A 286,920-nucleotide genomic window follows, 5' to 3' on the forward strand; every position below is an offset into this window, starting at 1 on the left:
CACGAAGTAACTCAACAGCTCATTTTATTAGTAGTGGTAGTGATCCAGCTTACTCTGTGGTCGGAGGGTTCCCCTTTTATAGGGATGAGGCACGCCCATTGACCAATCAGAGGAATACCTGTTTCCCGCTGTAGGAGCGGACCAGAGGGAAGACTTATCTCGATATATGTTAATATCTAACACCCCTCCCCTCCTAGATGGGACGTTGCGGTAGGTGACATAGTCCTTTAGGTAGGTAGGTGTTTGTCTTGCTCGGGAGGAACGTCGGAGTTCAGGTTGTGTTGAAGTACTTGCAGGACTGGTTTCCTGTTGGTTTGAAGTAGTTGCAGGATCGGGTGCTTTTTCTGTTTCTGGAGGTCTTGCGTTTTCGATGCTCTTTTCCCTGGTATCTTGTTCGGCTGCGATGACGGGGGGTTGCTCAGCGGCTGTGATGACGGGGGGTTGCTCAGCTGCGTGCGTGATGTCCTGTCCCCCGCTTAGCTCGCCGGTGTCGTCGTTTCCTGGGATGAAGCTTCCCTGCGGTTGTCTTTCTGTGGACAGGAAACTTTCGCCCTCATCCCTTAAGTTGGAGTGTGCTAGGCGACCTCGAAGCTGATCGATGTGCCTTCTCCAATTCCGCCCATCTTCAAGCTCTAACAAATACGATCGAGGGCCCATGATGCCAATGACCCTCGCCGGTATCCACAATGTCCCCCCTGTGTAATTTTGAGCATAAACAGTGTCTCCTTCTCTAAAAGATCTGACCTTACTTGTAGAGTCTGGGGGAGCCGAGGTAGAATAATTCGGGTGGAGCCTGTCCAGGTGAGACCGTAGGCGGCGACCCATTAGTAGTTCAGCGGGGCTTCTCCCCGTCGTTGCGCTCGGGGTAATGTGTTGAATGAGGAGGTAATGGTCAATGCGTGTTTGCCAATCCCCCGGGCCCATCCTGGCGAGGGCCTCTTTCGCGAACCGCACCATTCTTTCTGCCTGACCATTGGACGCTGGATGGAATGGCGCGATAAGGGCGTGTCTGATTCCCAACCCTGCTAAAAATGTTTCAAACTGCATGGCCGTGAATTGGGGCCCGTTGTCCGATACTAACAGATCTGGTAGACCATGGGTGGCGAAAAGCCGCCTAAGAACCTTTATAACTGCCTCTGCCGTGGTTGATGTCATTAGGACTACATCTAACCATTTAGAATAAGCATCTACAACTATGAGGAAGGTTTGACCCTGGAATGGCCCTGCAAAATCAATATGAATGCGTGACCAGGGTGCCTTGGGTTTCTCCCATTCTGTGGCGGGCGCTTCCGGGGGTGCTGGTCTCGACTCCTGGCATGGGTCGCAAGTGGCCACCCACTCCTCTATTTCTTTGTCCATATTGGGCCACCACACATAACTTCTCGCTAACGCTTTCATTCTCACGATCCCCGGATGACCCATATGTAAAGCATTCAATACCTTTTTTCGTAGAGCAAAAGGAATAACAACTCGATCCCCCCACAACAAACATCCCTGTAACACGGAGAGTTCGTCCCATTTAGACCAAAACATTTTGAATTCCGGGCCCACATTTCCCTTTGGCCACCCCCTCCATACCCAAGTTTGCACTTGTTTTATTAAATTGTCCTTCGAGGAGAACCTTGCAACATCGTAAGAAGAAACCGGTCCCGAATCCAAACAGTCAATGAGCAATACCGGTACTTCTGGAGTGGGGTCTGGCAAAATGTCTGGTAATGGGCAACGGCTGAGCGCATCTGCGTGCCCTAGAGTGGAGCCCGGTCGATGAATTAACTTGTAAGAGTACGCAGCCAGGAAAACAGTCCACCTGGTCATACGTGGAGAAAGGGAGACCGGAGTGGGGCGATTTCCCGCCAAAAGTCCTAACAGCGGTTTGTGATCAGTAATGAGTTCAAAATCGCGGCCGTAGAGGTATTCATGGAAACGTTTCACACCTGCAACGGCAGCCAATGCTTCTCTGTCCATTTGGCTGTAGTTCCTTTCGGCCGATGAAAGAGTTCTGGAGTAGAAAGCAATGGGTGCTTCTTTCCCGTCGGGCATCCTGTGGCTGAGGACTGCTCCAACCCCGAAAGGCGATGCGTCGCAGGTCAATACCAGCGGGAGGGTTTGACTGTATTGCACAAGTAGTGAGTCAGTGGTGAGCAGGCGCTTTACCCCGGCGAATGCTGCAGCTTCGGCTCGTCCCCATCTCCATGGTGCGTTCCTCTGGAGTAGACGGTGTAGTGGCTCAGCAACGGTCGCCTTCTGTCTCAGAAAAACGCTGTAGAAATTAAGTAGTCCGAGGAAGGCCTGCAACTCGGTTTGATTTCGTGGTGTGGGGGCATCCTGGATTGCCTTAATTTTCTTTTCAGTGGGGTGAATTCCCTGACCATCAATTCTATAACCCAGGAATTCTACGCTAGGCACGTTAATTTGGCATTTTTCTTTTTTAAGGCGGAGGCCCTTCTCTCTGATTCTGGCCAAAACAGATCTGACTCTTTTGTTTAGTTGCTCCTCGTTTGCAGCGGACACCAAGATATCGTCAAAATATGGGACGACTCCCGGTATCCCTTGCAACAGCCGTTCCATGACGCTCTGGAACAATCCTGGAGCAATACTTACGCCGAATTGTAGCCGGTTGCATTTAAACGCTCCTCTGTGCGTCACTATAGTCTGGGCCTCCGCTGTGGCGCTATCTACTGGCAGTTGCTGGTAAGTTTGTGCCATATCTAACTTAGCGAAAACCTTTCCTGGCCCCAATGAGTGCAATAGGTGCTGTACTACGGGCACCGGATATGCGCTCTGTTGTAGCGCGACATTAATTGTGCATTTATAGTCTGCGCATAAGCGGACTGATCCGTCTGACTTAACTGGGGTCACGATAGGTGTCTCCCAACGCGCGTGATCTACCGGCTCAAGGATTCCTTGTTCCACTAACTTATCTATCTCTTTATCTATTTTTGGGCGGAGTGCAAAAGGCACTCGTCTCGGTTTAAGTCGGATTGGCGCCACATTTGGATCTAAATTGAACGATATTGGTTTGCCCACATACTTACCAAGACCGGAGCTGAACACATCCTCGAACTCCTTAAAGATCTTTTCAGCGCTGCTGTTTCTCACGGCGTTTATTCCGGTGACTTCTAATCCCAGGGCTTCAAACCAATCAAGCCCCAGGAGGTTCTGCAATGGCGCGCTGGAGATGGTCACGGGCAGCTGGGCTTCGATGTCCTTAAACTGGATGTGGAATGTGCCTTGGCCCACGATGGGGACTTGGTTCCCCTGGTAGTCTCGTAGCAGGACGTCAGGAGCGCGCAGTTGGCTCTTTCTGAGGCTGGGAATGGCCTGTTTCATGGATGCCCATGAAATGATCGTCAGGGTTGATCCTGTGTCAACCTCCAGCTCGCAGGGTGAGCCCTCCAAGAGGACTGTGACTTTCAGCCTTTTGGGCCGCTTAGGGCGGACCTGATGTATCGTGGTGAGATACGTTCGCAACTCCTCTCTCTGGGTCAACTCTATCTCATCGTCTATATCCTGAAAATACTCTCGTTGAGCGTCTTGGTAGAACGCTCTTTCGGCTCTCTGTGTGAATTCTCTCTGGGGATACGCTCGCTCACTTTCCTGTGAGTAATCTCTCTGGGAATACGCTCGTTCAGCTCTTTGGGGAGTTTCTCTCTGGGTAAACACTTGTGGATTTCTCTCTGGGCGCCCTTTTTGATTTCGCCAAGCCCCTGGGTTGGGCTTCTGTTGGCGGTACATGGGTGGCTGCCGTGAGGCAGGGACTCCGCTCCGGCACACTCGTGCGATGTGCCCAAGTTTGTTGCAGTGCGAACAAACAACGTTCCTGAACCTGCAAGTAGACCTGGGGTGATTCCCTCCGCAGCTTGCGCAGGGCGGCAAACGGGATCCGGGTTTCCCCCCAGGCCTCCAGTGACTGCTCTGCATTAGGTGACTGTCCTCGAACTCGGGATCCACGTAGTCGGGGCTTGCGTCTTCGTAGTGGACTCTGGTTTGTCTCGGTGCTGGCTGGGTTTCGTTGACCCTTCTTTGTATGGTCACTGCTGATTTCTCCGCTGATTCCGACGCTCTTGCTTTGTTCAATGCTGACTGTAGGGTTAGATTCGGGTTGGCTAACAGTTTCTTTTGCAACGAAATGTCTCTTACCCCACAGATGAATTGCTCTAAGATATGCTCTTCCAAATCCCTGTATTCACAGTGGGCTGCTATTCTTCGTAGAGCTGCAACAAATTGGTTAATGGATTCTCCCGCCTTTTGAGTCCTCATGTTGAATTCTTTGCGGCTGACATGGCAGGACGGTTTTGGCGCGTAATGTGTTTCCAAGGCTTGTTTCAGCGTCGCCCATGGTACTGCTTGTATTGGAGTAGGCGCGGTGAGGTCTCTGGCCGTATTGAAGACTTCCTTTCCACAGTAGCCGAGGAAGATATTTTTCTTTCTTGCATCGGTGATCCCCGTGTACTCATTTGCTTCGAGGAAACACTCGAAACGAATCATGAAGGCTTCCCATTCGTCGGTTGCTGGGTCGAAAGGAGCGGGGGGAGCATGCATCGCCATTTTCTCAGTTTGAATTTGCCGCGCTGCGGTGATCTGAGATGGCTGCCGGAATTTCTGCCGAATTCCTGGGCTGGATCAAATCCGGAGATTCTTGAAGTAGCGTTCTTCGTCCTATCTGTCTCTCGATCCCATCCTCGTCGCCAATGTTAGATCTGGGCAACGAGAGACAGACTGCGGACACGAAGTAACTCAACAGCTCATTTTATTAGTAGTGGTAGTGATCCAGCTTACTCTGTGGTCGGAGGGTTCCCCTTTTATAGGGATGAGGCACGCCCATTGACCAATCAGAGGAATACCTGTTTCCCGCTGTAGGAGCGGACCAGAGGGAAGACTTATCTCGATATATGTTAATATCTAACACTCTCTCTCTCTCACACACACACACACACTCTCTCTCTCTCTCCCATTCACTCTCTCTCTCTCTTCACTCTCCTCTCCCATTAGCCCCAAAAGCCGCTTCTTGACAAAGAAGCCTAAGCAAAGGAGGGCTGGGCGGAGGAAGAGGGATCTTTCCCATCGAATGACTCACTGCCCTAGACTCGAGGCGACCCTCTCTGCAGTCCCTCTAGTCTGGCCCCCCCATTGCCCGAATGTATGTGACGGGCTCCCAACAGCGGCTGCTCGATTTGCCATTTGTGTGTGTGTGTGAGAGAGAGAGAGAGAGTGAGTGTATCCCTCCTTCCTTCGCTGGCGAGAGTGAGGGACTGCAGAGAGGGTCACCAAACCAATTTCGAAATCATTCTTTATTCCAAATGCGCACAAAAAGCGTCCGCGATCGGTGGAAAAGAGCACTAGGTAGCTGGAACGCAAACACGCATCTACCCAGCTGTCTTTTCCAGCTTTCCGTGCACATTTGGAATAAAGAATGATTTCGAAATTGGTTTGGCGAGGCGGGCAGAGTTGCGGTTCTCAGTGGAAGCTGCGGGCAGCCGAGGATCCGACAAGAGCAAGGTGCGCACGGCAGGGGCGGAAGGTAGCCCGCAGCTACCCCCTCCTCTCCTTCCTGTCGCTCTCGGCTGGAGCCAACCTCGCCGGCCCTTCCAGAGCCGGAGCGGGATGGAGCGAAGAAAAAGGGGCGGAAGCGCAAACAAGAGCTCGGGGCGACAAAGCGGACTTTTCCTTGTTGCACGCAAAACGCCGCTTTGGTGGGAAACCGCTCGCCGTTCTTGCGCGCCTCTCCATCCACCGCCTTGGAAGTGAGTCGCGCGGATGGAGTTTTGGGGCTGAGGAGAGAGGCAGGGATGGAGGGAGTGGGGGGAGAGGAGCCGGCCCCCTCACCCCCCCAGGCAATGGGGAAAGCTTTCCCGAAATGGGGGGGGTATCGCGGGAAATAAAAAGGGCGCGCGCTGGGGGGACGAAGGAGGCTTTGGCACGCCTTAGAGGTGGGCGGGAAAGCAACGAAAGGGGCAGCGAGGGCGGGTGGTGGCTGCAGGCGGCAAGGCTTGAGCGGGGTGAAAACGCAGCCCCTTACGTTGCTTTCCCATTCACCCCGCTCAAGCCTTGCCCGAGGGAGCTGGGGATCGGGCTTTGGGTTGGTGGGAGACCTTGAAGGAGTGGGGGGGGGAAGGGACTGGCGCCGGTGGAGGAAGCAATGCTACACGGATCAGTGCACTCTGCGGTCCTGTTCATGTTCTCCATGTTCACTCAGGAAGGCGGAGAATGGGACCACATGTGCTGCACACGTGGTCCCATTCCCCGCCTTCCTGATGACGTCACCAGCCTCCCCAGCCATAACCCTCACCGCACGTCACTGGTCTGATCTGGTCAGCCACAATGCCTGGCAACCACAAGGGATGGCCTACGTAAATTCTGACATATACTGCTTCCCCCAGGGCAAAAGACCCGGTGGCCCCAATTGAGCCCAAGGGTTTTTCTGTGGCATAATTAGGGTGAAGCCTATCCAGTCAGGTCCTAAGTCTCCTGCCCATTAATAATTCAGTGGGACTAATGTTAGTAGTTGGGCAAGGCGTGGTGTGATGGGCCAACAAGAAGGCATCTATGCGTTCTTGCCAGTTGGCCGGGCCCAGCTTGGTGAGTTCTTCCTTGGAGGAGAGCACCAAGCATTCTGCCAGGCCATTGCTGGATGGGTGGAATAGAGAAGTCAACGCATGGCGAACCCCCAGGGTCGCCAGGAATCCCTTGAATTTGGCCGACATAAGCTGGGGTCCATTGTCAGACACCAGGACGTCCGGGAGCCCGTGGGTTGCGAATAACTTCCTGAGGGCCCCAATCAGTGCCTCCAAAGTGGTGGATGGCATTCTCATGATTTCTAACGACTTAAGAGAACGCATCCACCACGACGAGAAACACCTGTCCTTGGAGGGGCCCCGCAAAATCAACGTGGATGCAGGACCATGGTGAGCTGGGACGTTCCCATTTGCGTGGTGTGGCTTTGGGCGGGGACGCCTGGGAGTTTTGGCATTGGGGGCTCTCTGAGACATATGCTGTGATGTCTTGATCTAACTTAGGCCACCAAAGGTAACTGCACCCTAAAGCCTTCATGCGGACGATTCCGGGGTGTCCACAGTGAAATTTATCCAAAAGTGCGGCTCTCAGAGGGGGTGGGACAATTACCCTGTGACCCCATAGAAGGCAGCCACTCTGAACAGATAGCTCCTGCAGGAGCATTTTGTATGGGAGGAAATCTGGCCCTATGGCATCCCGTGGCTACTCCTGTTTCACCTAATCTAAGAACCGGGAGATTACCTTGTCCTTTGCAGACTGCTGGGCGATGTCAGCAGCGGTGACCGGTAGGTTAAGGTCCTCAATCAAGAGGACGTAGCTGGTGCCGAGTATTAAATAGCAGCAGCCCCCTCCGGGCATCTGCTTAGCGCGTCTACATGGGCGATTTGCTTCCCCGGGCGGTGCAGTAGAGTGTAGTCGTAGGCGGCCAGGAACACTGTCCAGTGGGTCATGTGAGGGGAGAGCACTTGAGGCGCTTACTTGTCCCCAGTGAGCAGGCCAAGAAGCGGTTTGTTATCGGTGACAATCTGAAACTGGCGACCATAGATATAGTGATGGACATGCTTAATCCCTGCCACAATGGCTAGGGCTTCTTTGTCCACTTGTACATAATTTCTTTCAGCTGGAGACAGAGTCCTTGAAAAGAATGCGATGGGCACCTCAGTACCATTTGGCAGTTTGTGGCCTTGGACGGCACCGACCCCATATTGGGAAGTGTCACAAGCCAGAAGCAACGGCAAGTGTTCGTTGTATTGCGATAGAACGGCATTAGATACTAGCAATTGCTTTACTGCTTTGAATGCAGAGGCTTCTCTGTGGCCCCAAATCCACGGGGCTTTCTGGTCTAGAAGGCGATGAAGTGGTTCAGCCACAGAAGCCTTGTGGGACAGGAACAATGCATAGAAGTTCAGCAACCCAAGGAAGACTTGGAGTTCAGCTCTCGTGGTTGGAGTTGGTGCCTCCACAATTGCCTTGGTCTTGGCTGAAGTCGGATGGAGCCCAGTGGCATCGACGAGATACCCCAGGAACTCGACCTGCGGCACAGCAACCTGGCACTTTTCGCACTTGACTTTCAAGCCCACTTGCTGGAAACAATGAAGGACTGTGTGAAGTATGGCCATAAATTCGGGACAGCTGGATGCAGAAATGAGGACATTGTCAAAGTAGGGGACAACGCCCTTGAGTCCTTGGAGCAGCCTCTCCATTAGGCTTTAGAACAAGCCTGGGGCAATGCTGACCCCAAACTGCAGACAATGGCATTTGAAGGCGCCCCGGTGTGTTATGATGGTTTGGGCTTCTGCTGCTTCATCGTCTACCAGCAATTGCTGGTACGCCTGTGCCAAGTCCAGCTTAGCGAAGATGGATCCTTCGCCCAGGGTGTGTAGCAGATGATGAACAACTGGCACAGGGTAGGCATTAGACAGTAATGTGTGGTTAATTGAGCAGCGCAAATTCTAATGCTGCCATCTGGCTTGATAGGTGTTACGATGGGGGTCTCCCATCTGGCATGGTCCACTGGCTCGAGGACCCCTTGCTCGATGAGCTTCTCCAGCTCTGCCTCCACCTTTGGCTTAAGGGCAAACGGCACGTGATGAGGCTTCATATGGATGGGCGGCACTTTAGGATTGATGTTGAATGAGACAGGGGTACCTTTGTAAGTGCCCAGCTGACCGTCAAACACAGCGGGGAATTCTTTGACTAAAATGTCCAAATCGGTTTGCTGTATGCTGTTTATCCCACTGACTTGAAGGCCAAGGGATTTGAACCAATCAAGTCCCAGGAGGCTGGGCAACTCCCCTTCTATGACAATTAGAGGCAACCTCCCTGTGAATCCCTTGAATTGGACGTTGAATTTGCTGTTGCCAATTATATGAATCAAGTTTCCCTGATAGTCCTTTGGAGTTAAATTGCACTTTTGAAGGCAGCGTTTTGCCATTTTCAGTATTAGTCTTTTTATGGTGCCCCAGGACACAATAGACGTGGCCGAACCTGTGTCCAGTTCCATCTGACACAGCGCCCCTTCAATGTACACTGTCAGCTGGATCTTCTTCTTGATGTTATGGCAAGATTGCCAATTGATTGATTCAGAGCTGGAGGCGTTGCGAAGAATGGCATGGCAGTCATCTATAGGTTTGGGTGGCTTGGCAGGTGCCCATCATGGACCCCAGGTTTTGGTGGCCAGAAATGCCGGGGCTGTCATTGGCTGAGAGGTGTGGCATACCCTGGCAATGTGCCCTTTTCGGCCACAACGCTGGCAAAGAGCTTGTCTAAATCTGCAATCAGCTCTTATGTGGTTGCTTCTGCAACCCATACAGGCAGATTTAGGCGCGCCCTTGCCGCTAGGCCAGCGCTTTCTGTTTGCCTTGCCGCTAGGCCAGCTCTTTCTGTTCACCTTGCCGCTAGGCCAGCTCTTTCTGTTCACCTTGTTAAGGCGATTAATGTGACTCTCCTCCTCAGGCTCTGATTCTTCACTCACGTCCCCCTGGTGGACTGAGGCCATGCTGGAGGTTGCAAACTTGTCAGCAGTGGACGAAGGATGGTTTTGCTGGATAGGGATTTCATCGCTAATTCCGCCGCGTGGGCTTCATCTAACACGGTTTGAAATGACAGGTCAGGCTTCACTAAGAGACGCCGCTGCAACCTCAGATCTCTCACGCCGCATACCGGTCGAGTGGCTGCCAGAATGACTGAGGCGGAGACAAGAATAAAGGCGAATAAGTTTATTCCTTAAACAGCAACAAGCTATCAGAATAACCTCCGAGCTCCGAGACAGACACAGCTGAGCTTCCCATCTGACAGCTCCCTTTTATACTTGAAGCTGTCAGATGGCCAGCCAATCAGCTATCGGCTTTCTCCCGCCAATACACAACATGGTGAGCATGCTCAGAACATGACAGTTAACACCAAGATTAACACTAGACCAATAACCAAGAAGTAAGTGATACCCCAATCAAGGAACCTCCAACACAGAAAAGCAAACTAATAGTAAATGACAGCCTAATGAAGGAAACACTAAGGCCACTCCCACCAACACTGACAGGACAAGCCACTAATATGTGAAATGAGGGCAGACCCCACTCCTACTAGAACTGATTATATTACCTAGTTTGGTAATGAAGCGCCTGCAGCTATCAAGCTCAGAAAGCACCAAAGACTTCACATTCCCAAAAACATTCTCTTCTATTGATATACTACAAAGCCAAAACAAACAATATACAGTACATCAAATGCAAACATCACCAGAGCTTGAGGAAAAAGGCAAGTTTGTAAAGATCTTTAAAAAATGACATTGGTTAATGCACAAAACAGGCCCACCCTGTTGAACTTTACAAGGTAGACAGAAATAACTGGGAAAAAGTGATCATTCAAAAAGCTATCAATTTAAATAGGATCTTGAGTGGTTATTGCATCCATACTATGAGAAAACAATTTAATGAAGAGAAGAGACATAGGCATGCTGTTTCCAGCATGCAACAGCAGATGGCAAAAGAGTACAACAAACAAAAATGAAGAGTGCTGCCATTATAAGGGAAAGCAAAACAATTCCAAGTAGCATACTATTTCATATTTCTTTTACTCATTTTCTCTACATTAATCATAAATGAATACAGCCTTATAATAGTTCTTTACTTATGATTTTATTTTAAAATCCGATCAATTCTAAAATTTCTCCATTTTAAAAATGACTCTTCTATTCTTCACCATTTTCATTTGCCTTCTCTTTAAATGGTTGCTTTTTCAAATGGTTGATTCCATTTTTAATAAGTCCTAAAAGCGAATCAGCTTTCCCCCTTTATTTCAGAACTAAAATGCCTTGATTTTTACTCCATAATTTTTGTCTTTGAAAGAACGGCAGTCAATTTTGATATCTGCTTAGATCTTGTCCAAATGTTCTCCTTTACAGTGAATTCTTTTCACTATTCAGCTGTTTCAGAGATTCAGTTAAGAGAACATCAAGATAACAATACTGCAGCTGTGGTATTATAAGCTGTATGCAGTAGTCTGTATTTCACTGTCCTGCAACAATTAACTCTAAAAGAAACACCTCATTATTAAACATTTGTATAATTATATCATTATTATTCTGTACCCAAAAAGGAGATGATGACTATTATTATTATATTATGGTCAGGAAATCTAAATCTGTTAAAACATGCACACTCACACCTTGCAAATTATCACATAGGCAAGTACACATATGGCGTTAAAATTGACTACATATGCTATTGTGAATTGTCTGATTTGCATGAAAGAGCACCGAAAGTTGAATGATTAAGGACGTTTTTAATAATACTAGGTCAAGTTACTGCCCATAATAGTGCAGAGTAGAGATATTTCAGGTATCTTTATAATTTTGAATACAAGACCTCTATTTTTTTTTTAATTGAAGCGTGTAGATTTGTACGTGCTTAGGGTAAGCCTGCAAGCTTATTACAGAAGAGGAATTTAAAATGGTTCGGGTGCTCTACTTTTTTATTATTATTATGGAGCTTTTGAGGGTTTCGATCCAGCCTTGCAGATAAGTATTTCATGCTTTGAGCTTTTGATTTACCAGTTTTACATGGAAGACTAAACATACATCTTATTTGAACTAAATCCAAATGAGACACATATTTTAGATGCTAAGTCTGCCAGAATTTCATTCCAAGATACAGTTTCAGTATCTTGGAATTGGCAGCATTTGTGAGAGATTCCAAATTTAGATAGATGATAGATAGATTAGAGATAGACAGACAGACAGACAGACAGACAGACAGATAGTACGCCATACGGTTCATTAGCCATAAGCATGCTATTGACCTATTGGTACCGTGTGCTACTTGCATTTTATTTTCTAATATGGCATTTTCCCTTCTAGAAATATAAACGAATATATGAATACTGATGAAAGAAAAGGTCACATGGGAAAAAAGATATTTGAAAGAAACTACTTTAAAAATTAGTCCTGAAAATCATAGGTTTGACTCAGTCAATTAAGCAAATGTCAGCAATGCAACTAATACTACAAACCACTGATTAAACTGTAACAGCTTTGGCTGTTTCTCTCTCCTTGTTTGGCTTCAACTCAAGTAGCTTTGCATATATAAACAGGGTTGATATTAGAGTTTGCGGACAGATATTACATAATAGGCTTTTTAAAAGATAAAGCAAATCTGAGCAATTTGTTTCTAACATATGCGCAAAACCTATTGAACCTGAACTATTACATTCTGAAACACCCAGTCTTGAATGTAAAGCAGGATGTTCTGAACATCCTTCAACTCTTCAAAATGCAAAATATTCTGTTTCTAGCCTAAAACATTTCTGAAAATGATTGAAAAAACTCTTTTTGCATTTAAAACAGCTATTTCACAATCAAAACAGGGTTTCAGATTCCAAGTGGCTGAAACACAGAACGTTTTGCATAACAGGTGCATTAGAATAAAAGAAAAAAAAAGGGGGGGAGCCTTGTATAAGTGGTTCCAACATAATGTGTGAGGGGAGTCACTGTGATGTGAATCTTCCTTGCCTGTATTTAGATGCTACACCCTTCAGAGCATTCTGAAAAATGAATGAACAACCTCCATTCATTTTTAGAAGGAAACTCTGGTAGAAAAAGTATGTAGTAATGCTATTTCTGATGCTCATGACAGTTTTGGAAGACCGAAATCCTGTGTCTCATTCTCTTCTTCTGTTCTGAGTACTTATTTTTTCCATTGTCTATTTAGCACTGACTGATCCCATCATTGGCAACCAATGTTGGTGGTATCTTTGCCAGAGATGTAGATAGGCAGATTTTTCAATAGAGATTTACAAAAATTCCACTGAGGAAGTTGAGCATCCTTTATATTGATATATTCTCTCTCTGTGTGTGTGTGTGTGTGTGTGTGTGTGTGTGTGTGTGTATAAATATATGTATATGTATATTCTACATAGCTACATATCTACATCTATCTATCTGTCTGTCTGCCTGCCTACATAGTTTGGAACCAAAGTTTATAATCATGTTGATAGAGAGATAGATAGAGATAGATAGAGATAGAGATACAATAGATATAGATATATAGATATATAAAACATGATTATAGACTTTGGTCCCAAACAATTCCACATATATCACATATAACGTAAAAGCATTTTTAAAAGGTGCATATGGGGTACAAACAAAGCATCTTCTTTTAAATAATTAAGCAATCATGTTATTGCCAACATTGCACAGATAGTGTCAACCCTGAAGCTGACCTGACTGAAGCCATATTGGAGCTTCAGGGTTGCCACACTGGAGCTTAGAGATAGCTAGGGTTTTGTAGCCAATATAAAATACTTTCTCTTGAGAACCAAGGACATTCTCACACCTGGCCTGAGGAAGGAGGAGTGAGGTCATCTGGCAACCAGACAGCATATTGATTGGACCATGTGACTGATTGTTTGGGGATGGTAGGATGATCAGTGGAAATCCCGCATTCAGGTTCATTATAAATCTTCTATATTCATTTGTGCTGCATCTTTTCTAACTTGTCAGAAGAATAATTTGGGGTTCCAACTCAAGCCGGGGGCTGCACAAGAATAAAGAAAAATGACATCCAGGCTGCTGTGAGGGAAAAAGAAATATTTATTCCTAAAAACAAGAGAGTTTCTGTGTAGGGTCAGCTGCCAGAGAAATGGGGTACAGTAGCAAACTTTTATAGGGTGAGCTTGTCCGGGCTGTAGAAGTGTCTAAGGCAGAGGTGGTATTCAGCAGGTTCTGACCAGTTCTGGAGAACTGGTAATGGAAAGTTTGAGTAGTTCAGAGAACCGGTAAATACCACCACTAACTGGCCCTGCCCCCCATCTATTCTCTGCCTCCCGTGTCCCAGCTGATTGGGATGAAATGGGGATTTTACAGTAACCTTCCCCTGGAGTGGGGAGGGAATGGGGATTTTACAGTAACCTTCCCCTGCCATGCCCACCAAGCCACGCCCACAGAACCTATAGTGAAAAAAAATGAATCCCACCACTGGTCTAGGGTGACACTTGAAGTGTGTGTGGGTATGCAGTTCCTCTGAGAGACCTAATTTAATTAACTCTGTTTTTGGAAACAGTATAAAGAATAAAATATATTTGAATATAAAACTTTACATTGTATTGACATTATTCAATACATCTCTTTCCATTGCTTAGGGTTTGCCTTACATGCTTGTCCTGTATCTGTCTGTCTGTCTGTCTGCCTGTCTAGCTACCGCTATTATGTATCCTGCCAACACCCTTACGTTTCCTTATCAAAATAGATGTAATAAATGTTTCTGAGTAAGGGCTTGGTTTCTTCCTATCTGTATGGCAGCAATTTCTGATTTATTTGTCATATGGTTGGGCTGATTTTGTGATGCTTGAAACAGCTGCCTCTGCTAAGACTGCAAAAGTCTAAATAAGCTGTGCAAGGCAGCACAAAAAGCCCAGAAAGCTGCAAGTATAAAATGTTCATGATATCTTTGGATTTTTATTAACTGATGTATTGTGCACATGTACAATTGATAATTTCATTTTCCATGTTAAATACTGGCTTACCCATGTTTCCATCACTTGACTCACTCCTACCTTGAGTCATGACAGCTAAGATGAATGTAAAAATCTTGTCTTCTTTCTCAGTGGTCTGATAGAAGAGCTAACATTGGAATAACACAACATAGACCACTTTTTCTTTTAAAGTGCCAAAAAATCGCAGTGCTGTAAACATATTAATTTAGTTTTGAGACAGCAATTCTAAATGGGGGAGAAGGAAGAATGAAACAAGGGGAAAGTGGAGCTGTCCTTTCTCCATCCAGTGAATTTAAAATGAGCAAAACCTTCCTTATCTCTCCTCCTCCACTGAAGCTAAGGGAAAAACTGATGCAGTACAGTGACTGATCTCAATCCCATTAGCAAGCCTGCTGGCTAAAGGTTCTGAAGTTATGACTGCTTTATTCATTTAATTTAAAAATAAATACATGTTTGCTAAATCTAACACCTGCTTACTTTATATTTAGCTATTAATAGCAATTGGTGACTGAACTATAACTCGAAGCAACACTTGGAGAAAATAACTAATGTTAGGATTCGTAATTCAGTGGCTTCCATTTCTCCCAGAATTAATCCAAAAGATCTAAACTAGGAGCAAAATTTCAGCTATATAAAGCTGAAGTTACAGGGATAAATGCATTATAAAATAAGTTTATATGATAAGTGAAAACATTTTTCCAGACATGTTAATGTGTGAGAAAGATTTATATTACTGAAATGAAATCAAACGACCTGTTTTATACTGTACATGGGATGTATCTAATTGTAATTTGTTAGAAATGCAATTAAACTCATCCCTAGCTTACACAAATAGAAAACACAATACTACTAAGACCAAGTCTTATATTTTTAGTAGTATCTGAATATACTTGAACTCAGTGGAACTTGCTTCTGAGTAAAGGTTTTTAGGAAACTAGAGGTTTCTATATAATTATTAAAACATTTCCAGGCATCTTAACAGCCAATGTAAACTACATCTAACTAAGCTGATTTAGTTCCACAGAGATGAGTAGAACTAAATGACAGAAATATTTTGACAATTGGATTATGGACTGATTGTGATTAGAATGTATGCTTCCTTGTGAAATGGAGGGGCTATTATAATAAAATTGGATTATAAACCTTTCCACTTTAATTCTTTTTAAAAAGCCTTATTTAAATTAATGTTTTCTTTCATCACCACACCAATTTTCTCAATGTCTTAATTTGAACTTATTTTGAGCTTGAAGTAATACAGTAAATACAACGTCTACATAGTAAACACAGAGTGGAAATAATTTAGGACTGATCTATCTTAGAAATCACCATATGAGGTCATATTTTTTCACAAATATATCACATACAAGCAATGCAAAAAACTAATTATTCTGCCTCACTAAGTTAAAAGATGGTTTCAGAAGTGTTGTTATATTGGTATATATTTTCTTCAGCAAACTGAAGCCTGAGCAATTTAATACGTACACATTTTAGTTTGGGCTAACTGTCTTTCCTAATCTTTTCCAAAAGAATCTATATGGAAGACCAAAATACATGGATTTGGACTCAGGGAAATCTATGGGGAAGGAATAAACAAGTCAAGGTAGTGCCCATAGCCACACAAAGTCACACTCCTTTTTAAATATGCACTATCCCAATAGCACAAATAAAAGTAGGACTGGCCTGATAGTGTGGCTGTAGCCATCATTTTGACTTTTTTGAAGCCCTGTATTTGGACTACAAATAAATTTGAATATGTTAAAATATCACCATCTTATCATGTGATGAAAACTTATGTAAGTATAATCCATTCAGATGCCATCAATAGACTGCAAACACAGCAAGAATTACTTGATGAAGGCCAGAATATACAATGATTAATATAGCGCAAATTATTGGGGATGGGGTAGAAGAGAAATTAGATATTATCCAGAGACAGAACAAATAAAAAATGTATGATAAAATGGATGTAAAATTTTAAAGAAATAACAACAATACAACAATTGGGAGGATTATGAAACAAATCTATACAATTCACCTGAGTTACAACCTTAAGAGAACATTGGTACAAAATATTTCATAAATGGTTTACCACTGTCAATAATTGCCAATACTGATAGATCATATAGTAAGTGCTGAAAATGCCATCATACAAAAAGAACATTTTATAATATGTAATGGACATGTTTTAAAATAACCTTCTAAAGTATTAGAAAGAAATACACAGTACTATTCAGAGAATTTTAGAAACCAAGTTTCAATTAAAACCACACTTTTAGTAACGTAATTCCAAGATACATCAATAAGATGATCATAATTTACTAAAATACAATTGAAAATACTAAAATATATATTCACAGCTATAAGGATAAACCTTCTACAGCATTGAAAAGAAGATACTGATAATATCAGATTGGGAACTTAAACTTGCAGAATATGCAGCAAAACTAATGGAATATATTCACAAAAGAAGTGTGACCTAAGTAGTTTAAACAACTGTATATTGTTTTTGTTATTTATAAACTGTATATTTTATGTATTATGCGGCAAGATAAATTTAAGCATTTAGATTATGGCTTTAAGGGGGGAAAAAATTAACCAAAGATACTGAAATCAGAACTATATAAATATTTTAAATGGTTTTAAATCCTGTATTTGAATTGGAGTACAACAAAATGAAGTTAGAAAATAAAAATTCCTCATAACATTTTTAGTATTTTTTTCTTCTCTTTTAGGGTGAAACTGATATAAACGGATGGGATTCTACCGCTTCAGACCGATTCGGGTGAACCTGTAGCTCCAACGATGAATTGGGAATGAACCGGTTCACTCCGATGATGAGCTGGGCCCGCCCACCTGCCCCTGCTCTATCCTGTCCTTTGTTTCCTGCTTTTTAGTTCATCTCAATCGCGTGGCACAGCTGATTTCCCCCAGCTGTTTTACTTACTGTTGCTGACTTGGAAGGTAAGCAGCTGAGCTTCTAAATCAGGGGTGTCCAAACTTGGGAACTTTAAGACTTGTGGACTTCAACTCCCAGAATTCCCCAGCCAGCATGGCTGGCTGAGGAATTCTGGGAGTTGAAGTCCACAAGTCTTAAAGTTCCCAAGTTTGGACACCCCTGTTCTAAATGCTCCATTTTCAGTGCTGCATGCGTCACAAAACACACATATGCACAAAGCGCAAGTTCACCAAAGCGGTTGTTAAAACTGGCAGCATCCCACCACTGGATATATACAAATAATTAAAGGAGGGGGGGATATTGATATTCAGTTGAGATTCAAAAAATCTTTGCAATCTTTTTTCTTGTTTAAACAGATTTAATATAATTTTTATGGTTCTGATTTCATCTAGATTTGAACCTAATCAGAAGTTCTGAATTCTTGGGTTTCAGGATCTTCAAAGAAACTTCTGAAATGCTAACCAAATATTTACATAGAAAACACAAAGCTAAACACATTTTATGAGTTGTGCATAATATATCTTTATCTGTGCATCACCAGCCTATTATTTGGATACGGATGTCTTCATTGAAAGGACTGTAATCTACTGCAAGGATCCCCTATCTATTGGGCACCAGGAACTGTTCCATGGAGAGATGTTTTTCTACGGACCGAAGAGAATGTGGTTCTGTGTGCTGCCTACATCCTGCAGATAGGGCTTCACTTGTTTGCATGAACCAGTTTCTGGCATGTTGCGGACCAACATGGTCCACAGACAGGGGTTTGGGACCCTGATCTACTGGACTGGTCAGTGCAAGTTGATAGACATGTTTTTTTTAACTCCCAGTCTGAGACATTGAGACATAGGGGAGGGGGGGGGAAACCAGGTATTTCTTTATACAGCTGTAATGTATTTGAAACAGTAATAAATTACTCTTTTCTTTTGCTGTAGCTGTGAATCCTCTGGACATTATTTCCCCACTTTGAAGAACTCATCTTTCACTTCACCTCCCAGTTCTTAACCGGAGCAGGACTTTCAAGGGGAAATTTAGTTTGAAGGTTTTTCATCCTCCCCTTGTAGAAATCATTCTGATCTTTCTAACATGACCAGACAATGCACACATCATGAAGGACCATACCTGGGCTTAGCAAACTTAAGATATGGTTAAAATGTGATGATGTCATGAGACAAATCCTGCACTTATGTATTTGCCTGAATGTCCCCACGATATTGTTGAATTCAAACCCAAACAGCCCCAAACAGAGAAACAATTAAGAATATGCTCTTTTGTTGATATTGGTGTTAAGGAAAAAGAGTGAAATCAGTGAAATAATTAACTATATACAAGCAGTTGAGACTGATAAGCTAATTGTGTGCCTACATTGTACATACCATACTTTGATTCTGGGTAAAGGAATAGCTCAAAATAAGCAGCAGAAAGCAATTCCAGTTCCTTCTCTGAAGCAATCCCAATGTTGCTTATTCCATCTCCATATTTTTCAGTTCTCTTACTCCCATATGCTGTGGGCCCCTTTGACCAAGGAATTTTGGCTGGAGGGATCCAGAAGAGCCTTTTCTGCTCCCACACTCTGGAACATCATGCTCCTCCAGGTGAAATCCCCCCCCCCTTTCCTTTGGACGACTAAAAGAGTCTTAAAATCTGACTCTGCCAACTGGCCTGGGGCTCCAATGGGTGGTGTTCCATATTGGGGGTGGTTAGTGGATTAAACGAACACTTCACCTGCACCCTAGTACATATTGATTCTTCCTTAGCTAATTTCTGTTAATTTTAATGTTGATATTTGTTGTTTTAATTTTTTATGTTGTTGTTTGTATCATGTTACAAGTGTCCCAGAATTGCTTGATAGCAAGATGGTCAGCAGATAAAACAAACAAACAGCTTATATGGGTTCCAAGTTGATTTTTCTTTAAAAAACAAGCTTTTGATTATGTCTTCCAAATGTGAAGGACTTCACATTCCAGATTCCTTAACCAATGTGGTTGTGCTGGTCAGGGCTTATCCACCCCATCCTTAGGGCAAAACTAGAGTGGGAAAAATTATTTAATAAATATATGTAGCTGCCTAAGGAACTCTAAATAATCACTATAACAAAAGTAAGTTTTGTAGCATCCTAAGTATGGCAAAATCATCTTTAGATGATAAGAAGAGTGAGTGAACTCATTCATGGCTCCATCTATTCAATACATCAGTTACCTAGTTATCAAATTAACTCGTTTTCAGGGTTCACCGAATAGATGCGGCAAAACAACACACAGCACACATTCTAAACCCAAGATTAATCAAGGTGAACACTTCTCTAGTTCTTCACGTTGTGGAAAATTCATCTGTTTATTATTATTTACTATCTTGGTTAAGTGTGGAGTGAAAACAACCTCTCTCTCTCTCTCTGCTGGCTCATAAATACACCGGGTGATTTATTCCCGATATCGAAAGAGGGGTTATTGCGGCCCATTCCTGCGCCTCTTTACTACACCAGCCGCATTAATGACTTTCCCCAATTAATCTTCCCCGTCTCTCGGGTATGCACTGCCTCAAGCCTCCCCCCCCCTTTTTTTTAAATAAGCACTCTCCCGCCGCCCCTTCTGCGAAGTCCATTATCGATCGCTTTTAATTCCTCCAGATGGGAGGAGGAGGAGGAGGAAAGTGAGCAAGAGGTACCCTCATGTGGCGGCGAGTTGAATGGGAAGCGGCGCTGGCGCACTCTGAGCACTCGGCCGCTCGCCCCCAGAATTTGCTCTTCGGGGCCGCGCACGCGGTCTCTCGGCCGCGCGCTCGATCGTCTCTGCCCTAATGCGGGAGTCTGGGAAGGAAGGCGCTGCAGAAGGATGGGAGCTGTTCGGTGAGGCGGCGGAGGCGGCGGGGGCAGCGAAGTCCCGTAGCTCGGCGGCTGGTTCGGGTCGGGACTAGGGTATTTGGGGCAACCTCGAACCAGCCTTCCAGACGAGAAAGGAGCAGAAGGCTCAGCGGGAACGGCGGCAGCGGTTGCCGGCCAGGTAAGGAAAGGATGCTGCCGTGGCTGCACGGAGGGGCAGCCTCAAGACAGGCATAAAGGGGAAAGCACCTTTCGGTCATCTGGCTGTGGCCCAGGCGGGGCAGCAGGAGAAAAAGAGCGGCTGTTGGTGGGCTCGCATCGATGGCAGACAGGGAGGTGTTTCCCCGTCCCGCCACCAACGTCCCACTTTTCGGACCCGAGTCGCTCGCTCTTTTCTTTGCCCTGACCGCCATCCCACCGCCATCCCCTTGGCCTCCGCCGCAGCCTGGTTCCTCCTGTCATGAATGAGCCCGCACTTAACCAAGCGGCTGCTCCCTGAGACGACGAATCTCCTTTGCTGCCAAGCAAGGCATGAAGAGTTTTGCTTTTGGAGGGGATGGAAAGCGGGGAGGGGGGGATGAGAGCAGGTTGAATCGGAGTTGCAGTTTTAGGGTGGTGACTGGATTCGGCATCAGTATACTGGGGATTAGCGAGCTTTTGCACTGTCCTCTGGCCTGCTTTTTTATCCCTTGGTTGATGGGGATTGATGGAAGCCACTGAATTGCTTTGGGAAGGAAGCTTGTCCAGATCTTGCCTTTAGCCTTGGGAAAGTTCTCTCTGTGTGGTTCAGTTTCCCAACATATTTGAAAAATTAGTGGCTGATATTTGGAAGGCCTGGAGGCCATAGTCTCTCTCCCCCCCTTTTTTTTTCTTTTTCTTTCTTTTTCTTTCTTAATTTCTTCATTTTTCCTTTTGCTGATGAGACCCTTTGGGTGCAGGAGTAGATAACCATCCACCCAGGATAAAGATTCAGCTGCTGTGAATGGGCATGTTCCATCTTTTAATTCTCTTTTATGTGTATATGTGTGTTTTCAAAGGAGATGTGATAAGGGACTGAGGTTTGCAGGATTACAGTAAATTGACAGATCTTGAATTTGAAACTTGGCCCTGACTCAAAATACAGAAAAGGAAGTAGCAAGGCCGGTACCAGAAAGCAACCTCTTCCTATTTTTATTTTGCCTCTGTATCCACTGGATCTGGTGTGGTAAAATGAGTATCTCCTTTTTTCTGTTGAGCAACCCTGAATGCCCAGGGGGCTCCACTTCTAAAATTCTACCCATAAAGGGTCTCAGAGGAGCTATGAAAAAATGTCCTGGGATAAGAGCCCAGGACCTATTTCTGAGTCATTTAGTACTAACTTCAATCTAAACAAGATGCTGTTGAAACATTTCTTTTTCAAGTTAATAGTGAGAGGAGGAATGCGCGTGACCCTGTTAATTAGGATTAGCTAGAATCAAAGCTATGTGATTTAAAAATATATGTGATCTTTGCATATGCTAAGTTAGTTTAGGTGGTATTGATTAAGGGGGTGAAAGTGCTGAATCATTTGTACTTTTCTGCTCCCAGCATGTCCTGTGCTTCAGTTCCATTAGAGTCATCAGGAAGTGAAAGATCTAATTGCAGCATGGTCAACGTTCATCTTTCTTTTATGTGCAGCAGTGTTGCCTAGCTGAGAGCGTAGCGTGGGTTTCCTTTGGATGTAAAAAGGCTACTATCATAACATAGACTAGTGTTTTTCAACCTCAGCCACTTTAAGATGGGTGGATTTCAACTGGCTATGGAATAATGGAGTTGAAGTCCACCCATCTTAAAGTGGCCGAGGTTGAGAAACACTGTGGCATAGGGGGGCATCTTTCTCAAAATATGTCAGTAAAGCACAGGAAATGGGCCTATTATTGTTAGCTGAAATGTGTTGGGGAAGTGGACAGCAATAAAAATAATTTTGGTGTTTTAACTCTGGAAAATGAAAAGACCCATCATAACATTACTGATTTGACTCTCACTGTATCCAAGCAATTAATGATCAATTAGTGATACTATTTATGAAAAATGTGTGGCAAATTTTAATTAAGTGGGGATTTTAAAATAGCACTGATTTTGATGAGAGAAAGTAAAAGTATAGTATGTGTGCCTCTTAGACAAAAGTCAATTTAGTTCAACCTTTAGATACCTCTGTAACTAGAAGAGTTAGATAAAATATTTACTGTAAAAATGAAAAATTACATCTCTTAGTGCTTTGTTATTTTGGAAATTATGTATTTATACCTAATTAACGTTTTGCCCAGCCTTATCCACAAGATGCGTGCAAGAAGGCACACATATGTACCAATACTTATATTCACAAATGCAGGCCCTAATATTACCTTGGCATCTTCATAGACCTTAGGGCTGAACTGAATATGGAAATGGAGGTAGGGAAGAGGAGAATCAACAGAATTGTCCTTAGTTTTCTTACAGAGATTAAACAATGCAAACTCAGTTATATTTGTGGTGTGCATCGGAAGTACATTTGCATACTTGAACATGCTCATAACCAATATTAGTGGCATGAAACTAGTTGCCAGAATTGCCAGATACTAAGACACCATCAAAAGATACATCACTTTATTGTCAAGAAAAAATAGATTTATGAATCTTGATTGAAAAATGGGTGACTTAATTAATTATCATGTATTTATTAGAGAGATTAATTGATTGCAAGAGATAATGATTCCCAGTAAATCATAAACACTGGGAATTAGGGTCTCATAAACACTGGGAACTAGGGTCTCATAATCTGGAAACGGTAAGTCTGGATGTAGTTTCAGTCCCCTTGAAGGAGAAGGTATGCAGCCTTTGTATACTTTGAGATTTATCTCTGTCATGGCACATTTAATAATCTCTGCTTGGTTCAGATACTATGAGTCTTCATGGAGCAAGACCTCCTGGCCATCCTGTGATAACCTCCCTCTTAAATTACTATAGTATACTCTATGGAAAGCCTGTTTGGTGGTTAAGATATGAAACTAGGAACCAGGAGACTGAATTTAATTCTGATTTAGACATAAAACCATTTGGGTAATCTTGAGCCAGTCACTCTTTCTCAGCTCTAGGAAGAAGACAAATGTCTTCCAAAAATTTTGTAAAGCAGTTACCAGGGGCCAATGTGTACTTGTGGGCACAGAATGTTAATATAGTCTATAAGAACCTTTGATGAAAATTCAAAAATAGTAGTTACTTTATATGGAACAGCTGTCCTAAAATGTTCTTTCAGTCCTAAACTGGATGCCTAAATGTTATTAATCACATCTCCGAGTTTTAGTGTTTAAAGCTTCATCCCTATGGCAACTGCTTGGACAAGTCCTCAATTTTCTTTGCAAAATTTTTGGAAATTGTTTTATCTTCTTCCTAGGACTCAGATTCTGAGAAGTAAGTGACTGGCTCAAGATTACCCAGCTGGCTTTGTGCCTAAAATGAGACTAGAATTCATAGTCTCCTGGTTTCTAGCCTGATGCTTTACATTATATCAACCACCCTTAGTGGTTAGGATCCTGATATTTAAGAGAGACCCTCTCTAAAAAAACTATCCTATTAAAATTAACAGGAAATTATCCAATGTCCTGTAGCTGGGAGACTCATCTTATATGAGGACACATGAGAAGGCTTCTCCATTGCTGCATCTGATTTTGAGGAGGCCAAACTTGCACATAAAGTGTTTTATCTTTTGGCATTAAGAAAGACATGGCTTCTTTCTCTTATATCTAGAATTTATCATCTACCCTTTGGCCTAGAAATGCTTCAGTTGCTACTATATTATGTTTTAAAAGTATTATTTATTTTACTTGGCATTATTGTTTTGTCTTCCTTCTTAGGGACTGTAACCCGCCTGTGTTCATCTGAATAATGGGTAGTCTCAAAATAATTTAAATAAACCAGTAAGTGATTCCTTCAATACTTGTTTAGCATGATGTTTAGGGTTGGGAACTTAGTTTAATCTGTGATGCATAATCATGTACAGAGGTAGTATTCTACCAGTTCGAACTGGTTCGCCCAAACCAGTAGCAGAAATCACGGGTGGCCCCACCCATCTGCCCCGGCTCTATGGCATCCTATTTAGGCCCTTTTTTCACCAAAAGTGCATGTGCAGAAGTGGAAGTGGAGGCATGCGCTCACATTTGCAAACCGGTAGGGAAGGTAAGTGAATACCACCCCTGGTCATGTAGCTAGCAATTTATGGGAATGTATCTTGTTGTTGTTGTTTAGAACATGCAATAGCAATATTACAAACAAAACAAGATTCAGACTATATGTATCTTCTTCAAACTGGTATTCACCAAAAGTTGTTTCCCAAAGATCTGGAGGTCATAGGGCAGGGGGATACTAGTCTGAGATATCTAACAGTAAATTCTGAGAATCTACATCAGAATTCAAGATAGCTGATTCGTTTATTTGGTGTCTTTGGTAAGGGTAGTACTAATAGTAATAAGTAAGCTTGTCCTGATAAGCTATGAAGCAAAAGATCCCCTTCTATTTATCTTGGCTCTTTTTTTGTTAGAACATAACAAAATATGTACGTTTATGTGTGTTTTGTATGTATGTACGTTTATGTACGTTTATGTGTATGTACGTGTATGTGTGTTTTGTATGTATGTACGTTTATGTGTTTTGATACATCTTCTATGTTTTATATGCTCCATTGTACGCCGCCCCGAGTCCTACTTGGAAAGGGAGCGGCTAATAAATTCAAATTATTATTATTATTATTATTATTATTAAAATTCTTTTGTCCTATATTAAGTAAAGTAGTTGCAATATGTAGTGCTCCATTATAACACAATACAGGGTAACCTCTTTTCTTCTTTTGATCTTCAAGACTTGGGGAACTGGAACATTTGCTTAAATAGACATTCACTTCTTAGAAATACTAATATAGATGATGATTTTAGGGAACACATACAATGCATTTTCATACGCATTTTGTTGTACTATTTCTGATGTTGTATACCTAAATGGTTTGTGACACCTTATGCATCTTTAGTATTCTGTTTAGCATTTCTAAACATTAAACTAGCCTTTCAATTTTGTAACAAAACTTTTCCTGAGTATTTCCTTAAATCTTGTAGGGTAACTCAATGGAATACATGTTTTGTACATACAAAAGTTCTGATTAGCATTGCCTGTTAAATAGTATTTTGTAGCATCTTATGGGAAAGATTCCTGACTAAAATCTTGTTAGCTTCTTAAATAACCTTAACTTTTTTAAAGCTTTAATTCAACATAATCATAAAGATGGACACTTTGTGAATTGCATGTGGTTTTTTCTATGCTTCTTAAATAATCTTAACTTTTTTCCTAGCTTTAATTTAATATAATCATAAATATAGACACTTTGTGAGCTGCATATAATTTGCTTAATATGGCCTCAGAGCAACTTCACTGCAGAAATTCAGACACAAGCCACTAAATTGTGCCACTGTTTCATATAGAAAATGTACCGTAATTAAATTGTTGTGCTAAGTTTCTAATAGACTTAATGAATCTAGAAATATAAACAAAAATAGAAAGGAGGGGAGAGAGTTCAAGTTGTCGCTTCTCTTGCCTAGGTACAATGTCCTAATGCCAGTGTACTACCCCTACAACCCTCTATTAGAAGAATTAACAATAACAGCAACATAACACACCAAAGGTTGCCCACCTCTGAACTATACCAAGACAGTTCTGGAAATCATGAAAAGGGGCAAAAGTCACAGACACAAGGATTCTTACAATTAGGTTAGCTCCTCCAACTTTTCCTGAAGTCACTTCCAGGAAAAGAATGCAGGGAAATTAGGTTAATAATTCACTTTATGCCTGGATGGATGATCAATTGGAAACAGCTATAACCTGCTTCTATCTATAAAGCTTCATGCAAGATTAAAAAAAACCCACCCATTTCCTTCCCTTCCTGTTTTTTTTTTAACTTCAATCATGTCTGATTTCAGAAACTATATGGACAAGTCCCTTCTTAGCAAGGTTTTTTTTTTTTGGAAGTAGCTTGCTATTGCCTCCTTCCTAGGGCTGAGAACAAGTGACTGGCCTAAGGTCACTCAACTGGCTTTGTGCTCAAGGAGGACTAGAAATCACAATACCCTACTAATGCCTGATACCTTATCCAGACACCAAACATGGTTTAGAGCCTATTTATTATATGGAAGAAATTTGGAAGAGAAGAAACCTTTGTACTGTACTTAGCACTAAGCGGGAGAATTTGCCCTCCATGAGTTGTTTTCAATGTCCAGAAAACTTTAGATTAGGAGGTTTGCAGGCAAAATGATATCTAATATGGAGAGGTCTTTGGACATTAACAACAGCCCATATAGAGAGGGTAATGATTTTTAGGGGTTTTATGGATTTTGTCTCTTCTTTTGTAAACTAAAAAAAAAACATTTTCCTTTGTGGAATAACCAAGAAAAATTTCAAGCCAACATCCTCTGTTGGCTTTTATTACTTTTAAAACAGTTTTATTAATACTTTAATAAAAACCAATACTTTTATTATTTGTTAAAACAGTGGCAGCATTTGTCTGCATAGGTATGGCCATGTTGCTGGATCACGCTGGTTCTCCTCTTCTTTGTCTGTGCCAAATAGTTACATTTTTCTGATCTATGAAAATACTCTTCACTGATGATCAGTGTCATCTTGATTTTCTCTGTTTATCAAAGCAGGAATCTACTCTAACACATTTTTGAACCCTGTCCTTTTAGAACAGGGTTTTTGATGAGTTTTTTTTTCCAAAAATCAGTGCTATAACTTATTATATTTTAATTTGTTGGTTTTACTGGAAATACTGTTCTGTGCTTCTGATGGCTAGAAATCCTTCCCTTACGCGGAACACCTGGTGTTGCCATTGCAATATACCCACTTTTTCCTAAAGGTGAAAATGGACAGACTGGGCAGATCAAATTGCAGGACTTGGGTTTTAATTAAAGAATTTCCCATCCATTTTTGCTTAACAGATCCCCTGCAGAGGATCTGTTCTTGACAGCAGCTAGGCAGCTGCAATGCTAAGATCATTGCCTGAGATCAATCTGACTGGCATTGTCTCTTACTCCGCCTGCCTGTCTGTTATTTCCACCTGTTCTCTTTTGTTATTGTTTCCAAGCTGGGTTAATCTCTATTTGTTCCGCTTTAGTGCATGAAGGGATTATGCATGTGAATATTGTTCTACAGTATTAGTGTACAATATGAAAAAAAAAAAAAGGACAGCATTTCCTGATGCATTTGGATTGAATTCCTAATATTTTATCTTCCTCTTTCCTTTAAAGCAGTGCTTCCTTATCCAGCTGCCTTCTCAAGATCCTATTGGTTATTAGCAAAAGGCATTCAGTATAAACTGTAAGGATGTAAAAATGACAAAACATGTGTTGAGGCACCACAACTGAATCCCTAACATTTTGTACTTTCATCCCAATGCTTGACATAAGTATATGACTTGCATGCTTTGTGTTTCTGCACACATAAGAATCATGGTGGTACAATGGTTAGAATGAATATTGCTGGCTGACTCTGCTCATTGCCAGCAGTTTTATCCTGACAGGTTCAAAGATGACTGAGCTTTCTATCCTTCCAAGGTCTGTAAAATGAGGACCCAGATAGTTGGGGAAAATATGTAAACCACCTAGACAGAGCTGTAAAGCACTGTAAAGCGGTATATAAGTCTAAGTGTTTTTGCTATTGTCATCATTCAGCCCCTTGCGCTCTCTGGGAAATATATATTAGTATTGGATTTGATTAAGGCCTGCTGCCTTGCAAAGTATGGAAGCCTTTCAGATCTTCCATGCATTTCTATTATTTAAATTTCATTGCTTTTCTTGATACATATTTCAACATTTTCCCAGGGTAGCTCATCAAAATGTCAAAGTAAAGGAAAACAATAAAAACAAATATATTTTTTAAAAACAGGGTTAAAACAGTTAAAGTACATTTTCAGAAAACATTTGAGTTTGCCTTTTTGTCTTTTAGGTAATTGTATAGGATGGGGCAGGTGCGTGGTGGCTCAGTAGCTAAGATGCTGAGCTTGTTGATCAGAAAGGTTGGCAGTTCAGCTGTTCGAATCCCTAGCACTGTTTAATGGAGTGAGCTCCCGTTACTTGTCCCAGATTCTGCCAACCTAGCAGTTTGAAAGCATATAAAAATGCAAGTAGAAAAATAGGAACCACCTTTGGTGGGAAAGTAACAGTGTTCCATGCGCTTTCAGCGTTTAATCATGCCAGCCACATGACCACGGAGATGTCTTTGGACAGCATTGGCTCTTCGGCTTTGAAACAGAGATGAGCACTGCCTCCTAGAGGCTAGCACATATGTGCGAGAGGAACCTTTACCTTGTAGGATGGGGCAGTTCTGGAATAAGGTAGATGGTAGTTCCTCAAAGTTCTTTTACCTTTCTTACTATCATTCCTACCATGGTTTCATCATCTTAAAGAGGCATTTGACTTCAGGTTGCATTGGATGGAAAAGTGTAAATAAAATGTGGGGGTATATTGCTAGACAGTGACTGACTAAAGAAATAGACAACAAAATGATAATTTGAATATCACAAGATAGATAGGCAGCATAAAAAATTTAAATAAATAAAGATTTATTTGTTAATTTAGGGTCTTTTGGGGTTAGGGTTTTTCTGCAAATATTAGGGGTGGATTAAATAAAATTGTCAATCTACAATCTTTATTAATTATGAATCTACTATATTTATGTTTCAAATGAAATAAATAGGATTGAAAAAATGACACTTTTTATAATGATGTACTGAGGTAATAATAGGGACCAGGCATCAGTTTTGTACTGAGGTTACCTACACACGTGAGAAAATAGACACATAGGTGTTTTATCCTCAGTACCATGTTTATGTACATCCATGTACATAAATGTATCTTCATTCAGTAGCCTTCATGCATCTTTGTCCTCAGTCTCCTTTGTCATAATTTCTGCCTCGATTTTCTGTGACTTGCTGTCAGTGTACATTTGCTCTTCTTTTAATGTCTTACATAGACCTTAAAGTTAAGAGATCAACTTACCTTATATGTTAAAATTATTTGGTTGCTTAGCTAAGCTACTGGTATTTCTATGTAATGAAGGAGAAAGTGAGATGTTTAGGACTAGGTCTATGGATGGCATGAGGTACTTAATAGTAGTAATTGCCATTTTTTCTTTCAGTGTAAGTGCCTATTATCAGGAGGCCGCATATTTCTTATTTAAAATACTGTTTATATTGTACCAAGTGCAGAAATTGGATGAAATTCTCAGTGTTCCTTTGTGAGATCAACCTGTGAAGAGTTCATAATTACAACGCTACAAAATAGATTTTGTATAATAAAAGACATTTTCAGCAATGTCACCAAGCATTACTTCTTTGTGAAAGACAAATTAGGAGAATGACAGTTGGTCTTACCTGAACTGTTATTTTAAGAGGTGTTTGTAGGATGGGCCAGTGATGGTATTGTCACAGCCAATTGGCCTCGAGACTGGGTTGAATCTGAAGCCACGCCTCTGGGCTCCTCTCCTCTGACTCCAGTTTCAATGCAGTGTGCGCTCCCGAGATCCTGAAAACAAGTCACAAAGGAGACACCTCCACCCTCAATATTGTCTATCTAACCTAGGGTGGGAACTGGCTCATCCTGCAAACACCTCTTAAAATAACAGTTCAGGTAAGACCAATTGTCATTTTCCAGAGTGGGTTTGCAGGATGGTCCAGTGATGGGACATACCCAAGTTCCGTCACATAGGGTGGGCCCTCACTGATCCGACAGGACATGCTGCAAGACTCTGTGGCTGAACGCCATGTCAGAAGATGCGAAAGCATCCAGCCTGTAGTGCCGGATGAAGGGCGATGGGGAGGCCCACATCGCTGCCCTGCAGATGTCTTCTATAGGGGCCTGAGAGACCCAGGCCGCCAAGGTGGCCGCGCTCCTAGTGGAATGGGCCATGATGCCGGCCTGAATTGGCAAGTTTTGCGCCTCATAGGCGAGGGCAATGGCCAGATGGATCCACTGGCTAATGGTGGATGGGGAAACCCTCTTTCCCAGCGACGAGGGTTGGAACAATACAAACAGAGCCTCAGACCTTTGGAACTTCGCCGTCCGCCTTAGGTAGATCTGTAAGGCCCTTCTTACATCTAGGCAGTGCCACCTGTGCTCATGCTCCCTGGCCAGGTCTGGGCAGAAGTCCGGGAGAACCACCTCCTGGGCCCGGTGGAAGACTGTGTTTACCTTGGGCAGGAATTCTGGGTCCAGGTGTAGCACTACCCTATTGTTGTGAAACATGCATAGATCCTCCCTGGAGGAGAGAGCCCCCAGCACCGAGACTCGCCTAGTCGAGGTGATTGCCACCAGGAACACAGCCTTACAAATGAGTGGCTTCTGGATGACCGCTCGGAGTGGTTCAAAAGGCTTGGCCATAAGAGCTCGTAGCACCGTAGGAAGGTGCCACGTAGGAAACCTGTGGACTGGCGGTGGATGAAGGTGGGTCACCCCCTTGAGGAACCTCTTAACTAGGGGCAAATGGGATAGCGGAGTGGGGCCCTCCCCAGGGAACACCATGGCCAGTGCCGCCAACTATCTCCTAGCCATGGCTAGGGACAGGCCCTTGTCCAGACCCTCCTGGAGGAATTCCAAGACATGAGGGATCTTGGCCCTGGAAGGGCTCACATGGGCGGCCTGACACCAGGCAACAAACGTCACCCAGGTGGAATCGTAAATCCTGTTGGTTGACTGTCTAAGGAAGGCCTCGATGGTACTGATCACTTTCTGGGACAGGAGGGCATCTCTCAGGCACTCCCGCTCAATCTCCACACGGCCAGTTGGACCTACTGTGGATCTGGATGGACCAGCTTCCCCTGTAGCAATCTCCCCTCCCCTCCATGGTCTCCCTGCCAACAGACTCAGCAGGTCCGCGAACTAGGCCCTCCTGGGCCAGTAGGGGGCCACTAGGATTACTTTGGCCTGCTCTCTGACTACCTTCTGGATGACCCCAGGAAGGAGAGGTAGGGGGGAAAGCGTACAGCAGCCCGACTGGCCACCTGGAGCAAAGGGTGTTGACCCCCTCCATTCCCCGAGCTGGGAACCAAAAGAAGAAACGCGGCAGCTGAGTGTTGGACGGAGTGGCAAACAGGTCCACCACCAGTCTCCCGAAACTCCAGCAGATCCCTTGGAAGAGCTCCTTGGACAGACTCCACTCTCCGTTGTCTACCGTCTCCCGGCTCAGCCAGTCCACCTGATGTTTCAACGCCGGTGATGTGCTCCACTCGGATGGAGTGCAGGTGTTTCTCTGCCCAGTATCCCAGTGACATCACCTCAGTGTGCAATGCTCTGGATCGTGTGCCCACCTGTCGATTGATGTGCGTCTTTTTTTTCAGAAAGTTCTGAAAACCCACAGGCAGGTCCTCCATATCTAAGGAATCCCAGCTGCATCCCACTGGCATCTGACTATGGGCTAGGGATAGGTGTCGGGGGGGGAGGGCTGGACAGATCTCTATCTCCCAGGTCTGTCTCTAGGGATAGAAACTCAAGCTAGTTAGCTACTTGGTCAAGATCCTCCATGGAGAGGGGAGGGGAATGATCAGCCCCCCCCCCCACAGCACCCTCTCAGGGAATCAGGGGACCTGGGGAGAGAATCCTGCCTAGAAGGGCCCCCCAGGGGTGACCTGAATCTGGAAGGGGAAGGGCTGATCCTACCCTGTAGGACCCGCTACCTCTCTGCCCTGGAAAAGATCCTTAAAAGAGCCCTGTGCCTCCTATCTTCATCCTTCTGGCAGGCACGGGAGGGGCAAGAGTCGGTTGAGGCCTTAAGCCTCCTGGAGAAGGCAGTGGGCCACTGCCTGGAAGAGGTACCCTCCCCCGGGGCATAGTGGGGAAGGGGTCCTATCCACCATCATGCTCTACTTACGGCCACTTCTCGTGCTTCCGCCCAAGCCATCCCTCACCTCCTCTTCAGTTTCAGCAGCCGATCTCTATCCCCTTTGAATTTGCCGTGTTTGCAGCCTCTGAGGCTGCCACGGCTTCTGGGGGGTTGTGCTGCCATTGTGCGCCTTCCCAGCTGCTTCCGCAGCTTTCCCTGCACCGAGGGCTTTGCGCTCTTCTCCATGTTCCCTCTGCTCACTCGTGCTTTGCTCAGGCTTTTAGAGGCTGTCGGGCTGGAAACCAGAGCCCATTAGTCTCTTCCAGTGCCGATCACGAGGCCTCCAGACTCCACGTGGTCACCGGCTAAAATGGCCACTGTAGCAGCGACCCAGCCATCAGAGCCTCCCAAATTTGAAAAAAACAAGCCCCAGGCAGCTGGAAAACTACAGCCACCAACGGGGAACTTACAAAAAAGGAGGACGTAGGGTCCCTGGAAGGCAGGAAGCCACGCTGGTTTGAGGAGGGTCCAGTAATGGATTTTCTTTCAGGAGTCAAGCTTTTTCAGTCTCTATGCTGGCCAGATTGAAACTGGAGTCAGGAGAGGAGCCCAGAGGCGTGGCTTCAGATTCAACTCAGTCTCGAGGCCAATTGGCTGTGACAATACCATCACTTGCCCATCCTGCAAACCCACTCTGGAAAATAATATATTAGACTTTTTTATTCTGTAATCAGAGAAAGTAGCAGAAACTCAAACCTTTCATAAGTGGAAATTTATTCTCATCAGGCATTTTTATCATATTGTTAAACATAAATTTGATATAGACTTCTGAATATCACTGAACAGTACAAATCCTAAACTGCCTCAGCAGCATAGCAAACAGCTTGAATTATCTGATGTATAGGGAAATGTGAGTCTACACCTACTGAAGAATTGGCTTTAGTTATTGTCACACTTTCTATATCCAGGTAACCAAAGCCAAACTAATATTTCTACATAAATGACAATCCACCTCAATATTAAGAGATGGAAACAGTGTGACTGCATTCATTCACCTTAACCTAACCAAGTTATTAAATGAATCTGCATTGACTTTCTTGTTTTCGTAATACAATATATTGATGTATAAATTAATTAATGGCACTGATGACACTATTTTGTGCATTGCCACAGAAAACAAATTCAGGTTAAACCTAATTGAGATTCCAATGTGGCATAAATGCAGCTGTCAGGTTTGCAACAGACCTGATTAAAAGTATTTTGTGAACAAAGATCATTTACTAGTTTTTATGCAGTACTAGTTGATAACCTGGCGTTGCCCGGGTATTTATAGATGTCGAAGCATTTGTCTGACTGGGAGCCATTGAGAAGGGCCTTTCTTCCCTCTATTCCCATGCCCATCATCCCTGCCCTCTCGGTTCCCCTCCCATGTGCTCCTCTTTTCAGCCCTGTCTACGATCCTGGGACTTTGCTCCAAATCCATCAGGTGCTTCCACATTGGTCCACTGGAGGGTGAATGTCACACTGACTTTCCAGAGGAAGCCGTTGAGGAACTGACATCACAAACAATTGCCACTCTAGGATGCTACACTCGCTCTCCTTAATGGCCCAGGCTTTTCCTTCCCTCTCCCATGACTTCACAAACAATTGCCCCCCCTCGCTATATATATATATATATATATATATATATATATATATATATATGTGTGTGTGTGTGTGTGTGTGTGTGTGTGTGTGTGTGTGTGTGTATGTGTATGTATATGTGTGTGTGTGTATATATATATATGTTGTATTTGTACTGATAAATAAATAAAGGGAGACTAGGATAGATCTATTTCGAGCTAATTAGCTCTCATCAGCTAGCCATACCCTTACTGGGATTAGAACCCGGGCTGTATATATCTTAGGCAGGAGTCTTAACCACTAAGCCACGGGTTCTCTTCCTTATCAGTTGAGCCAGGGAAATAAGTATATATTTGTGTTACAACCCCTGGTATGCCTAAATATGGGAGGAAGGGAGTGTGACCTTCCTCCCATATTTAGGCATACCAGGGGTTGTAACACAAATATATATATATATATATATATATATATATATATATATATATATATATATATATATATATATATATATATATATATATATATATATATATATATATATATATATATATATATATATATATATATATATATATATATATAATGTCACCGTGAAAGACCGAAATTGGTGAATGTCGACACATACCAATTTCGGTCTTTCACGGTGACATATATAACGAGTCAGCGTAACGCTTTAGTTTTGCTTTTCAATCCGCGGTCCTGGAAACTACTCGTTCTAACCGCGCAGGATCGCAGGTTTTTTAAAAAAAGAAGTCCGCGAATAGAAGACGCTTAAAAGGAAGCGAGGAGCCGAGGTATTAGGGTAAGGGTATTAGGGTAAGGGTGTCGAGAGGATAAGGACATACACCAAGCGACTATGTGAATGTCGACATTCACCGGTGAATGTCGACATTCACCAGATTTCGGACTTTCATTCACCGGTGAATGTCGACATTCACCAGATTTCGGACTTTCACAGTAACATATATATATGTGTGTGTGTGTGTGTGTGTGTGTGTGTGTGTGTGTGTGCGCGTGTGTGTGCACATGAGCGTGTGCTTGTGTATACATACATGCATACATACATACATACATACATACATACATACATACATACATACATATAAAGATCGACCTGAGCAATTGTTGTTGAATTAGGGAATGAAGATTTATACAATCTATAATGGAGTTAAGCAGGTGAGGAATTGTGGGGAGTTCTTTTTACTGTTAGTACTAATAAGATGATAACACAACTCAGCCCATAAGAGTTTAACTAAAATTCTTCTCACAAAGACATGGTTAAAGATGGCTGAATCTTAGAAAGCCTCTTCAGAATTACATTCATATAGAAAACAGGGTGTCAGAGACTTTCACACCTTGTTGCCAATTATCAAGTGATTTGGGGGAATGATGGCAATTATAGTAGCACATTCGCTCACACAGAGAGGGACTTCTCCGGGTGCCGTCCGCCAAACAGTGTCGGGGGGCGACATCCAGGAGCAGAGCCTTCTCTGTGATGGGCCCAGCCCTGTGGAATGACCTCCCCCGTGACATCAGGATTATTTCCGATCTCCGCTCCTTCCGTGTACAGTTGAAGACCCACCTCTTTCAATCATCCGGCCTGGCTCAACCGTAATCTTTTCATATTCCTCCTGACTGTCTTTTTTAAATTTTAAATTTTTATTGTATATTGGATTTTTTATTAGACGGGGCATGTTAATGGTTTTAATTTGTCTTAATGTTTTAATCTATTACCTCCTCCGTGCATGTATGTCTTTGTATATATGTATGTTTATATATGTCTTAGTGTACGCCGCCCCGAGTCCTGCCCGGAAAGGGAGCGGCTAATAAATCCAAATTTATTATTATTTATTATTATTATTATTATTAAAGGATTATAAGGATTGCACAATGACGGAATAGGCAGTCCCTGGGTCAACAGTAATGCCTGTGAGAGGGATTTAGGTGTCCTAGTGGACTACCACTTAAGTATGAGCTAGCAGGGTGCTGCAGCTACCAAAAAAGTCACTGCAGTCTTAGGTTGCATCAACAGAGAGATAGCATCAAGAACACAACAAGTGATAGCACCACTCTATATTGCACTAGAAAGGCCACACTTGGAATACTGCCCCCAATTCTGTTCACCTAGATACAAAAAAGATGCTGAAAACTTAGAAGAAGTACAGAGCAGGAAGCAAGATGATATGGGGTGTATCACTTCATGTTTCAGTTGGTTTATCTTCCTATCATTGTCATGGTTTCCCCAAGGAGCCCTGGGAATTGCCATTTTGTAAAGGCATTGACAATTCTATTTGAGGCCCTCAGAGTATTTTAATTGCTAGAACAACTTGAAATGAGCAATTTCAAGTTCATATGGTAAGCACATCTATGAGAAATTCAGAATGATTGTTGTATAACTTCCTGAAGTTAAAAAGAAAGCGCTAAATATTATCAAAAAGGGAAAACAATACTAGATTGTCGGTTAATTTCTTTAATTTATTTTGAAAGGGAGATAAAACTATTGGCATTTTACACTGTAGCTTGGATATTTTAAAATTGAGATTCTCAGTGAGACCTGCTATTTCTTAGCATTCATTCTTCAACTGTGAAAATAAATAATATTTTAAAGTATCTCCTTTTCTTTTGTGAAAATGGGAAGAAAAACAGAAAGGCACATAGCGTACAAGGAAAAAGTAAAGAAAACATTGGTACATAAATATTAACTCTTTCTTTCATATTTTTTGCAACAGGATCGGAAAACCAAAGACTCAAGTTGATAGCAATCTCCTGAAGAGCTATTTATTATGCTCTGAGCTGAGACACATCATGTGTCACTTTGTTGCTCCTTCTTGCCCAACCATTCATAATTATATCAAGTCATCTTGGGCATTTTTATGCAGGCAATCTAATTTGAGATGTAAATTTATGTCATTTAATATTCAGTGTATCATTTCTCTTTGATCTTATGTTGGCTCAACCAAACCAGCCCTTTCATCTATGACAAATTTACTGATACAAATGGAACTCAAGTATAACCCTGTAATTCAGTGTATTCGTATTTTTTTAAAATCTCTCCTCCCTCTACCAGAAATAGTTCAGGCAACAAATGCATGCACAGAAAATGACACCTTGTTAACAAAAGGCCTATACAATTTATTTAACCTTATTCAAAAAACAGGAATTTGAGAGAGATGATGAGCTTCCTCTGTAGGTTGCAAAAAACCTTACAAATTGACAGAAGAGGGAAGTCTGGGTTTTATTTGGACAAAAAACATAAAGGCATGATTATTTTTTTTGATAGAATGTGATTTCCAGGCTCCCTAGTGAATTTTAGTCTTAGAATTTTGCTTTTCAAAGAAAATAACCTCAGGATCTTTTGAAAAGCAATCTGTCGTTTTTAGAAGATTCTACCACTTGTGACATTAGTTGCACTCAGACCGAGTCTTTTACAAAGATCCAAATGCAGGTAGTCCTCAAGTTGAGCCCAAAATTTATGTTGTTAAGTGAAACATTTGTTAAGTGAGTTAGCCCCCTTTTATGGCTTTTCTTGCCAGAGTTGTTAAGTGAATCATTGCATTTGTGAAGTTATTAACACGGTGGTTAAGTGAATCTGGAATCCCCATTAATTTTGTTTGTCAGAAGGTCTCAAAAGGTGATCACATGATCCTGGGCCAATGCAACTATCATAAATATGAACCACTTGCCAAGCATTTGAATTTTGATCATGTGACCCTAGAGATGCTGCAACAGTTGTAAGTGTGAAAAACGGTAATAAGTCACATTTTTCAGTGCCTGCTGTAACTTTGAAAGGAAGTGTTGTAAGTTGAGGATTGCCTGTAACTATATGAACACACCTATATACCCATTTTCTCTGTTGCTGAGTTTTGTTATACTGAAATGTAATAAATGCAGTCAAATGATTACATTCTTTTGACATACACCCTTTATACCTATATGTGGAATAGGAGATAGAGAAAAAAGTGGGTTCCATAAGAAAAAACAAACATTCCTAAGCACCTTCAGTCTTAACATGACTTTTAGCAGTTACCCAGAATGCTGAAATCTTTCTATAATGTCTCTTCATAATACACTTCCAAAGTATCTGTGGCACCTGAGTAATACAACACTAACTCTTCCAGAAAACAGGCACCAGTAAATGACTTCTTGCAAAAGTGCATCCTCCAAATGTAACATGTTAATTGCTGATTATGTTGCTTGGAGGGGATGGGGAATTTTGATGGGAATATCTATGAGGCATTAGATTGGGGGAATGTGTAACCTGCTGTGAATTCTCCCTGTTCACCCCATAGCTAAATGTTCTGACCCCCCTCTTCCCCCGCCAACACAGACACACTCCAAGCCAAAGATACTTCACGAGGTTTATTGTACAGACAGACCGGTCCTTGGCAGCAATCCAACACAACTAGACCTTCAGAATCCTCCAGCACTGATACGCAATAGCAGCTATCCAGCCTGCCACGCTCACAAGACTGTACTCCCACAATAGTTCCTGCGTTGACTTCTGTAAAAGGGTGTGTGCACAAGCAGTCCTTTTATAGTCTGGAGAGGAGTCTAATTATCATCAGCTGAGCACAATTACCTCCAGTAACTGCGCAATTGCTCCTGACGCTGATTAGCGCGCTGGTAACGAGCATTCAATAACTCACTGCTGATGTCTGACTCGCTGTCCCGTGACTCCCCCCCACTGCTCCAAGGCATGACATCAGGAGCACCCTCCCTTTGGTTTTCACCACTGCTCCATGCCTCAGGCGCCTCCTGGTGGCCAACCAGCCTCTCTGATCCCTGCTCGGAGTCAGAACCCTGCCCAGGGTCCTCCACATCCTCCAGAGCCGACTCATAGGGACCCTCGCTGTCAGAGTCTGGTGGGAGCTCCAACGGCTCCTGCTGGGCCACAACAGCTAAATAAGTAGTATGCTATTCTGCTTTGAATAAAGAAATAAGATGAAATTAGTGATTAAAAAAAATGCCCAGAGTCGCCCCGTGTCAGATGGGTGGCCATGAAATTAAATTATTAAATAAAATAAAATAATTCAATTATAAGAGGGAAGGGGGCGAGAGAAAGAGAGAGATGATAATTTTGGAATAACTCAGATGTGAGAACAGGTGAATGCAGTCCTGCCAGTGTAAATGGATAATATGCTACATTTGGTGTTATTATGCCATTGGCATCACTGTAGTGTATTAACGGAGTTGACTTCATTCTATTGATGGTAACAAAGGTGACTGGCACTTAGTCAAGCCGAACTCTCTGTTATATATGGTACCACCATCTCCTAATGTTTTAGTTACACTGATTCTTTTGTAGAAAGTCAAGAGAACCGCCAATGTTCTCAGTGGTGCAGCATGGCTCTGCCGCAATAAAGATAAGTCTGTATATTCAACTGTATTCTCATGCCACTGTTTCAATTGCCTTGCTTTCAGATTTGCAGCAGGCTGGGTAACAAAAATGCTTCTTGTGAGCTCATTCGCTTGAGTCCTTGTGATGTGCATGTAAATATCTATAATGGAGTGAAAAATGAACCTTTGTAAGGGGCACCCATGAGGAAAATTGAAGCTTAGATGTAGTATACATGCTTTCCTTTTAGAGGTCTTGAATTCAGGCTCTAACTAGAATGGTACTGTAAATGCCATTAGTAGTGGAGACCCAGGTTTCAGATTCCCAAGTGAATATGCAGCCAGTTAAGTGACTTTAGCCTGTGGCTATCTCATACTCTGTTATTTCATGTATTTGTTCTGGAATTTGAAAAAAGAGGAAAGAGTGAAATATATATTCGTGAAAGAAAAGAAGAAAGGAAAAGAAAAGAAAAAAGGAAACAAAACAATAATATTGAGTCTGTTCCTTAAGCCTGCTGTATTATGCATACAAAAACCAAATTGATAGAACAGTTCCAATCTTATAATCCATATTTCCTTACCCAATGTCAAGTTCAGAGGTGGGTTTGGCCCGGTTCGGTTGAACCGGTAGTAGAATTCAGGTCTGGGTCGCAGAACCGGCAGCGCCCCAGGCCTGCCATTCCCCCCCCCGAACCGGTTCCCTCGCCATCACTGGGCTGCCGCCATTTTGGTTTTTAGTGACTACGCATGCGCAGTTCATTATAAATTGTTCTGTGCATGCACGAAGAACATTTTACATTGAATAGCACATGCAGCATGAGTTGCTCGTGGGTTGCAAACCGATAGTAAAACTGGCAGCACCCTAGCCCTGGTCAAGTTGTATTATATCTGCTCCCAGAATGGCAATACTATATGCTCCCCATTTCTTTTTAAAGCAATCTAGTTCTGAACAGTGGGACTTATTTGGGATCAGTCTTACTGCAGATTATATACACCAGAAAAACGTCATTCTTAAAATACACATATTGCAAGGGTGGAGTTCAATTTTTTTTATTCTTGCTTATGAGTTAAATATTGTTCTATATAAACAGCACCCCTATAAAGTGCCAAATATATGTCAGAATTTGTAGTCTTGGCAGGACAGAGGTTATAATCAAAGAACCTGTAGCTTTTTATGGAAATAGAAACGAGGGACTAGAAACAGCAAACAGATGGCTTGGAATTTAGGAGATGTTCTGGCTTAATTTGCTATATTTCTGGCACTAAGAATAAACAGTACTTTCATTTTCATCATTTTCATCCCCAAAAGGTAGCAATTTGAACATTTCGGCATTCTGACGAACTGATAATTATCACCAATTTTTTTAGAAGTAGGGGTCATCTACTTCATCCTTTCAATTCAATAAACGATCCTTAAATTATGAGATATTTAATATTTAACAATAATGATGGACATGAGATATATAATGCCAGCTGTTTTTGTTTCCCATATAGGATCTGAAGGAAACATATACAGTCATCTGTTAGTCTTAAAAGTTCATGTGACCTTTTGTGGTATTTTGTTTCTCAAATCCAAATACAATACAATACAATACAATAAGTCCTAGACTGAGATGGATAATTACATTAAACATCTGTGAACTGAGTTAGAGATCCCTACTGCATTTCACAGTTGGAGTCCATGTGAGTTGAGGACAAAGGGTGCCAATAACTGAGTTGCCCAAAGCCTTCTTTGCAGCCAGGTCAATTCACTTTATTAAAAAATCTTAGTCTATTTTGATTGTTCTGTGCCATCCTAGTCAGTGTGTTAATTGCCCTTTTGACTCTATTATCATCAGAGAAGTTGGTTTTTCTGTTTTCTATACAAGAAAAAAATAGCCATTCCTGGTTTTTTTCTAAAACATCTTTAAGTAATTAAAAATCAAATTATTTTCTTCATTAGTACATATACACATAGGTACATAAAATTCTACATATATTGTAAAGAAAAATGCCAATTAAAGAAGTTAAAAGAATTAGAGAGAAGAAAAGGAAAAAGGAAAAGAAAAGGGAGAAGAAAGGAGAGAAGTTTTTAAAGGCATCAAAGGAGTACAGTTTTAAATGATAATATTAGCCTCACTCTCATAGCAGCAAGGCAAAAACTGCATATGACTGTATTATCACTGTATACTAAGAAGAAATATTCTAGGCAGAGATCTAGGAGCTACTTAAAGGCGTTTTGAACCTTAGTAATTGTTGTCTTTCTCCAATTGGATTGTGCATTTTGTAGAAAAAGGCATATTGCTACTGTAAGCAGCAAGGCAAAGAAAAGGAGCACAATAACCAGTCCAAATATCAAAGCTCTTGTTCTTTGTTTCAACAATTTATTTAAAAAGCTGAGGTATAAGATTCAGATTATACTCTTTCACAAACATGCAATTAACAATGAAGTTTCTTAGTATTCTTTAAAGGCAGCATGACAGCCTTACAGACATCATTCTACCAGCTCACATCTGGCTGCTCAGACCTGGTATTAATCACATTGACTTAAATGGCATTATATTTCCCTATGGTTGTCTGAAAGATTTTATAATTACATGGGTCCTTGGAAAAGATTATTGTCATTTACAGCATATATAATGTAGCTTTAAAAAAAAAAAGAATTACAATAGTTGTAAAACATCAGCGTTTTCTGGAGAAAATCATTTCTTTTTCTAGGAAGGCCAATGCTGCGCCGTGCTCATTATCTGCAAATGCTTCTGACACATCATCTTGCAAATTCAAATTGCAAAGGATAATAACTTCTGTATCAGATGGGAGAATATTCTTCTGATTTGTCATTGGAACATACTTTATGATCTTTCTTTAATAAGTGGATATATTAGTGAAGCTTGAATTAGTCCATATGTCTTAACTTACCCCAGTTCTGGGTTGTACATATCCAGGTGACCGTTAGATGGGGGCATGGAGGCACATAAAGCTATGTGAGTTCTGCAGTCTAGATCTTTTAGTTGCATATCTAGAAAACTGACATGTTCATGAGGAAGATGACTATTTTAAACTATATGGTGTTGATGGTTCAAGTAAATTGCCTCAACATTTTTTCACCTTGACTCAACAGATACAATGTTAGTAGGGGTATAATATGCATATAGATAAGCCAACCATCTACCAATATTTTGATGTATGTATACATATAAATATACATACTCTGTCATCATCTCCCCAATATACAACAGATACCAACTTTGTTATTACGGAAAAAAATAAAATCTGTCTTTCCTCTGAGGCATTTGGGACCAGTTAGGAGGAGTCCCCTCTTGGTTGTTTCATCATTGTGTTTGGTCACTCGTTTATTATTTTATAATATTATTTGGTATGTTTTATTGTAATGCGGTTCCTTTGGTTGGTTGTTTTTGCTCTACAGCACTCAGAATCACACTTTGAATTAGGTGGCCATATAAATCTGAATGGATGAATGAATGAATAAAGTGCTTAAAATAACAAAGAATGATTTTAGATATACTAGTATATAACCACAATCTTATAAAGTAGCACAGAGTACAGTTGTGAGTGAAAAAGCCTTATTCATTGTGATCTGAAACAGGTGCTTGTCACTTCACAAATGTAACAATAACTTGCCATCATCTTTATAAAGTAGACTAAATACAGGAAGTCCAAACCACTTCCCTAACAAGTGTCTCCCCCCCCACCCCATTTTCTTAAGTGTCTTTCTGAATTCTTGGCTTTTGGGAGCACTAACTACAACTCCAATTATGACAACACATTTTGTGATGCAGTGGTGCTCACCATCACTAGGCTGTGATCACAGTAGTTGGCCACAAACAGTTGTCAAAGATAACATCTCTCCAAGTGCCTTCTAAGCTCTGCCAATTGGAATTGGAGTCGGAAGCCATGGAACATGGGTTCTGTGACTTTTTGCCAGTTCTTCTGGTCACCCAGCATGCAAGCAACCCTTTTTTATAAGGTAAGAGAAGGCAACTACTCAGATGTTGAGATGCTCCCCTTATGCTTACGGCAAACAGTGTACGAGGAAAAGTTATTCTGGGTGTGTGGGTCGTCCAATGAAATCCAAGCAGATGATGCAGGACTGTGCTTTTGCCACCCATGAAAGAGCTTCCTTTGCCTGTACTACACTATGATGTAAGTCACCCTATCACTAGATGTTGTTAATCCCCAAATTTCTAGTGAAAATGTGCTTCTGTCATTTGATATAATGTTAATGTTTATTCCTTTTTAAAAATATATATTTTTGTTTACATGTAAATATATTGAATACAGTGTAATTGTCCTGGTGTTGCACTTGCCATGAAACAAAGGTAAAAACAAAATAACATATATACTATTTTAAACAGTGCTAGTAGTGTTATATAATTATTTCTGACCATCATATTCTAGAATGTCAATTTATCTATCATTCTAATACCTACATTCTAATACCTACATAGTATCTCTTTCCATGTCCACCTAACCTGATTCTTTCGTATTCCGACTTCTACCTCGTGTTTCTAACCATTGATAGAATCTATTCCATGTAGCATAGTATTCTGTATCTCCTTTATCTTTTATTTTTAGCTTTAGTTCTGTCCATTTCCGCACAGACTACTTTCTTTCTTATTGTCTCCTTCTCTGAAGGGGTGTATATTCCTTCACCCATAGAGTATATGTGTCATCTTAAAAAGATATATACTACACAGTAGCCATAATACAAGAAAAAGAATCTACAATCTACTGGCAGCATGTAGTTCCAGCTCCTTGCAGTTTCCTAGAAGATCAAATCTCATATATTTTCCAGCAAACTATTGGATACAGCTACATGAAACAAATGAAAAAGTAATAGGATTGATGCATTATGTCTTTAACAGGGTCTTTTATTAACTCAGCACATCCCCAATATATCCCCTTCTTATTAAGAGATCTTTTGAAAAAGAATAACGGTTCCCCCTAGTAATAAAATTCTCCCTTGCAATAAAACTGAATACAGTTATTTTGATTATTTTTTAAAATTCATTTCATTTAGAACACCAATTAATGGGTAAGAAGTACGTTCCCTCTTTTTCAATTAATCACTGGGGTTTGGAAGATATTTTTGTCTTAATGGTTTCAAGCAAGCATCTGAAATCAATGGAAGGAAAGAGATGTTCAGAATCAAGAATTTATTTCTTGGTTCTTGGACTATGCTGCCTTTGTTTTTTGCTTTACCTTTTATTTTTCTCCTTTGATCCTTCCATTATACTCAGATTCATTGCTTCAAATCTGTTCCTTCTCTGCATAGCCTCTTGACTGATCATCATCTTTTAGACTAATCACTTTGTAAGATTAATATAGGGTGATATTTTTTTCATATTCATATATTGCTGTTAATAAGTGTATTCATATTATACAATTAAAAGTTGTATTTATTGATTTCTTTAGGCTGGGTTGTAATTTACTTATCATATATTATAGGAAGTCTTAAAATATGTTTTTATTTTGTTTTTATCCACCCTGTGAATGGATACGAAACTCCCTCTCATTAAAAGTACACCGTATCTCCAGATTTGTGTTTCTCCTTGGAACTGGATCTCTGAAGTAAGAGTTATCATTTGGAAAAAGATCTTTTCTAAGAGTCAGGCATGATATGCTTGTGACTCTTCATATTATTATTTGAGATACTACTAAGATGGCCAACAGCTCCTTCAGCAGCAAGTTTTTTTTTTACTGTACCTTTATGTCCTTCCAAAACAGCAAAGGCTCCAGGGAAAGAATTTCAAATTTAGTTTCCTCTTGCTCCTATATGAATTGTTGCTCTAATGTCTGTGAAGTCGCCAGGTAGAAGGGCAGGGTAGCTAGTGTCTGGGCTACTAATCCATTGGATGGCTGCTTGTTAAATAACAGCTTTGCTTTTGAAATGTTCTAGACATTACAGACATTTACAATCTTTGCAGGCCAGTAAAGCAAAAGAAAGCTGAAGGAAGATCATAAGCAGTCATGCTTTCAATGAGCAACTCCTTTGCTTAACAACTGAATCACTGGTCCCAATTGCAGTTGCTAAATGAGAATTATGTGCAATCAGTGCAGGTTATTTTTCTTTCCTTTTGAGAAGGAAAGAGGGAAGGTTCTTTTTTGGTGGAAAGAATAATAATTGATTTTGAAAGGATCTGCGAGGGTAGCAATAAATATGAAATTGGGGAAACAGAATTCATTGGAAAACAAATTATTGATTGACTTAATATGAAGACCCACCTGTCTGCTGTGAACTCAGCTCGTGCCCTTAGGAGGTCAGTTTTCTCTGTTGAAAACAGCTTATCTTTCAAAGACTTAAAAGAAATGAAAGTCATTGTGTTCTGATTCTTTTGATCCTAGCAGCGACATTTAAAGTTGTTTACTATGAAATTAGGTTCCACTTATTATACCTGCCTAATAAATGGGACTTTCTTAAACTAGCGATGGAAGATTGTAATGGAATAGGTTTGATTAAACAGATGGAAAAGAATCAACACCCTCACCTTAGGAGGCATTAGTGTCCTTTGCAACATGTGGAGTAGGAGTCAGATTTATAAAGCCTAGAATTATATGTGTTCTCCACATGCAGACTATGAAACAGAACCCATGCAAGTCCTCTGTAAGCGTGCCACCCATTTGTTTTTCTTTCTCCCTTCCTCTGTCTTTCAAGTGCTATATTGTAAAAGCTACATCACAGCAATAGCACTTAGACTTATATAGCGCCCCATAGTGCTTTATAGCACTGTCTGGGTTGTTAGCATTCTGGAATTTACCTTAAGCAGCAGTTATCCCTGTGATGTCATAATCTTTCCACTTCTTTTGCCATTGTGTTAGCATGTGCTAAAGAGCTGAATTGGTGAAGCAGAAATTTTATGTTGTCTCCAGTGTATTAAGATTAACAATGGGGGAGGCAAGGGAAGCATTTTAAAATGGAAGATGAATAAAAATTGATGGTTTGAAGGGCACCCATTAATCTTTTAAACATAATTATGTGACAAGGATTTCAGAGATAGTCATTAAGTTCTTCTAAATGGCTATCTAGAAATCTTTTCCAAGAACAGTCTTTACAGAACAGAATAATGATTACCTGGTCAATTTCTATAATTTTCTATGAAATTAGAATATTTACTTTTTCAGAAATTAGATATAAATAGAGAGGACTCCAGAACTTTAAAAGTAGTGAGACTGGGAGTTCTAATCCCATTTTAGGCATGGAAGCCAGCTGGGTGCTTTTGGGCCAGTCATTCTCTCTTAGCCCAACCCACTTCATTGTGTTGTTGTGTGGAAAATAAGAAGGTAAGAGTTATTTATAAAAATAATAAAGGCAAGACTTAAAAAAAATATCTAAAGGTAGTTGGAGGTTGCCTCTTGCAAATACATCTATTGTGTACTGTTGACTCCCTCCCACTGTTGCCATGTTGGAAGCCATTAAGAAACAGAAATACATCCTTTCCAGTATAATCAGAAGTTAACAATTAATTTTTAATGCTAATTGGACCTTTGGTAAAAGATCTGTGCATTTTTGAACAGTTACATTATTAGTCTTTGAGTCAATTAGGGCTACCAGAACTGAGTTGCAGGAAACTATTTGCAGCTATTCAGAGCTTTGCCACCCAGACCTTAGTTTCGAGAATGCAGAATTTTCATAAGATACAAAATATTCAAAATTCATGTAATTTATGCTGGGTCTTACCATTTTAAATATTTGAGGAATCCCACATTAGAACAGCTTGATTTTTCAGGCTAGGATTGTGTTAAAACTGGCTTTCAGTAACAATATCTGTCCCATATTGTTTTGGGAAGGCTATGCTCGTATGTAAGAATTAGTGAGCAGACTCTGGTCGTTCCTACGAGTCAATCTTCAGCAAAGCATTTCTTTCTTTTTTTTTTAACAAAATTTTTTATTGGTTTTTCAACATTTATAGGGAAAAGGGTAAATGGACAGGTATACAAATTTTGGCAGTTGCAAAATGTGACAGGCGCCCCTCTCTCCATACTCATAGTATACATTTATATATAATGCATTGGTATATAATTGATTACAATCAGCATATTAGTTCTATTACTAAATTCAATCAGATTAGACATTACAGTATAAAATCCAGATATAATTCCATTATCACTTTCGGTCAGTTTATAATAATATGATTTTCTTGTTTATTTTTGTGATCTGAGTCTTCTTGCTATTGCCCCATCTCCCTCCACTGGCAGAGCTCTGGCCCCTCCCGTGTCCTGCGTGTCCGCTGTAGTGTCTCGTGTTTTTTCTAGGAGTGTTTTGTTTTTTTCCATAAAGGCCTGCGCCTCTATGGGTGAATTGATTCTAATTCTTGTCTCCTCCCAGAATATCAGCATACCTTCAGGCATCAACCATCTAAACCACACCCCTTTCTGGTATAATTTATTCGCTAATTGCGAATAATTCTTCCTTTTTTCTCTAATCTTCTTAGGGATCTGCTTCAGAATGGTTATCTCCATATCATGGTATGTCAATGCTTGCCCCCTTTGTACACCCAGAATTTCATCTCTTGTGCTTTTTCTAAGAAATTTAATGTGAACCTCCCTGGGTACATTGTGTGTTCTAGCATAAGCTGAGTTCACTCTATAAACCAGGTCTATATCCCACCCCATCTGTTGTTTTTCTTTGTGTGTGTAGTCAGCCAGGATGTTTATCATGATGTCCCTTATGTTTTCTCCATCTTCTTCTATAACATTTTGAAATCTAAGGTAATAGGACATTCTCTCAAATTCTATTTTCATCTGTTGGATGTCAAGATCTTTGTTCCCTTTCTGCACAGCTTCTACCCCCCCCCCCCTCACCTCCTCCACCCCCCCTTCCACAAGATTCAGTCTTTGTGAGTTCTTATATATTTGGGCTTGATTTTCTTTAATTTCATCTTTCATTTCCCTTAGCTGTTTCTTGATTTCCTCCTGGCCCTGTAAAATTTGTTGAAGCATTTGTTGAAAGTCCATCTCTGTAGTCTTAGGTTGCATCAGTTCTGTTATCTTTGACTGTGTGGCTGGACTGGATGTTGCGGATGTTGGAGCAGAAGTGGCAAAGCCAGGTTTTCCAGGAGGGGGTCTTTTGGATGCCATCCTTTATAACGTTAGAAGTTCAGTCCAAATATAAGATAAACAGTTAGAAAAGAAGGGTAGCCAGGTGAATCCGGGAGCAGAAGAACCAGGCAGAAGAGAATCTCTCCAATAAGTCTGGCAATAGATAGAAAATTTCCCCTAGAAAGTTTAAAAAATACCAATCCACAAGAGATTCCTCTGGGAGACACGGAGACAAAGACCGGAAGCCTGAATTTTAAAGGTGGAGTCAGGTTTCACAGTTCATAAAGACAACGGAAGTGTGCCATCTTGCCCTGCCAGTTTTGGGCACAGAGGCATAACAAAGTTTTAAAAAGTTCCAAAAGTCCTCAAATCACAGTAATATGTAGAATTAAATTGAAAAGAAAATCATCTCAGCCTGGGTGAGGCTTCATTCGTTGGCTCTCCCCCCTCCTCCTTCCCCGGGGGCTGAGAGCAAAATTGTTCCTCGCCGCTTGTCCAAGGGGGAGGGGAAACCCCCTCCCTCCAGCCGCACCTCCAAAATGCTCTGAAAGTTATTTTAAAGTTTTAAAAAGCTGAGTAATTCTTCATGCAGAATAGGGAATGAAGAGAGAAGCAACCTCACCGCACTGCAGCTGCTTCCTTCTATTGTTGCATTCTCCAGTCGGCTTATAGCGAGGCGCGAGGCGCAGGAACGCGAAGCGCCCTCCGAGCTTGCTCCCCGGTGCCTTGGGCGCGCGCGAGACCTCCCGCCGGCCGCCGCCGCTGCAGGAGTCCTCCGCGATGCCGCCCCTCCGGCAGGACCCCTCTGCGGGGTGTCCTGTGCCCCCCAAGGAGTGGGGAAGCCCACCGGGGAGCCGGAGCGGGCAAAGAGCTGCCCGTCGCCGCCGGAACCGGAACTCAGCAAAGCATTTCTTACAGGGAAGCAAGTAAGGAGTCTCTCATTCTTCCTCCAGCTAAACAAAGGAGCTGCCTCATTCCTTTTTCTCACTTGCCTCCAGTGTGATAGAGAGTGAGACGTTGCAGGCTGAGGTGTGTGCAAGATGTTAGAAAAAGATGGAAAGATTGCTAAGAAATAAATATTTTCCTCAGAAAATCAAATGTCACTTTGTTTTGATTATCATTATTTTGTGCCCAATCTACATCCTCAATTTGTACATGACTGGTTCAATTTGTAATTCTCTCAGATCAGCACCAAGAAACTTGACGGGGGTGTTTCAGAATTTAAAATCTGTTTATCTCTGAGTCACTTGGGTGCCTAATAATTTGAGATTTAGAGTATTTTAATGTTAACATATATTTTCTAGTCATATACTTGAGATCTTTGACAAATGGCTTTCAGGTCTCACAAGTCAAAAGACAAAATTCTTGTACTGCACCAAGAACAAAATAAGATGTTTTAATACCACTTTATAATGCCTTGGTAAGGCCACACTTGGAATACTGCATTCAGTTCTGGTCGCCACGATGTAAAAAAGATGTGGAGACTCTAGAAAGAGTGCAGAGAAGAGCAACAAAGATGATTAGGGGACTGGAGACTAAAACATATGAAGAACGGTTGCAGGAACTGGGTATGTTTAGCTTAAGAGAAAGAAGGACTAGGGGAGACATGATAGCATTGTTCCAATATCTCAGAGGTTGCCACAAAGAAGAGGGAGTCAAACTATTCTCCAAAGCACCTGAGGGTAGAACAAGAAGCAATGGGTGGAAACTAATCAAGGAGAGAAGCAACTTAGAACTGAGGAGAAATTTCCTGACAGTGAGAACAATTAATCAGTGGAACAGCTTGCCTCCAGAAGTTGTGAATGCCCCAACACTGGAAGTCTTTAAGAAGATGTTGGATAGCTATTTGTCTGAAACGGTATAGGGTTTCCTGCCTAGGCAGGGGGTTGGACTAGAAGACCTCCAAGGTCCCTTCCAACTCTACTATTGTATTGTATTGTATTGTATTGTATTGTATTGTATGAGTGGAAAACCTCAGATCCCATCTAGGTATGGTTAAGTCAACGACCAGCTATTGGCTAATTTATATAATGCTCTTGTTAGGCTCATCTTGCTGATTTTTCATTCCTGTTATTTTTGGAGAGCTCTCCTTTCATTTTGAAGGGGGAAGGGAGAACACGGGCAAATACATTAGTTTCTTCACACACACACTCTCTCTCTCTCTCTTCATGATTAGATAGTGACTATGTATACTGAAGATTTTTTTTCTTCCCATGGAAAGCAATTTGAGAGAAATACAAGTGAAACCCATCCCTACTTCTTCTCACTTATACAATTTTACAATTATTTTTTTTAAAAGTTGAAATACAGTGTAATTGTGTTGAGGTCTACTGATAACCTCTTTCCAGTTTTCCACTTTAATTAAACTGAACACTTTATTGAAATAAATTACAGTGTGTGCTGATCACAGCAGGTGTATCCTTTATTATTGTTTACATTAAAAAGATTTCCCCTTATTAAAATGTTGATTGTATGAACTTGACCTCTCAATGCATCCGATAAATTGGAAGCATTTAAATAAAGGAACTTGCCTTGATTGTATTGGGCACTACTGCTCAAGGCTGAAATGTCACTTGTGATTGACTATATTTTTACACAATCAATAAATCTGCAGTTCTTTTTCCTGCCTCTTGTTGGTTTCCATAGATACAGATGAGAAGTGACAGGTTCTTGTGGTCTGCATTGACCCTATTCTGACCTTTTGCTCCTGGACTTCCTTATTGGAGGATATGTGTATGCTGCTGTTTGTACTTCCACCCCTTTCCTAACATTTTTTAGTGGTGAAACCTTTCGTTAGATTCTAAAAGGGATAGAATGGTGTTTCCTTGATTTTATTTCATGCAGTAACTTTACTAGTTTATCTGACTTCTTTGAGATGAGTATTATGGTATGTTCAGATAGTGAAAGGTAGGATTGTAATAATTTGATGCTGATATCTAAGTGGATATTTTGCAATGGAACACTAACATTAGGATAGTGCTTTTATTAATATTTTTTTAAGATTTGTGTCACAAGTCCACAATTCTACTTGCTATGTTCACCAAGATAGTTATTATATTGCCCTCTAAGAAGTTCAATGAGAAGAATTGCAACCTTTGGTTGAATGGTGCTGAAAGCATAATGAAATAAAAGAATCAAGCCATACTTTGCCATATTTCATGTCCAAGCCGGAAAAAAAAGTTGTATGAGAAAAGAGCAATGAAGATGTTACCTAGTTTGGGTAAGAAAACGTCTGCAAGAAAATCACCAAGCTCAGAGATCACCAAGGGTCCTTCATTTTAATCCTGAGCTGCAAATATTCGCCTTTAAAGTTGGGGTTATAATTTACCGTGGGCTGCTAAGTCATTTCAAAGTGTTGTTTTTGGAGCTCAGGATGGTAAACCTCTTCTAACTGGACTAAACAACTGGGATTGTCCCTGACCTTAGAGGGAGGTAGAATTTGAGGTAGAAAAACAAGAGAAGATGCAGAGGGTTCTTTGGTTTTTATGTTGTGGATTTCGAATATAGTAAGCCACCGAGAATCACCTGTGATTTAATAAACAAAAAAATCCTGGTTCTGTCAAAATAATCCTTCAGTCATTCCAAATCAAAACTTTAGAGAGACTCACTCTACTATCCTTGTAAAAATTACTAAAATGGCAAAAACATGTGAAATTCTAAGATGAAGTACAAGAACCTAGCGCCTCTGAAGAAATAAATTATCTGGTAGGATAATTCCCAAAGGTTCTACTGCTAGTCTCTTTGGCCTTTAAGATGGAAAATGAAAACTATTTTCTATTTCTGAACTGGAGAGTTCAAAAAACCTTTGTTTAAATAAAAAAGGTCACCATGGAATTTATTCCATTGATTTTCTTGATTTATTTTGTGAATCATTTGTATAATTGTTTTCTTTAGGTATATATAGGTATAGTAGTTTCCAGAATATGTAATATCCCTCTTTAGAGGAAAGCAAAAAGTTATTAGGAAAATCAAGCTGTATGACCATCATGCCTAAATTCTCCAAGAAAATACATGTTCAGGGAAGTGTTGTTTTCCTTCTTCTGCTCTTATGTTTTCTAGGATAAAATCTTTAAGTAATGTTTTCACTATCTTTGGGCTTCTCATCTGTTTAGGCCACAGCCCTTTGTTTCTACGTTTTCTTGCCTCACCATATCTATGTTGTGGCTGGATTTATTTGTGGTATTAAGCAGACTGCTTTGTTTGGTTTGGGATTATACTTGCCATTGTGGTTTATAAATGCAGTCTGTGGTTTAACATGTTTTGGGAACCCAAATGCTGGTTAAATGTATCACATGAAGCCAAAAAGTGCCTTATTTTGTTTGATTTAGGCATCTAGTTATGACTTATTCATCAAACTATGATGAAAAGATTTAGTATAATGTGTGAACCATCTTAGATTAATGGGAGAACAAAGTTTCTGGACTTTCACTAGTTGTGCGGAAGACAACTTTTCGGCATATCTAATATGATTACAGCTGCTGAAAATGTCCTCTTCTGTGTAATTATGCAGAAGCTGCCTCCTCTTCTAAATCTGGCCATCTCTATTAGCACACACTTCATTTTTGTCAATATATTTAGTTCTTCTAACATCATGGTATGAATGCTAATATAAGACTATCATACAATGGAATTCATGGAGTATCATACAATGGAATTCATAGTGGTGACTTAATTTCAAGATATCAAGTATAATCAAGTTCTTTAAAAATTATTTAAAAATTAAGAGAAACTACTTATGTGAGACTAAAGTCTGAGTGAGCTTCATGGCTAAAGTAGGATTAAAATTTACAATCTCTAACATGTACCTTTACCACTAAACTAAATTGTGTGTTTTATCCATCATATTTGTCCTATTCCCAACAGTATTTCATTTGCTGGGTAGATTTGTTGTGTGTGTGGGAGGGGGGAGGACAGACAAAAATGTAATAATTGTAGATAAAATGGCAACCTCTTAAATTTGGAAAATTAGAGTGATTGGAAAGTCTTCTGTGGTAATTCTTAAAAAGCCTTGCAAAGATCCAGACCATTGTAAATTTCATCACTAATATCAGGGGAATTCCATTTGGGCTATATGTTCCTGCTGGGAAGCAATTATTCTTTCATTACCTCTTAATGCTGTCACTGTTCTGTATGGGTATCTGGGTTAACCCCTTAGCCAACTTGTCTATAGAAATATTCTAACACTGGAGTATTGCAAATCTCTCAAAATATCCCCCAATCAGTATTGCCAGCAATGCAGTAAGTGAATCAGCAGAACAGCTACAGCACTGGAAAGCATTACAAAAGAAGCTGGTGAGTCGTTTTCTATATGTTCTTGTCCAAGATCTTTTGGAATTCAATCATCTGGCTGAATAAGCTATTTTAGTTCTATGTTGAAGATAAAGAACCAGCCTCAAAGTGTAGCTGCATTACACTGATTTCATAGCACGGAAATCAGTGGGTAAATAATAGATTCATTCTACAGGAGAAAGCTATGAGCAATTGCCTGGAAAGGAAGTTGTATCTTTGGTTGGACTGGAGTTACAAAATTAGTTTTTCTAAAAAGCAAAATTAATAAAAAATGTAAATAACTTCAATCTGCAAATCATCTCAAATTTAAAGAGTTTTATGCTAACTGAGAACTAATATTGCTTCCTTGTTATGCAATCTCTGTGCAAAAACAAAACCTAGAGATTTGTAAATAAGCAGCTTATTCTAAAAATGAATTCTCTTTGTGCATAGGCCACATAAGGCATGCTTTGGACATCCTTCAAGGGAAACCATGGAGAGGGAGACCATGAGGTAATATCTCCTCCACATCCTAGTTTTAATTCAAATTTCCATATATACAATTTGATACAATTTGTATTTCATGTTGGCATTATTTGGCACTGGAGATGAGAGATTTAATGCTCTTAGTTGCTGGCTACCTCAAACATTGCATTTATTTCACTTTTTAAAAGATTCATAGCAATAAAGTTGCAGCTACTTTGTTTTTTGATATTGTTTTGTGGCTATAACATAGTCATCTGAAAAATTAGTCTTAATGATTATGTTGGAAATCACGGTATCCTTGATAATGCTTGATAATACAAAACACATTTTATGCTTTTTTGTGTTTGTTTTTGAACTTCACTATCATCAAATGGGTAATCATTCAGAACTCAGAATAAAGCAGGATCAATCCTGGTTTGTGTTGGGATGATATACTACCAGGAATTCCCAGAGTGGTGGGTACACTGGAAAAATTTAATAAACAGAAGGAGGCAGTGGCAAATCTATGTAATAAAATTACATAGACATATTTACAAAGTGATCAATAGCTCACTTTTAATGAGTCCTTTTAAGCATCAGAAATAAGAATTGGTAGATTTCAGATTGAATTATCTCTGTTATCAGAAATTCATGCAATATTCTACAATATCAAATAATTATTTTTTTTTTAAAAAAAAGCATGGCTAGGTGCCATCTAAACTTAGGAGACTGCCACCAGTATAAGAATCCAGTTTCAGACTGTACTCTAATGCAGGGGTCTCTAACCTTGGCAACTTTAAGAATTGTAGACTTCAACTCCCAGAATTGCTCTGGGAGTTTTACTAGCTGAGGAATTCTGGGAGTTGAAGTCCACAAGCTTCACTGGCTGAGGAATTCTGGGAGTTGAAGTCCACAAGTCTTAAAGTTGCCAAGGTTGGAAACCGTTGCTCTAATGTTAAAGTGCATCTTAGGTTCCAGTTTTAATGTTGGATTCTGTATTGATCAGTGTTGACAGTATGAGTTAGGTGAAACAATATTTGATTAGGTTCAAACACTGAATCATGGATTATAAAATAAGCCAGAAGCAAACGTAACTCTTGCTGGGCTGAGAAACATGCTTAACATACTCAGACCAGGGTAAAATTAAATACTATCCTTTCCAATGACACTTACATTTAATTCAAGTTAAATATGGTTATATGATTAGTCTTCAATAACTGTATGTGTTTAATATCTTGCACTTTGACATATTAACATCTACAATTGTTGATAGTTTTTAGAGGTTCTGAATTTCACATTTAAGGCTTCGAAGGGCATATGTGGCTTTCCATCCTTAGTTTTTGCACCTCAGCACCATCTCTAAATCATTCTGTACATCACAACACAATATATGAAGCAAACTAGTATATGGCAACTTTCTTTATTCAAATTCAACTTTTGTTTGTCCCCTTGATGAATCGATAGTCCTCCTATCTGTCTTCTTAGAACTGACCCTCGACTTCGGTGTATTTCTAGAAGAACTAGCTCCTCTTTCAGTCTTCTTAGTCCTGTAAATAAAACTAAGTTCCAGGGCATTCAATAACATAAGAACAAATACATGGCAGGATGCCAGAAGTCAGGATGTTGTATTAGGGATGTGGAATTATGTTAATAATAAATTGCATCTGCCTACAGTAATTGAAGATAAACAAAGACCAATAGGAAAGCATCTTATTGTAGGCCAATCCAATAGATCTGTGTCCTAGAATGGGAGGGCATAGAAGAAGAAAAATACACAGAATATTAGCTGATTGAATCTGCACTTAAATTTCTGCTTTGAAAGTTTAAGGTAAACATGTACAATAGGAGGCATTCAGGACTCCATTCAACCTCCTTAAAGCCTTGGTTTACTCTTATGCTATTCAATTAAACTTAAATCCATCAGGTTTTATCCTGGGATTATACTTTGCGCCTTGTTCCTTCCCACTTTTAGGATTGCAAACCCTGATATACTCATTAAAGTTTCTGAGTCATGTAGGTCCTGAAAAAAGTTCTACTCAACTGTCTTCTAGGTTGTGCTAGCTCACAACACTTGAGCCATCCCTACCTGGCAAAGGCAAAAGAACTGTATTTTCATGCACGTTTTTGCTTCTGAAAAGCTACCCTGGGAGAAAGGAGAATGAGAACTTCCCCCTTTTCACTTGGACTCCCTATTCTCATTGTGTATTTTGTGTTGTTTCACAAGCAGAAATGGTACAAAAAGAGACAGCATCTTTGGAAACAACAGAACACAGGCCTGTCATACAAGGGCCTGGGGCTTGCACTATGCAGAACATGGAGCCTCTCCCTGGCTGGCACTCTGAACTGTTTTCAACAGCTTTGGGGGAGAAGCATAGAGTGGGCAGTGTCTGGAACTACAGCTTCTGCATTATTCACGAGGGGAATCCACAGAGAGGGGAGGGAGGAGGACTAAACAAGAAGAGAGTGGAGCAGCGTGGCAGCATGTGCCCTCCCATTTGCTGTGGCTTGGTGGACTTGAGATAATGAGCCTCTATGTAAGCCACAGAGGAGGAGGGCTGGCCCGGAAAGGGTAGGTTTTCTGCAGCAGTTAGATGGCATCTATCTTTTGACCCTGGAAAAAGGTCTGCTTAGTTTTCTCAGCTGTGGAAGGCCAGAGGTCTGCTTCCTTGGAAACTGTGACAGACAGTTTTGTGCACCCAACTGAGCAATTTGGATGTTTCCTGGATTTTTGCAGCCATGACCAAAACATCCCAGGCCTTGCATGAAAGACCTTCTCATTTCAGATAAAGGTGACTGAGAGATGATTGAACACCAGTCCTGGAAGGGGAGGGAGGGAGAAGGGGAAATTGTTTAAGTGTAAAGGGTGATAAAGGTAGGTCTGCTTGCTTATTTAATACTGACAGAGGGATGGAATGGGCAGGAATAGTTATTATAAGCTGCTAGAGTAAAGTCATCTACAAGTGTATAACTAACTGTGTAGTCAAAACTCTCTATGCCATAAATCCTTTGTAAAATGATGGTGCAATATAGAGTCAAGCCCTCTGTTTCTGCCTAAGAAAACAACAGCTCTTGGCTCTGCTTTTGTAACAACAGATTTAGCAATGCAAAGGACTGGCAGATCTTTTTTGTATCATATCCCCATTTTACTTCCTGACTTCATTTGCAGTACATTGCATTCTACTTTGGCACTTCAAGCAGCACCAATCTATCTCCCTCAAGCCCTTGTCCTTATCCCCCGCCCCTATTGATTGAACGTCTCAGTCCGTGGAAGTTTCATATCCATCTATTTTAATTCCACGCAATTTAAAGAGATGGGGATGAAAGACATTGGGCTTTTCTTGTCAGCTTATGGAAAACAACCAATTTCCAAATAAACATGTTTTTGGGATGTTTTGATTCTCAATTTATATCTTGAAAGGTACCCAGGCTATTGATTAATACATGATACTAACTGATGAGATTTGAACTTTGGAATAGAAATGTTGGAAGCTCTCTTCTCCATTTGTAGTAGAAAGGTTGAGAGGATTAGTAGTGTGCGTTTGTTTTTTAAAAATCTCCAGTAATCGCTTTTGCTCTTTTAAAAAAAAACCTTTGAGTTCCAAATACTGTATCCTTCTTAAAATTCAATATATAATCTATACTTTTGCTTGTGCAAACTTAAAGTAGCGTCTTTATACTCTGCTCATTTGTATTTGCTAATTTTTAGAAATTGTTTACTTTTGATTGTGTTTGTTTTCCCCTACTGTTATTAGCTGCTGTGAGATTTTTGAAAGAAAACTGGGTCAGCTCAAATGAACCAGTATTTCTAAATGTGGAGACATTTATTTCAAGAAAGAAGCTTCCAGGGTGGAACGTTTTTTCCATTTTTATAAAGGAATTGGTTTATAAAATGATTAGTAATGTAATGAATGGAAGAGTCAATTTTAAAGTATTTTATTCAGGGCATTGTCATTGAGGAACAAACTTACATGACTTACCATAGTCTTTAAATTTAAAGACAAAGTGGCTTACTTTGACTACTTTATTTAAAAATTTGTATTAGTGAAGTAGCATTTATTGCTTGAAAATGTTACATTTGATCCTTATTTGTTTTAACCATCAAGTCTTTTAAGTCAAGTTCTTTTACTGTTATATAAATAAAAAGGTGAGATTTATATAGAACACAAAAAAGAAATCAAAGAATTTTCTATAAATAGTTGCATCAAAATTGTCTGATTTTTTTTAAAATCAACCTCATTATGTGGGATCAAGTAAATTTTAAGATATAAAGTAGTTGGGATGTCACGCCTCTCTTTATGTTCACATAAGCCTAATTGCATGTGATCAAGAACTGAACTTTCTATAAAGTTAGGTATCGCTTGGATCTTCTGTAGCGTTAATGTAGGAATTTAAACAATAAATCACAATAGGGGTACCCTATAGCCATGTTTATATAAACTTACTTCAAACAGAATATAATGCAGTGAGGTAGCCCACAATTGTTTCCCCAAGCTTCTTTAAATTAATCTCCAGGTTAACCACTATATTGCTCTTTTAGTATTTGATGGCATTAATGATCATACCTATACTATAATATATTAAAAATGCTTGTATTAGAATGCTGCATAGATTTGTTTGGTTGTTGAATTGTAATATCTCCTATAAATATACACAGATAATTAAAAGCCAAATATTGTCATTTGATTTAAAGAGATGAGAACTTGAATATATGAAATTGTCAAATTACATCAATATAAGTTTCAGATTTTTTATTTTAAAATTAGAAGAAACTGAGTCCAAGCCTTCACCTGCGAACTAAAAAGCTCTGAAAATTCACTGTTTAGTAGTTATGGCTGACATTTTAATTTCACTAGAGAAGAATAAAAGATAAAGGAAGCGGGTAAGGTAAATGGCAACAGCTGATGTGATTTTATTTTAAGGGCTGTGCTATATCTAGAGTCAGAGAAAATGTACTTTAAATTTCCCAGTTACCCGAGTGAGAACAAATTAATTTTCATGGTGGGAGATCATAAATAATTCAGTCCCATCAGGATTATACCATTTCAGAAAAAGAAGGGAGGGAAACTATTTTCATGTCTTCTCCCACCAAAGCTCTGCGAGAAAAAAATCTAGGACATCAGATGATACATTAAATAATAATTCCTGCTTAGTTTTTCCACTAAGGAAAAGGAAAATAGGAATTTTAACATGAAAATTCAACAGCTTCATCTCTCAATTGCTTTATGGAATGGTAAAATCCCACTAAATTAACTTTCAGATATATTTGCTGCAGAAACCACAAATTTCATTAAATTGCATGTATTAAAACATATTTTTGGGTACCAGTAGTTTTGGTTAAAACATATTTTTGGACAGCAGTAATTTTGGAGTACTTATTTTATATGATTACAGTGGAAAAGAAGAAGCATGAACTCCTATACTTCAGTAAAAAAAAGAGGGTAAATAAGTGAAAACATGCTTGTTTCCTTGCCAGTTTCACAAATGAACCATTCATGCGTAAATGGAGCAAGAAAGGAAATGGGATTTTCGGAAGGTGTTAATAAGATGTGCTGATTGTACCACTTGGATCAGAGGTGGTGTGTGTGCATTTCATACATTAATAGAAAAAAAGGCTTAGTTGTTAATTACAATTCCAGCAATTTATTGCTAGAGTCTTACCCTATTAGACGCTGCAGAGTGCAGAAAAAAGATCAGGTGCTAGTCTTAGTGCTAAGGGATCTGTAACCATTGGAGGGGACTTCCAGTATCTCCTTAGAACATTTTTATAATTTGAGTTAGAAGGAATATTTCTTTCAACTTCTTTATCTATTAAATGTTCTTGCCTGGATTACTGCAACATGGTCTGCATAGGGCTGTCCTTGAAAAAACATTTGGAAGCTTCAACTAGTGCAAACTGTTCGTAAATGGTACCAGATGTTCAACACATGTAACAGCATTGTTGCATGAACTGCTTTGGTTGCCTATGTGTTTCTAAATGCAGTTCAAGGTGTTGGTTGCCATCTTTAAAGTGCTTCAGGGCCTGGGATTAGGTTACCTGTGAAACCATCTTCTCCCAGTGGTTTCTACCCATCCAATTTGGTCTGGGTAGTTGGGCATGCTGTAGATCGTGTCATCCAAGGAATGTCAGCTGGTGAAAACTAGAAGACATGCCTTGTCTGCCATAGTCCTCTGGAACATTCCCCCATCATAAGTGAGGAGGACTCAACTCTGTTGGCCTTTCATAAAGGCTTTGAAGATCTGGCTTTGTACCCCAGTTTAGGGCCCCAAGTCTGGGAAGAGCCCCATTTCCTGGCTATATTTACATCTATGATGACATTTTTCTCAACTGCCATATATATCTAATTTTGTACTATATTGCAACTGTTATGATTGTTTGCCACACAGAGTCACTTCTTTGAGATGGGCGGCTATAAAAATTGAATGAATAAATGTATTGTTATTGTAGAAACATAGGCTTAATTAATAACATGACAACTTCTCAGTAAAGAAAAACAATGTCTAATGAGGAATGTTAGTAGATGACAAATTGCATGTTCTGTATATTAGTTTCTTGCCTTCAGGCTTATAATATAATTTGCTACCCTTAATAAATATATGAATGAGATCAAGTTCCATCTCAGTTTATACAGCCAGTCAGGTACCATTGTACATTCATAAGCAAAGCAACAGTTGTTCTTAATTTGGTCCCACCACATTTGGTATCACATAATCTAGGAACCCATAATAATGCATGCTGCAGATAGGAATGCAGTGGAGGAAGAAGGCAAGCAATGCAAGTTGTAATGTTGAAAACAATGTTGAAAAATTGCGGCACAAGATCTGTCCCATTTGTGTGTCATGATGTGGAATACAGGTATGAACAGGTGGATTTGTACTGCAGCAATGCTGATGATATTTTTTGTCATTTTGTTAAAAGCAGCAAGATCCTTATTAATATCCTTATTAATGAATCTGAGCAGATAAGATTAGAGAATCTATCTCTAGAAAGGACATTCATTTTTCTTCTAGGCATGTGATTAGTTGATTGATCCTCTGTTGAAGTATACTCCATAGCAGTAACCACTTATTTTTCTTAAAGCTATTTTATTTGTACAGTGAATTTGTCATGTTGTCTTAATAATTCAGTACTAGATATTTAACTCATAATGGTGGGGTTTTTTTTGACATCTTCTCCCAACCTGAAATATACATTTATGAATTTGTGTGTGTACGATTATTTATTAAATTTAAACAAGAAACGTTTATTTGTGTCATTAAGTTACCACATGCCTTGGATCTATGAGTTGCCAAAGATCCCTCAAAATGCATTCTTGAATTCATTATGGAGCATATTTTTCCTCCCAGGAGCAGGGAAATGGCTGCCCTCCAAATATTTGGACTGTTACTGCTATCAACACCTGCCAGCTTGGCCATTGGCATGGGACTTATAGCGGCTTTGCTTTCTCCTAAAATATTTGAGCCTAGATACCTTTAAAATGGTGACTTTCATTAATTGTGAAAGTAACATGCTATCTTTTTAGAACTGTGAAGTGCAGATGTAGCTCCTGTCTTCATTTATTTTTCCTATTCTTCTCCCCCAGGGAATCCAATATTTACTTTCTTTTTGTAAATAAAAATCCCAAACTCTAATCTCCATGAAAATAGATGCATTAAGCTTGATTGAAGCTTATGATAAATAAGATCTAACGGAAAGTGTGCATTGGATTTAGAGACTTACTATTTCAACCATCATTGTCCAGTTTGGCTGTCTTTTGATCGGAATCTGAAATGCTAATGATATAGCATTTCTTTTCAACAAAGCAAAGAAGAAAATGCATGTGTGTGCATTTACTCGTACATATGCTTTAAGATAAGCAATTGCATTTGAGGTAGGAAGATACAGTATGCCCTCTGTTAGTTAGCAATGATTACAGCAGTTAATGGGTGAGACTAAATTTGTTATATTCCCTGGAAATGGGTTCTACCATGTTACTTTCTTTTTACTGACTCAGTAGATTTTAAAGCAAATATTGTCCAAGAATCTCAGATATGTCACATTTCGCTATTACTCAGATTTTCTTTCTGGTATTTAGTTAGTGTCTCCCAACCCTGGTAACTTACAGGTATATGGAGTTCAACTTTCTGAATTCTCAGTAATTGCCATGCTCGGCTATGGAATCCTGAGATCTGCAATCCACAAAGCTAGAAGGCTGCAAAAGGAGAAAGGAATGTTAGTATAGAGGTCTCAAATATGCAAACATGTTAGCTTTTTCTAGTTTGGTACTCTGCAAATACTGAAAGCAGTGGAGTTGTAGTCTTATTCAAGCAGATGGCATTGCAGTTCAGATAGTAGTGAGAAAGAAGGGCTAGAAATCCTGTCTGATAATTCCTATACACTGCCAGAAGCAAAATGGCACAATTTTTCATGAATAATTTTCATCGCTTTCTTCACTAGGGAATTCCTGTGCATCAATGCAGGTTGTTATGGATACAAGAAAACTGCCTTGCTCCCCATGGATTGTAACAAAAGGCGTGATTGTGTTGCCCTTAACAGAAGGTTGTGATTGGGTTTTCTGTGTTGTTGTTTTTTGGGGGGGGGGGTGAAATACACAATGTATGATTTGATTTACTGGCAATGAAAGTATTTGTCAAGACTAAATGGAAAACATGTGTTTTTACGTAACAGTCTAACAGAAAAATTATTAAATCTCATGTAAACATTTTAAATGTACTGGGATTTTAAGGCACTCCGTGGTTAGAGAAAAAAGGCTTCTTAGTAAATTGTGGTAATCGGGTAATAGTAGCAGATCCCCTGAATGATCAATTTGTAGGGTCTTGCAATAATCAGCATAATTGTACCAGTACTCAGAATTCACACATAAAAGCATTGCCTGAATTAGTTCAGATAATAGTTTGGTCTCTGACTAAAAGTTTTCAAAAGCAGATGGTTTCAGGGGAATTGTTTTTAAAAAGGTATTTCTGATGAACATTTCATTTTTCAAATTGATTTAGAGGGTTGAATGAAAACAAATAGAGTCCAAAGGGACCTATTACTGGTAGAACTATAGCTTGGGTTGTCTCTTATTCTCTTGTTCTTAGTTCTTAGATTCACCTTGCAGGTGTTTAGCCCCTAATATACCTGATCAGAAATGTGTAATAGTAACATGATGTATTCGGGTTTTATGTTATCTGTTTGCATTTGCCAGTTGACCAGATCTGAGGATCAGTGAAGTTTAATGTGCAGAAAGAAAAGTGATATCAGTAAACACTTCCCTCATTTGAAACAAGATCAATGGAAAGACCTCTGTTTCTTATTTAGCACAGTGTTACTTACAGCACTGACTTGCAACATCTATTCAAGATTTCAGATACTTTCCTGACAATTTGAAGCTGACAAGACCTATATATGATATACTCTATCTCAGCACAATTGATGGCTGGCATATGATTGTGATAGGTAGGTATTTCTCCAATGAGATAAGTAGATATATCCAGTTACAAGATTAATATCAGTGCTTTGTTTATCAGTCATTCTTTACATACCCAGAAGGAGCATTTATGTACTGTCTTTGAAAGATGCTCATTATTCCTATGGCAGATTCTGCTTTGGTACATTTATTAGATCTTTAGAGGATGACTTAAAGGGACGTAGATGGATTTAAGCATGCATGTCACAGTCAGTTTAAGGTGAAGGCAGGTAATAAAGGAATGCAGTATGCATTTGCTTTTAATTTTTTCTTAATGGACACTTGAAATCCTTCTTTGTTCCTTCTTTGTTCCTTCTTTGTTCCTTGCAGTCATTGCTTTTTTGTTGATAGTTTGCTCAAAAACCATTCTAGATTTACAGTATTCCCACTACCTTTTAGCTCTTGTGGGGCAGATTGAATAGCTTTAATTTTTTTCCCCTTCCACCTTCATTTTATGAATATGGTGACAAACACACATAATATTCATTCTTCCTCCTATTTTCATTGATACCAGCATTATATTCAGTTCACATGTCTGTGGAGATTTCCAAGCATCCAGGTCATGGCTGAACCAAAAGTGCTTTTCAAAAGGCACCTGGACTTTCTTAGTTTTTTCTTGAAAATGTTTCACTTCTCATCCAAGAAACCTCTTCAGTTCACCTATGGTTCATTCAGTTCACATGTTGTGAGTGTCTGTAGGTGGACTAGATAAAAGAACCATACATGTGAGCCAGGGGTGGGTTCCGGCAGGCACTATTGCCGGTTCTCTCATGTGCGTGCTGCACATGCATGCTTGATGCGCACAATGCATGCATGCGCAGTGCAATTAAAATTGTTCTGTGCATGCGCAGAACTGAAAAACAAGATGGTAGCGCCTATGGCGCCGCCGGGAGAACCAGTTTGGGGGAGTGATAGGCCTGGGTCACTGCCGGTTCCAGGAACTCAGGCCACCAAACCACTACTGGTTCGGCCAAACCGGTCCGAACTGGTAAGAACCCACCACTGATGTGAATGAAGAAAACGCTGAGCTCAGATATTGAATTAAGCTGTTATACGGTTTATATTGTATTGATTTAGCATGTTGTTTGAACTAAGCCACATGTGAGTTATTCAGCAAACCATGATTAAACACAACAGAGCCGAGTGGCCTGAAGGCAGTCGGTATAGTGTAGAATATGTATGGGAATTAAATCAGGGAGTCTTGGGTTAAAATTGTTGCTCAGGCAGGTACTGAAGGCTAGGGATCCTCTAGGATTTATCTTTATCTTATCTTTTAAGATAAAGCTGAGCTTTATCTTAAAAGGTTCTTTTAAAAGTACAAAGGAATAAGATGAGCAATAATAAATATAAAAATATAAATATAAAATAATAAAGCATTTCAGAAAAATTAGGAAAGATAGGTTGATAAGGAAGAGAGAGGTACCTCATTTCAGTGTTTCACAGGATATATCAGCTTTGAAGAATATGAAAAAAATTGGCTGCTTTCATCCACAGGGCTAAAGAGGCCCTTATAGAATAAGTGAGATGGCCGATGGCATTTAGCCTTACAAATGATTTTTAAAAAAAACGTTCTTATGAAACGAACAAATCTTTTCATTTATTCAGTACTGATTTTAACATTATTAACTTTATCAATTTCCATATTGCTTTTTTAAAAGGCATTTTTAATATCAGGGGACAGTTGAAATACAGGCACATGGAAGCTGCACACATCTTAAGGCCCTAAGGAGAACTGCACACTGTGGTGTTCTATAGAAGCACCACAGGAGGAGAGCAGAAACGCACCCCCACAGACAGATGCAACGTGTGGGAACAGAACTGCATATACTCTTTGATTAGTCCCTGGGGAAGGAAGTGCTTGCATATGTCTGTTCTGATACATATCTGACTGTTCTGAAGGGTATGTTTCCAAAACGTGAACAGAATAAAACCAACAATGGACCAGACTGGGCCAGGAACTGTGGAAAAAAGAATTCCAGAATCCTCTCAAGGTTTCTCTGTAGGGGAGAAATTGACAAAGGTTTGGAATATTGACACCTCCTCCATTCTAAGTCCCCTCCACTCCTTCTGGTCACATGATCCTAAGTGGAGTCTATGCAGCTCTGTCCTTCCCAGTACCCACATACTTAAAACACACAGAGACACAACATGAAGGGAGAGAAGAAATACACAAAGATGCAACATGTTATTTCTTTATGCTGAAGAGAACCTCTGTGCCAATGCTGCTAAAAGATGTAGGGGGAAAATATCCAAAACCCAAAGCATGTGTGCTGTAACTTTATTCTCCCTTGTTGCAAAAGCACCATCATTTCTTGCAATTAAAATTCACTTTTGAATTATTGCTCCAGCACAATTCTTTAGGCATGGATTGACTAATGGGTTTTCAAAAATGCAGTGTTCATTATTGACAAAGCAAATGTATGTCATCCTAATTCTCTAGCCTAGTTGTTGCTGTTGCTGGGATTTTTTTTAGTATTATGGTTGGTTGCAAAGTCAGGCAGATGTTTAGACTGGATTTGGCATGTTTGCCATCTGTCGAGTCCTTCCCAAGGACCTGGGATATTGTTGTTTGATGGTGTTAAAGGGATCTTTGCGAGATGTAAGCTATTCCAAGTAAAGCTGCCTTTTGCAATTGATTGATGCTGATTTTGTCAATGTCGATGGTGTTCAAGTGGTGCTCCAGATGTTTTGGAATTGCACCCAAGGCAACTATTACCACTGGTATTATCTTTGCTTTATTTTGGCAAGTTATGATTGGTTACATAGTCAGTCAGATGTTTAGACTGTATTTCACATTTTTAATCCACCTATTATTTTCATTGTATTTGACCAAAAGAAATATAAGCCTGAATTTAAGACAATCTCTTTCCTCAAAAGGAAGAAAGATTGGACAAGAGAAAAGTATAAACTAAAAAAAAAAACCTGTAAACTGCTCAGTTTTGTTACTCTGCCTGCTACAATTGTCAAAACAAAAACTTCAATCCTGGGAGCTTTATCTCATCAAAAATGAATAGTGACCCATATGGATATGCTAAAACAAGACTTGTCCTTTTCTAAGTTTGGAAGCTGAGATTGGGCTTTCTCTGATCTAAGAGAATACAAAGCTATTGGTTAGGAATGTCATATCTAGGCTACAAAGACCATCCAGACCATCACTAGATGGCCAGAAAAGCAATCCCCAGAACGTATATCCCTATTGTGGGCAAGAATAGGAAGTAGAAAAAAAGTCTTGCAAAAAGATAATGGCAAAAAAAATTTGCCAAGAAAACTAGAAGGATGTACCTACAAAATAACTGGTGGTTACATCTGATTCAAAGGTCTTCTTTATTTTTTTTAATATGTCTGTGGGGGAGCAGGGCTGCACTCCTAAACAATGAGAGCCAGGACAAAAAGTTAACATTAATGGAATGACTAAGTGAAACATGAATTGCTTGAAAAATAAAATAGAAAGTTACTTTTGTACACACAGGGAGGTAAAAGTATTGCAGGAAATAAATTTGCCCCATCTTAAAATAAAAAAAAGTTATACATACTTTACTTTGTAATAGTCCCAGTTCCAATTCATGATTATTTATGTGGGGAAAACTCTTTTTCTTTTTATGAAGACGAGTCTTTAAAAATCAGTAGAGAAATTGATGAAATCAATAAAGTTGGAAGCAGTCTAGAGCAAATTACAGACTTTTTCAATGTCATTCTTTACTTCTTTCTTCCTCTTTTAAAAGGTCATCTTTAGCAAATTAGCCTTGGTGGCAAGATCTTAGCTATCCCAGGTTTCCTAGGTAGATCATTTCCTCATATCTCAATTCTAACTCTTGCCTATAGCCATATATTTACAAAATATATGTTCAGAGCACACATGTAAATTTGAATAATTCACAGCCTAAGATTGCATTTGTTTGTAGAAAATAAATCACACCATAGGTTCCAAGGTCAATTGTCCTAAATGCATGTAAACAAAAATCAGAAAGGTAATCAAGCTAGGAGAGAAGTTTGAAGGTTTAAAATAACCTAGGCATCTGAAAACAGGCAAAGCAATGAGGAGTTTTTATGAATACACAGATTGTTCCTTGGCTTTTCAGTCTTGCCTTCCATTCTCTTGTTTGCAAATATTATTAGAATTTTATGCATATTTGAGAATGAGGGAGTCTTGCAACTATTTGGCTCAAACTTAAAACACTTGATACAAAACCTTAGAATTCACACACTCCTCTTTAGTAATTTATTTTAGCCAAAGTGAAACATGTTCAATCTTTATCAAAGTATGAAAATATGATGAAAAAAGAAAAATAATAATATCCCAGTTGAGTTTCCAATACTGTTTATGAACCTCTAAAGAATGTCTCTCCTTTATACACCAGGGTGATGAGTCATTGTGTCCAAGCAGCTGGACATGATCATTTAATACATATTAACAACTTCCAAAGGGGAAGCATTGTTGTTGCTTCCCCTTTGGAAGTTGTTGCTCTATATGGTAGAGTCACTAGATACTTTAGTAAACGCTGTAAAATATTTTGAAAAGGCATGTTTTAAAAATACCACTTTTATTTTGAAGAAAACACTGCTGTGGTCCTCATACGTAATATGTATTCTTGATCTGGATTTTTTTGATGAAAACACGGTCTTAGCTGTTAACTGCCCACAAAAGAGGCATTTTTTTAAAAAAGTCAGGGTCAAATAGACTCTCAGGTGATATGAATATGTGGGAATAGGAGACAGAAAGACTAAACACCCACACTTAAACCTTTCCTTTGGAATGTTTGGGGTGATATGCTAAAGAAAAGTCTGAAATATTTCAAGTGTAACAACAAACAAAGGAATTTGTAGCATATCATTGTTTCCTGCTTTTGCTGTACTAGAAACAAAACACTAAGTGGGCTGGTAGTTCATGCTTAATGCTTCCTACCAAGGGCCTTCAGAAAGCATAGCTGAAAGGAATGCAAATATTTAGCAAATAGTCAACAAGATGTATGTTTCATCACCCCCAATCTGGTATTAAGTACGCACCAATAGATAGGGTGATATATTAAAGGCAAAGCACAGATTTAGAATGGAACGTTATTATTTTAAAAAACTCTAAAAATATAAAAATACATACTGTATTATAATGCTACTATTATAAGACCAGCCAAAAAAATTTCAAAACTTTTGATTGGATTCAGCAATAAAGAAGAAAAAATTGGTCATTATAGAAAAGATAAGTAGGTAGTTTGTATACATTTTCTACTGAGCCATAATGTTTTATGCCTTTGGTTTAGTATGGTGACTGAATCCTTCTTTATGTTCTACAAATCATTGCTTATAACTTAGTACAACTACAAATCATACCACTTTGGGTATTCAACAAACCCTGTTTAAAATAAAGCATAAAGCGCTGAAAATGGGTTTCAGCATATGTATGAAAGCTCAGAAGACTACACTTCTGGCCCTGGTGACAGACCCAGATTGGGTCTGAGACATTATCTTGAGACACATATATTCACCTTCATTTTGAAAATAAAGCATAGTTTAGCATGATCTGCAGCCCAAGTTGATGTATATGCTGTTTCCACAAGAACCCAATTAAAAGTATTGGAATGAAAGTATTTGACTAGATATGCCTTTCATCTATTTCACAAGTCGCTGTATGCTGAAAAAATAAAATTGTATCACTTTATAATTGAAAATAATACATCTTCAATGACCAAGGTTTCTTTCCCATAGTTGTTTTAAATATATTAATTAAGATGAGAACTACAATATTTTGGAAAGTTAATATTTAAGTAGGTTGGTCATTCAAAAGAAAACTGTTTCTATGTTGGCACGGAAATAAAGGTCAAATCTTACCTCCCTCTCATCTTCCTCAAGTGTGTCACTTGGAAGCTCTCATTTCTGGGCACATTTACAGAAAACCTTGGCGTGCTAGAGAACATGCTGTTAGTAACAGGCAGGGACTGTGTGCAGAGAAGAGAGTTCTGCAATGGCCTTTCAATTCTATACTTACCTCGAGTGTTTAGAGAGGAGAAAGCCACAAAGTGGAGAAATCCAACAGGCACATCTACAATATCTCTTCAGTGACAAACCACACAAGGCCTTTGGCAATAATCACATTCATATTCCACCCATATATTGAGGGAATTGAGACACTTATTAATATCCTTACATCAGCACATGTGATAGAAGCTTCAAAGCTGAAGAAGCTTCTTGGATGAGAAGCAAAATGTCTTCATAGAAAAATCAGAAAATCCAGTTGCCTCTTGAAAAAGCACCTTTGGGAGAGCCATGACTGGGATGACTGAGAATCTCCATAGACATGTGATAGAAAGCTAAAGGCACCAGATCTTGTAACAACTCATTTTGTTCTGACGGGTAGGAAACTTCACTCCAATATATGCTAAGGCAGGTGTATCAAACTCACATGACATATTGCGACTTCCTCCCTCTAAAACGGGGTTGGGCGTGGCCAGAGTGTGACACCCCTGGCCCATGGGCTGCGAGTTTGACACCCCTGTGCTAAGGCAAATATTGTGAAATAAATCTAAAATAGAAGTCGAGTTTTGTTTATTAACCATGGCTTCGGAGGAAGCAAAAATCAAGCAATGTAAAAAACCCACTGAAATTATATGGCAATTGTTTTTTCTCCCAGATTGCTATTCTAGTACTTTAAATATATTATTATATTACTTTTACAATTTCAGTTTCAATTTTTAAAACTCCCTTCAATACACTGCATGTGACTTAAGGACAAATTGTATGCTATATTTATGCTATTAAAAAAAATAAAACCCACAAAATGGGGAAAGATTGGAATCTTCACCTGTATGTGGGGTAACAGTGAAACCCGACCTACCTCAATACTAGAAAAAAAATAGTAGCTCACAGAGAGCAAAAAGAGTTATTTACTTTCCCATATATGTTCTAATCTTAAATAGAGCTGCTGTATCTTTCAATTTAAAAATAAAAACAAAATCAGTATGTCTATGGACTTTGGATACTTCCTAGGTTTTCTCTAATTTTCCTTCTATATAGGTGAAACTTGAAAAATTAGAATATCGTGCAAAAGTTCATTTATTTCAGTAATGCAACTTAAAAGGTGAAACTAATATATGAAATAAGACTCATTACATGAAAAGCAAGATAGTTCATAATTGTGATTATTATGGCGTACAGCTCATGAAAACCCTAAATCCACCATCTCAGAAAATTAGAATATTACATGCAATCAATAAAACAAGGATTGTATATAGAACAATATCAGACTTCTGAAAAGTATAAGCATGCATATGTACTCAGTACTTGGTTTGGGCCCCTTTTGCAGCAATTACTGCCTCAATGCGCCGTGGCATGGAAGCTATCAGCTTGTGGCACTGCTGAGGTGTTATGGAAGACCAGGATGCTTCAATAGCGGCCTTCAGCTCTTCTGCATTGTTCGGTCTCATGTCTCTCATCTTTCTCTTGGCGTTGCCCCATACATTCTCTATGGGGTTCAGGTCAGGCGAGTTTGCTGGCCAATCAAGCACAGTAATCCCACGGTCATTGAACCAGGTTTTGATGTTTTTGGTAGTGTGGGCAGGTGCCAGGTCCTGCTGGAAAATGAAGTCAGCATCACCATAAAGCTCGTCTGCAGAAGGAAGCATGAAGTGGTCCCAAATCTCCTGGTAGACAGCTGCGTTGACCCTGGTCTTAATGAAGCACAGTGGTCCAAAGTCCTCTTTTCTGATGAGAGCAACTTTTGCCAAAAGCACCAAAACCTGATTCAATGACCGTGGGATTACTGTGCTTGATTGGCCCCTCCATTCTTCCTCCATACTCTGGGTCCTTGGTTTCCAAATGAGATGCAAAAGTTGCATATGCATGCTTAGACTTTTCAGAGGTCCGATGTTCTATGAACAATCCTTGTTTTATTGATTGCATGTAATATTCTAATTTTCTGAGATGGTGGATTTGGGGTTTTCATGAGCTGTACGCCATAATCATCACAATTATGACAAATCACGGCTTGAACTATCTTGCTTTGCATGTAATGAGTCTTATCTCACATATTAGTTTCACCTTTTAAGTTGCATTACTGAAATAAATGAACGTTTGCATGATATTCTAATTTTTTGAGTTTCACCTGTATATACTTGCTTGAATATTTAAGCCATCTATAGGAACCCACCTTATACCTTTTTAGTAGGCCTGGGGCTATAAAGAAGAGAATCTTCTCAGGGATACCATCCTTAAAGCAGCTACTGCTAATTGCCACCTTTGAATCCTTTCTCGTGAAGAAGACTGTGTTAAAATCTTTGTCGAACAGAAATGGCCCCTTTCTACTTGACACTAACTAGTTTTTCCTTTGCCATTGATTTTGCTGCCTGCCTCACTGTCTTTCACAGGAATCCAAATTAAAGTACCCATGACAAATGGCTGTCAGGCTCTCCTTGAACTCATCTAGTAGAGAGCCTACCACCTCACTGATAATTGGATCTAATGTCAATTGCTGTTAAAAAATGGTTTCCTAACATTCATTTGGAATCTGTCTGGTTGGGTTAGAATGAGCCATAATGTGATTTGCTTGTTATTTGGCTTACTGTGGTATGTGAATTGAGTTATTATGGTGCAGTCAACGAAGTCTGGTTAAAACCATGGCTTAGTATGGGGTATTCTGTAAACCCAGTCAGTGATTATGTTACTTTTGAGCTTTTATTGTGGTCTTTAATACAATGTTGTGGGATGAAGGACAGGTAGTCCTTGACTTACAATCATTTGTTTAGTGACTGTTACAGAAGTTATAAAAGCGTGATTTAGGATTATTTTTCACACAATGCCTGTTTGCATCATCCCCATGGTCACATGATCAAAATTCGGTTGCTTGGCAACCGGCATGCATTTATGACAGTTGCAGTGTCCTGCGATCATGTAATCACCTTTTGCAACTTTCTTTCCTTTTTTTGGACAACATTTTTTATTTTTTGTTACAAATTTTAAAGTATTGACCGGGTCCCCCCCCTTTTTTTTTTACATTCTCTCTTATACATAATTAATTTTAAGTAACATTATCAGTTCTAATTTCGGCCCCACATTTTCTTTCCAAATTTCCATCTTAAATTTAATTTTTTTTTAACAGATAAACAAAATCATTTTTTGCCTTCTCATAAAAAAGTATACCAACTTTATCATTTCATTTTCCATTTGTTATTTCTAGTTTCTATATGCGGCATATATCATCAAATTCCATTTTAATATAGCAAGCATTTTATTTAATTGGTTATCCACACTTAACAATATTATCTTAAGAACTATGGCAAAAAAATGTCGTAAATGGGGTAAAACTCACTTAACAACTATCTTGCTTACTAACAGAAATGTTGGGCTCAGTCATAAGATGAGAACTACATGTGGTCCTGTTGAGATTGCTCTGTAGGAAATTTCATTCCCCTTTTCAAAACATTTCTGTGACTCTGCGATTCACAACTCAATAGCATTTCCTAGTCTGTGATTCGTGTGCTGTTGAGATATTTACTCTTTCCTTTGGTTATTATTCCTTTAAAATGTGAAATTGTGTTACTTTAAATATTTTTCCCCTTTCCCCTTTTAATTTTTTCCCCTCTAAACAAATGTTTAAATACTTCTTTCTGGACTGTGTGTGACTGAATTTTTGGCTACCACACTGAGAAAATTATTCAGTGACTCATTTATCTATTGTTTTCAGCTAATACCACCTCCGTCTATTCAACCAGATTGTTTTCGTTACTGTCTTTGCATTTTTCCACATCTCAGCACTTTTCCCAAACATTGGTTATCATAATAAGCCCAAGAATAGCCTTGCTACACATCTTCTTTTAGCCAAGAGGATACAGGTCAAGATTTAAATGGCCAAATCTAAGGTTAATTATGATAATTCCAGATTTTTGACTCACCTTTTTCAAAGGGGCATATAAAGCTTGCTAGAGACTCACATTGGTATGCAAAGTAAGAAATGCAATGTTATTCGTTGGCTTTTTTAACCTCGCCTGTCCATTATCAAATTTTATGTACTGAGAATGATGGGCTGGAGATTCATTCATAAAAATCACTGCATTTATACAATATGGCAAAGAATATTCTTTTAACACAGCAGCAGTCTTTTGATCATACTGGAGAAGAAAACAACATTTCTATGTTCTTCAGTAAACAAATGCCAAATGCTTATACTAATTAATAGCAATTATACTGATGGGATGGATTTCAAAATCAGATGTGATAGTGTTCTGAAAACATTTTCTTTGTTTCCAGGAGGCAAATAAATAACCAGAAAAGATGCAACTGCCTAAAGTCAGATAAGGACTGTGCATTTTTTTAAAATAACAACAACAAAAACCTGCTCTGAGGAAGAATGGTTGTTTTCTGATTCTGAATAAAGAATGTTATTAGGAGGCTGGCAATGCAATCTTGTCTCCCATAACAAAGGACTGTGACCCAGAAACTGTCCAAGTTCCAGTACCTTGCTGGTGACATCCGGAGGACCGAACGGCAGACAAGGAGACATTTATATCTTTCTCTATCTCTCTTTCTTTTCCAAACATTTCTCTTCCAAAGAATAGTGAGGAAAATTACATTGTAGGTTTTGCTTTCCAACGTTAGAAGCCGTTTCTGGCATTTTAGTGAGAATCTGAAAGATCCTGTATTTGCCTAGTCACAGTCTCTGGCTATAGAACTATAGAATGATAAGAACTATTTCTTATAATTACAACAGGTGTGTACAAAACATTTCAAAGTGGCAAGAGCAGTTCTGAGTTCAAAATGTGTGGCTCCAACCTTATAAATAAATTATGGGGCTTTTCTAACTACTGTATATTGGAAATGTTTTGATCTTGAGCATCTTTGTAAATTTGGCTGTTTACATAATCTGCTTGTGTCATTTGAAAGCTTCATCAAAGAAGCATGTTTCTTTCTAAACCAGTCTTCCATAAATAAGCAGTTGACGGTTAGTAAAACCCAGTTGCACTGTTCAGTTAAGAAGAGATTTTAAGAATCTGGTAAAATTAAAATGGTTAGGGAAAAGAAGTACAATCATAGAATGAGATCATTTAAATAATTCATAATTGACCCAATGATGCTTTTTCCCCCAAAAGGCAACTCTTGCCTCTTGGAAAAAAAGCACCTTTTGGACAACCATGACCTGGATGACTGAGAATCTCCATAGACAAATTCATGATTGATTTAAATGAAAAGATTCCTAGAGGAGGACAAAGAATGAAACCAACTGAGTACAAGTGAGAGCCTTTATTAGGGATTAGCTTGTGGTTAAAAGAGTAGAAACAAGCTTCCTCCTCTGCTCTTATATCTTAGCCAACAGCCCTGTTTTGAGAAATCCAGTGTCTTGTTGTTATAGGGAGATCCTCCAGTACAGCTGTGAGGATTATTCTAGGTATCAATCAGATAAAGCTGCTCTGAGTTGAACTTAGGTTGGGCAAGTACAATGGAGATGACTGTCACTGTGTTAATTGGTTTGCTAGCTGTGCTGAAATTTACTGCGCAGGTCACAGTTCTTTATCTGCAAGTGATTTAATGCGCCTGCTCATTCACATTCCTTAACTTTTTTTTCTGATCTTTCCTTCGCCTGCCAAGAAGGTGGACAACACAGATCTTGCCAAAATGTAGTTAATTGAGTTAGCACTTTAGTATTTTTATGTTCTTTTATATTAAAATGTTTTTATTAGATCTTGCTTCGGGTTTATTTTCGCTTATTCAAAAGTATGCTACAAGGAATGCCAAGATCCTCACCTCCTTAATTCAGGGCGAAATTCCCCCCTAACAATGACATAGACACAATGTTGCTCAGTTATCTGGGTAGAGGTTAGATCTAAGAAAGTTGACAGGGTCCTTGGTACTGTGAGTTCTGTTACGTGTTCTTAGGATCCACACACCCCTCTCCAAAGCTGGTAAAGACTTCTTGGAAGGTGACATGGGATGGGTCTAAATAGTGACTAAGACCTCCCTATAGGAGTGGGTGGTTCTACATGCCTTGCAATTGTCCATCCTTGGATCCAGCAGCATTTGGACAGCCTGCAATCTTTTGTCCAGACTGCAATCTTCCTTTTTTTAGTGTTGGTAAGGGGAGAAAACTAGCCCTAAGTGACTTTAACATGGGATATCTCAGGACATCGTTCTCCTGCCATTTAACATTGGCATTAAACTACACTTCCTCTACTAATGATAGGTTGAAACTCTGGTCACATCAGAGAATAATGTTAAAATGGAATTGGGCAAATATTTTCAGAATATTCATGAACTGGAATAGGACATAGCAATAGGTCAGCTATTGGGGACTGGCTGGAATAGGACATGGTAACAAGAACAGCCAATGAACAAGCATAGCAACAAAGTTAGCCAATGAGGGCTGCTTAGAAACGGAAAGTATTTGCTGGAGACAGCTTGGCGCCTTGGCGTGGCTTAGTCCAACTTTTCTATACTAAAGCTACAAGTCTGTGCTGAGAACTAAACTATGCTGGTCTGTTCTCTGAATTCTGAATTGTTCTTTGCTGTTCTGTCCTCTGCCTATTTTTGCCTGTAACTTTCTGCCATGTTAGAAGAACCACTCTTGGTATTGTATATATTACTTCATGTGTTATTATGTACCCATATAAAGAGAAGTTAATGAATCCTGCTGAATCAGTTATCTGTGTGTGCTTTCTGGATTTGATTTCTGCAACAAACTCTGACAAAATCTCCTTTTTCTCACATAAAGTAGATATCTGTTCTGTTCATCTACACTGAATATCTAAAGAATTCAGTACTTCATAGTTCAAAATATGGGGTTCAAAAGTGTCTGAAGGTTAAAGAAAGCAATATGAAGTATTAAAAATGTAATAGTTAAAACCTCCAAATCTTCCTTGCATTCATTTTAAAAGGGTTTGTTCTTAAGTTGAGCAGATTTATGAGCAGACCATTAATTCTTTTTCTTGATTTATTCCCTCTTGTTCTATAGGCTGTTCAGTATTAAATCAGGAATAAGACAGAAGCATTTAAATCAGTATCCAGAACCATAGTATTCAGGTAAGACGTTCACTATATACGCTGTGCATGGGGTTGCGAGTGGGTAGCAATAAAATCATACTAAATGCCAAAAAGATGGAGTAGCTGTTTGTCTCAAAACAATCATTATCGTGGTCCTGTTGATAACTTGGGAAGGGGGATTCTGCAATTTGAAAGGTTCTCCTGGAGAACCTGGACTTGTACGCCTTCCTGGATCACCAGGTGGAGCCCATGTCCAGAGGACTCACAATATCCTAGCAACAGTGATTCATCCTTTTGTTACCACGTGGTTTAACTATTACATAATGGTCTCTATGTGAGCTCCTCTGAAAATAAGGAACTGTATTATAAAATATAAATATTATATTCTGCAAAGCTTTTAAAATGGTGCAGTTTTGAGACTGATTTTGAATGCTGTTATGAGTTTATACGATGACCAAATCTTACCTAAATTTGCTACTTATACCTTGATTATCTGAAATTGAAAAGGAGAAGGAAGAGGACCTCATGCTATTTAATAGGCAATTCTGTATCGCCAGATCAGGGGTGGGTTCCTGCCAGTTCTAACCTCTTCTATAGAAGAGGTTCCACAAATCTAAAGTGCCGTTTAGAACTGGTTCCAGCTCCCTCCCCCTGCCTGTCTGCACATCATCAAGATGAAGAGCGAGAGGGGGAATTCTGGGAGTTGAAGTCCACAAGTCTTAAAGCTGTCAAGTTTGAACACCCCTGGTATTAAGTTTTTATATTAATTCACTTGACTGGGCGATCCATTCAACAGTAACAGCTTTATTTCATCAACTTCAATACACTAACAAGAACGGAACTATTGGTTCAGACCCAACACCTGGGGTTTTTTTCTAAAGAGTTAGGGGTGCAAGGGTCTTGTAACTTGACAGCTTTAAGACTTGTGTGCTTCAAATGCCAGAGTTCCTGAGCCAACATGACTGGAGGTGGAATTCTGGGAGTTGAAGACCACAAGTCTTAAAGCTGTCAAGTTTGAACACCCCTGGGTTTTTTTTTTCTAAAGGGCTAAGGGTGCCAGGATCTTGTAACTTGACAGCTTTAAGACTTGCGTGCTTCAAATGCCAGAGTTTCTGAGCCAACATTTTGGTTGCTAAGAAAGAGCGCTGTTAAGTGAGTTTCACCACATTTTACAAGTTGTCCACGCCCACCCTGTCACATGGCCGGCAAGCCACTCCCACAAAGCAGGCTACACCTACAGAAGAGGTTCTAAAAAAATTTGAAACCCACTACTGGGCCAGATGTATGTCTGCTTTTAAACCTAAGCTTCATATTATTAGGGGATGACAGGGGTAGGGATGGGTGTTTGAATTCAACTGAGTTATATTCTGAAGCTTATCATTAAATTAATTTCCTGACCCTTGCTGTAATGAATCATGTTATTTCCAGAATGATTTTAATGCTTCCACCCCTCTAATGAGCTAGCTCTTTTGTTTACCTATGCTGGATCATGGAGCAGTAGCTACTGACGGAGGAAACATGATTGAAATACTGCATTTTCCATCTATTTCACTGTTGCTCAATTTGATTTCCTAAATTGTTTCTTTGTGTATGTATCAAGGGGAAAAATCATACATACTTATATATTCACCCAGCCATGTATAGTTGTCATGCTATTCCCTTTTAATAGAAGTAAAATTATGGTGGAAAATTGGAAAAAGTGGGGAAAAAAGGAAAAAGATAATAATCCAAAAATTATCTCACAAGGATAGAAAAAAGGAACCAAATCTAATTTTAGTTTACACTGATACCATTTACTAATCCTTTCTATACTTTTGTGCACATGCAAACCATCCTTGCTTATCCATATTCCACTTCTTACATTCTCTTTTATTCTTTATACTTTTCACCTCTCTCATTTTAAATAATTTGTCAATTCAGCCTAGCTATAATCCTCTTAACTTCTTGAACCATTTATTCTCTAGCTCTATATTTGGTAAATGATTTGAGTTTCATTAATCCTCTCTGTATGATTAATTACCTCCAGTTTTTTTCAACAGTATTTACTCACTTTTATATGCAGTCTGCATTCAATCAGCATGCATTTGTTTTTGACTTTCTCTCTCTATTTTATCATATCCTTCTGAACCCCATCCCCATTATATTTGACTTACTTTTATGTTTCTCCTCACGTAACCACTCTCCTTTCTATATAATAGATATAGAGAACAGAGGTGGGTTGCCAATTATTTTACTACCAGTTTGGGTGCGTGCACAACGCTTTTGCGCATGCACAGAAGCGTCCGGGCAGGTGGGTGGAGCCTCTTGCCACCACTACTACCGGCAGCAATCCACCTCTGATAGAGATAGAGAAGTATGCTGCAATACCTAGTCAATTTTAATTCATCTTTTTTGTGGTGATACCAACCAATAATCAGGCTCTTTTGAAAGCACCCACACCAAACATTTCTACCAAAAAACGCTGCAAGTTTTGACAGGTGGCTAACTAGTCTAGCTATCTTCCAAAATGCATCTCCTCCCCCAGCCCACATTTAGAAGAAATATTCCTGGAAGGTTTTCTGCTTATTTTTGTAATTTTGGAAGCAGAAAGGAAACAAAGTTGAGACAATGCACCAATCCCTGTCTTTAGCATGCCCAGTAAATGAATAAATCAATAACAGTAAATAAGAACAGTACCACTTGCCAGAATTGTGCCAGTAATAGAATCCTGGAGCAGCAAATTTCATATTACAGATAGTCCTCGACTTGTTTTTTTTTTGTTGTTGCAAAATTTTTATTGGTTTTGAAATATATAGGGAAGGGTAAAAGGGTGTACAAGAAAATTTTTTGCAGCTTCCATACTGGTGGTGAGAGTCTCCCCTAGAAACCCACAAATTTAACAATCTTAGAACTAAAATATAAAAGAAAGCATCAGAACAAATTTAACCATTATTATCAAACATGTGCTCTACTATTTTTTCTCTGTTAATTTTGTAGTATCAACAATTACAATTATTCCAAATACATTCATTTTTGTGATCTAAGCCTTTTCGATATTGCTTCTTCTTCCCTGCCTCTTGGGAGGGCCTCAGCGCCCCCTACCCCCTCCTTATCTTGCGTCTTGCTGTCCTTTTCCCTACTCCCACTAAGTTCCTCCTCTGGGGGTGAAAGATTCTTTTTAATAAAGGCTTCCGCCTCTTGAATTGTATTAATTCTGATCCTATTTCCCTCCCAGAAGACCATCATCCCCTCTGGTAACAACCATTTAAACCAGACCCCCATGTTATATAATTTTTTTGATAAGGGGGAGAATTTCCTCCTTCTCTCTCTTATTTTTTGGGGGATCTGTTTAAGAATGGTGACCTGTTCCTCTTTGTATTTCAATGGTCTCTCCCTTTGGGTCGCGAGCACCTCATCCCTTGTGGATCTCCTGACAAATTTTACATGTACCTCTCTGGGAACGTTATGACTTCTGGCATATGCTGAGTTTATCCTATATGCCAGATCCATATCGCACCCTAATTGTTTCTTGTCTCCCTTAATATAATCTGCTAAAATTGTACTCATAATCTCTTTAAGATCTTCATTTTCTTCCTCTGGCAAGTTCTGGAATCTAAGAAAAAAAGACATTCTTTCAAATTCTATTTTTGTCAGAAAATGTTCTACATTTGCGTTTCCTTTGCGTGTTATTTTAAGCTCCTCCCCCATCTCCGCCGCTCTCTCCTCCAACACCATAATTCTCTGTTTATTCCCAGCAATATGTTCTTTAACGTCTCTGAGCTCTTCTTTAACCTCTGCCATTTCTTTCTTCATTTCATTCTGCCCCTTCATGAGTTCTTTAAACATTTCCGTAACAGATGTTCCTTTGTGTCCTCTCCAGCCCCTCCTTTCTGCAACAATGAGGTGATCTTAGACTGTTGCGTTGTGGGACTGGGGGCAGCAGATGACGGGGCAGAGTGCGCCTTGCCAGTTGGTGGTTTTCTTGCCACCATGGTTATGTTCAGAGATACAAATCCTTTCCAGGGAAAATGGTGTCCGGGGATTCCACAGCGGAGCTGGCCTCAGAAGGCAAATAAATGCAGGGAAACCCACAATTCAAATAGAGAGATAATCCAAGAAGTAATTCCACTAAGCAAAGCTCAGAAGAGCCACAGAAAGAGGTGCCAGCTTCCCTTTGGGAGAGTGCAACCAAAAATCGACTTGTGACCATGATCAAGACCAGAATTTCTGTTGCTAAGCAAGGCAGTTGTTAAGTGAGTCATTCCTGATGTTACAACCTTTTTTGCCATGATTGTTAAGTGAATCACTGCAATTGCTAAGCTGAATCATGTGATTGTTAGGCAAATCCAGTTTCTGCCATTCACTCTGTTGGAAGCCTACTGAAAAGGTCACCGATGGTAATCACATGACCTCAAGGCACTCCAGCCATCGTAAATACACACCAGTTGCCAAGTGCCCAAATACTGATCACATCACTCACATTGACAGTTGTAAATGTGAGAACAATTTTCAGACTTTCAACCTCAAACAGTCGCTAAACAAGTGGTTGTAACTTGTGAACTACCTGTAGTATAATTTTCTCAAAGATTGTGGTACAGCACTTTAATGTGATTAAAAATAAAAGCCTAACGTTAGCATCACTAAGCAATCACAATCCAGGCCTAGAATGTGAATATGACTCCGGTACATTTAGTTAGAAGGCAGAAAAAAAAATATCTACCAAATTCAATATGAGAAATATTTCCATTACCTTGATTCAGAAAGTATTAGCCAAGTTCACTACATTTGTAATAAAAACTTTTACTAGAGGCCCATTACAGTCTGATATATCTGAAAGTAATTGTGCAAATTATTTGAATTATTAATGTCCCAGTATCACATGCAAATTATTTGAATAATTAATGTCGCAATATCACAATTTTGATATGCACGTCAGTTAGGCTAAGATGTCTCCAGGTCCTTCTAATCCTTGAAAACTGTAAAATAAAAAAGTCCATAAAATGATAAAAGGCCCCAGCCAAAATGAACTGAAATCAGTGTGTCGTCATACTGCAAGGGAAAAATAGGATTAGTGAAAGTTATCTATAATTATAATAAATATGTCCAAAGTTAGAGAGATAGCAAGTATTTTTTTTAACTATATAACAAAAACAGGATGTGTTGACCATATTATTGCGATCAGGAAGGCTGGATGTTCCAAGCACTTACCGTAATTCTAGCTACAAATATGTAAACTTAATAAAGGATTTTATTTGCAAAATTCCAGCAACCGTATATATACATTTATTAAATATATATCAAGAAAAGGAATGGAAAGAATGAAAACAGCATATTAATGATAGGCACACTTAAAACAAGAAATCTTATGGCATAAGATGTTTGAAGCTGATTTTTTTTCTCCCTTTTATAACAAAATGTTTAATTTCCTAATATATATAATTAATGCTATAGTAGGTTGAATTTGCCATTTTTTCTTTGCAAGCTGAGAGAAGGCAAAAACATATATCTCTGGGGGTGTTTCTATTAGATGGTTTGCTTCCATGTTCATTGTCTCTTCCACATAAACTATATTTTATTGGCTCAATACATACAATTAAACTATAAACCAGGGTGGCCAGGAGAATAGACCAAATAAAGCCAAAACCTAAAAAAATGCTTTAAGACTTAATACAGTGATGGCTAACCTTTATGTTGTCACATGCCAAAAGTTTGCACAGGCCCGCAACAGCGCACACACACACAGGCCCGCATCATAATGCAATGTGTGCATGACTCCCCTGCATGCCTCTCTCCCTGCATTCACACGCGATCCCCTGTGCATGCACATGTGAACCCCCCCCCCGCACATGCAGCCCCCCCACCCATTTCTGTCTTCCAGATTGGTGCGGGAGGAGTTCCAGGCCCCAAATGTGGTGCAACAAGACCTGAAGACCAGCTGGCTGGCGGGAGGCGCACATTAATGCACAGTGGAGCTGGGCTGGGGCAATGGCTGGCATGCCCACAGAGAGGGCTCGGTGTTCCACCTGTGGCACGTATGACATAGGTTCGCCATCACAGACTTAGTGTGTTGGACAAATGCAGTCTTTAATACTCATAGGACACCCACCCAATTCATTTTTTTCTATGTCGGTGCTTTGTGTTGATCTGGCTAGGACACATAGTTTGAACACAGTTGAAAATAACCATGAGGTTTTTTTTATTTTAGCAGTACAGTTTATGTATTTTCTATTACTGTTGTTTTTCAACTTTTTATTAGAGTCTGTCCTCAGCCATCACTTTTGTTGCAGTGTTGAATTTGTTGCAGTCCAACAGCTACAGTGCTTCCGAGATGCTGAATTAGTTCACAGATTTTCAAGTCTGGCTGATCTTTCTCCTCTTCCCGTCTTCCCCCCCCCCACACACACACACTGAAGGTGCTTTGTCTGCATATGTTAGCAACAGATCCAGGGGTGGGTTCCGCCCAGCTTTACTGCCGGTTCACTCCTGTGTGTGCTGTACGCATGCTGGATGAAAGCTGCGTGCATTTTTCTGCACATGCACAGAACTTAAAAACAAAGGGGGCACCGATGGCGCCGACAGAAGAACCGGTTCAGGGGAGTGGCACACCTAGGTCACTACCAGCTCCAGTGACCCACACCACCATGCTGCTATCACTTCGATCGAACCCGTAGGAACCCACTTCAGAACAGATCCATGTGTTCAGCACCCCCAAGAGATGTTTGGATGGATGGGCAACGATAAAAGTATGAAAAATACTGAAGCTTCAGATTTGGAGAGGAAGGACCATTATATCAATTCTGAAATCTGTATTAAAATGCAGTTGGTAGTGAGTCAGAATTATCAAAGGATGGATATGGATTTTTTTTTGTTTTCAACTAACTTCAAGTATATACATTATCTTCTATCTCTAATAGTCTGCTGAATCTTTCATTTTGTAAAACTCTTAATTCATAAAGATTCTGTTCAGCAGGTAATCTGACAAATGTAATTTGCAGACTCTTGGATATCAGCTCCTTTGCTTGGAGAAAGTTGGATTTTTTAAGAAATATCCGGCTATTGGAGGGTGGACAAGTAGGGATGTCTTATGGGGACATTTCTCTGTCATCAAAGGACTTCTGCATGAATTAAACAATTCCAATCAACTTTTTATAACTTCTCTATCATACCAGACTAAGTGCAAGCGGCTGAAAAATTCAAAGTATTTCACTTCATATTCTAAGTTCTGTTTTTAGTTTAATAAATTAGAAATTATAAGCACAGTTCTTTTTCATCCCTTGCTCAGTCCTAAAATAAAAAGTAGTCCTGTTTTTCAAGAACATGCCTATTTATATTTTAAATGCCTCAGATGAATAGGTTATCTCAAAAGCTGTCAAGTATGTCTAATGGAAGAAAAATATATGTTTTTCTAGTTGATTTATCTAATCTAATTTAATGATTATCTTGTTCTTGGTGGTATGAACCCGTTGAATGTAAATGGAAGGAAGCCTGTTTATTTAATGTTATTGATTTATGTATCATATTTATATGTCCATCCATCTCACAAAAACATGAGTTTGGTGCAGTGGTTAAAGTGCTGGCCTAGAAATAGGAGACTGAGTTATAGTCCCACTTTAAGCATGAAAGCCGGCTGTGTGGCTTTGAACTAATCACTCTTTCACACTCAATTCAGGTCAGAGTGTTTTTGTGGAAAAAACAAGAGGAGAAAGGCATATATATTATGTATGTTGGTTTCCTTGAGTTATTTAAGAATAATAATAAAAGTGGAATAATTTTAAAAAGATCTGTTGTATCCGGGAAACTGGGGGAAAAGAAATGAAGCCTGCAAGGATATTGAAGACATTACAATTAGAATTCAAGAAACAATAATTGGGCAGGGTAAATCTATTTATATTTTGCTTGGAAGACACACTGTATTCAGTGAACCAATTGTTAACCGGATTATAGTTAGAGAGTGTGCTGTATGTTTCTTCTTTAAAATCCAGTATTTTTAATAGAAACATGAGCTAATTAAATCTCTGAACCCAAAGTCTGGAATATGTTTTTTTATTATATTTCTATAGCATTGGCAGGAGGTTGTTGTGTTTTTTTTTGAAGAAAGCATCATTTTTTAAAAAAGTACCGTAATCATTCTGCTTTTGTATAGTACACCAAATGGCAAGCTGTATTTCTCTTGGTATACAGTATACACCTTGCCCGTGCCTTTGGGTACTATTTATAAATAAAAAGATGGAAAGTCACAATCCATTTACCTTCCCTGAAAAAAGGGATTCTGCCAAACAGATGAGATGTCCGATGTGTTCCAATATCTATTCCTAAGTGGCTATATAGATTAATAATCAGCTGATTTTTAAAACAACCTGCCTACAGGAAAGTTGATAAAAGTCACAGCCATCTCATCCATAGAGTTCTTCCTGTGCAGTGGGTCTCCCTTGGTTTGCATTCAATGCTGGGTGAAGGGATATTATGGATGAACATTTGGTGTCCATTCTGTGGCTAGAGCCTTTTCTTTATTCATCAGTCATCCAAACTGCAGCATTTTAAAAGCATTGTGAGTGAAGGCCTGTGGCTGCCTTGTAGGCAAAAAATAAATGCAGAGGCAGCAGTTTTAAAGAGAATCTTTCCAGGGACCAATTTGAAAAATTCTTTCCCATCACCTATTTAGTTCTTGGCCATGAACTGCAGATGTTCTTTGAACACTGTTACAGCAAATCAAGCTGTAATCTTTGCAATGCTCCAGAAGTCGTTTCTGATAGCTATAATGTCATATGCCTGGACTGGGGAAAAAACTGTGACAAATCACTTTTGTATTGCTGAACACAGAAAAGGACTTGGTCTGTGCATCTACCACTTATCAAGATCAGTTCGAAGGATTCTTTATGTTATAGATAGATACAGTTTGTTTCCCTTTTTCAGATGACTAAAATTCATATTTCTTCTTTTACTTTTGGTGGAAAAATGTAAGTTCTTACACTTATTCATCCATCCACTATATCAAAGCAAGTGGGCAGGTGGTGTTGCAGACATAGAGTTTGAGAAATACTTAACTGGGTTCAATAGCAAAACCATTTTCATGATGTACCCACAGATCTCATATTCTAAACATCTATATATTATCTTTATAATCTGGCCAATATATCCATTTTACTACACTTTCTTTTGAACACACCATTTTATTGTTCGTAGCATATCTAAATTCTAAAGGATTGAGCTTGCTAGTAATGTAGCCTTTTTCTTGTTCTATCCTGCTTTTATATTGCTGTGGGGGAAATATAATGGTGTCTTTTAAAATTAAAATTACCTATAATAGCTCTAAACCAATGAAAGGAGAATAGTTTGTTGAGAGGGTCAAGCAAATATTCATAAGACTACTGAATAATATGGTATAAAACAATATTGTCCTCATTTGTGTTTAAGTGGAGGCTAGATAGCATCTGTCTGGAGTTCTTTACTTCTATTATTTTAAGGGAACAGTATCTGAAGAAATACAAAAATTGAGAAGTCATGAAATGAGCTGAAGTGAAATGGCAGCAGTGTTCTTGATGCTAGAATCTGTCAACATGGGAATCACAAAAAGCTTCACCGAGTTTTGCTGTTCCCAGGACATCCCTTTAATCTATTTTGGCTTCCTTCAGCAATTTACTCCTGAGATGTGCTCCCTGATTCAGTTATTCCTCAGCAAGTGTTCTTATCCTTTTCTGTCTTCTGACTTTGATCCTTAGATGACAACATTCTTGAGGACTTGATGAAAGATACAATGATTAGGGTAGAGAGTGCTGAGGATAGGAACAGTGGTGGGTTCCTATTGGTTCAGACCAGTTCCTTCGAGCTGGTAGTGGTTTGGCGGCCTGGGTCTCTGGAACCGGCAGCGACCCAGGCCTGCCATGTCCCCAAACCAGTTCTCCTGTAGTGCCACCATCTTGTTTTTTGCTTCTGCACATGCGCAGAGCAATTTTTATTGGATTGTGCACGCGCGCACAAAGCACATCGAGTGCACATGGCATGCTCTCAAGCAAATTGGCAGTAGCGACTGCTGGAACCCACCCCTGGATGGGAATTGTGTTGTATTGTTGCTAAAGCTGTTGAATCTTCTTTCTGGCTCTTGGGATGTTCCTTTTAAGAACCTTGTAGGATCATGATAGGGAACATTGGAGCAGGTATGGTATTTTTGTACAAAATACATTACTAAATTAAATTGTAATTTATTGATCAGAGTTACTAAATGTAATCTCCAGAAATCTAGAGGACCACTAAATGGCACCAAAAATACAGAAAAATATAAACATCTAGCAATTGTCCTGATTCTTGTAGTTCATATTTACTAACTTTAAGATTGCTTCCTGCATAAAGTCCTTGAACATTTGGACTTTTTTACATATGGCATTAGCTTATACGTTTAGAAAAGTGTCACTGGTTCTATAACTTTTTATAACACTGATTTTATAACTTTTCAGTGTTTAAAATCAGTTAATGAAACTTTAATAAAAACAACTAGAAATCTTTACAAGAATAAAGTTAAGAAAAGTGTAAGTATATCTATTGTATTTTATTCTTGCACTTATATAGACTATATAATATATTCTGTCAGACCTGCTCCAATCTGTTCTCTTAGGAAAGAAAAACCCTCAACTCCATTTGGTTGAAGTGATGCTGGCTGTAATAAAGTCAGGCTAGAACTAAATTTCCCATGCTAAAAGGATACAAAATAGTTTCCCTCATCCCAGCCCTCCTCCCATGACCAGTGCATCTCCAGCCAATGAACATTTGCCTAGGTGTTCTGAGAATGTTGAGATGTTTGGGGTAATCTACATTGCTTCTCCAGGTGCATGACCTTGAGTCCTGGCACAAAGTGGTTTGGAGTTTCTCTGTTCTTCATCAAGCTGTAACCCCCCCCCCCCGCCTTTCTGTTTTCTAGCACATGCTAATACAGGTTTATTGCCCATTTATTTTCCCCCCATACAGGATGCCAGGAAGGCGCCAAGCCAAATATGGCAGACTTGATATCAATGCTCAATATATATATCTTTAAGCATAACACAACAGCTCACGTGCATCATAGAATCTGATACATAGGTTTCTTTTGTGTATGTCAATATAATGGAGATCACTTGATAATACAAAAACAGGTCTCTTCTATGATAACACCTAAATAATGGGACTTAAATTGCATCTTCTTTTATGTCATTCTTAAGAAAAAAATGTATTTAGGAACCATATATTTCAGCAAATAATAGCCATGTCTGTTTCTTCTGTCTTTATTATTTCTCTTTGTTTCTCATTCACATAATCATGTACATAAACGCAAATTAACTTTGAAAACTACATTTTTAATTATTGGGTTTCATTCTAGCAGTCTTCAGTGATGAATGAGCACTAAAATTCGGGATGTAACATCTTACATGAAATAAATACAATTATTTTAATTTAAATAAAACTTTGTATGCTGAAAATATAAAGTAATTGTAATTATATCACAACCATAAATAAGTATCATGACTCTTTTATCAAATACCTTCCATATAAATCAGAAGACTAATTCCTAAGGAAAGTATTTCTGCTAACATTAGAAACTTTAAGAAAAAGAATAGGCTTTTTCCATTATCACTTTCTTGTTTAAGACCGTCACAGCAGGTAAAGAGAGCAGGCAAAGCCAAAATAACATCTGTCTACCATTCAAGTCAGCCATATTAATGGGTGTCAGCTCTTCAAAGGTGACTAGACTGTGGAGCCAAAGTTATTCATGTTAATACCACTTTTATCTTAAGCTTATAGTAAAAGAATCTTGTAAGTCTCAATGTGCCTTCCCCTCCCATTCTTTTTTCTTCAAGAGAACTAGGAAGGTTCAAGCCCAAAACACTTTCTCAAATTGCATTTCTGCCTTGGACTCAAATTTCTTTTATCTGACATTTTCATTTTCAAAGGCACATGAATTAAACTTGTTTACCTTGACCTATAATTTCCTGAACTTTATCTTCTTCTGACCTTTTAATCAGGACAGAGTTTTTGATGGATAGGATAGGATGGGATGGGATGGAATGGAATAGAATAGAATAGAATAGAATAGAATAGAATAGAATAGAAATAGCTTTTAGTTGTTGATTGGAGTGTTGATGGCCAGTTATTAAATTGTTGATTGTTGTTTCCCTGTGCTGCTGTACCCTTGGCTCCTAAGTATCTGGTAAACTGGTGGTAAATCAGCACTCCTGTTGACTGACGGGCCTGTTTCCCAGGCTTCAATCATTTACAGAGACTCCTCTATCTTCTTCAGCAGTCACCACAAGGAGATACCCAGGCCATGTAACTTGACCCTTAAGGGAGTCGTAGTTATTCCTGCCACATACGCAAAGGTTCTGTGAAAACACCAATAGGAATCTTGACATTTTTTTGCAAATGAGCTGAAACGGACTGCCTTAGGATGATCAGTCCAAGCAAATAGTTCATCTAAATAATTTGACACTCTAAGGAATAAAAGGGAAATACCATCCATCTTCTGATAGGATGGAATACAGTGTTAGTTCCTTGGAACATGATATGCTTTTCCTGAATAGTTTCTATGTTAGTGATGAAATGTTTAATTGCTTTCAACAATGCATCCATTAAGTGTGCTTGATAAAAAAAGGAATATATAATAAAGAAAATTTCTGTATTACACACACACCTACATATCTATCTATCTATCTATCTATCTATCTATCTATCTATCTATCTATATCTATCTATCTATCTATCTATCTATCTATCTATCTATCTATCTTACAGTTTTTTTAAAAAATATTTTGTTCCATTTTAAAAAAGCTATCACAATAGAGGACAAATTAAGAGAATTATCAGATAGTCAAACTCAAATGTCTGTGACGACTTAACAGCAAAAGAAATAACCTCCCAAAAATTATTGTTACAGAGAAATCTGTGAATCATGGGAAAATGTGGAGAGGAAAGGAAGCTGAATGACATAGGCAAAGTTTAGTAGAGCTTGGAAGATGCTTCTTGTCAGTGACACTTTACACCTTTAAATCTTTCATTTTCTTTGTAATATAAACAGTTAACAGTGTACCTCATTACTGACAATGTGGTGAAGAACCTCCTTCAGGAATATGTTTGCTGTTCAATCACTTGTAATTATATGAATAAAACCCATGAAGCAGCTTTACAAAGTGTCTTTGTGGGAACATTAGCATCTGGTATTTTACTGTTCCTCCTGCAAATGTAAATAAAGATTAAATGCTTAATTGCTACCTAAAATGTCCTGATAGCTTTCAATAGCTGATTAAAACTCTTCTCTGCTACAAGATACTTAATTTCTCTAAATTTGTCAAGAAGATATTCAGGTGCTCTCCTATCCATACCCATCTTCCTTTTGCTCCCCCCGCCCCTATTTGCAAAGATATCAGAGAGCTTTTTATACAGGTAGTTCTCGACTTACAACAGTTTGTTTAATGACTGTTTGAAGTTATAATGGCACTGAAAAAAATGTCTTATTACCATTTTTCACATTTGCAGAATCTCCGTGGTCATGTGATCAAAATTCGGATGCTTGGCAATTGACTAATATTTATGATGGTTGCCGTGTCCCGGGATCATGTGATCACCTTTTGCGACCTTCTAATAAGCAAAGGGGAAGCCAGATTCACTTAACACCTTGTTACTACCTTAACAACTGCAGTGATTTACTTAACAACTGGGGCAAGAAAGGTTGTAAAAGGGGGTAAAATTCACTTAACCACTGTCTTACTTAGTAACAGAATTTTTGAGCTGAATTGTGGTTGTAAGTCAAAGACTACCTGTATATGGGCTGCATGTTCATACATACTCCTCATCTTATCAATAGGGTTTCTTCTATAGACATGCTCCATTGTGGTTGTTAATGTAAGCTGTGACTACATATTGTCTCTCTGAAGCAATATGTGCCATCCATTCAGTACATGTCCGAAAGCTGTTCTTAATTTTGGCTAGAGAGTAACCAAATAGATAGTTTTAGGTCGGATCATCACGTTTATCGATTAATTCCATTTTGTATACCACTAATCAATCAGGATTTTTTAGCAATTTGAGCCCTGGGGTGGAGTGTGATTCCCAACCTAGTTCTGGTTAATATTCTGACATTTCCTTTGCCAAGATGCCTGTGGCCAACTATTGCAAAAATCTGGCTAGCACAAGACAAGATTTATGAACAATATAAAATGGAAGTAGGAACTAATGCAGCAATTTGACTCTTAGGAAGATTCTGGAATTTTTCTTGATTCAATAAACAGAATACAGAACAGGCCCAAGAAGTTCTAATATGCTGGGAACTTTTCTATTACTTTGATTTCCAAATGCGGTGTATCACGTCTTTCACCCGTATGTTTTTCGTTATTTTTAGAAATGAGTTATAATAAAAATTCAATACTATCCTATCATTATCTCATAGCAAAAGGCCCATTCCCTGTTGTGATTTCTCTATTGGCATAGCCACGCCCAACCTTTTGCTTTTAATTTCTAACCCAAGCCTAAATTTCTTTACAATTCTATCTTTTTTTTCCTGCAGATAATAACTTTGTGATTAAATCAGTTCTTCTATACCCTGTTTTCCTAAAAATAAGCCCTCCCCAGATAATAAGCCCAATTGTATTTTTGAGCGCATGTGCTGAAATAAGCCCTCCCCAAAAATATTGCAACATAACAGCAGCCATGAGGTGACCATGCTCGTCGTCTCCTGCACCTCAAAAATAATAAGACCTCCCCGAAAATAAGGCCAAGTGCTTATTTCGGGGGTCAAAAGAAAAGACCCTGTCTTATTTTCGGGGAAACACAGTATGCCCCTTCTCATTCTTTGCTCAGTTAAAAGCTGTTTATGCAGATCAAGTAGATTCCTGCACTGCTTCCATTTCTTGGTGTGTCTGTTGAAAAGTTGTGAATTTATACTTCCAGCTTCCTTCTTGAAGACATTTTTAACTTTCCTGCTATTTCATTGATCTGACAATTTCTGCCTGTGGAATCTCATTAGTACTTTAAAGTTTGTTAAATGGGTTCTCCTAAAATGTGTGTATGTTGGTTCATCCTTCAGTTTCTTTTTCTGTAGTACCTTGAATACCACGATTACTTCTTCATAAAATTCACACTGCTTTTGCCTCTTAATATAGTTTTGTTATTGCGTAGTTTCAGATCTGGAACAGTCTATCCCTTTGTCGCTTTTCAACTTTCTAGAAAATAAGAAAGTCTGCAAGGTAATTAAATTGCCACATTATTACTATGTCTCTATTCCCTGAAAGTTTTGTAAATTGTCCAGGAAGGTATTGTTCATGTTCATATAAGTATAATCTTTATTGTCATTGTACTTAAATACAACAAAATTGGTTGATTTATAAATTGGTTAATAATTTATTATTACATTCATATTTAGTCATATTAATTATTACATTCTACTTGGCTTGGTGGCCTGTAGAACCACTGCCCCACCAAATAGTAATTCATGGTTGTTCCTCCTTTTTTTTAACCTAAATTCTCTCAACTGCTCAATATCCTCAATCTCAAAGCCTATGACTTTCCTGTGGGAATCTAAAAGATCTGTCTTCTTTATACCATGCCTGTATTTGTAAATAGGGCCACCAGCCAATATCTATTCCCTCGTCTTTCAGTTCTTGCTTTGTTTTTAGCCTTTCTTGGTTGTCTAATATGTCTTTATATCTATTTCTGTTATTTTTTGGTGGATCTTCTTGTAAAATTCTTTTTTTTTAATTTGGGGCATATATAAAAACAAAAAAGAATTTTACAAGAAGATCCACTAAAAAATAACAGAAATAGTTATAAAGACAGTTGTGAGTGAATACTTTTGGCAATATAGTGTATGTATCTTTATGTAATTGTGGCTTGATATTTTTAGACTTTTTATATATCTTGTTCTCTAATGATAGCCATAATTAATTTATATTAACTGTGACAAGGAAAGCTTTGATTATAAGAATATAGGAATCCAGTTAGTATTTCCAGCTTCACCATCTGCATCTGGGGGGAAAAAAACATACATTCATTCAGCTGGTTATTTTAGTATTTATTTTTCTGGTGTGTGAATTTTTTCCTTTGGAACTATAATTAATACCCAGATGAGATGAAATTACTTTTAGAGTCTTTTTTAATAGCATGTTAATTATTCACACAGATCCTGGAAATGAATTAATTCAAAGCTAAATATAATTTGCCCTGAACTATATGGCATTAGGTATCTCCCCACCCCATCCAGTTTCCTGGATCATGTCAAATGTTGGAGAATAGAGAATTTCTCAGCCTGTGGAAATTTGAATGTATTATTTAAATGGTTTCTACCTAGGAACAAATTCAAAGTATTGTAATTAAAAATGATCCTTATTTCCTTAGAAACAAGATAGATGAACAATAGAGTAGAAAGCTTACTTTTTAATTGTCCTGCAGTACACAAGATCATTTTAACTAAAATGTAGCATTTGCCTTTGCATTTGTCTTGCATTGCTACATTGGCTTACAATCATAAGAACATCTGGAATGCAGTGATGTAGCTTATTCCTTCCATCTTTTTTCTGTGTCACAAAATCATCCTTTTCCATTCAGAATTGGTAGAATAATGCTGCATCTCTTGAAGGAGGCCATTTAATCCACAGTAGCTTTTAATCATATAGGAAGTGTTTGTTTTAAAAAATGTGCTAGAGGAATACCTTAAATTAGGGACAAGAATGATTGGAGAGATTCAGTGAAGTATCTTTATTGGTACATAAAACTATGGTGATTATAAAAAACCTGCAAAACAGCATCAAACAAAGATTACTGCCAGGCCTCAAGAACCAAGAAAGATACATAAAGTTATTTCCAAGCAATTTCCTTTATAATGCCTCACCTATAGACAGAATCTTGCCAAACTACTTGCACCATCAAAGATATACTGTGAGAATTTCTAGGGAGGAGTAATCTTAAATCTCTTTCTTCCAACCCAAATTATCTAAACTTCACCGTCTCTTGGTCCCCTGGAATCAGCCCCTCTCCTAGGAATCCAGGCTACATTCCACCACATTTCAGAATACATACATTTGATTATACTTAAAAAAAACATTGCATGTTATAGCTCTTTGCGGGCAATCTTCACAATTATTTTGATAATATATTGAGAGATTATTTCAGGTGGGGGAAATGGTGGTTTTTAATCACTTTTTAATGGAGATGCAGCTTGTTTTGCTAGAAATTGATCCAGGGGGGGAGGGGAGGGAGGGATTTCCATCAAGTTCACATATGTAGCATAAAATATGTAGCATTGATGAACAAAAGCCTCCAACTCCTTCTGTTCAAATTAAGATAGTGTTAAATTGGGGGATGAATACATTCAGATTGCAAGATTCTATTACAGTAACACTGGCGAATATGCCATTGATTTCTTAGTCTAGCCTACCTGATAGGGTCAAAGAAACCTATGCAAGATATCCAAAGAGGCAATATACATTGGATCCATCCTTCAAAGTAGTGGAACTGGCATGCCAAGGCTTTTCCAAGGTTTTCTGGCAGGTATTTGCCTGCACCGAAGATACTTCTGTCAGGATATAGTTTAAATAGGCCTGTTATTTACCCATCGAAGAAATTGACTGTGCATTTTATATTTAGCACACATTTAAAAGGTTTCCAGTTTTCCATCTGAAGTTTGCATCCAGAACCTGCTGCATCAGGATGCTTTTTCCTTGAAACTTGTCTGCATGCCAGGTCATGCCACTCCTGAGCAGCATCTTAATGATTACGAAAAGGGTTCTTGGTACTGGTTATGATGTGTGCTTTTTTAAATCGATTGCACTATCAGCATCTTTGTAGAATGCTATCGTTTTTGCATTACTAAGGTTGTGGGTAGAATTTCAGACTCAGGAACAGTAAAGGTCGGGACAGTGTGGGCTGTGTCCTGATTTGATGTCAACTGTGGGCAAATAGCACTTTGTGTGTCTCCTGAGTACAAACTACCCACTCGCACAAGCATGGCAGCAAATTACTCTAAGGAAAATGGTGAATTGCCTGCTTATAAGAAGATGCCGGTGCAGCTGGCAGCACTTAAATTTCTCTGTTTTAGAGAGTCTGCATTTGGACCTGGTTTAATGTTAATGTTTCCACAAATAAGTTGGCAACATTTGTTTCATCCAGCAAAAGAGCTTTCTTTCATTACTTCTCGGACCTCAAGCAGCATACTAATTATTGTTGCCTATCCTGTATGCTGCATCCCAAGCAATCAACAAGTTGATTCCTGGGGGTGAAATATTTGCAGAGGTAGCATTCTTGTTCTTAAATAACAAAGCAAAGCAGTTCTGGACATTGGAAAAGAATGGAGAAAAACATGGGGAATAATCTTCTGCTAGTATCTGTTTGGCCATTGGAACCTGCTCCCATTTACAAGTAGTCCTCATTTAGCAGCTGCCTTGTATAGTGAACATTCACAAATATAATGTAATAAATGGTAATAATATTATTTTCCAATCTATACAGTATTTAGGGCACAAAAAAGCCTTCAGTTTGAAACTCATTAAAGTCTGATCAGTTTCAGACAGCAATTGCCAGCTGACTAGAAGGTTCTAATCAATTAAGAAAGGGAAGCGAACTTGTTCACTTCCATTGGCATTTTTAGGGACATACTAAGCTCTGAAGAAAAATCAGTGCAGGAAAAGATAATTTGCTTGCACAAAGAGTTGAACTGCATACTTGCAAGAACTACGGAGGTGTTATTTGAGATCATTTCTTCTTGCTCATTCTTGCTACTGGTAATAATACTCATTTTTTTCAAAGAAATACTAATACTTTAACAGTGGAATACTAGCAGGGATGGTAGATGGGATAAGTTCATGGAATTTTTGAAAGAAAGCTCCAGTGAAATTAGTGTGAATGTTCTCTCTTATGTGGCCTGTGCACAGCCTTCCACAAAAATGATTCTCCCTTACTCTTTCCTATTAACATTAGTGATATCATTTTCATTTATTCAAAAAATGACCAATTGTACAGTGCAATACCTCTATACACAAATGACATGTCTTGGGTGAAGGAATTGTTTAAGAACTCTACATATGAGTGAATTTAAATACTAAGCATACCTGCCTCTGCTTAGTTTTTTTTAAAAGAACATTCAAGATAACTGGATGTAGTCATCTGAATTATCCTAGACCAAGAAAGTAACTGATTGTGTGTAATTTGTTCTAGTTTGTCTCATTCCAGCAAAGATTTAGGGAAAAAATGAGGCATATATGAATTTTAATGTAGTAGTAGATTACTAATTCTTTTTTCTTTCTTTTTTATAGTAATTCAAAACACCTTGGTATACTTCAGCAGTAAAGGCGCCACTTTGCCTTCTTGGAGGAAACTGAGGACATAGAATCTTAGCCAAATATTCAACATGGTAATTCAAAGGTATCTCCTAACCTATATGGTCGTGGTGCTCTCTTCATATCTTCATAACCTCATCAGAGCCATTGAAGTCCCACGGGATCGTAAGTTCACTGATTTATATTTTATCAATTCATCTTCATCAAGTTTCTCAGGCATGCTATCATGAATAACCTACCAAGGAAGAGCAGTGATCTTGTGAAGAGTTGAAATCATAATCATCTACCATTAAGTAGGCAGTAACTACAATTTCAATATAAATGAACCCGATCATGGTTTTATAAAGATAACTTAGGGATACTCTTAGTATACCACTGCACCATTGCTTAGATGTCTTTCTTCCTCAAGGTAGAGTGTAGTTCAAGGTGTAGTGTTAATTACCTCAAATTAACTAAATTGAAAGATTTAGAAATCACATCAAGCCATTCTGATTAAAAGCAGTTCAGAGTTTCATGGAATCCATACATCACTGGACCTGTCTTATTCTGATCTAACTTAGAAAATATAACGAAGCATACTCTTGCTTTGTTTTTTACTGGTCAAGATGAAAGTGACCAGCAGTTATGAGTATTCAAAAGAATTCAGTTCCATCTTTAGAATGACACCAAACAGGGCTTTGAGATATAGCTTCTTTAGAGGAAGAAGATACAGTATTTTAAAGATCTCACCCCACAGAAACCAACACAGTCTAGAATATTATCAGAAAGCCTAGTACATATTTCTCCTCTGAGCTGGAGGATGATGGTAAAGCTTATCCTTTAGCTAGGGGGTCCTGGAAATTAGGGTCAGCATCAGAATTATCTGCTGCATTTTGAAAAGTACAAATGCTGAAGTTATAAGAAACTTCAACTGTAAATATACTTTCTGAGGTATGTTAAAGTGACACCATCCATACATGCTGATGGTGAGGCTTGCATTAAAAACTGTATGATTTCATTAGTCCTGTATTGACTTCTGGCAGATTTTAATTTTGCCTTTGTTTTCTTAATTGCCCTTAGGTTATTTATAAACAAGATGTGAACATGATAAACTATGGGGGCTAATTCATATATATGGACATTGATTGAAAATATATGGTGATGTATTTTGGGTTTCTGCATAATTTAATCTCCATTTTTTAGATGTGTAGACCAACTCCTAGAATTCTCACTAATGGCTGTGCTGGTTGAGAAATTCTTGGAACTGAAATTCTCACATTTCTCAGGCATCAAGATTAGGAAAAGCTAATATAGCATGATTGCTCCATTCCATTTCCTATTTCAATATGCCATTGTTTGTGACGGTTGAAGTATTTAATGATCAATACATTATGTGCCAAAAATGGTTCTGGGTGAGTGATGATCTGTGAGATAAATCAGATCTAGGTTATGTAAAATGAAGCCTTTTTAGCAGGCTCCTCATCTTGAACAGTTATGTTGCAAGTAATACAAACCAGCCTCTCTTTACCATAATTATTTAATCCAAAGTGAAAGAAAGCAATAATAACCAATTCTTTTATTTGGAACTGCTTTTTGTTCTAATCTTGACACTGGCTATCATATCCTAGCTCAGATTTAGAAAGAATATTCAGAAAATTTTCATGTTTCCTCAGTATTAAATTTTCAAGAATTTTGTGTTCTTTCATTCCCCTGAAGACCTGAGGCAACTCCTAGAGCCATAACTCATTGTATTTGACTGGAAAGCTCTAGGAAATAACAGTCTTATCAATTGCCTTGGAATATTAATTTATTGAAATAATTTTAAATATATATTTATAATATCATCTATCAATATAAAATTTGATTCAAGCATAATGTACATAATAAATGACACTATGTTGGGTTGAAAATGATAGTTGTGGAATGTGCCTCTCCTTTTCTTCCTGATTTCTGTCTTTTGTGTGTGGTAATAGAATAACTGTATCCTTAGTTGCACTAGCTTTTTGTAGTGTCTGAGCTTGGAGATTGATTGGCAATTGGCAATTTCTGAAAGTGATTAGAAAAGGAAGTATGTGACCCAATGCCCTTTAAAAGATAGGAAACATGGTTTGAGCAAATATCACTATGCACTCATTTCCCAGAGCTCTAAACCCACTAGAGACTACTATCTTATGGTCTCCTCATGAGAAGCTACTATATGGAGCACTTGTGGGCAATTTCTTTTCCTTATCCAGTGAGGAATTATGAAGATTGGCTTTTCCTTCCACCATGGTTGCTGGCTTCACTTTTAACAGAGCCATATTCAGTTCACCATTTCTTACCCGGAAGTCCCAAATAAACCTTTTAGCCCAATTTAACTCATTCCAAAATCACTTATTATGAGGGCTGTGCAATGTGTCCACTTCAGTGCTGCAGGAACTGGCAAGCAGACAAGGCTATTTCAATGAAATACCAACAGATGTTACAATGTTTTAATTGTACATGTATAATTGTACATTAATTGTACATTATTTATTATAATGATAATAAATAAATGTCATTTGTGCATAGAAGTGCCACGGTTGTAGCACTGAAATGGCACAGAGTATTGGAAAGAATTAACTGTTGAAATGCACTGTAATATGGAAAAAAATACTACTGAATAATAACTGCATAGCCAATAACTGGGACTTCTTCCTCTGTCCCTCTCTAGCTTTTTATTTTAGCAAATGCTATACTTCAGCAGTTTTCAAAGTTTTATACTTTAAACTTCTTTTTACTACAAAAAATGTCAGAAGGCAAAATGCTCATACATGCTGCCAGCTTTGTAACCACCTAAGTTAATTGAAGTCTCTTTATAACAACTCCATATAGGCTAACAAGTTTAATTCATTAGGATGAAGTTTCTTTAGTTTTATTTTTCTCAGTGGGATTTACTTTCCACTGAGAGAGAGAGTAGGATTGCTTTGCAATACAATTCTAAACATGTTCATTCAGAGGTAGGTCTCTCTGTGATTAATAGACATACTTCTTAAGAAATGGGTTTACCTAGCAGCCTTAGATTCTGGTCAGATGCATTGGACAATGTTGGCCTCTAAAATATTGCCACTCCCATGGACTAATTTCATTATATCAGCCATTGATAATGTACATAGAATAGGCATAGAGGTAGTCTTCAACTCACAATCCTTCATTTAATGACTGTTCAAAATTATGACAATGCTGAATGTTGGATTTTATAATTAAATACGATCCGGCAAATAATTAAATATTTTACCATTAGATCATTTATTATGCCAGCTGTGAAAATAGACTGAATTAGCTTCCCAAGCGGGGAAGGGAGTTCGTGCTAGTCTCTTTATCCCCTACATGTATAAAAGTCTGCAGGCTGTTTCTGGAGGTTCCTGGCAGCTCTTGATAAGAAGTTCTCCAAACAATCCTAAATCTGCACTGCATGTTGGACAGGCTTGATAAACATTGAAAGTTATTTTATCATCCTGGCACATAATATGATAGCCAACTAATTAGGTGGTAGAATAATAGCGTAGGAGAAAAATACTTGAATTAGTTTAAAGTGGCCAAGATTTAAAGTATACAATATTCACTATGTTTTCTATATTATAACTTATGTGAGCATTTCCCGCAGCTAAAAATACTGTGAGACTAAATAATATTAAACATTTCTGAAAATCGTTACATTTAAAGAAAAAACAAATTTATGGCTACAACTATTAGCACATATCATAATTTCATTTTAGAAGTAGTATTTGCATTTTGAGAATTGAAGCTTTTGATGAATGTTGCGCTGAGCATTTTTATTTAGTTATTGCATTACTTTTCTCCCTTTTTCCCCCTCATACTTGACATAGATGGGATTCTCACATATCTTACTAGCCCAGTGAGACAAAACGATGGCTATATTCAACTCATCTGTATACAGAGCTTTATCATCTTTGGTCTTGGATCAGTTGCACTGCCCTAGACAAACATAGTACAATCTGGAGGTCCTCCTAGATTCTTGTTTAAGGAGTAAGTAGCAACCACAAAAAGGAGGGCTTTGCTCAACTTTGTGTTGTGCTCCAGTTAGCCCTTCCTGGATCAGGAGGCCTTCTCTCAGTCACTCATGCCCTGGTCATATGCTTTATGAACTATTACAATGTACTGTATACAGGAATATCTCTGAAGAGTACAGCTGGTGCAGAATGAAGCTGTATGAACAATTTTGGGTGTCCCAAGGGTGGCACATGTAATACCTTTGCTGTGTGGTCTGCATTGGATGCCAGTTTTCTTTCAGTTGTTATTACCTTTAAAGTGCTACATCGCATGGGTTCAAGTTACCTGAGGAACCATCTTACCCCCATATCAACCTGTCCATCTGGTCAAGCAGGGAAGGTATGTTATGGGCCTTGTCAGTTAAAGAATTTCAACTGGCATGGTTCAGGAAGAGAGCACTCTGTACTATTGCCCCTGAGCTCTGGAATATTCTTCTCCCAGAAGTGAGGTGGGCCCCCACTCTCCAGATATTTCTGTGCGAAGACCTGACTCTACCAACCCCCAACTCATATGGGCTCTCCGAGTGGTGTGTGCAATCCTGGGGATTGTTAAGACCTTGAACCCCCCCCCCCCACCTTTTAACTTATTCTATCTTTGTTTCTTACTTGGTTTCCATTTTACTGATGTATTGTATTTTTACATGTTTTTTTATGTTTTTAGCTATAAATTGCCTGGGGCCATTCTGAAAGTGAGATGGGTGGTACCTAAACCTGATGAATAAAAATATAAATAAATAAATTGATGCATCACATATACTAAGGAAAAAAAGCAGCCAATAAATTCAGAATTTAACCAATAATTGTAAAGACCCGAATCCTAAATAGTGACAAAAAATTGCTTTGATTCACTTTCAAAATATACTTTTAATGACTTTTCTGTGAGGGTGGGGGGAGGACCCTCTTCCCATCTATTTTTCACCATTTCTCAGTAATGGTTGCTTTAGGACAGATTAATTTATAACCCTCCCCCTTCTTTTGTCAATCCTCTTGGTTCAGATTCAAGTAACCTTCCCCAAACAAGATTAAACAATAAAAATCACGATTTAAGATTGAACAACCAGTCTGTGTTGACTTAGTGACATTTTGGCAAGTTTGCTAGAAAATAGATATTAATATGGACTGTATGTATGATTTTTCATTAAAGTGACTGGACAAAAATTATAGCAATTACTTGGAAGCATTGTTTATAATCACAGAACCTTAGGATAGAGTGAATCAGAAACTCGTCATCCCAAATCAGTGGAAGACATTAAGGAACATGGCAAACATCTGTTTTATCCAGCTGGACCCATTACAAAGATTTTCTTTCTTTTCTCACTTTGGTGACATCAGGTTCTACCGTGTGCTTTCCCTTCATGCAGGCTTCCAGAGAATTGGATTTTTAATCTTCCTTTTATTTAACAGGGAAAGTGCTTGGTCTCTCTTAGTCCTCTCATGTCCGCCCATTGTTCATGGCAGAGACTTAGCTAATTAATTCATCTCCTTTTTGTAAGCTTGAAAGGCTCCAGGTTTTATAAATTGAGCAGGTGGTGTATAAATAGTCACAGCTGCTGTGGGTTTATGATAAGTGTGCAAATTGCTTACTCTCCAGGCAAATGATCTCTTTTTCTCTGACCCCAGAAGCTTCCCTCCTTCATGGAGATTAGTGTTGCATACAGGTGTGGTGTAGGGATATGATTTAAAGAATATTTTTACCATTGAAAGTAGGGTATCAGATCTGCATATTGAACTGTTGAATCAGAAAACTTGTTGGGTTTAGAAGGCATTTGCTATATAGCAAACCATATTTGAATAAAAAAGACAAAGGGACAAGATATATATCACATCATAGAAATATGCCACTCCCACGGACTAATTTCATTATATCAACCATTGATAATGTACATTGTAAAATGTAAGCTCCCTATGATTCCATTTCATGCAGACCTCAACCTAGTTTCAGTCAATGAGGTAGAAAGAAAGGAAGGCATTGAACAGATGGAGAAGGAAGTGGCAAATACAGAGGAAAAAATGGTAAATTGCAAGAATGAAATAAAATATTGTGGAATCAGAGAGATGGGAGTGGTGCAAAAAAAAAAAAAAGAAATAGCCTCAGACCCTATTGGTTTTAGTCCCAGCCATGTTTTCACTCTAGACTCAAACATGCAAGCATGTATGCAATTTGTTTCTTTCTTTGTTTGTTTGTTTATACTGATTTATATGGATTCCCATCTCAATAATGTGGTTCTGGGTGGCTAAAAAAATTTAAGTACAATATAAATATATGCTGTATAAAAAATCATAGACATTTTAAAAATGGGAAAATGGGTTGATGTTGTATGGTGTAAATAACTAAATAAGCCTAGTTTCTACAAAATTAAGAATGGGGCTGGAAATTTGTGGAATCAATTTAACATGGGTGTTAAGGTAAGGTAAGGCATGCATTTTCTGAACCAAAACATAAATTGAAATGGTTCTGAAATTTCACTTTTTTCAAATGTTGTGACATCATATTTTAAAAAATGTACATAAACATTTTTATACTAAAGACATATATTCATAAAAGCCTACAGTGATTAAAAATTGACCAAAACCGTTTTGGGAAATAGTTCCAAAAGCAGTATGCACAAGATCAAATATTTAAGGAGAAATTAGCATTAACATAGATGCAAATTTTAATGCAGACTTTAAGGAACAATTGTAGACGAATATAGGAAGAAATAATGTTAAGGGTGGGAAAAAGAAAACAGTGGACTATTTATAAATTTGTCCGCCGCTAAATAAAAGGAAACCTTATCTCATTGACTTTAGAACTGTCATCAAATAAATACCATATGAACTTCCTAATAGGTAAATAGGTAAAAAATTAGAAAGCTTTAAGAAAATTCAGCAATATGTTTTGATAATCATATAGGCTGGCATAGTGAATGTGGTTGGTGTAAAGTAAATGTGTGTGTATTTTCTGCTTTCCAATTCTTTGGCTTAGCACGGTATTTCTTATTCCTTTTCTGCTTTCTGTATAACATCTATCATGAAATGGTGATAGGTATGTGTGTATGGGGTTAGAGATTGGCAAACCAATTAGTCATACTCTGTACAATATAGCTGGGTTGCATGTTTTATGTTTCACCCAAACCATACATATTTGGTATGGACATTGACTGAAACACAGTTGTTTTGGGGGATTTAATTAGAATGGGAAAGACACTAAGAAAAGAAAAGCAAATCCTGAAAATACCCGTGGATGGGTAGACTAAAAAGGTGGGATGTATGACAATTTAAGCTACAACACTCTCAAACCTTGACCTACTTGCCTTGTGAAACCACTGTGGAATTCCTAGAGGACTTCATAGCCGAAAACCTTTTGATTCTAACCAGGAGAATTTTTCATTTTGTGCACTCTCTATACATGGCCATATATGCATAGGGACACTAGCATCAGTGAATGATGTATGAAGCATCCCATCTGTCTCCAGATTCTGAGAAGCACAGCATGTCCCTATAAATTGTATTAGCTTTATAAGGTCAAACCACTAGCAAATGCACAGGCAATAATTTACCTCAATGATGGTGCAAGGAAAATAAAAAAACTTACTAGTGGTAATACTGCAAACTTTTGTTTATTTTAAGTTCATTCTGTCATTGGGATTTCCAATTCATATAGTTTGAACCAGTGGTAGGTTTCAAAAAATTTTAGAACCTCTTTTGTAGGTGTGGCCTGCTTTGTGGGAATGGCTTGCCAGCCATGTGACTGGGTGGGAGTGGCTTGCCATCCATGTGACCGAGTGGGAGTGGCTTGGCAGTCATGTGACTTGGGGGGCATGGCCAACTTGTAAAATGTGGTGAAACTCACTTAACAACGCTCTTGCTTAGCAACCAAAATGTTGGCTCAGAAAGTCTGGCATTTGAAAGCTGTCAAGTTACAAGACCCTTGCACCCCTAACCTTATAGAAAAAAATACCCCAGGGGTGTTCAAACTTGACAGCTTTAAAACTTGTGGATTTCAACTCCCAGAATTCCTCCTCCAGTCATGTTGGCTCAGGAACTCTGGCATTGAAGTGTGCAAGTCTTAAAGCTGTCAAGTTACAAGATCCTTGACCCCTAACCCTTTAGAAAAAAAACCCCAGGGATGTTCAAACTTGACAGTTTTAAGACTTTAAGGTTTAGATAGGACTCTTAGAGGCGGGCAGGGCGATTGGTGAGCCAGCCAATCAGTGAGCAGCGGGCAGGGCAAGCGTGATGCAGACAGGTGGGGGGAGGGAGCTGGAACCGATTCTAAACGGCACAGTAGATTTGTGGAACCTGTTCTATAGAAGAGGTTAGAACTGGCAGGAACCCACCCCTGGTTTGTATCTAGTGACTAGAGGGTATCATGTAATATCTTCCTAAGATAAAATAAGGTGGAACATGGGTATTCAATAGTATATATTTAAAACTTTTTCTCATGGTTATTGTGTAGATGTGACTAAATACAGCCAGCAATATGGTGAGGTCTTCTGGGAGTGCAGACTTCTGTGTCATAGGTAAATTCCCCATGTGAAGAAGGATGCCTGGATAATTCACAGTGGATAGGATGCATCACATAAAAGTTATAAATCACTTGAATACTCTTTATAATTGCATTTTAATACTACCAAAAAATATGACCAACTGAACAAAAAAGTGGAATGGTCTTTAAGTTCCTATTTTTCCGCACTTCTAAGCCACATAAAGGATCTTTTTCAGCATAGGTAAATCTTTAAAATACTATACTTTAAGCATTTGTGAGGGCTTGCCCTAGATATTAAAATTTATGATGGTTGAGGATTAAAGAAATTGTAATCCTACATATTTAGAAGGCACTAGATGAAGAAGGCTACAGAAACACCAATGAACTAGACTATGAATTAAATCAATCCATTAATAGTCTTCAGTAGATTTCTTCTTGTCAGAACATATTCATATTTCTATGTATTTATTTTGCTAATTGTGTCATTCCCCACCTTTTTTTAAAGTTTTCTCTAATTCTTCTTCACAGGAACTCGAGGCAATATATTAAAGCTAATAATATTAATATTCATTAAAATGGCACGTTTTGTTTACTCCTTTTGGTATTTAATATTAGATCTAAACATTTAGATTAACACTTCCTGTTTCTCTCTTCTCCCTTTTTATTGCTGTGCTTACACCTTCGAATTAACAGCAAGTATTCAAGATACATGTAAGTCTTATTTTCTGACCTTTTTTTCTCTCCCCGAAATAACATTTTCTGTATTTTAAGAAACCTAGGTATAGCAGCAACCTGTATGGTGTTTAACGAGTCTAAAGAGATTCTTATTAACTTGTTGGAATAAAACATTAGTCTTTATATTCAACTAAAGTCCTGAAATATAAAACCTCACAATTATGGTATCTGAATTTCAGAATTCCAAAGTGGATCATAATTAAAGGGGAAAATATTTTATCTACATTTTTGTTCTTTAGAGAAGTAACACTTTACTTGGCCTGAAATATAAACATAATTATATCAATATAATTACTGCTCTTTTCTTCTTTAAACTTTCTGTCCAAAAGACAGGAGAGATGTGCTTAATAAGTAACTGATTTAGTTCACACTGCTTTTCTGAGCCACAAACATGGGGGAATTGGGGGTGGGGTGGGGGTGGAGAATAGGGAAGAACTGACCAGACTACAGGTAAAATTTGTTGAAGTAAGGGGAAAGACAACAGGAAATGCTTGAATGAGTCGTCACATTCTTATAAGTCACCAAGAAAAGTCAAGGAAGATCAGCTTGTTTTTAAAATTACTTCTTTCACTATACAGGTAAGTAGTTTAAACAAAAATGGGAGCGATTTGTGACCTGATCTATTAGATTGAGAAAAAATATTCAAAAGTTGTGCAGTTGTGTGTTTTGTTTTTAATTTACAGGTAATTGTATTGACTTGCGACCAGTTGCTTAAGTAGTGGACTCAAAAAAGCTACTTACATTTTGAGTACTTGACAACTGGCCAACATTTACGACCATTTGCAGCACGCAGAGGTCACATAACCATGACATTTTTACTTCTGGTTTTCAGCAAAACAAAAACGAAAACTAACCCATATCAAATGAAGAATTTGCTTAATGACTACGTTCACTTTATGACTGATGCATTTACTTAATGACTGTTGTGGTGACCACTTACTATCCATCTCAACTTACAATTGAAATTGTGGGCTCAATTACAGTTGTAAATTGAGAATTACCTTGTACTTCTGGAGAAGAAAACAGAGGATCAGCTGCTGTCCTGTTCTAGAATTAGGAAAATGAGCATTTGGGGTGATGAATATGTATGCTGCACTCTTGACTTCCCCTTAGTAAAATCTCCTTGAAACAAGATAGATCCATATAGGTTTGTTGGCAGCAATACAGAGCAATATAGCTTTCCTAATGAGATTAGGAAAAATACTGACCAGGTTTGACAATGGTTTTTTTTTTCAGATTAGCCTTGCTTTATTTTATAATATTTTTAAAATGTATATTCCGTCTTTCTCCCCTCACATGACTTGAAAAATTTGAGTGAAATAAAAAGCAACTGCATTTCAAATGATATTATATGGAAAGTTATTTTTTCCTCTTACCTTCATTTTTTCTCTTTCCCTCTCTCATATATGCTTTTGCAGTGCCTCAGCCTCCTACAATTACAAAGCAGTCTGCAAAGGATTATATTGTAGATCCAAGAGATAATATATTCATTGAGTGTGAAGCAAAAGGCAACCCCACACCCACGTGAGTGTAATTGTAGTTTATTTTCTCAAGAATAGTATACAAACAAATATCTGAATGATTACTGTATCACTGCAAGAATGGCTGTGCCTAGACCAGAAGTGGGTTGCTTCCAGTTTGGCCCGGATTGGGCAAACCAGTAGTAGCGTTGGTAGGAGGCTCCGCCCACCCATCCGGACCCTTCTGCACATGCGCAAAAGCATGGTGCCCAAGGGTGCACGTGCGCATATCCAAACCAGTAATAAGAAAATTGGCAACCCACCACTGGCCCAGACTTATGTAGAATTCATGGTTAAGTTATTTTGGCAGTCACTTTATGATGAGCAAAGATGGAAAAAAAATCTCTAATACTAGATCCATGCTTATGCATCATGTGGCTTAGAGCAGACGGAAACAACTGTTTTCACTCCAGTATAAAATAATTGTTTTGTTAAAAGGTTGTATGTCATTTAGCATGCCAAGTATATCAAATAGTTATACATAATCGAAGTGTTTCTGGAGTGGTTTGTGGTAGCTTTGCATCATAAAGGTTCTATTATAATCATTATAGCTCTCTAGGCCTTCTAAGTGCACCTTGGAATTTAAAATTGCCATATCATTATTTTGATAAGCATCAAATATAGATACGGTGTAAATGTAGTTTTCATCTCTAATCGTCTTTGATACCATTAAAATCCTAAAAGGGTGAATACCTTTGCATTATATTTCATCCAAGTTGTAGGACTCAGGATCCATTACTGCATAGGAAGTTAATAGATCTCAGATAACCTGTACATCGTATAGCAACAGAGGCCGCTGTTCTTGAATAGACCCAGGTTACTAACCTTTGGTACAATGCTGTTTACAGGTTTTCCTGGACACGAAATGGGAAGTTTTTTAATGTTGCAAAGGACCCTCGAGTAACCATGAGGCATTGGTCAGGTACACTGATAGTTGACTTCCGCAGTGGTGGGAGGCCAGAGGATTATGAGGGAGAATATCAGTGTTTTTCTCGGAATGACTACGGAACAGCTATTTCCAACAAAATATTCCTCCATGTTTCAAGTGAGTATACCTTAACGCAAATTATTGACTTCATTGTGCATTACTATAACCTTATCTGTTACTGTATATTGTTTAGTTTTCTACGGCTTTGTTTTGTATTTAGAATGGTCATTAAATTTCTGGCATTCAATTAGCTCATGTACAGTTGAATAAATACAGTGTTGTTGATTACTAATAGACGAAAGAGACCTTTTAGCATTATACATTTATTTCAACACCGGTATAAATCAGTAGCAACCATCTTCCATTGAAGCAACTTAGAAAATTTTTGTAATGCTGTAAATGTATAATTTATGACTCTAAGAACCCTTTCCTAAGCATATTTTGGGATGGGGCAATAAAAAACTCCAGTTGATAGCTTTGATCACTCAACTGGAGCCATACTCTTAGATCAGGGGTGTCCAAACTTGGGAACTTTAAGACTTGTGGACTTCAACTCCCAGAATTCCCCAGCCAGCTGGGGAATTCTGGGAGTTGAAGTCCACAAGTCTTAAAGTTCCCAAGTTTGGACACCCCTGTCTTAGATGTTGGATTCCTCCCTTGCAGATATTACTACCTTCACCAACAGCTTATTGTTTCCAATCTGCTCATAAATAGGATCTGTTTATTCGAAGTTTATATTCCTTTGCTACTTTTTTCTATCTTGTTTCAATGTTTTTTTAAAAAATCTCATGAGAGATTTTCTGTATTCATTGGAATCTTGTCTAATTTCTCACTCACACTATTTTTCTGGCCATTATTCATTATTCCAGGGTCATTTCATAAAGAATCTTCTTGAATCCTTCTCTTTAAATATAATACATGAGTAGATGCAATTTCTCTTACAAGGCTTATAATTTCAGAATCTCCTTTGTGGCCAAAGGAAAATTTGGACATTCAAGAGGTTCACGAAGGTGCTTCACTTATCTTGGCATGCAATCCTCCACCTGGACTACCACCCCCTGCTATCTTTTGGATGAGTAGCTGTAAGTCTGTCCATGACTTAGGTGTATTGTATTTAAAATGAGAAATGATGGCATCTTAGGCTGAATATATAAGATTGTTCCTTGTGGATACTCGCCATACATAAGGTATTTAGACCATGGCAAAAGCTATGCCTCCAGATGTCATGGATAACAGTCCTTCATCTTTGTCAGGTTGAAAGAGGCTAATGGAAGCTAAAGTATAACATATATAGAAGGGACAAGTTTGCCAACTATGATATAACTGCAAAGGAATAATCTACCTACCTTTTCCTTCCTTCCATGTTCTCAAAACCAATATGGAGGACATGTTTTCAGTTAGTAGCTGTTGCTTGTTAATCAAATGAAAGTTGGAGACACAGATAGAGCTGGTCCAAGACATTTTGCCTCATCTCTGTCCCAAACTGCTGCACTATACTTTTCCAATATAACTGGCTGACCACAGTTATTAGCAAGAGTTAATTTACATTTAAAAAAATATGTGCCTTACCTTCTAGATTTGTAAATATCTTCTTTTTCACATTGGCTAGATAACAAGGGAACAAACTCTGTTGATTGACTACAAAAGCAACTCATGTTTACATAAAAACAACACTGCATATTGTTTTCATAAATTTCACTATACACTTGATATGATCATATTGAAAAGATTCATATTAAAGGAAAGCATCTCAAAAGGTTTTTCCTATCTGCATTCATCACAATAATTATGCTGGCTCAATTATCCAAGCTTCTTAATGCTAACAGGAATTGATGTGTGGCTTTTGGAGATTGTTAGACCTAGGAGGTAATTATCATAGGTTCCAATGCATCTATGAAATGTAGCATATAGTTATGTAACACAGCTATGAATTCTAAAAAGAATTGCTGTTCCTTTTTCCAGCCATGGAACCAATCCATCAAGACAAGCGTGTCTCTCAAGGGCAGAATGGTGACTTGTATTTCTCTAATGTCATGCAGCAGGATGCTCTGACTGACTATAGCTGCAATGCTCGCTTTGCTTTCACACATACCATCCAGCAGAAAAATCCTTACACCCTCAGAATCATGACCAGTAAGTATTTATTATGAATAGCTTAGTTGGAGTAATATCAGCAAGGTGCTTTCTATACCAACTATGCTGACAAGGTTCAGAAAAACCAACTTCTTTGCAAATATGGCATATAGTATATTTTCTATCGTTCAGACATTTCTTCATTTATGTTGTTTCCATTCTACATGTTTAGAAAAAATTGAAAATTATTTATCTTCTTACATGATTGTTTTGCATTAGTGTCCAAGGAGATGGGAAGGGAGGATGAAAGGGTTTTTAAACAGTCCTACTATTACTCTTAACTACTAGTGAAAGAGAAAAAAGAGATGTCACAGTCCAGCTGATTTATCTACAGACCCAAACATTTAAATATTTTAAGGAATATAGTTTACTTGAATATATTTTTGAGAATTATACTACTATAAAATGTGAAAATCTGGTCTTATGTTGTGTTTTATTTTATAGTCCACAGCTTTCTTGTTGGTATAATCGTGCGTGAATTCTCAGGGGGCTAAGTGACATTCCTTTTTTTAAATGGAGAAGTTTTCTTTAATATGTCTGTGGAGATTCTCAGTCATCCAGGTCATAGTTGTCTAAAAGGTGCTTTTTTTTCTTCAAAAGGCAACTGTACTGGTTTTTTTTTTTCCATGAGGAAGAAGAAAACATTTCGCTTCTCATCCAAGAAGCTTCATTAGTTCTGATGGTGGGCGGGATGGAAGAATAGATACTGACAGTTGAGACTGGTTGGTGGGGGAATGGAAGGATTGTATTTCTTTGCAGTCATCTGGTCATTAGCATTCTCTGAGAGCTGTTGAGGCCACTTGAGGGTTTATCTGTGCCCTCAGGTTCACCTCAATCAGGGTTCAACTGGTTGTAGAATCTTCTTAGAACTGCTGCAAAGCCTGCATTGCAAATTGGAAGTATGTGGTTCTTATCCCCCTGCCTTTTTTTAAAAAAAAATGTTTGTTTCTAGAGCCAGAAATCATTTTAGAAACCTTCAACATACTTTTATCTGATACTGATTTCATTATTTTGTTTCATTTTGAAGCAACAAGTTAAAAGTTATTTCCACAATCAAGCTAAGTTTGATTTTTCTAAATGTATCCATCTCTATGCTTATTTAGTAGTCTGTAAAGAAAAGGTGTACTTGGCTTCATTCAGCCTCTTACGTTCAGCTTGACTCTGAAAACCTCACCCTTAATTTCTTCTGGTATTTTTGTAACACTAGGTACTATCCTTTGGACATTCCTGGTCTTCAGATGACATTGATCTAAGAAATACTATAGGCACCTGACACTATTGCAAAGACACAACATGCATTCATTAAGGGTCAGCTCTTCATTGCGGTCTACAAGTTGTGTAAAGATAGAGCAAATTTTGTCTTCACTTTTAAAAAATTATTTTACCTGAATGATAAAAAATCGTACTAAAAAATTGAAGGCAGTAGCCCAGGTAATCTCCAGAAGTCAACACAAACTTAAAGGCCCACTATATAAATAGAGTGGGGGGAGAGATAGTAAGTAATTAGTTCTTACCACGGAGAAGAGAACCTCAGTACAATAATACAAAGTTCTTGGCTTATAGTAGATATATCTCACCACTGATTTATTTAGGCATATATTCTTGACTTTTTAAAAAAAAAATTAGGGAACTTAGAGCCATCCTAGGTTTCTGCCTATAATGTTAACCATCTTGAGAATATTGAAGAAAGTTGCTGTACATTGTAGCTCAGAGGAATATTTCTTTAATATGATCAGATATCACTAATGCCAAAATATTTATGGGATTATAAATTACATAATTACATAACATACAAAAAGTATAAAGGAGTACTTCGAAAACGGAGAGTTAATGTTTTAGTGAGGAAAGTTCTGTGAGCCTTCTTTGTAGGAAAGGAGATAAAACTGATGAACAGATGTGGACAAGAATATAGCCAAAAAGTGAATGGCTAGAAAGAACCTGAATATTCTCTTTTGCTTTTTCAGTTTAATGATATCAACCATCATTTCAGTCATTTTGATATTCATCAGCTCAGTTCTTATTTGCAAATATCAGTGTTATCCCATCACCTGCTCCCTGATTTTTACATTTTATGTAAAAATGTTAGGGTAGAATTTGACTTCTAACATATACTGACGATCCCAGATGAAATGCCGAAAGATGACTAGGACAACTCAACGCAGCCAACAGTGTAGCCAACTCACTGTACCAACTTACTGTGGAACAACAACTTGTCACGGCCAACTTGCCACAAAACAACTCACTGTGGGAGAAGAGTTACACTAATATCAAAGAAATGGCGGAATAGAATAATTTTAAAAAGGATGCAAAAAGAGGGGCAAAATGAAATGTGAAAGAAAGTAAATTTTCTTTTTAATTATTTTAAATACTTAAATTGAGTTGTTGCATCGTGCCACACTGATTTGGTCACAGTGAGTTGTTGACCCATTGTGAATTGGCTGTGGCAAGTTGGCCACACCAAGTTGTGCCATTCCATGCTGAAAGACGTCCTCTGCCATCCTGTACTGTATTGTCACTGCTACTATGTTCAGATTGAACATATGCTTTCTATAATTATATTTTTGTTTGATACTAGTCTTTTAATTGATGGTTTCTCATGCACACACACACACACACACATGCACAATTTCTTTCTGTATGTTTTTATAATTCTGTTATTTCTTGTGAATTTCTACTTTACCCTTTAGAAATGTATAGAAATAAAGAAAGGTTTTATTCCAAGCTTGGAACAAGCAATTCTATTTAAAATATCCTGTTAAAACAGTTCTATGAATTCCAGTGAAATAAACCTCAAAACATTTCAGATATTTTCCCGTAGGGTAGGGAACAATATGAAACTGAAGAAGCCGTATACTTTTTGTTCTTATTGTTAGGCTGTCCACAATGCAATTTGTAGAAAAAAATGTTCAAGTTGCTATTGTTATTGTTTTTAATTTAACAAGCATTCTGCAAACAGAGCATAGAAAGATTTCTGCTTGACTATTGCTATGGGAATGGAAATAAGTGCATTCCTCTTCCTTGGAGACAAGCTGGTCATGACAGACAAGTAATGAAGTTTTAATCTAAGGGTATCAAACCATGCTGAGATGCGGTGCATCTGTGTTTAGAAAAATTTAGTTACATAAAATTTTATCTATTATCTAATTGAGAAGTGGTTCTTTGTGTAAAGATAAATAACATATACAAAAATTTGGCAGACACTTTGCTGCAGTTTTTACACTTTTCTTCATCTGCTAATGAAAATTACTGGCAGTGTTGGAGGCCACTTGGAAACAATCAGTCTATAATAAATATGATTGGTTGAAAGAAAAGGTGATAAATGAAAAATATACATAATGACATTGTTTTCAGAAATATTTAAGCACTATTCTGTTTTAAGCTTTTAAATTGCTCTATTTTCATTTCTTAGTGCTGACAAATTACAAAATATAATGAAATTTGTTTCTCTAAAAATACATGGCTGATGAATTATTTATTTTCAATTCAAGTTATAAGCAATTGAATAATGTTCACAAATTTACATGAGATTTTACCAAACTTTTAATGTCCTTCATCTAATAATTTTAAAATACTGTAAAGTATTTTTCATTTATTTATTTATTTTAAAATATATATTTTAATGTGTCATTTTCCTATCCTTGCCCATTTTGGACTGTGGCCTTTGTCACCTCTCTCAAAAATAAATGCAGTTTTTGGCATGTTGTACTACCCATGATCTAAAAAGAATTGGCAAGGAATGGCCCATTTGTGTTAGTGTTAGTGCTATCTTTCACCAGCTGTTCCTGGGTATCTTTTTTGCACTTTGGAAAATACAGTCAAAATCTTTATTCAGGAATGGGAGACAATCTGCCAAATTATTTCAGGATTTGTCTTTATGTTTGTAGGGCACACATTAATAGTACTGCAGGTAAGCTCTCTCACAACTTTTGAAGTTCTTGTTTTGGTCAACGGTTGTAACATAAAATAATCAGTTACTACTTCATAAGATAGAAAAATGTGGGTTAGGCAGCACAACCACCAATGGAACTGCATTTATATGGAGAGAAGTATGTAGTGGGGCACCCCAAGGCTTTATTTTAGGCCCAATACTCTTCAACATCTTCATCAAGGGGATAGATGGGGGAACTCATCAAATTTGCAGGCGACACGAAGCTGGCAGAAATAGCCAACACTCTAGAACAGTGGTCGGCAAGCCGCGGCTCGCGAGCCACGGCTCGCGAGCCACATGCGGTTCTTTACACATTTTAATGCAGCTCTTCTGTGTGCCGGGTGCCCGCTCCCCTCCCTCCTCTCGGGTACTTCAAAACAAGCGCCCCTTTCCCTTTTTTCTTTTCGACCCACAATGATTAGGGAGGATTCTGAAGTCGGGCGGGGACGAGAAGCGAGGAGGCAGAAAAAGAAATGGAGGCTAAGGAGCTTCCCCCCCCCCGCCCCCTCCCAGCAAAAATCTAACCGGGGAGCCGGGCGGGCAGTAGCAAATTAACCGATCACGCCGCATGATCGGTTAATTTGCTACTGCCCACGCAGCGTGATCGGCTAATTTGCTACTGCCCGCCCGGCTCCCCGGTTAGATTTTTGCTGGGAGGGGGCGGGTGGGAAGCTCCTTGGCCTCTGTCTCTTTTTCTCCCTCCTCGCTTCTTGGGGCTCCACCAATGGGGGAGCAAGGCCCGCCCAGCGCCAGGCTTTGGGCTAACACAGAGGTCTGCAAAGTTGGCTGTTTTAAGACTGATGGACTTCAATTCTCAGAATTCTGGGAGTTGAAGTCCACCAGTCTTAAGAGCCAATTTTGCAGATCCCTGGGCTAATATGATTGATGCCCTTGGTGGACTTCAATTCTCAGAATTCTGGGAGTTGAAGTCCACAAGTCTTCAAGCTGTCAGGTTTGAAGACCCTGGGTTTTTTTTCTAAAGGGTTGGGGGTGCGAGGGTCTTGCAACTTGACAGCTTTAAGACTTGCATGCTTCAATGCCAGAGTTCCTGAGCCAACATGACTGGAGGAGGAATTCTGGGAGTTGAAGTCCACAAGTCTTAAAGCTGTCAGTTTTGAAGACCCCTGGGGTTTTTTTTCTAAAGAGTTAGGGGTGCAAGGGTCTTGCAACTTGACAGCTTTAAGACTTGCATGCTTCAATGCCAGAGTTTCTGAGCCAACATGACTGGAGGAGGAATTCTGGGAGTTAAAGTCCACAAGTCTTAAAGCTGTCAGGTTTGAACACCCCTGGGGTTTTTTTTCCTAAAGGGTTAGGGATGCAAGGATCTTGTAACTTGACAGCTTTAAGACTTGCGTGCTTCAAATGCCAGAGTTTATTGAAACTAAAAACAGTGTACCATCCTATGTATTTTCGGTTTTAAAAATGTGGCTCTCAAAATAAATTTCAATCGTGGTTTTGGCGAGATTTGGCTCAGTTGAAAAAAAAGGTTGCCCACCACTGCTCTAGAAGATAAACTTAAGATACATAAAGATCTTGACCAGTGGTGGGTTCCGGATCCCGTCGCAACCAATACACTGTGAGGGGGCCGGGCATCCACTTCTGGCACACGCACTGTGCGTGCATGTGCACCCACTACCCTGCAATGCTCCAGGTGCTCAGCAGAGGTCGCGCAGATGCCATACGCTGCTTGTTCATGCGCAAATGGACCAGTTGGCTTAAATACAGGTAAGGAATGCGGGTGGGCAGGCCCTCCAAAACACTGTTCCGGTACGGTTGCTGCTGCTCCCAGTTGCCACCGGTACGCCCGTTTCGGAACCCACCACTGATCTTGACCAACTTGAACATTGAGTGCCATTATTGAGTGCTGCAGCTGCCAAAAAAAGCCAGCACAGTTCTAGGCTGCATAAATAGAGGGATAGAATCAAGATCACGTGAAGTGTTAATACCACTTTATAATGCCTTGATAAGGCCACACTTGGAATACTGCATCCAGTTTTGGTCACCACGATGCAAAAAGGATGTTGAGACCCTTCAAAGAGTGCATAGAAGAGCAACAAAGAAGATTAGGGGACTGGAGGCCAAAACATATGAGGAACGGTTGCAGGAACTATGTCTAGTTTAATGAAAAGAAGGACTAGGGGAGATATGATAGCAGTGTTCCAATATCTCAGGGGTTGCCACAAAGAAGAGGGAGTCAAGCTATTCTCCAAAGCACCTGAGGGTAAAACAAGAAGCAATGGGTGGAAACTAATCAAAGAAAGAAGCAACTTAGAACTGAGGAGAAATTTCCTGACAGTTAGAACAATCAGTGGAACACCTTGCCTCCAGAAGTTGTGAATGCTTGAACACTGGAAGTTTTTAAGAAGAGATTGGACAACTATTTGTCTAAAATGGTATAGGTTTTGCTGCCTAAGCAGGGGGTTGCACTTGAAGACCTCCAAAGTCCCTTCCAACTCTATTATTCTATTCTATACCTGAACATTGAAATGTCTGCATACACAACAGTTCTTAATGTATATGTTATCTATGCTCTTCATTTACTCCATATTCTCAATGATGCTCAGAAATGGAGTACTATAGTTCCCATTAAATATAATTGTATCTGTTTCTTAAAACATGATACTTGTGCAATGTTTATCTACATACTACTAAAACTACTAAGACTATACATTCGACTTAGGCCAGTTTCAAAGCAGATATATTGCTGAATATCTCCCTGAATTTTTAAGAAATTTTCCAGTGATGAAAGTAGATTAGAAGCTCTGTCATTGTCGAAGGCTTTGAGGAATCTAGTAAGGAAATATCTCTAAAAGGATTACCCGAAGGTTGTCTAGTACAACATATTTGTTTATTCTATAAAAGTATTGCTTAGTTAAAATGAGTAATAAATGCACAGATTGCAACTGTTCACCTACTAAGTTGAAATGAATATGTTGTACTTTCAAATGAATAATGTATGAAATGGTGTATTTCATTCTTTCTTGGTAGAACAGAACAACATTTTCCACATTGTCTTGAATATCATAATTAAAATTATAATGTGTGGAAACTCAAGCAGATTTTATTGTTTACATATTTTTCATATTAAAGTGCTTGTTTCAACAAGTATACTTTTATGCTTGTTTCACCTTTTACTTGCTCTTTCAGATTTCCTAGTTGCTTAATTCTTTGCATGCTGTTTGGAACAGTTTGCTTATCAGATTTTAAAGCTTGGTATTAATTTCAAATCTACACTATAGATTTTAAACTGAATAACAAACTTTCAGATTATTTTTCTGATATAAATACGCTGAGATATATGATTGTGAAGAAAAGGTAATGGAAAATGGGGGGGGGGGAAGAGAGAGAGAGAGAGAGAGAGAGAGAGAGAGAGAGAGAGAGAGAGAGAGAGAGAGAGATGAAAAGCAATTTTAGTACTATTGATTGTATATCTGCCTCTTCTTGCCACAACTTTTCCTATACTTTGTTCAGTCTTGATATTAAGAACAACAAAAACCAGAGAGAGGATGTTGCTTTTGCTCTTAAAACCCTACATCTTATTTTTAATAGGATGCATTTGATTGTATAAACCAGATGTAAACAATTTCACAAAATTTTATTGAGTCATAGAACTAATGGTAGCCTTCCTGCACTAGGATTTTTTGATTCGACAGATCAGTGGTGGGTTGCCAATTTTTTTGCTACTGGTTTGGGCATGCTTGCGCACAATGCTTCTGCAAATGCCCAGAAGTGTCTGGGTGGGTAGGTGGAGCCTCCCGTCACCACTACTACCGGTTCGGCCGATCCGGGCCAAACCAGGAGCAACCCACCTCTGCTACAGAAACTCTCTCTATTGTACCCAGCCTTTTATTTCCCTTCTCTTTTATTTTCATCCTTATTCTTGCTTTGTTTCGTTCAAATTCAGAAATACTTGTTACTTGTTGCACTCTTTTCCATGGCAATTTATCTGATTGTAATGGAAGGCATTATCATTCTGCAGCTTTGTATTTAGCAACATATCTAATTGCCCTAGGATTTCATGGAGCCAGTGGAGAAAGATGACAAGAAACCGATTGCTCTGTTCCACACCCCTTACAGTAGCCTGCTTGGTTTTAGCGCTCTGGTGATTCAAAGCTCTTCCAGTGATAGACCAGGATGGAGAGGAGAAAGGGACATAAAGTGTGGGGAACAACGTTTCCAGAGCCAGGAAGGTAGTAAATTGATTTGGTAACATATTGGTAATGCATTCATTGCATGGAATTAAGGTCTTTCTGGGACACCCCATAACCCACCTTCTCATATTCTTTGGTCCTTTCTGATTTCAGAAAAGTTCAATTAGAAAACTCCTGGGGCTAAGGGTTCTAAGTGTTTGATTTTCTCCTCTGAGTTTGAAATCCAATGACCAACCTCAAGAAAATTTTGAAACAGTAGACTTCAAGGATAGTAAAAAGTAGTTGCTCCTGTTATTACTATCAGGAAGTAATCTTATATGGGTTTTTTCATAACATTATCTTAGTCATGGATATTTCTTGGCAATTTATTTTTTAATGAAACACAACTCATTCTAATAATGTTTGCATGAGCAGTGTCTGAAATGTCCATCATTCTTTCTTTGTTTTAAAGTTGTTTTGTTGCTTCTAATCCTTGCTTGGCATTTGGTACAAATTAGCAAGAATATTTTGTTTATTGTATGTGCTTGAAAAAGCTTGTGGCCCTACAGTTCCAATTTTGTGAGACGTTTAGCAAACCTGTTGAAAATTTCCTGATATTTAGGAACTCAAACGGAAAAATGTAATCTATGTTTTCTTTAAAAACTTTTGCAACTGTTTAGATTTTGCATGTGTGTGATGTTTTTTTCAAAACAACCACACCCATAATTTAATATTTCATAGAAATAAGCAGTCTTTTAAAGCTGCTGTCTTACATTGCTGTATTATCTTGTCTATTTCTAAACAGCCTTGAGGCCTTTTTGAATGTTATGTGTATGATGTTTCATATGCTTTTCTTTCTGGCATGCACTTTCTATTTATTAAGTTAATTTTCTTTTGTGCTCTTCCCTTCCATTACCTTTTGGTTATTCAGTGCATGTTTGTTGCTTTAGAAAGTTCATGTTATTTTGTTTATTACAGAGTATCCCCATAATGAAGCGTCCTTTCGAAATCACACTGACATGTACAGTGGTGAGTCAATACTGACTTCTGGAGATCCTCACGTTCTAACTACTCTGTTCCTAACCTTACTTACTATTGTATTAACATCACTTGTTGGTTAGTCAGTGGAAATTGTGAGACATTTTGATAAACACAATAGTCATGTATCTCTTATCACAACAACTTTTCAGGCTGCACAATCTTCCAAACAAACACTTTGTCTCCATCACTGTTAGATAGACAATTCATATTTTAAACGACATCATCTTTGTAAAATTCAACTTTCTTTATTGTCAGTTGACAGTATTGTTTCTTATGGGTATATGTAACAAAGCAAAAAATTTAAATATATAATTCCCCAATCACATAATATTGCCAAAGCTTTTCATTTGAATTTCACATTTGGATTACATGGATTTGAGCAACACTCAGCTGCCACGTTGAAGAATCCCCATAAAAGATTGTCTACTATATTTTTACACACACACACACACACATACACACACACAGGTCTTGTTGTATTCGGGTCTTTTCCTGTGTAAGATTGAAATTATCTTGGCAACGTTTCGGCAAAGTCTCACTCGCCATCTTCAGGCTGGTGTTTTCTTTTGTGTTGTAATGACCTGGGTGATGGGTGGGGTTCGTTTGTTGACTAGGGCTGGTTTCCAGATGTCTGGTAGGTGGGAGGTATTGTCACGTTTATTCATGTTGTGGGGGTGTTTCTCTATTTCAATGGCTTCCATAATTATTCTCTTGTTGAAGTGTTCTGTTTTGGAGATTAATTTGGTTCCTTCAAAATCAATTTCATGTCCTGTTGCTTTAAGTTGCTGGAAAAGGGAGGAAGTTTTTTTCTTTTTTTTCTGACTGCGTTCTTGTGTTCTGCGAGGCGTGCATTTATTCTCCTATTAGTTTGTCCAATGTATGTGGCACGGCAGATTTTGCATGGTCTTTCGTAGACTCCTTGGTTTTCTAGCTGGATCTTGTCTTTGGGGTTTCTTAAGATGTTGGCTATTTTTTTGATCAGTGCTGAAGGCTGTCTTGATATTGTGCTTGTGGAGAACAGGACAATGGCATCGCCTTCCTCCCTTACATCAAAGGCACCACAGATAAAATAAGCAAAATTCTCCACAAACACAATATCAAGACAGCCTTCAGCACTGACCAAAAAATAGCCAACATCTTAAGAAACTCTGTTATAACTGTTTGAATGTTTCAAAGGAATTCTGTTCACTCCTTTTGTACACTGGAAAAATCATGAATTATATACATTGCTTTTCAAATATATAATCACCAGGCTCTTCTTTGGCATGCAAATTATGTGATAATGGAGATCACTTCCGGTTCCTGCAGGCGACGGACACGTTCTATGCTGCTCGTCTCCTCGGTGGGCTCTGTAAGAAGCACAGGGGGCCTTGGAGGGGTCTCCTGCCGCAGGGCGGCTCGCTGGAACCCCCTGGACTCAGCGGCAGCCGGTGGGGTTGTTTTCAGCCTCGCCCCAGGAGCCAGGGAGTGGAGGGAGGGCATGGTACAGCTTCGGGCTGTCCGCCCTTTCGCTGAATGGGCTCCAGGAGGAAAGAATTAATCCAAGGAAGAGCGGCTGAATGCTGGTGGTGGGGGAGCCATCCTGATCTCCCTAATCATCATTAAAGGATAAGCAGCAGACTATTGTAAATTCGTGTTCAACTTATTTGAAATTGAAGATTAGAGGGGGGTGTTTCTTCTTTTTACCCCCCCCCTGGATTAAGCGGCATTTGAATTAGCTCTCTCTATATTGGAATGGAGAGAGAATAAAGGCTTTCTCGTCACTTGAACTAACTATGTGAGAAAGATTGCTATCACAATTGCAAGAGATGATTGCTGAGCTGTTCTTTTTTAAAAAAAACTCTATGGAGATCTCCATTTTTCTCCCTGTGAAAGGAGGAGCCAAGATGGCTCCCTTCCGTCTTTGTTTTTGCGCTTACAAATGAAGTCTGCCTTTTGAAACTATCTTTGAAAAAAAAATCCCTCTGGTATTGTTTTATTACCCTCTCTGAGGGAAACCTGGACCTCTCCTGTTATGTGGTCTTCCTGGACTTTGATTATTTGACTTTCCCCTTTCTGGTTTGCCTCTGTGCCTTGGAACTGTGAAGGAGAATTAACTTCGCTTTCGGATTTGCCTGCCTCCTTGGACCGGCACAGCTGCGCACTCCGCTGACGCCATTTTCTTTGTAAAAGACTTATACCATCTCTGAACTCAGACAAATGGGGCCTAAGAAACCACCAACGGGCAAGTCATTTTCGGCTTCTGCATCTACCACCTCCAGTCCAAGCATGCAGCAAACAAAAATTACTTCATTGTTACAACAAGAAGGGTCTGGAGAGAGCTCAAAAGAACTATCTGTTAGCCAAATGTTTCAAGAAATAATGAGGGGTCAAAATGAGTTGAAAAAAGAGGTGACATATCTTAAAGATGAACTCAGAGGTGTTCAACATAATATTTCAGAAAACAAACAGAGAATTGTGGTGTTGGAGGAGGGGCGGCTGGGCTGGGGGAGGAGGTTAAGGCAGTCCGGAAGGGAAATGTAGACTTGGAAAACTTTATGGCAAAAATAGAATTTGAAAGAATGTCCTTTTTTCTCAGATTCCAGAACCTACCAGAGACAGAAAATGAAGACCTTAAGGATATTATGAGTACAATTTTAGCAGAATACATTAAGAGAAATAAAGAACAGTTGTGGTGGGATATGGATCTGGTTTACAGGATTAATTCAGCATATGCTAGAAGTCATAATGTTCCAAGGGAGGTACATGTTAAATTTCTCAGGAGGACCACAAGGGATGAGGTGCTAGGGGCCCAAAGGGAGGGACCACTAAAATATAAAGATGAAGAAATCACCATTCTTAAGCAAATTCCGAAAAAGATAAGAGAAAGAAGGAGGAAGTATTCCTCCTTATCAAAGAAATTATACAATAAAGGAGTTTGGTTTAGATGGTTATTGCCAGAGGGAATGTTGATTTTTTGGGAGGGAAATAGAATTAGAATTAATACAGTGCAGGAGGCTGAAGCCTTCATTAAAAAACACTTTTCTCTCCTAGAGGACGAACATAGGGAAGGTAATGAAAAGGGTAGCAAGGTACAAGATATGAAGGAGGGGGGGTTGTGGCTCCATCTGGGGGCAGGGAGGAAGGAGCAATATTGAAAAGGCTCAGGTCACAAAAATAAAAGTATTTGAAATATTTGTAATTGTTGATATACTAGAAAGTGACAAAAGAAAGATGATTGAACACATGATTGATACAATGTAGAATAAGATTCTGTTTTTTGCTTATCTTTTATACGTTGTTTTTAATATTGTAAAAATTGTGAGATTTGAAGGGATTTCTACCACTAGCGTGGGAGCTGCCAAAATTTTCTATGTACCTTTCCCCATAAATGTTTAAAAACTAATAAAATTCTTTTTTTAAAAAACAAATTATGTGATAATGTAGATATTTAGGAAGGATTTAATTTCTCTGGAATTAGGGAAAGAAAATTGCAAGAAAGCAATTTACTTTTGTGAATGCTTGTTTGGATGTATACGCAGAGTAACCCCCTGATCCGTGTAATACAAATTTATTTGTTTAAAGAGAAGTGCAGCAAACTGGATACATTGTTCATTATAGCCCTGCACAATAGATGAGAAATGAATGTATCTTTGTTTATTGTGTACCCAAAGAACACATAGCATCTCTTGCTTTTGCTTGCAGAGATATCTTCTTTTCATGAATTCAATCCACATTAGTTTTGATTTGAGAAATGTTTCTATAGGACTAGTGGTTAGAAACATTTCTTTTTAAAAAGACTTGCTATGGGAACGATGATTAAATTATCTTTCTCTTTCTAAGGGTAAAATTGATATATGCTGATCAATCCCTTTTTCCTCCAAGACTGATAAACCATTTTGTGTGCATCTTTGCTTTTCATTTTTCATACAAGGGTATAATTATCATAAGAGAGAGATGCAAACTCCAAAGATGAAGGGCTCCAGTGAATTCAGGGCTTTTGTTGTTGTTCTTTGCTTGCTTGCTTGATTTAATGTTATAAAGTCAGACTTAAGAATGAAATATTACAGGAGTCTATTGATTTCCATCATTTCGTTTCAGTTGCTAGTGGAGTCTGTTGTGCTGGGTGTTGCAGAAGGAAAAGGATGGGTGATGTGCAGCAGACATGCCCTAGTACTCATTTTGTCTGGATTTTCATCCCAAACCAGACGGTCCAATTCTTCAATGTTTTTCCTTAGAAAACCATATGTTTTCCATTCTTCATGCACAACTCTTCCTATGCAGCCTTAAGAAACTCTCTTGGGCTTTGCATCTCTCCAAAGCAGTTTTGGAGGTAGCATTAAGAACGGCATTGTGCAACATTACTTCATCCCTTACAGTATATTGATGGAAGAAGGTCTAGCAAGTGAAGTAGCCTGATGGAGTCCGTCCATTTCTTGTCTAATTATAGTTTTAAGAAAGATGTTTCTAGTTTCTTAATCAACTTTGCCTCCCTTTAAAAAGTCTTGAATTATATTTTGAGTATCATCTGCATTTAAATTAGACTTATTTATTGCTATTGAGGTAATGGTACTTTGAGAACCAGTATTACAGAAATGAGGATTAGCATGACCATATTGTAAATAAATAGACAATAACAAACTCAATCTGAATGTTTATAAATGCAAGTACAGTAGTCCTCTACTTACAATAGTTCATTTACTGAAAGTTCAAAGTTACAACACTGAAAAAAGTGACTTCTGACCATTTTTCACAGTTATGGCCTTTTGCAGCACCCCCATGATCCTGTGATACAAATTCAGATGCTTGGCAACTGGGTTATATTTATGACGGTTGCTGTGTCCCAAGGTCATTTGATTGCCCTTTGCGACCTTCTGACAAGCAAAGTCAACAGGAAAGGCAGATTCACTTAACAACCATGTTACTAAATTAACCACTTCAGTGATTACTTTAACAACTGAGGCAAGAGTCAAAACTCACTTAACAAATGTCTCACTTAACAACAAATATTTTGGGCTCAATTGTGGACATAAGTTGAGGACTACCCGTACATGTACTCGTTTTCTTAGTATCTTTTTTGCAAAGTTCATTACAAAACAAAACTCAAGAATAAAAACAGGTTACATTTAAATATGAACAAATCACAAAACTAGCTGATCTTCTCAATCACTCTGCTGCACATTTTGCATATTATGTAGCAGAATTTACGGTAGTTACAAATCTACATTTGTACAAATTCTATTCCATTCTTGAGTTTGACTGGTGAAGGGAAAGACAGGTTCAGGTGTGCAGTAATAATCACATTTCATACACACCCACACCCACACACACACATGATTCTTGCACATTTTTACAATTTCAAGTAATGCCTACATTATTGCAAGATGGGAAACGTATATATTTATCTCTTGCCCCATTGATGTCCCATCATTTCCCACAAATTCTGCAACAAAGAACTATATTGTATTAATAGGCTCTTCTAGCAAGTTATAATTTGGAAAATCAAGGCTCTTTATGAAGTGGTTACTCTAAATAAGTAGAAAAAGCTCTCCTATAGTTATTTCTCTCCAGTTTATGGAGGATGACAGTGTCAGGGGATACAGCAAGTATATTTATCCTTGCCCCTCATATCTGCTTAGGCTGTGAAAAAATTAGAATGGTTCGGGTTAGTGTGTATTTTAGCTTTTTACATGCCAAAGGAAAGCATGTTTAATTTTAATCCTTGAAAACATTTGTTGCGCTTGTGTCAAAACTAGAGCAACATTACTGTAGAAATTCTATTTTGACAAAAATTAATTAAGATTAAGCCCCTAATCCTGCAGTTAATGTTCTGTTCTTCACTCTTCTGGCTTCTTCACAAAACAGGTTTACTCATAGGAATATATGAATAATATCTCATTGGTCAGAATCATGGAATTTAGTAACATATAATCTCTTTCCATTACATTTTGTAAATCCCATTAAAAGGATCTATGCCATATTCACAGCTTTATACCTCTTGCCTCCTGTGATAGATGCAAAGCTGGGTAGACTTCATTGTTTCATTGTTCAATGTTTGTTTCAGCAATAGGTAGATTTGCAGGAAGCTTAGGGAGACAAATCTGTGTGCATAGAGTATAAGCAATAAAAGGAACAATGTTAGCATTATTCAACAGTACATACCCTATGAAAAGGTGAATGCTTTTGTTAAATGGCATCCATTTAGGTTGGCAAAGCTTTGAAGAAGTACTTCACTTTAATTAAGCGTCAAAGGCAATACCCCCTTATAAATTATTTGCATCTCAATGTATTATTTCAGTGGAAATTGAATAATAAGTAATTTACCTGTAAATATCTTGGAAAGTTCTTACTGCCCTGTTTTATGTGCAGGAATATATTCACCAAGGTGCTGTTTAGAGATATTCTTTCTATAACTATTCTGTTTCACCATCTTCATCTGTATTTTGATCTAAATATCTGCAAAAACTTGATGTTCAGTAGAGGAACTACAAGAACAATTTAGCTATTTCATACAACCCCTGTTGGCTACAAACTCAGTTGCTCTGAAAATTAGGAATATATGTCTTGTAACAAGTCAACTCATTGATTCATCTGACTCAAGTTTGTCTTTATTAAGCAGCAGCAAATCTTTAGGTATTCCAGCAGGAATGTTTTCTAAATTTAATTCAAACTGTCTGGAATTAGAACCTATTGTGTGCAAAAAGAGGCATAGCAACTATCATAGGTTGGTTAAGCAATTTAAACATATGCTTCAAAGATTCACAATAGTTAATTTATATCAGTAATCTATTAACAATAATTAACTAATTGCACACTAACATATTTAGCAATGCTACCTATTTGTAGCTTGTGAATAAGCCTGAAAGTTTCTCTTGGCATTCTTAATAAAACCATTGATCACAGTTTATGTGAGAGCTACAAAATAATTTCTGCCTCTGTGTGATTTTTCCCCTCAATTCAATTTCCTTTCCTGTATGCAAACGTATGTAAAAGAGAAAGAGAACATCAGCATCCATATTCATAAATAGTTTTTATACACACACACACACACAGAATTCCATTATATATGAATCAGTAGAAATCTGTTCTGAACTGAAAAGACAAATGTATGTCTCTGTGCCCTATCACATGGGAAGATTTAGTCCAGCATTCTAACACATAAAGACCTTCTGTTAGGAACTGTTAATTAATGATTAATTGAAAATATTTCTTTCTATTAACACTTATTAACACAATCCTGTCAAGCTCCAAAGAGAAAGAAGTCTCATGTATTGCTATCTTGAGCTTCTATAGAAAAGGAAAAATAGAAATCTAATAAATAAAAAATATTTTAAAAATAATATACCTGCTGCTTGTTTGTATCCTAATTGTTTATCTGTAAGTTTTATACTGTTTGCAAATTTTTCTGTGCATCTGTTCTGCTCAGATGCTTCTTTTAACCTTTCTACAATCTACAATTTGCTCCTTTGTCTTGCTTTAAACATTTCTTTGTTTATGGGGTGCACATTCACATGCACAGAGCTTAGGGAAATGTCACTCTCTGTGGTAATTTTCATTTAATTAACAAAATGAGTCCATATTGAACAGCATGGAATAATTGCTTGTTTATGACACCATTTATTCAAGGTTCTTTCTACACAACAGCTCTTTTAAAATATCTCATGTCAGCTGTCTTCTTGTTTTGAAAGCTCTTTTGATGAATTTGAATTCATTTTTATGAAATAAGTACTAATGGAATAGCATTTTATTTTTGCTCCTCAAATTAATTGTGAATTAACTTCTTATCATGGACAGAAATCTTTTATTTCTTTCTTTCATTTATTTTCCTTCCCTCTGGAGTTCATATTACCATGAGGGGGAAACCATAACTCTTATTTAGCAATATAGTTATGATTACTACAGTAGGATATTTAAACATACCATAAGTTCATTTTGATACTTGTGCACAAATCAAAAGCAAGAGCTCGATCCAATGATTTATTAAGGTATCCACAATGACAGAGTCTTTAGAAGTGATATTTGGAATCATGTCAGTTTCAAGTATTGTAACCTAAGACAGACGCTTCCATTCTTCAGAGTCATTTAGATCTATGGAATTAATTATATTGCCCTTTGCATTACATTAAATTGATATCCATTTAATATTAGCTTTAAGTTCAATTAAACATTTAATAAAGTCGAGACCAAAAGATTTTGCCAATCTCAGAATGCTTTTGCAATGTTGTGCTTTGAATCTTCCCTATTAAATCAGTAATCAATCCTTCATTTTCAGTGCTACTTCATCATGTTATAATACTAAAATAGATAATCAGATTCGTGAAACTTTTTCATCCTATGTATTTTAATGAGGAATGCAGCCAACAATACAGATAACTGCTTTAAGTCAAAGTTTTTTATGCTCTCTGCTATAGATAAGGAACAATTTTCTTGTTTAAAAACAACAATAACCCTTAATTAGTAACTTTGATGTTGGGGTAGCTCCTTCTGTCTGTGACCTTTTTTTTCCCTCTGGAATGGATCCTAAAAAAAAATATCTGGATTTGTTATACAAAGAATATAAATATATCACTAGAATGAAATAACAATGAACTAATTGATAAGTTTTCTTCAAATATAGATCAGTAAAACTCAAAGTTGACATATGTTTAGTTTCCCTGGATCACAATATATGTTAGCTTGGTTAAGTAGATTTTTAATTTTTTTTACTATACAAACAAGACTATATTCACTATTGTGAGAATGGAAAAAAAGAGGTGTGTTGTTCTATGCAGCACAGCTGTCCCTAACCGTTCTGGTTCTGCGGACCAGCAGTGGCGGGAGGATTTCATGTCTCACCCTCCACTTGCATGACCCGGTTCCCAATGGGCTGCAGCCCAGAACCAGGCCACAGGCTGGGAGGGGGAGGGTTGGGGACCCCTGGTGTAACACATCTGAAGTAGAATTTATTTATGTCATTGAGTTCTAAGACTGCCCACTAGCTAATGACTCTAACCAGCTTATAGAGGATTAAAAACAATAAAGGTAAAATACAAAATACCAATAACACACTGGAGGGAATGATGCCCACCCATAAACCATAATTACAATGCAATTGGTGGGATCACATTTCACCCTTAATTCAGTGCCTGTGGGAAGAGCTAGGTCTTTAATTCTGTCTTAAAGATCAATTGAGTTGGAGCTATACAGACCATGGAGGGAATGTTTCAGAGAATAGACACAGTTACAAACGAGGGATGCCTATTGGGTTTTATAATGTGATTGTTAAATGGACGTTACCCAGAATATGCCAACTCTCTCAGATCTTACAAGATGGTCAGAGAGAATTGTGGAGAGGCAGTCTTACAAATACCCAGGTCTTATACCCTTTATAATGTTTTGTGAAATATCTTGTGCAATGACCAGTATAACAGTTGTGTTCATGGCTCAGTGTAATGGCTTGCTCAATAGTTTAGCATCAAAATATGAAATGTTTCCCATGAGCAAGGATGAATCACGATCAGGTTTCATGAACTTAAGTGAACTTCAGTGTTTCCGTGAGACCCAGCACATAATATTGAATGTCTTATTACGGAATGTTTTTAAATAACATTTGATTTAACTGTTTTAGTTGTTTCTTGTAATTTTATATTTTCCCACTATAAATTTCACAAATATTTTTAAAGTAGCATTGGAATTTTATTGAATACTATATGAGATTGTGATGTCCACAAATAGGTATGTATACAATAACATAGGGACATTTCTGCAGTATTTTTATTTGGGAAAAATAATGAAACTTGGCATTCCCTTTTTCTAAACATCAAAGTTGCATATGGTTAAACTTGAAACCTGGTAAATATTTATCTGTTTTGCTGTGAATAAGGTGACTGTTATTATTACAATTATCCTAACTTCTTCATTTAATTCCATTCTATATGTCTCTATGTTTTGTCTGATTTCTCCACTGAAATCTTGTTCCATTTTAGTATTTTCCCAATTTCTTTATAGATTTCCACAGCAGTTCTTGGATGTTGCAAAGATTCTCTGATTTGCTTGTTTCCTATTCTCCTTCATTTTCATACTGCCTTTTGGAGAAGGATTTACAATTCTGTATTTTTCCTCCCTTATGTCCTGATTTCAGCCCGAGGTATTGCAGAAAGGCAACCCAGCTTCATGTACCCTATTGGGACCTCAAGCAGTCAGATGGTGCTAAGAGGAGAAGACCTCTTGCTGGAATGCATTGCCTCAGGAGTGTACGTACCAGTTGGGATCAGGGAAACCATGGTTTGTCAAATACATTCTGGTCTATGTTCTGGGACATAAAATCACAGCCAGTTGCTTATTATTACTGATTTTAGGTTTGGTAAATAAAAGTTAACTTCACAAGCACAAACTGGAAATAATTCAAATGTAAAAATTTGAAAACATAATTTTAGTTCATTGATGTTTATCGGCAAGGGGAGCAAGTGATTAAAAATTGTTGTGACATTATGCAAGTTCCAAAGCTTGTATATACCACAGTTCAAATATGAAATCATGCATTGTGACATCACAATATATGTTTCACCATTTTGTAACTACTATCATTAAAGAAATTAATGCCAATTGTGATGGCTAGAAGAGCATTTTATGCAACCAAAGTTGTACTACCACAATTAAATATGTATTTGAAATCTTTAGTCTCAGAAGACAAAAACTAACAACTTAATTTTATACATGAATAATTAATTTCTACTCTCTTGCCTCTCAAGTTGTTTGGCAGGCATTTTGAGAGAACTCTTATTTTGAGAGGACACTGAAAATTCTATTCTTAAAATAGGCAGCAAGTTTCCAGAAAATTTCTTTATAATACATGATTCGTGTTGGAAAAAACTTGGCATCAAATGTATTTTTTTTTCCGGTTCCTTCAGTCCATCACCAGATATCATGTGGCACAAAAAGGGTGGTGATCTCCCATCTGGCAGGATCAAGTTGGAAAACTTTAACAAGGCTCTTCATATTGCAAATATTTCTGAGGAAGATTCTGGGGAATATTTCTGCTTAGCTTCCAACAAAGTGGGCATTAGCCGCCATAGTATCTTGGTGAAAGTGAAAGGTATGTCACTTTTATTGTCCCTTCTTATTCTCCAGCAGCTAGTACTGCAAAAGACCAGTGAAAGAGGCTTACATAGGAAATCTTTCTGCGGTCAGTCTGACCATGTGATCGGAACATGGTATCAGAATGCTTCCTGAGTAACAAGCTACTGTTTTGATCACAAGCCTACATATCTTTATTCAGTCAAGTGGAAGAAAGCATGAAACTGTCATTGTTCCTTAGGTACAGTGAATTGGGGAACAGTCAGACAAGTGAGAACATAACCCATAACTACATAATGGGTAGAGTAAGTGTTTTAGAAAGGAGCCTTCCTAAGTTATCAGAATGTAAAGGTAATGGCAGACTTGCTAAATTCTGTTAATGCAGCTTAGTAATAAAGTAGAATTAACTTATTTGGTGATGTTTTCCCTTTTGGTCTACCTGATAACTTCTCTGCCATGGTGGCCACTTATGGAGCATTCACTACCATCCTCCCCAAAGCGAGGTCAGCTTCACCCCTTCTTATTTTTTACAAGTCTTGCAAGACTTGGCTATGTCATCAGACCTTGGGACCAGGGGAGGTAGCTCCCTTGCTAATCTAATCACTTGAGTGCCTTATGCTTTTAAAACTTTTTTTAATGACTATTGCATTACATGTTTATTATTGTATATCTTTGTCATGACACTGCCAAAAGTCACATCTTGCGAGATGGGTAGTATATAGATTTGATATATACATGCATGTAATAAATTGGCCTTCTAAGAGTTCAAAGAATGACAGATAAGCAAAATGTATTCAAATTATGAGACCTTTTCAAATACATTCCCGTTTATATGCCACATGTTTATTCCTATTTGCTCTAAAAATCAAATATTATATCATTGAATGTTCTTTTTCTGACCCTCCCAAAAAACTAAAAAAGGTTTACCCAAAATTCTTCATCCTTTTCTATATATCAATGCAAGTAAATTAATAAATAGCAGAAAAGAAAAGCTCCAGCTGCCTTTTATTCCTGTTCTGATTTACTTGCTTTCAATATATACAGATGGTTGTTTATTTTAGGAACATCCCAATTTAGTATATTAACTCCCATTATTAATTGGAAGGAAGCCCTTGCTTAATTTCAGCTTCCAGTCACTAGAAATGTATCTTCTCTGGACTCAGATTTGCTATAAAAAGTGTAACTAGTTAATCTGTAACATAATTATATTCACTATGTTCCAAACGACTTCTGTGCTTACTTTTCTTTTGTTGAAAGAAAATATTGATCTATCTTCTAGTATTTCTTCACACAGAACTCACAATTTGTCTTCCTGTAATCATTTCAGCTTTCCTGTAGTTTTCTTTATTTCTTTCCTTTTGATGTTTTGATGTCTAGAAAGAGTGCAGAGAAGAGCAACAAAGATGATTAAGGGACTGGAGGCTAAAAAATATGAAGAATGGTTGCAGGAATAGTGTATGCCTAGTTTAATGAAAAGAAGAACTAGGGGAGACATGACAGCAGTGTTCCAATATCTCAGGGGTTGACACAAAGAAGAGAAAGTCAAGCTATTCTCCAAAGCACCTTAGGGTAAAACTAGAAGAAATGGGTGGAAACTAATCAAGGAGAAAAGCAACCTAGAACTAAGGAGAAATTTCCTGATAGCTAGAACAATTAATCAGTGGAACAGCTTGCCTCCAGAAGTTGTGAGTGCTTCAACACTGGAAGTTTTTAAGGAGATGTTGGATAACCATTTGTCTGAAGTGGTTTAGGGTTTCCTGCCTAGGCAGGGGGTTGGACTAGAAGACCTCCAAGGTCCCTTCCAACTCCGTTATTCTATCTCATTCTATCTCTTTCATATCCATATTTTCTCCAGTGGATCACTGTAATGACAGCCTTAGCATCTTTTCATGTTTATCACTTTTGTTCTAAAGCTTCCCCATATTGGTTGGATGAACCAGAGAACCTTATTTTGGCTCCTGGTGAAGATGGAAGACTGCTGTGCCGTGCCAATGGTAACCCCAAACCTTCAATCCAGTGGCTTGTGAATGGAGAACTTCTAGAAAGTAAGCAAGAACAGAATCTAATTACTTGAAAGATTTATATCTTATATATTCTTGGCATCATTATTGTTAGAAGGGAGGTAAAGATATTTTCAAATAACTACTTCCTCTCTCCCTCCCTTCCTGTCACTCTTGACTTCTGATGACCACTTGGATTAATTCTATTTTTACTGCCTCAAGTTATCATTGCTTGAAGGACAGGTCAAATTTTTAAACAATTGATTGCTGATACCAAGTAAGGGTGAAATATAAGCTCCAGAGGATTCAACTCATTTTATACTTTAGTCAGTGCTTATTTGCATTTTTCATTTCTGAAATTATCTGCTTTGTGCTATTAAAAAGAATTGATTGTTGGCATGTTATTATGCAATAGTATTTCTGTGGTTCTACACTTCGTCTGAATTTGATTGGAGGTTAAATTATGATGTTAAAGTGGGTTTTTAGATTGGTGTTTAAATCAAATTTACACTCGATCTTTTGCTTTTGTTAGCTAGACCTCATACATAACAGGCATTCATATACAAACATGACTTACTGTAGTCTTGATATTATCATATATTTCTATATATTCTCAGTCTTCTTAGAAGGTTCTGGATTTTGTTTTTGTTTTTCTCTCAGTTATCTCTGCCTTATGCTGCCTTTTTTTCTTTGCTTTCTCTTATAAATTTACCATATTTCTGCATTCCAAATTCTGTAATGACATAAATCTTCCTGTCCGCATAAACAACGGAAGCTTTCTGCTCCATTCTAAAATGTTGCTGTTCTATATAGCTACATAAGAACTTATTGAATGCTCACAGACTACAATAGTTCAGTAGGGCCGCTCTCTGAAATAGCCAGCTATACGGTCTAACAACTTTCGCTATGCTCTCATGTGGTTATTTTATTATTATTATTATTATTATTATTATTATTATTATTATTATTATTATTATTATTATTATTATTATTATTATTATGTTAATCTTTGGTGAGAGTCACATTATTATTATTATTATTATTATTATTATTATTATTATTATTATTATTATTATTATTATTATTATCATTCGATTGTATCACAGCGGCCAGTTGATTTGCCGGATTTGGCATTGATTATTAGTCGGGCCCCACCCAGGGGCCTAGGACGTCGTAACATATTTTCGTAATATATGTGCAGATCCAAGCAGTGCAGCTTTTTGCATTTGACTGATGATGATTTTGTCACATTTTAACTATTTTAAATGTAATTCCAGTGCTTTTGGAATAGCACCCAGTGAGCCGATTACCACTGGAATCACCACTGCTGGTTTGTGCTATAATCGTTGATTTTTATTATTATTATTATTATTATTATTATTATTATTATTATTATTATTATTATTATTATTATTATTATTACCCATTTTTCAAAAAATTGAGGGACAGTTGATTCATGCAACAACAGTCTCTGGATTGATGTGGTATAAGCATAATTGTGTGATGCTTTGAGGATGAGATCAAAAGGAATAGTCATGGAATGTTTAGCCATACCAAACCAAACCAAAGCTAGGTACAGGTAGTCCTTCAACAACTGATTGCTTAGCGATCATTCAAAATTACAACCGTCCTCCAAAAACAATGTACAATTCAATTCTTGACATTTGGCAACAAGCTCATCTTGCAAATTCCACAGTCACATGACTACTATGATTCACAAAGGGGTTTGTTTGTTTTTTTGCTACTTTCTGGCTTTTGGGGAATGAATGGATACCTGTAAACAACCATGGGATTCACTTAACAAGTTGGAGTATTCATTTTACAACTGCCACATTCATTTAATGAGTGCTGCAAAAAGAGGTCATCAAATCCGGTTAATTATGTGGGTGCCTTGATTTATGACTGTCCTGACTGATGATGTAAATTCCCAGCTCCATTATAGTCATAAGTTGAGGACTACTTGCCTAAAAGACCCCTGATGGCTCAGTGGTTAGAATGCAGTATTGCAGGCTAACTCTGCTCACTGCCAGGAGTTCGATCCTGACCGGCTCAAGGTTGACTTGGCCTTCCATCTTTCCAAGGTTGGTAAAACAAGGACCCAGATTGTGGGGGGCAATATGCTGGCTCTGTAAACCACTTAGAGAGGGCTATAAAGCACTATGAAGCGGAATATGTATAAACGCTATTGCTAATGCTACCTATAAGTAATTAAAAAGAAAGAAAAGACCTTTTTTTAGTTAAATTGATTCATACCGAGCCCTTTGCAGTTAGTAAAAAAGAAACAATAAGAGTTTTCCTGCTTGTACTTAAGTTTGCTAGTATATTATTTGTACTAACATAATTCAGGATAATTTGTTTTACTCTCAATATAATGGATATTTCCTTCTTAGATATACAGCCTCAGTGATAGACCATAGATACAAAGATATATTAAAATAAACGTTGAACAGAAATATAATATATATATTTATATCAAATGATTGAAAAATAACGTGTTCTATAGACTGGAACTCTATGGTCTATCATTGAGGCTGCTTCTCATTCTCATTATTTAATAATAGGAATGCCCAGGTCAAGAGAGAAGTTCCATCCATTATTTCTTCACCTCAAATAAGATTGATTGCTTAATTTTCAATGCTTTTATGGTGTTCATTTGATATAAATTATAACAAAAAGAAATAAAAGATATATCTTAATTTATATCCGTCTGATTCCAAGGTTCTGCTCCCAATCCCAGCCGTGAAGTTACTGGAGACACTGTTATGTTTCGGGATATCCAGAGTGGCAGTAGTGGTGTATATCAATGCAACGCTTCGAATGAACATGGGTACCTGTTAGCCAATGCATTTGTTAGTGTGTTGGGTAAGCACAAGTTCCCAGTTTTTTACCTATGTTAATACAGTCTAGTTTTAAGAACCTTTGAAATAATTTCCTCTTTTTATACAATTGTTTTCTTATTAAATCATTGTTTACCCCCAGGAACTAATATCCATTATGGTTTTTATTAAGCAATGAGTAAGTTGGTTTGTTGAAAGAGCTATTGTAGTCTGCTCTACATATCACAATGGCTCAATTCAGAATGCAAAGAAAGCTAACCATGCTAAGGTGTCATGGCTTACTGAAATAATAATCTGAACCCACTGATTAAATTACGAGAAAATTTGTTTAGGTATGCAGTTTAGGACAAGTTGATTTAATATTAAAAATAAAAGGAAAACTTTTCAAACATGAAAAGAAACTATACATATATCAAATTGTTCTTGTTATGGTTTAGTAGAACTGGAAATTGAATTGTTTAAAAGCATCAGAGCAGAATTCAATACATCAGAATCTCTCCATTCTTAATTCAGGTCAAAATGATCCATCTTTGTGCATTTTGATTTATAGCATTTCATAGCCTAATATAATATGTGCACATATTAATCTATAGTAACAAAAAGACATAATTTCTTTGATATTTTTTAGGAAATATATACAGAGATGTATCTGCTTGGGAATAGTCCATCTTGAACTTTGTAGCACAGTCAAACATCAATATACGAAATGTTTTGTGATGTTTTGCCTCATGCCATATACATATATACATACACACACATACACATACACAAACACATATACACATGCAGGTATTATATCAGACTATAAAATGGCATAGATTATAATACACAAAGACTTGATCATTTTCATTTGAATAATGAATGGAGATATCATAAAAAGCCAAAATTGCAGAATAATAATAAATGAAATCTTCCCCATCCAGTCCTCCTAGTCCCATCTGGGATACTGCTAGGATTTTTTTTTGTACTATGTCCTTGAAATTTTTCTACATAGAAAATACATCAAAGATGCTTTTATGCTATACCTAGCATATGATGTCACACTTAATTAGATAGCAGTAGAGATTCCAACTATAGTTAGAGGTTTTATTTTATTTTAAAATAGATTCTTCCTTTTAGAATTGTCTTTGGTAGACAATTGGTCCTATCTTTGGTTTGTATTAATGAGTCATCCCCCTAGGGAACTGTTAAACCTAAGTGTCTTTTTATTCCCTTATAATTAAGGCTCCTGTTCTTTTTTTATACAGTATATGTCCAGGTCTCTATTCATTTAAATATTGCTTTCCCTCTTTATCTGATTTGCCAAATGCACAGGTTTATGCATTCTTATGTAGGACTGTTTCATTTCCATCCAATCTAAAAAAAAGTTTGGAAGGAATTTTATTGTGAGCATATCAAGATGAGAACTTAAAAGTTGGAATTTTTCTGACTGAAGAAATGAGTAAAAGTTTAGATGAAATAGGTAAAAGGTAACTATCGTGAGAAGAAAAAATTGAAGGGAAAGCTTAAATCCAGGTTGATGTTTGGTTTTTGTTTGTTTGTTTTTGCTCAAAATTATCAAAATTTAATATTCAGTGTACAAATATATCAAATAAGAACAGCACGTTGGTTCCCAACTATAGTGGGAAAACACTATAGTTCAATAAATCACAATCAAGAAAGTATAATTTTAAAAAATAAAATGTCTGTAAATATTATTTATGAAATATTTCATTACAGTTTTTGCCTTTAAAATATTTGAAAAGTTCAGGAAAAATCTAAGCAATCAAAAACTTAAATCTGAAAAATCAAACATTAATATAGAACATTTGCAGTAAAGCAAAAGAACAGTGCTGACGGGCTCTACAGACAATTCCCTTTTGTCGTTTTAAGATGTTGTTCCTCGGATCCTTGTCCCTCGTAACCAGCTGATAAAAGTTATTCAGAACAATCGGACTCTTCTTGACTGTCCATTCTTTGGATCCCCAATCCCAACATTACGATGGTAAGATTTTATTATTAAGCCACAACATCTTTTTAGTATATAACTGGGTTTTTTTTACATTAATTATATTACTGTTAATAAATAAGACAGAAACATTTTTTTAAAATTAGCAGATATCCAAGTTACAAATATGGCATTGGAAGGACAAGGTAGCCATTATTAAGAGTAGATAAACTTTATCTAGATTTATATATACTTCAAATAAATCAACAGACCAGCTGGAGAAGGTTAGGTAGTGCATGGGTGTCCAAAGTTTTGATTTGTCTGAGCCACATCAAATGAAGAATTATTGTCTTGGGCCATATATAAAATATATAATATAGTTAATGTACATTAATCATATAATAAGTCCCTTCGGGGAGAGGGGGCGGTCTAGAAGTCTAATAAACTAAACTAAACTATAATGTTAAAAGTTTATGATCATATGAGGCTACATCCAGGGCCTCATGCGGACTGTGGACCATGGGTTGGTCCCCCCCCCCCCTTTGGTGGTTCATATATTGAATATTTAAAATATTTTTTTCTTGAGGTTTAAGAACGGCCAGGGAAGTACATTGCATGGTGGCAATTATAAAGCACATGAGAATGGAACTTTAGAAATCATTAGAGCTCGGAAGGAAGACCAGGGAACTTACACCTGTGTGGCTACCAATCTTTTGGGCAAAGCACAGAACCAGGTTCGTTTGGAAATAAAAGGTAAGGTGGCTTCTGCTTCAGCAAACTACAGGTATTTTCCAAATAGTGGGGAGAGATGTGGTTTCCATCCATAGCGTATATCCTGTTCATAAAGAAGGTAAGATGTTTTAGTGATGTTTAATTTGGCAAATGGAAAGAATAGGAATAATGCACATTAAATTACAATTAAACGGACTTCGTAAGTTCTGTAAACCTTTGCTACATGTTCAACATTAGACCAAAGACCCTCAAACTTGCAAAAGATGATCTAATATCCCCCAAGCTAATACAATTTCCATTCTATTTATCTAAACATTGTGAAGGGTTTCTTGAGCTTGACAACAGATAGAAATGCCAGAAGCTTCAACTCGAAGAGGAACCTGTCTTTCAGTCTTGTTTCATTATCCAATTCATGGACGCCCATGAGAATGAAAGGAATTCAGAAAAGGAAGCAGGAAAATATAAAGAAAGATGAGATAATGGTTTAAACACTGAGTAAATGGAAACAAACCAAAAAAAAGGAACTGAATGGGTGCCTTATTTGCACTGCACCTTCCTTGGAATATTTTTCTGAGCAGATGCTGTGACCTGCAGAGCAGGATTATGCAACAACAACAACCAAGAATTCTTGCTGATTTATCTGAAAGATTGTTACATATTGGTTGTGTCCTTGTCATACCAATATGGGGCGAAACCTATTGCCATCTGTGGGGCTGAATCTCTTCAGCTGAATTATACCTCCAAGGTACTAAGGTGTGCATTAAAATGTGTCTGGTGAATACAAGGAGGATTGCAGGACCTAAGAGTGGTAAATATAAAAAAAAATGATAAAAATGGAGGTGTTTCCAGATATATCATCACTTATTCCTTGATGAATAGAGCAATAGTGGACAATGTGCTATTGTTACATTCTTTTATTAGTTTCTATTTCCCAGTACTTAAACTAGCCTCCCCTATCTCCATTCCTTTCATACACCTTGAAAACACTAGTGTGAGGACTTCAAATAAATTAAATACTTCACTACTAATCCTAGGCTACTACCTAACTCTTTGCAGATCCCACAAGGATTATAGAGGGACCCAAAGATGCTGTACCAAAGAAAGGTTCCACAATTCACTTAGTGTGCCAGACAAGACATGACGCCACCTTACGGCTTACAGTTACCTGGCTTAAAGATGATATTCCCATCTACTATGGAAACAGGTCAGTTTCATCTTTCTTTTATTAGATGATACATTTATCAAAAGTTTAGCCTATTCTGCTTCTCTAGCACACAAATAATTATTATAGAATTCTCCCATTTTGATTGTGAGAATTATATCTATTGCTATTTGGAAGAGGAGTAAATTGATGATTGAAAAAAAATGTAATAACAAAAGCCAGGTTCTGTATACAGAAATAAAAAGAGCAATAAATAACTGAAAAAATGTTTGATATCTTTTGTTTAAAATTACCTTCTAAAATTAATGATGTTATTTTCACCAGAAGTTACTGTTTTTTTTACTTGCTCATTTAAAAACACCACTTCTGAAAAACAATATTTATGTATATATGTAATTCTTTTTTAATACTACATTTTTGATGCCTTCAATTTTATCTTAATCTTTAAAATGGAGAATGTATATATTTATCTCCAAAACAGTACAATATCTTTTCTAGACTGAGCTTATTGGTTTGTAACTTTAAAACTAATTCATTTTTTAAATGTTATCTACTTGGTAAAAAATTAAGTAACACTTTCATTTTTAAATTCTCAGAAGTTCAGTCTCCTTGTTTAAAATTAGTGAGCGTTTATTTATCAGGCTGTTTTCAGATCATTAAAAATAAATCTCAGAAAGCATACCAACATAATTAATTGAAGAATGATCTATTCTATTAGGTATATCTCTGTTTAGTATTCTAGGCATAGCAGCATTTGGAAATTAATCAAAAAAGTAGTTTATAAACTAATGTCTACAAAACACCAACATAAACTAAATAAAACCCTTTGTATGGATTTGCGCATGCACATTCACTCATATATGTGCCTGTGAGTTAAACATGCTACCTTTTAAATATATGCATGCATGCATGCATGCATACACAAACACATACACACACACATATAAATCATAATTTTAAACCTTTTTTCAGAGGCTGATATGCCTCCCAAAGATGATTTTTACAATGTTATTCCACTAGTGACTCTCGAGTTGCATCCTGCAACTCCAGAATCACTGATCTCTTTCAAAACAGACCTCATTTACACTGTAAAATTTCAGAGATGAGGCTTCCAAAATAAAGTGTGGTTTTCCATCATTTGGGCTAAAAAGGCACCAAAACTGTTGGCTTTAAAATAGTTATAAAAGTAAAGAAAAATCTATCTGCTCACTTCCCAAAATGGGAAAAAAATAGACAATCTAATTCTCACTTGGAGATACAGTATGCTTCACCTCGTATATGCCATTGTTTAGCCCTCAAATAGGAATAGAGTTACAGCCAACTGTTAAAACCTTCTCAACAAATAGTTAATATGCATCCTGTGAAATCAAAACTAGAAATGTTCAAGGATTTTGTTCAAACCACATTTTTAAATAAATAAACATGAAATGCATACCCTTGACTTATAAAAAAGAAAATAATTTAAAGTTAATTATTTTGGTTTTTCTAATTTTATAATACTTTTCTTGGTTCAAGAAACCGATTTGTAGTATGTTATAGGATATTTTTTAATTTCTACCTCATTTTTACAAAAGTATACAGTAACAGGCATATCAGTAGCTGTCATTCATGCTTTTCTAAGAGAGGTGTGTTCCCATAGTGTTTTTACTTGTAATGCTTCTGCACTGAAAGGATGAAGAAAGAAGAAGATGGTTTGACTATACATGGAGTATCAGAAAAAGATCAAGGATATTATACCTGTGTGGCTAGCACTGAACTAGACAAGGATACTGCCAGAGCCCATCTCACTGTACTTGGTAAATCTTCTTTTCAAATTTCTAGAATTTGGGGCACATTTTAACTATTAAAATATGTAACAACTTATTTAGGCAAATGTTATGACTTGTTTCTCTGGATTATAGAAGATGGAATATACAGAAGAAGAAGAAAGAAACAGGCTTAATTCTTTAAAAATAGTATATTCTATTTTTAAAGTGGAGACTCTAGAAAGAGTGCAGAGAAGAGCAACAAAGATGATTAGGGGACTGGAGACTAAAACATATGAAGAACGGTTGCAGGAACTGGGTATGTTTAGCTTAAGAGAAAGAAGGACTAGGGGAGACATGATAGCAGTGTTCCAATACCTCAGGGGTTGCCACAAAGAAGAGGGAGTCCAAAGCACCTGAGGGTAAAACAAGAAGCAATGGGTGGAAACTAATCAAGGAGAGAAGCAACTTAGAACTGAGGAGAAATTTCCTGACAGTTAGAACAATTAATCAGTGGAACAGCCTGCCTCCAGAAGTTGTGAATGCCCCAACACTGGAAGTCTTTAAGAAGATGTTGGATAGCTATTTGTCTGAAACGGTATAGGGTTTCCTGCCTTGGCAGGGGGTTGGACTAGAAGACCTCCAAGGTCCCTTCCAACTCTGCTACTGTATTGTATTAACCATGTTCAACTGGCTGACTTATTTTCATTATTTACTGCTTTAAAATAATCCTGCTTGTACACAGTAATTATGCGTACTAATGGTGAAAAATGAAAAGGTGTCTCTCAAAGCTGATCAAGCACAGTAGTTCCTTTATACTGTATTTCAGTCCTTTCTGTAAAGAAGTGAAGAGATGCGAAAATAATTTAAATGTGTTTAGGAGTCTCTTCAAAGTACTAGTTTGATTCAAAACTTGATTTAAAATATGGGTTAGTCATCCTTTTGTCTTTGTAGCAGTTTCTTTTTTTGTACAACTCTTTTATCTTTGTACAAGGGCTTGGAGATGTGCATGCACATTTATTTGACATCTACCATTTTACCTAAATGGACTGATACCAAAGGAATACATATACTTCATCTCTCTCCCTTCCTCATCCTTATCCCTTTCAGCAATTCAGCACATATTGCTGAGTTCTCACTCTCATTATTAGAAGGATGTAAGCTATGTTGTTCCCACCAGCCAGATGATCAGACGTTCTGTTACTGGTTAGAGGCCAGATTGCTTGCAGGAAACCCGCAATCTGTTTTCTGTCAACCAAATGAATGAACTTTGATTGCAGCTTCTTCACCCATGGTTTAAAAGCTATACTATAACTCTTCAATTATGTATATTTAACTATTGACCCTAACTCTCTAAACAGCTAATATCTTACTTTGCAGCTCCTTCTTCTGTTAACCGTATGACCCCACCCCCAGGTAATCACTACTAATCCATAAATCTCTTTGTATTTTTCTTTTTTTGCTGCTTAATCATCACAATAACTTTAATTAAAGTTCTACTGAAAGTATAACTTGGGTTGGACAACTCCTCCCTCAGCAGTAGTCATACCTGCCAAGTGGGAAGACATCTTGAATTATGCTGTATAGCTTGTTGCATAGAGTGTAAAAGTAAAAGAATCTACTACTAAGAGTCATCAAACTACAGTTTAGTTTAGGCTACTAGGATGAATGTGCAATTCTGATATTGACAATGATTTTCCTCTCTTGTATGAATGTTTGCATTTACTTTAAGTTTCCTTGTTGATAGCATGGAGAGACAAACATTTATCATCCTTTTCAATCCATGGATTTTGCTGGATCCCCAAAGCTTTGTTTCCCAAACCTGGAACTGTAATACCAAATGCAGATGTGGGGGGGGGGGGATATTTCTCATAATTGTTGCAACATGAAGAAGTCGCCTGCTTCCCATGCTAGCGCTAGATTCAGAAAGGGTTTTAGTGGCATTTTTAGAATCTGCAAAACGTTTTCAAATTCAGACTATTTTGCAGTTGGAACATGCCACATTTTGAAAGTGTTTCAAATTTTGAGCCACTCTGACTCAGATTCAAAACATCAAGTATTTCAAATTCAAAAACAATTCCAAAATGCTTAAAGCGTGAAAAAAACAGGATGTTTTAAATTTGAAACAGTTTTAATTCAAAATGTTTTCTACATCCCTATACAGTTGATAAAGAGAAATGCAACACATCCATATGGGCATACCCGGGGTGAAATTCAGCAGGTTCTGACAGGTTGTGGAGAACTGGTAGCGGAAATTTTGAGTAGTTCAGAGAACCGGCAAATACCACCTCTGGCTGGCCCCAGAGTGGGGTGGGAATGGAGATTTTGCAATATCCTTTCCCCAGGAATGGTGTGGGAATGGAGATTTTGCAGTATCCTTCCCCTGCCACACCCACCAAGCCATGCCCACAAAATCAGTAGTAAAAAAAAATGAATTTCACCACTGGGCAGACCACAAATGATGCTGGAATAGTATTGTGTTTTTTATAATTTTCTTCTGTACTTCCATGAATCAGGGTAACAATCCCTAAATATTCTTACGTATTATCTTTCTAAAATCTAAAACTTTCTCTAAATAATTGGTTGCAAAATCCTTACCCTGATGGTAGAGACCCTAAGGCCTCATTTATCCATGCCACAGAATGATATAAAATTTGAAACAAAGAATAAATTGTGGTATTTCAAGGTTGCCAAGTGGATGACATTTTGCACTATTTCTCTATAAAATTCTCCCTGCAAAGAAAAAAAAAGCAGCATATCCTGGAGAGCTGTCTATTCAGACTACTTTTTGTTTGAGAGAGAATTCTATACTTTCATAATTCAGTATCAGTCTGAAGTAGTACCACTTGTTTTAATGTCCAGTTCCCATCTTTTTCTGTGACAAGTTTAGACTTGACCTTATTACCATGTACAACATAGAGACATGAATCTTAATGGAAAGCCTAAAAGGACTGAGACCTTCATTACTCATTAGAGAAACCTATATTTTGCATATTGTTTTGCTGGTTAGCACGACCAGAACGTCCCCGTGACCTTGAACTAACAGACCTTGCTGAAAGGAGTGTGCGGTTAACTTGGATTCCTGGTGATGACAACAACAGCCCAATCACGGGTGAGTGAAATGGTACCATTCATGCTTTGTTCATTGTTTGTATTTCAAGATAAGCCTACTTACCAGTAATTACATCGCAAATTAGGGGATCCCGCATTTCTGTCTTCTAGATTATATTGTGGAATTTGAGGAGGATAAATTCCAACCTGGAACTTGGCATAACCATTCCCGTTACCCAGGAAATGTGAACTCCGCCTTCTTGCGCCTTGCACCATATGTCAACTATCAGTTCCGAGTAATAGCTGTGAATGATGTAGGAAGCAGTTATCCCAGTCTGCCTTCTGAACGATACCATACAAATGGGGCACGTAAGTGTTAACTGGCTTGAATGCATGCATACCCTTAAAATGAAAAGAAAGCTTGAAAAAAGTCTGCAATGACAATGCATACGCAAACGTGGACAGATGCCGCAAGTGGCAAATACTCCTGGGAAACAGGCGTACTTGCAAATATATTATACTATTCCATTCTTACATGTACATGGAAGACTTTTTTGCTGTATAACTGAAAACTAATGGATGAAATTGCTCTGACAGATTCAGCAGTCTACCAAGTATCTTCATGCCGATCAGTTTTCAGATTAGAATATCATCAAGTCCACCCTTGGAATTTGAGGTTTAGCATTTGAAATAATGAAATATTCCAAATCTCAAATAATACAGATAGATTTTACTTGTCAAACTGACCCCATTTTGTACTGTACTCCATTTTCAGATTATTAAATACCTGGAGATAATGGCTATCAGCACTGTGGTAGCATAAATGGTTGCCCAACTTATTCTTTTATTGAAATCAATTTATGTGCCTAATTGACTGGCTTCTGGATTTTATGTGTAATTAAAAATATGTGGGTCTCGTTAATGTATCAGCATTGTATTCCAGATTTTCTGTCTATAAACAATGGGGAATTGCTTAAAAAGATAGAAACAAATGTTATTGCTCAGTATTTATCTTTATTTCAGGCCCCGAATTTAACCCTTCAGGAGTTAAAGGATCAGGAACAGCAAAAAATAATATGGTTATATCATGGATGGTGAGTTATCCTGAGAGTAGTTACTTGTTTATAACATGTACATTTATACCATAAGTTATCCTCATTCCAAGGTTTTTCTACAAAGTGTGGTATTAGAACATGTTACAAAGAATAATGGCTTAAATGAGCATCAAAATATATTGTTCTAAGCTTTATATGCTTTACAACATAGACTTACTCCTGGAGGTGAAAATAGTCACAACTGGAAAAGATTCTGAAACAGCTTCTTCTAGTTCCATAGCATTCTGAGTATTGATTATTAATGTGGCTATTGAATTCTTCATTTGCTGCTGCTATTTGTTGTCTTTTCACAATGACTCTAAATAATGTCTAACAGATTTATAATCTTAAAACTAATAGTGTAGTATTGAATATTAAAGCACTATAAAAGATTCATTGGACTACTAAAACATGAAAGGAAAAATAAAAGACAAGCCCTAATTTGTATCTAAAATAAACAAATTTTCTTTGTATATACTCTTTTTAATGCAATTTTAATACTTTATTTTATATGTAACTTTCTAACTTTTTATATGTGAAGCCTTTTAACCTAATATTTGAACCAACGTATATTTTGAGACAAACATTTGCAGGTTAAGTCGGTTGTGTTCCTGTTTGTGGTCCAGTGAATTCCAATTTGGCAAATCAGCCAAATTTCTTTTGCATCTCCAACAGCTAGCAGGAATAGCCAACACTCCAGAAGATAGGCTTAAGATACAGAAGGATCTTGACAAACTTGAACATTGGGCACTATCTAATAAAATGAAATTCAATGGTGAAAAGAATAAGGTTCTACATTTAGGCAACAAAAACAAAATGCACAGGTACAGTTTAGGTGGTACCTTGCTCAACAGTAGTAACTGTGAAAGGGATCTTGGAGTCCCAGTGGACAACCATTTAAATATGAGCCAGCAGTGTGCAGCAGTTGCCAAAAAAGCCAACACAGTTCTAGGCTGCATCAACAGAGGGATAGAATCAAGATCACGTGAAGTGTTAATACCACTTTATAATGCCTTGGTAAGGCCACACTTGGAATACTGCATTCAGTTTGGTCACCATGATGTAGAAAAGATGTGGAGACTCTAGAAAGAGTGCAGAGAAGAGCAACAAAGATGATTAGGGGACTGGAGACTAAAATATATGAAGAACGGTTGCAGGAACTGGGTATGTCTAGTTTAATAGAAAGAAGTTCTAGGGGAGACATGATAGCAGTGTTCCAATATCTCAGGGGTTGCCACAAAGAAGAGGTAGTCAAGCTATTTTCCAAGGTACCTGAGGATAGAACAAGAAGCAATGGGTGGAAACTAATCAAGGAGAAAAGCAACCTAGAACTAAGGAGAAATTTCCTGACAGTAAGAACACTTAATCAGTGGAATAACTTGCCTCCAGAAGTTGTGAATGCCCCAACACTGGAAGTCTTTAAGAAGATGTTGGATAGCCATTTGTCTGGAACGGTATAGGGTTTCCTGCCTAGGCAGGGTGTGGACTAGAAGACCTCCAAGGTCTCTTCCAACTCTGCTATTGTATTGTATTATGTATTGTATTACAGTAATAGATAACACCTTGGAAGGGATACAGTTTATAGGGTTAACCCTTGGTATTCTAAGTCATAATTGTCTTCTTTCTTTCTTTCTTTCTCTAGCCATTAAATGCAACTCAAGTATATGGCCCCAATCTTAAATACATTGTGAAGTGGAGAAGAAGGGACACACGGGAGAATTGGAACAACCGAACTGTAAAGGGTGATGTCAGTCAGTATACCGTCGCACCAACACCTATCTATACACCATACGAGATCAAAGTACAAGCTTTAAATGATTATGGGATTGCCACGGAGCCAGACATCGTAATTGGCTACTCAGGGGAAGATTGTGAGTATTCCCATAGTCAGAGAAAATTGGAAATAGAGAAGGCAGATTGCATTTACTTCTTACTTGTTGGTGATAACCTGCAACCTTTTAATATTGCATATGTCATGACCAGCATTTTGCCAAAAGGAGTATTCAAGTGCAGCAATAGGCATTATTTTGCTCAGAATGAAATGAAAATGTTCGAAATGTCTTAAACACCTTGTCTTTTCAAAACCACCGGCATCAATACCCATACATTCACTGTTCTTGGAAATTCTTTTTTTCTGACACATCTGACTTTTACAAACATTAAGAACTTTTCTTTGCATTTAAATATACTCAGTACAACTGACTGAAATATGACTACAATAAATAATTCAGGAGATAAGCTAGCCCAACATTGTGTGGTTTAATAGTATTCAGGTTATGGAAATGAAACTGAAACTCAAATATTAATTGAAGTACTTTTGGTTTTGTATCCAATGTTGGCATCTGCCAATAAAAGAAGTACTTCATTTTCTATTTTCCAAAATTGTTCGGGCAATTCGGTGAAACCTTCAGAGAAATCACAGGGGTTTTGGACAAAGAAGAGAAAAAGAAAATCTCAATATATAAGCAGAAGTCTATTTGCATAACATGGAATATAACAATTTGGACAACTAAGGTAAGTTGGCAGGAAAATAATAGTAAAATGTGTACAAATAAGAGAGGTAAAATAAATGAACTGATTTAGTACATACAGTAGAAGAAATAAGATGCTGTAGTATCTAAAGTATTGGATTCATATAGTAAGGATTTGGACTTAGTACAAATTCAACTATGTATCTTGTCTTGGATAATTTATGTTCTCACCTAAATGTCTTGGAGGAATGTATTATCTTTAATAGGTCCTAAACAGTGGCTCTATAATATTTTTAAATGGTCATACACTTTCTGGAATGTAAATGAAAGTGTCACTTTTCAGACATTGTGGATAATGGGTTGGGCAGGTGGACGTGATGCTTGTTTCTAATTTCTCTTAACTCTTCCTTCTAAAAATGATCAGAACAGTTAACTAAACAATAATTGGGCAGTTGCATTCAAAGTTAGCCCTACTTAGAGTATGATCTAGTAATCCAGTTATGAAATTATCAAGGAATTACTATTGAGGCTACAATAGCTCTCTTCAGATATAGATGTAATTCCACACCAGCTAAAGCTGTGGGAAATCCCTCTTACCCACCAAGGCCATCCGAACTTTATTCACTATACAGCATTTTTGGAGGGAGCATGGTTCATCAAGATCAGGCTCCTTATTTTAGGCCTAAAACCACCCATCCATAATCTCTCTCTCTCTTTTTTAAATCTAAGCCTCAGCTTCTCGAACATATGTAGATCTAGATCAGGGATGTCCAAACTTGGGAACTTTAAGACTTGTGGACTTCAACTCCCAGAATTCCCCAGCCAGCCATGCTGGCTGGGGAATTCTGGGAGTTGAAGTCCACAAGTCTTAAAGTTCCCAAGTTTGGACACCCCTGCTCTTGGTCCTCTATTTATTTCATAAATATGTAAACAACGCCCATTTTTACAATTCCATAATTGCCAGCCTGTATTTATTATTACTTTAATCAATCATGATTTTGTGCCTTGTTCTTACTGTGAAAATTCTGGAAGCTACATAAGAGTGGGTGCTTTTTAGATGGTCCGATAAATCCTGTAAATAAATACATATAAACCTCTAATGCTCTTGCTGGCTGGGGAATTCTGGGAGTTGAAGTCCACAAGTCTTAAAGTTCCCAAGTTTGGACACCCCTGATCTAGATAGTTAAAGGTTCTCCACCATCAGCATTTACCGAAGGGAGGACTGTTTGAAACTGAAGGTCCATTGTCCAAAACCTTATACTCTATGTCCATGATGGCGAAACTATGGCACGCATGCCAGAGGTGGCACACAGAATGCTCTCTTTGGGCACACGTGCCATTGCCCAGCTCAGACAGCTGGTAGGCAGGTTTCTGAGCTGTGCATGGTCAGCTGGTCATTGGATTTCCGAGGTGCACATGTGTGCCAGCCATCTAGTTGCCGGGTTTCTGGCGCTCTGGTGCACACGTGCATGCATGCATACATGTGCACTTTCCAGTTTGCCTAAAAGGTTTGGCATCACTGCTGTATGTCATAATTATATGTAGATTCAAGAGGATTAATTTTGGAATAAAATCAGTTGATCATTGAGTATCTATTGCAATAAGAGTCTTAAATATTTTGATATACTAAGATGTTTGCTGAGTTTATGATAGACCAACCAGTCTGAGTTTATGAGATCAGTTTTAATTACTGTAGCCTGTGAACGAGAAGCTTGTAGGGGCCAACTGTCTTGACTCTAGCCCATCATGACTATTTCAAGTGGCAGAGTCTCTCAGTGGGTCCAGTGAATGCTCCATGACTCTTTCTAATACACATTCAGAAGGAAAAAATACAAGGAAGATGAGGAGGTTGTTGGAATAATTGTAGCTGTAAAAAGCTCCATTTCAATGTTTCATAGAACCCATTATCACCACCCATTAATAAATGTGGGACAATATGAATAAGCACTGTTGTTTCAGGACCATAGACAGCACAGTCATAAAAGCAAAGTTTCTTTTAAAGTTTTATCGGTTTGCATGATTACAATGAAGTTTCCTTTGCCGTAATAGATCTTCCCTCCCTTCCTCCTTCCTTCCTTTCCATAATCAATTTCAAATATATATGTTGTATCTTTACAATTAATATAATGATTTATGATTGTGATACAAAATTCAGGTATATAAACAAATCAATTTAATGTTTATTCGTGAAAAAAATGGGATTATGAATTAATCTGTTGGTAAAATTACAAGATTGCCTTCAGAAATAACAGAAAACAAGGGAACAAATATCCAGTGAGAAAACTATTCTTGAAGATTCTTTCCTTTGGATGCAAGACATCACACACTTTTCATTAAAAGCATTCAGCAATTGATCATTTCGGTAGAATAAATAGCGGTGTTATTTCTTGTTTTACCTCCTAAGCATCATGTGTAGAGCATTGCATGGGAAATAATGTAATATGGTGTTCAGGTTTCTCTTGCAGGCTTGAGTGCGTAATGAATATCTCATAGCAGATTGTAAAATGAAGGACTGAAAACAGACAAAATTAAAAATACGGTGATAATTCTACCTTATAATTGGAATTTTATAGATGTGCTTTTAGGCTATCATATTGAAAGTGTGTGTGTGTGTGTGTGTGTGTGTGTGTGTGTGTGTGTGTGTGTGTGTGTAAACCAGGCTCTTTTTAAAAGTTCCCATCCCATGTCTTTCTTCCCTTACAAATTGGTGTTGTTCTGTTCATCTTTATAAGGGTTTTGGAAGGTCGAGTGTGTTCATGTGATGCCATAAAGGGTTTTAAAGTTTGGAGTTTCTGCTAATAACATTAACTTTGTGAACCTCTTATAAACACTATAATAATGTGACGTCAATAGTGATTTAAAAAAAAAAGACGGTAGGATTAGTCCCGCCACCATACAAAAACTGTGGGAATTACTTTCTATGTCCATGAGATGGCAGCATTGTATGTTTGACAAGATAATACAAATACTAAGACAGTGATATGGAACAACCTTCTGCAGCTCTAAAAAAATAGTTTTCTTTCATATTTAATTTTCTTTCAAGTATTGTTGGGTTGTTAATTTCTGCTTTGCTTTATTCCTTACACTCAGATCCTAAGGCTGCCCCTACTGATATTAGGCTCAAAGTTGTAAACAGTACAGCAATCAGCCTTCAATGGAGTAAAGTGTACCCAGAAACCATCCAGGGACAGCTCAAGGAATATAGAGTGAGCACAACCAAATCCCAATAATTTTGATACTATTAATATGGCTAACCCTTGACACTAATGATAACTGATGAGATTATCTGTTGCACATAGTAAAATGGAGATGACACAAATGAACTAAAAGCTGCTGAAAGACATGGAGACCATTTGTAAGAAGATAGTATTTACAGCAAAGAAAACGTATATCAAATTCAGATCCAAAAGATTTTTCTTCTTCTTCTTTTAGTTCCAGAGAAATATCATTACTCAATAATAGTGCAGCTTTTACTACCTTCTGACTTCCACCAAGTGTCTTCTAGATAGTCCAGGAGTATAATTCAATCAATCAATCAGAACAGAGATGGAAGGGACCTTGGAGGTCTTCTAGCCCAACCTACTGCTCAAGGAGGAGACCATATACCATTTCAGATGAGTGACTGTCCTGTCTCTTCTTAAAATCTTCTTAGAATTCACAATTATTTTGGCCAAGGAATCCAGAAAATTTAGCCCCAAACGTTGGAGAAACAGTACATAAGCACTAATTATACTTAAGGTGGGGTTGTGCTTCAAAAATTTCAGCAATGGGTTCTCTGCCTGGTTGCTGGGTGGCACATGGTGGACATGGCCTAGTCACCCTCCTGCACTACAGTGTGAGGGAGGCATTTTTGCCTTCCCCAGGCTCTGGAGGCTTTCCTCGAGCCTCTGGGAGGGCAAAAATTGCTTCCTTCAGGCTCCAGAGGCCGGAAACAGGCCTGTTTTCAGCCTTCCAGAACTTCCAGGAGGCCCGTTTTCCCCCTCCCTGAGCCTCCGCATGGACCCTGTATTTAACTTGCATCCAAAATGGGCCACAAGGAGACTCCAAGGAGAGACGGGGTGGAGTGGGAGGGGTGGGCGGTGCCAGCCAGGGATGGGATTTGGAGGTTCTCCAAACCAGCCATAACATTAGTTACAGGTTCTCCTGAACCCAGGCGAACCCGTAGCAGCCCACCCCTGCCTTAAGGCAGATGTAAGTTTTGATTTCAAATATGGCATATTAGAACAATATTCTTGGGCTCAGTGCTGAATGTTGCAGGGGGGAGGCATTTTTCAAGACTTGACAGTCAAATTAATTTTAGTCCTTGTCAGGAAGAAAGCTGGGGTGATTTAGCAGTGCTCATATTTTGATGATTTTTTGCAGTCTTACCTCATTCAACATGATACATTTTAATTCAGCTTTGGACTTATATGATTGGGGTTTTTTTGCTTCAAAGCTTCACAGTCTATTTTTCCAAAGTTTAGTATCATTTTTCTTTATAAAATGATACATTTTTAAAATCTTATTTTCATGCATAATACTATTGTAGTATTTCAAAATGTTTTTTCTGCCACCCGAAGGCAAAATTATGCATTCAAAAAAGAAAGAATTAAGGAAACATTGTATGAAACGTTATAATTTAGCCAAACATATCCATACTCCACGCTGTATCATCTATGTATCAGTAGTTTAAACCATCTGATCATCGATTGGTTTGGAACAAAAGGGCTGTTCAGGGTAGCTGCAATGTTGTACACCTCTTCAGCTGATAATACGGAACTGGCTTCTTTCTTCATTCTGAACTTTCTGAATTTGACTTCTTGTTGTGAAAAGAAAAGCAGCTTCCCAGATGGTTTTCCAACTTTTGTGTCATCCCTCATGTGCATTTGGCATGTTTTATTAATCAACACGTGAATATTCTCTTTTGGCCTAATCGGGATTTAATAAATGTGCTAATTGAATAATGATCTTCTAAAACAATAGCAAATGGATTTTATCCTGATGATCGTGTTTAAAAACTTTTTAAAAATCAGCTTTTGTCAAATTAACAAAAAAAAACCCAGACAAATAAAAAATCAATGTTAAAAACCCTGTTGGAACTGTGGGAATGGCATAGTCTTCTTATCCTAGCTTTCTCTTGCCATGGTTTCTCAGATGGATTGGGAGTTTAGCTTCCAGAATTCCCAGACATCAAAGCCAGTTGCTTAAAACACCAGGTGAGAGAAATCTATTCTAATACATTTTCCAATCTGAACACTTTCTTTCACAGGATATTCTTTTTGCATCTTTTTCTTCCCATACCATTTATATCTCAAAATTAATGGACCCTTGCTGGCCACAAGTAAACTTGGACAGACAACATTTTGTGCCAAACTATGAACAGTGAGATGAAGGAAGAATGAACATTCTGTAGGCTGAAATCCTGGTCTAGCTTTAGGGGCAGGGAAAAGTGGTTGTTGTTAACCTTGTAGTGTGACTTTATGTTGTCAGTCTCCTTCTTCCTTGTGGACCTTTGCGCTTGAGCTAATTCTTGTGTGAAAGCTGAAAATGGGCAGGTATATTTTTAATAACGCCAAAAACAAGAGAAGCTTTATTTGCCTTACCTGTTTCTTGAAGGCTTATTACTGGAGAGAAAGTAGTTTGCTGAAGAATCTATGGGTCTCTAAGAAAAAGCAGTCATTGGGTTTTATTGGAGACCGGACACGGGGCATAGTGTCCCGGCTGTTTCCTTACAGCAACTACAAATTGGAAATGGTTGTAGTCAACGGGAGAGGAGATGGGCCTCGGAGTGAAATTCTGGAATTCACAACACCTGAAGGAGGTAGGTTCCTCCCTAATATTTATACAGCTTTGGAAAATCTATCATTTTCGCGTGTGAAACATGAAGATAAGGAGGAATTTCTGTTAGCCCAATATGGTGGAATAAGTAATAGGTCTATTGCAGAGCTACCATTAAAAAAATTATAAGATAGGAGCAAAGAGAAATTGAAAACTCTATCTCTTTGTTGCCTTTCTAATGGTCATCTAGCTTTTTGATTTGCACAGCCCTGATCTGTGCATATGCTTCAAACTCATCATATTAGGGTTGTAAGAAAGTGACTAATATTTTGATATAATTGCAGTGATTCCTAAAAGTAATTGAACTGCACATAGGGTAGAAATACTTTAGTACTTTTAGTCAAGAAATCCATCCGGTTATATCTCTTGAAAAGTGAAATCTTAGGATTTTTCCAGTGGAATAAGCACTATTGCAGAACAGATTCTGCCTCATCTTTACTGTCCTCTCAGGCCTACAAAATGTAAGCTTGGAAAACAAAAGGAGAAGAAGTTCTACTGTAGAAGGAGTCTGCCTATATGATGTCAGATAGGATTATTATTAAATTTATATGCTACCCCTTTTATCAATAAGGCGACTTTGGGCAGCAGTTCCTCTCCAGAACTCTTTGAATTTGATTACTAGACAAGTAATCAAAAGCTAATCTGAAGCCTGATTTATGTTCAGTAATAAACAATTTAATGCATCAGATAGAAGACTAAGCTAGAGCTGGTATGGTATGGTCATATATTCTTATGATACGATTTGACACTCTTCATTGGGGATCAACAGAGATTGTCCATCTGGTTCAGGGGACTGTTGCAAAATTCCAGAAGTGGCTCAGCCCATGTTGGAGTTCTCCAGAAGCTGCCCATTCTGACTCAGAGCTCAATATAGAGTGAAAATTGGAAAAGGACACTTCCCCCATAAGGAAAAGCACAAACAGCTCTAACTGGTTTTCAGATGAAAGGGATAGGATTTGTAGGACAACCACAGATTTCTAATTAAATGTGAAATTTTAATAGTAGTAGTAGTTTGGAAAATGTACAGCAACTTTAGCCATTTTTATGTTGAATATTGGTGCCTAACTTTAGGCAAATAGGTTGTAGAAATGAAAGGGTTGTTGAATGGTAATGCTTCTTCCTGAATATGGTGAAGCTTACTCTATGAACAGAGACAGATTTATATAGAATTTACCTATGGACTTTCTCATTAAATAAATCAGTCACTAGAGTATGTAAGCTCAGAAAAGACCATCACACAACTAATCAGGACAAGAGAATGATGCTTATATAGAGTGCTATGTTATGAAACAAACTTAACAATCTATTCCAGAATGTCTCCTGTTTCACTTAAAAAATCAACACAATTACCCTAATAGCAAGGATCAGTCTCACTGAAGGGAGACCTGGTAATCAGGGAGATTACCTTGTGAGAATTAGATAAAAAACATTCTATAAGCAAAGGAAATAAGATGATAATGGAAGAAATTTAAGAAGGTTCCTCTCTGATTCCTTGGCGTATAGGAAGGGAAAAGTAAAGCACAATTAGCCTACAACGTTCTGTTATTATAATCTATCTTAATGTATAGTTCCAGTCTTCCTGTGGAATCTGTTTCCTACTTTGGTCTACCCAGAGGGCTAACATCAATCTTGTCAAATCTTTTCAGCTGTGCTCAGTAACAGCAGTCTCTTTTTAACATATCCTTCATTTTGGCATCATCATGAATGGCTTTTCAAAGTGATTAGCTTGAGTTCATCAGACATGTCATGAATAAAAAGTGACCATTGCTCAATATTGAGTACCATAATTCCTATTCTGATAGGTTTTTATGCTCATCTTAAGAAACAGAGTTGGCCTCATTATAGAAAGAATAAATCTTCAGCTTAAATAGACGTATGTGATAAAAGCTGCTTACCCAACTGATTAACTCTATAGTTCTAAATGGGAGATTAAGAAGTTTGGCTTTAAAACATAATTTATAGCTCACAACTTCATCCTCATTACTATTTAGGCCATTAGCACAGCATCCACTGCATAGTTATACATGAATACAAAAATAAAATAGTAGCCTTGTCTTTTGCAGAATGTCCAGACTGTATTCATTAAAACCACATGGAAAGTGTGATGTGGTCTTAATAAGTTCTGTTTATGCCATCTATACCAAATATTTCTTTGTGCACCATCTGCCTTTCAGATTTTGCTACCTGATATATTTTTCCCCCCTCCCTTCTCTCTCCAAAACTATACTTCACTAAAGTGCCCAGTGCCCCAAGGTATTTCCGAATTCGTCAGCCAAATTTGGAGGTCGTCACCTTGGAGTGGGAACATCCTGAACATCCCAATGGCATTCATATTGGATACACCCTTAGATACCAAGCCTGTATGTCCCGTGTTCATTTTTCTGGTTGTTGTTTTGCTTTTATCATATTAATCAGTCTTTCAGGGTTGAATCCTAATACAATAGTGTTCCGTAGGAGTCATTGTGAGGAAACATTTCTCTGTGGAATGTTTTCTTAGCTTGTAATTTTCAACTCTGTTAAAAGGTATCTTCAAAAATGTGTTTCATTTGTCTTTCAAAACATGTGACTTCTTAAAATGTCTTGCTCCTGTTAGGAGCAAATTTCACATTTGTCCAAAGAATTCTTTATACCTTAACAAATTTCTTGAGCATTCTTATATATCTGATATAAGCTTCTGGCATAATTGTTATTATTTACTTTTTCTCGCATTTCCCAGCAGTAGTTGTTATTATTATTACTATTATTATTATTATCTCTTTCATTCATTGAACATGAAACTCAGTCAACTGAACACTTAAAAATGTGTCACAAATACTATTGACTGGTGCTAATGGTTGATACAGGTTGCTGCTAGTATCCTAGTTATCAGTCAAGTTTCTTCTTAAAATATATGATTTTTATTATTTTTATTATTTTAAATTACTTTCATCTGTATTAACAAAAGTCAGGGCCTTTGCTGGGTGCTATCTTAGGATAAGACTTGGTCAAATTTGTAGTTGAGCATGTTTCTGAAAACAAGACTGAAGCATACACAGCCTGCCTCTCTCTTCAGTTAACGGATCCAAAACTGGCAGAACAATGGTAGAGGCCTTCTCTCCTAATCAGACAAAGTTTTTACTTCAGAGGACGGATCCTATCTCACGCTACAGGTTCAATCTACGTGGCAGGACACAGATTGGAGAAGGTGAGCCTGCCACAGGGGACTCTCCAATTCCACTGAATGAAGGTAAGTAATATGGATGCAGAGGCACCTCTTCGGTGTGAGAGATGTGGAGCTGGAGGTGTGAGTGGTGTTGAAAACATTTTGTAATATATAGGTGGCAGTTGATACATTGATATGTGAAGATTGTTCCTGGTATGTTGTGGACATGAATCTTGCCCAACCATTTCCTTAGTTCCTGAAAATTTTTGCATGTTACTGAATAAATGCTTTAGAGAACAAATTATGAAGTTTTCAAGAGATTTAACTGAGCATTTAAAATAATGTAACCAATTAGATAAGGAGTAGGAGACCAGGATTGTGTTGCTTAGTTTCCCCCAACACTTAGACAAGGAGTAGATGCAACAATGCAGAGAACAGGCCTAACTCCACAAACTGTTCACTGACATGATTTAGAATGACTAAATAGAACTTTGACTACTGTCTACAATAGTTATGGCCATGACTGAGATGCTAAGAGACAGGAAATGCAAATGCTTGATGTTTCCTTTCTTTTGCATTTAAGACTTTTATGAAATAAGGTGCATGGAATTCACAGTAGAGTTAATAATATTCCATAGACCCTGTTTGCCACTGTACTGTTGTTATTGCTCTGATTTCAAAAGACTTAGTGTACAGTTGAAGATTTCAAGTGATTGCCTGCTACTGTTCCTTGGTGAAATGATTGGATAGAAGTAATTTTTCCTGCTGCAATAAAATGAGCTTTTTGTAAAATAGGTTTAAGCAACCTTGTGTTTCCAAAGAATAGCTCAAATAAATCCTAAAGGGTCTCTATCTAAATCCTTTCAATTTTATACTATGTCCAGCTTTTCTTTCCCAATGCAAGGCCAGGAGAGTAACATTTGAATAGCCTTTGTTTTTCATCACTTGTGTTTAAATATATAGTTAATAATATAGTTCCTAGCTAATTTTTATATAGAAACTGACCAACCTATTGACATGTCTATTATGTTTTGCTGATATTAAATTTTGCATTTATACGTAAGGAAGGTGGATTGTTTTAATACTTAAAATAACAGTTGCAAAAGAAAGGATTTCAAATAATACAATAATCTTTTGAGGTTGTTAAAAATAGACAATTGTGATCCTACAATATTTGTTTAAAAGGTTGTTTTGAGTTGTACTCCTTATTTTAGACAATATCACTCATTTTCTGACTTCATTTATTTCAATATTCATTTATGACATGATGCTATCAAATATTAACACATTTTAAAACAGAACAACATTCCACTATATATATTTTTGGTATTATGTATATCATTTTACTAGACATCTTCATTTATTTATGGCAATTTGTTATCCCTTCAATACTATGAAAGTATTCTTCCTTGGGGATTGCTTGATAGACTTATCATTTTTCTTTTGTCATAACGATCATCATTTATATTTTGGGTAATATTCTATGTTGCTATTTTTCAAATGGATATTCATTTTATAATAGTTGCGTATCTAACCAGTCCCTAGTATTCTTCCTCTTATACTTTGCTTTGGGTGTGATTAGCAGTGGTCTTCATCTTTGATTGGTAATGTTTACACAGTGTTGTGTGGCAAATCCATTTTGTAAGTTAATCGTGTAAGATACTCTTACACCTAATGGATTGGGGAGGGTGAGGAAAGTATCTGAGACAATGGTGCATAGTGGTGAAGGAACATCTGCAAAAAAAAATCTAGGCAGAATTTTCTTTGGAGTAAGGGGTGTTTGAGAATTGTTTTGTTTTTCAGTGAATTGATTGTGTTGAGCCTTTCAAAGTATTAATATACACATATATAAAGTGCTAAAAGTAAAAAGTATGTAATTTGGTGGCTGAAGAGTCTTGGGAAAACTAGAACCTACAAAACAAGGGAGACTCATTCAGGATACAGTTGCTTTTTACTCTACTTTATGAAATCCTTGGTTAGAGAAGCAAGGCACTACAAGTTCTGCTTCTTTCTGAAATAGATCCAGAGTTTTTGAACCTTATAATATTGTGACAGTAATAACAAGCAAGCATCTGGATTGTATATGTTGCTATGAGAAAGACAATCCAACCTAAGCAGTTTATGCAACAAATCTGATAATAACATTCTTTCCCCCCTTAGAATCATATTTTAATATTTGATTTGAAGGGATCTTGGAGATCATCTAGTGTGATCCTTGCCCAGTGCAGGAATTTACCACTATTATATTCCCAATGGATTACCATCTAGCCTCTACTTAAATGCCTCCAAAAAAAGAGATCCCACCACTTTGCATGCAGTATATTTCATTGTTGAACAACTCTTTATCATTAAGAATTTTTCCTAATGTCCACTTGAAGTCTGTATCCTTATAATTGTTTATTATGGGGTGTTTCTGGAACAACACATCACATGCTGCTTAATCTTTTATATAATTTCAGATTTTTGAAAACAATTATCAAATCTCCTTATGGTATTCTGTTCCTCACTCTAAGCTTATCCAATGTCTTCAATTGTTCCAATGTTGTTGTTTTTTCTTTCAAGTTCTTTATCATCTTAGTTTCTTTCATCTGGACATGCTCCAGTTTATCAATGTATTTCCTAAATCGTGGTACCCAAAACTGGACGCAATATATGATGGTCTGGCCAGTGTAGAATAGAGAGTAATAGTGACATATTTGATCTTGATTCTGCACTTGGTTGATGCAGTATGGAAATGCATTTTTTTTGCTACAGTATCATCACATTTGGGTAATATTCCACTTGTGATCCACCAGGTTATCAAAATTATTTTTTCATGTATTACTTTCCAGTATGTGTCCCTCCCATCCTATATTCATATCTGTGATTTTTCCTAATCAGATTAGGGCTTTAGATTTGGTCCTGATTATTATTATGGTTGGTTGCAAAGTCAGTCAGGTGTTTAGAGTGGATTTGACATTTTTTATCAAGAATTTCAAGAACACTATTTCTAATAGTGTGAGATAATGGGAGTTGAAATTTACATAGCTGGTAGAACACTAGTTATTATATATCTCTGCAGTTATGGAAAAAGACTCTTTATATGCCCCAGGAATTGCCAGGAAAGGGAATATTCCATCTCCAATTTTCCCTGGAAATTTGGCCATTAGGGAAAAAGTCAATTGGTAAAAAGTTGCCCCCAGACTAGTGAGTGGTCAAATGCCAAAAACAGAAGGACACTATTTCTTCTTTCTTAGAGCAGATGAATTCTCTATCAAGGAAAACTTCTTTCCCACATGAGGTATATTTTAAGCAATATAAAAATAAGCAAATTCTCCCAATTACTGAAGGACGGTTTAATTAGTAATGCGGAATATACTTTTCTCAAGCTATTACATGTCGTTGCAAGAAAGAAGATATATGGTAATTCAAATACTTCCACTTGAAATTAGAAATAATAAAAAGCAAATAATAGTACTGTAATGAAACCAGGTTAGTGTGAGAGTGTGTCTATAAATTCAGGAGTTTAAATGCTCATTTCTGCAGAGAAATGTTTATATATACATATATCTTCAATCTCCTCCATAAGAGAGAAACTAGGAACGCATAATTGCCCTTTCCCAGCACCCTTGTAGTCAGCCGATGACCCTCAGGAGGAAAAAGTCACAACTTCTAGATTCATGGTAGAATAAAACACTCTTTGTGAAAAAATTGTCAAACTAAGTGAAAGTTCAACAGCCCTCAGGAAAGTGAAAACAAAACAAAGCTTGCTCTTAACATTCTTCACGTTTCCAGGAAGATCTCAATTTCTGTTCAGGCCTGTGCTTTATATAATTAATTGTTGCTTTTTATTTTCCCAATTGTAAAATTTGGAAAAAATCATTATGTTGAATAGACATTTGAAACATGAATTGCTTCACATTTGTCATTCTGCAGGCAACCACTCAACATATTTTATATATATTTCTTGCCAATCATTTCTACCCAAAGTATTTTCTCTTGTGCAGGAGAAAAATGTATAATTTGGCAGGCAATGAATGGAAATTACTTTGCAAACTGGATTTTGTGTTACTCTTTTCAGTAATTTGATACACTAAACTTGGATTTTTCTTAAAAATTAAAGATCCATAGATGGTAAAAATCCAAGAATTTCATTACTATATTAGAATTAGTGTTAGAATTAGTATTAAAATACTAATCTATTTTATAAAAGCTTTAATCTTGAATCTGTTAGATGTTGATAGCTATTGTATTTATATCTTTGTCAGTAATCTGAATATGTCTGTCAGCCATAACATACAACCATTGCAAATGTATTTGTAATTATTTCTAGAGTCAGAACTAATTTTGAGATTGTAAGTATAGCAGCTGCAGTTAAATATAGCAAACCACAGTACAAAAAGGAACTGAAGTAATTTTCTGTGTCTCAGGTACACTGTACCTTCCTTTGTCTTCATGCATATAAAAGGGAAATTTTCCAAGAAAACATTGTGTACCAGTTATGATTTACACTGACTATACTTTAAAACTGAATCTGGATTCAAACCCAATGTGATGCCAGTGGTAGTTGAGGAGCCTATTTTGATACAACATTTGCATCACTTGTTTGCTACATGTGGTCAAAATCAAAAATGGTTTGCCAAAAATCAGAAGCATAGGCAGATGTATACCATTTGGATTGGGTTTGTTAGCTTTCTTCATTCCTTCTGGCAGTTTTTTATGTGGTGTAAATAAACAACATGCTGTCCTGAAACCCATCTGTAGCGATGATTAGTTGTAGCTGTTATGTGCTGTAGTTACAGTGTACAAGCTGATGATAAAGAAAGAACATTGTGCATTTATTCACATTGCTTTGTGAGTACTGCAGACACCTAGCAAAAAGCCCTGCTACATTATCAGTTGAATTCATTGTCAGTATGCAAAGAACTCTGGAGTGTTACAACTGGAATTCAATAAGGATTCAATAAATGTTGCAATTACTGGATGAATGGATGGATGATAAAAGAACCACGGCTTCCATTTTGCATAGATGTTATTTGAGCCAGGGGATTAGAATGAAAAAAACACTTTGTAGTTATTTGCACGCTATAGTGTCTCATCCATCATAAACATAGAAATGGTAATGAACTTGCAATAAATTGCACTTGAGTAGAATTCCTCCTAACCCTCAAGGAAAATAAATCAAAGCCAACAGTATGTAGTCTTGTTGAATTAAAACCATAAACAGGATGGAACGTGAATCCCTAGATTAAAAAAATAAAGGAATTGAATCTACCACAACCTCTTGTACTGGTTTGAGTGTCTATTACAGTATTATTAATTGGAAATGATGGGTTAAAATGTTTTCTTTTTCTTACAACCTCAGGCTGCCATGTTTGTAGATTGCATTTATGTAGCAGTTTTATATATTTCTGTGTTCTCTCTTTCCTTTCTCTCCTCATGTTTCCCTTCCTTGTATTTGATGCTACACTTCTGAAGTTCTTCCAACCTCAGGTATTGTATCTACTGGCAGCATAAAAAGGCATGGGGGGAGGGGCGTGTGACTCAGGCTTGGCTCTTGGAATCACTACGCATGCCCTATGTTAACCTTTTCAATGGTATGAGGGATAAGATCAGAAAACATTGTCAGATGAGTTAGCCAATAGCTCCTCTTTCTGGGGTTAGAAGACCATTGAAAGGGTTGACCATTAAATTTCAGTTGCTGCTGAGCATGTATGCATGATAGGCTTTGGCTGATGCATTTTACTGATCTATTTGATTTTTGCTGCTATTGCTGCTTAACATAGTAATGCAGGGAAGTCACATCTGGTTCAGCACCGTGGGAAGAATGGAAGGAGAATGGATGGATGACTGGTAAATGAAAAATCCTGAGTCGTCAGTGTGCTCTTGGTCTTCAGAGCACTATAAAGGAGGAATATATCACATAAGGCCTCTAGGCCACTTTGTTCCAGTCTTCAGAAAACAAGGAGTTTTATATAGGAGAGTTGATCCACAGCTTTGAGGAACACTTCAAAAAGTGGGTAGGGCCAGGACAAAAATAGCATTTAATTTAATGTGAATTGATGTTTAATTAAAATATAGTTTAAATGATTTGTGACTGCTGCCCATATGTTTAATAGCTTTCTTTTTTTTTAACATAAAAATGCAACTTTAAACGTGCCGTGGACTTTGTGGAGCTGTATAGAGTTCAGGAAATGTACTTGTACATCTCTATTCTAGACATATTACAAATTTGAGAACACTTTTCTAAAAAGAAGAGATAGCCTCCTGGCGTATTTAAAAAAAAATCAAGCAATATTATGGAAGGTTCTCTTTCATGAGCATTGGTTCTTCTGATTATAAAATATAGTGAAGATGCTGTGCTTTTCTAAGCCCCCCTTTGTGGAATAGCATCAATTTTTCAAGGTCATCGGAGAGAAATTGATACTTTGTTGGTAGGGCAGTTATATACTTGATTTCCTTTCAGGGAATGAGAGATTTTTGTCAGTTCTATCCTTATTTTAAACTATGAATTCCATAGAGATCTGTTCATAGAGCAATATTAAAGTTAGGGTTAATCATTCCTGAAATTTAAAGTTAAGAGAGGAAAACATGTAAGAGTATCCGCAAAATGCATTGCCCACACAAAACTTTTACTGTTACACCCTTCCTTAGCTTCCTTTTCATATGTTTTGAACTCTGCTTCTTTCATTCTGTAATTTCTGAAGTATAATTCCTCAGAAATAAGAAATAAGCTAGGGTATTTGTTTTGGCTGAGGACTCTCTTCTGGGTCTGTTACCCTGCAGAATACTGGTAAAAATGAAAATGGCTTTTGAAGTTCTTGTTTTTTCTTCCATTCAATTGAAAGTCCAATTCTTGAGGGTTGGTTACATAAGTCCCTGCAGTTTTCTTTGCAAGGTTTTTCAGAAGTAGTTTGCCTTTGCTGTCTTCCTAGTGCTGAGATACCTGATATCTCTGAGATAGGGCCACCTAGCTGACTTTGTACTTAAAGTAGGACTAGAACTCATTGATCTCTGGGTATCAAGGCTGATGACTTAACTACTATACTAAACTGCTTTCAAGTTAAATATAACTTGGGCAAAAACAAAAGTGTAAAATTTAATTTCCTTTTGAACTTTCAATATTGCTTCATTCAAATTGAAAATAATTAATTCCATTTTTCTATAGTTTCAGTTGTATTTGCAGAAATTGTCCAGCTTATATAAGCTTTATTGGTTATTTTTTTGTTGGAACAATTAGTTTAATTGCTATGAGTTTGCCTATCTAACTTTGTTAAATTCAGAGTCTCCTCTTCCCTTTGTTGATTTTCCCATCTCTCAAATACAAGGGTAACAGATTGATCTGTCTTGGGCATAAAATATTGAAAAATATATTATTTCTATTGAAAGTTTATCATAAGTCTGCTTTTAAGACTTGGAATTGGCAAGATTGGTCCTAAATCTATTAAAAATAACCACCTCACATATGTATTTTTTATTGTATGCTGATAAGCAACACAACATTCAGTCATTTTATTGACTTTGGTATTTATTTAAACATTTCTTTTAATTTTTCCTGTTAATTTCATCCTATTTACTCTAGGATATGTCTTGTGGACCTGATGAAGTTCAGAGCATCCATACAATCCTGGAAAGGTAGCCTAGCCACACAATTGCTGAAATGCCTCCATACTCTTACCTTGTATATAGATTCAGGCAACATCTTTCCATCTAAGGTACCTTTTTCCAACCTGATATCCAAATGTGCTAGGCTAGAATCTTCAAATTCTATGCCAGCACAGCCAACTTGGATCTGGATGGAAATTCTATTTCTGCAGCCCAAACCTTCGTACAGGCAACATGTTATGGAAGTCTATCCTAAGACTTACTTCAAGTTTGCAACTGGAAAACAGTGAGTTTCCATCTGCTGAGTCAATCACAGAGTTTTGGAACTTATTATTTCATGGCCTGCTTTCTTCTTATTTTTCTACAGAGAGATAGATGCTCTCCTTTTGAGTCTGTGTTGCCTGGCAAGTGTTTCTTGGGAGAAGGTTATGTTTAATAGCAGAGCTTCTGATTCATGTTAGTTATGCTGGATAACTATCTTATGACTGAACAATCCCACTAGCTCTTCAATTCAACCTTTTACTGTTTCTTACTAATTTAATATTTCTTTTAGCTAGATTTGCTTTATCTTAGCTAGAATTTTATGTATGCAACTAAGTTACTTTGGCTCTTTTTGGGTAGCCTTGTTTTGTCCCCAAGGAAAACTCCCAGGAGTCAAGTTCCTGTCAGTGTTTTATCTCATACATATCAACAAACTCTTTATCCAAGCTTGCTACTGTCCTAAACTCTCTTAAAGCATGCTTTAAGGGACTTCTCTCCTCCTTTCCTTAAGACTGAATAAAACTCAAGATCAACTTGTAGCTATGAAACAAAAATTATACTTTGGCATTTTAATGGAGCCAAAATGAAAAACAAGCAATTCCACTTTATTACTTGCATTAAAAATAACTATGCAAAAAAACAACCAGATTTATCGTAATTTCAATGGACTGTAATCCCGGTGCCCTGAAGCTTGCTCAATATCTCCTTCACATTTTTTTCAGATTACAAGAAATCTCACTTCTGGCAATTTGAGCTCTTTTGGATTGGATTGCTAATTCCTCCAAATCCAGTCAGCTCCTTGGCATTACCAGTCCAAGTCTGCCTCCTTCCTAACTGCGTTATCCTTGCTTTCTTAGGTTGAGTACTCTCTCTGACATATTGGATAATTCCCTTTACAGGCTAAGCTTGTCTACCTGTTTACATCAGAACACATAGCAGTGAAATACAGCTTTGCTCATTATCCCTTTATCCTTTGACTTACAAGTAATCTCATTGTCACTCTTTTTTCTATTTAGAACACATGCTAATTACACTTCTCTTTTTTTACCTCCAGGTCTTCACAATTCTGCACTTTTCACATCTCTTCCTATTCTAAGTTTTGGTTTTTCTTCACACTTCTTCAGGTAGCCTCCTTCAGAAAATGCCCCCTAATGTCCCTCTCTTTTAGCTCATCATCTTCTCCCCTTTTCTTCCTATTTACCTTCACACTCCTCTTGGTACTAATTGCAAGCTCTGGGCACCCAGATTTCTAGCATTCAAGTTATTTTCTTGCTTCCTGTGGTGAGCACCATTTTATACCAGCTTTATTCATTTCTACAGTTTCTCTGCAACCCCCTGAGTAACATTAAAAATCTTGAACTGAAAAAAAATATGTTTACTTATCCTTTATTTCGGACTCTTCAGTTTCTTTATGATTTTTATTGCTTTTATGAAATGCATTGTTTCCTTCTCCCGCCTCTTGGTAGAAAGAAAACCATTATTTCTTTATTCTTTTTTTCAGGAAAAAAAGGAATAAACTCAATTACATATTATTTTTAAAAAAATACTTTGCAGGCAAATTAGTTTAAATGTGCTTATTTTTGCATTCAAGGGAGACCTTACACTCTGCAGAAAATAACACTTTGATTTAAATTTTATAAACGAGTAGAGAATAGGAGGGTCAGATTTAATAATGTTAAGTAAAAACTGGAAAGTATTAAGAATTCCAGGCTTGACAGTTCTGGGACGTAGAATTGATAGAACAAGATAAATGTTCTTTTAAAATGCTGTTTTTAAAAATGCTGTAAAATATGTCTTTCAAGCCAACATATTTTACATAGAATAATGCTATATATTTAAATTATTAAAATTACAGTACTATATGAAACACTTTGCAAATATTGATGTGATATAAAGCAGTGTTTTCCAATTCAATCTCCAGAATTATGACCCAGAATTGCCAGTCATTTCATATTTAGGATACCAGACTGGAAAGAATAGTCAAAATAAACTAGTTTGTGGCTTGGAGAGAAAAATGTAAATCTGAAACATTATATTCAGATTTTTTTATGGGTAAATATATGGCAGCTCCCAGTTTAGGCCCCAATAAGCTTCTTTTCCCCTGTCAAGGATTGATTTCCCTTTTGGGTGATCAACTGGAACCCATTTAATGGATATTGAAACAAACAGTAGGTATGATCACAGCTAAAAAGCGTTCACTCGCAGAGTTTTGAAATGGGGCTGAGGACTACATGAAGTCCAGGACCCCAGGCTGTATACTTGTTTTCAACAGGATCAGTGCCTGGGCAGACAACATATACTTTTGTCACTAATAAAGAATGCTTATTCCATATTGTGCCCTGTGTGAAAGCCAGAATTAAGGCTTATAGCAACAAGTACAAATTTATTGTTCGGCACATACTATATACTGTTCTTAGAAAGGAAGAAATTACCTGCCAGATATATAGATCTCAATTGCTAATAGTTAGAATAGCACAGTTGGAGGTCTTCTAATCCAACTCCCTGCTCAGGCAGGAAACTCTATATTAAAAGGGACTAAAGAAATTCCTGAAGGACAGGATTACCTTTGGTTGTTTGAAGATTCTATGTGACCTCTGGGCCAGATGCAGTATCTCCTCAAAATACCAGTTTCGGGGCAACATTAGGAGAGAGAATAGTTATCAAAATAAATGTTAGGCTCAATTGTGGTCGTAAGTTTAAGACTACCTGTAATGGACAATCTAAGAACAACACATGCCCTTGACACCTCACTCTAATGCTCTGATACATACAGTAGTAGAGCCACTCCATAATACTTGTCATTGCTCCCTCTTTCTTTCTCAGAAAAGAAAAGGAAAGTAGAAATGTTTGTTAGATAGTGCTGTGAGATGTCTCTCCATATACTGAGGGAAAGTCAACTTCTAGCAATCTTTAAAAAATGCATTCTTCTCCAAAATGTAGTATCCACTGATTCTGTGAAGTAGAATTGCAAATTATATATTATATATTGCTACATAAATTCCAGTCTGCATTATATCAGCCTTTTTAAAAGGCTGGTATAATGCACATTGAAGGAGAGAAAGAGAGTTATTCACTCTGTATGCAGAAATGGGAGGTAAATCAAAATATATCGAGAGAGAGAGAGAAAGAAATTAAGATGCTAGTTCTTCACCAGAACTATATTTCAGTCCTCACATTTATGATTCATTCAGTTTGGCACTATTATCTCAATTACTGATTTTTTTCATGTATGCATCTTTTTGTAGTTGTTTGGTTTAGAGCAAATTAGTGGTCTATTTCCTTTTCAATTTCCTCTCATGGCCAAATGGGAAAAAAAACTGTCTTGGAAATAGGTTTAGCTCTCCATCAGAGTTCATAAAATATTAAATGAGCCATTCAAAAGTATGTTCTGTATACATGCTTTGGGAAAGTCATTATTGTGATCTAACAGTCCATTAGAATTTTCTTTGAATAATTAAATAATTGTATGAGTATGTAAGATTTCATGTTCATTTAGCTCATGGCACTGCTGGACTTTTAGAAGTATATGATTACATTTTAAAAGATTTGAAAATGATGAAGAGTTGAATGAACTTTTATGCCTTTCTAGCTATTATATTGGTTAAACAAAAGTATCCATATAAACAAAAATGGAAAAGTATATATTAGATACTTTTGAGTTTGTTGTTTTTTTTGAACTATTGAGGTTTTCTGAAGTTCAGTCAAAGCAAAAGCAAACCATATTATTTTTTATTTCATTATAAACACAACTTGGTTTAAAATTACATACTTGTATTAATAACAATATTTATTATATTATTTTTCATCCTCCAAAATGGTCATAAGGCAATTTCCAGTGTAATTGTTAGAATACTTTGAACACCTTGAAATATCTTTTAAAAACAGTGTAATTAATATAGAAAACTTTAGAAGAAAAAGAAAATTGCCAATCTCCCCCAGAGCTAAACAAAGTCTGTAAATTAATAAAGATTATAGGTAAATGATTTATCTTGCATTCTATTTTATCTCTATCTCATTACAGTAACTGTTATCCTATTTTCACATTTATAATTTTCCTCCTTCAGCATCTCAGAAATAACATGCCTTGTTCTTCCAATTATCAACGCCAGTTTTGTGGTATCTTTGATTCTACGCCATTGAATTTTCCTATCTTAAAGTCCTCTTGAGCTTCTTTAATTTCCCTTCCACTTATCCACTTCCTTGCACCCCACTCAAAAGCCATAGTCAAATGCAAATACCTAATAAATATGCAGAGGAGTACAGTATTTTTCTCTTGCACTTATAACAAATGAACAAAAGTGATCTCTCTATAGTTCTTATTAGTTTTCTTTTTAGTTATTGCTACCTTCCCTTTTCTTTATATATCCGTATAATAGGCCCATTGTACTATGTTACTTTAAGATAAGTCAAGCACCAATATTCTGTGCTCTTTGCAGCTAGAAAAAGCAAATGGTGTTTGCACATAGAGGTTCAAATAACAGAACTTAAATGGAAACCTTTACTCTGGGGAAAAGTCATGAGTCCCTTGGTTTCATTTACTCTTAGCTAATGAACTAGAAACAGCACATCTGTTGTGTGTGGCAGCCTGTTTGAGCTGAACTCTTATACCACAGCCATTAAACATACTCCTATAGTGTGTCTGAAAGCAATAAATCCAGCTCTTTTGGGTCTGCATGTTGCATGTGGAGCTTGTCTCTAGTGCCAAGACTGTTTGGTTCTCAACTATAAATTTGAACTTCTTCCTATTATTAGACTTTGATGAAAGGCACATTGTCTAAAATTATAGAGAGAACAGACTAGGGGAACAAAAGTCTACCAGGGTAGATGTAGCCCATGGGGTCTCACAACTCTTCTCTCCCTTTCTTTAAAACTTTTGCTGCCATATATGATTTTTAAAGGTTTATTATGACCCAAGGAGGCTTATGAGTCATATGATTTTGCTTTTAGAACCAGGCACTGTAGGTCAGCACTATCAAATTATCCGGAGTGCCCATTGCTCTTTGCAGTATGTCTGACTCTCATATTATACAATTTTCTGTATCTAATCAGAGAATCCCTTTATCTTTAAGCCTGGAGTGCATGCCCATTAAGGGGATATATTTCAAATAAGAAAATATGGCCCTTCTTTCTTTTGTGTTTAACAGCTGAGTTTCTTCTATCATACATTTATGCAGATGCAAACAATAGAATATTTTTAATTCAGCTTTAGCTCTAGAGGAAAAATTAATTCCAAACTCACAGGGTGATGGTCCCCTTCTCTTATTTTCATAGACCTCCATCTGGACCTTTAGCTTATTCTTTACTTTGCTTTTTCCACAGCAGGGGATTTCCCACTTCTGCTAATCTAATCTTTTCTCACAAGGCCTAAAATTCTCCATTCTGCCAAATCTGCAATGTGGTTTATATAATTTTCTTTAAGTAACATATAAAAGTTGTCTTGCTTTGTAATGTTGTTTGATGATAAAGCTTCATCAACATTCTAAATGTGTCTAACACTTAGAGAGCTTATTCATATGGATGGGTAGAACCATTTTTATTTTCTAATGAGAATTGTAGGTGACTCTTTCAGTACAAAAACCAAAATACATCTAACAATATAGGTTATTGCCTTGTGAAATGTTGGCAGAAACCAATTAGCTTTAAAGCAGTCCAGTTCTTGGCACTTACACATTTGTCAAAAAGGAATCTGAAATACTTCTACTTGTATTTCACTCATGCTGTATAAAGCATGTGTACTAGGGTTCTTCAGATTGCAATCTTAGGGCACGTAATGCATTTTCTCTGGATTTATCTACTATTGCTTGACGTTCTTACATTTTCTATCCGTCTGATCTCAGAAACACAGATTTATTTAACAAGAACGGTCAAAAATAGATGAGGATTCTTTTGTTCAATTATTGCTAAAGATTTTATATATTAAACCTGATCTTATATACATTGTTTTATTTATAGTTATATTTATATATTTTAATTAAAAGTTGTGTGACATTGTTTATCTACATTATGAATAGCATCCCTGTAATAAATGAAACAAAAATAGATGAAACAAATGTAGAAAAGGGTTAGTGTCCATTGAAAAAATTGTTGAAGAATTAACATTTCATTGAAAAGGTTAATTATTACCGTGTGACAATGCAAGGCTCAAAGTAATTATTGAGTAATGGAAACTGAAGAGCCTTCCCAAAATCTTAAGACTCCCCTCTTGTACATCAAATAAATGCACATTTTGGTGGCCATTTTTATGACCAATAAGTGACACAAAATGACATCACAATTGATAGTTGCATTTGTACCCTTGATATTTTATTTTATAGAGAAACACAGCTCAGCCTTTCTCATTCTAGTATGCTTTCCAGATGTGTTAGATTACTGCTCCCATTTGAAGTCATGTACTGGCTAGAGCAAAAGTCCCCAATTCACTGTCCATGGACCAGCACCGGTCCGTGGCATGCCAGAAACTGGGCCATGCAAACAAGCAAAACTCCATCTGCAGAATGCAAGCAGCATATGAAACCACGCCCCCTTCGCTCCACAGAAAAACCTCTCTCCATGGAACCAGTCCCTGGTGCCCAAAAGATTGGGGGCCACTGCGCTAGAGATTGTTGGAGCAGTAATCCAGTGTGTGTCTGTGTGTGTGTTTGTGTGTGTGTGTATGTGTATAAGGAGGAGAGCCTGTGGCTTAGTGACTAATACAACTGCCTAATATGTAATACAGCCCTGGTTCGAATCCCAGTATGGCTAGCTGATGAGAGCTAAATAGCTTCAAATAGATCTATACTAGTCTCCCTTTATTTATTTATCAGCACAAATACAAAACACACACACACACACACACACACACACACACACGATAGATAGATAGATGATAGATGATAGATAGATAGATGATGATGATAGATAGATAGATGATAGATAGATAGATGATAGATAGATAGATGATAGATAGATAGATAGATAGATAGAGAGAGAGAGAGAGAGAGAGAGAGAGAGAGAGAGAGATAGATAGATAGATAGATAGATAGATAGATAGATAGATATCGGTCGACGATTTGAGAAAATTTTCATCCCATTGTAATTTTAAATTAAGGTCCACATCACTTTTTACCCTTTTTTCACTTATAATGAACTGTTCATCTTTGTTATGGTCTTTCATCTAACTTCACTTTTGTGAATCTGTTTTTGCTCACGTCAAAGGGGATAGGCTACTTTTGGGTTCTTCAGTGGTAGGGATCCATTTGCAGTCCAACTGGCTTTTAGGATTATGTCAAATGCCTTTAATTAAGTCACTCAAAGCCTCATTTGCCATAATAACGCAGGAGAATGTGTAGTTTTTCAGTTTAATTCTGTAACCATTTTTTCTTTCTGTATGTGTCTCTTCCTGTCTTCTACTCACCTTACCCATTCTCTGCGTGAGGGTGATTTTTGTGGAATCTGAAGAGATCAAAAGCTAGCTGACATAAGATAAAGGAGCGGAAAGCTAAATACAAACATATAAGCTTTATTATAGCTTGTGAGAACAATTTAACTAATTACATCACAACTGTTGTAAAATAACATCTTAAAATTTGATTGTTTATATTATCTGCAACTCGCATTTGAGATAAAACCTGTATGAATTTTGAAGAAATTGAATATCTTCTCTTACATAAAAGTTCTTCAGTTGACAATTAAAATTATACCAAAGGATTGAAAATGAGAAGATTTCTCTCTTGGTTAAATTGAATATGGGAACTGAATTTATGAAATAGTTCCTGTAATACCAACAATCTGGAAGGAAAATAGCTCAAGGCTACACAGCAGTCTATAAAATCCAAAAGGTGCACAGATACTGATTTCAGCTGAGCCCTTCCGATAGTTTGCATGTTGGCATTTATTCCCTTTCATATAGTGAAAGTAACTGCCTTTGTATTCTTTGGGTATATCTTTGGATACAAAATGAAAGGAAAATTTTTTAATAGATTTAGTTCAAGGACAGAGTCTGCTTGACCAAACCATGATTTCTTCAACATTGAGTAGAGTTTTAAGTTAGCAAATAATCATTTAAGTGAGACTTTTCAGAATTTCTTGTTTTTGTTTTGAAGTTTGACATTTTAATTTTGCCATTGTATGATTTTGGGGTAAGCTAAAAGAATGCCCTGATATCACATTACTATAGCTCACCAGGAGGATTAATTAAATATGTCAGCTTTCTTCACTCCAATGTCCTCCAGATGTGTGAGAGATATTCATGTTAGTTAGAGATTTTGTTGAACTCCAAAATTTCCAAAGGCATCAAGTTAGGAAAGCTTTTTTAAGTATTAAATTGTCATTTAAACAAAAAAAAAATCAAGAAAATTAGGAGGAAGAAGCCCAATTGTTTCAAATAATCATAGATATCCATGAGCATTCTATTCAGAAGGCCGTGCTGGCACCGATGTTGTTCCCTAGTTTGGTAATGAAATGTCTGCAAGAAAACATCCAAGCTCCGAGAACACCAAGACCCCACATTTCAACCCTCCACTTCAAATATTCTCTTCTATCAGTATTCAAAAAGCAGTAGAGCCAAATTATCAAGAATAGTCACACCCAGGGGTACATGTTTTCGTATTGTACTCTTAGCATTTTGTTTAGCTCAGGCTGATTTATTTTCACCAGTTGCTGACTAAAAAAAGACATATTTACAATCTTATCAGCCAAAAGCATAATTTTGCTCATTCATACTATTTTCTTGTGTTTATAATAGTAAAAAATTATAATCCTTTTCATATTACTGTATACAGGAATGGAATAATTCAATTTAATTGTTTTTAAGCAAAAGACATGGAAATTTCCCATGGACTAAATAATGTATAAGTAGGAAATAATTTGCAAAGTAGGAAAATATCTTTATTATGTATTTCCTGTTACTCTAATACTTAGGAAAAAGATTCACAACACTCTTTTCTACCTTTCCAAACCCACTGCTGGGACTAAGCTTATCAACTATAAAATTCAATAGTTCCACAGTTCAAGGTATCTTGGGTTAATTTAATTTTGCTGTGCTTGGTCCATAACAAATTGGATCAAACTTTGTTTTCTTAAGAGTTTCTAAATCTAATTGCCTATTTAATTGAGACTTGGCTGCTTAGGGCCAATTTCTACCACTTTAACAGACTAAGATTTATCCTACCAATGGGCCATTTAGCACAAAGTGCTTCCTGCAAAATAAATGGCAAAACCCAAAGGTTTTGAAAAAGATGTAGCAGAGTTGTGACATTTTTTTTCATTTCTTCACAACTTCTTAGTCCTTGAAGCATAAACTAATGTTCCACATGTATAAGAATAAAGCATCGATACTAATTGCAAACCAGTTCTACTAAAACTTCATAAACACATCTGTAAACAGAAGGCAATTTCTCCAAATTCGCTCACTATTTTCACCTGTCTCTATTGTACGTCCTACCCCTTCTTTGACTGCAACAATAAATATTAGCCTCCAAAAGTACATTGGGGATGAGTAGAAAAACAAATTCTTAACTGGTGCCTCTATTAACAGTATTGCAAAACTTGGGTATGTGGTTTGGGGGAACTATTTATATTAGAGTTCTCATTTTTATAAGCTGTTCTTTCTTTATTCCATCAATAGAGAAGAATGAGTTTCGCCTGGCATATTTGAAGGGAACTAGATTTGATTGTTATTTTGCTTTATTACTCATAATAAATATTGGCTAAATAATAGACTATGCTGAATCTTATCAGAAATCCTTGGCACTGATAGACAGAATTATCTTTCCTCTTTCTTTTGTGTTCTGCAACTTTGACAAGCTCATTCTTACCAACACCAGATAGGAGGTAAATGAACTCCTGCATTTAATTTTCTACTTCATAGTGTTCATTTGAAGATTATGGTTTTCGGATCTTTCTGCAGCAGAATTTTAAAATAATATATTCTCCAGAAACCTCTGAGGTGGCTACGCATTCAACTTTTAGCAGTTAGCAACAAGATCTATCTAACTCTTTGTTTATAAGCAGATTATAAAGAATAAGATTCTCAGAGTTCAGAACAAGTTAAGCATGGGTTTATTTATGTAATCCTTTCTTTGATTGGCAATCAGAGAGTTGTTCTTTAATTATACCCTTAATTACAGAGCTATCTAAATTTCAGAAGGGGAAATAAGTGTCTTGTGAGACGGGAAAGTAAGGATCTAGAATTGCTTACCAACTTTCGACACCTCAATCGCAGAGAGTGCTCTCTCATCCATTATGCCTAGTCTATTTCTGTATAAATAGGGTAATTATTTAAATTTTACATTTATACATATGCATTACCATATGCAATTTTTATGCAAATCTATTTTACATCATTTCTGTTAATGCATTTTGTCTCATGGCATAATGCATTAATCACACAGATGATTTCTCTTTCCACACATAAGATGATATTTTTTTAAAAAATGTTTTGCCATTATGATAGTATGGATTCTTTTGTGTTTCATTACTAATATCAAAATATTTCTGTTAGGCTTAAAACAATCCAAATAACATCCCTAGCATATTTTTAAAATAATCATCCTAATTAATATGTAAAAAGATAAATATGTTTCCAAGAGGACTACTTCAGGATTTGCAGTAATTGACTGTTTTATTGCAAAATGGAATTTTTTTATTTTATTTTAGCGGAAAACTTAAAGATTTGATATTACTTTTCTTATTTGAACATATACCTTCGTTTCCTTAAAATGATAAGACAAAGTTAGAATTTCTCATCACCGAAAGTGTCTTGTTCTGCATTGTTTTGTTTCCTTGGAGCTTCTTGCAATTTCGGTTTGCTAATAAAAGTGATATTGACTTTAGTCATATTGCTTTATTAAGACAAGACAAATATGTTCTCTTTATCCTTCCATAGTCCTTGTGATTCCTTTCTTTCCATTCCAGATTTGCCTATATTAATTGCCTTCAAAGGCTGGAATACTGTTAAGCTCTCAAGGCCACAAAGAGAGCAATCTGTTGAATCAATGAATAGAAAATTTAAAACAAATAGCTGGGTTATAAGAACTATCTGTTTGGGGTTTGCATGTTTGCCCTCTGCTTGTCCTCAGTATTTTCTGCATGCCCCTTCATCTGAGACACTCCCATAACTGACCATCCTGTCTTTCTGAGATGGAGAAATCTTCCTATAAGACCGCCAAGGAAAGAATGAAATTCAAGCTTTATTTCTCTTTATAAAAATAGAATTCTTCAGTTAGAAGAATTATATGCTGTTTACATTTGCCAGTATATATGTGTGAACGAGTGTCTTGATCCATTTTGTCTCCACATGCCTGCATGTTTAGCTTCAACAAATAATTGGCAAAGCCAGAGAACTGAAATCATAGTATCTTTTAAAGGCAGTTTTTTGCACTTCCCTCTCCTAGTTTTCATCTCTCCAACCATTCACCAAACTACAGATGTTCCAACTGTGGCTGCAACCACCATTTCAGAAACTACTGTCCCAACCACTATTACCGAAGTTGTAATCACCACCACAGAAGTTATAACCACTACCACAGAAGCTGTAACCACCACCACAGAAGCTGCAACCACTACAGAGCCAGCAATCATCACCACACTTGTTGCTAGTACAATAGGTATCAAGTACCGGGCTCAGCTTCTGTGTTTTCCTCTTCCGTTTATGTTGCCTATCTAAGCCCTTTCAGGGTCTTTCATGTACTTTAATCCTAATAACACCAGCTTAACATCAAAGCGTAGATGATTTCTAAATCATTCAGAACCAGGATTTTCCTCTAAGCATAGTCATTTTTTTTCGGCAGCATATTAATCATTGGATTATTTTTAAAGATTCACAATGATCCCAAATGCTAAAAAGACTATCCAGAAAAGTCTTGGACCAATTTCTATAAAACTTTGTGCCTCCAGCATTACTTCTTAGCCTGCCATAGACAATCTGGATTCTCCTTTTCAAAGATGTCCTTTATAGACATCACACAAACCCAGATTCTGTTCATTTGCATTCTAATAGATTATGCATAGTTCAGAGGTGGGCTCTGGCTCCTGCTACTGCCGGTTCACTTAGGGACGTGCTTCAGGCATGTGCATACTTTGCGCATGCACAGTAGTAAAAAAAATCCAAGATGGTGGTGCCTATTGCACCGCCAATAGAACCAGTCCCGGGGCGTAGCAGGCCGAGTTACTACCTATTTGGCGGAACTGGTAGGAACCCACCTCTGGCATAGTTACAGTGGGTAGAATACCAAAATGACATTTTTTAATTCGCAATATAGCATACCAAGGATCATGTCGGACTGAAGTATCCCAATTATTGACGTCTCTTCAAGGAACAGTTGATAATTAAGCAACTTCAGTCAGGAATCAGGATGGTTTGGAGTGGATCTCTGTGCAACTATATTACTGTTTTACTGTTCCTCGTTTACGAAGTGGCATTTATTTATTTATTTTAAAAAATGTATAATGCCACCTACTCAAGGCAACTCAAGGCGGCTTACAGGAAATAAAAATAATAAAATAATTACCCCCCCATCCCGCCACCCTGGACGATTACACAGACTCATACCAGCCATTTAATGGGCTCCATCCCGCTCTGGGTTCCCCAGGCCCATGGGCAGAATTACATCTTCAGGACTTTCCAAAAGAGTGTCCATACTAGAAAGCATAGGGATCCCCTATAAAAAAGATGGACTCCAAAATCTTCTAAGCTTAGATAATACAGCTTGGAGATTCTAGCTCTGATCTGTTAACATCTGGAGAATCAAAACATTTATCACCAGAATCAATATCAAATTGAAATAGAACCAGAATCGACTGTAATGCCAATTTAAAACACAGTATCTTTACTGAGCAAAGTGACAGAAAGTCTCCCATTCTAAAGTTTTTCGAACTCATTAACAGCAGCTCTGCCTTGGATCTCCCTATGGAAGAGGTGGACTTAAGTATAAAGCAGTCAGTAGCATTCCAAGCTGTTGGCCACTTGCCCTTCTCATAAGAATTTATTGAAGGATTTTTTTTCACCCCAGCCCCTGGCTAAACCTGGCCCACTTTAATGCACCTTTTCTATTGTCAATGTATTCTGCCATAGCAAACTTGCACCAGTTTTGTTTTGCTTTCCCATTCTAATTGATAACCAAATTGATAGCTAGACGGGCAAAGACAGGTTCAGGACTTTTTACATATATTTTTTTCCTAACATTCCCTTTGTTTGAGAATAAAGATTAAAATATTTTAGCTGAAAAAAATCTGCAACCTCTGAGTTTAATCAAAAGACATTCCTATTTTATGCAAGAATATTCTTGTACGTAGATTTTTCCCATTCAGACATGCTCTTAAGGAGGGGAAATATTATTCAATGCAGAATTAATTTCAAAGCAAATAACAATGCAATTGAATTGCTCTAAACAAGAATGCTGCCTGTGTACAAATTCCTGACATGGACAATTAATCATGTCCAAACAATCTTTGCTTTAAAAAAATATCTGGGATTCTTGATTAAAATGTTCTCAGTTTCAGTCCAGTGGTATTATTTGACTCAGAATTAGCCATGGCATGACCAGCAATGATGTTACAATCCTGATGAAAGTTAAAGCAAACCTTAATAATCCTGATTAAATGCTGCTTGTAATGATTGGAGTCTCATCAGAAAAAAAAATGGGAATACTCACATGTATTCTAAGTCATGTTTACTCAACATAATGCCTGGTTTTCATCAATATAAAGAGTTCTTAGCTGATGCTCAAAACTATATATTATAGGAATGGCCATGTGGTGGTAATGACTAGAACAAGGTAGCAGTATATAGACATTTCAAAATAAAATTCTATTGTGAACAGAAATATATTATCATGAAGATTAAAAAATATAGTTGACAGGAAAATGCTCTAAGTCACATTACATAGTGGCTGCATTTACTGTTTAAAAATGTGTTGCTATTAAAAAGAGGGATTGTAATAATTCACTTTATACAAAGAGCTTATAATCATATGCATATCTACCCAGAAGTAATTCAAACTGAATTCATATTTATATTAACATCATCCAGGTAAATACTGATAGAAAAGCAGCCTTAAGCATCAGCCTGTGTTTCTGAGCTAAAATTGCCAAGCCAGCTAAACTTATCAGAAAATCAACAAAGAACAATGGATTATCAATGCATCCTGTGCAGAATACTAACCAAAAAGTTTTCTCTCTAGATAGACATTAAATCAGAGAGCTGGTATATTTTAATATGCACTGAACTTTTCTTTGGTTTGATGCAGTGTTGAAGCAGAATATATTTGTGTTTCATAAATCTACTTAAAAACACTATCAGGAACTGCTACCGCCAAGCCATTAAAGTGTTCAGCATCAGCAGTCCATTTATTTGAAAAGAATTCTAGCATTCAGAGTACAAGTTAGCTTTCATTAGAAGTTAGTGCTTCACTGTCAAAAGTTTCAGCTAGGTTTCCAAGTACAAAAATGCTTTTAAAATAATAAAACTGCACTAAGAGTCTCAGTCTCTTGTGATGAGTCTTAAATCGCTAAATTGTTTGAGATCCTTCCTAAGTACTGTAGTTAAGTAAATTAAGGCTTATTTGCACAGTAGTTTCTCACATAGTTCTGTTCTGTGCTTCTCAAAAAATGGCAAGTGTCTCTCCCTCTCCCTCCCAAAAACTCAGCCCTAGGACTTTTTTTTCTGAAAAAAGATGCCCCAGAAATACCCTCAGCTTGAGAACTTAATTACATAAGCACATCTGTCCTACTTTGGAGTAGCTGCAGAAGGTAGCAAAAATAGCTTGCAAATTTAGCTTACTGTAAATCAAAAAAGAGTGGATCCCTAAAATATGGGTCATTGGGACATGCACAGCATTTGGTTTTATTGAGTTCTTAGGGCAGACAAAAAAAAGAGGCAAATCTGGAGGCAAAAATATAAGACTGAAATTGAAAATGGAATTGCACAAAGCAAACTCCTATGAAAGTTAGAGAGATCCCTGGTAAGCAGGGGTGAATAATATTATTATCTGCATTACATTGTAAGGAAGAGGGGACCTATTATTGGTGTTCTGTACTAGTAATGATGTATACAGATCAAAGCATGTTCTTTCATGATGTAACTATGTTACTTTAATGAAACACCATTTCCAAACTACTAGTCTGTAGGCAATAGACTAAGAGTCAAAGAAGTGATGGACAATTTTTTTCCATGTTACCTATGTGAGAAATTGCTAATGAATCCAGAACCTTCACTTAAGTTGGAACACATTGTTTCTACATTATCTAGTTTACTAACTTCTGTTCTAACCTGTTCACCAGCTGGTGTTGGAAAGCTGCCGCCCATCTGGAATGTAAAAATTTCATCTAACAATAACTGGGCAAATATCACCTGGAACCACGCATTTGATGCTGACACTGAATTTGTGGTTGAGTATAGCAACAGTAAGCACTGGGGTCATGGGAATTTGCAGAGTACTTAATGCGCTGTAGGTCTTGTTTTCTCTTAGACTTTTATTTCAATTTTTACAATTCCGTATTTGTTTATGACTTTAGGCTCACCACACTGTGGTGGTGGTTCAAAAAAAGTTCGCCATAGAATTCATTGAATATATTACCCTAATAACTGCAGCTAATATGACTGACTATAAAATATTTGATATAATGTTGAAGACATTTGTGCAATGTCTTGTGCACAGTTTGAAATATCTCTGTGCATACCATTCAGATGATTACTACAGGGCCAAAGGAAAGGCTGTCTTCCTTTCTCTGGAATACTTTTTCATTTGTACTGCAGTTATAAATATATTTATGGAAATTTGCTGCTCAGAAACACTTTAAGAACTGCAGTCATAATGATGATTTACATTTATACAGATATCTAATCCAGTCTTTATAAGCCCATGTTTTACATGGATTTAAGTACTTAAAGATCCACATCGGACTATTTGGACATGGATTTCATATTCTAATTCCTCTATATGGTTTTAATAAGAGTAGATATATTATATTTCCCCTTAACCTTTCCAAAACTGTAGATAAATTTAAAAACAGCACATCAAGCTGCTATGAAAGTATTTTCAGAGAAAGGTTTGTGAGTATTATTTAATACTTGGAAGTGCCAGACAATTGTGGCAATTCCTTCCTATCCAAATTAGAATTTCTCAGAATCTGTGAAAATGGGCTCCTTTTTCCAGATAGAGGTTTTGGTTTTGTTTCATTTTGGTTTGAAACAAAATGATTGTCTGGATTTGGTTGCAATCACGGAACCATTTGTGTAAGAATCTTTCATCTAATTGTATCTGATTGATGCTGAAGTTGGTACTTAGATTAGTGAAATGGTGTCTAGAAAATTGATTTTGCCAGTGGTGTAACCTGGTTTATAAAACTCTTGTAAACAAACTCTTAAACTTTGAATTGGGTGAGGTCTCAAACTCTGGATGTTCATCTTGCTGAAATATGTTATCCAGCCAGGAAATATCATCATAGCCCAACTTGATGCTTGACCACACAATAATCTCTTCTTTTCTTTTTAGCTACCTTTGATATGAGATTTCTGTTTCCCAGGTAACAAATCAGTGAAATCTCCCCCTGCTAAAGGTTTTCTGGAGCTGAGTGATCTGATTCCTGGTGAGAAGTATATAGTGCGGGTTTTTCTCAAAAGCAATGAGTCTGTCTTCTCAAGTGAAACCTTTCACACAAGTCCAGGTGAGATGAGTCTCAGTCTCCATGTCCTGCATTTGAGGATGCATCCCATTCCGAGCTTTCTGCTTTTCTGTGCTGCTTCTTCAGATGGAAGGATGAAGGCATGCATGAAGAAACATATCCATTCTTTCATCAATGTCAAGCACTCTGACCTTATTATACAATTATCAAAATATATCACTTTTAACCAGAATCTTAAGATTATCCTCTGCTTGCTTTTAAACTATTTATAGGGTTTTTAAAAATGAAACAAATTCATTTTCCAAGAAATCTTATAACAAGGACAGAGACCTGTAATACTTAGACCTAAAGAATAAATTATGTTCCTAAGGAGCAAGGTATCTATTGCTACTGGCCTGTTTTTGTTTATGCTTGAATGAGTATGCGCTGTTCATTGTCATCTTGCATGTGCTTATACAACTATTGGCAGTTATGTTCCAGAATATTTATTTTAAAAAAGGATTGTGTTTGGCTATTACAAAATGATGGCTCGGAGATCCACAGAAATATGCTGCATGTTCATACTTACACATGGTCATAAATTGTCATCTAAGAACTGTAGCAATTTACATTTGCAGAATATTGCCTTGTATCACCTGTTCATATCACTAAACGCTTTGTAGGATTGCTTTCACATTGTTCCCATCTTCTAAAATTGTCATGTGTTTCCTCATTGTTAGAGAGTATATAGACATATCATTACAACATATTTTGTGTTGTATTTTCTATTTCCTTATATGCTTCAGTTCTTCTCTGAATTGTACAAGGTGGGAAGGGATTAACAATGCAATGCTATCTACACAATATGAGATGACAGAATTGTTTTGTGGCTTCTCTGAGCTATTTTGCTGTTAGTCAAAGTTTCTACTTTGCATTTCACTATACCAAAAATGCAGGAAAAGTAATAATTATAACTGTATTTGGACAATAGGAAAAGTAATAATTATAACTGTATTTGGACAATAGGAAAAGTAATAATTATAACTGTATTTGGACAATAGGAAAAGTAATAATTATAACTGTATTTGGACAATAGGAAAAGTAATAATTATAACTGTATTTGGACAATAGGAAAAGTAATAATTATAACTGTATTTGGGAAATAGAAGCTGGCTGATCTTAAACTGTGCTTTTGAGTAATAAAACTACAATCAACAAAACTAAGTTCTTCTGTAGATGGTTCCTAGTGCTATCTTTGTAAATAATAATTTTATTAAAGAGTACAAATATATCAATGAAAACTAATAGAAACTCCAAAAAGATAAGAACAAAAGTTCAGGGGAAAATAAAAATATAAATAACTTTCCCCTTGTCACACCAAGTATAAAAGCTTGTTTTGACAATTCATCTTCTTCTCTTGAAAAATAAGACATCCCTTCATCCTGTATCTCATATCTTTGTTTATAAACAACTCTTAAAACCTTGTCATTGTATCATAATCACAAAAGTTCATTAAGGGATACCAGAAATAACCACACAACTATTTTAAATTCAATCTCAGAACCTATTTCATGATATTGTTTTCTACATCTCATCCTTTATCTATTTTTTTAAAAATCCCCAAACCTCATAATTAAATAATAGTTAATCAAAATTCATTAAAGATTACCAAGAAAAAAAAACACATTAGTCAAATAGAATTCAAATATAAAATAAACTCTTTTTCCCATATCTCATCTCTTCTAGAAGCAAGACCTTAGAACATTGTCATTCAGTCCTAATCAGTAAAGATCCAATAATGGTAGTCACAGATAAGAAGATATATATTTTACCTTGATTAAATAAACCAACTTATTTTTCTTATTTTTATACATACACACACACACACACACACACACGCACACACATATATATTCATATATACATATACATGTATATATACTCTGTCTTTTAGTTTTAGAACCCTCAAATAATGTCCTGGAACTTGATTTCTTATTTATTTTCTTTGCCTCTTCTAAAAAAAATTGAGAAGTTTAACTGATCTGTTTCTTAAAGCTTGATTTATTTTCATTTTTGCTTTGTCTCTTGTCACAAAATCCTTCAAATTTTTATTAGGGCTCTTTTGTACATCTAGTATATCCAAATCTACATTTAAATCTGTTTCAGACATATCTAATAAAGCTCCTATTACATCACATCATTTATATTCCTTTTATCAATGGTAGCAGATATTTTTAAAATTAATTTCTGAAACCATTGTTCCCAAATATCATTAAATGCACTTGGGGTTGAAATATTTTGCTCCACTATTGGCAAGTAATTTGTTTCTCCTTTAAATGCAATCTTTAGTTCTTTCTGAATCCCTCTAGTGTCTAAGCATTCAAGTCTTATCTTGTTATGCTTCTATTTTTAGAATTTGAAAACCCATTTTCCACAGAAAGGATTCATAGAATTAATTTTAAAGTCTTATTTCACATCTATCTGGATCCTTACTTCATTTAAATGTTCCCACAACCAACACTCTAATCCTTTGCTGTTTACCCCAAAATGTTTTTTTCTGAGTCTTTAACTTGGTATTTATAAATCTTTTCAGTACAGATTGAGGGAGACTCACCCAGTGAATATCATAATTTCAAGGGTTCTCAATATATTAAAAACTGAGGGTGGGAAGATGAGGATTGGTCAAACGTAAAGTCCTTAGACGCTACATTATGCTTGTGAGCCTCTTGAAATCCCTTGACTTTCAGTTGCATGACACCTAAACAACCCCAGAAACATTGGTTTCTACCATCTATGTATGAGTTGTAGCTGTTGAGAATACATATGGGCAATCTCTCCTTCTCCAGAGACCCTTGGATCCAGCATCCAGATGCTAATTCAGCCATAATGTCTCCTCTGTTCAAGGACATCCATTCACCATTTCTTCTCTGGAAGTGACTCTAATATTAGCAATCAAAAGTTATGCTTCATTTTTCCAGTCTTTCTTTGCTATACAGATTTGTTCTGTTTAGAAAAAAATACAAGAAGCAATTGAAATATAGAAGGATTAGAAATTGTAGAATTATAAAGTTAGAAGGATCCATTCTGCTGTTGAATCCAACCTCATACTCATAGGGTTTAAAACAAGCTTAAACAAGACTTCTACCTGACTAGCTCCAATACAGTGTGAAAAAATTGTTTTTGTACTTTTATTAATTCCTTAGTAGAATTTTGAACTGTAGGTCTCATCCTGGTATAGAAATATCATAGAAAGAATGATCTTTTGGTGCTAAGAGCTAAAACTCTAAGACTTGCTCAAAATATTTTACTGGCATATGAACAGAATCAAACATGCAAGGCCTACATTGAGTAAATAATTTGTGCCCTTAACATTTGGCATAATCACCTAATACATCTTTGAAAGGAGACTCCGTAATTCCCAAGGATTATAGCATACACAATTGTTAGCATAAATGTGAAAAGCCAAAATACTGGGTGCTGCAATGTTGCTTTCAAGAATCAGATTTTGGAAAGGCAAAGCTACCTCTCACTTGCAGATAATTCTCTGCCTACCTGCCTGCTTGTCTTTCCTTTTTAGGGGGAAAGGGCAAATATTCATTTTAAGGGTCATAAAGAGGTAGCTTAAACTTTGGAATTTAGCCCATTCTTTTTTTATAGTACCACTTGGATACTATCTGCATAAAGAAAAATCAGAGCTTGCCAGAACAAAATAAAAGACTTTGAATTCTTCATTATGCAATGATGGATATCCAGGATTTAATCCTCTGATGTTTCGCAAATGACTTCTGAATCACGTGGTTTTAGTGCCCTCCTGTCTTTTTCCTCGCTTTCTGGTAAAATACATCTGACATGAGTACAGCCAGTCCCTGTCATGCATCCTTCACACCTGCGACAAGAAAGCACTGCTCATTTTTCTTTTCTTTTTAAAAATCTCATCCATAATGTACACTCTTTTCTTTGCTAGCAGTACCAATGCACTGGAGTCAGAAATAAATGAGAGTAGAACAACTCAGTGTTACAGAAATATAGCTGGAAATGGAAATAACACAGTCTTCTCTGATTTATAAATATAATGATAAAGATATAAAAAGACATAGGGTTTTGACAATGTCTTAATAACCTATATTATATATGGTGCAAAGAATGATTGATTGTGTCGCTGTATTGGCTTCATATGTTTTTTCTTTAAAAATCTATGTTGTAGTAGGAAGAATATATTTCAATTTATACTCCTTCAGAACTAGCATGATACTATTTTCAAAATTATATCATAGATTGCTGTTTTATACAACACGTTGATTTATTGCTAGCTAACCTCAGATTATTTGTTATGCATTTAATTTTGGATTGAGGCTTTCAAAACTGCAGGAGGGATTGGAAAGTGGATTGTAAACTCCAGTGACCGAAAGTGACTTGAATGTCTCATAATAAAATTGTTGAAACTTATAGTTTTCCAATGGGCAATTTCCTGTCAGTATATTTGCAGCCCAGGATATTGCTTTGATCATATTTTTGAAAAGAAAGAAATGAAAATGCTTTGTTTGCTCAGATGAAGACAATGTGAGCTTGGAATTTTTCCACCAATCTTAATTTTTACTCTGGTGGTATATAATTCTGGTCATGCCCCCTAAAAACATCTATGTGTTAGCTAAGATGTTCATGCTGTTTTTTGCTAACAGTTTTTGAAAATACATTCAATCATGGCAATACATAGATATTGAGTCATCAGTAATAATATTGTGTACAGGATTAGGAGAAGAGGTTGAAGCATGGTACCATTTTCTGATAGTAATATAGAACTTCCTTCCTTCCTTCCTTCCTTCATTCATTCATGCCATCTCACCTAAAAGTGACTCTAGGCAGCTTACAATCAAACACTAATATAATATATTAAAACTTCAAAACCATAAATAGTAACATTACATTTGATTCAAAATTGACAAAGATGGGAAGCAAGGGGGGCAAAATGCCCACAGGGAAGAATAGCACACCCCCACTGGGGCCCCAGGCCAAGTCTTCAGAACTTTTTGGAAGGTCAAAAGGGTGGGTGTGTTCCAGAAGGTAGGAGTCATGGCACATGAGGCTCTTCTGGACCCAGCCAACCAGAATTACTTGACCAAAGAAGTCCATTGCAGGTCCTTTTATTGGCATTGGTGGGATGGGTCAATCCCATTGAGGTGACACAATTCCTCAGATAACCTGGACGCATGCCATGACCTTCAGTCAATTTAGGTAGAGCTCATTCTAAAGTTTACTCTGTAGCAGTGTTGTCAATCTTACTTCACTACACAGGACCACTAAGCAGTGATTTTCTTACTTGTAGGAGATCTCTCTGACATTGGGACTGCTTATGATCTGAGAGAAGAATTAATGTCTGCTCTGGTTTTAGGATGTTTAAATAATATTCATTCATTCCAGATAGGAATAAATTACTATACTTACTATATTTTGATTATAAAGTATTTGTTCTGTTTAACTGGTCTTATCTAACTGATCCTTTCTTCCCATTGTACTAAAAATACATACCATGTTGCACTGTCTGTGGCTTTGTTTTGATCTGTATCACAATATTACTCTAAAAATAAAGGGATTTTTTCCTTCATCTCTGTCCCCAAAATAGCTAAAGCAAGCTGTTCTGAAGATAGGATTGGTGAGAATCACAAGGCTGGTCAATCAATAAATCATAGTGAAATAGAGCAGCTGCACTGTGCAGGGTTTTGTGAATATGCTGAGGGAAATATTTCATTGTTGCAACAGCACTTTTTCTTTTTTGCTTTATCTGGTTCTTTGGCTTATCTGAACTGTTAACCTTGAGTCTCTTAAGATTAATTATTTCACTTGAAAGCTTTTCTATACTTGCATCATTAACAAAATCAACTTTGATTCCCAAACCTTTAGAATGATTTTGTATTCCCTTCTTCCCTGTTCTGTAGATTCAGTTAGCCTAATGCAAGCGATTAATAACATACTCCTTCCATTAGATGAATTGCATCAGTTCAAAGTTCCCTTTGTCCCATATTGTTACAGCTTTTAACAGGAAATGGTTCTGTACAGTATATTCACTGCCAGTAGAACCACTGAAAATGTCAAAAATTAAAGGCCAGGAGATGCCCCTGACATTTGGGGGGGGGGTGATTTGACGGGAAAGCATCCTGTAGTAAACTAGATGCAGATGTTTTTTTTTCATTTCTGTTTCATTGACAACAGAACATTAGTTTCTTCTTTTATATCAAATGAGGCAATAATTTATCCTGCCTGCTCAGATGTTGTATCCACACAGCAGCCTTCTTATCACAACTGAGCAGTCTCTTAATCACAGTGGCCAGAAATGGAATTTAGGGCTTTTGAAAGCAAAGCACACGGTATACACACCTGTAGCCAACTTATAGAGTAGGAGGCAGGAGAAAGTATAGGGAGTGGAAAAAATGTATATATCCCACTACCCATTTGAAGTGTGAAATATTAAGGATGGACCTTTTTGCAGTTGAGAGCTAGATAATAACTGAGATCATTAAGGCAGGCTGGAAACATGGACAGATCTAGAGGTTAGAATTAGATTCTTATTCTCCTCGTCTAGGCCTGTAAAATTAATATATTGAATTAGATAAAGCTGGAGATAATAAGCTGAAACAAGGACGAACCACTTTGCTGACCAGTCAGAGGAACACATAAAGTAGTCTTTTTTTTTCAAGTAATGTTATTTCATTATAAGATGAGAATAATACATTTTCCCCTATTTTTAAAGATTTAACTTACCTAAGCCATCATAATGTTAACAATGTCCAGTAGCCAATAAAATTACTAAACTGAGTACAGTAGTAATTATGCTACTGGACATTGTTAACATTATGATGGCTTAGGTAAGTTAAATCTTTAAAAATAGGGGAAAATATCAATGTTAAATTTTATTTTTAGAACATTAATAAACTTAAGGTTGCTTGAATTGTACAATTGAAGCTAAGCATGGCATTCATAGACAAATGCAAAATGCATTAAATTATTTTATTATATTAAAAAGGTTTCCATTTTCTAATGCTTAATACTAAGGTCTTCACTGTACTGTTAATTATTATTGTTTATAAATTTTCAAAAAAGGAAAAGGAAAAGGAAAAATGCTGCTTGGGCAGTAGATAAGTGTTTTGAGTTTTGATTCCCCTTTCTTTATACACCAGCTGATTTGCAATATTTATAAACATTTAGACCCTCTTAGAATCCGTAGTGTTAGTGTTTGTATTTGCTTTGCTTCTTGCTTCATCGTGTATATGGAAACCATTCTTGATTGAATTTGGTTAAACTTCTGTTGCAAATATATGCTGTTTGTTTTGTCGTCAGCCCATATTGTTGAAATTTAAGATCCCAATTAAATATAATTTAGGTTTTTTTCCCAATATTGGTTATTCTTGCTGCTGTGAACATATAGTTCAATAAATTATGTTTCTTGTTAATATATTCTGAAATTATACCTACTTAAAACACTGATTTAATTTAAAATTTAATTTCTAACATCTCTATATGGAACTATGTACCAGTATAACTTTCCAATAATTTTGAGAGTTTTTTTACATGCCCAGAAATGAATAAATTGTTCTTATTCTTGGCCTAACCAGAAGTTTCATTGCCATCTAATTGGAGATGTCTAGGACTGTTAAGATTGACTCACAATATCCTTTGACAGCTGCTAGAATCGTAACTATCCAACCAGGTTCACCCAATAGCAACATTACCTACTTCGGCTGTCTCTATTGCTATATAAACCAAAGAAAACCCATGTTTTGGAGAACTATCTCACCTGTTAAACCTAGAATGCCTATTATATCATGTTTAGTTTAAAAGGTTATTAAAATAACTATTTTTCTAGTTTGAAACTTCAGAGACTGGACGTATATTTATTATGTACTGGTAGTAGTATGTTATGATGATTGTGGTGGTTTTCCAGAATTGAAGAAAATCTGAAGATGATTTTATGTGAAGATAGGAAATCATATAACATGTACATGGCATATGTGGATTGAGTTAAAAGCAAGTGGCCTCTGGGATATTTGCATTCCTCCTGTAATCAAACTCTTATTGTTAGCAAGTATTACAGAACTTAGCACTTAAAGTAAGTAAGCCCAGAGAGAGTGTAAAAAGGTCTGCTAGCTATCTATGTAGACTTCATTACAATATTGGCAGGACTTCAGTTCTGTATGGCTGCAATAATCTTCCATTAGTGCTATTTGTGATATTTTTAATTTATTGTAGATATTTTGAAAGCTGCTTATATGTGTTACTTCCTACTGGTGTTCTGATGAAGCCATTAGGTTCTGGACTAATAGCACAATTCTAGTTTAATTCATGAGGAAGAAAAATACTCATTGATTTTCATGTCATGAATTCAACCATTAAGGCTTTTCACAATTTGTTCCAAGTGAGTCATCCCTGCGGTAATGCTTTCATACAACCTTGATGAGTTGTCCTTTTTCATGAAGCTTGAAAATGCACTATTTTGTTTTAAAGTGCTCTTTATTTTAGAAATCTCACATTGTCTTTGCCCAAGAACATTAAGTGCTACAGAAAGTAGGAATTGATAGTTCCTGTTTATACAGTTTATAAGACTGTACTTAATTATTCCTGTTACTTACTATTTAACAGACTACTTAGAAAATTCATTGTGGATAGTATTTCATTAAGTGGATTTATGTCTTCATTTTTCATGTGAAACAATTCACAAATAAACTCAAATTACTTGTTATCAGCTTTCTTTGCACCACACTGAAAATATCTATAAGGAATATCATAGATTAGTAAAAGTTTACTCTACAGAATATCTTATTATAGGGAAGTACAAACAATCTCATTTTATCAAATCCTTGACCCCTTAGCTAATCTGCCAGGATAAAAATCCTCACACATATGCTCCACCAGGAAGAACAAAAATAGCCCCCCTCCTTTTTTTCAGCACGTGCCCTATTCAGTTAGTTCTCAGGTTGCTGGGGGTGCTGCCACAGCCATAATTTTGGGGACTTGTCCAACTTCAAATGGTCACTGAACTAGTTGTCATAATTTGAAGACTCACCTATATAAGATTGCACAAGTTTGTTTCTGAAATGATGCAAAGCCATTATCTAAAGGCATCCCTATTTTGCTTCAAATTCCTGTCCTGGATCTTTGATCCATTCATATTGTAATCTAACTAAATCCTACCATTTCAGTTCCGATTAAAGGATTTTCCTCCTTTTAGCATCTTGGAAAATATTTTGTTGGATACAGAGCAATTTGTAATGTAGCTACTTTAAGAATAATGAGATAAATGATAACTAATTCTCCTGTACATCAAGATGCTGGCTATGTTAAAGGCATATGGCTATGTTAAAGACATGAATATACTTTGGAAGTTATATTAGCTTTGAGCTCAAAAAGCTCAGATGAATGTAAAAATAAGTGACTGCAAGGGGGGGGGGAGAAATTCAGCATGATGACATTGTCATGCAACTACCACAGTTTCCATGCTCATGTCAGAGTATGTGTGACGCAAGTACGTAAAGGCTGCATTCCCATTGCAATAACATCTTCATTTGTTCCCACTGATTGTAAAGATTGTAGAATTGTGTAACTTCTCAAGGTGACAAACCACAATGCAGTGGCATGCTTATTCCCTTTTAATATAAATGGGATAGTAATATAAAATAGTATTAGTGAAATAATTCAGCAGTGGGTGATCAGCATCCTGTAGTACATCTGGCAAGTCCTGTTATCGTGACGGCTTTCTCATACCAATGGAGCGGTGCCAGTCATTTCTGTACTAGTGGGAATTGGCAGTCCCGTGCAGATTGCTTACCCCCGGCCATTACACTGATACATTGGGTCTGGGAAGTCAATAAGAGCTACAGAGAAAAATGAATCGCATGCAATTGCCTCACAAGGGAACATTGGTTTATCTTAGGCTTCTATTCCCTGTGGTTTCAATGCCCTCTTTTAAAACATAGATTTTTCTCTTCCAATAATATAGCAGTCATTATATTGGAATGGAGTGGGCAGAGCAAATGGAACAGTAGTAGAAAAAGAGGTAGAATCTTCCACTACTGTCAGGAATTATTCTGCAGGGATAAATCTTTCTAGAGTTTCGCCAATATTTTTGAATTTCTGTAACATTGTGGTGGCAATTGAATCTTAATGATTTGATATTAAACTTGACCAAAATTGCAAGATGAAAGAGCACAACCTGGTTGTTCAAGTGCTACAAGGGATTTCTTCTGATTCTGATCCCACTTAACAATATTCAGGGAACTGAATGATGTGTTGGAATGATTTTTTATTATTATTTAAACAATTACAAATAATTTTATTATTATTTATTTCATCTATGTACTGGATAAAACTAAGCCGCCTTGTGGAGAACTTCACAGCCTCTTTTGAGGTATCAAAGACATTTTGCTTTTCTGTAAAGAGAGATCAATTCTGTTATCCGGCTGTTTTAGGTTTGTTTTTTTCTTGCTTCCTCTTTATATATCCTTCCTTGGTTGGCCAAGTTTGTACATGTTCCTCTTCCCCAATTTTTCATCATTGTTGGAATGAATATAGACTATGGTTCCTAGACATTAGCTTGTGATACAGTGTCCTACAGAGTAAAATCTTGTGCACACAGACATACGCATGCCGATCACGCAAACTGGAGGAACGTGGTTATTGAGGACATCAGTCCTAAAATATGAACATTGGGAATCAATGGCACTGGATCAAATAACTCTAGCTTGGTAATTTATCACTACAGTGTGGATTGGTTCTATTCTATTAATTGTTCTTCTTTCAACTCCTTCAAATAGCCTATACTAAGAATCAAGGGGACATTGCAACGCAGGGCTGGTTTATTGGACTGATGTGTGCCATCGCTCTCCTGGTCCTGATTTTGCTGATAGTTTGCTTTATTAAGAGGAGCAGAGGAGGAAAGTATCCAGGTAAGAGAAATAGCTGTCGTTGATATAATGCTCTTCGTTTGATTTATTTCAAAATATATAATTCAGAATCTAATTAATTTTTCTAATCTGAAAGCACTAGAAAGATTTATTCCCAGAACCACTGAACAACTGGGACACTAAAAAAGAATTAATGTTATCAAAGCAGGGTAAAGGGGATTTCTTGCTAGATAGGGATGCTTTGTTTCATTATTTACATTAAGATTTGATTGAATTTATGACGGTTATAAAACTCTTAGCTTATTTTCTGAGAAAGTATTATTATCGTGTCCTCCCTTTGGGAAAGGAATCCTTCCTTTTCATCTCTGTCTTTGAGTTGAATTAATCATTTTAACTACTCTTTTCATTCTTTTATATTTGGTATCAACCTTTAGCACCTTAAGTAGGTAGCTTTCTTGCTTTTCATTTCTTTGTTTATTTGGAAATCATTTTTAAGGTTTACCAAGTCGTAATAATAATTCTGGATGGCATATAAATTAAAAATACATCCAATACAATAAGCAAGACAAACATAGGAATGGACAATATATTCAGACAAAAAGCACAGATCCCTTAAGCATATATCCCCCTAATCTATTACCTAGGGCAGTGATGGCGAACCTTTCTGGCATCGAGTGCCCAAACCAGAACCTGTGTGCATGTGTGTACACTGGGGCACCGGAAACCCAAAGACCAGCTGGGCAGTGCGTGCATGCCTGTTTTTTGGCCGTTTTTCCAGCTGTTTGCCAGTGCTCCGTCCCCTACAAAGACCAGCTGGCCAGCCCTCATGTGTACATGGAAACAGAAGAGCAGCTGGCAACGGCACACGTGCCCACAGAGAGAATTCTGCATGCCATCTCTGGCACACGTGCCATAAGTTTGCCATCATGGACCTAGGGAAAGAAACAGATCTTCAGTACCCATTTTTAAAAACAGTAGGGTAGGGCTAGGACTAGCAAACTTCCAGGGTGATATTATTAGAAAGGATAAGCTCTGCAATGGAGGGGAGTTGCCTTCTAGGTCACATCAGATAATTTAATGATGGAACCTGGAACTTGTCTAACCGTTGGACAAAAACAATGAGAGATAGGGGTCCATCAGATAGCCCACTCCTTTACCACGAAGGGCTTCCTAGGTCACAACCAGCATCTTGACTTGATCCAGAAATCATTGCAACTTACACAACAGAGGTATTACATCGAAGAACTGAGTTACACCCGTAACTGCTTGAGTTGCACCATTCTGGGCCAAAAACAGCCCCTTAGATAGCACACTGCAGTATAGTCAGGATACACATTGAAATAATACTTAAATACAATATTAAAATAATACTAAATAAAAATATATTTATATGGGAAAAGGTCATAATAGTATACATCTCCCTTTTCTGAAAGTTGAATAAGATTCTTATGATGTGGAAATTGCATAGCATTCATTGCTCAATAGCATTCTACTGTACACATGAAACATCACTGCTCATCTGGAAAGATATGTATGTATGTATGTATGTATGTATGTATGTATGTATGTACGTACAAAATATGCAGATTGGATCAATGCTTTTGAGTGTTTAATTGTTTACATATATCTTCCCAGTGCGAGCAAATAAAGATGTGCCCCTCGATCCTGATGATCAGAAGGTAGATAATGGATCGTTTGATTACAGGTATGATTCTCACTCAAGGCATTTGCTATCTGCTTGCCATTGCGAGTAACTCCTTTCTCATTTCATTTTCATGAATTTACATTTTACTTCTCTTTATCCTTCCAGTGTTGCTTAAACTCTCTACCAAAAATCTATGTATTTAAAAAATATATAAATGAAATCAGCATTTTTAAAGATCATTCATTGAAGACTTTGAGTGAAAGATATGTAGGCATACATATAAACACATGCATACACATAGAGACGTATCTCTGCACATGAGAACCATCCTCATGAAGGATGGAATTCCTCTAGACTGAGTCATCTAAACATACATGAAATATAATCTTTCATTGTCTGACTCAATAGTGTAGTTCCAATAATTTTGTATCATCTGATTTATCTATACAAGTAGATCGGTTCCAATTCCTTTTGAAATCTGAAAGGAAAACACAGTGTTCTTCATGAGAATTTAATCATTTTTGAATGTTGAATGATGAGCTCTCTTGAGTGGAGATCATTATATCAGATAAGAAAGGTAGGCACTGTGGGAGAGTTAGCAATTTCCAGAATCGTCTTTGGTCTAGTGCAAAAACAAGACATGAGTAAAAACATATGCCTCCTCCTCCTAGTGCACCCCCAGAAATGGGAAGAATAAACAGCGAGTAAGTCATTTCTTAGGAAGAATAAGCCTACATTTCTAAAAATCAGTGAGAAGCTTCATATTTTTTTATTTACTGAAGGATATGTTGATAGCCTCTATGAACCCACTAAATTTTTCTGACAATTACAGTGTTATAACTTCCAATACCATTGCTACTTCATGTAAATCAAAGGCATCTTTTTAAGGACCACAGCCACTTTTTCTCTTGATTTTTCAAAGCAAAAGTGTGTTCTTTGGCTGTTCACAGATGGGTCCTGCATTCAAGGTTTACATTTGTTTCACCTTTACTTCCAAGGAACTGAAACAGGTAACACTGCTACCACTTGCTAAATTAACCATATGTTGTGAGCCTGTGTAACTTGGCACTTCAGTCCCTTGCTTGCTATTAAAACAAGCAAACAAGCAAACAAAAAGAAATGTCCAGCTATTCTAAAACTGTACGATGATTTATTCAAAACACAATTGCTCTCCTCCCAAATTCTTTTATTTTACAGCTAACAAGAATAAAGGTGATAAAAAGGCTTTATTAAAATTGCAGTGCAAGGTCTGGCATTATGTATATAAGAGCCATGGTTGCACAGTGGTTGGAATGCAGTACTGCAAGCTAACTCACTGCTTACTCCAGGAGTTTGATTCTGACCGGCTCAAGGTTTACTCAGCCTTCCATCCTTCCAAGGTCAGCAAAATGAGGACCCAGATTGTTGGGGGCAATAGGCTGACTCTATAAACCACTTAGAGGGGGCTGTAAAGCACTGTGAAATGGTATATAAGTCTAAGTGCTATTGCTATATGAAGCTGTTTGGAGGATTGACTATAGGACTTTGAAAAAAGAGCAATGTGTAAATCTTGTAGTGCCAAATCACATTAATTAAACCGCTTGGTTAATTTGATAGCAGAGGTGGGTTCCTACCGGTTCATACAGGTTCGGCCGAACCGGTAGTGGTATGCCAGCCTGGGTCGCAGAACCAGCAACGACCCAGGTTAGCCACACCCCCGAACCGGTTCCCTGGTTGCCATCACTGACACCATCTTTTTGGGGAGTTCTGCGCATGCGCAGAACAATTTCCATTGAACTGCGCATGCGTGCGCAGTGCACATCCAGCGCACGAGCGAACTGACAGTAACGCCGGCTACAACCCACCCCTGTTTGATAGCTATGTGTTTTAAGCATCAGAGTTGCTCTAATAATAGCCATTCCAAACTTGTTCCCTTCCAGAGTTGTTTTTAAACATTGTGGTCACAATTTAAAAAAAAAACATTAATTATGATTCAGAATTCTTCAAGCTACTCAAAGCAAAATGAAAAGCAATTTGGGTTCATTTAGTAGATTGAATAAATGTGTTTCTTGGACAATACCATATACCATTTATGAATTATCAAGACCGAAGTATACTCTAGTATTTTTAGTTAACTTGAAAAACACTATCTTGACTCCTGAGATGTGAACAAATGAACGTTGCAAGGATAATGTTATATTATTGCAAAGAACACCTTAGGATGAAGAGTGGGTAAAGATACCACTCGTCAAAAATGTTGACCCTGAGATGAATCCTCATTTTTGAAGACATATTTAGCACTGTGAATACTGTTTCATGCTCCTCAATCTCAATTGCTGATAGGAAATCTTTGTAGTTATGATTTGCTTGTTTTTTAATTGTTTTAATTGTAATATTTATTAGGATGTTTTTAACTCTTTATATCATGCAAACCACCAACAGCTAATTGGGTTACAACATGATATTAATGGAATCATTAAGTAAAATTTCTACATTAATATGAACAGCACCCATTGTTTCTTTTTTCTTTTTTACTGTGGGAAAAAAGCCTAGAGCTGAATATGGTTGTGTTATTCTGCTGATGGAAACATATTATTAAAACCTACATTTTCCCTATACATATCCCAAATCTACTACAGGGCAGTCAAAGGCTTCCTGGTATCAGAATTGCACGGGACAAAATATGAGAGTAAAGGAAGGTCCCATTTCACCAGCAGAAGAACTCTGATTTAACAATCTCCTTTGCAAAACATAGTTAAACCTGAAGCAATGTTATCTTGCTTCTTTAAAAAAAAAAAAGAACGATTGAAGCATTCTTGAAAAAAATGCATGTGGATAAAGTAGAACACCAAATGTGCTTTCTCAAGAGGCAACTGAACTTCCTTGTTTTTTTCTTTGAAGACATTTTGCTTCTCATCCAAGAAGCTTCTTCAGCTCTGACTGGATGGTGTTGCAATGGAAGGATTTATATTCCTTGCAGGTAGCTGGTCATTTACATTCTTTTTAGAGAGTCGTTGAGGCCACTTGGATTTTTGTCTGTGCACATCTCCACAACACAGTCTTTCAGCAGTTCTAAAGAGGCTCCACACTCATTTGCACTACTCAGATAATCCTGAGTACACAGACAAAAATGCAAATGGCCTCAACAACTCTCTAAAACAGGGATGTCAAATTCATGGCATCACATGACGTCTCACAACTTTTTTTCCCTAAACCAGGCATGGGCATGGCAAGTGCATGATGCATACAGCCTGCAGGCCAGGAGTTTGACACCCCTGATATAATGTAAATGACCAGCTGCCTGCAAGGAATATAAATCCTTCCATTCCAACACCATCCAGTCAGAGCTGAAGAAGCTTCTTGGATGAGAAGCAAAATGTCTTCAAAGAAAAAACAAGGAAGTTCAGTTGCCTCTTGAAAAATCACTTTTGGGACAACCATGACCTGGATGACTGAGAATCTCCATAGACATTTAGAACATTGCAGCTTCATTTTATATCAGAATAAATCTTGGGTCACTGACATTGAACCAATTCCCAACATTTAGGACTGCCTGTGTTGACTGATTACTAAAGTATTCTTGTGATTGTTTTTGTTTGTCCTGATTATTAGGAAACTATCTTTAACAGTAAAATCTGGGCTGAGTTGAATATTCATCTATAGAAGTGAACAGGCTGAATCATTTTATTTTACAAATATTAGTTTTTTATTTGTGCAAGAGACAAAAGCTATGATATCAAATATTATACTTTCTTCCACTGGCGCCCTAGAAAGAAGGTTTTTTGTTATTTTTTTTCCCCACAAACCATGGCTGCACAACTTAATGCAGGATGTTAAAGAACTGACAAATCACATAAGAAGTCAGAATAAAAGAGAAAATGATTAGCTGACAGAGAAATGTGACTAATTAAGATTCATAGTCATTGAGATGTGACAGATAGCTTTTGAAAGTGAACAGGATATAAGCTGGCATGGTTTCTTTATTTGTTCTCTTCCTAATTCACTGAAATATGCCTGACACACTCTGATCATGTCCTTCAGAGCTGTAAAAGCGCATGCATAGAGCATGCCAATGGCCACAGGCTATAATTAAGAGATATACTGTCATTTCTTTCTACTCTGCTGCCAGACTTATAGTCTCCTTACAAGAGGAATAAGCTATAAAGTCTTTAGCCATTAATAGTGTTCATTCTACTAAACATCTGACTTGAGAAAGAGAGAGAGTAAAGGAAAACAACTAAAACCTTACACCGATTGTATTTGTTCAATCTTCCTTCTCCCTTCACTCTTCATGTTTTAATACAGTCTATCTCTACCAGGCTCCAAATCAGCTTTATCCTGGAATTTTCAGTTGCGGTACCAATTTCAAGTCACAGAAAATAGGAGGATTACTTTCTACAAGGCCTGGTGATAGGGAAACCAGAACTTTAGCAACGCTTATTAAAAGCCAGAAGACTTATTTTCACCCAATCTCTTTTGTTCCTTGAATGTTGGCAAGTGATTTCATATGAATTCACATAGTACTTCTGCACTCGAGTGATTTTTGTGACTACTTTCTGGCACCTACAGATTTTCTGAAGATGGGAATATTCTGATAAGATCTGCTGCTTAATTTTCAGCACCCTTCCTCCTCATAATGCTAATCAGCCCTGTTTTCTTCAAAGGAGAGTCTGTCTAGACTAGAGCTCAATGAAAATGTTCTAAAAAACAACTAATGTGCTTTTTTCCTGTTTCCCACTATTTCTATATGAACAAATTTCTATGTAAATATACAAAAAGGGAGGGGGGCTTTCCCCTCTAGATCTATGATATCTACTTCTCCCCTCATCTAAAACTCCATGTACGAAACTCCAGCCCATAATTCTTTTTCTTCCTCCTTCCTCTTTGGAGCATTTTCATCTAAGGCTGAGACCTTTCCTGGAGACATATTTTTTGCAAGACCATGCTTTAAATTTTTATATCTCTGAAAGAGTGTGACTGATTAAACCCTTCAGACATATAGTGGCTTGTTTAGTTGGACTAAATGGCTAAAATGAGAGGATGTCTGGAGTGGCAATGAGAGCTTGCCACCATGGCTCAGCTTTGAGGGTGACTACCTAGGAAGGGAGGAGGGAGTATCATTGACATTTATCAACAAGTAGTTCCTTTTTTATGTCATTGCACACAATTAGCAGTTTGTGTTTTAAATTGGCTTTCATTTGGTACTTTAAGATGCTTAGCCCTTCCAGAAAGTAATAACTATTACTATTGCTATTATTTATTTGGCGTTGATCCCTAAACTTCAAGCCTATCTTATTTTGCTCTCTGATCAGGTTCTTTTTGCTTCTCTCCTTGTTTTATTTTCATCTGTTCTTGTACTTTTCATCTTATCCTTCTACATGGACCATGAAGGTCTCTTGAAAGGTAGGAATGACCCAAACCCTTGCACACACTTTCTTTCAGCACTTCTAAGCATATCTAATCTCTAACTCCCTTCCATGTTTCCATTCCAACACTTTTCATCTAACAGATTAAAAAGAAATTTCTTTCTTATTCTGAGATTCAGGTGTCCCGTGTCCATAGAGTTGCATTCTGATTGTAGATTCAGACCAAATACCATGTCCAATGGCATTGCAGTGGCCCTAGCTTCATTCCTTTTTCTTGACTAATATTTATATGTGCAGCGTGAAACTGCACAATTGAATAGTGATTACTGTCATGAAAAAGGGTCTACTGGGTTACAGGCTTTTGAGTAGTTCCATATTATCTGGTAAGCTACTGGTATGATATGGCCTTCATATTTTAAAAACAATTATAACTGATTTCACTTACTGGGCGCTAAAACGAAAGAAGTGTGGTCAAGAAGAAGTCAATAGTTTCAGAAGTTCAGATTGAAGATCTTTCACTCACAAATTATTCCTTCCAATGTAATGCAACTCTTGAACATGATGCTCCTAAACTAATTTCACTTGTGGCTTGGTTGACTATATTTAATATATTAAATAAGCTGCAAGATTTATCTAATAAGCACATTGTATTTGTGCGTTAAAGGCTGAATTCAGTTATTTTCCTAATGTATTAACAAGGCAATATGGTTACTTGTTTGGCTTGCAATCCAGAGATCCATGTGTAGAACATCAGAGTATTTACGGCATGTCAAACAGCATTTCTTACATCTGCTTTTCAATAGCAGTCCTCTAAAACAAGAACAAGATGACTTTATGGGAGAAGACCAAAACAAAAAACACTTCATACAGCATACACTGCTGTGTGGTTCTCTGGAATCCTGCCTTTGGGGTATCAAAATAGGAAATCCCTTGAAAACTTTACTGCCATTAAATATGGAGGGGGCAAATTTTCATTGCAATTACATTTTATTAAAATACTTATTTTAACTTAAAAACAAATATATCTAGCATCTGTGGCTTTTGCTGTTCTTGTCTTTATGTCTTCTTATAACGCTAACCCATTCTGCCTCAAAGCTCCTCTTGCTCAAGTTCAATTACTTCCCAAACCCTGATAATGAAATTAACTTGTGCCATTACAAGCATGTTAATTCCCGTTTGCGAAACATGAGATTTACAGTTTTCTAAGATATTCAGAAGCAGCATGTACGCACTTTTCAACATGGGCTCCTTCCAGAAGGAAAATAAATTCCTCTTCTCATTGCAATAAAGAACGTTGTACCTGGGACTGCAAGTAACCTAGAATGATCATCTGTTGGGAATTCAGACCACATCAGAGCTTGCAAGATGCAACTTTCAATATTATAGAACAGATCTATTGGACATAATATGATGAGAAAAAGCAATGAAATGGCAATACTGGAAACCAAAGTCATTTGGGATATTAGTATACCTATTAATATTTGCACAACTTGCAAACAATTAAAAGAATACATCTCACATGAATATCCAGTAAAGCCTTTCAGCACTTCAGACTTAAAGACAAAAAGTGTTACAGAGTGCAGGGGTGTTGGTCATACCTCTGGAAGAGAGAAATTGCATGGATATGGCATCAGTCTGCAACTCTGAAAGTAACCATATATTTTCCTGAGATTGTGTGGTGCCTGCAGAGGACAGCTATACTACCCTGAGGAAAATGTAGCTGCTTTAAAGTGTTGCAGAGAAGTGCTGTTCACACTTCTGTATACTTTAAAGTGTATTTTGGCAATCAAATCCAAACTTCACTGTCCTCAGGACTCGTAACTATCAACAAGACTTAGTCCTGTGAGATTCTTTCATCTTTTTAAAAAAAACTCAAAATAGTTAACCCATTTTACAAATTTTGCAGAAGCTTTCTTGAGGTGGCAAAGAGAAATGTTATTATATGTCAATTAAAGGTAAACATTCCCTTAAGTTGAGCTTGCTTGCTATTTATTAATGCAATTTTCCTGGTGTCAATATGATCATCATTTGTCTTTGCCATTTTTTTTCCAAATTTCCAATTTAGCCCCTACAGATCTGAGCTTTTCTGGTAGTGTCCCGGTGTACAATTAATAATATTTGATTTAAGACGTTGCTTTTTTTTTCCCTTCTTTTTTTTAAAAAATCAAGCCTGCATCATTTTTTAAAAAATTGCTTTCATATGAAATGGCCAAAATAAATCTTAAAAAAGATTTTTGTCCTCTTTAGATCTGCTGAAAGACTTTCATTTAAATTGTCAGTGGGTGCACTTTGGACAAAGTGTATCTTTGATGAAATGGGATTTATATAAACTAGAAGGCTCAGAACTGTGATATATTATTTTCCAATTTGGCTTGCTAATTTTTGCTTTTGGTTCTTCAGGATGATTTTCCTTATCATAACATTGAGGGACTTCCTTCTCCTAATTTATGTAGGTTCTTTGAGAAATGTTACTTTTTGCCCCTAAATTTTTCCACGCATCTGTATTTACAAAGATGTCACCATATTTTCCTAGATCTTTATGCACAATTGTTGCCTTTTTGTGTATCATCACTCAGACATTGCTTTCAAATTCTAATATTATGCTTTCCTTTTAAACCACATTTTCTCATTTCTGATTCTCTCCTTTTCCTTTTAATGCCAGTGATGAAGACAACAAGCCACTGCAAGGCAGTCAGACATCTTTAGATGGCACAATAAAGCAACAAGAAAGTGATGACAGCTTGGTGGACTATGGAGAAGGAGGTGAAGGACAGTTCAATGAAGATGGCTCCTTTATTGGCCAGTACACAGTTAAGAAGGACAAAGATGAGACAGAAGGCAATGAGAGCTCAGAAGCCACATCACCAGTAAATGCTATCTATTCCCTGGCATAACACTATATATTGAAGCAACAGCAGCTAAATAAAGAAATAAGTTGATATGGGTCAGCAGAGTCACCATCAACAAAAGAAAGCAATCAGGGTAGGGCAACAAAGGCCAAACACACAAACCCGACCAGTGCCATCATCTCTTTAGCAAACGGCATAGATGCACTGACTGCTGAAGTGATCACACTGCAGCTGAAATCTGAGCTAAACCCACCAGAGACCAGCTGAACAGCAGAATGCAGAGATTCTGTGCCCCAGGCTTCAGAACTTGGACTGAAATAAACATCCCTCTATACCCCCTTTGTCTGATTTGTGAGATAATGCAATTTCCTTCATTAATAATGTATACAGCTGACTTGGGGAGGGGGATCCTTTTTTTTAAGGATTTGATGTTGTCCTCAGAAAAAGAAATGTCTGAACATGGGGGGGAAACTCGAGCAGGGAGTGGTGATTTTAAAAAGCTGAGCACATTATGGCACGCCCCTTTGCTAAAACAGCATGAAAAACCACATTGCAGAATCAGTTATTGATTTAAATGATGAACTGTTTTATAAACAGGAACTTTTCTGAACATGTACTTCTATTGGAGATCATTGTAGACAGGCCCTAGCCTATGCTTTTCACTAAGCAAGGTATATGCTGCTTCTTCCTGTGAGATAAAATGGTTCCATAATAGGCTTCAGTGTGAAGGCTATCATATGGGAAAGGCAGGATTGGTTGCATTGACTGAAGATCTCACTTTTAGCTCTGTATTTCAATTTCTGCTTCCCGTAGAAACGACAATATGAAGTTGTGCTCTACCCATGCTATCAAAGAGTTTAATGGAAAAGTTGTATCTCTGTCAAAAAAAAAAAAAAGCAAGAATAGGAAAACAGGATTGGATGGCTGTTTTTCAGAAAAGAATTATTGGAGAAAATTTGTTGTTAATTTTTATTAAAAACAGCCATTCCTCACAATGCGTGCACATGGTATTAATTACCATCTCCAAATCCTGCATGTAACAGGAAAGGGAACAAAGGGAACCAGAGAAGATCAGCCAGTCTGGGCTTTCCTACTGCTAATTAAAAGAGGAAAGCAGTCCCCTACTAAAACAAAAAAAAAGTAACCTGCAAGTCTATGAAAAATTATGGGATTTCCTGGATGTATATGTTTGATGCAAAAGTACATATGCACATAGAATAAATCCCAAATGAATCCACCTGTCTCTACTTTGCATTTTCAAGGTGAAACAGTCTCTGATACATGTTGGGACACCTCTTTGCTCATGCCCCTTCGGTCAGCCTAAAGGCACTCTTTCCATTGCTAAATAAGCAGCAGCATGGAACTCACATTCTATTAGTTGCACATCAAAGACACTCTCAAGTCAAGCTAATTTCCTAACCTGCAATAACCCTGTTTTCCCCAGATGCAGATTCTATTGTGACATTATTCTTCCATATATGCCTTAAACAGCTTCATGTGTTCCCTGAAGCTTAATAAACTATGAATATTTACCTATAGATTAAGCCCTTTGTGTGATGGTCTGTAATCTGTCCATGCATTTTAAAACAAGACTATTACAGCTTGGCAGAATAAGAAAGTAGCATGGATAGCAATAGAAGTTAGAGATTTACAATATACTGTGTTTTTTTGCGCAATCTAGTACGTCTTCTCTTTATGCCCTACATTTTTCAAACCAAAGGTATTTAAAAGAAGCAATTTGGCTCCTACTAACAGTTGCATAGCTGGAAAATAACATTTAGGATAATTTTGAAGATCTGCCTAGTTATCATGCTCAAATGTAAACACAATACGGGTGTGTGTTTCAACTGATTTACTGTAGAAGGAGTTTTGCTAACATGCATAAATCTCAAGAAGCCAACAGTTTAGCAGACTTCATAAAATACTGCCATATTTTTTAATAAATTGAAAACCAACTAAATGAAAAAATTTATGCAGCCAGTCTGTATCGTCTAATGAAAAGGCAACAAAATGAAGTCTTTTTGGTGCATCAAGTTAGGCTCCTACCCTTCAAAAATGGCATAGAATAGTGCTAATTTCAAACACTGAATTGACTATGCCTCCTTGAAAAGGCAGGCTATATCAGGGGTGTCCAAACTTGGGAACTTTAAGACTTGAGGACTTCAACTCCCAGAATTCCCCAGCCAGCTATGCTGGCTGGGGAATTCTGGAAGTTGAAGTCCACAAGTCTTAAAGTTCCCAAGTTTGGACACCCCTGGGCTATATGATATACAGGTAGTCCTCAACTTGCAATCACAATTGAGCCCAACATTTATGTTGTTAAATGAGACATTTGGTAAGTGAGTTCTGCCCTGTTTTACAACCTTTCTTGCCACCGTTGTTAAGTGAATCACTATAGTTGATAAATTAGTAAGCCAGTTGTTAAGTGAATCGAGTTTCCCCCAATGGTTTTGTTTGAAGGTGGCGAAAGGAGATCACAAGATCTTGGGACACAGCAATGGTCATAAACTAGTTGCCAAGCATCTGAATTTTGATCACATGATCAGGAGGATGCTGCAAAGGTCGTAACTGAAAAATGATCATATTATTCGGTACTGTTTAACTTTCAATGGTCACTAAACAAATGGTTGTAAGTCCAGGACTACCTGTACTTAGTGAATGGTAGACAGAACTGGTTCCCAGTTAATGTTTGTGTCTTTGTTGTTGTTGTTGTTATTTTTGGTGTTTTTTTTTTTTGCTTTAGAGTCAGTGTTGACTCCTGGAGGCAACCTGGACAAGGTTCTGAAGTCTTCTGGGCAAGATTTTGGAAGTGGTTTAGAAGCCTTTTTTCCAAGGGCTGAGAGAGGGTGACCTGCCCAAAGTCACACAGCTGACTTTGTGCCTAAGGCAGGACTCCCAGTTTCTAGCATGGTACCTTAACCACTACACTAACTGGCCGTCTTTGTATCTATAGCTTCATAGTAAATGTGATTTTATTCTTTCCAACTCAATAGAAAATGATGGGAAGAAATTGTTTAAGGAAGTTTAGGATGCTGCCAGCCTGTCCATCAAGATCTACCTGTCCAAATAAATAATTTCCTGAAAAACAGAACAGAACTTGACTAAACCTAATGCTGGATTGAGAGGGAGAATGAAGCTATCAAAAGAAATTACAGCTCAAAAATTGTCTGGATCTGGATTGATTGCTTTGAAGAAATCCTCCATAGCAGAGACAGGTAGCCAGTGGCTTAGAGTGTTGATGACCCCCTTCTAACTCTTTTTTCTTGTTCCTTCCCAGTTACTTCATCAAGAACAAATCTAGTATTGAGAGGTGGAGGGAAATTCCATAAATCATGTTCTTTCTGCTCTCCCTAACTATTATATAGGATTAAAGAAAACTTCTGATCTTTGTGGGTTCGGTGTTGAACTTGTTGCCTCATGAAACATAGGAAGCAAATCAGACTTAATAGAGTAGCAATAATTCCCCGGGGTTTCAAAAAGGAGCTTTTCACAGCTCTACCTAAATCTATCAGGGATTTGTTTTTATCATTTGCATGAAAAGTGTGTGTTCTACCACTGACAGGACACTGAAACATTCACAGTGTCAAAATTGGTTTGGTTTGGTTTGGTTTATTTGGATTTATATGCCGCCCTTCTCCAAAAGGACTCAGGGCGGCGTACAACATTAAAAAACACACATCCCAAAAGTTAAAAAAGATTAAAATGTTTGACATATCCTATATAAATTTAAATGTTCACTTTCAGTAGAAAGTGATAAATGTTAAACTATGCACATATTGTTTTTAAGCCTGTCCACAATTGTCAGTAATCCTATGTATAGAGACTCTGCGGATTTAAAGGAATATTCTATTTTACAGAATCAGCTTATTTGAGGCTCACCAGATAACAAGAGAATTCCAGATACACTTAATCACATCTATGGGGAGCGTCTGTCCATAAGATATGAATGAATGTGTGTGTGTGTGTGTGTGTGTGTGTGTGTGTGTGTGTGTGTGTGTGTGCATCCTCTTTGCAAGCCCATATATTTGAAGAAAACCATATGTAGTTAACTTTCCATGGCTCTAGAGCAAAGTTCCCCAATCTTTCCGGCTTTTTAGACAAGGATGGTTCTGCATTGGTGATGGGCAAACACTTGCCCATGCAAACTCCATTTGTGTACATGGAGGGCATACGGACATGCTTGTCCATTGCTCATGCCAAATGGGAATGGGTGTGTGAACATGCACTCACCTATTGCTTTTGCAGCCAGTAGTGGACCGTGGGCCGGGAGTTAAGGACCTCTGCTCTACAGATGTTGAGGAAGACCTATTTTAAAAAAAATGCTGAAAGATCTACAGTACATTCTTAAGAATCCCATTTTCAGATATATTAAAACAGTTTGTACATATAACAGTATTATCAAAACTTTTGTCTGCTTACTAGTTCCAGAAAGGAAATTACCTTCAATGGAAAATGTGTTATTCTCAGTAGAATAACCTTAGGAACAGAGGTGTCTTTAAAAATAGGGGTTATGTCCTCCAATTAAAGTTCTATGTGGTCCATTAAAAACAAAAACCAAGGACTCTCGATAAGATTTTATTGTAGGAGACAGTGCACTTGCAACATTTCAAATATTTTCCAACAATAGGAATGTTTTACAATAAATACATCTAAACCCATAAATGAAAATATTAGGATTTGAGAGGTCATGTAAATGGAACTAGTATGTCCTAGTTTGGAAAGATCAATGACATTTTACTTGCTTAATACCTGGTTAATATTAAAGATCTGAGAAGGGTTGGAAGGCTTTTTATAGGTTTGGGTTCAAGTGTTGAATTGCAAGTAAGTACTCTTTAGTGATTATGCAATCAATTTGGAAGTTTTCTAAATCAAAAAGAACAATTATAGGATTATGACATTTCTTTAATCTCATCTGAGTCCTGTAACACTCTTAAGGAGCCTCTACTATTACAATTGATAGTAATCTAGTCTGCAACGAACTAATAATTTTGGTGGCAGAAAATTGTTCTATGAAAAAACCCCAACCATCTCCAAACTTGGTGTGATCACAGATACAGCAGAAAATACATTCATGAAGTATTAGGCCTATGGATTGTGATGCTAGATAAAATTTTGGGTAAAATTTAATATCTATGATACCATGTTGTGGAGGATGGATAATTTTCTCTTCTCCATGGGACCATCAAAATGAATTTTATTACTAAATTGTTCTGGTCATTTAAATTTAAGGGTTTTGGGCAGCCTGAGCACTGAACCAGACAAGAAGGCAATCACTGTTAGACCACGCAATTGTGCCTCTTATCTATTGTTTGCTGCCCACCTGTAAAGGCTCCTGATGTTCTGTTGCTTTGAGAAGAAGCATTGCAAAAGTTTTCTAAAGTTCCCCAAGTCAATATAGCATGAAACAGGTGTAGATCTTTGCCCATCTCTTCCCTGGCCATAGATCTGTACCAAGGGCAGTGATATTCAAATTTGCTTAATTTACTCTTTATGACTTAAGTTCTAAAATGATATTATTGCTCTTCTGCACATTTTACAGTTTGGGGTAAGTTCAATTTTTAGCATGACAGATCTGACATTGCTGAAATAACATTTCTCAAGCTAATGCCATTCACCTGTGCTGGACTGCAGTTCCCATCAACTATAGTGATATTCAGAGATTATCATCTGAGAAATATAATCAACCATATGACTAAGCCAGAGGGAATGAAAATGTTATTGTGCTTTGTGCATTTTGAACTAGAAAAGAAATGAACCTGTTTCCCCTCATTTAATGTGCCCCGAAGGTTAAGATTGATACATTTTCTTTACAGGTATGGATGATGGAATATTCACACTCACTGAGCCTTGGCGCAACTAATGAATGCCAAGATAAAACCAACAGAAAAAAATGGCCTAGAGTCTTCCCAACATTTAATTCTTCCAACAAGTTCAATCCTATGGAAGTGTCCCACAGCTCCACTAGAATAGTAGAGCCTGACCTCACCTTATCAATCTATCTTCAGTAACCTGAATCCATGCCCCAATTACCTCTCAGAAATATCCAACGGGGAGGCTATATAATATTGATTTCCATTAGGGCTCAGCCTCTTGTTTGTATCTTGTACCTGACTCGCATGACCTGCTGTGGTCTTTCTTCCCATTTCTGCTGTAGCTGCAGGTACAAGCTTATGCTCACTTCCTGGCATGCAGAGAATTGGAGGGATTGTAGAAACCAGATTCATGACTTTGATCTATAAAGGAAGCAAGGTTTGCACCAAGTTTAATTCTTGACTTGCTGTCAAGCTAAAAATCTTTAGCTCAGCAATAATTATCAGCATAGTAATAAAACTTGAAATGTGTTTCCACTCTAATTCATTGTAGCTCATCTAAAGGGGTAATTTTTTTTTCCTGGTGCTAGAAAATCCAGGATGTTTTTGGCTCTTCATTTAACATAGATATGCCCATCTCTTCTTATGCTTTGTGATGTCAAAAGTTACTTTTAGATCCTTTGCACTGAACTTAGAGACTCAGAGAACTTCCTTTGTACTTCAAAAGTTTACTTGTTGAACCTGGTTTGGATTAGATTGTCACTTATTAATGAGAATATAGTTATGCTTATGCCCTTTCCATAATAATGTCCATATCCTGATTCTCATCATCCTTACATGTTTGGGTTTTTTTTAAGTGTTTATCCCCTTTCCAGATGAATACATAACTATGGCTGCAAAAATGGTTTACAGTGATTATATTCCAAATTCTGAAGACATGTTTAATGTTCAGATTGCGTGAACAATATGGAAAAGACCTGGGCATAAATAAATGTTTTTTAACACTGTAAAAAGAATATATTTCTTTGTTTTACATAGGAAGCACTAATTATAATAAAGAATTATTTAAAAGATAGGCTAAGCATGACATTGATTTTTCTCCTACACAAAAGAGGAAAAATGGGCCCATAGTTAAGATGGTAGGTGGAACTTAGAAGGATTAGACTAATTCTTTTTCCCTTTTCTCCTGTCACTAATGCTTTTAATAATGCTATTGAGAAGCAGGCTAATGCTTTCACTGCTGACAGTTGCCAAGGAGGCTTTTTTAAAAAAAGACTAGGGAAACATCTGCCAAAGGTGGTTTTAAGGATATTAAATGCAGAGTGGAGAAATGAAATGATTGAACCAGATTAGATTGCCACTTAGACACTTTTTTTAATGATTACACTTCACCCATTCCCCTAAACAGTATTACTTCATTTTTGAAAATGCTGAAACAAACAGGGCTAAGCATCCCAAACTGGATGGATGAAGAACTTGTACTGTTAGCTTCCTTGTAATGATACATGTTTGCATCATCAATGCAGTACGTTCTGGTTTCTAATGATTTGTAATGTAACGATTTATTTGAGCATCTGGTTTGCTTAGGATGATTGACAAAAACACAGGATTGTATTCTGTATTTTCATAAAAGTATCTTGCATTTCCACGGTATTTTTGCCGGGTTATAGAAAAACCGATATAGAAAGATATCATTTATCATATATAATCAAGCTAAAAGGAATGGAATGTCATTTCCTTGATAATAGGAATACATAGAAATCAAAACCAACCTTAGTAAAAAAAAAAAAAAAAAAAGCTAGAGACCTACTGGAAACGGTGAAGTAATTTTCCAAGTGCTTCCTTACAGAGGTTTAGCTCCGCAATTTGAATATGATCTCTGCCCTTCTGCCATTTCAAAATGGCATATGCTATATGACAAATGGCTGCAAAGGGAAATCATCCATAATCCACACGCGTATGTCCAGATATATTTCCAGTGAGAGACGGGCAAGCTTAGCAGGTAATAGATGTGTTGGTGCCATAGACAATCTGATTTAAATGTTGCTTTCTGAAAAACTGTATTCACAGATGGAGCATCCCACACACGGATGCTGTGGTAAATAGTTTGTGGAGCTATTGCTGTTTATCTCTACTAAGACAGGTTTCTTTGCAGCCACAGCCTTCTTTCCATCAACCATGACTTCTGTTGTCATCACTGAGGCAAAAGATCATTTTCAGAGCGTGATTAGATGGGAAGCAATGAAGGCCTTGTCATTGTTATCATCAAGGTCTTGGATTGCCAAAGGTTTTTTAAATGTATTTTTAAAAGTCAGAATGCTCTTGCAAGCACAGAGGCAAGGATGATAATATGCAAGTCCAGACTTTTATCTTCCAATACTGTATCTGACTGACAGATCTCCTCCCCCCCCCCCCATTCCCATCCCATCACAACTGATGGGAGCCCAACTCAAAGGAAATCATATTGCCATAATAGCTGTAGAAAAATCATGTCCTTTCCCAAAGCAATCTAGGCATATTCCAGCTGGCCTCTGCTTCAAAAATAACATAAACTAAACAAGCATATACAAAACAAATTGGGCACTAATCTCCCCTTCCCCAACACCGCAGCCTTCTCTTGCTCCTGCTCACTCTTAGAGTAGAGTAGAGTTGAGTTGAATTGAATTGTATTCTTTATTGGCCAAGTGTGATTGGAGACACAAGGAATTTGTCTTTGGTGCATATGCTCTCAGTGTACATAAAAAGACAAAGATACATTCATCAAGAATCATAAGGTATAACATTTAATGATAGTAATAGGGTACAAATAATCAATCAGGAAACAATATCAATATAAATCGTAAGGATACAAGCAACAAAGTTACAGTCCTGCAGTCATAAGTGGGAGGAGATGGGTGATAGGAACGATGAGAAGACTAATAGTAATAGTAATGCAGCCTTAGTGAATGGTTTGACAGTAGTGGGGGAATTATTTGTTTAGCAGAGTGATGGCGTTCGGGAAAAAACTGTTCTTGTGTCTAGTTGTCCTGATGTGCAGTGCTCTATAGCGTGGTTTTGAGGGTAGGAGTTGAAACAAGTTATATCCAAAATGTGAGGGGTCTGTAAATATTTTCATGGCCCCCCTTTTTTTTACTCGTGCAGTGTATAGGTCCTCAATGGAAGGCAGGTTGGTAGTAATTGTTTTTTCTGCAGCTCTTTGGGTTTATGTCCCATTGAATGCGCTCAGTATTTCCTCTGAGTAAACATGCACAAGGCTGTTCTCTTATTTCCATACAAGCATTCAGAGGTTGATGCCATTGATTGTAGGAAAACTCAAGCTCTGTTGACAAATAACAGCCACTACTTTATACAAAGAGGGTCTCATCTATTTCAACCATCTTGTGCCATAACAGTGTCACCGAGCTTGGTGTTCAGCACTTTTTTCATTCTTCCATGACATTGAAGAATACAAGGAGAAATATAGTGAAACTCTCCTTGATATAGATGCCAAAATAATGGCAATCCTAGGTGTTAGTTTTCCTTTCTGATTGATGATATATTTTATGTGTAACTCCTTGCTGACTGAGTAACTTCAGTTCCCAGCAGGCAAGCACCAACCAGTTAGAGTGATTGATGATAAAAACTGAATTAAGTGGGAAAAGCTCCTAGATTTAACTGGGAAACTGATTTATTTTTTAAAAAGCTATTAGACTGAGTTATGAGCCAGGATGTTTCTAGTACAAATTCCACATCCGTTATGATTTTATTAAGTGGCATTAACCAAGCGGTAAAGGATATATACAGAAATTTTTATTTTGCTTAATCCAAAAAGTTTCATTCGCTTTGAACAAAAGTATACAGGCAAGATTGCACACTTTTTGATAAATAGCTGTGGAGCCTAAGGAATCAATAAAGAACCTACTAAGCCCATGCTTAATGCAGGCTGGCCATTTGTTATATTTCTTGATTTTATGACTTAAAATGAAGATAAAGACCAGCTTACAATAATAATAATATTAATATAATTGCATGGGAACATAATTCATGCTCCTAGTTCATTACTTGCATTGCATGCATTGCCTTGTATGAGTGGTCTGCTGCTTAGAGACACATTCCACGACATTTTAAAGTCTAGAGAGTGGCAGAAAAATTCCAGTAATGAGAATTTGAGATTGGTGTTATTCAGACTTCACCCAAAAGATACCATGGACTTCAATAAAAAGAAGTGAGTGAGAGACATTTTTAAAAAGAGAGAGAAGTGAAACAATATGGGAAGATCCTCCCCCAAAGTGGGCTTCATTGAATCTATTTTGGTTCTTCTTGGTGATAATGGTTCAGTATTATTTTCTACAATAGTAGTAGTTTTCAGAAACTTTTAAGCCTTGTTTTACATTGTAAGGTGGAAAAACTAGTCATCAGTTAAGCCAAAAACAAAAATTATTAAAAGGCATGTAAATTGTAATTACTGCTGATAGCCATACAGACCATTTCAAGACAAATATTTAGGAATCAATCATCTGCAGTGCAGAATGAACAGGTTAAAGTTGCTACCAATTGGACATGTGGTCGTACTACTACCAATGTAATTCATTGTTTTGCCAGCAACAGAATAACAATTGCTTCTGCTGTTGTAAGCAACTTTATAATAAAGGTAATTTGCCTCTTGCTTTACAGCTCATGGATTTATTACAACAAGATTTAAGATCCCTAAAAGAATTACAATCTCAATTTTTAAAAGCCAGTGCTACCTCTGAATTGTCTCGGGCTTCGATTTGTACCTAAACAATGGGATTAATCTCCCTAGAGGTCCATAATTTCTCCACTGTATCATTTCAGATTTTGGTTAAAGTATAATTTCTGTAACAGATTCCTAGCCCATCTGATCTTGGTAGAAAAGTTTTTATGGAAGAAAGGCCTTGTATTAAACCTTAGATACTGTGATATCTTTGCTCATTGAAGATGAAACAACACATATTTGACTCTGACCTAGAGCAAGACCAAATTATTTTTGTCTGTTTAATTAACTTGCATACCATGCAGTAACTCCAGGAAATTCACAAAGTAAAAATAGCAATAAACCAAAACAATGCAACAGTAAATAGAAGAAACAAAATAAAGCCCAATCCAGGCAAGGACAGATCCTATTCTGAAGTGGCTTCAACCACTTCAATCCAGAACCCAAGCAAAGAGCCAGGTCTTCAAGGCTCTATAAAACACCAGTAGATTCCTGGGGGAACTTCATTCTAGAGAGCAGGTGCTGCAACAGAGGAGGTCTGGATGGGTGGCATTTTTCCACTGAAGGAACCCATCTAATAGTTCCTCCATGCTCCAGCAGCTCAGAAAGATTATATTCAGCGCAGAGCTGGTATTCAGCAGGTTCTGACCAATTCTGGACAACCGGTAGTGGAAATTTTGAGTAGTTTGGAGAACTGGGAAATACCATCTCTGATTGGCCCCGCCCACATCTATTCTCTGCCTCCCGAGTCCCAGCTGATCAGGAGTGCGCTTCAAGGTGTTAGTTACCATCTTTAAAGCGCTCCATGGCACAGGACCTAGTTACTTGCGGGATCACATTCTGCCCCATACATCCCTGTGACCAATTCGCTCTCACAGAGAGGGACTCCTCCGGGTGCCGTCCACCAGGCAGTGTCAGGGGGCGGCGCCCAGGAGTAGGGCCTTCTCTGTGATGGGCCCAGCCCTCTGGAATGACCTCTCCCCAGATATCAGGATAACGACCGATCTCCGCTCCTTCCGCACGAAACTCAAGACCCACCTGTTCCAACTAGCTGGCCTGGCTTAACTAGAACCTCTAACCTCCCTGGCAATTTTAATACTGTAAATGTAAATTTTGGGTTTTTAAATTGTTTTAACTGTCTTAATTTATGGCTATTTATTTTAACTTAGTGGCTTGTACTTGCATTTGTATTGTTAAACATTGATGTTACCTCCTCCATGCCACACTTGTATATTTGATTTGATTGTACGTCGCCCCGAGTCCCTTTTCGGAGAGGGGGCGACTGATAAGTCGAATAAATAAATAAATAAATTAATAATAAATAAATAAGGAGGGAATGGGGATTTTGCAGTAACCTTCCCCTGCCATGCCCACCAAGCCACACCCACCAAGCCATGCTATGCCACGCCCACCAAGCCACGCCCACAGAACCAGTAGTAAAAAAAAATGAATCCCACCACCGGTTCAGTGGTTTCAAGATTACTTCAAACAGTTCCTTCAGAACTCTGGATGTAATCCATTTGGTCCTGACAATTTGAACTCACCTAAAGTATTCTCTTACCATTATCTTGCCTATTTTTGACTTGTATTCCTAATCTGTCTCCCACAGTACTGCTTTTGGTAGGTTGGACTATTTTTTTCCTTCTGCGTGAAGAGAGATACAAAGAAGGAATTAATCAGTTCTGATTTCTCCCTGCCACCCATCACCTCCTTGCCATCTTCTCTTATTAGTGAACTTATTTAATATTATTTTAATTAATTAATTTTTAAAGATTTATTGCAAAATCTTGATTCTTGGTGACAACATGCCCGGGTCTAACATTATGTCTTTTGGCAACAACGTGGAAATGGCTTTCTACTGACTTTTTCCAGAATGCCTTTTAAAAATTTCAATCTGATTTACATCCCTAGAATTTCCAATTAGTCTTTAAGTTAAAGAAGTAGAGTCTGAAGGAAGGGGGTGCCCTAGCTTTCTGATGTCTAGAACCTAAAACAATTGCCTGCATTACAATTTAACACTAAAGAATTCACCACTGAATGTATTTTGATATAAAGCCAGATGTCAATGATCTCCTCCATTTCTACATTTCCTGATTTGACACAGCTGTGAGTCTTTTGTTTCCACTCCCATTCTCCCACTTTTACACCTCTGTAAAAGGTGTAAGGCAGGGGTGTCCAAACTTGGGAACTTTAAGACTTGTGGATTTCAACTCCCAGAATTCCCCAGCCAGCATGGCTGGCTGGGGAATTCTGGGAGTTGAAGTCCACAAGTCTTAAAGTTCCCAAGTTTGGACACCCCTGGTGTAAGGAATGCACACTAAAATGCACCCAACTGTTCGCAGTCGTACTTCCTGCACTGAGAAGAAAAAGTGGTGACAGTGACGAAGTTTACTTGTCAATAAGTGCATTTGCTTTTGCTTCTATTGTCAGGATGCCCGAACACATGTTGGAAACCACTGGCTACCGTAATGCAAGGCCAGGCTTTGGTCATTCTTCATGATGACTGCTTAATGGCCTGATTCTTTGTGGTGATTGATGCAGTGGTCACAGTTTGTTTCACTTTCCCGTACAGGAAAGTAATGCCTGCTGAACATTGCCAATTGCATATGTCACCACAAGTGGCTTGCTCCGGCCGGCAGTACTGCCAATTTCAGGTGGATGAAATATGGCTGGTATACACCGTAGGGACTTTAAACAGCAGATATCCATGTTTCCTGCAACCAGCTGAAATCAGAAATAAAAAGATCTTTCCATACAGAGCAAAATGTTCCCCATGAACAACTGGCTATAATAGGCTGTAGGTAAGCTTCAACTGTGATGACTGATTGATTATATGCCATCAAGTTCTTGTTGCCTCTTAGCAACCACATAAATAGAATTTCCCCAGAACAATCTGTTCCTAACCTGGTCTTTCAGGTCTCTCAATGATGCACTAGTTGCTGCTGTAACTGAATCCATCCACCTTGCTGTTGGTTATCTTCCTCTTCTCTTTCTTTCCATCTTTCCCAGCATTAGAGACTTTTTCAGAGAGCTCTGTTTTCTCATAATATAGCAATAGCACTTAGACTTATATACTGCTCTCTCTAAGTGGTTTACAGAGTCAGCCTACTGCCCCCCAACAATCTGGGTTCTCATTTTACCCACCTCGAAAGGATGGAAGTCTGAGTCAACCTTGAGCCTGGTGAGATTTGAACTGCTGAACTGCGGCTAGCATTCAGCTGAAGTAGCCTGCAGTACTGCACTCTAACCACTGCGCCACCTCAGCTCTATATCCGAAGTAGGATAATTTGAGCATGATCATTTTTGCCTTGCATAAGAACTCGGGGTTGATTTGTCTGGTGATCCATTGGTCTGTTTTCTTAGCTATTCACGCTATTGTCCAATAAAATTCTACACATATTAGTAAGAGTCATCCCGAAAATTTCCTTCTTTTTTCCTTCAAATGGCCCTGCTCTTTTTAAAAATAACCCATTAGTCTATTCAGCAGTTATGCCCATGGCAATCCTGAACTGCCTTTAATTGCTTTGCAATGTTCCCCTTGTGGGGGGCGGTGTCACCTTAACTACAGGTAGTCCTCAACTTACAACAGTTCATTTAGTGACCATTCAAAGTTACAACGGCACTGAAAAAAGTGGCCTGTGACCATTTTTCACAGTTACAACTTTTCAGCATCCTCACATGATCAACATTCAGATGCTTGGCAACTGATTCATATTTATGACCATTCGTTGCCGTGTCCCAGGGTCATGCAATCCCCTTTTGTGATCTTCTGACAAGCAAAGTCAATGGGAAAACCACATTAACTTAACAACCAGGTTATGAACTTAATTGCAGTGATTCATTTAACAACTGTGGCAATAAATGTAAAATGGAGCAAACCTCACTTAACAAAAGTCTCACTTAACAATATAAATGTTGGGCTCAATTGTACTCGTAAGTTGAGGACAACCTGTACTGATTTCTTTGGAAACAGAAGATATGCATTTGCCCTCGAATTGATTCTGGCTGTAAACCCAATCAATGGAGTCAATTTTTCTCACAGTCCAAGAAGAGGAACAGACCAAGCCCTGGGAAAGACACTACTTTTTCCTTAATTTTATTTCTTCTTTGGAAAGCACACCTTTATTTTAAGTGTTTGATCTACGACTCAGTCATTTTGGCTCTTTTGTTAAAGGCTTTTATCATCCTGCCCCACACATCCCTTCGGCCGATTCGCTCACACAGAAAGAGACTCCTCCGGGTGCCGTCCACTAGGCTGTGCCAGCGGGCAACGCCCAGGGGAAGGGCCTTCTCTGTGATGGGCTCGACCCTCTGGAATGACCTTCCCCCTGATATTAGAACAACCACGGACCTCCGCTCCTTCCGTAAGAAGCTCAAAACCCACCTGTTTAATCTAGCCGGCTTGGCCTAATTCCAGCTCTCCCACCTCTATTTTTAAATTTTGGTCTTAGGCTAAGTTTTTAATTTTTATAAATTTTTACAGGGGTTTAAAGTTTAATTCGATTTTAACTATATTTATGATTATTTGTAAGGTTTTTAATTTGGTACCTGTACACCACCCCGAGTCCCTTCGGGGAGAGGGGGCGGTCTAGAAATCAAATCAAAGAAAGAAAGAAAGAAATGAATTGGCAATGAGTTGCCAAAAATATCTAATCAAAATTTAGTATAAATGCAATTCATATCCATAGACATTCATACATACATACCCAATGTGGCTTTCCTTTTCAAAGTAAGCAATGTGGAAATGCAGAAAGCAAGGAATAACAAGACAAATAAATTAAACATTTGAGATAAGCAAAAGAAACATCACTAATTCCAGCCTATGCCAACACTACTCACTTCTCCTTATCTTTCTTTATCATTGAGAATCATTCCTTGCTCTTACTGTGTCCATATTCAGTTTCGCTCACTGTTGATTGCTTTTTAAACTTCACATCTTTTTTCTCTCTGAAGATCTGATCAGCTCCATCTAACCACGCTCTTAATCTATATCCTCTCAATTTATTTTGCCTTTCCACAATTCAATCTTCATTCGTTTTCTATAAATCAACCAACTCCAATGTATCTTTTTTGTATGAGCTGGGAACAGGATGTTTAATCTACATAAATTCAGCATCTATCCTCTTCTGGTTTTATCACATGCATTCCAAACATATCCAACTTTTGTTTCTCTTAATCTATCTACTCTCATTTCTATATAACTAAGTAGATACCACTCAACCTCTCAACACATTTACGCTGATTAATATTTTTCCATCTATTTACCCAATTCTATTAAGATACACCCAGTTAGTTGCTGTAGTTTTTTTATCTTTTATATATAACATGCAATTATTAACTCCATTTTCTTTGTCAGTACAATCCTTTTAAGATTCATACTTCTCAGCGCATCATACAGTCCATTTAACAATTACTGTAAAACATTTAGGTTCTTTGCCAAGATGGTGACACTGGCATATAAAAGTACAGATGCATTCACAAAAGTACAGATGCATTCATTACCTGCGGGATCGCATTCTACCCCACACATCCCTACGACCAATCCGCTCTCACAGAGAGGGACTCCTCCGAGTACCTTCCGCTAAGCAGTGCAGGCGGGCGGTGCCTAGGAGTAGGGCCTTCTCTGTGATGGGCCGAACCCTCTGGAACGACCTCCCCCCCCCCCCGATATTAGAACTACCTTGGACCTCCGCTCCTTCCGTAAGAAACTCAAGACCCACCTGTTTCGACTAGCCGGCCTGGCCCAATTGTAATTATAAGTAACACTCACTACTGACCTTCCTGGATGGCTTTTTAAATTTTAAATTTTGGGGTTTTAAATTGGTTTTTAGAATTGTTTTAATTATTTAATTAGTTTGGGTTGAATATGCAGACTGTATGTTTGCGTTGTTTTGTCTGGTGTTTTATGTCATGTTTTGTTGTTTTGTATATGAACGGTCTGTACACCGCCCCGAGTCCCTGCAGGGAGAGGGGGCGGTCTATAAATTTAATAAAACCTAAACCTAAATAAACCATATCCAAAAATGAGTTGTGATTAAGTGATGGAGGTGTTGCAATGGCCAGGGATTCAAGAGTTGGCTGTAAGCACTACTCATTCAGCCCCATCACTACTTCTGTTACTGAATGAGAAATTGTTAACCAAGAACTACTCATACAACCAGAATGCAATTTTGATAAGTTTACATTTTTAAAAAATGCTATAAATTGAATGCCATTACAAACTCTTCTTCGTATTCAACATTTCATTTATGAATCAGAATATCAACATATTAATGTGACCTGAAAACTCACCTTCTTTCTCATACATACTGTCTTCATATAAAGCAATATAGTAATCTAAAACTAGACTTGACATACACTATATTGCCAAAAGTATTCGCTCACCCATCCAAATAATCAGAATCAGGTGTTCCAATCGCTTCCATGGCCACAGGTGTATAAAATCAAGTCCCTAGGCATGCAGACTGTTTTTACACACATTTGTGAAAGAATGGGTTGCTCTCAGGAGCTCAGTGAATTCCAGCGTGGAACTGTGATAGGATGCCACCTGTGCAACAAATCCAGTCGTGAAATGTCCTCGCTCCTAAATATTCCACAGTCAACTGTCAGCTGTATTATAAGAACGCGGAAGTGTTTGGGAATGACAGCAACTCAGCCACGAAGTGGTAGACCACGTAAACTCGTCCAACATGTGACTCAAATGCGCTTCTGGAAGAATGGTCAAAAATTCCCATAAACACACTCCTAAACCTTGTGGACAGCCTTCCCAGAAGAGTTGAAGCTGTTATAGCTGCAAACGGTGGACCAACGTCTTATTGAACCCTATGGATTAGGAATTGGATGTCACTTACAGTAAGTTCATATGCGAGTAAAGGCAGGTGAGCGAATACTTTTGGCAATATAGTGTAGGTGCTCTCAGCTCAGAGCAAGTCTCACAGCATTCATTCTGCAAATGAACATTCAAAATTGACGCTATATTCTTTCGAGCTAGATTTCTCCAACTGGCACTTTTCAGATGAGTTGAACTTCCAACTCCCATAATTTCAAGTTTTAGAATTATAGATGCTTAAATTTCAACAAATTTGGTGGAAAGTAGATTGAAGAAACCACTTTAAACCAGTGGCACACATTTAGTTCAGCCCACTTTGGTTGATAGTGATACATTTACACACAACAACGTGGATATTTTACATATCCAGGATAATTCCAACCTGCCTGATTACGTCATGTCCACCCAACAGTGCTTAATAGGAAATTGAATATATATATTTTTAAAGAAGAACGAACAAAAAAGAAGTAAAGACTGAAGACAAGATAATTAGGTAATTAGAACAGAAAAAGTGATGGACTTGAAACAATGCAGCAAATTTCCATCCATCAAAGGCAGTAAACAACGCCAAGAGTATGACAGGCAGAGGAAGGCAAATAGGAAATTAACTACAACAAATAACTATCCTTTGGCAAGATGACTTTCATATACTTAAGATCACCCTCTGGTAGTAAAAGAATCCTGTGCCTTTACAATCAATACAGGGCTAATAGGATTATATGAGACCAATATATTAATTACACTACTTTCCATGCCGACTAATCTCTTAGAGTATCCAAATGTCCCCGCTGATCTCTCTACATTATTAATAGCCTGTCAATGGTGCTGTGAGGTTGGGTCAGATGCAATGGATGGCAAATGATAAGTGGTGTCTTTTACGGCATTCTTCCTATTGCCTACTCCAGTTAATTCTCACAAATAGGGGAAGACATCTCAGATTTACTGCTTGTACGACTGGATATTGGCTGAAGCTCTCTGACAAGGAACACATTGGATCATCCACCTTTTTGCAGTTCACCCTGAAGGCTGTTGAGTTCATGGAAAGAGAAAAAACCCATCTGGGAACAGCATTAAGTTTCACAGCTTTGGGGACCATTTGCTGTGCCAGGATCATTAGGAGAAGGGAGTAAATGAAGGAAGCTGGATTAGATGGCATGGTTCAGAGAAGCCAAAATTTGTGACTGATTCTAGGAAGAAGCTCCAGCGGGAAAAATACCATATAAATCGAACCTGCCAGCTACTTGTGACAGATGTTCCCCTACGTATCCCATCGGTGCTGACAGAAAAGCTGACTACCACATTTCTGAAGGATCCTTGTAGCAATTAAATGAAATCAAGAATGTGGAAAAGAGGACAGATTTCCCAAACCAGACACTGCTTTCGACAGCCTGTTTTCATATTTTTACTCTATTTATATTTCACTTTTCTTCTACAAGGCTCAAGTTTTTTTTTCTCTACTACCATTTTTATCCATACTACATAATTTCATTTAAAAAAAAGTTAGCAGAAAGAGTATGGCAGACTCACCCAAGAAGATTCTCATGGATTTGAATTTGTGACTCCTCTGTCATTATCCAATAGATACCAATAATATCCATTCTCCATAACAAGTATTGTTTCTCTGCTGATTGTGAATGATAGCAGGTGCAGTTCAACAGATTAGTGGAATTTGTGGGAATTGTTATAACCACTATATCATTCTAGCTGTAGTTCTATACCCATGTGCCTATATTTAGCATGTAGTTCATAGGATTCTTTAATAAGATATGAAGGCTATATAGTCCTTGGGTTATGACAGCAACTGAGACTGAAATGTCCACTCCTAAGCAATGCAGTTGTAAAGAGCAACATTAAATGGCCTCATCACTTAGCAATGGCAATCCTGGCAGTCTTGCATGAGTTGTTAAGCAAGAATTCACATGACCATAACATGGGAAGTTCCAGGCAAACAGGCAGGGGGCACTACCAGTGGATGTTGGGACCTGCAGATGGGGGGCTGAAAAAGGGGTGGGAATGAGAGCAACTTGCAGAAATGACTTCCAGTTTCCTGCTGGCTTCCCCATTTACTTTGCTTGTGGGAAGACAGCAGGGAACATTGGAAATCATGATCACATGACCACAGCTCATTCTGATGTTGATCATGAGCTGGATGCCAAATACCAATATTGAAATCCCATGACCATGGGGATGCTGCAACCGGACCAGTCGTAAGTTCCTCTCCTTCAGTGCCGTTGTAACTTTGAATGGTCACTAAACAAATGGTTCTGATCCAATGACAACCTGTATAGGCACAATGGACATACAGACATTTTTTTCCTTTTATGTACAGTGAAAATATGGGAGGTAGATAACATTTAGCATTTTAAGTTACTTCATCGCCTTTTCAATATCGTAGTTTACATATTTTTGCTTCTCCTCCCTTAGCCCCTTCATTGTACCTGAAACTCTTCACTGATAAAAGTAAAATTCAATAACAAAAGCAGTCATTACACTACTGAGTACTTCTATCTAAATTTCCATAATTGCCAGGTGGCAGGGAATAGGCAGGATGACAATAAAGATGAAGTGAACATCCTTAGAGACAATGCTGCTTCTGCAGAAGATGGAGGGTAACTTAACCATCTTCCAGTTGTCATCGCATTTAGTTATGATCATTTATAGTCCCGATTATTAGTGGTTATGAGAAGTGAACTCAAATGCAGTTTGATGGGGTGGCTCTTGTAGTAGAATAAGAGGGGATGCAAAGCAGTGATGCAAAGTAGATGTGCACTAAAATGAAATAAACTGAATTAAAGTGTAGATGGACTTTAAATAAAAGCTTCCAACTCATGAAAGGGGAAAAAAGCCTTGAGAGAAATCTATACTTTAATATGGTGATGAATATTCGAATCAAAGTACAGAAATCCAGTAAGAGAACTCCAAAGTTACAAAAATATTTTCCCATAGATTACCTGTTAAAAGCCAAAAAGTATAAAGTTTGTTAAACTTTACCATAAAGTTTATTCAGAAATAAATCCCAATGAGTTTCAGGGGACAGCATCTCCCTCTTTCTCTCTCCCATCTATGGGTGATCTGCAAGACTGCAACCTTTGAAATGTACATTCTCATTGGGCAGAGATGAAAATGAGGCCAAAGTAGGCTTTGCGCCAACCTGATCAAAGGCTTTGGTAGCATAGAGATGCAGTGGCTCAGTGGCTAGGATGCTCAGCTTGTTGATCAGAAAGATTGGCAGTTCACGGTTTGAATCCCTAGCGCTGCGTAACGGAGTGAGCTCCCATTACAGTTTCTGCCAACCTAGCTGTTCGAAAGCATGTTAAAAAATGCAAGTAGAAAAATAGGAACCACCTTTGGTGGGAAGGTAACAGCATGCCGTGCGCCTTTGGTTTTAGTCATGCCGGCTACATGACCACAGAGACATCTTTGGACAGTGCTGGCTCTTCGCCTTTGAAACGGAGATGAGCACCGCCCCCTAGAGTCGGGAGCAACTAGCACATTTGTGCAAGGGGAGCCTTTACCTTTACCTTAGCATAGGAGATGCCCACCTGGAAATATTCAGAATTACAAAAAAAATCCTAATGGTAATGTACAAACCAAATCCCCACTGTGACCGACCGCAGGGGCAACAATTTGCTCACTGATATATTCCCTGCTATGTGCTAACCCTTTTTGCTTTCTTTCAGATTTTTAGCTTTAAAAAAAATGTATGGGCAATTAGTATGTTGCAAAGCAAAGTACCAGCCTCAAGCATAACCTGAATTTCCAAAAATACCCTATCAGGAGCAATCTTAGAAAATAAAATGGCAGATGGCAGCTGCCCACTATTTGGCTCGCCTTCTGGCATATGGGTGTTTTGTGACAGCCCACACACCATTATATCCATTTTGTGAGATACTGTAACAGGCTCTCAAGTTCTAAAAGTGCCTAATGGCTCCCAAAGGTCAGGGACCTTGCGGTAGAACGCTGTCTACAGGGGCAATCCCATTTGGCATAAGGATTTTATCATCCTGGCTCTCAGATATCAAAGAGGAAATTGTAAAGCTTGGAAACATGCAGGACTTTTTTTTTTAAAAAAGCATCCAAAATAATTGAGGAATCAGTGCTACGTTTAGAAGATATTCAGGCCAGATAGGAGAATGTAGGTCACTGTGCATCACCAGCTTATGAAAGCCATAGCTATACCTGGCGATGGCCACCAAGTTTGGCAGCTTTAATTTGGGTCCAGACATGTTAATGAGGAATAAGACAATCAATGGCTGCTAATCTTGGTGTTGATGCATTATTTCCATCATTAGGTGATGAATATTAAGGTGACCAACTTTTTTACAATGAAAAGGAGGACAAAACACGTTTTATTGTCCAAAATGCTAAGGTGACCAACTTTTCTACAATGAAAAGGAGGACAAATAAATTGGAAAAAATATATCGTAAATAAAAGAAATATTTTATTCATTGCAACAATAATACACTAAAATATGATATATGCATAATAAAACATTTGTAACATTTTATAATGTAATTATGCTTACATGCCTGTTAATTATTATTTAAATGAGTACTTTTCCATTGAATTAATATTTTTTGTCAATGTATCATCTTCTAACAATATATTGGAAATATCTGAACAAGAAATATCCTTCATATTGAATTTTACGGCAAGTGCTGCTGCTAGAGTATCAACATTCAATCTCGATCTCTCACTTGTCCAAAAATCATTGGCAATTGAAAAAACTCTTTCAACTGCTGCATTAGTTCCAGGGCAGCACAATGTAAATTGAACAAGTATAAATACATTTTCACATGGAATATGTTCATTTTTGAAATGGCTGAAAATAGCCACCCATCTTTTATCAATTTCAACATATTGATTTTCCCATTGTATTAATTTTTCAGAACTTAAATATGCATTCAGTCTTCTAATTTCTTCAAGGAGACAATTGTCGTCTATTTTAACGTCTGGCATTTCTTTAGATAAAAACTCAACACAAGATTCAATATCTGTCCAATATACTTGCGATGAAGTCAAAAAACACCATTGAAAGCTGTTATTTCCCGTGATGTTTGTTTCAGACCATTCTTCGATATATTGAAAACATGTTTGGTAAAAATTCTGCACTTCTTTGATAAACTTTCCGTTATGCCTGGATTTGATTCCTCTAAGTCTGACAATTTTCTTTTTATAATTAAAGGAAGAAATTTATCTTCAAATCGAGATTTATATTGAAGGATAAAGTCATTCAAAATATGACTAATTTCTGTAGCTGATATGCGTTCACCTTCAATCTTTTGAATCGCTTTGTGAAAAATAGATGCTTGACTATGTACAAAATACATTAATATCTCAGATATTTCATTATTGAAAAACGATTCCAGTATTTTAGGACATTTGTCTAAACTTAAAAAATATGAACGGAGAGGCTCAAATAATTGTAGAACATGCTCTACAGCAGGTGTTAGAGCAAGCCATCTAACTTTTGAATATCCTAAAAGTTTTTTGTATTCAACATTCGCTTCTTCACAAAATTGTTTTAAAGTAGCCACACGAACGGTAAAACGACTAAAATACAAATAAATCGTAGTTATAATTACTTCTACATCAATTGGCATGGCACATGACGCCGTGTTGATTGCATTTGACAAAATATGTGCATTACAACCTATTCCTAGTATTTTCTTTTGGAGTAAATGTTGTAATTTTACATACATATTATTCACCCCTTTGCGTCTTCGCCCACCAAAATTTGTGTTTGTATTATCAGCTGTTAGTGCAACAACTTTGGATTTCAAATTGTTTTCATTTATTACTCTGTATAGATGGTTTGACAAAATTTCAGCAGTTTCACCCTCAATGGATTCTAAATTTAAAATTTTTACTTGAATCCCCTTGGTAACATTAAAATATCTTACTAGTATTGGATACAATTTGGTTTCATTATGATTTGATGCATCAGATAAAACCGTTACAAATGCTGCAATTTTCAAGTCTGCTGTAAGTATTTTATCACAGTAATTTTAAAATACTGATTTAATAATAGCCTCGCATTTTGTCCTGGCGCATGAAAACTTAGCATTGTGAAACTTTTTCAATAAGTTAGTTGTACAATCCATACTATGAAAACTTTGATTGTGAATTATGGTATGAAATGCAAATGTTCCCTCCATTGCAGCTAACTGTTTTTCATCTTCAGAATAATTTGAAGTTTTAAAAAAACGTGTTACTTTACTACTGGAAGCTGATCCATCTAATGATTGATTATGTTTGTTGGTAGACAAGTGTTTCGTTATAGCTGCTCTGCCCCCAACTGCAATACAAAATTCTCCTCTGCAAATATTGCAGAAAACAATGGCATCTTTCTTTGATATGAGGAATGGAAATTCCTTTTTCAATTGATCGTTGAAATGGCATTTCCTCTTTTTTGATTTTTCCATCCCTAAATGAAATTTAAAATTAAAAATAAAATATAAAGCTGCACGAACAATGCAAGCACATTATGAATAAATAAAATTAATTATTACAACTGAAACTTTAACATAAGCAAATAACTTCACTAAAATTTAAATTTAAATTATTTTACACTTCTGTTGACAACAGGGTTACAACTTGTAAATAAAAGTATACATATTTGCAGTGAGGTTTATAGCTAGTGAGGCAGCAATTTTTTTAGACTTGTGGACTTCAACTCCCAGAATTCCACAGTCAGGCATGCTCAGTTGCGACCTGCCGCCCTCCGCCCTGGGATTCGGCCACGGCACCACCTGCCAGAGCTGCGCGGAATCCGGGGCGCGCTTGTCGGGTGAGGACAGCGCAGATGGGGAGTGGATGGAGCGGAGGAAGCCTCTCCCCCCCCGCTTCCCACACCCAAAAGAACAAAGGGAACCTCTGCCGCCGCCCGGGCAACCTGGCCAGCCTCTCTCGCAGCGGCTCTCTGGTGCCGAGCTTGGGAGTCCCTGGAGGACTGCAAGCACCGCAGGGGGCTGCAAGCACCTCAGCCTGGACTGGAGCCTCGAGTCTAGGGCAGTGAGTCATTCGATAGGAAACTTGCCTCTTGGAAGGAATGACTCGGCTTGGCTCCTGCTTTGTCTCTTCTGCCTCTTCGCTTCTCCGTTCAGTCGTTGGGCGGCAGATCAAAAGCGGGAGCCAAGCTGGGTCATTCCTCCCAAAAGGCAAGTTTCCCATCAAATGACTCACTGCCCTGATGATGAAAGGTTAGGCTGTGCCTCACTTGCCTCACCAAATTATTAAATAGATAAATTAATGAATTAATAAAACGTGAATTGTACTTGCCTCTGTATTATTGAATATTCACTGAGAAAGAAATAATTACCGGGAGTCATTCAATTGCCGACGTGCCGTGTCGTGTTTTGATAAACAAAGCCACTTGCACGCGGCGCTCTATCTCAAGATCTCTCGTGTGGAGCGCATGCGTCTCATAATTACTGGAAATATCGAAAAGGAGGACATGTAGGAGGACACTTTTCGAGGGAGGACAGAACTTACAAAAGAAGGACTGTCCTCCCTAAAGGAGGACGGTTGGTCACCTTATGAATATATGTTAATCCTCTGCTTTCCTTTCTTGCTGGGAATCTTTTGCCACAACTGGACTGTAGGAAAACAGTATTTGTTTGTTTCTTAACAGATTTATGAAGCCGCCATCTCCCAAAGAAACACTGCGGACTACCAAATACGAGACACCCTATATCATACGTTCACTGAATTTCCACAGAAATGAAATTTTGTATGTAAAACTGACATAATTCATAGCAGTATTTTAATAGCTACCTAAAACAAATATCCATAGTTTAGTAAAAAGATACTAAATTAAATTTTTTATAGGATTTTTCTTAAATATCTGTGGTTTATGACTTCTAGGATTTTAAAAAATGGAATAAATTCACATTTTAATAAAACATTCAGAAATAAAAGTTGTTTGAGTATTTTTATTTCTCAGATTCCAGAACTGAATTGTCCCTTTAGCATCTCTTTGGAAAGTCTTGCTCTGAAGAAATTCAATCCTTTTTCTTTTCTTTTCTTTTCTTTTCTTTTCTTTTCTTTTCTTTCTTTAAAGAGGTATGGAATAGCTTCTCTTTTAAATTGTTTGGAAACGGTGTGCAATAAATGTCCATTGTGCCTTCCGCATTTTGGTTTTTACATTTCTAATGAGCATGATATTTTGTTTTTTAAATTAGAAAATCTTCTGGATAATTTATGTGGAAAATATTATCCACACTATTGTTGATGTTCAACCTACATGAGCTAAGCTAAGGCATAATAGGCATCAGTTATACAATATAAAACTTAAATACAAGTCTCAAAATGTGGGCAGTCAATGAACATTTTTTCACAGAATATAACAAAAGCTGTTGTTAGTAATAGCAATAGGGTTAAGCAGTGTGACAACACTTCTAAACATGCAACTAAATCTCCAATAGAATAGAAAACAGAAAACCTGCCATATTTTGGAATGAATGAGTCAAAATCAAATCCTAAACTTTAATCCAGCTGAAATCTTGTAACCCAACCTAGAAAAATCAGTTTGCCTCCAAAATTTCAGTGAGTTGAAAATTTTTTGTAAATTAGAATTAGCCAAAATACCACATAACCAATGGATAGAATTGATCTACGGGTACAGGAAAACTTTAGTTGAATTTACCACTACTTAAGAAGACCCTATTGATTACTAAGTCTTAAACTTCATGCATTTTTTCCAACAAAGAAAATGAATGCTGGCTTAATGTATTCAACAAGGACATGCCACAACACAAATGTTATTTTGTTGCTTCTTTAATCCGTATCTCTTGATTTTGTATACAGGACTTAGATACATCTCATACCACATGTAGGTGACAGGATCCCACAGGATTATGGAAAGTTTTAGAGTTCACAATCTTCTTTCGCCCTGAACAGAATATTAAGAAAACCTTCTATTAATACACCGTATTTTTCCATCCTTAGATGCCCCCATGTATAGGACGCATACCAACACCAACTTTTCTTACCCAAAATTCAGAAATCAATATTTTAAGCAAACAGAAATCATGAGGCTAGTTTGCAGACATAAGGTATCAGTAGTTTTGCAATTGCAGTTCTCCCCCCCCCCCCTGTGTTATAAGACGTCTCTCCATTTTTAGGTAAATATTTTTAAGAAAAAGTATCATCTCATACACGGAAAAATGCAGTGTGTGTTATTACAACAATATGAATCACAAAAAAGCTAATCATAAATGACATCCTTGGATCATTCATCCATTGAGAGTTGACAGGTATCTTTTGAACACTACATTTTCTCAGCAATAAAACAGCATGTCCTGTCAGCCAGGCATTCTGGCACTTGTCTTATCAGTCTCTAATTGTGTTTTGAACTGAAAACAATCAAAAGGTATGCCACCCCACTCTTTCCTAAAGTTTTTAAAAAAATAATCAGAAAGAATAGGATAAAATCTCTTACAAATCTACTGCCATGCATGTTTAATAAAGTTTTATAGAAAGCCTGATATAAATGAAAACTTTTGCTTTAATCTATTGTCTTCCTCATATATTGTACTATCATTTTCATCATGACAGGGCTGGATGTGAATGGCGGGAGATGTTATATGAAGGACATATTGGGGAAAGATATGAATTAAGAGAGAATATTCTTTGTCAATGACCAAGTAGAAAGGTAGGACACTGAAAATGACTGAAAGCCATTATTGGAAAAGCAGAGGTGTACAGAGTTGTCTTTGTTTAGCAGTCACAATTGGGACCAGAAACTTGGTCATTAAGCAAAGAAGAAAAATTATGTGATGGCAAGTCTTTAGTTTTCCTTTGCTTTACAGCATCAGAAAGGTACAATCCTACACAGCTGGTGAGTCCAAATGACAAGGAACTTTTCTTGAAACTACTCACTTTTTCACCACTGTCAAACATGCAGTCGCTGTTGTAGGCAGTTGCTAAATGAAGATTTGATGTAATTCCTCCTCTAACTAGATTTTAGCTTACAACTTGATAGTTGATTGCATATATTATATGCATACATTGGATTACTAAATGGCAAAAGTTAATGTTTAAAGTTTGGGATGACAAAATAAAGCCTCAATGAAATTCAGAACACCCATCCAAGACTAATCCATATTTTAGGGAGAAGATCCAGATGTTTAGGGTTTTTTTTTTAGTTCATTACATTTTGAATAGCTTTTTAAGAGCATTCTGAACCATAATCAATCAAAAGATCAGTTTGATTTTGGGTATTCTTTTTTTTCCCTGGAGCAGTGTATCTAAATATTTAAACTTGTTCTCAGCGTATATCCCTGCCTTTGGATGTCTCCTGTCTCCTCCATCTATCTGATGTCGTCTCTTCAAAACCATTTCCCATTTTTAGCCAAATCATTGCTTCTGCATTATCCTTTAAAAGCAGTAGCCAAGAAGATCACTGCAAAAAGGTAAGAGTGCCAAGTCTGTTTACTCTTCTGTAACAAAGCGCTAATACAAAATCTCTTGTTTTGTTCATAGGTGGCCCTTTCATTGTAGCTGTCATAATCATCTCTACTTAACTAAACCATGGTTTAATCAGTTAATCAAATTGCCTAGCTTCATATGATAACCTGAGTCATTAACTAACCAGGCAAAATCCCCACAACATATAAAGATAAATGTAGCTTGTGAGTTTGTAGTTTGAGGTATCATGTGGAACCAGATCATGTGCCCCTTTTTAGCCTGTGATTTTATAGTGTAGTACAGGAGTATCAAACTCATGTCGTCACATGACATATCAGGACTTTTCCCCCCTTTGTTAAACCGGTGTGGCCGTAGGCAGTGCATGATGCATTGGGGCCGCAGGCTGTGAGTTTGACAGCCCTGGCATAGTGAATCAACCAGCTCATGTGCTCCTTTTGCACTTATCCTCAGCATTCAATACAATCTACATACTGCATATAACACGGCTTTTTAACCCCAAAAAATTATTTCAAAAATCAGGGGTCATCTTATACGCCAGGTATAAGAAAGGCCATACCAAAAAAGCCAAAGAAAAAGAAAAAGCAATGCCGCCAAGCAAAAAGTCGCGCCGCCATCAGCGCAGACGCCGGCCTTTCAATTGATAACCTCGGTGCTCCTCACCTGGGCACGTGGATGGATGAGCACTGGGATGGCTTAGTAAGGTCTGGCTGGCGGTCTGGAGAAGGAAGGCACCGAGCTCAAACTATGAAAGCCCGGCAGCGCGGAGGCCTTCAGCCGGCTCGCGGGCACCTGAAAGTAGGGGGACATTTTATATGCCCAGTTGCCTTATACGGCGGAATATACGGTATATATATATATATATATATAAATGGCTCTCTGTGTGTATATATATATATTCCAGCATAACCTTGGAATGCTTCCAGCAATTTCAACCAAACTTGGTACAAAGATGACTTACTTTCTGGAAAAAAATATTGTGGGGGTAAGACACCCCAAACAGTCCTCAGTGTGTGTGTTCTGTTAAGATATAGCCTGTTGCACCCTAAAATGGATTCTACTGTACAGTGCAGTGGAGTTGCAATGGTAATGGCTCCACAGTATTCCACGGGGGCTCCCTAAGTAAGGGGGAAAACTCAACATTAGAAATTACGTTTGGTCCAGACATTTTCCCCCTATAAATAAATAACAGAACAACACTGGGTTGTCAGCCAGACTATTATAATTCTCTTCTCTAGGATCATCTACCCTGACTTAGGTTGTAATACTTTAGCAGTGAGGACAGTGAACTGCGCAGGCTCAGAAATACATACATATGAATACTGGCATTAGAAAAGAGACAGCAAGAGACCTCCGGTAAGAAAATGGCAAACTGACATCCTAGAGACACAGGAAACAATTGCAAATGATGGCTGGATACTGATCTTGACTGCCAAACTCTCTCCAAACAAAGGAGAGATCTCGAGATTGTCAATACGTACTCTGGATAGCAGTTTTTTGTGAACAGATGGCAGGTACTAAAATTTTCACACCAGCTTGCAAATAGATGGGAGACACTGAACTCACTGCTATCAATGTAGCCTTAATGACCTCAAGGTTCAACCAAACCTCACTTCTAAATAATTTTGGATTTTCCTTTTTTAAAAATTGCTTTTCGAAAATTCTTCAGAAGCTCATCACATTCATTGGGTGAGTTTTTCTTCAATTGTTTCATACATTTTAATTATGAATTTAAGGTTTTGTAGGAAAAAAGTGACTATACAATAAAGGGTGATCATAGTGTTGATTTTATACATTTTTAACTAGATTAAAGTTCTAAATGAACTTGTATTAAGATTTTGAAATTAATTATAAGAATCCTTCCCATGGGAAACCTCATATGTTTACATCTCAAAAAAAAGTAAGATGACTTTGAAGGTTGATCACTAGAGGGCACCAGAGGGAAATAAATATATCGATGTATCCATTGAGAGAAATCTGTGACTACAGGTAGTCCTCAACTTACAACCATTCATTTAGTGACCATTCTAAGTTACAATGGCAGGGGGGAAAAGTAACTTAGGACCTTTTTTCACACTTATGACCATTTGCAGCATTTCCATGGTCATGTGATCAAACTTTGGATGCTTGGCAATTGGCATGTATTTAAGTTAGTTACAATATATTGGGGGTCATCTAATCATTTTTCTGTGACCTTCTGACAGACAAAGTCAATGGGGAAGCCAGATTCACTTAACAACTGTGTTACTAACTTAGCAACTGCAGTGATTCATTTAATAATTATGACAAGAAAGGTCATAAAATGGGTCAAAATTCACTTAGCAACTATCTTGCTTAGTAAAGGAAATTTGGAGCTCAATAGTGGTCGTAAATCAGTGACGTGCGGTGAGGTTTATGACTGGTGAGGCACTGACACAGTGCTGAGTTTCAAATATTTTTAGACTTGTGGACTTCAATTCCCAGAATTCCACAGCCAGGCATGCTCAGTTCCAATTTAAAGCGACAGCATTTGTTTTTCTCCTTTGCTTCTTCTTTTTTTTTCTTCTCCTTCCCCTCCTTCCTCCCTCTCTCCCTTCCTCCCCCTCTCTCAAACACACACACACACACACACACACAGAAGTTGGATTGGACTATCTCTCCTACCCCTTCCCTCTCTCACTCACTCTCAAACAAACCCCCACACACACAAAAGTTGGATTGGATATCTTTTCCAGTGGCTTGAAAGCAGCTCCTCTGCCATCCCCCCCCCATTCCCCTGCTGCCTTTCCCAAACACCTCCACCATTGCAAATGCAGCCTGCTGTCTGGGTGGGAAATGCCTGGAACACAATAAAGCCCACCCACCACCTCCTGCTGGCAGGCTGGGATGAGAGGAGAGGCAGAGAAGCCAGAGGGGAGCCGAGCCGAGCCTTCCAAAAGAAAGAGGCTGGGGGGAAGTGTGTGTACTACAGCATGGCTCTTTGCCTGGCTTCCTGCCTCCTCCTGTGGTCTCCTCAGTGCTCGCTTGTGCTCTCCCTCCCCAAATGTAGTTTGATTGCAGGTGGAGCCACGTTGCCTTTTCAAACTGGCTTCCTGCCTCCTCCTGTGGTCTCCTCAGTGCTCGCTTGTGCTCTCCCTCCCCAAGTGTAGTTTGATTGCAGGTGGAGCCACGTTGCCTTTTCAAACTTGTAATCAGTGAAACTGGGCTAGATTTTTATATAGTTTTATCCAGCTGTGTGTGTGAGAGAGAGAAATGAATGGGGGCCTGGGGAGGAAGTCACTACACTTGGGGAGGGAGAGCACCAGTGAGGTTAAGCAGAGTCATCCACGGTGAGGCAGCAACTAGCTCAGCTTTTTCCTTTTACTTTTTTTTTTCATGATGAGAGTGGTGAAGCTGTGCCTCACTTGCCTCACCTGACTGCACGTCACTGTCGTAAATTAAGGACTACCTATATTGGATTCAGAAAAATAATTTTAAAGTTATCTGCTATTATTGATATACTAACTAGCTGGTCTAAATGAACGTGGTGGCTCAGTGACTAAGATGCTGAGCTTGTTGATCAGAAAGGTCAGCAGTTCAGCGGTTCGAATCCCTAGTGCCGTGTAATGGAGTGAGCTCCCATTATTTGTCCCAACTTCTGCCAACCTAGCAGTTCGAAAGCACATAAACAATGCAAGTAGAAAAATAGGGTCCACCTTGGTGGTAAGGTAACAGCATTCCGTGCACCTTCGCCATTTAGTCATGCCAGCCACATGACCACCGAATTGTCTTTGGACAGCGCTGGCTTTTCAGCTTTGAAATGGAGATGAGCACCGCCCTGTAGAATCGAGAATGACCAGCACAGATGTGCAAGGGGAACCTTTACCTTTACCTTTTAACTAGATGATATCATGGAAGAAGAAGAATTTCCACCAAATAAAGCTGAAATGGATTTAAATGTGGATTTTACAACAACAGCTTATAAGGAGATAGAAAAAGATTGAATAGAGAATACACAAAAATATTAATTGTTGGATATACACGACACTTGATGATTTTTAATGATCAAAATGACATATAAATACTAAAGCAGAATAGTGATGTGGATGACCTTTTTGTATTGGGTTTATAAAAAGAAAGTGTTAAAGTTGTCAATGATTTCTTGAGACAGAAAATATGAAAAGTGACGTGGATAATCTCCTCACATTTGATGTACAAAAGGAACTTGTTAAAAATTGTCAATGATTTAGGGAGAAGAGGCAAATAGAGCATGAAAAGGAAACAGATGTTGGACTATATATGAGGAGACTAAAATTGTGAAAAAGGGGAAAGTATATGAAGTTGATATATTTGATCAAGTCTAAAATTAATTGGTTGCTATTTCTAGTAATGTTTATAGATTTACACTAACTAGAACCAGATGACAGTGTTTTAAGGATTTTGTTGGTCAGATTAGAGGGATTTGATTAAATACAAAAATAAAATAGAAATGTAAAAGGAAAGATTCAGTGGGTGTATTAAATATAATTAGAAATAATTACATTATTGCATCTTCTAACTCTTCATGAACTGTTGCTAATGTAGGATGGAGTAAAGAGGCTTTGAAGATTTGTTTAAATCTTTGAATGGGGAAAAATATGGGATGAAGAGATGCTGGTTGGTTGTATTTTAAGAGATGATAATAAGCTGTTAATGCTAACTATACTTGCTGGAGATGAGCAAGTATACCTTCTCTTTTTTTCTTCATTCCTGCACATTTTAATTTTTCTAATTTTTAAATACTTTATCTTTTGTAGTCTGTATTACTTTTATCTGCATAATATAAATGTAATCCTTAATGAAAACTGTTATATATATATAAAAGAACCAGTCAGCTAAAGTTATAAGGGGAAGAGCAACATTAACATTTCAAATTAAATTATGTTTTCAGACAGAGTGCTTTTTTCCTTTCAGCTTTTAACATATTCCAGCCAAGAACATGTAACCAGGGATTGTCCATCTTGCTGTGAATCCTAGCAATTAGGAGCAGCAACATTTGCACACACACAAAAAGGAAGACGCTGGTCAAAGTCCTTCAGCAAGACCTTGCTTGGTGGTCGCAATTTCGAAATCAAATATTCGACCGGCCAGGAGCAGGTTGGAAGCCGGAATTTCTTTGCTTGAGACGGGATTGGGGACAGAGATCGGCTTCATAACGCTAACTACTACTAACCCGTTTTGTTTTCCCTGGAGGGACCCAAAGACTGAGAGAAGTGTTAAAAGGGAGACGGTCTCCCTGAAGCGAGAAGGGCGCCAAAAGAGACGGGTGGCAGCCGCGCAGCTGAAGCTCCTGAATTATGGATGGAGCTGCAAGTCACTCTGCCTCCAGCGCTGCCTGGTGCCGGCAAAGGAGGGAAAGGCAGAGTGGGGAAGGGAGGGGGGAATCCCCTCTTTAAGCCCCTCGAACGCTGCTGGAGGGCGGACGCGAGCAGGGAAGAGGGAGGGGATGGGAGGAGCACATCCTAATGCAGAGATGCTGCAGTGGCTCAGGGCGCGCACACACCACACGGGCAAGTGGGCAGCAGTGGCGACAGTTGCAACAGCAGCAGGAGGAGGAGGTGGAGGAGGAGGAGGAGAAACAGGGAAAGGCTCACCTGCAAAAGCAGGACCGGCAAGCAGAGCGAGAGGTGTTTGCTGCTGCGCCGGAGCTTCTGAGGCGTTCCTTTGCCCCGGCGCGCCACGCACAAACACGTGCCGATCCAGCCACTCTGTGCCCGAGGTAAGAGGGCGGGCGGCTTGTTTATTCTCCAGACTTTTGCTTCCCGGAAGCCATGGAGGCTGTCGGCTAACTTTCGAGACCCCTCTTGGCGGAGCCGGTTCTTGAGAGAGAGGGAGAGGGAGGGAGTGGGAGAGGGAGGGAGGCCGGGCGGGTGTGCAGGCAGCCGAGCGAGAGCATGACATCAGCGGAGCATCCCACGCAGGAAGAGATGGCCGGGGCGGGCTCAAGAGTCCCGCTCGTGCCAAATTCCTGTGGCGGGGCGTCCTGGAAACGGACAGAGGTGCGGCTGCGAAAAGAGGAGAAGCCAGGAGACCAGGGCGGAGAGGAAGGGAAGGGTCCTGCAAAAAGTATTTGCTCTGCCAAAAGCGGTGGTGGGATGGGGGAGAAAGTGAGGGCTCTTCGGCTTGGACCCTTGACTGGCATACGTCGAGGGGGGACCTAGGAGCACCCCTTTTGCACCTTGGAAGAACCCCATGAATTCTCAAGCTACCAGAAGAGCAGAGTCCCCCTTTTTTGTGTGCGGGTGGTGTCTTGTTAAGCCCTCCTGCAGAGGGCAACTGGAAATGTGGGCAGTGGCTGTGGAAGAGGTTTGCGGGAAGAGGCATTTTGTGATGAGGCGGCCTTTGTGTAGCGGAGTGGTGGAAAGGGCTCTAGTGCCAAATTGCCTTTCATCCATCGACTTCCTGTTTATTTCAGTCCTTCTTAAACCAGACTTGCACTTCTTGTGATCTGCCAAGCTGAAGACTCCATCAGGGTTTGAAGGAGATCAACCAAAAGCTAGGAAAACTTCTGAGTTTGGTGCCTGGAACTTCTAACCACTGGGGAAGGGGTGATGGTTAGGTTTAGACAGAGAAAGGGAGCAATCTTTGGTCACTATATACATTTGGCATGGGAGGTCATAAACTGTACAGGTCTCAGTTTTGAAGATTAAAATGTATTAAAATGAGAAAGAAAATGTCCCTCTCCACCTTGAGCTCCTTCTCATTTTGCTTTTCTGACCTGAAAGCTCTTGTGTGCTGAAAATAATTTATCAACCATGATGTCCACACATCTGTTATCACTTTATTCCAAGAATAAGATATTTTTACCTCTTTACGTTTAATATCTTTGGAGTGCTGTTCTTTACAAAATATTTTTTCAATTTATCTCTTGTTAAATCTACATATTTGTGCCAGATACTAGATGAATCCTAGTGCCTAGTGATAAGACAACAGGCTTCCAAAACTGAGATTTGTCTATAAAACTTAAAAGCTGGTTTAAATGGAAGAGATTCCCTTCCCCTTGGTATAATTGTTTCTCATGTTTTCCTTTCCTTTTGGTTACAGTAGGAGGGAATTTTCCTTAGCTGGAAAGAGAACTTTGATTGGATCATGCCAGGAAGCCCATCTGTAGCTTTTCACTATTATAAACTTCATGTATCATGTGTTACAATGGTATTTTCCTGCTGATTGAGCTTCCCTGTATCAGTGAGGATTGACAAAATATCTTCCTCTGTAAGATCCTACTTTCCAATAATAAATGTAAAAATTTATCTTAGCATTTAAGGTGACATAGAATTCTTACTTATTCTAAATAGGCTAACAGAAGCTTGGAGGTATGAAGGTTCAACCAATTTGTCAATAAACCAGCTAAAGACATTTGCTTAAGCATAAGCCTCTAAAGCTTCACAATAACTGCTTCTGATTTATTTATTTATTTATTGATAACTCAAGGTGCCAAACATATATTTCTTCTTCCTCCTCCTCCAAAGCCAGCCAGCCAGCTTTCATGCCTGAGACAGGAGTAGAACTCGCAGTCTCCTGGTTTCTAGCCTTGTGCTTCAACCACTAGACCAAACTAGCTCTATACATGATGTACTTTATATTTTCCTTAAGTCCAATTTTAGTTTTATGTATTCTAATTCGAAAACATCAATGTGTAAGATTTTAATCTAGCAAATATCAGCAAGTGGATAAATATTGCTTGCTTATAAAGCATTATAAAAAGCAAATTCCAAAATCTCCAGGCCGTTTGGAACTCATCTTACTGTATATCATCCACCGCACACACTGAAAGAGCAGGTTTTATTATAACATCCTCATCTTCCAAGCAATGCTCTGCTTATTTAACCATTCGGTTTGATCTACAGTTGTTATCTGGATGACAGAATGAAGTGGTCTTGGGGTTTCACTCTGTTACATTCCTCTAAGCATCATTTAGCTGCCTAGCTACCAGCAAAACCACTCAGCCCTTTTCCTTTATTAATGTACACGCAGCTACTAAAAATCCTGCTAAGAATGTGTAGCAAGAAGTGAGATTACTAGAAATATGCAGGAAACAGACTGAAACATGAATTAATGTGAGCAGAATGCAACTGCTGGATGAAAAATACATTACCTGATTAGGTAAGGTTCTACTATAGAACCTTATAGTAGGGATATAGTTAGGAAAGTTCTACTATACCGGAGTCCTGAATCATAGATATTGATATCTACGTTTTATTGGTATAGCTAGTGATGATTCATTGGGATTTCAGGCAACTCAAAATGCAGGTAAAATTTGAAGGTCGTTCATCTTTTTGTTTATTTCTACCCATTCCTCATCTACTACAGAGATACGCATATGATTCAGGGGCTATTTAGGATTGGAAAATTATGTATTAGTATGACTGCTATATATTTTTTAAAAAAGCTTCTGACTCAGTAGGAGCAGCCTTTCCCAGCATGAAGACCTAATGACAAAAAAACCATGCCCTGAATGTAATTCTGTCAGGAAGGCGGGCTCCTATGACATATAGTTAATTTACTCTATTTAAAAACTAGCACTTAACATGATTGAAAATCTGCAAGTTTTTTTTTCATCTTAATATTCCTTTCCTTGATGTTCCTTAATCCTACAGTTTATACCAAACTTGAACATTATTATTTTAACTTGTCCTGCATCTCTCGTGATCCTAATTTTTAATTTGCTGACACATTTGGGATTTGTTAGTTGGAGAGTAGGTGAGAGATGATCCAGCAAATGTAAAAAGAAAAGTTAGTCTAAGCAATCAACAGTATCTGTGATTGCTTGTGGAGTATAAAAACATGTTATTTTCTGTAGCAACCATATCTGACTGCCTTTCTTTTTCTTGAAATTGCCAGAAGCTATACTTTTTATGAAACCAAATGATCCCATCTGCTTTGTGCTTGTTGTGAAAATCACGGCTTTCTTTTCTGGTTGGATAGGGATGCAGCCCTGTTATTTTTAAGCAGCATTATATTTGTTTAGCAAAAAATAGCCTAAGTTAGAGAGATTTTAATGGAGAAAGAAATACTACTGAGTCCTTTAATAAGAAGGATTCTGTATTTCATAAAGTATAGCAATTATTCCCCCCCCCCCTCAGAATGTCAAAGTCAAAACATGTTTGCACTTTGGTGAAACCTCTGTCTAGTAAGATCATGCCATTCATACTTTAACTTTAACTTTTATTTGATTTCTAAACCGCACCCTCTCCCAGAAGGGACTCGGGGCGGTGTACAGTCATAAACACATGCAAAATACATAAGTATTTTTCAAACCTTGCTTGTTTGTGTGTTCAGTCTTTGAAGCCAGATTTGGGGAAAGCTCTTGCCATAAAAGAGTTTCTGGTGATCCAAAAGGCAGGAATAGATGCCTAAACCAAATGTCAAAGCATTATTAACTTATGTGCTGAAGTTTAGTTAGCGAGAGTGGACAGTCCCTTTGAAAAGGGATTTTAGGAGAATCTCAACTTACTGTGAACCAACAATAAACATGACATTCTCCATTACTTATCTTGCTCTTCAGGCGTAAATCCTTTTCCAAAAGTATTGACTTTTGTGTATGTCATTTTGGTCTTCCTTTTCTGGAAATGTGACACTGTATGGCAGGAAATTATATCAGGGAAAGCCATAAAATGGTCATATAATAGAAACACAGGGGACTGCATTATATCGTTGAATTATCTGGGGGGGGGGGAGCATTATACTTATTAGCAACCCACAAATTATCAAAACAATATTTATTATTGAAAATATTATCAAATCATTTTCAATGGTATGTTCTTGAAGCTGTGGATGCTCCCAGATAACAAATGTGGATAATGTTGATAATCCTATCAACATGACTGTAAATAAGGAACAACGTCAACAGAGCCATCTGTTTAAATGTGGTCATCAACAGAGGTCTTGAAAAGGAGATTAATTCTCTCTTTTTCTCCTCTTTTCTCCATGTTGGGGTTTTGTTTTATTTTTGGTAGTTTTTTTTCTGGAATTTGAAATAGCTCATCGTTAGCTTAACTATATACTTCATTATTTACGTTAGGGATATAAAAAGAGATTGGATTTGAAAGCACTTCAGTTAAATCTCCAAGATGAACTTGATCTTCCAAATTTTTCTTTTCTCATGGCCCTCATTCAGTTACATGTCCAGGCTAAACACAGTAAGCCAAAAGGAAGTGGGGGGAGAAACAGGTTTTATGTGCATGGCAATCTTGACTTTATTGACCACACAGTGCACACACCCCTGAGTCAATCAAACTCTTTATGTGGTGCCGTATGTGGCTGAATCACATTCTATATTCTCCTGTCATTCTGAACAGTCTCTTAGGGCTTCCTTATTTCTTTCACTTCACATCACTTTTAGTCTTTATTCACTGCTCTTGCTTTTCCTGTTGTCATTCAAGCAAATTTTCCTGAATTGTTTCATACTCTTTTCTACTTTTCACTCCCCATAAACCATCTCATCTGCTTACTGTAGCAGCAGCCATCTCAAATGTCTCAAATAATCTTAAAGTTTATTTATTTACTGATCTTTTATTTATTTACTGATTTTTTTTACTGTCATCTTAAAACATTACTTGCAGAGAAGAGCAGAAAGAAATAATTTAAATTTTGGAAGCCATATTTTCAAAGTAAGTAATAAAAAGCAGCATTTTAATTATTTAAAAGTTTATTTCTCTTACTATTTATTTAAAAAGAAATAAAATTGAGGGACCAGTGGTGTCAGAAATGTTCTTAGTCTGATGGATCTCTGTCTTAACTCATGAAGTCAAATTCATTCTCTGAGAATAAATCATTTCCAGTCACTGTGTCAAATTGATTTTATTGACCTTTTTGTATCTTGTTCATAATCTAAAATTAGCTTCTATTTTATTTAATAATAGAAACAGTCTTCTTTTCCTGTCCACCTGTATGCATTGCTCTAATGTGAATATGGATACAAATAAAAGCTAGATTAATTTGAACAGGGAAGATCAAAGTAAACTCATAGCTTCAGACTCTGTTAACCCCTTCTCCTTTCCACCTACTTTGATTATCATTTTGCCATATTAAAAGGTGGTAGGGAATTGAAAAGGTCCTACACTCCTTGGTGACCTTGGATTGATCAATAAGGGCATTAGCCTACTATGAATGTTGTAATTATCTTGAAGCCTTTACAGCCTTAAAACAAATGAATGTCCCATGGCCTTTATGAAGAGAAGCCAGCAGACATTAATCAGTATCTGATTTGGATCAGCAGTCAGCTTCCATTAAGAAAATAAAAATAAAAAACCCCAGTGATCTGCAGCATACAATAAGTAGAGCCAAAGATAAATCTTCGGTGCATTTTTGAACTATTTGAAAAACAAGTAGGAGAATTAAACAGGTTTCGGTTCTACTCTTTCAGCCAATGAGAAAATCTGTCACCAGAAGCATCCAAATGGCAAGGAACTGCTCTGGAAAGGAAATTGGTAGTGCAGCATCACATGAGGAAAAAGTATTGAGGCTTTACCCCCTTTTATCCCCATCTGAATTATAGCAGCCTTCCACATGCTCATGAAATAAAAAGATCCCTCCTTTGTTCTAGCTCACACTTACAGAAAAAGACAAGAGGCCAAGATTGAGAATACATAACGCAGTCCTCACAAAATCACTAAGTCCCCACAAGTATGATCCTCTCCAGGCTGAAAGTACAATACCATATCAATCAGAATAGAGCTGTAAGGGACCTTGGAGGTCTTCTAGTCCAACTCCCCACTAAAGCAGGAGACCCTATACCAGGCCCCCCCACCTTTTGGGCACCAGGGACTGGTTCCATGGAGAGGTTTTTCCATGGCTTGGAGGGGGCATGGTTTTGCATACTGCCTGCATCCCACAGATGGGGCTTTGCTTGTTTGTATGACCTGGTTCTGGCATGCCGTGGCCTGGTGCTGGTCCATAGACCACAGGTTAGGAACCCCTGCCTTATACCATTTCAGACAGGTGGCTCTCCAGTCTTTTCTTTAAAACCTCTAAGGATGAAGCACCTACAACATCTGAAGCCAAGCTGGTTAATTATTCTCACTGTCATCAGCAGGAAGTTTAGTTGAAATGCAGTGGAGGGTTAAGAAATGCAGGTAAGCAAGGTAGGCTGTCACAGATGTTGGGTTTTTTTTTACAAGTAGAGAACTGTCCACATGTGCTTTTACACTTGGACCCAATTCAGCTGGTATTCTTTAGCATTTGGCATAGCAGCCACTCTCAAGAAAACAGTTGCTTCCAAATAACCTAGAATTGCTCTGCTTTACTCTCTGCTTTACCTTAGGAATCAGAGGCTAAAGAGTCAGTTAAGGAGCTTGGACAAAGGAATCCATAAAGATAATAGTAGAAGATCCATTTTAGGCCCAAACCAAATGCTTACTCTCCAGTCAAGGGTGGGATGGAGGAGGGAGAGTTATTGCAAGTTCTGTTACTATGCTTTCCACCAGGGCCCCTTTTCTTCTTTTGGGTCTGAGCTAATCACAGCATCATCCTTCAAATGCAACGCATCATAAATGCAAATATTCCAAATGACCAAGAATAATATGTAGACTTTCTGATTTTAATCTCTCTCACACTTTGTTCAGAATGTATTATGTTAAGCATGTCAGCTATATTGTCAAACTCATGTGATATTCATTGCAAAACATTTTGTATCTACTAATCCTCTATGATGAATTATCTAACTAATTCATTGTTAGTTTGGTAAGCCACAGCTACAGTCTATCCTGAATAACATCTGCTTCATTTCACATTTACATTGTAGGTAAGTCCTGTTGATGACAGTCCAGAATGATTTCCAAATGGTTATATTTGGTATGGAGTTGTTTTGCATGCTCTCCTATATTTTATTTCACTATAGCAATTAACATTTTAAAAATTAATTTATAGGAAAAGCCATTTCCATGTTTTTGGAATATTTTCAGAGAGGAATTACCTGGATAGCTTAAAGCTTAAAGCAAATTGCAGTATGGAAGTGTGTATCAGTGACATAAGATGAAGTCAATATGTGATTCTTTGTTCAGAAATAGGCTTTATTTCATGATTATGAAATTAATCCCAATTTATTTTACAGAAAGCTCTTAGATTGAATTTCATGAATTTCATCTCATGTTAAGATGTGAGATGCATTTTAATGGTGTGCCTTTACTGTGGGTCACATATTCTAGGTGTGATTTTATATCCATGATTATAGGCTTAGAAAGATACTATTCAGGAAGGCATAACAATTGTTATTGCATCTTTCTTGCTTACTGTGAATTCCAATTTTGTCTTTTTGTACAATACAATACAATACAATACAATACAATACAATACAATACAATAACAGAGTTGGAAGGAACCTTGGAGATCTTCTAGTCCAACCCTCTGCCTATACCATTTGAGACAAATCCAACATCTTCTTAAAAACTTCCAGTGTTGGGGCATTCACAACTTCTGGAGGCAAGCTGTTCCACTGATTAATTGTTCTAACTGTCAGGAAATTTCTCCTCAGTTCTAAGTTGCTTCTCTCCTTGATTAGTTTCCACCCATTGCTTCTTGTTCTACCCTCAGGTGCCTTGGAGAATAGTTTGACTCCCTCTTCTTTGTGGCAACCCTTGAGATATTGGAAGACTGCTATCATGTCTCCCCAAGTCCTTCTTTTCATTAAACTAGACAAACCCAGTTCCTGCAACCGTTCTTCATATGTTTTAGTCTCCAGTCCCCTAATCATCTCTGTTGCTCTTCTCTCCACTCTTTCTAGAGTCTCCACATCTTTTCTACATCATGGCGACCAAAATTGAATGCAGTATTCCAAGTGTGGCCTTACCAAGGCATTATAAAGTGGTATTAACACTTCACGTGATCTTGATTCTATCCCTGTTTATGTAGCTTAGAACTGTGTTGGCTTTTTTGGCAGCTGCTGCACATTGCTGGCTCATATTTAAATGGTTGTCCACTCCAAGATCCCTCTCACAGTTACTACTATTGAACAAGGTACCACCTATACAGTACCTATGCATTTTGTTTTTCTTACCTAAATGTAGAACCTTTACTGTACATTTGAGTTCTGCTTTGTTACCCAACTATTTATAGTTTTATAAGAATTTTTACATAGTATAGGATGGTATTGAACTCTGAAATCCCCAGTCATCTTTGGTACTGTCTTGATCATTCTGCAGATTGATATTAAATCTGAATTGCAAACTGTGGAGGTCAAGATGTTTGGATGATTTCTTAGAAGAAATACACAGCAATGATACAAGATCTTTAGCTCCAATGTTTCTTCCTGTTAATGGTCAGAAAATAACATCCAGATTAGCTGTTTCTCTATCCATATAAAACTAAAATAAAAACTCTATATTTTTTTTAAAAAAAATAACCAAATTTGAATACTACTCAAAGAGCTGCAGCATTGTTTTCATAACTCTATTCATGAATTTATCTGCTGGATTCATCAGGGCACTCTCTCCTCTGAACAGATGAAAGACTGTGGGGTTTGTTTGATAAATTAATCACTTTTATGCCAATCACTTGACTCTCGTACTCCATTTTCCAAACTATGTAATTTAGTAATAATGAACACATTTGCATTTATGCATTTTTAATTCTACACCTGCTACGACTCTATTTTTCTGATTGTGTTTGTGTGCTTTATTTATTCCTAGAATGGAATAAATGCAATTGGTTAATTTCTATGGGATGCTGTTGTTAAAGATATAAGAGCGGGGTTAAGAAAAATGTGGAGTCCCTGATCTCTCTCTCTCTCTCTCTCTCTCTCTCTCTCTCTCTCTCTCTCTCCCTCTCCCTCTCCCTCTCCCTCTCTCCCTCCCTCCCTCCTTCCCTCTCTCTCCCTCCCTCTCTCTCTCTCTCTCTCTCACGCACACATTTACTTTTACAATTACATAATGAATTAAACTACATATAGCAGTGATTAGGGTAAACTGCTCTGTTTGGACAAATCATTTTTCTTCAGCCGCTGATGTATTTGCTCATTTTTATAGGTAAACTTGTCCACTGTCAAAAACTGATGTAAAAGACAGCAACTATTATATGCATCAAAATAGATTAAACTCTAAGCTGCCTGAGAGTAGGTTTTCTCTTGAATTTTTGTATTAGTTTAAATTAATTAGATAGTTGTCCATGTCATAGCACTAACTCTCAGTAGTATTCAAAAATTAAAACACGGATGACAGCATACAACCTATGATACCCATCGCAGCATACAAACCATGGCAAGGATAAAACAAATGTCTAGAGCAACAGCCAGATCTTAAACAATTTGTAAAAGACTAACAGAGTTGGGTCTTCTGGATATGCAGGGAGTGTTATTCCACAGCACAGATGCTGCAACACACAACTCCAGATCCAAAAAGTGACATTGTTTGATGGAAGAGGCCCAGAATATCCCCTCTCTGCTACATTTTGTGGGCTAAGCAGAGACAATGGGAGAAAGGCAGCACTGCAATTATCCTAAACTATGCCATTTATTTAGGTGATAACTAGTACTTGAATTACATCCAGAAGCCTATTGGCACCATTGTAAATCATGGGGCAGTGGTGTTCTATAAAAAATAACATCAAACGCCCAAAACTGTCCATACCAACTACAGATAACAGCTTTCAAGCACTTTTCAAGGGCAATCCTTGAAACCTAAGCATGAGAATAGAATAGATAAACCTGTATACAGCCAAAGCTACCATCTGCTCTTTGAGTAAGGGTTGTGAGTTCAAGAGGATCCACAAATTGTGCATGAACCTTGGTTTGGGAATGCAGGCCCACACCCTCCAGACAGATTTTAATATGAAAAATCTGTGGAACCTAAAGAGCTTTGAGGCTCTTCTCACTAAGCCACTGGGAGAGCAGCTCAACAGTTATTTTTGGTTTTCTCTAGGACACAACCATTTTCTCCTTTTTAATACTCATTCCTCACAACAGGCCACAGACCATCTACAAATTTTCTGTTGGGCTCTGGTTATTGTAATATTGGTCAATCCAATAAACATTCTACCAACATACCCCCAAACTTTTAGTGATGGGGGATTTTAATCTGCCGTCGATGGGAGAAGCGTCTGAGGGGGTTCGGGAGTTCATGGCTTCCATGACAGCCATGGACCTGACCCAGTTAATTCAGGGCCCTACTCACGAGGGAGGCCACACGCTGGACCTTGTCTTTGTCTCCGGCCAGTGGACGAGTGATCTGGGAATAGGGGATCCAGCTATTATTCCCCTGTCATGGTCAGATCACTCACTTCTCCGACTTGACTTCCCTGGTGCTACCCCCCGCTGCGGGGAGGCGGAACCGGAAGGTATTAGATGGTTCCGCCCCAAGCGCCTGATGGAACCAGATAGGTTCCAGACGGAGCTTGGGCCACCTCCTGTGGACCTGACCCGCCCCCGAGTGGAGGACCTGGTAGACGCATGGAATAGTGTGACTACCGGGCCCTAGACCGGGTGGCGCCTTTGCGGCCTCTCCTGTGGCGACGAACCACCCTGGCCCCTTGGTTCACCGAGGAGCTAAGGGTGATGAAACGCCACAAGAGACGCCTAGAGAGTCGTTGGAGATCCTCCCGTTCCGAATTTGACCGAACACAGGCACGAGCCTACTTGAGGACGTACCTTGTGGCATTAAGAGCGGCCAAACGTCAATATTGCGCCGCTCTTATTGCGTCCGCAGATAACCGCCCTGCCGCCCTGTTTCGGGTGACTCGCTCCCTCTTGTTTGAGAGACCGCGGGAAGCCCATTTACAGGGCAGAGCAGAGGAGTTTGGGAAATATCTACAGGACAAAGTCGCTCAAATCCGGATGGGATGGGCCCCTTTCAGTAGTCCAGTTGAGACGCCCGTGGCGAGTCTTGAGGGACCGCTTTGGGAGGAGTTTGACTCGGTTGCCATCGAGGATTTGGACAGGTTGCGTGGACGTCTGCGACCTACCACATGTTTATTGGACCCGTGTCCCTCCTGGCTTGTACTGGCATCCTGGGAGGTTACGCGCGACTGGCTCCTGGGCCTAGTGAACGCTTCGTTGGGTGAGGGGTTTCTACCGGCCACCTTGAAAGAGGCGGTGGTGAGGCCCCTGCTCAAGAAGCCTTCCCTGGACCCAACGGATCTAGTCAATTATCGTCCAGTCTCCAACCTTCCTTTTTTAGCGAAGGTTGTAGAGAGTGTGGTGGCACAACAGTTCCCACGTCACCTGGAGGAAAATGATTATCTAGACCCGCGCCAGTCCGGCTTCCGACCCGGGCACAGCACGGAGACGGCCTTGGTCGCATTGGTTGATGATCTCTGGAGGGCCAGAGATAGGGGTTGTTCCTCTATCCTGGTCCTATTAGATCTCTCGGCGGCGTTCGATACCATCAACCATGGTATCCTGTTGCACCGGCTAGAGGGGCTGGGAGTCAGGGGCACCGTTTTACGGTGGTTTGGCTCCTACCTCTCTGACCGGACGCAACGTGTGTTGGCAGGGGAGCAGAGATCGACCCGGAGGCCACTCACATGTGGAGTGCCATAGGGATCGGTGCTCTCGCCTCTCCTGTTCAACACATACATGAAACCGCTGGGCAAGATCATCCGTGGTTTTGGGGTGGGATATCATCTGTATGCTGATGATACTCAGCTATACATTTCCACCCTGAACCCCAATGAGGCCGTTGAAATGATGTCCCGGTGTTTGGAGGCCGTACGGGTCTGGATGGATGGCAACTGACTAAAAGTCAACCCTTCCAAGACAGAGTGGCTGTGGCTTCCGGCCTCCCGGTTCAACCAGTTGCTTCCATCTCTGGCCATCGGGGGCGTGCAACTGGCCCCCATGGAACAGGTGCGCAATTTGGGCGTCCTCCTAGATGCCCGGCTGTCCATGGATGACCATGTAACAGCCGTGGCAAGGGGGGCGTTCCATCAGGTTCGCCTGATGCGCCAATTGCACCCCTTATTGGACCGGGATGCCCTACGCACAGTCACCCATGCGCTAGTGACGTCTCGCCTGGACTACTGCAATGCTCTCTACATGGGGCTTCCCTTGAGATGCACTCGGAGACTACAGTTGGTCCAGAACGCGGCCGCGCGGGTGATTATGGGGAGGACTAGATACTCCCCTGTAACACCTCTCCTGCGCGAGCTGCACTGGCTTCCTGTGGTCTACCGAGTGCGTTTCAAGGTTTTGATTATGATCTTTAAAGCGCTTCATGGCACAGGACCTAGTTACATGCAGGATCGCATCCTGCCCCATACATCCCTACGACCAATCCGCTCACACAGAGAGGGACTTCTTCGGGTGCCGTCCGCCAAACAGTGTCGGGGGGCGACACCCAGGAGCAGAGCCTTCTCTGTGATGGGCCCAGCCCTGTGGAATGACCTCCCCCGTGACATCAGGATTACTTCCGATCTCCGCTCCTTCCGTGTACAGCTGAAGACCCACCTCTTTCAATTATCTGGCCTGGCTCAACCGTAATTTTTCTTACTCCTCCTGACAGTCCTTTTAAATTTTTAAATTTTAAATTGTGTTTTTACAATTGGGGTATTTTAATGGTGATTTTTAACTGTCTAAATGTGATGTAATTTGTTACCTCCTCCGTGCATGTATGTCTTTGTATATATGTATGTTTATATGTTTGTACATATGTTTTATGTTTTATATGCTTTATTGTACGCCGCCCCGAGTCCTGTCTGGAAAGGGAGCGGCTAATAAATTCAAATTTATTATTATTATTATTATTATATACAATTTTATAGCTCCACCGTTTATACATTACTGCCAAATATAATTATTGGTCCTTGATATGAAATTCTTCAAATCTGTATACCTTTTTGTGTCATATAATTTAATATTAATTGTATGTTACTGAGGATCTCAACCAAGAACATGACATTCCAACATTTTTCTAACATGATTACATTTCTTACACAGTTAAAGCACATTAAACAGCTAAGTATATACCCTTGGTTTTTTCCCTGTTCACTGTTGAGTCATTTGTTATGCATTCTGTTTATTCTTATACATAGCAATTGCATATTATTTTCAGCATATATTACTTTTGTCACATTCAGTCCTCAATCCATAATTGATTTTCCACAATGAAAACCTATTCACTTTATCCAATGTTTTCTCTACATCAACTAGAATGCAGTACACTTTTTCACAATCATATGCTTCTCACTGAGTTGCTGAAAAAAACAAAAATCTCTCTGTACTTGCTTTCTACTCTGTAAAATCACACTGCACTTTTGAGATTTTGACCATCAAGACCAATAGTGGGTTCCTACCAGTTCAGCCGAACCAGTAATGGTTTGTCAGCCTGGAACCGGCAGTGACCCACGCCTGCCACTCCTCTGAAAGGTTCTCATACAGTGGCGACATCTTGATTTTCGGTTCTGCGCATGCGCAGAACAAATTTCATTGCATACATTTAATTTTTTTTTCATTTGTTAACATTTTATGCATGCACAGACCTATTTATGTGAAAATTTTGCACGCACTGAACCGGCAGTAAAGCCAGCAGTAACCCGCCCCTGATCATGACCTCTTATAGAGATCTATTCCAAATACTTTCCCAAAGGATACTTAAAAAGTAACCCCCCTGAGATATGTGTGTGTGTATGTGTGTGTGTGTTTATGTGGCCAGAAATCTTTCGATTGATGATGAATCATTCCAAAATATATGTATGCACAATGCAGAAAAAAATGTGTCAAAACAAAGAGATGGTTTTCAATTAAAACCATGCTTCTATATGTAGCATTGGTTTTAACTATGATTTGAGGGGGTGTTTTTAATTGAACAAGAAGCATCCTATAAACATCTTGATACCAGTAATCATGGTTGAATAGTTGGAGCAAATTTAGAAAATACATTCTAATTTATTTGGGTTAAAAAGGTTTGTGAAGCATAAAGTGGCCCAGTTATTTCTTACACAACTGAAAGACTTCAATAAAACATTTTAAAACCTTGACGATAATTCTATTTTTGTACTTCAGTGTTTTTTCCCGTGTTTTCTTTCATAGCATCATCACATGTATATTAAGACTGACGATATAAGCAAACCAAACAAACAAAAACTGTTGAGATATTTTTTGGTCCAAGAATAAAGATTGAAGATTTTTGTAATTTCCTGGCTGGAAAGGGCCTTTTGGGTTATTGAATACAATTCTATTCTCAGTGCATTAAACTGTCCCTGATATATGGTTTTTTACCCTGTGTTTGAACACACCCAGAGAGTTTTTATCTCTGAACAATCAGTTCCATTGTCAAACTACTGTTTTTGTTAGTATTTTTTCCATTGGAATTTGCTGTCATGCATTTAATCATGCCTGGAACAGGCCCCAAGCTTCAGCTGGCACTGGCTATTACCTCAGTTCCTTGATCATAGACCCTTCCTGTATCCCATCGGTGCTCCTGAAACAACTAATCTTCCTTGACCATTAGTGGAACTCTCCTACATTTTCCTAAACTGTCATTTGTTGATCCAGAGAATGGAAGCATTAGCGTTGGCATTCATCAGTCCATCTCATTTCTCACAAGATGAAGACCAGTTAAGGCCATACCTGGTGCCGTGTGGCATTTTGGGGAAAAATTGCCCTTCAAACCCAGGGTCCAATTTGGGGTTAGGTATTTTGAAAAGAATGAAGTGAATGCCTTGAGACTTCAAAAAAAATTATGGGATCTATTGTGCCAGTTAAAGACCACCACCCTTTCCCCAAATGACCAAAATGCTTTCTGTTATGTATTGAATATATACCGGTAAGTTGTGTTAAGCCCTGCTAAAGTGAAACTAACCTTTAGATGACCCTAACTGTTAACTTCAACTATTTTGGAGGGAAACTTAAAACATTCATATTTGGGCGGGCTTTTTCAAATATTATGATTGGTTAAGGCCAGGCATGAAATCCTCTTACCTTCGCTATGGGTTTAGAACCCATATATATATAACCCATATATAGAATGTATAATGATGTCTGGGCAGATGGGCGGAACCTCCTGCAACCACCACTACTGGTTCACCCAAACTGGTGTGAATCAGCGGAATGCCATCTCTGGTTAAGGCCCTATAGACCCAGAGTAAAAGTTACAGGGATTTGCCTGCAGTTCCTCAGTTCCAGTTTTGAGTCAATAAATGCTGTTGTATCTATTCTGGTCTGTTCTTGCCTACTGAAGCCCACTACACAATACTGTCTTCCATCCTTTCTTGAATCCCTGGAAGCCACAGAACTGGTAGACTGTACGTGCCCCATTTGACTGCACACTTTCCTTATCACAGAAATAATTCTGGCGTAATCTCTCAGAGGAGGAAGACATGAAGTGGCTTCTTCCAGCTTTAGAAAACAAGTATTTTATTTGTTTCAGCATGCTAAAGCACATCATTTGCCATCCACAAAACAAATTTCATGGCAACATTCAGAGACTGTAGGCATCTTCACATCTTGAAGTTTTTATTTTAAATATTTTAAATATTATCTGCGAGCATGACAACCTTATGTTTGAAAGCTTATATGAAGAGCTAGACTGTCCAGAAAGCTAAACTGCCTGCTGATTCTTCCTCAGTGGAAGATCATTGCTTTATGAAACAACCTTAAAAATTGATACAAGAAAATGGCTTCTTTGCAGGAAAATTGTATTCACTTGTTAAAGTGAGTTTTGTCTTCTCCCTTTTAGGACAGACACTGAGCTGTCATTCATATGACATATGGATGTGTTTATCCAATGGAAGTTTAGCTGCTTCTCTTACGGAGATGATGTGGCTCTTGCCAGCCCTAAGTGAGTCCACATTCCCACATTCTCATTTGTGGTTATAAGAGTTACGGGGATATCTCTTAATTGGATTTAGCAGCATTCCCCTCCCCTCTCCTGCTTAACACATTCATTTAGGTTGGATGATTTTTATCCACTTGACTTATGTGGCCACAGCTGGCAGAAAGTTCACACATCTTAGCTGTTACTTAATTTAGTTGTTAAACATCCTGAGGCACCAAAGGTTGACAGATGACTGCATGCATCTACCCTCATTGCCAACCAACTATGAACAGATGGGACCAATGCCACCCTGGGACTATGTAGCAAATAGTGACCAGTGAGGCAGAGCCAAGCAAACGGGGGTGTCTAGCCTGACTTTAAGTCAAGATGACAATGTTTACAGATGACTCACATGGAACTATGTCCATCACAGTCCAAAATACCTACTACATTTTAGTTAGTCTCTTGTGTTTTCAGGTAGATAATCCTTCACTGATCTATAACATGGAAGAAAATAGAGGTTTTGAAGGAAAAGGATGCCAATTTAAGTATCATTTTAGAAATCATTGAACCTTGAGTACTAGGGCCATTTCTTACCCCAGAAAGCAAAGGAAACTAAATTCAGGGTCTAGACTTTCAGAACAACAAGTCTGACAGTTCAAACTATTGTCAGCCATGGCCCACTGGCAGGCAGGAAAAAGACAGGATGGTTAACAAGCTGAAAATCATTGCAGTTCTACTGTTTTCTTTATGATGTGATTGACTATTCAGCCATTTACTCCCTTGGCACTATAGTTTGTTTACCTATATACCCAGGGAGAGAAGAGACAAAATTCACTCTAATTCATGCACAACATCTATATTTTATAAAGCAAACAAGTGAGAGACAGAAAGAATGTAATTATATACTTGTTCTCTTTGGATTTAAATTTCACTAGCTAAATGTAGTTATTTCTTTACTGGTTTGACCTTCTGAGCTAAAACAGGCAAGATTCTGGTTTTTTTAAAAAATCTTTTAAATAAAAAAATGTGGAAAGATGCATGATGAAATATTGTCTATTCACAGATACCCTACCTTTTGAATATCTTAGCTGTTTTATTCAATTCATAGCTGTTCACAAACTGTATAAAGGTACAGTTTTAAGGTAATGTTAGGAGAAGAATTTCTAATCAGATCGCATTTTAAGACCACATACATACACAAACAGATAGAGAGTGAGAGTAAAGATTTTGTTGCTATGGTGGAGGTAAGACAGTAGGGCTCAGGTGGCTGATTCTGCTAATCCCACAACAGTCACTCTGTAATGTTGTCTTTCCACAATGTAAACCAAGCATATTGAGCGTGACGACGCACTAGAAGTAAACAATCTGTATTCCATCTTTCATTTGTGACTCATTGCATAGTCACTGCTTATTTTCTTTTACAGGACTTATAATAGGATTATCCACATGGCTAAGTATAATTTCTACATTAGAGTTTAAAATAATGTGCTAAAGAGTTAAAGCAAAACATCTCAGAATTAACCCATTGATGTACAAAAGGCAAGAACATTTTCAAATTTCCCTTTCTTTCCCCTCTCTCCCGATTGCAACTTCAAATTTGCTTGCCTTAACATTGAGCAAGTGTTTTTGCTTACTTTTCTTTTATAAGAAAGAGCTGAGTGAGAAAATGCTAAGCAGGTGGTAAGTGTAGCCCTGGACATTGTGGATTCAGCAAGCCTTTCTTGCATGATATACACAGAGGAAAGCAAATAATGATGTAAATACAAAATAACATTTAAATAAAAAAATTAAAATTTGGAGAGCTGCTTCAAGTAGGTGAGTTGGCTGTTAATATACCTGTACACCCTAAATTCAGATAGCAGGTTTTTGAAAGTTAAAATGCATCTGCTTTTTTAGAATTGTCATTCTTCTTTCCATCTTGCATTGGCAACTTTTACATTATAAGAAAGGTCACGTTATTATAGTTCATGTGGGAAAACATCTTTAAATTTCCAGACAGCATAACTTACCCATTGTTTGAGCTGACAGAAAGCTTCACATCTAAAAACAACAGAAAAATGTACCATACTATAACATATACTGTCTTTGCAGTCACCTTATAACTGAACCTCTGAAACAAAAGGTAGAATATAATTCTAATAAATAATAATTAAATTAAGATAGTCTCCAATTTGAATTCATCTCTGGGCATGGCTACCATGAGGTAGGCAAAGGGAATGGTTGTTGGCCTATGTGAGATGACATCATGTCATAAATGCCACATTTCCCATACTACCATCAGTCAGTATGACACACATTTATAATTGTACCATTTACCTGATATATACATGTTGTTTGATGTCATCACTGTTTGTTGTAGATAGTGCTATATCCTGGTGATTGTGAGATATTGTTCTCAACACAGTTAGAGAACCATCTTATATTCTATCTGAACATGATCAAAGCCAAATCTCATGACCAAAAGAGAGAGGCTTACCTATCATTGTATGGCATGGGTGGAAAGAAGAAATGCTAAAGCTAAACCACAAGTTTACTATACATTGAACTTGGTTTCAATTCATAATAATCACTGGAATTCTTTGTAGTGGCTTTTTAGTTCTTCTACAATAACATTTCTTCTCAGAGCTTGGTGTAAGAAATTGTTAGGAAGCTGGGAAACCCATGGAAGAGAAGACAGTCATAAACATAAACAGTAAAGAGACAGTGGGCACACCAATTGATAGTGTACAGTATCTCACAAAAGGCAAATTAGCCAGGGGGAGAGAAATCTGGGAGACTGAGTGTTAAATCACTCTGCTCTAATTAATTCATTGTAATTGAGTTGTGAATTTCCTCTTTTTTAAGATTTGATATTTACCCCAGACTCACATTAAAGATACCTTGCGAAATGTATGTAATTCTTCTTCCTTGAACTTTCCCAGCTACATGGGAAATATCTGGATGTTGACATTTGGATTCTTATATGCCTATTAATGTTTATAGTCCACTGTGCTTGGGAGAAACCAGGAAATGCCTTCATGAATATATCCATCTAGCTTACTTGGTAATAATAATGCAGAAGTTACCCTGCAATTTTTTTTGCAACTTTTCAGTTTCTCTCATCACCTGTTATTTCCATATGGTCTCCAAATCCAATCCAAGTATTAATTAGATGTAGCCCTGCTTAGCTTTCAAAGATCAACCCATTGTTTTGGTTGCCCATCTTGTTGGAAGAGGAGATTCCAGGAGCCTGAAAAAGCAACTGATCTTTCTACTTCATAAGAAGCTACTCCTGGATTCCATAGCCTGGATAATTTCCATCTTATCACCAGCTCCCCTTTCTAGGGAAGGTTGCTGACAAAGTGCTAAGGCTGCAACAACAGAGGGTTCTACAGATACAGTAGGAATCTGATTTGAAATGAGGCATGGGATAAAGATAGAGATATTTAGTGGCTTTTCTCATGGATGACTTGTGGTTGGACTTGCACGTATGGAACATGGTCATCCGTGTCCTTCTACACTTCCTAGTAGCTTTAATTATTGTCAACTACAGCTTTCTACTGGACTTCCTACAAAAATGGCAGGTGGAATTAATACATCAGTTGTTCCATTTCTACTTGAGTTGGTGGCTAAAGTTATTAGGGCAGTCAGCTATGGATCTAACCATCTGGCATTCTTTTATGGACTTTATCCCTGTGGCCCAAAACTCAGTCCTTTCTCCATTCTATTTAATTTCTACATAAAGTCATTGCAGAAAATATTTTGTTGGTTCAGAATATGGTATCATTAACATGTGATAACCAATTGTTCATCTTTATTCTGGATCCAGTGAAGATGCATTCATAATGGAGAAAATTGCATGTTTGAAAGGATTCTAAAATTTTCTATTTTAGAGAATTCTCTATTATGTGGCAACAAGTCTACCCTTGTAATTTAGAAGAATCGTTTCAGTTGTGGGCAAAGATTGATCCTATAAAGGGAGACAATCGAAATCAGTCTCCAAAGGAAATACATAGGAAAGTATAGCTGTTAATGATCAAGGTTGTCTGTCAAGGACATGAAACATGGAAAGATCCATCTAAACTAGAATAGTTTCTTATCAATTAGCTTTTTCTTCTGTCCCTGGGCTATATTAAGATATTAGAACAAAGGAAGGAAAACAATCTCAAATAGTATCAATGATTGCCTTTTGTTAGCTATTTTCCCTGAGTATTTGTATTTGCTTCTGATATGGCTTTGTTCCAATTAAACTACATTAATTAATTAAATCCAAATAAACCTAACCAAAACCAAACCAAACTAATTAATTAAATTACTTTGTTTTGTGCCTTTCCCTTTATAAAAACTTTCCATTCCTTTTTATTGTCAACTTATTGTCAGTATATTACTGAATTTAATTTTTTTTATTCCTTGATATAGTTTTGCTTACAGGAATAAATAGTTCCCTTAATAAAAAAATATGGTTTATGTTTTGGAAATATATAAGAATTCAGCAACAGAAACAAAAGCTGCAGATCTTGAATATGTGTCTTATTGTAAGCATTTGTTATATCCATGCTATTCAAGGATAGCATTTTGTTGTGGACTTTTAACTATTTAGATATTTACAACAACTATCCCAAATCATAATTTGAATAGGGCTATTTTTAATTTTCTCTTAAAAAGGAAATTGTAATCCATAAGCACATTCAGAGCAGTTTTTGGAATCACTTTATTTAGCTCCAGAAGCACCTGTAATTTTTTAAACAAATATTTCATTGAAGACTATTTTAAGAGCGCTCTCTCTCTCTCTCCCTCTCCCCCCCTCTCTCTCTTTCATTTTTTTCTTTTTTCCAGTGAGAAAACATTAGAAATGCATCTTTTTACTTACAGGCTAAAGTAATAGTCAGACAACTGATATAAGGATGCTGATTGTGTTTTCTATGTGATTTCATTAGAAGATGGGCAGGCGATGGGTCGAATATTTTCCAGTTTTCTGGGAAAAACTAGCAGTGCCTGCTAATATAAATAACAGGATATTTACTGAAACAATCATTTTCTTTCTTATTGTCCTATATATGAATATTTTAGTAGCCTAGCTTGATTTGTGAAAATAGGAGGTCCAATATTTTAATGTTCTTAATAGATATTTTACAGGGAAACGAAAGGGAGATCCTAGAATTGGATTAGAGCATATTTAAAGAGCAAAGCACAACATTATTAATGTTTTACTAATTGTAAACTATTGTTTAATAGTTAAGCTATTCCATTTAACAGAGGTAAGGGATTACGCTGCTGGATGGTATGAAATGTTGAAAGTATAGATTCAATGGCTTGGTAGTCAGTTGAATTATTAACAATTGCACATATGTTTTCTTACAGACTCACACTCTGTTCCCCTGTTTGTGGAATTGTCTTTCACCTACTGAAGCCTACAAATGGGAAAGTCTGCAGAACTTCTCTTATTTTCATTAGTAACTATCTGTTCTACAGGTAAGAGTTTCTTTGAAGGGACCATCCAGATCTAGATAGGCATAAGGACTGGTCTAATGAATGCTAGTTAACAAAATTATTCGTACTTTCATCTACAGTATTATTCAGGATATTAAGTTATATAAGAAAGACAACTCAGGAAATATGAACTTTCACATGTGTACCTTTCAAATCATATACTTATAATGTAGCTTAGATATGTCTGCATGCAGAATTTATAAAGCTATTTATAATGATTTTTTTTACTAGGTAGGAAAACAAAAATAAAAGAATCATACATATGGTTTTTTACTACATTGTACTGTATGTCAACCTTACTAGAAAAAATGTCTTTATTTGGGGAGGAGGGTTACATAGAATTTTTCTTAAAATGTCATTATTTATCTATTTATGATATTATAAATATCAGAATCCTTTTGCATTTTCTGTTCTTCACCTAATGCACAAATCTTTGCTTTTTAATTGAATTCAAACAACAGTATTCCTGATAGAAGTTTCACGCTATGCTTTAAAAGGTTGATCTCTCAATGGGAAGGCGTTTCATTTCAGATGGCTGAGAATTAGATAATGCTTTGGCGCTAATTCATCATCTTGGGAGAGGCAACTTCTCTGTCGCTTATAAATATCTAATTACATTGTAATGTTTTGGGGGTCTCTTGGGAAGGTAGTTGGCCTAGATCAGGAGGCAATTAGATTGCGTAGAAGCTAGTCTGGCCCACATATGTCAATGACATCAAGGCAATGCTAGGAGGATTCTCTGTTAACCAGCTGAATTTAGGAGGCTTCTTTTTTTGCATTCAAGCAGAGACCATAAGGATTAATTCATTTACAAAGCCCCACAGGAGCACTTTCTAATGGTTGATAATGTATGATATAAAAGATTAGTATAATGATGGCCAGAAGGCTGGAAATACCTCACGGGGAGCATGAAAAGGAGCCAGTCAGAAAAAAGCCACCAATTGATCCCATTGGGAGATCAACCTTTTTGAGAATAAAAATATGGATTTCTAAAAATACCTAGATATTTTCATTAATGTCAATATTATTTTCAATACATGAGCCCAGGTCTTAAGCTCTACAAAGCTGAGTTGCTCCAGACGCCTCCTTCCTTTCCTATCCTAAACACATATACAAGGCTATCCCAGCTGCAGAAAATAAAAGATGAACTGTTCTAAAAAGCGGGGTGCTGACTCTCTTCATCACTTGCTTGGCAGCATCTGGAACTGAAGGGACTGTTGCTCAGATCTGGCTAACCACAAATTTATCTGCAGTGCTATATAATGCTCCAAAACTGCAGCAATAGGACCATTATTCTTATGTAATACATTGACAACACCATCTAATAAACCTCATGCGAAATAATTGTTAAAAAGACCTTATAAATAGATCTGAATAAGTGTCTCAGAAACATGTTGAAGGCAAAGCTAATTGAAGTTCTTCCCATCCTTGTGTACTTTACTGAAGCTCAATATGCTCTATTCTGATTTTCTGGTTTCTTTGCCATCTGGAGGTAGGCCATCCTACCTTTGATCACTTGGAATTGTGTGTAGTATAGGATTTGTTTCCAAAGAAATATTTTGCAGCCGTATAGCACAATCCTAATGAGGCTTCCTCAGCTGTACAGACCTCTGGTTTCATCAGAACTTGTTCTTATTTAATTGCACAGCATTGTAGTCTTAACTACTGAATATACTTTCCTGTTTTTGGTACTAGGATTTCTGCTATTACTATTTTAAAATAGCATAGTTAGTGGCAGCACTTATTTTGTATATTAAACACTTATTAGAAACTTTACATATGCTTGAATGATTCAGTTTGATGAAGAAAAAAATGCTTTGTCTGCAGCTCCTTTGTTTTTAAGCAACCAGGAGTAGTTGATAGAATTGTTTCATGCAGATAGATAAGAGCCTTCTTCCCCAATATATCAGATTCCTGAAGTTTTTCACTACATAGGAAGACATTAACAAATAATTCTCATTAACTCATTTAGTTCTAAGTTTTATGTTACTTGCTAATTGTTTTTTTTAATTGAGATACTACTAAAACAGGGCTGAAAAATTTCTATCCCTCCAGATGTTACTACACAATTTCTAACATTCCAATTTCCCAGCTGGAGCTGCTGAAAACTGCAATTCAGCAACATCTGAAGCACACCAGCAAAACTATTTCATCTTCTGTACTTAGATAGAAGTACTCTACATTCTCTTCCTCATTCATAGCACATGTTAGCCTTTAGTAGTGCCACAGATCTGAGTTTATGCTTTAACGATACAATAGATATAACTAGAAAAAACAAGACATGGCCATGAGAGATTTCTGCCATACCATCTCAATATTTGCTCTATAACAGGGGTGTCAAACTCATGTCACAGCATCATGTGTATCAGGACTTTTTCTTCCTTCGCTAAACTCGGTGTGGGCGTGGCCAGCACATGACGCATCTGGCCCACGGGCCCAGGAGTTTGACAGCTCTGCTCTATAAGAACCTAATGACATCACAAGTGCTCCATAAAGATAACAAGCATTACATTCTTAAACAAATGCATGTTATTTTGGCATTTTATCTAATGCCTGGAAATCTCAGGTACAAATCCTAGTCTTTCTGCCCTTTTCACAACTCCAATTCATAGAAATTATAGGAAAAGATGAGGCCAGTAACAAACAAACAAAAAAAAAAAACAGGGAGGAAAAATAGAGCTTGGTTTTTCTTGCTTAACAAATATACCATTGATATTTAGAGGCAGAAATCTGAGTTTAACAAAAATGGCTTTTGAATGCGCAATTATCATGAATTATTTATTGAATTCTGAGTACTCTTTAGCCAGTCCTCCCCCGCAACCAAAAAACTTGAGTACATCTGCTTTTAGCTATTGAAATGTCATTAGAAGATGACAATCTTCCTAAGCCAATATTCCATCCTTTGTTCCATCAGCGTCAAGGACAAGACCATTTCCAGCTGAGATAGGATAAGTATGCTTAAGAGGGAGCAAAGGGTCCTGCAATTATTTTAATTAACCCAGCAATGCTTTATTATCAGCATGTGGATGTGTATATCTTGCTAACTTACGAGAAGACAGATTGCTCAGGTTCATATGCAGAAGGCCCCACTTAGTGAGATGTATGTCTGATGTATTCCACACTGTCAAAGCCCTTTCATTTACACATAGATATAAATGCATGAGAATTTTTCCTATATTCCTCATGCATGTAAGTGGAAGAATAAAATAAAAATAGAGTACCTGTATCCTTCTGGATTCCCCCCAGCTGGAAGTCACTTTTTGCATAAGATACTATGGTTTATTGTTGGAAGTAAGAAGATGCAAACAACCAATTTGAGAATGGAATTGTAAACTTTTAAAAATTTCATTTCTCTGATGTTTTCTGTTCTGTGTGAATCAGGGAGTCCCATATGGAACACATGAACATTTAACAGAAATTGGCTTCCAGTTGTTAATTCCAAAGGACAGAAAATACAGAATGCAAAGAACAGCCATCTGATGAGATACAATTATGCAAGAGCTTGCGCTTCCTCATAACTTTTCCTTTTTCATGAAAGAAAAGGGGGGGGGGATTATTAACAAAATGCTTTGTATGAAGTGCTCATTATTATCTTCTGTATTTGATTAAACTATATATATATTAAAGAGGGTTTTTTATATCTCCCTATATAGTCTGGAGGTCAGCCGAGCCTATGATGAGAAGCTATGGGCCTGTCTTTGAAGAGCAACCACACAATGTCCTTTTTCCAGAACGGTCAACAGAGGAGCAAATTTTGTTGGTGTGTCGAGCACGAGCGAGTCCGCCTGCAAATTATAGGTGATGTCACTTCCAGCAGCTGCTTTGTTTAATGGAAAGAATAATTGCAAAGTCAGAGGGCACATTTTGTGTCAAATGGCACTATGTATCTTTGCCTAGGCTGCTAATAATGTGGACAAAGGCAAACATTTCATATTCCATTCAATTAAATGAAGAACTGAATATATCGGTAAAGCATACAGTTAATTCTTTTTAGTTCATACCCAGGGGAATTTAATTACATTTAACATATAAGTAGTGCAAGTTTGTTCATTCCTCTTTAGAAGTAAACCAAATATAGATTAATTGTGCTCGCTTCCAAGTAACTGAATCTGATGCTGCCTGTTTTATTTTAATTTAGCCCTGGCTTACTTTTTTAAAAAAATATATTTTTGCTTAAGAACGTTCATTATAATACTAAAAACTAATTTATTTATTTATTTTGTATATCCAGTAAATTGCCCTTTTTCTCTTGGTCTGTCATTTGTATTTTCTGTATCTTGTCAGAGAAATCTCTTTTAAAGGACACTATGTTCGCAAACCTCATTTTCAAATCACTTTCAGAAATTGCCTGTTAAGTATTAGAAATCACCCCTGTTGATCTCTCATCATATTTTGCAAAAATATCACCTTTTGAGCTAATATGTTTAATTTTATTTTTATAGAGTATACATAATATACTGTCTGTAATAATCATAAAGCATTTTAAGCATATGGATGATTTACCAAGGTCTGCAAATGGTTTTCTGATCAGTGTGCATATATATATATATATATGCTGGTTTTGTTGTATTCGGGTCTTTTCCCGTGTAAGGTTGAGATTGTCTTTGCAACGTTTCGGCAGGATCACACCTGCCATCTTCAAGCTGTGGGCCCACGTTGCAAAGACAATCTCAACCTTACACGGGAAAAGACCCGAATATATCTGCCTAATATGTAATACAGCCTAGGTTCGAATCCCAGTAAGGGTATGGCTAGCTGATGAGAGCTAAATAGCTTGGAATAGATCTATACTAATCTCCCTTTATTTATTTATCAGCACAAATACAACACACACACACACACACACACACACAGAGTATATGTATGTATATATGTGTGTGTGTGTGTGTGTGTGTGTGTGTGTGTGTGTGTATGTATGTATGTATGTATGTATGTATGTATGTATGTATTTGTGTTACAACCCCTGGTATGCCCAAATATTTATTTATCAGCACAAATACAACACAAACATATACATACATACATACATACATACATACTACATACATACATACATACATACATACATAAGCTAACAGCCAACTTCCCTTTCTGGACGTCCTAATCTACAAAAAATCCAATGGCTCCCTAGGACACACCATTTACTGGAAAAAAAACATACACACCAACTGCTACTTAAATGCACAATCCCATCACCACCCTACACAGATCAACTCTGTTGCCAAGAACCTCATCTCCAGAACCAAACGCCTAGCCGACAAAAACCACCTGAAAACTGAATTACACACTCTCACAAATGTATTAATCTCCAATGGATTCCAAAGAAAAACAATTACCAACCTAATCCAAAGAGAGACTCTCCCCAAAAACTGAGACACAGAACGGGGCAACAGCATCGCCCTCCTCCCTTACATCAAAGGCACCACTGATAAAATCAGCAAAATTCTCCACAAACACAATATCAAGACAGCCTTCAACACTGGCCAAAAAATAGCCAACAACTTAAGAAACCCCAAAGACAAAATCCAGCTAGAAAACCAAGAAGTCTACGAAATACCATGTAAAATCTGCCCTGCAACATACATAGGACAAACGAACAGGAGAATAAATGCACGCATTGCAGAACACAAGAACGCAGTAAGAAAAAAAGAAAAAACTTCCTCCCTTTTCCAGCACCTTAAAGCTACAGGACATGAAAATAATTTTGAAGGAACCAGGTTAATCTCCAAAACTGAACACTTCAACAAGAGAATAATTATGGAAGCTATCGAAATAGAGAAACACCCCCACAACATGAATAAATGTGACGATACCTCCCGCCTACCAGACATCTGGAAACCAGCCCTAGTCAACAAATGAGCCCTACCCACCACCCATGCCGTTACAACACGAAACAACAATAGACACACAGCCAGCACCAATCAGTACCAATCAGCACCAATCGACCAATCATGATACAACCACACAACAAATCATTCCACTTACTGAAACAAAGCCAGCACTCCGCACCCCCACCAAGATTTATAGAAATACGGCAGCTCCGACCACGCTTTAAGCCCAAAACCCAGCCTGAAGATGGCGAGTGAGACCTCGCCAAAACATTGCCAAGACATACATACATACATACATACATACATACATACATACATACATACATACATATGTGTGTATGTATATATGTACAAGTACACACACACACATTTATTTGCTCAAGTTTTGCTCACCAATTGCAATTCTGAGCAGCTTCCATAAGATTACAGCAAACAAGGAAAGAATCAACACCAATACCCAAATCAGTAGAAAGCAGAAAAACCTAGGTAGCAGAAAAAAATTGGAACCAGTGTGAATTTTCAGATATTCTAGCTTTGCTATTTATGAACAATGATGGATCCCAATCCCAATCTTGGTGCAAAATATGCTTCTGGTTATGCTTAAATAATATTTAAGCACTGAGTTGGAGGTCTTTCATATTAAGAAAGTACAAACATAACTTGTCCAGTGTTTGACTGGGGTTTGATAGAAATAGGCAAATAATATTTTCCATTCAACAACTATCCAACAATAGGCTCCATTGTCCATTCAGGATAGTGCTAATGTGCAGCTGTGAGTCTTCTACTGTGTTCCCACTCCATCCCAATATTATTGTTTTTGGCAGGTGGAAGATGAATGGAACAGAGATCAAAATAGAGCCAGATTCACGATACAGGTTAAATGGTGGCAACTTGGTAATAAGAAATCCAGTGAAAGCTAAAGATGCTGGGTCCTACCAGTGCATAGCATCCAACTCAATTGGCAAAGTAATAAGTAGAGAAGCTTCTGTTCACTTCAGCTGTAAGTAATTTGTCCCATTTTGAATACATTCTCTGTAGAAGAAGGACAGCAGTGTCAAGAACTCTGCCACTTTATTTTACAGTTCCTCTTACAACCATGATATTAAATTTTTAGTCAAGATGCTGGAGATCTCAGCTATTTTAAAGAATATGTAGATGTAAATAAATCTCTTTTGGGGTACATGATTCTGAATACCAATGTAAAAATGTTGGGGGACTAGGAGACTACATGATGGCAGTTGCTGCCTTTTGCTATAAACAGGGTAAATACAGGTAGTAGTTAGATCTAAGGACTGTCTTCTTCCACATTGATTTCCTTCTTTCATAAAATCATGAGATGACACTGTGCATGAATGCTAACTATGCATGAGTTTTCTAGCATGTGAGTAGGCCCTATTTAATGCTTATCTTTGCTGCCTAGTATTTCTGATCCAAATTAGTTTTCAGATTAAACTAATTTACTGAAAGCTCAAGAAGAGTTGCAAAATTATTAATCATATCACAAATTTTCCAAGTCCAGCTTATTCATTTACTTTTCTCTGTATAGAAAGCTTGTTGCTGTTTTTATATTTTACTGATCAACGTTGGGATTATATCTGTATTGATTACAAACAAACAGGTGCAACTTGTTTTAAAGAGCTGCTTAGAATTGGAATTACTAATAAGTAAAAAGGATAGAAAGATAGCATTGGCTTCTCTAATCCAAAATAGCAGACTCTCTAAGGACTGCTCTTGAAGACAACTGCTGTTCCTTTCACAATTTCCTTTTGATAGGATGGGAACATGATTATTTGTAGAAAGCAATATTTCCCCTAAGAACCAATTTGTAAAAAGTGCTAGCCATCCTAGCTCACATCTGAAATGCTGGGCTGTTTGTATGTCTTAGATCTGCAGGAATTCTCTACGGAAGAAAGAGATCCAGTGCGTGCTACGGAGGGCTGGGGAGTGATGTTGACCTGCAGCCCACCTCCACACTATCCAGGTGAGGAAACAGCAATGCATTAGAAGTGAGGCTTTCACTTAAAGTGTACAAAGCATTCATATTTGAGGAATGATATATCAGAAATTGGTGTTAGACCATAACATTTGACCTGCTAGAATGTTAATATTTGGTTGCTGTTATTCCTTTGCTGTTGTTTTTATTGACATTATTGTTGCTTCTTATTGAATGATAATAAAGTCTAAAAAATAAATAATTGTTTTTATTTATTTACTACCTACCTTGCAATTATACACCAGCAACATTTAATACTTATTCTTTAGAATCTGTTCTTGTTTCAGAATAATTTGGGCCTAATTAGCAGTGTAGAGCAGTGTTGCCAAATATTAATAGAAGTTTTATTTATTTTTTATTTTATTTATTTCATCAAGCACGTATTAGATAACATATATAAGTATAAACATGATTTTGGACACATGAAATATTAGGACAGGGATGGTAGGCACATTGGTGCGCTTATGCACTTATGCACGCATCTTACAGACTTCTTAGGAATGGGGTGAGGTCAACAGTAGACAGCCTAAGGTTAAAGTTTTGGGGGTTTGGGGAAGAAATCACAGAGTCAGATAGTGCATTCCAGGCATTGACCACTCTGTTGTTGAAGTCGTATTTTCTGCAATCAAGTTTGGAGTGGTTTGCCTTAAATTTGTATCTATTGTGTGCTCTTGTATTGTTGTGGTTGAAGCTGAAGTAGTCATTGACAGGTAGGGCATTGTAGTGGATAATTTTATGTACTATGCTTAGGTCAGTCCAAAGGCGCTGTAGTTCTAAGTTGTCTAAGCCCAAAATTTCAAGTCTGATGGCATAAGGTATTTTGCTGCGAGCAGAGGAGAGGAGGACTCTTCTTGTGAAATATCTCTGGACTCACTCAATTGTATTAATGTCCAATATGCAGTGCAGGTTCCAGACAGATGAGCTGTATTCGAGAATTGGGCTAGCAAATGTTTGTATGCTCTACTTAGCAGTACAATATTACCAGAGAAGAAGCTACACAAGCTTAGGTTAACAACTATTAATGCCTTTTTGACAATGTTATTACAGTTGGCTCTGACACTTAGATCATTAATATGAGTACTTGTAGTTAAAGTTAAATTTGCTACACTTTCTGTTAAAAGTACAGACAATTACAGTGAGAAAGGCTTTGAGAAGTTACAAAATTTTCAAATTATTACAGACCTCATCCCCATAGTTCCTAGTTCTTCAGTGAAGTCTGAAATTCTTCCTGAAAAACAGTTATTGGATGCTACGTAATTGCTGCTGCAAGTTCCATGTCAAAACTTAGAATTTTGGTCTAGTTAGAAATTGTATTTATTATTGCTGTTTAGTAAGACAAATCTATGTGTGAATATTTCTCTGACTGTCCTTTTGAATAGCAAGATACTTTATTGCATTTCATGAAAAGAGATTGCAGTAAATATTTCCATCAAGAAATAAAGGAGTTTTTAGCTAGAATAGGATATAAGGATTCAGTGTTATTGGAGGATTTTAGAAATAGTAAATGAAATGCCAATATGTGGTTATGTATTAAATCTTGGTATATTTTATGATGAAGAATGTTTAAACAATTATAGTCAAATGAAAATGGAGGTATGATGATGGTAACATGTATAAATATCTGAGTTAAAATACCTAATATGAATTATGCTTGATGACTGTGGAAAAGATGCACGAAAGCCTTTTGTAACCAACTGATACACTTTCTACAGTATGTAAAGAAGGAAGATTTTACGTGTTGTGTTTGTTTTAAAAATAAAAAATAAAAAAAATTATTTTAAAAAAGAAATAAAGGAGTTTCTAATTTAATATATTGGATTCAGCTCTTTTTAAACAATGTTGTAGAACAATTATACATCCTTTCTAAAAGGACAAATATGCTCATTTCATTCTTCATAAGACACAAATATATATCACTGATATATACCAGGCATTGAGATAGATAGAGAGACAGATAAAGAGGCAGACAGATAGATGGATAGGCAGACGGATGCAGAATAATTTCATAGCAATTCGATTTAGTAGTAGGACTGTCTAGAAAATAATTGGCTGGGGTCAAGCTTCTACTGTAACTATCATATGATATAAAAAAGCATTTCCCCCTTCCCCTCTGTTTTTTTTTCCTCTCTCTCTCTATGTATATACAGGACTTGAATATCGCTGGTTTGTGAATGAATTCCCAAACTTCATTCCAGCAGATGGCAGGCACTTTGTCTCTCAGACAACCGGAAACCTTTACATTGCTAAGACTGAGTCTTCTGATCTTGGCAGCTACTCCTGTTTCGCTACCGGCCATATTGGCTCTGTGAAAAGGAATGTTTTTAGCACGTTTTCTCAACTCGTTCTTGTGAGAGAAGGTCAGCATTGAAAGGCTCTTATCTGTCTGTCTCTCTGTCTAAAATGGATATCCACGAAGCAAATACTCTTCAGGGGTTTATAAGGTGGTTTTTCTCTAACTGTGTGTATCTCTAAAGTTATTATTATTGTACAAAGTATGTCCCACTTAATCAAATATAATTTGCTAGTCATGTACCTACACAAGTTTAATGTGCTTGATTAATGTTTGCTGAGGGGGTGTCAGTTTTTGTTTTTGTCTCTGCATCATTCACATTGAGTTTGGGTGGGGGACAAGCATTTTTCTTGTAAGACATGTTAAGATATAGTCTACTCTAAAATGATCAAGTAAAAGCCATACTTCTACAGAAACATGAACTAAATATCTGTCAGCTTACTTTAGGTTCTTGACTTCTTCAGTTTATGTCTCTTAACATCAATTAGCTTAATTTTTACAAAATTCCCATTACCTGCATTTATCTTATTACCTTTTTACTACCTTTAGATTTAAGTAGAGTTGAGATTAGGAAAGGACTGCAGCTTACTTGTTGGGCACACCAAAAAGCCTAATTCAATCCTTGGTACCTTTCAATAAGGCTGGCAAAAGCTTGCTTTAGAAATTTGAGAGAGTTTGTGCTTACACAGTGTAGATAATGTTGAACTAGAATGCCAGGGTTGGTTCAACTGAGTGTAGATTGCTATATTGTGAACAACTTGATATTACAGCTGAATGAAGACTTTTTGATTGAAAAATTTACAACAAGAGGAGGTCTTGGACCATATGGTAACTCCAGTAACATATTGAGTCTGCTGCAACAGCCATTCAAAGTTTTGCAGTTATTGTACTTTTTTGAGTTTGAAGTTGAAGATGAATTAGCAATTAAAGAGAAAGAGCAAACTGAATATTATATGATTTGGGAAGTATTTTACCAATGGTTGGAGAATAGAAAAGGAGTTTGGAAATGAAGAAGGCTAATAAATAAGTAGAAAATATATTAAGATAGAGATATAAATAAGATGAAAAGTGTTAGTATGTGTATCATGAGAATAATGATGTTTAATGTTAATATGGTATCATCACTAGAAGATATTAAGAAGAAAAATGGAGAGTTTTGCAATACTTAAATGTTTAATATATTATAATATTAAGCTTAGGGTAATACTAATGTTAATATGAATGTGAAAGATGTGGCAAATGAGGAAAAGTTTGCACAGAAATGTTTGCACCCAGACGACACACTGCATAAGGAAAGATGGAATGTTTATTTTTGCAAGTGAAAAATAATAAAATTGTTTCTAAGAAAAAAAATAATTGCAAAACTTTGAATTAATCTCTGCTTTATAGTGACCTCTTTTTCATGACTAACATCTTTGCAGTCACCTCTCTTTCTCTCCTCAGATACCAGACCTCATGCCCCAATCATTAAAGCCAAGTTTCCTTCTGATACCTACGCTCTAACTGGACAAGTGGTGGCTTTGGAGTGTTTTGCCTTTGGGAAGTGAGTAGCTGTATCCGTGCATTTAATTCCATGTTGTTGACAACAAAAAAATTGCCAACCCTCCTCGTCACTGGTTACATATCATGGTGCATACTTAAAAGAATGTATAGTTTTATGGAAGGGAAGTGTGAGCAGAGTTAATGCAGAGTTTTGTGCTCTGTTTGCCTATTTAATGAACTAGGGTTTTAATAATTGAATACTATTGCTCTCTATTTTTATCATTTGACTAAAACAATAAATAAATGTCAACTGGATTGAGTTAGAGCTCACAAAGGTTTGTTTTAGTCTATTAATGGTACTCTTTTGGCTCTGCGCTGGGTGATGTAATAAGGATGTTTTGAAGCAAGTACAAAATCCACACAAACAAGAGGGGGGATAGCAGAAGATGTGACAATTTGTCTGTCAGTCTGCTGTATATTTTTATATATTAGTAAGAGAAAGAATGAACATTGAGAAGGTTAAAAGTTGGTCATGCAGTGGCTTGGAATATGCTTCAAAAAGTGCAGGGACACTTACATACCATGTTTCCTCGAAAATAAGACAGGGTCTTATTTTCTTTTGACCCCCAAAATAAGCGCCTGGCTTTATTTTCGAGGAGGTCTTATTATTTTTGAGGTGCAGGAGGCAGTAAGCATGGTCACCTCATGGCTGCTGCTGTGTTGTTTCAGGGAGGGCTTATTTTTGGGGGAGGGCTTATTTTAGCACATGCGCTCAAAAGCCCGATTGGGCTTCTTATCCAGGGAGCTCTTATTTTCAGGGAAACAGGGTAGTACTGTTAGCTATTCCTTAAACCAGCTTTCTATTTTTCTAGCATCATGTGATTTCCCTCTATACAGTAACTGCATCTCTATGACACACATAGGATAGCCCTATATAAAAGTAATGTACAAAATGCTACACATAACAAGGAAAGGAAAAAGTATCCATGTGCCACATGTTGCATTGCCCCTGATGCTTGAGCGGAATGGGACCCTGCTTGAGTACCCTTTGACAGATGTTTCTTTCACAATCTAGCCCTGTCCCTCAAATAAAATGGCGAAAGGTGGATGGTAGCCAGTCCTCCAGATGGATCTCAACTGAGCCTGTCCTGCAGTTTCAAGAGGCTGGCTTTGACGATGAAGGCACTTATGAGTGTGAAGCTGAGAATGGCCAAGGAAAAGATACTTTCAAGGGCCGCCTCATTATCCAAGGTAAAGAATCCGAGCAGATTCATTTACAAGTCACAGCTTTTAGTTTGTTATATTTTTTGAATTTATTGGAGCTGCCTTATATTTAATTATTAAAACATTTATAAGATCCATATTTGTTTACCTTTAAGAAAACCTGCATCATTAAATAGAAAAAAACCTCACCATTTCCTGGCTTGTTTCAGATTGACTTTACTTAATGGAATGACAGTATACCTGTGAACATAATCTGAGTTTTGGAATCCATCTCATTTTCACATTGGTGAAGATTCCCCCCCCCCCCCATTTTATTGCATTAGTAAAACTAGCCATTTTATTGTTGTGATAACACCTAAGCTGTTTGCTTGGTAAGTGAATCGAGGAGATGAAACTATCCTTTCTTAGTGGAGAGACACATCTTTATGCACAGGTGCTGTCATTCGGGTTTTTAGAAGTGAAAGGTACAACAATGGAGTTGTAGCAAATCTTCACTAGATCATCATCATCATTATTATCTTGCACTGCTTGAAATGCATGAAACCCACTCCTGTTTTTACTCTTTTTTTTTTTAGCTCAGCCAGAATGGCTAAAAGTCATCACAGACAAAGAAGCTGATATTGGATCAAATATCCACTGGAGCTGTGCTGCAGCTGGCAAACCAAGGCCTACATTAAAGTGGCTACGGAATGGGCAACCATTAACTTCCCAGGTACATATGACAAATGAACAAGTTCTATCTGTATCATTGACCTTGGTGTCAACATCCTGAAGATTATGTAACATGTAATTTTATGTTACCTATGAAGACTGGGTGTCTTAGATTTTTTTCTTCCATTCAACAAAACCCAGGAGTAGTTTTTTTATCTGTACAAATAGTCCTCATGTAGTGACCACTATTGGCACCAACAACTTGGTTACTGAGTGGATAATCACATGACTGTCTTTGTGCTTACAATTTTATTTCAACTTTCCTCTTCAGTGATGTAGTGGAGTTGCTTATGTTTAATGATACAAAAGTCTTTTCTTATACAGTTACTTGGTTTAATTATAACTTTAGAGTATTTAAAATGGTTTTTCATTTAACTATTTCTTTTTATTCCTTCGAAATAAGGAATTTCAAGTTCAACTCCTTACTTGGAGAACTTGTTTTTTTAAAGGGGGAATTATTTCCCTTTTAAATGTTAGTTTCTGGTTTATATTACAATACTGGGATTTCTTTATATTTCTGAAATATGACTTTGCTAATGGGTTACAGTGGAGATAGGAAATGCATATTTGAATGAAATAAGTTGCTATTTAGAAATCTGTTTTCCAGCCTCTCTTTTGTAAAGGTGAAAGAGTCTCTGTCACATTAAAGTGAAGTATTCTTTTAGTCCATTTACATTAGGACATTGAGGATATTTATATGGGATTTGTTTTTGTACTTAAGTTGAGGTATGGAATTTTGAGTTTGTATATGTTCATTAATGTTAAAATCTTAGATATTTGCTTGGATCTTTTGCTAATAACTAGATTGAAGAATGGCATTACTTATTTGATTTGCTCATTATTAACAGATGGCTTATGGGATTAAAATGTTTTATATTTGTTACCTAAAATAAGGTAAAGAGATTCTGAAATTGTTTTTCATTGCCATGATGAGGGTGAGAAATTGCTTTTGGGGAAACATTTTGGGGATAATTTTATGCCTTTTTCATTTCTTTCTTGCAATTTTTCTATTTTTTCTTATAGTTTGCATTCTTTTATTGTTCTATGCAAAAATTTTAATAACATTATTTTTGATAATAATGTTATTTTTGACATTTCCTTGTCTAAACAGAATCGCATTGAAGTGAATGGTGGAAATTTAAAGATATCAAAGTTAACAGTGGAAGACTCAGGGATGTACCAGTGTATAGGAGAGAACAAACATGGCAAAATCTATGCAAGTGCAGAATTGTATGTCCAAGGTAATTTCTGGCTTTCCAAGAATTAAATGAGAATTGCTTATCAATAAGGTTGGGAAGTTAGTTTTCCCAGCCCTAATAAGTTGTCCTGAATTGAACATAGTATTGTTTAGTTTTGCTGGTTTCAGGTGTGGCTAGAAGGACTGAAATGACACACCCCACCCAGACAAGTTGGCACACTCTAGATAAGATAAAGAAATACAGAAATAGCCAGCTCCCTCCCTCGGAGGTTCTCCAAGGACATTGGGTGTCTCACCTCAGGTGTTTCCTGAGGAACTTTCCATGACCTTGAAGACGTGCAGAGGCAATGGTGACATCAGCACATATGCTTCCTCGAGACCTGTCAATAGAAACATTAGATTCCTGGTCAACAGTGGTTTTGTGATAGTGTGGTTTTGTGATAGTGTGGTTTTGAAAACTGCAAGTTGCTTAAAAAGCTGGATAGAGTAGTGGCTTGGCACTTAGCCTAAATTGCTTAATAGATGCTGTAGATTTTTATATAGAAAAGCATGTTTAAAAATCACTTGCAAAAGGCAGAAAGTTTGGGAAGAATTGGGCAGCTTTTCAGGATCTTCATGCTAACCAGGTTGATTTTTACACTATTATAATATTTACAATTATTCAATTAACTGGAGGCAATGCATTTAAAGTGGTTGTTCTTGCATGGTACATTAGGTCATCTTAATGTAAATTATTTTTAATGACCAAGAAACGATTGCTTTGTGACTTTTTTTTTGTAAAAGCTCATTAATTGTATTTTCTCTTTAGCCTTTGCTCCAGATTTTCGACTAAACCCTGTTAGACAATTGATACCAGCAGCTCGAGGTGGAGAAATTATTATTCACTGTCAGCCCAGAGCTGCCCCAAAGGCTCTAATACTTTGGACCAAAGGCACTGAACTTCTGAGAAATAGTTCCAGGTAAGAGAAACCCATTTTTATTTTTAGCTTAGTGTCAATAGCTTTATAAATATTCTAGTTAATGCAAGCTCTATTAGTTAGTCTAAATGTGGGGCTGATTTTAATGCAAGTTTGGTCTGATCCCATCCATGCTTCCTTGAAATTGTCTTCTGTTAGCCTTACTTCCAGTTAAGAATGATTGTTCAAAGACATACAATCTGTTGTGGCTTTGCTTGAAGCCCATTAATTGATTTAAATGTGCAGTGATATCCAGATGTTCAATTATAATATAATAGAATATAGAGTTGATCTGAGTATAGAATAGAACAGAAAATAGAATAAAACTGAACAGAATAGAGAATAAAGAATTGAGAACATAATAGAATATAGGATAGAATATTGAAGGCTTTTTGGGGTAGGCTATGCCAGACCATTTGAACTGACTGAGTGCACATCTATTTGTGACAGAGAGATAAAGACATAAAGAGATAGAGCAAGAGAGAGACACAGAGAGAGACAGAAAAAGAAAGAGATAGAGACAGAAAGACAAGAAGACAAAGAATATGCAAAGTCAGCTTTGTGGTTGGGTGGACTTGAGTATCCAGAGTCTTCATATAGCACTGTAACTGAAATGTACACTTGTTCTATCCTTTCTGATCACTTTAAAGTAAGCCAGTGAGCAGAGGGTATTTTACAGGATTTAATTTAATTCCATCATCTAGTTATCTTCTTTACTTTCTTTTTGTCTCTTAATAATGACACTCTAACCACAATAGTATTGCAGTCTTACTGATGAGAAAATGCAAACCACCAGTGACTCCATCCATTTCATCGAAGTTCTATTTTATAAGGAATATTGTTCTTGACACCTTCCTTATTCTACAGGGCAAAACTCATCTGTGTCTTGATGCTTTGTCTCCAGTTCTTTAACCCAGGCTTCTGTGACTGACATATCTATGTGTTTACTGTTGCAGCATAATTATTACTCCCGATGGCACCTTGATCATTCGAAATATTAGCAAGCCCGATGAAGGGAAATACACTTGCTTTGCTGAGAATTTCATGGGCAAAGCAAACAGCACAGGAATTCTGTCAGTCCGTGGTAAGGATACATGTTTTATTTCTATGGGGACAAATATAACAACAATGGAAAAGGTAGTAGTACATTTTGTCAATAAGAATTCTTCTCTGGAAGAAGACACGTCATTAATTTACTATCCACACAGTCCTGTGGAATCTAAAAGACCTTGCAGGAGTCATGGGATTTTTAAAATTCCTTTTCTCCTCTCAGAGTAGAAGGTGATATCAGAAACCTCAGCTCCCATGCATGTTCCCAAGGTTTTTTAAAAATCTTCATATACATACAGATGGCTTTCCATTGTGAATTATCATTTTGCTTATCTTTTTGCAGATGCTACTAAAATCACTCTTGCACCATCCAGTGCTGACATCAACTTAGGTGAAGATATTACTCTCCAATGCCATGCTGCCCATGACCCAACAATGGACCTCACTTTTACTTGGTCCCTGGATGACATTTTAATTGACTTCAGCAAGTCTGAAGGCCATTACAAACGAGCTAGTAGAGTGAGTACTTTATGCTACTTCCCCCGCTTCCCCCAGAAAATACAGTGTAAGGTATGATGGTCTTAAGTCTTTTTGTCAAAGATATGTCTATTTCCAAGATAATCCACTCTTTTTAAAACATCCTTTTAAATGTATGCATTGCAAACTTCCTTTTTTATTAACACCGTTGCTAATGGTTTGCTTCTCCCATGGACAGAAAGAGAATATTGGAGATCTTGTGGTCTTGAATGCTCAACTGAAACATGCTGGCCGATATACTTGCACAGCCCAGACAGTGGTGGACAGTGCCTCTGAATCAGCTATGCTAGTTGTAAGAGGTATTTTTTTTTCTTGATTACTTTTTCTTGAAATAACGGTTTCCATTTTTAATTGCTTCTGCTTTGTCTACCTGAGAGATAGCTGACTTCTGTGATTTGAAATTGCCTCTTATTTCTGTGTTCATCAATACAAGAGATAGAAGTATATTTTGTTGTATGTTTACAAATTCACCCAATATAATATAAATTAGTATTAAAGGCTTCAGTCTTATGAGCACACCAGCACAGCACTTGAAGTAAACGTAGTCATTTAAATGTACATTGCATTCAAAAGTAAAATAAGAGGCATGTGGAGATTATTTCTTACAATATGAATAATAAGTTTTGAAATAGTTTTGCTCTACCTCAAATTTATGAAGCACTGGTAAATAAAATGTACGTGAAACTGGTGTACTAATGTTAGGCTTTTGATAGACTTTAAGTTTATAAGATTGTTTTGCTGTTATTGAGTATTTATTTTGATTTTTGGATACTTTGTGCTGTGTTTGTGATGACTGTCCTTTGTCAATTGGGAGGACATTGATGGATTGTGACAACCTATGTCCTCTTTTTTCCTGTTAAAATCATATTGTCTGTGCTTATAACTTATAAATCTATGATATATCTTCCTGCTTTTTTATTTCATACATTTAGTGCATGCAGAGAATTGTGATATACTCATTTTTTCCTGCACTATAACTTAGGCTGTTTTCTTTGGAGGGCATTACATTGTGTAGCAAATCAAAGATGCCTGCCATGTTACCCATTCCAGTTCAGTTTCATGCTTCTTTCTTGCTATCAGTTTCCATATTTTGGTGTTTGGTTTCTCTTTTCTTTTTAGCTTGTTTTTATCCTTGTTTCAATGGCTGTAGTTTACATTGTTACATGCTCTGGTTTTAAGATTTATTCCAATTTTTGGTGGGTATGGTTGATGTTCAGTTTGTATTTGTTTAGTCTAAGGCTAAATGGGTCTCCAACCTTGGCAACTTTAAGCCTGGCGAATTCTGGGAGTTGAAGTCCTTCAGGCTTAAAGTTGCCAAGGTTGGAGACCCCTGGTCAAAGGCATACACTAAATATATAATCCATCATATTCCATAATAGCCATAGGTGCTATTTTCCATCTGATTATTTATTTTTCTATGAAATCTGCACCTAACTACTGTGGCCAAAGTAAAACATGTATTGTGTTCTCTCTTTTTGTTGTTGTTGCAGCTTTGAAAATTGTATGTTAAAGGGCGATTTGAACATTATCATTTGAATTCAGAGTAGGACTGCCATTATAGCAGGGAAAGAAAATGCAATAGTGATCTCCACATTTTGTCCTTCCTCCAGCAAGCCTATGGATCTCTTGAGCTGGACTTTTTAAATGCAATTTCTGTCGTTTCTTTTTCATAGGTCCTCCAGGCCCTCCTGGGGGATTGGTGGTAAGAGACATCAAGGACACCACAGTACAGCTAAGTTGGAGTCAAGGTTCTGCTAACCACAGCCCCATAGCTAAATATGTCATCCAAGCCCGCACCCCACTCTTTCCACAATGGAAGCAAATGCGTACCAGTAAGTTTCTTGAGGGCAGTGGCCTGCACTAAGTAGGTTTCAGTATAGAGATAACCTTTTCTCACTTTTAGTGCTGGTTGTTCTATTTATTCTGTTTCTGTGCTTTTGGGTTATAGATCCCATAAATATCGAAGGCAATGCAGAAACAGCCCAAGTTGTCAATCTTATACCATGGATGGATTATGAATTCCGTGTCCAGGCTAGCAACATCCTTGGTAGTGGAGAGCCCAGTGGGCCATCTACTAAAATTCGAACCAAAGAAGCTGGTGCGTATATATAAAACATAAAATAATGAAATTTGGGATCAGCTGCATAATGTTATTAGCATTCTCATAGCAAGGTAATAGCCGAGATGCATTATCTTCTTCTTCCTTGGATTCGGCAGCCAGCTTGTGTTAAGGTTTATTATCGTAATTTGTATTGTTTTCATACTTTCTGGGGACTAAAATTCTCTTTTCGAAAAATGCATATTAGATAAAATCTTTTTTATTGCATGGTATTTTAGCTTCCTTGCCTTTAAAAGAGTGGTTCAGAAATTGTGACTCCACAACAGCTTAAAATTATGAATCACACTTTGTGTGATCCCACTCGTTAAATAATTATTGCATTAAGCTTAAGAAAGTTGAGAAGTCTAAGCGTAAATGCCATGCATTGGGTGTCATTAAAAAGAGGGGACCTTCATCTAAATTGCTCATGAGCCCCAGGAGTTCCCAATCTGTAGTTTGAGAATCTCTTCTTTAAATATTCAAAAAATAATAATCATGTTAAACAAGTCATAAAGCAAAAGACCAGCCATTCCAAATCTCATTTATTTTATTTTATCTTTCACTTGGTAGAGTGAAAGGAAGAGGAAATGGTTCGGTAATAGGACAGATATTTTGAATACAGAAAGTTCCAACCACAGATCTGAACAATTGAAATGCTTTCTAAAATCATGACTATCAATTACTATCAATTTTCACTGTTATTTGGCTTTCCCCCCCTAATTCGACTTGTATACTGTCTTTTTTACTGGGAACACAACAGCCCCTACTGTTGCACCATCAGGACTTAGTGGAGGAGGAGGAGCGCCAGGGGAACTCATTATCAATTGGACAGTAAGTTGGCCACACAAGCGTACATTTTCATAATTAATGTAGTACAATTTCTGTTTAACAGGAATGTTTAGGAACATGGAAGTAAAGCAGCTATTCAAAATACATGAATGTTGTGAATATTACCTGGTGTTACTTTTCCTGTATTTTCTTGAGTAGTCATGGAGAAATCATTTTTTGTGTGCCAACATTTTCTTTATAAACTTTGCATGAATGACTATATAAAAATGCAAACATTGTTTAATGGATATTGAATATTACCTTAAAGCTACTGTGCACAATAGGCTTTCAACCACCTGTAAAATATTTATAGAAATTGTATTAAAATACATGGATACATTAAATTCCATTAAAATGTAGGATGTGGCAGATCAAACTGGGTAGGAGAACATGCTAAAATTGTCTTGGTGGATTCAAAATTGAATGTGAGGCAACAATGTGAAGGAGCTGCAATATAACGACAATGTCAATACTGTACCTAGAGAATAATTCCTATGGGAGGTGGGAGGTCTAGAAACATGAAATATAAATAAATAAAATAATTCCTCCATGACTGACATTGGTGAGACCATACTTAAAATAAGGGAGCCAGTTTTGATCATCAAATTTTAGAGAGGACAACGATAAACATGTCAAGAAGACAAAAACCCAGTTTATTAAGGGTCTGGAAGAATGCTCCGTTATTTGAGGCATGACTTGAAGTACTGAATATACTTAACAAGGAAAAGGGAAGACTGGAAGGACACATGATAGCAGTCTTCAAGAATCTGAAAGTTGTCATGAAAGGACAGAGCAAATTCTTTCAGAGCTGTCCCAGAAGACTGGACAAGAAAAAAGAAGTATTTAAATTACAAGAAAGTAAAATAGTTGGATATTGTAAAAAACCAATTCTCAGTATAGAGAGTGATTCAACAGTGGAATAGATTATCTCAGAAAATAGTACAGTGGAGTCTATCTAGATTGAGAGAGATATGTTGAGAATATTGTAGTAGTGAATTCATACAATGAGCAGAGGAATAGATATGTACAGTATATGCTGTATCTACATGAAACATAATTTCACATACTGTTACTGGGTACAGATTTTTACCTGCTATGTTGTTGTGTTGTTGTTGTTTTTTTTTTTTTTTTTGATAATTTGGATGTTTTGTATTATTATTGCATACATTAACCTGTAATATAATGGCATTATAAAATCTTAACTGCATAAGTATTTTTCAGCATTTCTGTTTTGATCACTGATCGTTTTCTTGCCAACCTACCCTCTCCTTTTTTCATGTCACAACTTTCATCTCAGCCGATGCAACGAGAATACCAAAATGGAGATGACTTTGGATATAGGCTTTATTTCCGGAAAGAAGGTACCCAGTCCTGGAAGATTGCAACTGTGCCTCATGCAGAATCCCTACATTATGTTTTCCGCAATGAGAGCATTGCTCCCTATACACCATTTGAAGTGAAGATCAAGGCCTTCAACAGGAAGGGAGAAGGGCCAGAAAGCCTCGTATCTATTGTGCATTCTGCAGAAGAAGGTAAACTGGGATTAAAAAGATTTAAAAAGATCTGTAGCAGAAGTTCTTGATTTCCAAATATACCACTATCTGACAGTTTCCTAGACACCATGAACTAAAGAGTCTGGGAAAGTATATGAATTTCCTCTAATAGTTATAAAAGTAAAATTCGAAGTAATAATATATAGTCAGCTATCATTTTTTCCTATAGATTCTAGCTTAGAATCAGTTTAATTTTCTTCTATTTCTCCTAAAAGCACATTAATGAAGTTAATCAGTAGCATTTTTGATAAGATGTTTACTGCTTGGTCTTTTACATTTTGGTCCAGAGTCTGGCTTCTGATCTTCATCTTTAAAGCTGGATTAGATATGCCATACATGTAAAGGAATTTTTTTCTATTGAATTGTTTTACTTTGACAGAACCAAGAGTGGCTCCGTCTAACATTACAGTCAAGGCAGTAATGGCCACAGAAATGGATGTTTCTTGGAATTCTGTGGAACATCATGATATGAATGGAGTCCTCTTGGGTTATGAGGTAAGAGATGGGACTGAAACTAGAACAAGGCAGAACCTTGTAAAATATTACCTATAAGAATAAGAAACAGATCATTTGCTTTGAAGTCTCAACTCATGTTGAAGCCACTTCACTAAATCAGCAAATTGTCTTATAAAATGACACAGGCTGTTCTTATGGAATGGTAACATGGGCTATTCAGTTTATATTTATGTAACGCTAAATCGATAGAATTTATTCAATGCCTAAGAAGCCCAGATTGTTGCTTAGGATCAACTGAACCTTCCTCTGTACAGAAATGTATGTTACTATCTTCAGATCCGATACTGGAAACATGGTGACAAAGAAGAAGCTGCTGACAGAGTAAGAACAGCAGGTCTTGTCAACCTGGCACATGTGATTGACCTCCATCCCAATACAAATTACCATGTGTCAGTCAGAGCATATAATGGGGCAGGAACTGGGCCAGCAAGCTCCCCCACGAGTTTCTGGACAAAAAAGCCACGTAAGTGAACATTTGATTAAGTAGCCATTACTCCTCTGTTTTTCATGTAATTCGCCTGCATGTAATATTCATGGGTATTATTTTCTATACCTATCATTCTGCAGTGGAGATCCGTTTTTAATATATATTATTTCTCTGTTGTTTCATGTTGGTGGGGCTACTTTTGAGTGCCTCTTAGAGGATGCAAACAATATCAGGGTCCTTCCCTTGTAAATGTAAAACAAGGGAGCATTTGGAACCAGAAACACATGGCAAGAATATCTTCAGGGAAGGATGTCAAGATGAAGATGAATCTATTCAAAGAGAGGGCAATGCATGCCAGGCAGAAATGTCAAAATCACGATTTGTGCAGCCATTGTTTTTATTGGCCTAAAGGAAATATGTCTTTTTGCCTTCTGAGAAAAGATTGATAAAATAGAATGTGTGGCAGCCCAAGCCAACTGCAGTTTGCCCACCACATTTTTTGCAGCTTACAAAAGTCTCAGTAAATATCTGGGATTTAGACTTTTTGACATTTCCAAAGGAAAAGGACGTGGTATAGCAGTGGCTGTTTTTAATGTGAAAGATCACAATTTATAGGTAAAGGTAAAGGTTCCACTCACACATATGTGCTAGTTGTGCCTGACTCTATGGGGCGGTGCTCACCTCCATTTCAAAGCCGAAGAGCTAGCGCTGTCCGAAGATGTCTCCGTGGTCATGTGGCCAACATGACTAAATGCCGAAGGTGCATGGAACACTGTTACCTTCCCACCAAAGGTGGTTCCTATTTTTCTACTTGCATTTTTACATGCTTTTGAACTGCTAGGTTGGCAGAAACTGGGACAAGTAATGGGATCTCACTCAGTTACGCAGCGCTAGGGATTCGAACCACCAAACTTCCGACCTTTCTGATCGACAAACTCAGCGTCTTAGCCACTGAGCCATTCTCATTTGTGAAGTATCTAGGAATAAATACAATACAATGGAGATGTTTAAATTCTTCCATTTTTCAAATGAATCAGGAAAAGAAACTTGGTGCATCTATGAGTCACTAAAATAAAATATTAATAGTTTTTAGAGAGATGAAGAGGTTGGCTGTGGTATTCAGGCTACAGTTTGCCTTCTGTTCACTTTCTTTAAATATCTACTTTTTACATTTTCTAGCACCAAAAATGCTGCCTGGCAACATTACCTGGACATTTTCCAGCTCTAGTGTAAGCATTAAGTGGGATCCTGTGATTGCCAAAGCAGATGAATCTGTTGTCACTGGCTACAAGGTATTTATAATCTGTAGCATTTCCCCCATGAGTGAGTGATTCTTAATTTTTAAAGAGCAGTATAACAAATCAGTGCACATGGTGGCATTACAAAAATTCATGGAATGGTGGGATTACTGCATTAATCACTGAAAATCAGGTCCTGCAACCCAAGTCTTGGTTCTGTGTTTGTTGGCAGTTCCTTAGAGTGTGTTTTCAACCTGCAGGCTACTGTCTGTAGACCTAAGGTTATATATTGTAAGTCCTCTTAAATTTGCATAGGATGAAGATGGGTATATTTCATTGAAGAATATGTGCAGATTTTCTGGATAGTAAAGAAGGAGGGGAGGAAATTGAAAACATAGGAGAGGCCAACAGTAAACTCAAAGTGCTTTCATCCACAGATGCTGTATCGTCCTGATACACACTCAGCTCCTGTTCTATACATAGCCAATAATAATTGGATTGTGATCCCAATACAAGAAGATTCAACTCATGCACTGGTGCAAATTAGGACAACAGGCCCAGGTGGAGATGGTGATCCAGCAGATGTACACATTCTGAGGAACAGTGGTGCGTCTGCCCTTTCCTGAATACAATTTTGTATTTTATTCATTTATTTAGAACATTTGCGTACTCTTTTCAGAAAAGAAACAAAATCTTGAACTGCTTGCATTGTTTTGTTTTTCCAGTAGAGTCAGCATTTCACCAGATCTCTAAAAACTCAAATTGTTGTCTTCCAGGGCATGCACATTCATTTTCCCCTTCTTGATTCTATTTTCCTTAATTTCCTACGTGGTGTGATATTAGGAAAACTAAGAACAAATGATTTAGAAAAAAAAACATTTCAGGGGTGACCAATCCCAGTTTTATTCCCTTCCATATTAAAGAATCAATAATAGCACAATTTTCACACTTTCATTTCTGGACATGATCCAATTTACTGTACATGACTGCAACTCAAAAGTATCATGGTTGGTAGAAAAAGTGTTGAAATTATTATACATTCAGAGAAATTAGATAGTGAAACTATCGTATGAACATCTGGTTATGTAGCAAGAATTTAGAATTTATTGTTCCTTGGATCTAAATAATGGTAGGGTTGATTTTTCTCTCTCTCTTTAGATTAAAATTTAAGATGGAGAAGAATTATGGGGTTGCAGTTTTCAGCTAATATTTGAGATAAATATAACTAGTTTATGAATTTAATACATCTACTAGAAAATGCAAAATATGAATTCAATAACACATTTGATAAATCTCCTGTTTGTTAGAAAAGGGGATTGTTGGTTTTTTTTAAAAGAAGAAATAAATCTGCACAACTACTTTTTTTTTTGCAGGCACAAGTATGATGGTGGAAAATTCTTCAGGTCATCCAGTGCTTCATACAATGGTTGCCCTAACTCATGCATTAATAATGCTTGCCCTGATTGGCTCCTCAGAGCTCTGATATTAACCACTAAAATGGAAAGTTATTACATAAGATTTTTCGTAATCTAGCAAATCCACAGTTCACCATTTGGACTACAAATTTCTACCACAACTATCTAATTATAGACAGTACTTAGTGGAAGAGAACTTGAGAAGAAAATATACTTTTTTCTTTCTTTTTTAAAGAATGTATAACATTTCATACAAGACCTGAGTCTTTGATCAATCAGATTTTTTTAAAACTGACAAAACAAGAGGTGATTTCTGGAAACTGGATGTGTCTTTCATATTACTGTATTCAGTAGATTTTTCTGCCTTACAAAGCCATGTGCAAAAGTAATGACACTTAAAACTCGATCTTTTTTTAAAGTACAAGAAACAAAAGACAAATGAGAATAAATGCATATCTTCCAAGAGAAGATGTCTCAAAGGATGAGCATGTTCTGTATCATTCCCAACTGCAGCCAGTATCGTGCCAAGGAGTCCGGTATTTAATGTTCAAATGGAACTTATTGAGGGGCAATATTGTCCCAATAAACTTTTTCTCAAGGCATCTGGCTGGAGGAGACAAGCCAATAGAAACTGTCAGATATCTCACACTGCACAGACTTTTGATGAACAAAACAAATCTAGTTTGCTGAAAGTGGGATATTGATGGCTCACTGGTGAAACCAAAAAGTAATAATAATTTGCCTTGTACTTTGGCTTTTATTTTGCATTTCCTGTGACCATTCATTTGTGCTTCTTGAAGAGGTACATTATTTATGCATTCAGACTCAAAAACAGCTCATTGGTTATTGCATTGTCTTATGGTTTCTCAATAGTGGGAGTTTTATGGCAGTAAGGAACGCTTTGGAAATGGATCATAAAGACATTTGAAGAAGAAACTCTTACTCCCCCTTGTCAGGAGATACTGGTATCATTTGTCCAAAGTTCCTCAACCCAATTTGGAGGTGAACATAATTGAGTTGACATGGTAGTTAAAAACAATAATTAACACTTTAACTTGAGCTTAATTTTGCCAAATGACAGTATTAATTTTTCAGATTGTTCTTCAGAAATTTAATTTTGCTAGCAATGGATTTATCTGCTTAGTTGTTTTTGGCATAAATAATAAGGAAGGGGAGATTCCCATTATCAGTCTTGAAATACTGCTATACTTTTCTAAAACACCATCCTGCTTTCCTGAATTCAGCAGAATATACTGCTGAATTTTTTTCTGAATGGAAATTTTCCAACTACAGCAAAACCTTGATGTAGCAAATCATTTGGCAAGGCAGGGGTGTCCTTTACCCATGGATGTTTGTTAAATCTGAATGTACATTATTTGAATCAATTTATGACAGTTTATAATATTTCATAATTATATGTTAAGTAATGGGAATAAATTGATAGAATGCTGACAGTAGTTATAAATGTAAGTGAATTTAGCAGACTACTTTAGATACAATGGACTTAATCTCCTGCTTTGGAGAGTTGTTTGGATGCAAATTTAAATTTGTTAAGTCCATTAAATCGAGGTTTTACTGTACAAAGAAGCTTCCTTTGTCTTTTCCCTTATCAAAACTTACATGTAATAAAGGAACTGAAGGCTTAATGTTCCACATTTCTATTTAGGATAAGGTCCTATTATATATTCATAACTACATTTCCAAGGACGGTTTGGCCCTCAGAACAATCATAATTACCTAATAATAGCCAAAGCTCAGTGTGGTGTTGCCCATCATTTTTAAATGTGAAGCAATGGAAAATGTAGGGTCAACCCTAGACAAGATTTTTAAAATATAATTCTCTAAATTATATGCAGAAAATTTTATGAAGAGAAAGATCGAGGAAAAAGTAGAAGTTTGAACTTTGAACACATCCCTTCTGCACTTTCATCCTTTCCCCTATGCAGCTTCTTGTCACTAGAAAATTACCCACCATTAACATGAAACATGCATTCTACAGATGATGAAGATTATGTGCCATCTGGCCATTATCAACTCCTACTGGCAACACTTTTCTCCAGGAGGAACTTGTCCTATCCTGGTCCTTCAGCTTTTCCAACAGTACACCTTGCTCTCTTCATTTTCTTTTTCTCTTTCCTTCCACCTTTCCCAGTATTAGAGCCTTCTTCAGAGACCTGGGTGTTAACATAATATGTCTGAAGTAGGACAGTTTGAGCCTGGATTAATTGATTTGTTTGATGATACATTGATTTGTTTTCCTGGCTGTCTACAATATAATCAGGCATCTTTTCCCACATCAAAGCTCAAAAGCGTCAATACTTTTCCTCGCTTGCTTCTTCAAAGTCCAACTTTTACTTCCATATAGAATCATAGATAATACCATGGCTTGCATGATTTTGATCATTGTAGATACAGGCATATCAAGCATTGAATATCTTTTCAAATCTGCTATGAATGCTCTGCAAAGTGCTAGTCTGTGACATATTTCTGAACTGTTTTTTATTTTGATGGTTGATCTTAAAAAGCAGAAATTATCCACCACTTTGTTATCTTCGTTGTCAATTATAAGACTAACTGGTCTATTTATTGTATTTGATTGCATTTGTTTATATTTTATTGTAGTCTCATTTTTCACTGTTCTCCTTGACTTTTATTACTAGGGCTTGCAAATCCTTTGCATCTTGGCTATTATTATCAGCATAGCACTGATTATTGATGTTCTTATGCCAGTTTTGAATGTTAATCTTCTTCCTATCTAGCTGCTTAATATATATTTAGCTTATAGGTTGAAAAAAAGAAGGGAATACATACAGCCTTGTTGCATTTAGTTGTCAACCTGGAGCCAGTCTGTTCCACTATATTCTGGCTGTATTGTGGCTTCCTGATCTTTCCATAAGTTTCTCATGAGAATAAGATGTTGTGAGGGTCCCATTTTTCTTAGCACTTACTACAACTTGCTGTGACCAACACCATCAAAGATTTTCTATGAAGCACATTGTAACTTCTTTTTGGTATTCTTTGGCTTTCTCAATTCTGCAGCATGAATCAGCAATAATGTTCCTTGGTCTTTTCTAAAACCAGCTTGAACATCTTTTTCAGTGTAGGGCTCAAATCTACAACAAATGATTCTAAGCACTATTTTGTTAGCATGTGAAATTAATGATATTGTATGATAGTATGCACTCTTTGTTAAGTCTCCCTTTTTTGGTATTGGAATGCAAATTGACCTATTCTAGTCTATTGGCCATGTTTAGGGGTTTTCCAGATACACATTTTCCATTCCCGTTCTTTCTCTGGGAGCATCTTTTGTTTTCTGTTATTAAAAACTAGAATTCATAAGATACCCATAGGGCAATCCAAGTAGAATTCCTCATGACCAAAACTGATAGTTCATATTACAAAGTAGCAAACGATTATTCCCTTGTTTCTAATAATCTTCTAATACCTCACTAAACTGAGAGCTTAAAGGGAAGTTGATAGAAATCCTACCTTAGTTTTGGATTTTGATGTGCTTGGGAAGTATTACATATCTATGCCATTATATATCTTGTTATCTTATGTATTGGCTGGCAGCATGAGGGCAGCAACTCATTCAATTAAGAATATCTTAAACATAATTATAATAGCTTGTGCTATTTTGCCAAGTTCTGGCTTTCAATTTCAAGGAGAACATTTACAGTAGCTCCATTAGAAAGCCTGCTCATGCCCCACTTTTAAAAATATTGACTTTGGCCCTACTAGCTAAGACCACTAAGATCATTCAGCTACTGTTACTACACCATGAATATGGGACACCTATTTTTTCAAGGTAGGCTTGCTGCCTTTAAAAAGTTATAAAATGTGAAGTGGTGGTGTGCAGTTCTTCATACCTAGAATGAAATACTTCATATGTGCCTGCATGTGCATTTCCAGTACCTAAGAATGTAGGAAAAAATTTCCTTCTGTTTGGGGGAGAGAAAAAAAGATACAAGCACTTCAAGAATGGAAGGGGATAATCGATCATGGCTCACTGGCCTCATGTTTATTCAGATTCTTAGGTTTTGCCAGCAAGCTCACCTCTAGGCTGGTGCTATAATAACAAGCCCAACATTAATAGCACATTGACGAGAGTACCAATTTGATACCTAATGCTCCCTCAAACACCATTTCAATAGCTATACTTTCTTCAACCTATACAAATTAAGAGTTATTCCATTTTACTGCAACCTCACCATAGTTTCAAAAAAAAAGTTAATCTAAAATAACTCCACCCACATATATTCAGATTTTTTTTCCAAAAATGTTAGAGAAATTGTTTATTTTGATATGAAACGCTGAGAGTTTAGCAAAGAATCTTGCCCCTTATTACAGTAACTTTCCAACATGGTAACTTATACATATATTGTTTTGACATTTCAGACATTTTCCAGAATTGGAATTTGCCTTTCCTGCCTATTAATCTTCAGAAACTATAAATAAATAAATAAATCATGGACTATAAGATGATACAGGTGTTATAGTTGGGGTGTAATTATGAGGCTATCAAGTTATGTAAAACACTGCCGAATCTAAGAAACAGTTCAATTCACTATTCCATACCCCTAGTATTAGCATATAAGAAACAGCTTGCTGAATCAGGTCAAGGTCCATCTTAATTCAATATTTTGTTTTCATGATGGCCAATTAGATACCTTGTGAGATAGTTACTCACAAATAGCAGATGAGACATGCCCTCCTCCTAGAGTTGTTTTCCCTGCAGAATTCATGGACAGATCTTTCAATCACTCTTAATTTTTAAAAACCCAAGGGTACTTTTCAGATGTGGGGGGCATTGAAAGATCTGTCCATCATGAATTTATGCAATACTTTTTAAAGGCTATCCAAAATAGTGCTCATCATCACACTTTATGAAGATTGTCTGACTAGCAACAACTCACTGGTGATGTGAAGCATTCTGCTAGTCCTTCAATTTAAAAAGTTTTTATAAACTAGAAACAACTGAGAATTAATTTGAGATTTCATGCAGGTGCCCTATCACAAAATATGATCACTTCAGAGCCATGATCAATAACTCTGCCCTGCAGATTAAGAAACCAAGATTAAAATAGACTTTAGCCAAAATTCAGTCTGGGAATTTAAATGTTTTTAACCTAACAGTCATGTCTTGAACCTGTCAAATGCATTAATATCTCTGCCATATAGTTATAGATTGCAGTTCAGAGGCATAAATGCAAAGAAAAAAGGTCAAAACTTATAAATTAAGTAGAGGTAGCAGAATTCAGAAGTTCTCCCCTTTCACAGTAAAATGTGAAACACACTGAAATGATAGACCATTCATTCACTATTTTATAAGAAAGCAAATGCTTCATTGCAAGGAGGTGCAAATTGGTTTTTGATGCCCAGGGTTCAGATTTTTAAAAAGGGGAAATGCAAAATAGTCCAATTCCTAGTAATGCTAATGATTATTTCTTTTATCTATTTTTTTCTGTTTGAATAACATGAACATTAAAAAAGAAACACGGAATAAGTTATCTAGTGTTGTGTATTAGTATTTTACCAATATTTTTCTACTTGTATTTTGTTCAAGAAGTCCTGTTGTCATCCAACTCTATTGTGTTTGGTACAGTAGAACTTTGCCACTTTTCAGGAACATGAAAAAGTTTTTCCTTACTTGGAAAGGAGATACATATGAATGTATGTATATAAGAATAATAGGAGATGTGCTCTAATCCTGGTTTTAAAAATGCTAAGTTTTCAGATATTTGTATAATATTCCTTCGCTTATTATCTTATGAGGTCATATGGAATGCTCTCGTCTCTCTTCCACGTAAGGGATCAATAAAAAATTTTAGATCAACTTTTTCTGATATAAATAAAATAGTATTCTCCATTTGGAAGCTCCCACCTTGAGACCTAATGGAGTATAACAATAAGAGCCGTGGTGGCGCAGTGGTTAGAGTGCAGTACTGCAGGCTATTTCTGCTGACTACTGTCTGACTGCAATTTAGCAGTTCAAATCCCACCAGGCTCCATCCTTCCAAGGTGGCTAAAATGAGGACCCAGATTGTTGGGGGAAAT

General features: G+C 37.5%; 2 protein-coding genes across 22 annotated transcripts; both read left to right on the forward strand.

Annotated features, from left to right (window-relative positions):
• Positions 1 to 20,306: 20,306 nt before the first annotated feature.
• Positions 20,307 to 202,129, forward strand: NFASC (neurofascin). 20 transcript variants are annotated; one of them, XM_081947820.1, is made up of 34 exons: positions 20,307 to 20,457; positions 76,230 to 76,297; positions 91,373 to 91,440; positions 95,500 to 95,688; positions 104,695 to 104,712; positions 106,155 to 106,260; positions 107,105 to 107,301; positions 108,144 to 108,266; positions 109,147 to 109,317; positions 128,516 to 128,627; positions 129,285 to 129,469; positions 131,364 to 131,495; positions 134,169 to 134,312; positions 136,160 to 136,271; positions 136,801 to 136,967; positions 138,003 to 138,150; positions 139,780 to 139,904; positions 141,234 to 141,269; positions 142,864 to 142,965; positions 143,076 to 143,273; positions 143,928 to 143,998; positions 145,641 to 145,869; positions 149,560 to 149,675; positions 152,065 to 152,269; positions 154,524 to 154,646; positions 155,339 to 155,512; positions 160,886 to 160,900; positions 174,646 to 174,858; positions 178,532 to 178,654; positions 179,777 to 179,917; positions 190,657 to 190,788; positions 192,382 to 192,451; positions 197,762 to 197,773; positions 200,399 to 202,129. In XM_081947820.1, exons 4-34 carry the CDS (start codon positions 95,595 to 95,597, stop codon positions 200,628 to 200,630), a joined length of 4,026 nt encoding a protein of 1,341 aa, XP_081803946.1. In that variant the 5' UTR covers positions 20,307 to 20,457; positions 76,230 to 76,297; positions 91,373 to 91,440; positions 95,500 to 95,594; the 3' UTR covers positions 200,631 to 202,129. The 20 variants fall into 20 exon arrangements, with proteins under 20 accessions (XP_081803946.1, XP_081803944.1, XP_081803945.1 ...); XM_081947819.1 differs by lacking the exons at positions 20,307 to 20,457; positions 91,373 to 91,440 and adding exons at positions 56,421 to 56,644; positions 118,354 to 118,404; XM_081947818.1 differs by lacking the exon at positions 91,373 to 91,440.
• Positions 202,130 to 233,946: 31,817 nt separating this feature from the next.
• CNTN2 (contactin 2) lies at positions 233,947 to 285,135 on the forward strand. Of its 2 annotated transcripts, none has more exons than XM_081947841.1 (23): positions 233,947 to 234,083; positions 255,388 to 255,498; positions 259,170 to 259,314; positions 262,172 to 262,347; positions 263,233 to 263,328; positions 265,488 to 265,697; positions 267,074 to 267,173; positions 268,188 to 268,363; positions 268,912 to 269,048; positions 270,159 to 270,288; positions 271,054 to 271,204; positions 272,158 to 272,285; positions 272,595 to 272,770; positions 272,967 to 273,087; positions 274,462 to 274,620; positions 274,737 to 274,886; positions 275,647 to 275,717; positions 277,012 to 277,246; positions 277,647 to 277,762; positions 278,060 to 278,246; positions 279,390 to 279,502; positions 279,886 to 280,054; positions 280,822 to 285,135. In XM_081947841.1, exons 2-23 carry the CDS (start codon positions 255,444 to 255,446, stop codon positions 280,929 to 280,931), a joined length of 3,111 nt encoding a protein of 1,036 aa, XP_081803967.1. In that variant the 5' UTR covers positions 233,947 to 234,083; positions 255,388 to 255,443; the 3' UTR covers positions 280,932 to 285,135. The 2 variants fall into 2 exon arrangements, with proteins under 2 accessions (XP_081803967.1, XP_081803968.1); XM_081947842.1 differs by lacking the exon at positions 233,947 to 234,083 and adding an exon at positions 255,171 to 255,284.
• Positions 285,136 to 286,920: the final 1,785 nt, after the last annotated feature.

This window comes from Natrix helvetica (assembly GCF_964273705.1).
Source record: "Natrix helvetica genome assembly, chromosome: 3".
Taxonomy (NCBI): domain Eukaryota; kingdom Metazoa; phylum Chordata; class Lepidosauria; order Squamata; family Natricidae; genus Natrix; species Natrix helvetica.

What these genes read in the sequence shown, in the direction of transcription:
- NFASC (XM_081947819.1), top strand. Translation starts at nt 95,595, where the DNA reads ATGGTAATTCAAAGGTATCTCCTAACCTATATGGTCGTGGTGCTCTCT. An exon ending in CAACAACAGCCCAATCACGG is followed by an intron (nt 142,966 to 143,075) that starts GTGAGTGAAATG and finishes TCTGTCTTCTAG; the next exon opens with ATTATATTGTGGAATTTGAG. An exon ending in ATTCACAACACCTGAAGGAG is followed by an intron (nt 152,270 to 154,523) that starts GTAGGTTCCTCC and finishes ACTTCACTAAAG; the next exon opens with TGCCCAGTGCCCCAAGGTAT.
- CNTN2 (XM_081947841.1), top strand. Translation starts at nt 255,444, where the DNA reads ATGGGAAAGTCTGCAGAACTTCTCTTATTTTCATTAGTAACTATCTGT. An exon ending in AGTAACTATCTGTTCTACAG is followed by an intron (nt 255,499 to 259,169) that starts GTAAGAGTTTCT and finishes CTCCCTATATAG; the next exon opens with TCTGGAGGTCAGCCGAGCCT. An exon ending in CCCACCTCCACACTATCCAG is followed by an intron (nt 263,329 to 265,487) that starts GTGAGGAAACAG and finishes ATGTATATACAG; the next exon opens with GACTTGAATATCGCTGGTTT.